The sequence below is a fragment of the Idiotropiscis lumnitzeri genome, chromosome 11 (genome assembly GCF_059441095.1).
Source record: "Idiotropiscis lumnitzeri isolate Australia: NSW breed Sydney's pygmy pipehorse chromosome 11, RoL_Ilum_1.0, whole genome shotgun sequence".
In the NCBI taxonomy this organism is placed as follows: domain Eukaryota; kingdom Metazoa; phylum Chordata; class Actinopteri; order Syngnathiformes; family Syngnathidae; genus Idiotropiscis; species Idiotropiscis lumnitzeri.
This window is the reverse complement of record NC_142401.1, coordinates 15,479,778-15,768,135: the sequence shown is the minus strand read 5'-3', so window position 1 is coordinate 15,768,135 and position 288,358 is coordinate 15,479,778. Positions and strand designations below refer to the sequence as shown.

At 40.3% G+C, this 288,358-nt stretch overlaps 7 protein-coding genes and 1 non-coding gene across 17 annotated transcripts in view; 3 read left to right on the top strand and 5 right to left on the bottom strand.

The window, feature by feature from the left end:
- The window catches only part of ece1 (endothelin converting enzyme 1), a 31,510-nt gene extending 27,456 nt beyond the window's left edge, over positions 1-4,054 (bottom strand). Inside the window, exon 1 of one of the 2 annotated variants that reach the window (XM_088309077.1) lies at positions 3,931-4,054. Coding sequence is in view for 1 of the 2 variants with exons in the window: in XM_088309076.1 (XP_088165202.1) it covers positions 3,828-3,851 (24 nt within the window). In the remaining variant the exon portion in view is untranslated. Of the gene's footprint in view, positions 1-3,827; positions 3,896-3,930 lie in introns of those variants that run through there. The other variant, XM_088309076.1, reaches the window with a different exon arrangement.
- A 1,635-nt stretch (positions 4,055-5,689) lies between these two features.
- alpl (alkaline phosphatase, biomineralization associated) lies at positions 5,690-23,907 on the top strand. 4 transcript variants are annotated; one of them, XM_088309057.1, is made up of 12 exons: positions 5,690-5,805; positions 13,004-13,163; positions 13,450-13,569; positions 15,201-15,316; positions 17,480-17,654; positions 18,325-18,500; positions 19,224-19,364; positions 20,260-20,329; positions 20,417-20,551; positions 20,786-20,977; positions 21,071-21,190; positions 21,818-23,907. In XM_088309057.1, the coding sequence occupies exons 2-12, from the start codon at positions 13,064-13,066 to the stop codon at positions 22,087-22,089; spliced, it is 1,617 nt and encodes a 538-aa protein (XP_088165183.1). In that variant the 5' UTR covers positions 5,690-5,805; positions 13,004-13,063; the 3' UTR covers positions 22,090-23,907. The 4 variants fall into 4 exon arrangements, with proteins under 4 accessions (XP_088165183.1, XP_088165185.1, XP_088165184.1 ...); XM_088309059.1 differs by having other exon boundaries at positions 5,690-5,847; XM_088309058.1 differs by lacking the exon at positions 5,690-5,805 and adding an exon at positions 8,445-8,657.
- An 11,386-nt stretch (positions 23,908-35,293) lies between these two features.
- Positions 35,294-35,365, bottom strand: trnap-agg (transfer RNA proline (anticodon AGG)). Its single transcript has one exon. It is a non-coding gene; the product is annotated as a tRNA-Pro (tRNA).
- A 4,046-nt stretch (positions 35,366-39,411) lies between these two features.
- Positions 39,412-43,385, bottom strand: LOC148327665 (guanylin-like). The gene is made up of 3 exons (XM_088309748.1): positions 43,317-43,385; positions 41,799-41,991; positions 39,412-39,482 (listed from the first exon to the last, which is right to left on the bottom strand). Exons 1-3 carry the CDS (start codon positions 43,383-43,385, stop codon positions 39,412-39,414), a joined length of 333 nt encoding a protein of 110 aa, XP_088165874.1.
- Positions 43,386-45,223: 1,838 nt separating this feature from the next.
- On the bottom strand, positions 45,224-46,555 carry LOC148327664 (guanylate cyclase activator 2B-like). The gene is made up of 3 exons (XM_088309675.1): positions 46,466-46,555; positions 46,196-46,385; positions 45,224-45,346 (listed from the first exon to the last, which is right to left on the bottom strand). The coding sequence occupies exons 1-3, from the start codon at positions 46,538-46,540 to the stop codon at positions 45,288-45,290; spliced, it is 324 nt and encodes a 107-aa protein (XP_088165801.1). The 5' UTR covers positions 46,541-46,555; the 3' UTR covers positions 45,224-45,287.
- Positions 46,556-58,256: 11,701 nt separating this feature from the next.
- Positions 58,257-64,969, top strand: nmur3 (neuromedin U receptor 3). Of its 2 annotated transcripts, none has more exons than XM_088309459.1 (3): positions 58,257-58,361; positions 61,268-62,195; positions 63,221-64,969. In XM_088309459.1, the coding sequence occupies exons 2-3, from the start codon at positions 61,331-61,333 to the stop codon at positions 63,670-63,672; spliced, it is 1,317 nt and encodes a 438-aa protein (XP_088165585.1). In that variant the 5' UTR covers positions 58,257-58,361; positions 61,268-61,330; the 3' UTR covers positions 63,673-64,969. The 2 variants fall into 2 exon arrangements, with proteins under 2 accessions (XP_088165585.1, XP_088165584.1); XM_088309458.1 differs by having other exon boundaries at positions 58,300-58,361; positions 61,271-62,195.
- lactbl1b (lactamase, beta-like 1b) lies at positions 64,789-91,486 on the bottom strand. Of its 2 annotated transcripts, XM_088309456.1 has the most exons (8): positions 91,347-91,486; positions 82,582-82,664; positions 80,777-80,966; positions 78,218-78,324; positions 76,706-76,863; positions 73,751-73,998; positions 71,821-71,926; positions 64,789-70,061 (listed from the first exon to the last, which is right to left on the bottom strand). In XM_088309456.1, the coding sequence occupies exons 2-8, from the start codon at positions 82,639-82,641 to the stop codon at positions 69,083-69,085; spliced, it is 1,848 nt and encodes a 615-aa protein (XP_088165582.1). In that variant the 5' UTR covers positions 82,642-82,664; positions 91,347-91,486; the 3' UTR covers positions 64,789-69,082. The 2 variants fall into 2 exon arrangements, with proteins under 2 accessions (XP_088165582.1, XP_088165583.1); XM_088309457.1 differs by lacking the exons at positions 82,582-82,664; positions 91,347-91,486 and adding an exon at positions 81,070-81,304.
- A 30,282-nt stretch (positions 91,487-121,768) lies between these two features.
- ephb2b (eph receptor B2b) lies at positions 121,769-265,914 on the top strand. Of its 4 annotated transcripts, none has more exons than XM_088308139.1 (16): positions 121,769-121,924; positions 179,160-179,239; positions 192,272-192,956; positions 225,928-226,083; positions 229,749-230,084; positions 244,133-244,257; positions 246,001-246,163; positions 248,535-248,643; positions 250,783-250,847; positions 253,622-253,735; positions 253,819-254,066; positions 256,343-256,558; positions 257,353-257,502; positions 258,603-258,796; positions 260,775-260,930; positions 261,430-265,914. In XM_088308139.1, exons 1-16 carry the CDS (start codon positions 121,873-121,875, stop codon positions 261,536-261,538), a joined length of 2,958 nt encoding a protein of 985 aa, XP_088164265.1. In that variant the 5' UTR covers positions 121,769-121,872; the 3' UTR covers positions 261,539-265,914. The 4 variants fall into 4 exon arrangements, with proteins under 4 accessions (XP_088164265.1, XP_088164263.1, XP_088164264.1 ...); XM_088308137.1 differs by having other exon boundaries at positions 253,613-253,735; XM_088308138.1 differs by having other exon boundaries at positions 250,780-250,847.
- Positions 265,915-288,358: the final 22,444 nt, after the last annotated feature.

Genomic DNA, 288,358 nt, shown 5'->3' with positions numbered 1-288,358 from the left:
CATTGTATGTGGTGTACTAATATAGCATCCAAGTTTCTTTTGTGAAACAAATGACTGAAATAAATGGACTTCCTTTTGATGTTCACATGTTTTGGGCACCTACCTGCATGTATGTGCAATGCGATTGGATGGCCACCAGTCCAAGATGTAGCACGCTTCTCACAGGAAAATTTACACAATAACCAACCGACAATACATACGCACGTGCACGCACACACGGCTTCCTCTAACCATAAAATGATCAGCTGGGCTGTGTGAAAATTCAGAGCCATGCACACAGTGTAGCGTATGTACTGCTGTTCTTCACAAGTTAAACGCTTTTCTTGTCTGCAGCTGTGCAGTTTTCAGACAGGTGCTAGTCTCTCTTACAGATTGGTATCATCAGACACCAAGTGCAGTCATCAAACACACTGTGAATTAGTACTAAGTACAAATGAACACAATATCAGTTTCAAGACATGATAAAATACAGTTAAACGTACAACTGCCTTCTTATAAGCACAAAGAAGCATACTTTGTTCCGATTACCCAGAGTGCTAATCTAAGACTTAAGACGTTAGCTGTTTCTTTGTTCTAGAGCTTTGGTTTGTCCTGGACATTGTCTTGATAAACAGGACTAAACACATGTGTGTCCACTGCGTCCCGAAGCACTTCTTTTCCAAGTCAAAGAGAGAACAAGCCTAGGTCATTTAAAATCTAGATGACATGGAGGACAGAGCATTTGCGGGCCCTTGTTTTAAATTGTGACAAGAAAACGTCTTCTTGAATTCATTCACTGCCATAGATGTGTATAGAAGCAAAAAAGTACATTCATTTTCCCTGGGCTGGCAGTGAATGAGTTTTAAAAGGAGCGGTACACGCCGGCGCGTTCGGTGGCTTTCGAGTCATAAAATAACACAGACACAAATGATAAGAGGCCCTTCCAGTTCTACGGCTGTTTGTTGTGGCTGTTTGATGCACACTCTCCAGACGCTTTGCTAATGAATAACTGTTGCGCAAACAAGTCACATCGTGTGTGTGTGTGTGTGCGTGGGGGGGGGTGTGCGTGTGGGGGTGTGCGTGCGTGTGTGTGGGGGTGTGCTTGTGTCTATTATAACAGCGATCAATCACCCTGAATGGGGAAACTTACTTGTGCCATCCTGTTCTGCGAGGTAACAATATTTGTACGACCTTCCTGCACATAATAAGGACGGATGAGGAAAATAACAATAACAAACCGCAATGTGGAACCACTGTGAACCTTCTTAGAAATACACTGATTGATGAGCCTAATCTGTGTATCACTAAGTGTATCACTTCCCCTTTATGACATTATAAGACATGCGACTCATAATGGACTGTGACAGCAGATACAGTTTTATAATTTAAGAGTCACTCTATTAGGGCTAGTTTACTCCAATATATGAATATAGGGTTGTTTTAGCCTACTCTCACAGTACTTAAACCCACTTGGAGTGTTTATTATATTCCCAGTAGGGCTGGGCGATAAACCGAAAATTTACCGTTACTGAAAATTATGACAATAACCGACATCATTTTGCCCATGTCGGTAAATTTGGTGTTTAAAAAAAGAAAAAGAAAAGTCTTTTCTGTCTGCGGCTATGTTCATGCCCCTTTAAGACGGCAATTCCACCCATCTGAACTAGAAAGACAACTGACGTGGTCGTGGCTGGTGAGTCAAATCAAGAAGCGGCTAGCACGGCTGAAGACCACAGTAACGTTAGTTGAAGTTGTTCCTGTTGCGCTTGTCCCGAAAAAAAATTCGACATCTATCGTTTGGAAATGTTTTGCGTTCCCTATAGACGACGTTTGAGCAAAAGAACACGAACTACAAAGTGCGTCGTAAGCACCCAAAACAGCGCATCCAACCTTTTCTTTTTCACCACCTACAACACAACCATGCTGTTGACTTGGAGCTTGTGGTAAAAGTTCAAAGTGAGAAGCAAGGTTCGACAAGTGACAACAGCCCATCACGGTGGCGACACCATACGAGAGAACGTCTAAGAGGTGGACGCGATAGCCGAGCACAAAGCTAAAGATAGAGCTCCTCTAGCTACAGTGGACCGCACGGGATTTAAACGCCTCATGAAAGTAGCCGACAAGAGGTACAAAAATATTTTTCGCAAACCGTACTTCCCAATATGGACACCATCGGGACAGGAGCTTAGACATGTCAAGCATTTTGCATCCACATCCACTTGTGGTCGAGTCGCAACATGGATCCTTGTTTGAGCCTGACTGTGCATTACATGGACAAGTGGCGACTGCGCACCGGAGTACTCGAGATGGCACATTTCCTGATGATGCACACTTGTTTATTTGGCTTGCATTGGCCTATTTTTCATTTATTTAGCATTTTGTTTACAGACCACACTAGCTCCTTTGCACATGGCATTATTTATATTGTTTACAAGAGACCTTTACACAAATCTAGGCCTTTGCACATGGCATTACAGCACCTTGGAGCAAGCCATTTGCAGAAAAAGGTAACCCTTTTCTCCTGTTCTTTGTGACATTGTTCGAGTCATGCAAAGTAAGCAATTTGGAATGTTTATACAAATGATTTTTGTACTTTTATTTTTCATTGACACTAATGGTACAAGTTGGTCATTTAAAAAAGCAGTTAATATACATTTCCCGCATTTATTTTGATTTTGGTCCGCGGGGGGGATTTATTGTGCATTTATCGTTAGCGAGGTAAAATTGCTCAATTTGTCGTGATATTGATTTGCGGTCATATCGCCCAGCCCTAATTCCCAGGTGGCATTTTTACTTTGAAACAAAATATAAAACAAAGACAATTGCTCACTATGTATGTAATTAAACAATATAACCGAAAAAATGTCACTAGTTTAATGCTAACACACAATGCAAAATGTCACAGGCAGGCTAACGGAACAAGCATTGATAATGTAGTGGTCATATCCCTTAGCAATGGATGTTTGAACACGAACAATTCAGCAACACATGCAGACAGACACTATTATTATTATTAATAGTCACAATAGTCATTATTTATCCTTAAGCAACTAACAATGCAGGTTGCCAAGTCACGTAGTTGTGAAACTCTTCTTTATTATTAATGTCTGCATTATACTGTCCCTTGGTGGCCAAGATGTGCATTACATTATTACTAAACTACACTTCACCTGAAGAAGCAGACATATACATATAATGTTGGTGAAAGCTCGTGTCAAATAAACCAGTTAAACTAGTCTCAAAGATGCCACTTTTCTCTTATTTATTCCTATACTGTATTTTTTATACACTATATTACGGTTGAATGATATTTTTCTTGTTGAACCAGGTTGTAAAACATTTTGCTGTGTATGTAGATCTTTAAAGTATTAATGGCATTACAATTCATGTCAGTTAAGAAAATTATTTGACCGGAGTATTTTGAGTTACAATCTTACTTAGTGAACAAAATTATCTCCTAAATCACGGCATCACTGTATCTCATAAAGATACAGTTGATGGTTGAGCTACACGAAAGACATATTATGATTGTTTACTGCCTATTTTTTTCTTGAAAATATAAATGAACAAACATTATATATTATAATTGTAAAATAAATGGTCCGTATTTCCAAAAATGAATTTTGTAATCAGTCGTACATCATTTTGACAGTCACTCTATCAAGGTTGGTTTACTCCAGTATGTAAATATAGTCTAAATACTCCCCCCTTAACGTGAATACAGTTATAATGCGCATATTAGCACTCAAATACACTGTTTTACGCGGCTTTTAGAAACAAGAATAGACGCTTTTCGCGTCAGAAATGAACATTGGCAGACACACGTGATTTCACGTTAGCGCGCTCACCCCGGAAGTTGAAATCTGTACCATTGTTGAGTAATTTCCATACGACAAGTCTGAAAAAAGGTCGCAACATTCGGAAACACACACACAAAGAAAGTGCACTCACCTCGCCTCCAGATGGTCCAGTGGCGTGACTCAGTTGGTGGGTCTTTTCTGGCCAAATGGGCCGGAGGTGGGTAGGGGGGACAAACAGACAGCCAGCCCCCCTCTTTATCCAATCAAATGCTTCTCTCCGCGCCTCGGCGTCAAGATATATCATTCCCTGTGTATATACGTCATACCGGAAGTGGTCGAGCACTAGCGGATAAACACAATCGCAGTTTTTTCGGATTAATATAAAGTAATACATATATGTTTATATACCCGTCGTTTGTATAGATTGTTTTATAAATGTTTCAAGTCCGACCTTTTAAAAGCACCGCAGTGGACTCCCAATACGTGCTTGATTATGTAATAAAAACCATTTAAATGTTTGTTGAACGTGTGAACACAATAGAACTTTAGGTGAACTGCATTTATCAGTCTTTGGACTGTACAGTACTTAAAATAATGTACTTCTAAATTAATTTTTTGTTGTTTAAGTTTTTTTATATAATTTAAAATTAAAAGCTAACATTAAAAAGTATACAAGACATACGTAAAGTACTTTTCAACAGTACTATAAAAGAATGTAATATTAATAGAATGTATTATATTTGAACAATTTAGTATACTTTCGAAATTACAGCTCAATCCGGTTGAAAGGTCCGCCCTGGACTCAAGTATTAAGTGTTGATGTGATAAACACATCACCACAACCAATTTTAAGTGACTGAGTCTATAATTTATTGCAAATATATTTCTTTATTTAGAACTGTAATATTTATATGCGATATTAACGTAGTCTTTACTTTTTTGTAAATATATTTCTTTAGAACTCATATTTATTTGAGATAATTAATGTATTTTTGTTGTAAAATGTATTGTATATAAACAGTAAACAAAAATGCTTAGATTGCTTGTTTTAATTTTAACCATAGAATGAAGAAGTTGTGTGTGCAAGCGTTCCTGCAATTATTTTGCCTTCTGAGTATCTTATTGCTTTTTAGGTAATTGTTGCATTTATTACTTTTATTTGGATTCCTTATTTGGACGTAAATGTGTTTTCATATTTTATTTCTATTCTTGTTTTTTCAAACGTTGTCAGGTTTTCAAGCATACAAACAACAACGTATGCACAAAATATCATGAACATAGATATACACGCACACAGCCCTCCCCATAAACCCCCCACTAATACCGAGATAGTAAAAGAAAAATGACTCCACCCTCCCAAAAATCCATCCCAAAAAATAAATTAATATATAAACTAAAAAAATATATAGCAACCCAAATAAATTAATACCACATGAAAAAAACTAATGCAAAAATAAAATGCTATTATGATAATAATTAGCCATTAAGAACAAGGTAGACATCACACATACTAAGACATCAATCACATCAGCCAAATGACCAATGACAATTTCAAATCCTTAACAAAAGGAAACCGGACCGTCGAAAACCTGACCTTCATTTTTAAATTCGTATTTAGTAATTCTATTTTTGTTTCATTTATCTTTTACTTGGCTATTTTACAATCATATTTTGAATATGTTTTGTTTTATTTTTGCTATACTTCATACGTCTGAATGCATTTTTATTTTTTTTAATGCATTTAATGTTGTTGTAATTCGTTTTCACTTTAATGTTTATATTTTTATTTGGCCTGTATGATCTGAATGTCAGTGAAGGAAGTTAATCATGAAAACAAGCACCAAGCCGTCCTACAGGGGGCGCTCCGACCCCACATTGTGCCCTCACGGCATTCAGCGAAATCTGCTATTTACTATGGTTCCCCCCCTCTTCGACCGGAGATTTTCAGATCGTCAAAAAAACCTCAGGACAGCCTCTCTGGGCCTTTAAAAGCACCGAAAGCGACGACAAGGAGACACATTCCAAGGTGAACCATTCAAATGCAGCGTTTGATGAGACACATTGTGCAGTAAGTGGAACTACAGAACTTTTTTTTGGTTCATTTAGACAATGAACTCGTTTTTTGTTGTATTCATTCAACGTTTTGCTTTACTCTCCCTTCCTTTGTAACGTCAAATAAGAATTATTTCTATGCAGAAATGTCGGATGTTTATCTTTAGTTTTTTTTAAAGCGTTGCATGGGTTACTTTTCTCTGGAGTCACATGGTGTGGCATGCCTTTGGTGAATGTGTGTGGGGGGGACACATTATCTAACGGCTTTTCTTGGTTCTTTAATCGCAACGTGCACTAAATGCAAAATTAGAAAAACAAATATCACGGGAGTCCCCCTCTCTCTATTGCAGCTTGGTTTTAATGGAGTAATGTAAACTGCGACAGAATTTAACACATCTGAGAACCACAGCTTTAAAGTCACTGCGTTTAGTAGTGCACATAAAAAAACACAATATTCTGTGAAACAAAAAATAAAAACAAACAAACAAACAAAAATCCGCTACATGACCCGTTTGCGTGCGTGCGTGCGCGTGTGTTTGTGTGTGCGTGTAACAGGCACACAAAACAAAAAAATAAAGCAATCTTAATTTTCACAGGCAGTACAGTAGTAAATTGTGCGAGGATTTGACCTAGATGTCACTGCTATATACCTTTGATTCATTATTATTATTATTTGACACACAACCAAAAGCGGTGTTTCACAACTTCTATTGAGTCAAGGCACATATTAAGAGCAGGAAAAAAAATCTAACAAAACACCACTAACAAAAAATGCAGATAAAGTGTATACGCAGGTTAATTATGTACCTTCTGTCATCTAGTGGAAGAGCATTTGATTGTTATGCTTGTTATTTTGCATGGCTGGCATAGTTAAGAGTCAACACGTTTTTTTTATTATAGAAGATCATTATTTTTTTGTCAAAACAATTGACATTGGAAAACTTCCTGCGGAACACCTGATGATCTCTAACGGAACACTGTTGTGGTTGAGTATCACTGATCTAAAGTCACTGTTTGTTCAAAAAATACAATTTTGTAACAAATATTAACCTGAGTAAACTCTTTGGATTAATGTAAAATGACCAAATACGGTATAAATTAGATTTAGATTCAAAGACTGTTCTATTGGCTTTATTTAATTGTTGAACATAATTCTTCTGTGAAATACAACTGTTGAACAAAACGATCAAAATTGAGTTACGGGCATCTTTCTTATATTATTATCATTGAAAACAATTCTCTAAACTTGTCGCTTAACGATTTAATACTGCACACCAGCGCCACACTTCAGTAGCGTTGCTTTGTGAGGCCAAAAGTCATCACAGAATTGAAATGCGTTAGGAGAAAAATGTACATAATTATATTATGTTGTAATGAGTTCATGTAAGAAATAAAAAGCTTGCTATGTACACATTTTAAAAGAGATATCATCCGATGAATCGCTCGGGCCCTACGTATGACTACAAGATTGACTGATGACCAGTCCTGAGTAGGGCTGGGCGCTAAACCGAAAATTTACAGTTACCAAAATTTATTACAATAATCGACATCATTTTGCCCATCTCGGTAAATTTGGTGTTTAAAAAAAAAAAAAAGAGAAGTCTTTTCTGTCTGTGGCTATGTTCGTGCCCCTTTAAGACGGCAACAGCGCGTGTAGTCACGTGACTCCACGCATCTGAACATGAAAGAAAACAGACGACAAGGTCGTGGCTGGCGATTCAAATCAAGAAGCGGCTGACACGGCTGAAGACGAAGTAATGTTAGTTGAAATTGTTACTCTTGCGCTTGTCCCTAAAAGAAATGTGACTTCTGTCGTTTGGAAATGCAGCGCGTGCAACCTTTTTCACCACCCACAACACAACCATGCTGTTGACTTGGAACTTGAGCTAAAAGCTAAAAGTGAGAAGCCAGGTTCGACAAGTGACAACAGCCCATAATGGAGGGGACACCATACAAGAGAACGTCTAAGAGGTGGACACGTTAGCCGAGCAAACAGCTAAAGATATAGCTCCTCATTTTTTTCATTTTATTTAGCATTTTGTTTACAGGCCACACCAGCTCCTTTGCACATGGCATTATTTATATTGTTTGCAAGAGACCTTTGCACATGGCATTACACTATCTTGGCGCAATCTATTTGCAGAAAAATATTTTGCGAGAGGTACCCTTTTTCTCCTGTTCTTTGTGACATTGTTCAAGTCAAGCAAAGCAAGCTATTTGGAATGTTTATACAAATGATTTTTGTACTTTTATCTTTAATTGAAAGTAATGTGTACCAGTTGGTCAATAAAAAAAGCAGTCAATAGGCATTTCTTGCATTTATTTTGATTTTGGTCCACGGGGGGGAATTTATCATGCATTTATCATAATCAAGGTAAAATTGCTCAATTTATCGTGATATTGATTTGAGGTTATATCGCCCAGCCCGAGTCCTGAGTGTACCCAGCTTCTTTGACGAAGAGTGAGCCGGGATTGGCTCCACATTATGTTGTTCTTTCTTTGGACCCTAAACCCGTAAAGACTGAATCGTCTACTGTTGCCTTTGGAGGTCACCTGAGTCAGTGCTCCAAATCCTAATCCCGGGCTTCAGGACTGAGCCAGAGGGGAGTGAGAACAGTCGGAGTTGGTGCTTCATTTTCACACAAGCTGGATTGAATAAACTTGGTGGAATTTACGGTAAAGTCATGACTGAAGTGGCCCACCACGTGATCTTAACCACTGCCTTGTCTGGTCTCCTGCTGCTGGCAGTGGTGGCTCTGCTCTGCTTCTTCATGTGCAGACTGGCTGGATCGCTGCCTCTGGGCGGACCGGGCACCTTCTGAGTGGGCAAGTCGGTGCAGCTCTTTAGGTTCTTGTGACATACAGAGTTTCAGGTGATGGCAAGAACGTAGCGCAGCTTTCGTTAGGTTGGGGTTGTGCAATTAATCGAAATTCAATTCTGCTTACTACACTCAATGATTAGAAAATTGGCACACACACACATATATATATATATATATATATATATATATATATATATATATATATATATATATATAGTGCATTTCACAACACATGGAGCTGTAACAAAGCAATTTCCATATGGTGTCAAATAGATTAGCGCGAAATTAGAACACAAATTAAAACAAAGAAACTCATTTTACAGTGTCTAATACATTTTTTGTACAATTGAGTTCAAAATTTGGACGTTCTATTGAAATTGTTTATTAAAATATTGCACCAGTTCTGCGGCAATTTATCAGTGTATCGCAAGTCAACTCCAATGCACTGTTTCTTTATTCGAGGAATCCATTTATAAATTTGTAGCTTTTCTTAAAATAACTATTTTTATAAACAATCCAATCCAAAAGGAACTTACATAATTATAGTGTTTCATAGAATTTGATTTGTCTTAATATTGTTTCCGTAGTCTCTTTTTTTAAGGAATTGTCTCTTGCTAATCTCTTTTGAGACTAATAAATGATGTCACAAGGGTTTTTAAAACCCATGACACAGTTGAGGAAGTTACTTGAAGGGATTAATTATACTTATTCGTAGCTAGCCAGGTAATCAGTTAGGAAAGTCCCGACGAGGAGGACTAAATTCTTACAGCTGAATTGAAGACGCTAAAAGACGCCACTGGTTTGTAATGGCTGTTATTTATTCAGCCTCATTGGCCCTCAGCTGCAAAGTTAGACAAACCTAGCGTAGAAGAAGCGCGGCCTAGAAGAAGAACAATGACGCTACATAAGTCTGCTCCAAATTAGCCTATGCTCAGTGGCTCTCTCCGTGGAAATGAAGGCCAGATTCAAAGTCTAGATTCAAAGGACACTGCTGTGCATTCGATGCGCGCTGGAAGTTAGGTCACGTGACCTTCAAATTTGGCCTTTGGTGAATGCTGCCTAAAGGTTTTGACAGGTTTTGTTCACAGAGATATAGAATGTGCTACTATGGTAATTGTTGTTTGCAATGGACAGTGTTTAGTCTAAATTGCACACGCTATTTCTTGTTTAGCTTTGATTTCAAGTTTAACAACCCACACTTGAAGCTCCTTAGAGTTCTTTTCCTCTCAAGTTCTTCAGCTTTTGTTCACACACTATACTGTAAGCTTTATCAGAATGCCGAATTTCTATAACAGATTCTTCCATAGTTACATTTCATCTTAATCACAAGTGGTTTGGATAATGGATTGATAGATAATTTGATTGATATTGAGTATATTCAGCACCATGTATCTGGGGGCCTCTGTTGGTCTTAAAGCAGCAGTTGTTTGAAGTTGCAATGCTAATTTACGTTGGCATCTACTGTACAGTTTGTTATTCACGAGTGAGGGTAGGATGGAGCGTGAGATGACCAGGTGGATCGGTGCAGCATCTGCTGTGAATCGGTGACGAAGGAGCTGAGCTAAAAGGCAAAACTCATGATTTTCTGGTCAACTTACATTCCAACGCTCATCTATGGTCATGAGATGTGGGTCGTGACCGAAAGAATGTGATCTCGGCCGGATACAAGTGGCCAGAATGAGTTTCCTCAGCAGGATGTCTGGGCTCTCCCTTAGAGATAGGGTGTGAAGCTCGGTCATCAAACTCTTCCACGTTCAGAGGAGCCAGATGTGGTGACTTGGGCATCTGATTAGGATGCCTCCGGGATGGCTCACTGGCAAGGTCTTGTGGGCATGTCTGGAGAGATTATGTCTCCTGGTTGGCCTGGGAATGCCTTGAGAAGAGATGCAGGAAGTGGCTGGGGAGCGGTTTAGTTTTCCGTAGTGCGCTAGTCCATCTTTGGTTCTTTCCATATGCAATACTGAATACATTTTATCGGCATGAGTCATAAATAGCTTGAAACAAGCACACTCAACTTTTGGTAGAACTGTGTATATTGTATAATCTCCCTAACTGAAATGTAGCTCATATTAGCTGAGCCCCTAAGGAAAAGCACGTTACACCTTTGACTGGTCGCCAACCAATCCCAGGGCACAGCCTTGTCCTCATTTGTGTTAAAGTGAGGTGGAGCCTCTGCTCGCAGAGTTTTGGCGATATAATTTACACTTTGGACTGTCTGCCAGCCATTCACAGGGTATATACAAACAGTCTCAGTATCCACAGAAGACTCACGCAACAAGGCCAAACCTGAGATACTAACCCATACTCAGACCTGTGAGGCAGACATGCTGTAATGCTTCCTAAAATGCTATCAAGCCATCCAAAAAACATTCATACCGCAGTGTAAGATTTGTTTTGTGTGTGTGCAGTCAATCATTGGGTGTTAATCGGCTTTGTTCTGGCCCTTAAACCTCTTGGTGTTATGGAGCTCAATCCCATTAAAACAACCTTGAAAGCTCTAAAGGCCAATCAAAAAAGAGGGTGGGTGTGGATAATCGGAGCTGAAAAGCCTGACTGAGCAGACCCTTTACAAAAAGCTCCCGTTGTGACCACTTCCCAGCACAGCGAGGCGACTGGAAATTCTTCTTTGGATTGCAAAGTGTCACGTGGGGCCCCAGAGATGTTACATCCTGGCTGTAGGATATCATTAAAGCAGATGTTCACAAAACTTGGCAGCAGAAGGGCATAGGAAGACCCCTATTACATTCATGACCTCATTTTGACACGCTGGTGCTCATTTATCGCTCTCCAAGTGGCTTTTTGAATTGATAGAATTCTTCTCTGCACAAAACTGCCCGGGAAACTTTGGGATGTAGTAGCATTCTTAACTGTCACACAGGTCTCAAGAGATGCGAGATGTCTACATTAAAAAAAAAAAAAAACTCCATAGGATAGGAATATGATTTAAGTTGCTCAGTGACACCGTCAAGTGGAGGATGTTAAACAGTTTTTTATATGGTATAATTTGGATTTATTCCAAGTGGCTTAATTGCGTCACAAGTTATGGAAGCATACATCGAAAAACAAACATGGAACTAGATATCTTTAGAATCGGGCCTCATCCAAATGTGAATTAAATTCTGGTATAAATCGAATATCTCTTATTGCAAATGAAAAGTAAAATAAAGTAAAATTACTGACCGTGAAATGAATTTTAATGCATAAGAGACTGTAATCAGAGGTATGTAGAAAAAAAAGTATTGTTTTTAACCTGGATTTAAAATGATTTACCGTACTCTTGGTGCTGACTTCATTTCTGTGTTCACAGAATCACAGTTAAATGCTTCTCCACCATGTTTACTTTGAAACATCCACAAATTGACCCGAGACCGCAGATCTCAGAGCCCTATCCTGGGTTTATGCTCAATTAGCTTTTCTTTAATGTATTCACAACCCAAACCATTTGTGATTTGTCAACTAGCAGAATTTTAAAATGTATTCTAAAGCGGACGGAGCCAATTTAAATCCTTTAGGACTGGAGTAATATTGTAATACACGGAGTGGAAGGGTCTTTATCGGCGTGTAAATTCAGGTTACGTAACGTTATGGCGTTAAAACATAAATTGCTTATAAATCGAGGAACCAACGTACTATTTTAGTTTAGATTTTTCTATTTGGTATTTTTTATTTTTAAAATCAATTTGGAGCAGCACGGACGACCGGTGAGCAAGTCTGTGTTGCAGTTCGAAGGTGTGGGGTTCGATTCCGGGCTCCGGCCTACCTGTGTGGAGTTTATATGTTCTCCCCATGACTGCGTGTGTTTTCTCCGGGTACTCCGGTTTCCTACCACATTCCAAAAGCATATGTGGTAGGTTAATATAACGGTCTAACATGCCACTAGTTTGTGAGTGTGAATGGTTGTTTGTCTTTGTGTGCCTTGCGATTGGCTGGAATCCAGTTCAGGCGCCTACTGCCCGAAGGTACCTGGGATAGGCTCCAGCACACCCACGATCCTCATGAGCATAAGCGCCTTGGATCATAGGTGGATGAATCAATTTGTGGTTAAGTCAAAAAAGAAACTGGAATTTAAACAAAGGAAGACACTAATTAAAGACTGGGTGTTGCGCTTTTCCTTGGCTACCACAGCCTCGAGTGTATTCCAAGACATGGTCTTGTTACACCAGTGAGTGAAGTCAGCCATATTGTTTCAGAGTCATTTTGATCCGGGACATGTGTAATTAACTGAAAGTGTTGGAAACAGGGGGAAAAGAAATCCTAATAAACATTTTATTTGACCTGCAGCATAATATGGGCATAAATTACAAAATGCTCTGAGTGTGACTTTTCCAGTTTTTCCCTCCATGTTTGCAGATAAGCTTCTTTGTCAGCACACCACCATCATCATCGTCAAAGAGAACTAGACAGACGAGTATGTCACGTCGAGGCGACAACATGAAGGGGATATTGCAGCTTGTCGTCATCTGTTGCACTTTGTTGGCTGTGCCGTCTTCGGGCCAGGCAAGCTTTCCTGGTAAGTTGGGAAATAATTTGTCAATCACATGATCAAGTGATTCCCAACCACTGTGCCTTGGGAAATTCACTTAATTGTTCTGAAAATTATTTACGAAATACAGCTAATGAATCTGTACAGCTGTCCATGCCAGTGACATGTAGTTGCTGGCATTAATCCAGTCAGCAGTCACGGAAAATGAAAGACTTTCCCATTTATTAGTTAACGTAGTCCTCCACTTTATGTCCTTGACTGACTTCACTGTTTGCTCTTCAACTTACTTTTATATGTACTCCAAACATATTAGAGCAAGAGAAGGATCCCAATTTCTGGAGATCCTGGGCCCAACGGACCCTGAACAATGCGCTGACGCTGCAGAAACTCAACCAGAACAGAGCCAAGAACCTTATCATATTCCTTGGGGACGGTGAGTCACAATGAGCCACTTGCGCGATCAATGTATGTTCACAATCATGAACAATTACATTCAGTAGTAATTTTCAACACAAACCATCTTCACACAAGGCTCAACTGTGTAAGGTAGAACACTAGCCTAGACATCACACAAGCTCAAATTGTCATGACGTCACACATGGGCAAACAAATATGCACGTGAGCACTTTACACCAATGGTGTTATTTCTAAAATTCCCTTTTTGGTGTTCACAATCATAAATGTTGGCAAAGTAGACTAGACCGGCAATTAGTAACTGATTTTGCAAGATAATCAAAACATACTCTCAGTTTCACTATGAATGCATTCATGCACTGCTATCAAAAGTGGAAACCTCAAACGCTGATGAAAGATGTTGAAAAAAAATAAATTAAAAAAAAAAATCATTGAATTGCGGAACACAGAACAACACCAATATGCCATGTGACTTTGACCTGAGCACAAAAACACCTAACAGGTTTTACAGCAAATAACGTAATAGGTGAATTTGCAAATGCCAGACAGCAAGAGGTTCACTGTACTGCCAAAACAAGAACATTTTTCAGTTAATTTCTTTTTTTATTTTTTTATTTTTTTTTTTACAAAATAGTAGTAAACTATAGTTTGCATTCAAGGAGTAGTAGGGTTGGACAATTAATCAAATTCAAATCAACATCACATTGGCGTAGGATGCAACTTTCAAATTGCAAAGCTCACAATTAAAAATAAATAACTGTGCGTCATTTATATATATATATATATATATTTATATATATATATATATATATAATACACAATTTTATGAAGTTGTCATAGTGGACACTTAAAAGATGTTTAGTACGGCAAGTTAACAACTCAAACTGAAGTAGATAAAGTGTCTTCCGTATCTATTCTTGGTTCATTCGCCTTGATTTTGGCCTTGCCAAGAAGACCAAAATCGTTGTTATGTTACCTGATGCTGTTTATTGTAATACTGAAAGACTTGTTGCTTACATGGGAAGAGGACCTTGAAAAAAATAATTGCATACTTAATTGCAATCACAATAGTGAGGAAAAAAATGCATTTACATTATTTTTCTAACTCGTTGACCCCAACTATACATGCACTAAATCCAAATTGGACCCGTAGACGTTGCCCTCTGTGCAAGGTAAATGAACACTAGAATAACAAACAGCGCAGCACGCTCATCGGTGGAACAATAACTGGAGTCTTTCATCGGGGCCCCTGCGCTGGGCTGTTTGTACGCGGGCGGGCCACGATATGACATTCCTGTCCAGCACGGTGCACACATTTATTGACGCAGAATCCATGAGCGACTGTCATAAGTTTTCCTGTTTGAAAATACCTGCCAACAGGAAATGTTATGTCTCTTCTAAGAATGTGAAGAACGAGTGTAGTGGTGCAACTGTGACGATTTATCAACACGCTTGTTTCTTAAATTGTGGTGAATCAGAGCTGAAATAATCCTGTTGTTTACATGCTTATAGATCTTTAGTGTGTGGCTCAGTTAATGAATCAATGGCACTTAGTTAATTGTCTCATGAATTGATTTATTGCTTTTGAATTCCCCATGAGGGGAAAACAAATGCATTTCTTAACGGTTGACCTGTTTGTGGCGTTGAAAGGGATGGGTGTTCCCACGGTAACGGCCGCTCGGATATTGAAGGGTCAGCTGAGCGGACAGCCTGGAGAGGAGACCGTGCTGGAGATGGACAAGTTCCCCTTTGTGGCTTTGTCCAAGGTGATTGGTGTTTCTTTGTCCAAAACAGAAATGTGTATAAATCATTGGTAACCCTGGTCAAGATGTGTTCTTTAACTTCTAATAAATTCAGTTTTTGTCTACTAATTTAGAACAAAAATAAATTAAAAAAAATTGAGGAATTTTCAACATTTAGTTTTAGTATATTTATTTAGTGGGGTAAAAATCCCACTTTAAGAAATAATTATTTTACATCAAATCATGTGTGCCACAATAATTCGCACACCTGGGGCCCCATTTTGGTAGACTGGCGCCCGTGCTCTTGCCATAGAGACGGGTGTTACGCGTTTCTGGGCATTCCAGTGCACGTCTTTACCTCAACCCCGACTCATCTGACAATTTGGTCGCAGGAAGTCTGCACTCTGCATATAATCGGACGTGACCTTGATGGCTAAAACAAGGTCTATTGTGCAGCGCTGGTGGTGTAACGCGATTTTTGTGTATTTGATCAAGGTTTAGACATACAAATTCACTGCTCAGTGGACGTGTGTGGTGGATGTCACCAGATTTCATTCTTAAATATCAATCAATCATCAATCAATTCATCAAATTGAATATAATCTTTATCATTTTAAAAATATTTTTATACACTTTTCGGAGGACACACGAACCCACGATTGTGCAGATGAAAGGCTGACTCCAATTGCCCACATCACATTCACGCCGACGAGATCATTCCCAAGGGGAGATCTTACAGTTTACAGAAAGAGGAAAAACAACACAGACTCTCCAAATCATCCACCAACCTGAGTCCTCTCCTATGTACTCCTCTTTTGTTCATTCCGCAGTTTTTCAATGGGGTTGAGGTCTGAGTAATGAGATTGCCATTGGAAGAGCTTGATTCTGTGTCTGGTGAACCAGTTCTACAATTGTCAAAATGAGAGTATGCTTCTGTAATAAAAGTTGAATTTATTCCAAGACTTTAAACACATCTTAACCAGAGGTCCCAATTATTATGGAGGGCACTGTATGTGCATGTTTAAAGTTGAAATAAATGTAAAAAAAAAAAAAAAAAGAGATCAATTGTTAAAAAAATATATTGAAAAATGTATTTTTCGGTCATTTTTTTCTTGTTAAAAATGTTATTTATATGTTGTTTATACACTAAGCAATTTGGAAAATTCAATGATCACTCCCCAAAAAAATAATTATCGTTTACTATCCTATTAAACATAAAAAAAGAGAATTACACATTGTGTATTTAAAACTACCCAACAGGCTCGGATTACAGCACAACAACAACAGCCAACGTTTGATTGTACCTGTGGTTTTAAAAGTGTTAGGTATTTGAACACAAATGGTGGAGCAACACATGTAGAAGGATAATATAACAATACTCACAGGCATATCGTCTTTACAGCATTTTATTGAGAGAAAATAGAAATAGTAGTAGGTTCCTACTGGAACCTTTGAGGTTACAGTATTGTGGTGATTTTCTTTCCTAATTCAAACTGTTCAAGCTTTGGAGTTTTTTTTTTACATTTTATTTGTTTGTTTTTTTACAGTAGTCAACCTGCCCAATATTAAGATTTAATATTTAACTATAGTCCTATTAAAAAAAAAACAGTCGTCCAATTTGAACCTGCCCAACTACGCCGAGTTTTACAGTGCTGGAGGCTTATTTTTAACTGCTCAAGTTTCCCACCCTTTAACCGTAGTGTTAATTTACCCTGGATCATTTTTTTAATGGGATACTTACTGAAATGACAACTCCTTCTACCTTTGCTTGCCACCGGAGGAGCGGGTGAATAAACAACCAGTCTGACGCTACAAAATTTAACAGGTTTACTAATAACTCAAACACAAATCCAAACAAGTCCTGGTCCTTTCTATTGTAATGAACTTAACTGGTCGGGGATTCTATTTTAGTCTATTTTGCTATTTTGCTACTTGTGTGGATGTGTGTAAGTAGTGAGGAGCAAATATTTGGCAGGAAATTATAATGCATTCTATATATACCACAATGTTCCTCCTATGGAGGATCCCTGTCCTAGTTTCTAGCGGAAGTTATCCTGCATCACATGTAAAGTCACAATGTTTAAAAACCCAATGATTCTCTTCATTAAACTTACAGTTTTAAATCTCTACAAAAGAGTCAAGAACCCACCGACATGATTTCTACTAACTGTGATGTGATCTCCTCAGACATATAACACGGACGCGCAGGTGGCTGACAGCGCTGGCACGGCCACAGCCTTCCTGTGTGGTGTCAAGGCCAACGCAGGTACGGTGGGCGTGAGCGCGAATGCTGTCCGCTCCCAATGCAACACCACGCAGGGTAACGAGGTCACTTCCATCCTCAAGTGGGCCAAAGACGCAGGTAGGCTGTCAAGCGGCGTAATTCAAATTTGAGGGGGTTGACTGTGTCACTAGGAATAAAGTGTTGAGGATAAGGAGGACAAAAAACTACACTAAGTGCATGTCTTTAAGCCCCTTTTACAGTAATGTATCTTCATTGGCTAATGCTTTAATACGACCAGAGCTGGGCAGTCTGTCCCGGGGGCAAAACGGTCCGGCCCTCCGGCCCGGTTGGAGTCCATTTTTGGGGAGTGGGCGGAGGGTGGAAAATTTAATCACGGCCGGAGGTGCATTTTAGTCCGGCCCACGAATCGGCCCTCGGGCGTGTGATGTGGTGTGGTCAAATGGGCAAACGACAAAAATTGCCTCAGAACGCGTCAAAAGGGCCGACAGAGTCTCTGTGCTGTCAATGAATGGGGTGATGGATTATTCCCAACAGTCTCTCAAAATATCCACACTCCTCCTTTATTGTCGCCCATTTCGTGTCTTTGAGACAACCCGCTTCTTTCTTGACAACCGTGACATGGTTTTGTGCTTCAATAAGAAATCATATAGTACAGTATAATGGATGTTAAGCCCTTGCAACACTTCGGTAGATTTGTGGCACTTCACCACTCGGTCTGTAGTATACTCAGAACATACCGTGCCACATACATTCCTTCTATATTCCATAACTCTTGTGTCCCCTGCAGGCAAGTCGGTGGGCATCGTGACAACGACTCGCATCAACCATGCGACACCCAGTGCCGCCTATGCGCACAGCGTAGACCGAGACTGGTACTCGGACAACGAGATGCCACCTGAGGCACTGCAGGCTGGCTGCAAAGACATCGCCAGGCAACTGTTTGAAAATATCCCAAACATTGACGTGAGTTTCACAAAAACACACATGGCTGGGATTATCCAGCCGAATTCCTGTCTGAAAATGTAAACCATGAGTATTGGCGGATTGCGGCCACTCTGTAGTCATACCTGTCACAGTATATGTATCAATTTCCGACCTCTCAACTGCTATACCACCAGGGACACATATTAAGGCGGAGTGGTCTATTTGGTCTCCAGACATCAACCCAATGGAACATATTTTGAGAAAGTTGGATCTTGGAGATTCCAATTGGCAGCCTATAAACTTAAAATTGTTGTCACCTGTTTTAGTTGGTGAAAGACTCTTTAGTATAGTTGCTCGAATAGTTGCCTGTGAAATGGCGCATTAGTGGCCCTGATTAGAGAAAATCTTTGTGGGATTACCATTACCTGGGTGGCAGAGAATCTACTACATTGATTAAAAAAAATCAAAAATGCATTTTTGACTAATATGTCATCCATTACCACCATTAATAAACAACCTTAAAATCCGACTATATGCAAGTGAGCAAATTTACAAATTGAGCAGGGGATAATGAAATTATTATTTTCTTCTTTTTCTCGCATGTTTTGATTCCCATATCCAGAAAAGTAACACTCGACCAAGTCCCTGTACACACGCTTATAGTGTCACCAGCTACATTAGTGAAAGAGGCTAAGTTACACAACCTAAATTTTAGTTCAAAAAGCAAAGCAGTGAACTGTCTTCAATGTTGTGGCTGTTCAGGTTATGATGGGCGGAGGAAGGAAGTTCATGTTCCCCAAAAACACGTCGGATGTGGAGTACCCCACTGTCGAAAAGCACAACGGCACGCGCAATGATGGACGGAACCTTGTGCAGGAGTGGATCGACAAGACCAAGAACAATGTAAAAAAAAAACTAAAAAAAACTTGTTACATTTTAGGTTTAGAGGGTAAGGGTTTTAAAGTAAGGTTAGAATAAGATACAGTTGGGGTTTCAAATTAGAATTTCAAGTCTGGGATAGGCTTAGCATTTCAAAGTACATTTCAAGTGAAAATGAGTGTTTCAAGCCTGGGTTAGGTTTTTAAGACACGGTTTGTGTTGTGAACCAGAGTTAAGTCTTTAATTTAGGTTTTCAGGTACGGGTGCACCAATCACAATTATCTGGTTGATCCCCGATCTGCCGATTCAGAATTTTTTTCTGAATAAGCAAAAAACACTTTGATTTGATTTACTTTGATTTATGGTAAAACATTGAACAATACTTGTGAAACAGTACACGTGTGTTGATTTAATAAGTACACATAAAGTAGTTCACTCAAATAAAAATGAAAAGCCTGTTGGTCACCTCAAGAGGACACTGGCTGGCATTTTCAGACCTCTGAGGAGGGAGATGAAATTGGTGGACAAGATCAGTTTTATTTTAAGGGATCAGCTGATCAACGTTGCCCCAAATGTAAGGAAATTAGTGGCAATTTTGATCAATTAGTGCACCCCTCGTTTCAAGTAAGACTGTGTTTTAAATTAGGGTTTCACGCAAGAGTTTGGGTTCCTAATTAGCTTTTCAGGCCTGTGATAAAGCTTCAAATAAGGGTTAAGATTTCAAAGTAGGGATGCAAGCCAGGTTTGGGACTTCACATTGGGGTTTCACGCCAGGGTTAGTGTTTTTAAGCGGTGTTTCACGTCTGGGTAGTATCAAACAGTGAGTGTTAGGGTTTTAAATGAGTTGTATTTTTATATTCCTTATCCAGTATACAGTGTGCTGGTGCGCACTGCTCACATGCTTGCTCCCGTTTTGCAGAAAGGCTATTACGTGTGGAACAGGACTCAGCTCTTATCGCTCAACCCCATCAATGTTGATTACTTACTGGGTGAGTTTTGGGGTGTTTTGCCATGTAATTTCCCCAAGGCTTACCGTTACACTCCATGAAATACATCCTGTATCATCCAACTCTTAGGTCTCTTTGAACCGTCCGATCTTATGTATGACTTGGAGAGGAACGAGGAAAGCGATCCGTCACTCACAGAGATGGTGGATGTGGCCATCAAGATCTTGAGGAAGAACCCAAATGGATTTTTCTTGCTTGTAGAAGGTGCGTTTGTGCAAACCTTTACAATTGCGCCATAGTTAGTTATAACCGAGCCACTCTGTATGTTGTGTGCCAAAATTTGAGCCTTTGTTGACCAAAATCAGCTCGGATCAATTTCTGCTGAACAGAGAACCTAATAAAGACAAGCAGAATTAAAAACTGCTGGCTGGCTGCAAATATAGAGGGAGAAAGACTAAAAAAAAGTCAAAGTAAGTAATTTGATGACCTGTCCTTCAGGCGGACGTATCGACCACGGTCATCACGGGGGTTTGGCCCAGCTGGCGCTGCATGATGCCGTGGAAATGGACAGGGCCATCGGCCGAGCGGGCCTGTTGACCAGCGTATACGACACTTTGACCGTCGTCACGGCCGATCATTCGCACGTGTTCAGCTTCGGAGGTTACACGTTCAGAGGAAACAACATTTTCGGTTGGCTATGATTTTGATTTTTCTACATATTCCGATACGGTCTTCAAGTGTTGGGCAATAATAAGATCCAAAGTGATGTGTATCATTCTGCAGGCTTGGCCCCCGAGGTGAGCGATGTTGACAAGAAGCCCTTCACCGCCATCGTATATGGCAATGGCCCAGGCTACAAGCTGGTCAATGGAGAAAGGGAGAACATCTCCAATGTTAATTTTGGTAGGTACTAATGACATCACTGCCTACCTTTTTGCTATTACATAAACTCCTCACAAAACGTTTACAGGCGAACTTAATTTGATCTTCTCTAAGCTTTTGAATGCAAGTCAAATAGTTTGTTTCTCTGATTTTTGCACAACTTGTGGTTGTCCAATAAGCAACCGAATAAAAAAGTCTTTGATTCTTGAAAATTCCCAAGGATGTCCACTAGTATGCCTTTTTGTGACTCTTGCACAAGTCTCTTTGAATCTGTGTTGCAAGTGCTGATAAATGCAATATTGTGAGTTGTTGTCCGCACATTACTGGACATAACATTTTGTCGACGGAGCTGGACCTTCAATTTGAACTTGGTCCGTCCTCCGTCTGCGACCAGGGCACCCTTCCGTCATCGTTCCTCTGTCCTAATTCATCAAAATAATCATACACATCCGTCTTCGTCCTTTTAATGCGCCTCCCTCTATGCATTTTGTCTGTCTGCACCAGCTCCGAAAAAAAACAAAACAAATAAAACGTCCCTGCATGGGAGCAAAGCTAATGGTAGAGGAGAGGTTTCCTAATTCTAACCCGACCTCTCAGCAGGAGTCTCTAATAAAGTGTTAATGGAGTTTATGTGTTATCCCAATGCAGGGGACATTCACTACCAGGCTCAAGCCGCCGTGCCGCTCAGCGCCGAGACCCACGGCGGCGAGGACGTTCCCGTGTTCGCCAAGGGCCCGCTGGCTCACCTGATGCACGGCGTGCACGAGCAGAACTACATTCCGCACGTCATGGCGTACGCGGCCTGCATCGGGAGTAACAGGGCACACTGCGCGCAAGAAGGTTCCCTCTCTGATGACGCCAGACGCCCCGTCTTCTCCAGCGTCATCGCCGCGCTGGCAGTTGTGCGATTTCTGTGCTGACAGCGATACGCCATTTGGGATTTTATTGATGTTGCTATTGTGATTTACAGTTTTTTATTTGATCTTCACGATAACACTTAGAATTTTCATTTTTTAAGTTGTCGATGGTGGCCATATAATGTGACATTACCCAACCACAATTTCACTTTGGAATAGCTGTGCCATAACCTAAATCAATGTTTCCCAACTTTTACTGAGCCATGGCACATATTTTACATCGCCAAAAATTTACACCTGAAAACATAAACGTCACAAAAATTATGCTAAAATGATGATCTGCACTCAATTTAATGATATCTTAGACTGGACATACACCAATTATGTTGCAAAAAAGTAAAAAAGTGTATCCACATATTAATTCTGCCATTCAGTATTTAACTGTTCTGTTGGTATACTACACACAGATGAACAAGAGCATGATCTGACAAAACTGAGTATACACCTTACATTTCTGTATATATTTTATATATCTTTTCATGGAACAACACTGAAGAAATGACATTTCCCAGTAGGTAGTGCACATCTTGCAAAACACTGTTAATAAACTGTCTCCTCGAAATAGCAACACACAGCCATTAATGTGGAAAGCACTGGCAACCAAGTGAGTACACCCTTAAGTGAAAATGTCCAAATTGTGTCCAAAGTGTCAAAAGCAGACTCCGTTTTGTGTGATAATGTACATTTGTTGTATATAGACCAATTAAGTGAAATTAGATAACTAAGCTAAGCTAATTAGAAAATAATTAGATGAATTTCACTGACCAACAGGTTTTTCAGGCAAACGATAACATCTACCTCATACATGTTGGGATGATGAAATGTGGTTTGTCCAAAAAGTCATTTTTTGAATGTATCATTCACAAAAAAGACTTCCTACTTTGAAGCCTGAAAAGTCCGACGCTAGATATGTTGTTTCAATGAGTTTTTCTCATTTCCAGCAACCTTTTTGACCAATAAAACAATAGGGAGACACATTTGGCGAAAACGTGATATACAGATGTACATGCTTGATATGTTTTTCTGTTACTATTGTGTCAGTGGAAGCATCCAAACCCCCATAATCATAACGGCACCACCCAACTGTTCATCTTCCATGAATCAGGAAGTAGTCTGTACTCATACTGATTGTTTTAAAATTAGAGAGACCTCACACAATAAGAAAAATATGTTTTTTAGTGCACTTATTATCTGGTGAACTCAAGATGACCGCACACCACACCCATAATGATAACTAAACTGACAATCCTGAGCCTCTGCCCAAAAACCAGATCTCTGGCACAGTACCAAAATGTATGTCCTGATTGACTACCTTTCGGTAGCTCAGCTAAACTCTGTATTGTTGGAATTGTGATTGTAATTTGTCGAATAGGTTTAACATTAACAGATGTCAGCCCTGTTTTGGGGAAGATCGGGGAAGAAAAAGAAGAAATCTTAACACACCCAACACCACAGAATCACTCAGGATATTCTTTTAGAGACATCTATAATATGTCCTTTGGGAGAGAAATAATGTGCCTGAATAGAAATATTCAAATGTATTTTCAGTTTTGTCATTGATGGAGGGGCAATGCTTCACACTGAGTGACGCTGTAATTCTAAATGGACACGGCAGAGTACCTTAAACCTGTAGTTCCTTTTGAACAGTGCTGAAATGATTGTGCTGAATTATAGCAACATTATGATTCACTTTGCCCAGAAGTCATTTTTGAAGGGCACTAATGTCTTGTAAAATTTCTCTTTTTCATTAGTTGTTTTTTCTCTGGAATCTGACAGCGGGGTTTACTCTAAAACTGGTGTCCAATAAAAATCTTGAGTCTCCATTTTTTCAGTTCTCCTTTATTTTCTTTGACACAAAATCTCATCAAGACAGCCGTGACATTTTAATTTTCCATGTAATCATAGTATACTATAACGGGTGAGAAATGGAAGCCAAAGATATATTAGAAAGGAGATGAGTTCATCCAAAGGCAAAGTTCCAATCCGGTGGTTAGGAAATACTTAATGCAGTCTATGATGTTTGTGAAAAATATCCTGCATCCACTTGACATCGTTGTTCACCACCGACATGGCGATGTTCAATGGATGTATGCAGTACAAAGGGTGTAACAAAAACTGATTTGAATCGCAAAATCTTTGTTGATTTAAAAGATGCAAGCGCATCCAATTGAACCAAATTGAATTGTTCAAATACGGATCGCATCTTATTCGTTGGAGAGATACATCCTTGAAGGTGTATGCGGATAAGCCACATATAAGATGGAGACATATAAGATTTGCCTCAGATGTTGAGGAACCATGACCCTCTGGTGACAAATGGACGACTAGCATTTATGGAGCAGGGCAGAAAACAGGAGTGAACTGCTGCTATGGTTGGTAGTACCGCTAGGGAGAGGTGATACATGGGCAGAATGTGAGCGACGTGGAATCTTCAGAACCCCAAATCCACACTACAAATGGTGACGTTTTTTTTCTGGAATCCTGTGGGATTCCCACGGAATGGGACATCAACTTGACCTGACTCACAGGATTTGGAAGGTACCGATTCGAAATTTTGAGGAGCAGACAGGTGTGGGTTTATACAGTAAAACAAAAAAAAATGTTCTTAATATAGCTGTCCTCCAAAATGGGAGTAGTACGGAAGTGGGAGTCATTCAGAACAGGAGTAGCACAGGAGTGGCGTCATTTTCAGCGGGAACGGAAGGTCCAGAACTGGAACAGGATGGGATTTTTTTCCCGGCGAGATTGGGATGGAAAACAACCCCAGTTTCACCCTCTAATCCATATGTGTGTGTGTGAATATATATATATATATATATATATATATATATATATATATATATATATGTATATATATATATATATATATCGATTTCTTTACATCACTGTCCAGTGTACCTTGGAATTCCACAGCCAGCAACCATAGCATAGCACCCATGAGGAGGAAGCAGCTCGAAGGGCAGCCACGGCCAAATACTTGGGATGGGGGGAGGGTGAGGCAAATCCTGTATAGTAAACTGAACGGCAAAAATAAGAACCAGGCCATTAACACCTACACCATGCCAGCAATCAGACACCCCAACTAAGCGCAGTCTCAGGGGGATCGTGCCTTTTCCATTGCCGGGCCTTCCTTATGGAATGGGCTTCCATTAAATGTTAGCAAGCCCTCTCTCTGTCCAATTTTAAAACCCATTTGAAGACACATTTTATTCTTTAGATTTGGACTCAAGATGAGACTGTCACTGTGCTGCTGTTCTTCTGGTATATATTGTAAATGTGTTTATGTGTTTTCATTTTTGTTCTAATTACCTGCTAATTTACATGACGGCATATGGAAAGCGTTTTGTTACAGAACCAGCTGCTGTGAAATGCGCTATATAAATAATATTGTACTGCAAAAATTGTATTTTATTGCATAATACCCAGGCAACTGGAAAAAATGTAAGCCACTGATATCAAGACAGGAAAGCTCCTTACAATACACGAAGGAAAGGGGCCATGGACTAGTGAACAGTGGGCACCATCCAGGTAGAAACAAGAATACATGAAGATGATGGCCACATGGGACAACTTAGTGAATGTTTCAGGGAACAGAAGGCCAGTAAGGAGAAGGAGCCAGATGGACTGTCATGGAAAGAAGTCCCTGCATGGCATGTTCCACGGACAAATTGAAAAAGGCTGATATTGAGAAAACATACCAATGGCTGGAACAGGCTGGAGTGAAAGACATGCAAACTTTAATCAGCTGTTAATCATGGCAGCACAAGATCAGGCCCTAAACACAAGATCAATAGATGCCGGTCTGACACGTCAGACAGAACACCGGATGTGGCCTGTGGAAAGAAGATTCTGGCGGGAAAGGCATACATCGAGTATAAAGCGGTAGCAAGAACAGTGCCCGGGAACCATCCAGACATCTTCGAGAGGCCCCTGAATCGAGACGACGAACACCTCCAAAGGAACAACCAAGATCCTCTGCGACTTCCTGATCCAGACTGACAAACTGGTGATAGCCAACCAGCTTGACATAGTGATGGTAGATAAACATCAGAAGATAGCAGTCAGGATAGAATTTGCAATTCCGAAGAATATCAGGAAAAAGGAACACGAAAAGCTGGAGAAACACCGAAGGAAGAACTACAGAAAATGTGGAGGGTAAAAGCAGCACGGGTGCCACTAGGGATCGGGCCACTGGGAGCAGTAAACTCCAAGCAAGGTGTCTTTGAAGAAGCCTTTGATAATAACAATCCTGCTTCAAAGCAAAATTTCCGACTTCCTGCCGTTTTTCAGTGATGCTTTTTTTACTAGGTCAACTTAAGATATGTCTGCCAAATTCCAAAGTAAAACAGTCTTATAGGGCGGACTTTTTAAAAATTCCCTCAGTCAAGCTTGTATACACCTTAAAAAAGACAGAAATAATTCCAAAATGTCCACTTCAAACCAGAATGACAAATTTCTTTAATTTCTTTTCAATATTCTGTTTCTAAGACACTTTGGTGAGTCTACTCCTGATGTAAATTTAATGAATGATGATTTATGAGGATTAATTAAAAAAAAAAAAATTAATAAAATAAAAAAATCCACAGTCAAACGTGTTTGAAAGAGTCCTGAAAATGTCTAAAATAACCCTAAAAGGGTGGCTTCAAACCAAGATGGCAGACTTCCTTTATGGTCCTGCTATGGCTTCAGGAGACTTTTTTTGCACACTTATTCCCGAAAGACATGTCTTCCCACCTCAGTGAATTTGGCTTTCCAGGGAATGTAGTAGACACTTTTATTATTATTGGATGACAAGTTAGAATCATCATCATAATCATAATGCCCTTTATTGTTATTGTAATCATTGAGCTCCCCTCTCCAGTGCAATATAACAAATAATTGAATTAAATATATCAATTCTCTATATATTTGTCATCATTCACAAATTAAACACTTCCAGTTTCCTTTCTCGTTGCGCTTCCTCTGTGCTCAAATTCCTCTTACTAATTCCCGAGAGCAGCAAACACCCCATACACATTCAACACCATCATCACAGCTGCATGCACACTGCACTGAATACCAGCCCGTTCCCCCTCCTTCTTGGATGAACGCCCGGAGTTACGCGGGGAACAGTGGGAGAGTGAGAAGGCACACTCACCCTGCATTTTAACTAAAGGGGTATCCTTGATTCACGACTGTCCCGACGTACATTATTACAAGGCGTGAGGCGTCTCTCAGTGGCACACCATGTGGGAACTGGGAACACTTCTGTACTTCTGAATGCAGAAAGTTCCGAACAAGATTATATGTAATTTTTTTTACTAGCTATATTGTCTGCCATTTTAGATGTCCAGAACTTGTTGAAATGAAAAATGGCTTATTTCCGTTTTTTTTCATGGAACATGACGATAACTCGACACTTATATGAGATCCCTTGGCGACATGGAAGAAAAAGAAATCCACGCATTCCCTCGCAAAAACTTTGTGCTGCCTCGCAAAAATATATGAGATAATGCAGGTTTTTTTTTTTTTCTTTCCACGAGAACATGTAATTTTGAATGAGCGTTTATGTTCTTCCGGGTCAGTGCCAGTATATTGGAGATGGGTATTCAAAGAGGCGGACTTGGAACGGGTTTTGCAATCAAGACCTGTCTCCGATTCGACATCTTATTTTAAGTCAATTTCAAAGTCGAACGCTCCCAAGGCCGAATATGGGCCACCTTTGTTGCTTTGTTTGTCCCGGAAGAACATAAACCGGAAACGGGAAATTATTTTGTGCTTGACCACAGTCCCCACTTGATTATTTCATAATGTGTTCATAATTGCCTTTAACAATTGTGCATCTTGCAGTAGGCCAAGTTTCTCTTTGAAGATCCCCTGGAAAAAAAAAAGCAAAAATACACCTAAAACCAAAAACGGCAGACTTCCAGGATCTTTCCAATCAATCAAATTTTATTTATATAGCACTTTTAAATTTCATACATACAAATACAACTCAAAGTGCTGAGCAAAAAATTATCCAAAATGTCACGGCCGAACTAGGTGGCACCGCTTTTGCGGCTATCAAGCGTAGGCCACTGAACCACAGCGCTAACTTTAGCCAGCTCCATTTGCATTTTCAATGTTGAAGCCCTGTTTTTTTCTGCTTTTTACACACAACTGGTTCTTCAACAACCACTGGAGAACATGACGCACATGACAAATGTGAGTGTTCAAATCAGGCCAATACTAAATTAAAATGTCATCCGGAAGCCTCTAAGAATGTCATTCATCATTGCTTGGAAAACAGCAGGTGTATTCCTTAGAGTCTAACTGTTAGACTAAACGACATGACAAAGTATTCATAATAACCACGGGGAGTGTTAAAGCCCGTTTCCCATTCATCTTCTCTAATTCGTTTCTCAGGTCGAATTTTGTAAGAATTCTGGCCTGCTGAAAGCAACACATCCGCAGTTGATATGTGGATTGTGTTTCCTTAACTAAAGAAACCCGAGTATGAGAAGTTCCAATTCAGAATTATACAAATGAATAGTCATTCGTTCATGGTTCTCTACTTCCAGATGTTCAGTTTTATTGGTAATCTTAAAAATTGGGCTCCCACCAAGAGCACTGGCCTGCAATGGCTGAGGGAATAATTGAGTTTTCAAACCAAACTTTTTGGCACAGTCCCACTCCATGAAACTTTCATCAGCCTTGGTCTTTTGCTGGATAGACTGTAAGGAGATGACCCGTCAGCCCTCGATAGAAGCAGCTCCTTTCTGCCTAGCGACAACGCTCCGTAGACAGTTTGGCGCGTCAAAGCTGCATGGGTTCGTCTTTTCCTGCTGAGTCAGAATGTTAGGATAATGTGCTTAACCTGTGTAGACCCTACAGCAGCGCTCTGGTGGCGACAACCTTCGATTGCAAGATAACACTCACTATCCCTAGGAAATAGAGTATTACAATAGTAAACCTCAACTAGGGGTGACTATCCAAAACCTGGGTAACTCTTACCTCAAGGCACTCCTTCATATGCTGAAATGACATTCAAATGGCCGACTTTTCGGACACCTGTTCTTCCGGCTTTTTTTTAAATTTCTACTCATGACAGACATGTCCATGCAGTGTGATGTTGCTAAATGAAACTGTCTTCAAGGGCTGAATTTTGGCAGGGTAGCGCTTATTGATGTGGTTTTCACTTGAATTAATAAAATCCCACATTGCAAATAGATGCCAACCCCTCACCACCATAAATGACCAAAAGGTGGTTTTATTACTGTTGCAACAATTCATAGCACAATATGTTGCAGTACTTGTCATTTGCACAAAACAGTGTGACACATTATCATATATTATAGGTAGTTGAATGATGGTGTTTTAAAAAGAAATTACAGCCGATGCTTCTGTGCTGCTTTCTCGCGCATTTGTTTGAATAAATTAAACTCAGGTGCTGACTTTTTTTTATGTACAATGAGTTGTTGGCCTTTTTTTATCCCGGCATTAGGAGGTTGTACAAAACATTTTTGGAATGACATTGATGCTCTGTGGCGATGACACACAAACTAGATTTTCTTTGGATTAAAAGACATGATCAGATATGCATGCAAGTCATTCATGTATTGCATGGTGACAGGAGTTGCTTTGCGAGACTCTTGAGAGATGGGCAATTCGTCCTTGGGACGGAATGGTCCCAGACGGGAGCCCATTTTTAGGGAGAAGGAAGGAGGATGACAATTTTTTTTTGGGCACTTTAAAATCCGGCCCTTTCACGGACAGTTTAGTTTACTGCGCACACGCTAGAGCGAGCGAGAGAGAGACAGAGTGAGAGCGCTGCAACTATTCAAAAACGGGTAAGCGATATACGCGTCGCTGTGTGAAGAAGCAATTTAGATCCAAAATAAGCATCCTAAATTGCGTTTAATTTGAGCAATTCGATAAAGTGCAAAAATACGGCAATCTCTACTGTGTGACCACAGCCGAGTTCATGTATGAATTTGCTTCATGTGGCAACAAGATTGTGCTGAAATTTCTGGTCTCCCAGAATGCCATGCGGCACTAAGGTTGTAAACAACAGCATTTAAAATGCATGTTTTGTGTGAATTAAATTTCTTCCATCCTTATTGTTTCATTATTTGCTAATGTGCTATGCAGTTTGCTGTTGTGTAATATTTTTAGTTTTGATGTGATACCGTGATTGTGAAGGAACTGTGGACAAATGACTTCCCTACACCTCGCCATTATGCCGATGTCCCGAAATTGCTTCTGCCACATTCTACAATGCCACCGCTTTCAAGGCTAAATTTCTCTCTTGTGTTTCTCAAATTGTCCGAATGGTTAAAATTCACCGACGTGTCTGTAATAGGGTGATTTGAAGTGCAAGGATGGAAACCCTTTAAAAGGAGGAAGGTGGTGTTTATTTTTAAGAATAAGGACAAAAGTGTTAGGACGGAAGGGGAAGGGTACCTAGGTCGGAAGCTTACCCAGAACGGAGGTCCCGCCCAAGTGGGGCGGACTGGCTAAATAGGATAAAGTGCCCATTAACGTCTTGAAACACTTCAGTTTGTTTAAACCCAATTATGGATTCCCTATTATTATTGACCCTGAAACACACACCTGAGTAAATAACCCTAAAATATCTACGGCCTCTACAAAATACGATAATTTGTATCACATCATGTCAATCATGTGCCTACACATGAGTCTGCCTGCCAGTGAAAAGCTGTGTATGAGTAACATGATGGGGACGGTAAGATGATTAGCGCGCTAATCGCATGCTACGCAGCACTTCTGGATTAAACGTGACCCAGTAGATTGATGCAATGCACTAAAACAGTCTAATGACATAATAAACAATCTACCTAAATAAACATTTGGAATATATTCTTCATTTATGAATAAAAAGCACAGAAAATGGCCACACCAAGGCAAAATGGCAAATTCTTTTCAGGAAAGGGTTCTTTCCACTTTTCTGTAGGTCTTCTTATGTTAGACATGTCTACCAAATCCCATGTCAATAACTAAAACTGAGCTCAGGGGTGGAATTTTGGAGCGGAGCTATTAGTTTGAAAAAAAAAAAAAAAATAGGAAGTCATTAAACTTCCCATGTTCTTCCCACACACCAGGGAAAAGTAACATTTTCCGCAACATTTTCCATAACATCATCCATAACATTTTAGAATCTGTGCAGTAGGCAAATTTGGTGGCAATCAGACAAAATCTCGAGGGGCAAATTTGTCTCTGAAGCTGAAGGATCACTAGAATTGAGCAAGCTGTTTCAACCCCAAATGGCAGACTTGCTTTGTGTTTTTGGGCAGAGATATTTTATGTTTTTTGATGAGGTTAATACTCATTTTAGACATATCTATCAAGATTCACAGCAAAGATTCTCGGTCAGGCTTGTCTTTGAAGCGCCCGCGGAAGTGGCCAAAGAAGCCTGAAAATTGTCACTTCAAACAAAAACAGCAGACTTCCTTTGTTTTCCAGGCATGGCTTCTTAAGACTTCCAGATCCAACCCAAAAAAGCGGAACAAGCAAAGACACGCCAGTTTGAGATGAACATTTGATACGGGACGGGACGGGTGAGGTGACGGCTCATGGAGGTTAATGTTAATGTTAATTAAAGCATGAGACAAATGACTGAGACAAGGAATTCTCTGTGTTGATGATAAGAGTCTAATATCTTTATCAGACAAAAGAATTTCTTTGTCTTTTCTGACATTGTTTGTAATCTTGTATCTACCAAATTCTTTTTCTGTTTCCGTGTGATCATATCACACTTGCATGCTCTACAGAAGAAATGCACTCTGCTGGTTACATTTGTGTTTCCCCACATCAATCTTTAGACATGATGTACAGTGGAATATCAGTATTTTTATGTTTATTGCACACACGGCAGGATAACTCATCTTTGACCACCCACAATTTTGACATGCAGAAGAAGTTTCATAACATTTGAAAATGATACAGTGGCAATTTTTTTGTCGCCTAACCTTGAATCTGTTGAGTTGCAGGAGAACGAACCATTAACGGGAATAAGGCAGCCGTCCATTGTCAAGCAATAGTGTGTTAATCCGCTAGCCAAACAAAGAACGCAGACGCGGATCGCTCTGTGGAGATGTGATACAAAAAAAAAAAAAAGTTATTATCGTGTACCTATTCCATGTTCCCTGGAACTGGTTTCAGACTAGCTGTATTTTGGACTGGAATTTAGAGTTGTGTATTTTATGACAAGTCTGCCATTCTCCTCTCACATTCTTTGAAGACTTTCTGCCATGTTTTCTTTAGATTACTTTTGGGTGGACTACCAAATTCCATGTTTAGTGAACTGAATTTTGAAGTGGATTGGGGAGTGATCGGAGTTATGGGTTTTTAGGGCGAATCATCATGATGAGGAAAACTATTATGTTTTGTAAATTACCCGCATGTTTTCCAGCATCCGGAATTTGAGACCAGCTGTTCATTCACTCATAATAGACGAGTACTAAAGTTTTTTTGCGGAGTAAAACCAATTTTGGGTGTCAAATATTTTTTCTTAGTTTTGTGTTTTACGGCAAATCTATAAACTTGCCAAGATGAAGACTTTCCCTTTTGAAAGACATCTGCAAAGGGCCAAAGCCCCTACGCCAAAAATGGATAATGTACAACAAGCACAGGCGTTCGAGTCAATACACATGATCCCGTCTCTTTTCTTCCTCCATTGTTGCTGTTGCAGTTTCTAGAAAGTGAAGACTTGATAACTACACAACTACGAGTTAACTTGATATGAACTCTCATTGTTTTCTGGAGCATTCCAAATCAGTAAGATTCTTGCTGGCGTGATTCTTTGACCGACTTCAGTCATCTCAAGTGTTCCATTTGATGCTTTAACTTTACATTTGATTTTTAAACTTATTTCTTCTGTATTACTGTCTTGCTGCTGACAGGTTTGCCAAAAAAAGAAGAAGAAAAAATAGCCATGCCTAAATTTCTCTCGGAGGATTGACCCATCAGCGTCACTTCACATGTCATGTTATCAAGAAAAACATCTGTCCAACTTGCAAGGGAAAAAGAAATTGAACGTGAAAGGTCTGCAGGGAAGTAGAGCAAACTATGAGTGTAATCGGACGCCAGTTTCTTATTTTTGTGCTACGGCTGAGAAATCTTAACAGCTTCACTTCTCAGCCCCCTCATATTGCATATATGATTACACGTTTTGTCTTTAAAGCCCCCACATGGCCTCCGGTAGCTTAATTCGAACATACAATGGGAAACTCCATAAGCACATAGGCGAACAACTATTTGGCAGTGTTGTTCACCTTTAAGCAATGGATATCTGTACTGAAACTGCACTGCAACACATGTTAAGAGAATAATATAACAGTAGTTTCCGACATATATTCCTCATCCTCTGCAAAGAATGACTGATATTACTGCTCTATTGTGAATCCAAGAGAGGAGCTGAGTCTTCAGTAGAGAACGTGATAAGTGATCTGCGCCAGAGGGAATTTTTATGTCCCTTTTGCCTCATGCAAAAGTCTAACTAACTGTAAACAAAAACATTGAAATTATCGCGATAAAATGTGAAATTAATGGTGTTAATACCAAACTCATCCCAGTAAAAGTGATACTGAACTTTTTAATGTCTTGTGTGGAAGCAATATGCTTCTGTAACTTTAAATGCAGAGGTAACAAAATTGATAGATTAATTGACAACTACTTGATTATCCAATTTCTTTACAACTATTTCAACAATCAAGTAATCATTAAGAGCAGGGGTGGGCAAACTTTTTGATTGGCGGGCCACAATGGGTTCTAAAATTTGACAAAGGGGCCGGACCAGGAGCAGATGGATGGAGTGTTTTGGTTACCTCACCTCATCAGAGAAAAAAAATACATTTAATTTTAAATGAAAGTGAACAAAAGCATTACAGCAATATATATGTCTTTGAAAATCTACAGTATTTAGAAAATAAAACATTAACAAGGTTTATTCATTTAATTTTTTTCAAGTTCGGCGTGCCCGATTAAACCGTTTAACGGGCCGCATCTGGCCCCCGGGCCATAGTTTGCCCACACCTGATTTACACTTAAAATTTTCCAAATCCTCTGATTACAGCCTCTCAGCAATAATTATTCTCTCATTTCTGCAGTCCTTCATGAAAGCAAAGTGAATATCATCCTTGTTTGATCAAAATAAGACATTTGCAAACATCTGTTTGTACTTTGGGGGAAAAAAAACAGTAACTGAATCACATGCATGTTTGCAAACGACAGACTGGATGGCCTGACATTTGAGTTGCTCTTTCCATGCAGTGTGTTTGTTAGTCCCTCCCTGGCCGGGCCACCATGCTGGGAAGCCATCCTAACATTTTGACCCTGAAGTGGGAAGCCAGGACAACACGGGGAGGGTCTCCCTTATCTAATAACAAAACATGACATTCCTTTTCCAAGTTGTGCAACAGTGACTAGGGGACTTGTCTGACTCTTTGACAGAATGTCCGCAGCTTTTCATGGGAGGTCAAACTGCCCTTCATCTATTTTTGTCTTTATCAAATCGCTTTTAATAGTTTATTGTCTTGCAATTGGCAGCCGTAATGAGGACAAGCCTTAAAGGATGGATGACTTGTAACAAGCATCCTCCTGTTGTGTTTTATTGATATGACGGTGGTAAGCAACCAACTCCTCGCTTGGAACCACGCAAATGAAAAGGAATGGCACCGCACAATTTACAGTGAACGCAAATGATGTCGTCCGCAACGGGACACAAGGAAAAATAAATGAGTTACTTCTGCCCTCTGGTGGTTAAAGGAGCGAAATTGACACCCCCCCAAAAATGTGGTTGAAATAACTGCAGGGCCACTTCGGAAAGTTCAATGTCATTAGCCTTATTGTCATCTTAGCTCCACCCTTATTGGACACGTCACAAAGTCTAGGAAAGGGGAAATGGTGCTCCCTTTCAAACATGGGAAAGGATCGCGCTTTTTCAAATTAATCAACTTTTCCGAACTGATGTCATCGCGCCACGGGGAACATCTGTTATATCTAGTTGCTTTCTTTTCGTTGTAGTTGTCATTTTTGTACTCGCCCTTTTTTAGAATTTGAACGACCTTTCCTCCTACTTCTTCAGGGTCATCTGCATTGGAAAGAAAAATTGCTAAGAGAAACGATAATTTCGAGAGGCACATGGTGTTGTTATGCATCGACCGGCGTTTTAAGACACCCTTTGATCCATTCAGAAACAATGATTTATTTACCACTGAATTAAAAAACTGGGCTCGTCCGGGATTTGAACCCGGGACCTCTCGCACCCTAAGCGAGAATCATACCCCTAGACCAACGAGCCACGTGATACTTCGCCTGAACAACAATTATACAAACGAACTGTTTACCGGCGGTTTCGGTCACGTTCTAGAATGCCGTCGGGAAAGATACCCCGTCCCCTTGATTAAATCATGGATAATATAGTGACTCGTTCTGGGATAGTATGCCTAAAAATCGCATTGCATGTAACTTGTTTACATACAGCAATATATAGGAGAATCCGGACGAGAAGTTTGCGAATTTCCATCTTCCTCGAATGCAGCGTAAGTCCATGCACACCATGCGCTTGAGACGAGGTCCATTCTAATGCAGTATGACATTTGGATCTGAGACATAAACGAATGTAGTCAGTTAATAATTTACTGATTTATTTTATGAATTTATTAATTAATTAATATATTACCCTAACGATCCGCGGTTCCCCACCGCCTTTTACCAGCCTGCATGGCAATTGTTGAGTAAGGAGAGTCGCGGCACTTGTTTTTTTATTTTATTTTTTTAAACGCAAACGTATTAGATTCAAACCTTTTTTTGCACCAACACCCCACAAAATACTTAGCTCTTTAAATACCATAATGATCTCCAGTAATAAAATCCAGTCGTGTTCATTCAAACAAGGCAATAATCCATTCATTATTATTGTAAAAACTGTTACATGATGCACAATTTGAACATTAACACTGTGCTTAAAAAGAAGGAAAAACTGTATGATTCAATTTAAATCCATTGCCCATTATAGTTAAATAAAAAAAGGTAGGTAAATAAAAAAAAAGTTTTAACAAGAGCAAAATGTGCACAATTAGTAAATTACAACAATGGTATACACTGGTTTTCTATTTTCTATTTTCCCAAACAGTAACAAAGTGAGGTAACTAAAGAAAATGAAAAAAAGCAAATAAAAATAATAATGGGAGGGGGGTTATTTTGCTGCAAAAAAGTCCATAAAAGGTTGTCCAAAAAACTTGGTCAGACTACCCTTTCTTGAATATCAGATTTTTTCCATTTTCAAAAAGGACATAACATCCTTTATCAAATGAGTATGTAAAGGTGCGTTCATAGAATTCCAGTTTAGGAGGAGATGACGTTGGTGAAAGCGACAACTTCCAATTCCATAACTGAATGTTGAAAATAATCTTCCGGGAGACCAAACATTCCAACGTGTGGTGACATGGTTACAGGCCTGGAAAGAACCATAGATACAGTATTCAAATACATTTGGCAGAAGTTAGTCAGGGCTGGACAGGAAAAAAAACATGTGCATGTGCAAGATCACAGGGAGAAGTTCCACATTTATCGCAGACATCTGTAACTTTAGGAATAGAACTGCGCAAGTTTGCTCTTCGAATAATGACATCTAAACACAACTTTGAACTGAATCAAAGTCAAGCCAGCACAGATAGATGTTGTATGAATCACCGTCAATACAGAGTGCCACCAGTGACCCTCAAGGACTAAACCCAGTTCACGCTCCCATGCTTCCTTCTTAGTCAGGTGCACTGAATTCACCCCAAGGTTGCTCAGGTGGTAGTTGGGGGAAGTCGGAGAACAAAAACTTAGCACAGTTCCTCACTTGAAAATAACGGAAATGATGGGAGGATCGAGTGTTGAATTCACGAACCAGGTCAGTGAAAGAACAAAAAGGGCCATCCCTTTAAAGATCCTTAAAACATTTAAGTCCCTTCTCCTGCCATACAACAAAAGTAGGGTCACTGGCGCTTCCAAATGTAATTTATTATTATTATTATTATTATTAAATGCAGGTTTAAACACTAGATTCCTCAGTAGTGGTGTGAGTGCCGTGGGAGTCCTAAAATTAAACTGCATCCTGTTGGAATTTATCTTTATATCAATGTTAGAATTTAACTTTAACCCAATGTAAACTCAAATAAGTAATCTGACTCCAATTTGCGACCTTACCCAACTCTCACTCATCCAACAATATGCGCGCTCGTTCTGCAATAGAAAGGTATCAGGAAGCCGGCATTTTCACGCACGAATGGATTTATTCCCAATACACAGATTTCTACATGGCACCTGGATCTCGGATCCCTCTCAATACAAGTCTACACCTCTCGTGCCACCAACGAATGTGTTCTACCTCCGAGTTGCCCAGTACTGATTCATACTATACAACATGCAAAATGGCACAGACAAAGGCATCCTGGCATGATTCTATTGGCTATGTGTATTGCAGTTAACTTTAGCTCGCTCTCATTGGTCTTTCTCCTCCCGCCGAATCCTGTGGCTCCTCCTGCGTGCGATCCCCCGATGGCCGCTCCTTCCCGGAGTCATCTTGTCTCACTCAGCACCTTCTGCTTCTAAAACATTCCATTCTTGCACAACCCCCGCAACCAGTTTCGCTTCACCAGTCACACTCTCAGCATTTTACAATATCACATTTTCATACATTGGATGCACCAACATCTAATGAACTATGTTAAGCTCAAACTCTTATATTCCTTTAATAGTCAAATGTATGAAATCCTTTAAGTGTAACTGAAGTTTAGACCATGCTAATGACCAAACCCTCAGGATTGGAATGCAGGAAGATTGGATCACAGCTGCACCACAGGAGGTGTGAACGAGACCCCTCTGAAACAATGGACTTCCATGCCGGGATCACAAAAGTGGCTCCTAGCAGTCTACTCTTTGTTCAGTTTTTAAATTGACTGCCATTTACATTATCCTTTAATCCTAAACTGAAACTATATCTTCAGAGTTGCCATAACCACAGGCTTTTTGGTAAGACCAGAGGGGCGTGTGGTGCAAGGGCCCCTCAACAAAGCAAAAAGAGAATCTCCGGGGCATGACTGTGCCTCCAAGCGACCCCAAGTTACTGCAGCTGTCATAGACCAAAATATATATATATAAAAAAATAGTTCTAATAGATTAAATGGAAATGCATTTTACTCAAAAGTTAAATGCAATTGAACAGTGCTTAACAAATGTACTTCATTTGATTAAAAAAGTTCAATCCACTTTATGCGACATGCACAATATGAACATTTAATTCAGTAATTGTTTTGCATACCACTAGAGGGAGTCCACAATTTGAAAGTAACTTCTATACAACAGCTACAGCCATGAAAATGATGAGATCCATTTGCAAATATGATGAAGCAATTATCAGGGTTGCTACTGGGTCAGCAAATGCATTCACAAACTCAATTTTGTACTCTGATATTGTTTTAAGCGGCACGGTGGGTAACTGGTTCGCAAGATGGCCTCCCAGTGCAGTGTTCATAGGTTCGATTCCGGCTCCAGCCTTCCTGTGTGCATGTTCTCCCCATGCCTGCGTGGGTTTCTTCGGGTACCCCAGTTTCCTCCAACATTCCCAAAACATGCATGACAGGTTGATTAGACACTCTGAATTCCCCCTAGGTGTGAGCGCGAATGGTTGTTTGTGTAGGTGTGCTCTGCGATTGGCTGGCAACCAGTTCAGGGTGTACCCCACCTACTGCTCGATGACAGCTGGGAGAGGTTCCAGCTCCTCCCGCGACCCTTCTTGAGGAGAAGCGGCAAAGATAATGGATGGATGGATGGATATTGTTTTTATTGGATATAATCATTCCCACTGTTCAAACTGTTTCTGGGCTTTGCTACACCATTCATGTCCTTAAAGGAAGAATTGATGTTTTGATTTCTTAAAAGGAAAATATTTATGCTGTTCATTTTTAAATTCATAATCATTAAATCGGCTCCTGTTCAGTGTTCACACAAAATATGTGTGATTTTGCTTCTTGTTCTCTTCGTGTACTGCGTGTGAACCGAACCATGACTTTAGATGCAACTGTTACATCCTTTGACATTATACTTTTATGTGAGTTCACCATTATATCCGGATGTAGAAGGTAACAAATGCAAAAGAACCAGCAATCGGGTATGCAGATAAGGCACATTTTATTATTAAGACAAGGGAGTCAATAAATTACAGATCCTACATGAAAAGCGAGTTGATCATGAAAAAAATAACAATTGCAATTCTGGAAACTACATAAACAGAACATGAAAAAAAGTAATTATTTTTTTGTCGCTTGTTGATGATGATTACATATTGTAAAGTCAGCCTCATTGCAGACAGCCAAAGCAGGAGGGGTTGGCGCATAGCTCACATGGGTCAGAAGACAGGAGAACATTCACTAGAAAGGACAACAACCAAAGAACAGTCATCATTTTTTTACACTGTAGTTGGAATTTTATGAGATTTCATTTTTGCAAAAAATAAAAATCATGAATAAATAAATAAATAAATAAATAAATAAACACATAAATAAATATAAATAAATATAAATAAATATAAATAAATATAAATAAATATAAATAAATATATATATATATTTATATAATATATAATTTGCATACTTTGCAAATATTGTGCCATATTATCTGTACATTTTTAGCAAGTCTCAGAACAAAACACTGTTCAAGTTAACACTGGGCCTTGCAAACTAACAGTACTGGAGTGTGGCGCTTGTGGGCAGGTTTGAGAAATGTTTCGAAGAAAAATGCCTGTAAAGAAAGCTATTGCAACAGTCTTTGAATTAAATATACTTCATATTTGGTGATTTTGCATCAATTCCAAGATATTATGCAAGTAAATATCTGTTACAAGCTTCACAAAAAATAGTTGTTGAAAAATGTGATTAATTGCGATTAATCATGGATTTTTTTGTGATTAATCAGTTAAAAAAAATTAATCACTTGACAGCACTAATATATACATATCCTAACCAAGGGGTAAAGAGCTCTGGTTCCTGCCAGCCGCATCCTGCCTGTTCTGGATCTCTCAAATGATCAGGATCGTTTCAGGCTACTACAGAGCTTGTTGACATGCTGGACCAAAACAGAATTCACATCAATGTAGATGCTGCATCGATCCACATATTGATCTCTGGCTCCATTAACCTTTAAATGTTACCAATACTTGCATGCACACACAAGCAAAGAACTGTTTGCGTTGACAGTTTCCTCTTCCTGCCAGAACACCCGTCGAAGCAAGGGTTAGTTAATTGACCACCATTTAACCAAAAACAATGAATAAACTATTTAACACCATTCATACATACTCTGCTCCTTCTCCACCCGTTTCCGACTGAGGTTGGTGATTTTTGAGAGATGGCCACTCTACAACTGAGCCATGCCGCGCTCAAATAAAAGCGGGCAAACGGATATCGGGACTTCAGCAGGAGTGCAATGTGAAGCGAGCAGCTGGAAAGTAAGACTTTTTTATGCCTGTCGCACCAAGGTATCAATATTTTTAGCAAAGGCCTCAGCTTTTGTAATGACTGTTGATCATGTTCATGCATTTTTTTAATCAATATAAGAGATGTACATATGTAAACATTCCATGTTATGTTTAATGTTTGCCCTCGTTTTTTAAGATATTTGGGGGATTTAATTTTGTTATTTTCCCATTCCTTTCCGCAATGCGAGGGTCAATTGTAAATAGCTACATTGTTCCATATATATATATAAATATATATATATATATATATATATATATATATATATATTACTGCTGTCAAGCGATTAATTATTTTAACCAATTAATCACAAAAAAATTCCATGATTAATCGTGATTAATCACATTTTTCAACTATTATTTTTTTTGCGAAGCTCATAACAGATATTTACTTGAATAATATCTTGGAATTAATGCAAAATCACCAAATATGAAGTATATTTAATTCAAAGACTGTTCTAATAGCTTTCTTGGATTTTTGAATACGATCTAAATGGAGACATCTTTGCAGACATTTATTTTTGAAACATTTCTCAAAACTGCCCACAAGCGCCACACGCCAGCATTGTTGGTTTGCAAGGCCCAGTGGTAACCTAAACACAGTGCTTTGTTCTGAGACGTGCTAAAGACAGCTAATATGGCACAATATTTGCAAAGTATGCAAATTATTTTTTAAGTAATTCAAAGTGAGTTAATTGAGTTAAAATATTTAACTGAGTAAAAGTTTTTGGGATTAATCACCTGAGTTAACGCTTTAATTTTGACAGCCCTAATATATATATATATATATATATATATATATATATATATATATATATATATATATATATATATGTATGCTGCAATATTTAACTTGTTCAATTAAGTACACTTCCTTGAGACCAGCTTCTGTACTACTTTCCTTTTAGACTTTGCATTGGCGCAATATTGTGGCAACCAAAGGTGAACAAAAAAACAAATAGCTGCTGATAGGTTAGTGGCTCAAACACTTGTTTAACTCTATGAAATGGATTTGATAGCTTTCATATGTATTATATGTATAAATGTATTTGTTCATTATCTATTTCATATTATTTATTATTTTCCCCATTGGCTGGCAACCAGTTCAGGGTGTTTTCCCGCCTATTGCCCGAAGACAGCTGGGATAGGCTCCAGCAAATGGATGAATGGATATTATTTTCCCCACCGAATGTCAGTGTTCACTGATGTTTACCAAGTCTGGAAAAGACCCCGGAAGCGCCTCGGCCCCGGCACACTGGATAAAAGACCCGCGGCAGGACGGGGTTGCCACACACGTCAACCACCGTCTTGCTGTGGGTGAGCTGCGGTCCGAAACCTGACCCTGCCTCGTCCATCAGTGCCTTCAGCTGCTTCACCGCCTCTAAGGGGAAACTCCTTTCACCATCCTGCCATCAGAAGATGAAAGCAAGTTCAGGTTCAAAAGTCAGTCTCATACTTCAGATGGGTGCTTTGTTTGAATGGACAAACAAAAAAAGGCTGAAGTCAAACTAAAACGTGACGACTGGACGCCTTGTTTGGACACGGATTGGAATGTCAAGTGAGATTTAGTAGTTTAATACTCTGGAATGCACCATGAAAATATTGTTTACACACATTGTTTTCATTTCACGCAAACCTTGGACCTTGCACTTCTTTTGAAATACAACAAAACATGGTCCTGCTCTTTGTATTTCAATGACCACAACATCAGGCTGAGAGTTGACGCGAGCTAAATGTCTGAAATTTAACCAGTCGGGGTTCGTGTGCACATTCTTGCTCTTGTCCGCTTCATGTCACTTAACCCAAACTATTGTACAGAACGCTTTTGTACTTTCACAGGTTGAAGTAGACAAGAGAATTAATGTGCATTTGCATTTTGGTGGTGATCGGTCGCCATTTTAGACAACAGAACAGACAATTGGAGCAATATTACCTCGCTTGCCTCCCTGCTGTGACTTAGACGCTGAAACCGGAAAAAAATTACAATGCGAGCTCCGAAAGGGAGCGTGCCAATTTGCTGTAAATATCATCACAAAAAAAAAAAAAAAAAAACTCACAACAGAGTCTTATAGGGGGGAGCGTTGTAGTGCTGATGTCATTTTTACTTGTAAAACTATTATATAAGGGCCAATGTTACGTTCATAAAAGTGCTTTTTAATGTAAGTTATATGTTTGCAAAATAATAGCGATTTTTTTTCCCCTGAATAATGGGATTTTGTTTTTCTTCTGAAACTCAGCATATAGCATCGGCCTATCAGGGCTGTTAGTCATCACGTTCATCTTCACACAATTGCAAGATATGTTTGACGCTATGTGAGTGATGTTTGTTTTTGAAACAGTTTATGTAGCATGAGTAAAAAGCAATCTGCTTTCTTTCGATTTATGGTTTACCTACCAGGGTTCAATGTAGCTCAGATCTTGGCGTCAGCTGTTACACATCGGCACTGATTAATATTTTCAGTGTCAAAACACATAATTTTTTTTTTCTATTTACAATTGCATTTAGAAAACCACCAAACTATCGGCGTTCAAATTTAAATGAAACACTTATGTTTTTTCCAAAGTCAGAGTTTAAGGATAAACGATTCACATGTGGCTTTGGAGCCATGGGTTGCGGACCTCCGTCTTTATGCAATACAGGACAACCATTTTACAGGGTCATAGCATGAAAGGAGCTCTCGGCTGGTCAACAGTAAACGTGCAGTTTAAATATACATATAAATATACATACCTTGACCTGCACACACAAGGCAATGCCGCACGCGCACAGCAGCGAGATGAGCGTTACAACAGTTTTCATGGTGAGCGAGATGAGCACCACGATGCAGATTCTTTCAGGCGAGGACTTTTCTTCTCTTGTGCCTTCTGCAGGGTGGCGCCGATGCTTATAAAAGGCGTGTAAAGGCTGAGCAATGATTGATTTATGCCAGGAATGAAGGTGTGTGTAGTTGTGTGTGTGCGTGTGTGTGTGCATACAACTCATTAGGATTTGACTGAATCCTAAAGAGGATTGTAACTCGTGCCTTGATGGCATCTCTGTTTGCTCACCCCATTAAACGCAAGTTTCACTGTTGACTTTAACTCCAAAAGGGACATCATCCTCATCACCATAAATGTCAGCCGTTACTGCGCTTTTTAGTTAGTCGGAGGAAAGGAAAAGATAATGGAAAAGCTGACGGGCCTGAAAGTCACACGTGTACAATGAATGATGCCGGCCAAAAACACTCAACTAGAGCACCGTCGCACTATTACCAGAAGAAAAACTTGAGCAGTCTGCTTTGATGGTGGACTACAGGAAACAGGATGTTTACAGTTCAGAGCCTGAAATTCAGAGGATATACAATAGCGTGAAAAATTAATCAATATATCAATTGTTGTCAAATAATTTGATGATTGTTTAGTTAGGAGATACTGATGCGATTCCATAAGAAAAAGCAAACATATTTTTAGAACAACAAAATAGTAACTTTATGAGAAAGAACACTTGAAATGAAGATGAAGTTGTAATACAAGAAAACAGTTGAAAATCTGTATGAATTATTTCAAACTATTGTTAAATAGGGTTGCAAGTTGTGAGAATACGGCTTTTTTTTTTTTTGACGAGAATACACTGGTATTTTAGGCAGATGTGCTAACCAAGTGGTCCTATTAAATGTGTGCCGGTGTATGTGTGTGTAGTGTATATATATATATATATATATATACATGTCATTATCCACACCGCTTATCCTGTATAGGGTCGCGGGAGGGTGCTGGAGCCTATCCCAGCTGACTACGGGCGAAAGGCGCACTATACCCTAAACTGGTCGCCGATCATTCACAGGGCAGACATAGACACCGTCACTGAGTGGGAACTGAAACCCACACACGCACACAACTCAGGCAAGTGTACCACCACACCATTTTTTTGTGATTAATTAGTTAAAAATCACTTGACAGCACTAATATATATATATATATATATATATTCATATGGAGCCCATCCCTGCTGCCTTTGGGCAGTAGACTGGGTACACCCTGGACTGGTTTCCGCCAATCGCAGGGCACACAAAGACAGACAACCATTCACACTCAAATCCACAGCTAGGGGCAACTTAGAGTGTTCGATGAACCTGCCATGCAGGTTTTTGGAATGTGGGAGGACTACCCAGAGGAGACCCAGGCATGGGGAGAACATGCAAACTCCACACAGGAGTTTTTCTGTTTTTATTATTCCAACCTGTTTTTTTTGTGACTATATATGGTGCAGAAAGAAAACGTGTTTATCACATTGTGTGGGTCTAAGTATAACGGATGTGTCAAGAAGTGCAAACATTCACTTGCGATAAAAAACTTGCTTGTTCAAGTTCATTCATCCTTTGAGGTGTGAAACAAACACACCCACAGACACACACATAAACATGCGTACGTGCCTTGCAATGCACACATTTTTATTCCAAACAATAACATACAAGAGGACGTTTAAATAGGTACACAAAGCATGGTAAGATAGAAATGTAACAAGAACAATTTAACATATAAAACCAATGACAAAAAAAATGTTTTTTTCTTTTTTTAAGTAACAGTTTACGCTTAGAAACTCCTTATTGATTCAAATTTTCCTTTTGGCATTTTTTTTAACAAGTTTTTTTTTATTTTTTTTTTTTTAAATAATGGAAATGACAACATGAAATACATGATTAAAACCAAAGGCGTTGTGGGTTTAGCAGCCGCTGCAGGCGGCAAAGGCGCAAATCTCGCAGACGTCCAGCGGCACCATGGCTGCAAAAAAGGTGAACAGTTAGCATCTACAGTGCCTTTGTATCCACAAGTAGAGGATATTGCGGAAAAGTCGCAAAATCTCGCTCGCTCTCTCTCTCTCTCTTTCTCTCTCTCTCTATATATATATATATATATATATATATATATTCAAAATATATTTATTTTTGTAGTTTAATTCATAAAGTGAATCTCATATTATAGATTACACAGAGTGCAATATCTTATTACTTGATTTTTTTCTTACAATTTCGATGAGATAATCCGGTGACGTGTGGTTAGCACACCCGCCTCAGAGTTTTGTATTCGGAACATTCCAAAATCATGCATATTAGGTGTGAATTTTAGTGTGAATGCTTATCGTCCTTAGTGTCCTTATTGCATTCCTTGGGTGGGCAGTGACACTCTCATTTATTTATTTAACGCCCTAAAAATTCATGCTAAAAATGTTATCTTTTTTGTAATTTGATGCAACAGAAAATAATTGTGAAGCAATGCCTTCTTCAATTACCAGGCGATCTGTACAGGACGGACGTTGCGTCGTGCTCTATTCATGTGCCAGAAAGTCAGCAGAGCTATCCAAGGCACCAGCTCAGAATTTACAAATAATTTTGATGATGATGCTTTACAGCGAACGAAAACTCCAAATTTGTTGTCAACAAAAAAAAAGTATTTTTCTGATAGATATTTGGTAGAAATTAGTCTTCTGAAAAGTATTTTCCGATGTGTTAAATGAATTTGTGTAAAAAACACTTGTTTCACTTTTTGAATTGAACTACTGAAGATAAATGAGCTTTTTCCGCCCGTCTTCTCACGCATAGAGATGCAAGAACAAGTGACGAGGATCCTCACCTAGTCTGGCGAGTGAGGCCGACGCCCCCTTCTGCTTGCACAGAGGCAGCAGCTCCTGGGGCAGCATGGGTTCCTCGCACATGGACGGCATGCTGGCTCGCAGCCGCGGGTTAGGCAGTGGCATCCTGACACTCTCGAACATCTCCTGGAGCCTCTTGACGGCCTCCAGGGAGAAGGACAAGCCGTTCTCCTTTGAGGGGAGGCACAAGAAGAACTTTGTGATCCTGCAACCTCTTGAAGATGTCTATCAAACCTCGGCGTCTCACTTACCTCCACCTGCACAGCCTCGGAACTCTGGCCCGAAGCCAGAACCAGAAGAGCGACGCAAGCGAGTGTGATCTTCATTGTTGCGATGCTGATCTCGGCAGTGTCTGCTTGCTCCTCCAGGTTTGAGCCACCTTTTTAAATTCTATTTTGCTCATGTGACTCGAGGTATGGCCAATGGGAGCAAAGTTTTCTCACGGGTTAATGAGTAGCGCTGCTTATTTTACGGGCTGTAAAGGGGAATCCATAAATCCTGCTCCGTCAGATTAGCTTCTTGCGCTAGCTGGGAACGCCTCCCCGTGTCAATAATAATGTCTCATCCAATGACATATTGTACGTCATTTTTTTCTGCAAAGCACACAGGATGTCATTTATTGCAACTGGTTATTATGTGAACTTGATGTTTCGCAGCCTCGTTACTGTTGTTGAGTCAGACAACTTTCTTTTTATTTTTTTAGCGTTCTTAACTTCATTAGGTGTTGGAGACTATCCCGGGGGGGAGAAGTGGACTTTAACCTCAACTGGTTGCTAATCAGTCACAGGGTACATCCATCCATCCATCCATCCATCCATCCAAAGTCAGCAGTGACCTGGAGCCCATCCAATATGATGTTTGGTACAAGTAATGTGGTCAAACCAAAATGGTCTCCCCGTAAAAACCCTTGCTCATTCGGACAACCATGTACACCCATTTCTAATTTAGTCTTCAAAGAACCTGAAGCATGTGCACATTGTGTGACACTTCTGGAACTAACAGAACTGTTGTGCAGTATGTGGGCTTGGGCAACGAGCTTTCATGAATGGTCAACAGGAGTCCAATTTTGCTTCAGTTCAGTTTTCTCTCCTCTGTGGCTGTCTTCTTCGTCCTTGACCATTGTGCCATGTTTTTGTGGATCGATAAAAAGAATAACGTATCGGTTGTATATGCAGCCTCAAAACCCAACACAGAGTAGTAGCAGTTTTTCTGTGGAAGCACGTCGGTCAAAATGCAGCAAACGGTGTGCGGCAGCCGGCAGGCATGACAGTCAGAGGACGCGGAGGAAACACTTTTTGTTTTTTTCATAAATGAAATACAAATGGCTGAATAGCTTTATTGAGAATCACCATTGAGTATAGTTTTAAAACAACAAATAATATATTCGACTACGGTGTCCCTTTTGATGTTGATCATTCTTACGACTGCCGATGACCAAGTATCTTTACCCTGACCCTGCATTCCTTTGGGATTAGGTTCCCCAACAACATACTCTTTCATTTTTAGTTTTCAGTTGTTAACATGATCTTGCAAATCAAACGTACATTGCTCATGCGATTTTTCTGCTACCAAAAATATTTATTTTTATTTATTTTCGCTTTGGTGTATAAATGTGGTTTCAAACTGTTTTTGTTGTAAAATTTTTGAAACCCTTTATTCATTTCAACAAATCAAAACAATATATGCTGACAATAGCTTATCAATTGTATTTATAGCAGTTCCAAGGAAAAAAGAAGCCACATGCTAATTATAGATGAACAATAAAAACAGGGCGTCACTTCATTGGAGTCTGGATTACTTCCTCCAACAAATGCCAGATATGAAGATGATGTGTGCATGACTTCATGTCTATGACTGGTCCTAAACACTGATATTGGTGCATTTCAGCACAGATATCTACTGTAGGGTAAAGATAATAGCCACTTTTGGCTCAAAGATACGCGACCCACCCTCCTTTGCAGACATGTGGGAGTATATTGTAGTTTAACAACTTGTGTTGAAATGACAAGGCGGAAATGAGTGTTTACAACACACTTGAGCGACACATACATGCCCATATCTGATAAGTCTGGATTATCACTTTTTCGGGATTGCTGGAAATGGATCATAATTTACAAACGGAACCGTGACTTGAGAGTCGCGTAGTCGTACATCCGCCTAAGTTGTGTGCGGGCAGCGTGGGATCGTTTCCCACTCGGTGATGACGTCTACGTCTGCCCTGTGACTGGCTGGCGACCAGTTCACGGTGTGGTGCGCCTTTCGCCCGTAGTCTGCTGGGATAGGCTCCAGCACCCTCCCGTGACCCTGTGCAGAATAAGCGGTGTGGATAATGACATGACATGATCCTAACTTAAGATCACTTTCTTAGAAATACCTTACAGTAGGGAATCCCAAAGTAGAAGTGTATTCAAAATAAACATTTACAGTGTGATTCCCGCGCCCATAAAATAGAGCGTTTCAATTTCCTTAATAAAATCCACCAGCAATAGCTGATGATTAATTTTTTGTTAGTCATAACCAAGCCACTGCATAAAATCACAAGGAATCTGATATCTTCCCATAAGGATCAAGCCCCTTTGAAATGTGTATTTGAATTGTGTAAATATGATCCATGTTCACAATGGTGCAATCAATTGAAAATGCAGCATTGTGCATGCCAGGCCACTGGATGGCGATTTCTCAATTTGAAGAAATTTTTGATTGAACAGACCACCAGTCCAACGGTGTTGATAGATTTGTAGAAAGTCGGAATGGACCGTGGTTTACCAACACTAAAACAGCAATCAATTCATAAAGTAAATATTTGTTTGAAAAACACTTCAATAACTTTAATGTAAAATGAATGAATGAAATAAAAACCTCGTATGGTGAAAAATTGTTTTTGTCATTGTCAAATTAGTCAAGATTGACTACGTTTGGTAAAGTGGCTCTTGGTCTCTTAATGACACCGTATTTAAAAGGTTAACACCAAATACAAACATTGCAACTGGAGGTGAGTAAATCATCAGCCTACACGTGAAAAGAATACATTTTTGATTGTTTATCTGACCTTCCCTCCAGTGGCTTTGTAAACACTGTCTTCCTTCCTCATGATACTGTGAACCTGTGTTGGTCTTTTTAGCCATCTGGGAGCAAACTTTTAACACAAATAATAAATGAAGTATTTTTTTCTGCTTTTAACCATTGTTCTATGTACAGATGGTGGAAATGACATTTTAAATCTTCTCAATGTGTTTGGACAACCTGTAACAATTCGAAATGTACTCTACTGACACCTACAGGACTAACGGGGAACAATAATAAATTGGAACTACAGTACAATGTGGGTGTTTCATTTATTGTTGAAGAGTTTTTAATCTGCAAGTTGTACGAGCCAAGTTCAAATCTATAGTTTTTTGTTATTCTTAAATAATCTATAGCTAAGTGAGAGATAATTAAATATGTCAAGAGTCTAACTTTTTTCTTATCTGGTACTTTTGAAAGGGTCGTGAACCCGTTTTTAAAGGTCAGATACAAAGCTATAAAGTTGACAAGCTCAAGCGTGTTATATAATAGTCATAAAGAGATTATTTAACACTGTCAAATGCCAACCCTTATCACCCCAAATTATTATTTTTAAATTTTTTGATAATCAATATAAACATGCTTGCGTTGCACATGGTCAAATGTATGCAAAAGTACACGACATTAGAATTATTATTAACTTAAGCACAGCTGAAGGAACTGAGTAGAGTTCTACACGTTATGAATGACATTTTAAAGTTCTTTGTTCTGTAGAAAGTCAAGCTTCAAGCTGTGACTTTTGATGAGATGAGGCTCAATCCAGCAAGCTTTCATTACAAAGCCATAAAAAGCAAATTAAACTCCTGGATTTTTGTTTTTCTTTTATAAATCAGCCGCGCTTATTTCGCACACAGGCATGACATTCACAAACACCTGCATTTACAAAAATCATGATTGCATCAATAACCAGATCATCCCCGTTGCTGTTGCCATGGTGACCCTTCAGGACCAACTGTTGCGGTCTATAATGCTGGCAGAGGCAGAGCAGGTCAGGTTGTATTGCGTTAGTGCAAGCGCCTGCACTAACGTTAGCGTTAAAATTGCCTTGCCTTGTGCCACTTATTTTTATCTATCCATTCATTATCTGTTCCGCTTCTCGTCACGAGGGTGGTGGGGGTGCTGGACCCAAATCCCAGCTGTCTTTGGACAGTGGGCGGGGTTGGTTGCCAGCCAATCACAGAGCACACAAAGACGAACAACAATCCGCGCTCACCCTCACACCTAGGCCCAATTTAGAGTGTTCAATCAACCTACCATGCATGTTGTCTTTTGGAAAGTGGGAGGAAACCGGAGTACCTGGAGAAAACCAAGGCAGGCACGGGAAGAACATACAAACTCAACGCAGGAAGGCTGGAGACTGGAATCAATCCCATGACTTCTGCACTGTGATGCCATCGTGCAACACAGACACCTACTGGAGTGGATGTGCAATTACACTATAATTCTAATATGACAAATAAAAAATATCTTCCTCAGGGTGAACCCCCGACACCGCAACCATTGCCTCCCCTCTTTAATGATATTACAGAAGGATGCAGCAGCATGTACCACTCCACAACTTGTGCTCTGAGCTCCTACTGTATCACAAAGTATTATCAAAGATTAATGATCTCCTCGCTTGTTTGATAAACTACACAAAGTTACCGCGCAGGTGTGACGGACTTATCTGCTATGGAAAATGAGCCAGAATAGACGGCTTGCCCCAAACAATTAGAGCAGTGTTACTCGAGTTAATTATTATTAGGCGGCTTCATTGATTAGGTTGATACATATTTGGGTATCACTGGTGTTTACATTTGTGGATTTATTTCATTGAAACGCTGAATACAAGTCAATATGAATGCATTACGATAATTGGTCAGGGGCATGTAAAAGTCGTGCAGACTCACATGGAGCTAACACTTCCTCTGAGTGCGAGTACATTTATGTCTTTTAATTATAAGCAAGTGTGCCATTCTAGACTGTGTTGCAAAGCAAGACTGGAGAGGGAGGAAAACATCAACATTTGGCAACATTGAGCCCACCAGGGTAACATCAAGGAGCGCAAGGTATTATCCAGCACGGGCAGGTCTGCCGAATCAAAATTGTACAGCTTACGTCATACAATAACAAGATTCTTTAAATAAAGTTGCAACAGGAAGTGAAGTTGCACGCCAAATGCTATATTAGCTTTATGTGCTAATCTCATCAGCAGTCCGCTATTGTGGAAATGCTTGCAGTATTGACACATTGATTTACTACACTGGCACCAAACCCTAATTTGAAAACTTAACATTCACTTGAAGCTTTACTTTAAAAGCCTAACCCTGGATTGAATTCCTACTTTGGAAATTTAAAGGGACGCTTGATTGACGTTATCATTGGCACTTATGTAATAGGTTTGCATGTAAAAATGGGATCAGTGCTAAAATGCCCCCCAAAATGTTATTGACACCAAACGTCATCTCATAAAATCAAAAATACCGTGCGGATTGCTTCTCCACTTACACAGTCTGAAGCAGACAAGAGCATGACTGGTTATATTTCGGACATTTAGCTACGCTGAAGTCGTGTCAACTCTCAGGAGACAGAAGGCGGCTGACAGCGGCGTGCAGGCGAGCATGGATCTTTATCACCCCCATCCCTCCCTGGTTGACATTGGATAACGACACGGATTATAACAACAATTCACTTCAGGACGTTAAAACAAAAGGCGTTAGTGCAACAAAATTAGCTTTGGGTTGCTTCCCAAGCTGTCGTGTGCGTTGTCCGACACCGCTTGCAGCCGCCAGCTTCGGTGTGTGTGCCAACTGATCATCATTTTTGGATGTTATAAGATATGAAAGTACAATGATTTCCAATAGAGAGTTTGTAATCAGTAACTGCGACGCTTGCAGAAAATTGTGAGAGCAGAGGGGGTGTGGCCATATGCCTCATTTAAAGTAGGTGTTTTTCAAGTTACTTATTTCCTAATTTCTCCAAAATTAATTGATAAAAAAGAAAATTATATCTAATTTCCGTTTCCTCGTCAAAAAATATATAAACTGAACTAGTAAAGATATACACTAGTAATGGATCAATGTACTTTCTTTGTTGTGTTAACAATCTATATTTTGACGTTGTTCCAACTTAAAAGACTGTTTAAGCCCCAAAAAATGTGTGTGTTTTACAATTCAGAATGAATTCCAAACATCAAATTTGGAGTCCATTGTGGTGTTCTGCAACTCTGCCTTATTGTGTAGCTCAGTGCTGTGTTGCTAATCCAGTCTGCCTCCTGGAGGATGACCCAAGATGTCACCATAAAAGGAATTCATTTCCACAGCCCGAACCTATAGGAGATTAAAATTAACTGGTTTTAGCCACTTGGAAAGTAGCTCACACTCAAAACAATGCATACCTAAGATAACGTTCCTAAGGGTACTTTCTTGAAAATGACTATGAATTTGAAAAACTTATGATTAGTACAAGAAACCTAACTGAATCCTATGGTGGCTAGAGTGGCCGTTAATAAATAAATAAAGAAGGAAAGGAGGTATTATCCTGTCAGGAGCTTTCCTTTAATTTATTCTGCTTCTGCAATTCCAAACAAAAATTTGAATCATACTAATTTGAGACTTTTTTTCCTGACTTGGATGCTCTTCTCAAAATTATAATTTATTTCGCATTTTTACTCTGCTTGTGAACTTTGCCCCCATAAAATAACAGTTTCTTTGTAAACACTCTTTCGTCTCATCGCTTTTATTTGGAAAACGCTTTCAATTGCTGTCGCAAGTTTGTGCCAAATTAAATTTGAAATCCGAGCACAAGCCTCAAACCCTAATTTTAAACAATAACCCTTGCTTGAAACCTGAATTTGGAACCGCAACTCTTCTTTTAACTCAAAACTAAGGCTTGAAACCCTATCCGACGTGAAACACTAAACCAGACGAAAACCTGATTTGAAACTTCAAACTTGGATTTCAAACCTCCTTTATCAGTTGCTTCCAACCTCACATTACAACTCCAAATTATTATTTTTTCAACCCTCTCAACCCTGTTTTGCAAACCTAATTTAAAAACGGAGTTCTGGTTTTAACCACTAATTTGAAACCCTAAACTCGGCTCGCAAATGTACTTTGAAACTATCATTTGAATTTCATATTGTCACTTGATACCCCGATTGTGAATCCCAGTCCTGGCTTCATCTTCATAAAAGTAATCGTAACAAAAAGAACAGAAGCAATGATAGCGGTGACCTGCATCCGCTTTTTTATATTTACTGCTGTAAAACAATTGAACTTTGCAAATGTGTTAAATAACTGTATGTCATGTCATCTCATAAAAGCCACTTTTTCATTATCTTGTCATTGTCACTGACAGTGCATCGTCTTGGTTACAATCAGACCAGTCAAAATGACAAAGTGGTCAAGGTCAGTTGATGTTATGTGAACCCAACAGTCTTTGTTCCCATACGAATGCGTTCATATTTGTGAGATTTTATGGAGGCAACAAAACACACAGCGCCTGCTGCCGTGTTGTATTTTCACACAGGCCGGAGTTCTATTTGCCTCGAGCGTAAATCATCACTTCTGCACACTTTTTATATCAGGAGAATATTTCAAATGTTGACAGGGACTCTTATGAATGCACATCGGAATGCTGGCAGGATGACGTTTATATTTTTTGTGCAAACAAACAGACATGAATAAGATGAAATGTGATTCGAATGCGCAGAAGTAAAACTTTGCTGCTGTAACTTTGCGAACCGCGGCAAGATAAGCGTAGACAATGAACCTTCGTTCTAAGCGGTGGCATGAGTACTGCCAGTGGTATGTGAGCTCCTCTAGTGGTAAGTGAATGAATCACCGCCTATTTTAGTTGTTTTTGAGTTAAAAATATTGACATTTAATATCTAAGAACTGTTTTTCAACATTCGGATAAACTCAGATCTTTTTTGTATTTTTCGTTTTCCTACGTTTAGGTGTAGTGCTATTTTTCAACCTGTAAAATATTACAGTGGCTTGCGATAATATTAAATACATTGATTTTTATAGAGATAAAGGGTTGCATATGGAGACCTAGCAGTGGTGTCAGACCGTGTTAAATAATTGCTGATAATTACTGTGAGAAATCATTAACAGGATCAATGTCTTCGCAAAAATGAATATCACTCATAATAATGTACAATTATAGGTAATTTGAACAAATGACTGCTCCAGTCCAAAATTTGGAACACTTCCAATTGAGTGTTTTTTCTTTTCTTTTTCCTTTTTTTTTTTTAATTTCCTGAACTGATTAATACGGCATGGTGGAAGACTGTTTAGCACAGGCGTCTTCAATCCTGTTCCCCGAGGTCCGATGTCCTGCCCGTTTTCCATCTTTCCCTGCAGCAACACACCTGAACGATCGTCATCTAACTTTTGTAGACCTTGCTGATTATCTGATCATTTGAATCAGCTGTGTTGCAGCTGGGAGAATTGGAAAACCTGCAGGATACCGGCCCTTGAGGACCCCTGGTTTAGCACGTCAGCACCACAGTTAAGAGGTGCATCGTTCGATTCCAGTTCCAGCCTTCCTGTATGGAGTTCGTATGTGGGTTTTCTCCAGGTACTCCAATTTCCTCCCACATTCCAAATACATGGATGTAGCCAAATTGAGCACTCAAAATTGGCCCTAGGTGTGAGTGTGAGAGCGGATGGTTGTTTTGTCTTTGTGTGCCCTGCGATTGGCTGGCAACCAGTCCAGGGTGTACCCCGCCAACTGCCAGAAGACAGCTGGGATAGGCTCCAGCAAGCTTGTGACCTTGTAAGGAGAAGAAGCTTGGATAAAGGATGAATGGATGTAGATTAATACTTAAGTCATCAACATAATGAACATCTGTTAAACAAACACAAAAAAACAAACAAAAAAAAAACGTTAATCAAAACAGAATATTTTGCAATTTAAAGATGGCACCTTTTGCCCAGACAGCTGCTTTGCACATTTTGGTATTTTCTCCGCTTTATAATTTGGAAGATGCTTTATGACATAAAATAAATTTCACTTCATAGCTGCGCATTATCAAGACTTAAAAGCTTCAATTTCTTGACCTCTTAATGCGTTCAAATCCATTTGAATTTGAATGCCTTCCTTGTTACTGTTACGCTGTGCACACATTTGCCGCCCACATTTTTTCCGCCCTCAGTTTTTGCCGCGGTTTCTTCATCATCCTTGGCCTCCTCTTGGACTGTCATTCCCCTGTTACGTCGCTTACACGTGTCCACCCCCGCCACAGAAGACTATCCTGCGCTAAATTGCTGGAGGGCGCTGCAATTTTCAGTGATGTTTTGGATGGCTCATCGGACCATGTGATACCCAACTAGGTGTATTACATATATATTACTTTAAATATAGATAAAATCTACAAAATAATAAAAATCACGACTGAACTGTTTTCTGAAGCTGAGCTGTGATTGGCCATTTGCCCTGAGAAACGATGATGTAATTTTCATTCGAGAGAAATTGGAAAATGGCCGCCCCCTGAGATGGCTAAAATCGGGTGGATTTTTGCTGTTTAACTCATATTTCGCAGATGCAATATAAATCAAAATTCCATGTTTCGACTAATGAAGATGCATATAACATACGTATTATTGAAAGGAAAATTTGGGGCTTGACTTTCCTTTACTCATTCACTGCCATCGACGGGTATAGAAGCCAAAAAAGTGCGTTCATTTTACCTGTATTGGTAGTGAATTAGTTAACAAAAATGACCATTCAAAGACGGCCTTAGTCTAGACAGCATCGCCACCATCTTGTCACCATAATGGAAAAAAAAACATGGCTATCAATTTGATTTGTCAATCAACCATGTGACATTGATCAATAACAAAGAGTGTCCAGTATTGTATTAGTATGCTATGGCTCTGCTTGTGTGAGACCACACTTTTGTGTCCCCAATTGTCTATGTGTATTCCATTGAAATCTATGAACCATAACTGCAGCTAAAGGTCGAGTCTTTTAAAACGACACAACTTTTCATGAAAGTCACGCTGCATCGAGTCTCACCGCCATTAAATGAGCCTCAGCGTCACTTAAGTTTTAATTATGTGCCGCTACGAGGACAGAGGGAGAGCTTTGAAAGACACTCTGAACATCACCGCAAAGAGCCTTGACGTTACTGCGATTACGTTCTTCCGTACAAGGATTTTCTGTCATCTCAACCTATGGATGTACTTTTAGACTTATGCGTGCCGTTCAGACTGATGCTGTCATCCTGTCACTAGCTACAAAGCCAGCGTGAACAGATTAATCACAATGGCCTCTCTAAAGTAAAATGGATCTCAATGCATTTTGACAATGGCGATAACAAGTCCACTGACTTAAATGACCTTTCACAACCCTTTACATGGCCATGCACGACCGTGAAACCAAAACCTTTTTCGGTAAACACTTGATTAATTGCACTTGTCCTAACGAGGCACATACGCTATATTGTGAACCAGTAATTCTTTAAGTATAGCACCAGTGCAGCTTGCTTGTGAGGTATGCAAATGTTGTATTTAATTTTTCAGTGCAATAAATTTATGTTAAATCTTTAAATGCTGTTTGTTTTTAAAGTTGTATTAAGGTCCAATTTTTATTTACTTTTTATGTACAGTATATTTTAAAAAAAATTCTAAAAGTAGTTTTTGCATATAACATTTCGACATTCCTGAAAGACTCATTTTTTTCTGTCACTTTTTAATTAATCCTCATAAATTACAAATGTTTTATTCATTTAAGATAACTTTATTGTTGTTGAATTTGAAATTGTGTTCTATTCAGTCAAATTGTTTTGTTATTATTTGTGCGACTCCAAAGGATTTTTGCCAATTCTGAATTTTGGCGAGATAAAATTCTGATGACTGATTAATTTAGTCGATTAATTACAAACTATATGATAGTGTGAAAATAAAAATACTGTAAAATAACTTTTCTTTTACTACTGTAAAAACTTTTTTTGTTCCCTTAAAGCTTGCAGGCAAAATGACAGCTAATTTACTTTGTTCCTTAGTATTTGCTTAACTTTAAAACTGAGATAAAAATCAGCAAATTATTTGCTGATTTTTTGGGGGGGGTGCATTTAATTTAATTATCATTGTCATGTGTTTTAATGTGTAAAAAACCCAAACAAATTTTCTGAGCCCAAGTCTTTTTCGCCAGAATATTTTGACATCTTCACTGTAAATCTTGGAGTGTCGTCTTTGCTTTAATATCACAACTTTGCCATGCATTTCTTCCCCCTCATAATATTACGACTTAATTTGTGGGAAATTTGAAGTTTTTCCACATTCATTCTTGGAAAATTACATAATTTTTTCCTAGTAATATTACAACTTTAGAAATATTATTGCCTACCCTGGATTTTAAATGATGGTCATTATTGCGGTACTTGGAAGGTGAATTCTTTTTTGGGTGGTACTTGTTGTTCGAGAACCGCTGCTGTAGACAAACAATGTTGTCCTGGTTAGTTGAAGTCTATCGCAGCTGACCTTTGGCCAGACAAGTCGGGGTCCACCCTGGACTGGTCGCCAGTCAATTGTTGGTTACATACTGTATACACAAACAAATGTACACTATAAGTCTTCAATGAACAAAATGTATGATTTTTGGAGAGGAAGCTGGAGCACATGCAGAACCAACCCCCCGACCCACAAAAATAAAGGAATCTATATTCCAACCCACAACTCATTGACTGTGAGGCACCCGCGAGCCCACAATGCAACGAGTCAACTGAAATGTGAATGAAATGACTTTCTTCAGCCTCATTAGAAGGGGTTATAGCACCACCTGTTGCTCCAACATGCCATTTTGGTGACTAGTGGGCAGTGGACAGTACAATGCCAAAAAAATGGTACTGTACTGTGCTGTGCACCATTATTCATTTTGAATGAGCCCTTTTGTTGCCTGCTTGATTTTATTCATGTATCTTTTATGGTTACCTGCTAAAGCCACCGCCCCCTGTTCCTTGGCCCTCTCTCTCCTCTGTATGACATGGTAGGTAGGGAGGATGCGCCTCCTCATCCTCCTCCCGCCACTTACTATTGCACTGTTGCATGTGTGCACGTCAAAGGAAGACGCTTTGCAGCGCTGCACAATCCGAAGGTGAGTTTTAATTCATGAAATTTAATTAATTTGTGTTTATGATTGCCTATCTTGATTATTCTTGTTTTGATGCTAAAAGGTTTTCAGGGGGCGAAACATTTTTTACTGACCATAAATACCACCCTTTGATAATTTTGCTTTAATGATCTAAAGCACAATATCTTAACATTGCAGGTTTAGTTTCACATTGGAAGAGTCAAGGGTCAATCGTGTATTATGCACATGAGGGAGCCTAATTAACCTTGAGGTGGAACGAGAAGAAGTGATTGAGATTCATCAGAGCGGCGTATCTAATTTCAATCATCCTCGGAGCAGCACAAGTTGATAGAACACATTTAAAGCTCATTAGTTTGGAGGGGAAAGGTAATTTTGCCTTCCTGCATCAGTCAGTTTCTTTTTCTTCCTAGTAAGCAGGACCATAAAAAGAGGGCAATTGTTTCTCTCTGCCCGCCAGTTGTTTCCTGAATATCTCCACGAGCTAAGAAGCACACTCGTCTACAATTTCTTGCTTGACGAGTGGTTAGCATATCTAGCTCACACTTCTGATGTTCTGGGTTTGAATCTCGCTCCCGCCTCCCGGTGTGGAATTTGCACACTCTCCATCCGCATTACCAAACCATACTTCTGAGGTTTATGGGAGACTCTAAATCGTCCATAGGCTTGAATGTCAGTGGGAATCCTTGTTGATTGATAATGCGCCCTGCCATTGGCTGGCCACCAATCAAGGACACTTCCTGCTTCTCTTGCTAAAAGTCATCTGGGATAGACACTAATGAGGGCAAGCGCTTTAAAAAATGAATGGCTGGACTCCTCGTAGTTTCAGAACAATCACAAATTCATCGCTCAATCTATAGTAGATGCCAGAAATCGTAACATGAAAACGCAGCAGGCTTGAGGCAAGATTTGAATCCAGAACTGTCGAGTGTGAGACAGATGTGCTAACCATGATTACTCTGTACTGCCAAAGTCCAAGTGGAAGGCAGTCTTTCGAACATTTGACTGATTTTAACTTGAAGTACAGACGACATTTTTAAGGAAAAGGAGGTCAGGTCAGGCAATTTGCTTTTTCTTTGGCTTTTTGTATATTGTGTTCAATACGCCAAGGTACTTATCGAATTATAACATGACAGTTCAGTCTCATAGAGTACAGTATGGAAACAAAATGCGAAATGGCAGAAACAGGAAAAATAACACACATTGCAGGCTCAAGTCAAGTTTTAAAGTCAGAACCTGTGAAGCGTGAAGCAGATGGCTCAACCGCAAACAACACTGTGCTGCTACAGAAAAAAATCTGTGACAATTTTCTTACCATTTGGCATTAGACTGACCGAGATGGTTTTTTTGGGGACTTTTTTTCTTTCACAACCCACAAAGGACCATCCCCAACAATAAACAAAATGTTTTTAAAAATGACATGTGACGTGAATCGATTTAGTTAAAATCAGGTTTTAATGCCTCAGTAAATCTCACATCCTTTGTTCCCTTGAAAGGCGCTATAGAAAAGTCATTATTATTTGGGATGGATTTTTCATCACTGACAACGGCGCAGCATCAAAGCCAGGGATGCCAAAGAATAAATATTACAAAACAAAAAGGTATTACGAAGTTTGCTGTCATCATGGGGCTGAATACAGAGATGTTTGAGTCTGTCAGGGACCGAGGGATCACCGAGCTAACGTTTCTCTCCATCATGGATAACCCTTCACATCCATACGACAGACTGCAAAGATATTTCATACTGTGTACATATTGGGTGTGTCCTCACAATTCATTGTGAGTGTGCCAATATTAAACTTCTCTCATTGTACATTTCAAACCTTTTAATATCATAGATATTCCTACCCATTTTTTCTGATTTTAAAGGTATGTTGTGCCGTGTACTGTGCATATTCTGAGGTTTCTCATACAATATGTTGTACTCTATCACTTTTTTTCATCCATAAATACATTGAGTGTCATTTAAGGAAGATTATGTTATTACAGAAAGAGGATAAGGATAAAGACAAAATATGGGATATATTGAAAGGCGGGGCTCGTTTCCATTCATTTAAATGTTTCACCTCTCATCTGAGAAGGCTTAATTAGTTCATTCAAAAAGTCTTAGTTAGGACTGACTAGCTTGCGTTAGTGTGGAAAACCAGTTGGAGGCACACCGCGCCACCGCCAACGGTTTCTTTCTTTTGGGATGCAAAACGACTCGTGTTTAGATGCCTCACAGAGAGGCCTCTGTCTGTCAACAAGTTGTTAGGGGGAAATTGTCTCATTCATATTCCCTTCTGTTGTAAAACGGTAGTTGAGCCACCTCTGCAGTCAAGGAGGACTGTGTTTTTGTTTTTTTCTTGAAGGCTGAAGTCTCTTGGGAAAGGATAAAAGGACAGTATTGCATTTGGGGTGATGAGTGGTTTCGTAAGATGGTCTTTCTATCTTCACATAAATAGCTTCCCTCACTCCTCTTTCAAAGCATTGTCAGTCCTCACCAAGCCTTGTTGTGTCAACTGATGAAGCCTTGAGAGAGACGAAATAAAAAAATTCCAGTTGCGATTGATTCAATCAAGCACTCGACACACCAATCCGACGTCAGCCGCCGAAAAGTCGGTACACACTATTTGTTTGGTGAAGCACAAAATGTCGTAAAGTCAGAGCCGTTGGTGGGGCGTTTGGGGGGGCGTGTTCGGCTGATTCAACATGTAGAATTCTGTCAGGTTGTTGGATTAAACAGGCACTGGGATTGGCGGTTAGCTAGCAGATCAGTACAATTAAAGCTATTTCTCAAGAACTAAATTCATTCAGCGCATTTTCACATCTCTTCTATGGACATGGCTTGCTGGACACGTGTGGCCTTTAGAGAAAGAAATGACTTTGATGAATGAGAGTATCCACAATCATCTTATTTTGTGTGTTCGAAGCAGATCCATGTGAGCAACCTGACAAAGTACTGATTGCTCCCCACTCCTTCCTCCAGCCGAGAGATGGATCTCTTTTGGCAAGGTCCCTCTTCGAACGTCTGCAGACCACTCAGTAACGCTAGCATGTCGTCCAACTCCACCGTGGGAAACACCACCACCACCACTGCTAGCACCAGCTTCTTCATTGAACCCAACCTCTTGGACATCCTCGGCCCTAAACGCTCTCCCTTCTTCCTCCCGGTTGCCGGCGTCTACCTGCTCATCTTCTTGGTAGGCTTGAGCGGGAACCTTCTGACATGCGCCGTGGTGGCCAAGCACAAGAAGATGCGCAACCCCACCAACCTGTACCTGGTCAGTTTGGCCATGTCTGACCTTCTCATGCTGGCCTTCGGGATGCCTATGGAGATCTACGACCTGTGGCAGAACTACCCGTTCCCGTTCGGAGCCGGCGGCTGCTACTTTAAGACGTTCATCTTTGAGACTGTCTGCTTCGCGTCCATCCTTAATGTCACGGCGTTGAGCGTGGAGCGATACATTGCGGTGGTGCACCCTCTCAAGACCCGCTACCTGACCACCAAGAGGCACGCCAAGCGGGTCATTGGTGCCTTGTGGGCGGGGTCCATGGTGTGCGCTGTACCCAACACATCTCTGCACGGTATCTTCTACCTCCCGGGCCACATGAGCGAGTCGGCCATTTGCACCGTACTCAAGCCACTGTGGATGTACCACATGCTCATGCAGATCACCACCGTCTGCTTTTTCTTCATCCCCATGATGGTGATCAGCGTGCTCTACCTGGTCATGGGCCTGCACCTGGGCAGGGAAAGAAAGCTGCGGCAAGGCTACCTTGGGAAGAAATGGGGCAGCGACGCTCGTGTGAGTGTCCACGACGAGGGCGGTCGCCGGACGCAAGTCGTCAAGATGCTTTGTGAGTTTTCTTTCAATGCGTATTTGTTAAGTGCTGGAGAATAGGGAGTACACTACGACAAGCAGTTAAGGGCCAAACTAAAATCCTACATAACGACAAAACAACTTGTCATTAAGAAGGCCTCTGCTACCTTAATGCTAACACAAAATAATATTGACGGGCTAACACTTAGCACCAAATGCTTGTGTATGAACTCTTGAAAGTGGAAGACTGAAGTAAAAATGTTGGCCTCACTAGTCTAAACACCGAATTTTGAGTAATATTGCATTTGTGAAATAAAAATTAAGTTGAGTATTCCTCTTGTTTTTATCCATCACAGGGTATGCCATTATGTCTTGTACTGCCCCCTTCTACCCACATGCATAATACCATGACAGTATTATACTGCCCACAGGTGGCTAAGGAAGGCACACCAGGTATAGCACAATGAATTGAATTGAATAAATCATGAAATTATAAATCAGCTTGTTGGTTGAAATTTCACAATGAACCTAAAATGCACTATAACATTTAAAGGTGAACTTAATCCGACACACAAAGGAGTGCGTGTTCAAAACACTCCTTCTCCATCTAACCATTTTCTATACTCTATCCCGGGTGATTTTGGGTCAGATGCAGGGTAAACCCTGGACTGCCCCCTCAGCCAATCGCAGGGCACATACACGACTTACAAAAAGTTTGGAATGTTGGGCTTTTGGGTGAAATTGACAGAACGCCAGGTTTTTATCTTGTAATCCACGCCACTATTGCCGAGGCATGCGCCCAATAGTCAAAAACATGGGGAAAGGCATGTCGCCCATTTCTAACACAGATCATTGCTATTTGCAAAAGTGCCTCGACTGAGCTTTGCGGCTTAGAGAGACATCAGGTATCGTTTGTACCAAAGCCCCATCTGCTGTCTGGTCCACAGCAAAGACAGTGTACTTAATAAAAACTCAAGGCAAAGGCACATTTGTTAACCAACATGGGAACAACTACTGCTGTAGATTTTTTGTTTTAAACCAACTGATGTCTTCATCCTGCAGCCATTGTGGTGGCCGTGTTCGGCGTGTGCTGGGCGCCCTTCCACATGGAGCGTCTGCTGTGGAGCTCCGTGCGTCAGTGGACAGACCTAATGCACAATATCTACCAGTACGTCCACATCTTGTCGGGGGTCCTCTTCTACCTCAGTTCTGCCGTCAACCCGGTCATCTACAGCTTGATCTCCACACGATTCCGTGAGTGCTTCCGCGACCTCGTGTGCTCACGGGGCGGCGAACCGGACTCTCCGCAGCCCCCGAAAGGTTCACTGGTCCTCTCCGCCTCCAGGGTCCAGACCGGAGGTCAGGACTCGTTGATCCGCTTACTGTCTCCGCCCACGACACGGGCACTGGACACTGTATTATTCTCAAGTGCTTGCCAAGAGACAATATTCTGCAAAAATGTCCTACCCGTGAGAAACTTGCTGCCAGAGGCTGATTTGACAGTCCAACCCTAACCTTAACTTTAACCCGGACCGTCACCCACGTTTCACCGTGTTTAACGAAATGCATGACAGGTAGGACAAAAAGTTACACAATTCCTGGGAAATCATTATCGATGTTGTGAGCATGAATGTACAAGCACACTGGGCATTGGTAGGATGTCTTGACGGGTAGGAAGGAATTTCTTTGGTGTTCTGAGATAACATTGTCTTGTGGGACTAAAACTGACCCTTGTAAGCATTTTATGTCAAACAAGCTGGACTGGTTGCCTGTCCATCATAGGATTGACACGAAGCGACAACATGGGAGACGACTCACTCAAGGCAATTCAAACCATGCTGGGCGTTTTGGGGGACAATTGCTTCTTTATCTGTGGCAGGGCTGCAACCTTTGGGAATCTGATTTTTAGTGTTTCTGTTCACTTCCATTGTGCAAGACAAAGTACATCGGTAAATAAGCAAACTTGTTCTTGTTTACACCTGACAGTATGGTTGCATACACTATAATGAACCCAGGACGAATTCGAACAGCAGACACGAGAAAGGAAAACGGTCTTTTTAAACACAGAGCAGATGCAAATGGCATCATGATTTGGACACCAGCCAATGTTCGAAACCAAATATGGTTGATCGTCAGTTCCAGGACCTCTTTCTTTACCGAGTCCATTTCGACTTTTAATATAATGTTTTCATGGACCACAACAATGATGTCACAAACATGGGGTCCTTTCACGCTTCGTTGTTTACATGCAAGCACATCAGCATTTTGATAGAATTGTTTTTTTTCATCGATATGCCTTTTATTTTATATTGTAATGTAATAATGTAATGTAAAGATATTGTAATGTTACGATCAGTCTTTGATGTGGTCATTTCATGCAATGCGTGATAACACATCAGTTCCGTACAGTGACGAGCATCCGACATACTTGGGAGAGTTCTAATGCTGATTTAAGTGGGATGAAAATCAAATTAAATTTCAACACGGTTTACCTTGCAGATAAACTAATAAATGTTTGTGATTGTCCTTCATGCCCAGCCTATGATGCACATATTTGGAGTAACATGCAAATATTGGACTGTATGTATAAAGTCTTGATATGTTCATTATGTAATACGTTGAATGCAAAAATATGTGTTGAACCATCAAATCATTTTTATTTTCTTGATGTGGCCAAAAGCAATTGAGATATAACCATTATAAAATACCAATAAACTATCTGGTTACATCAAAAGCCAAATCATCTTGTGACACCAAAATCTACAATTAATTTCCCATTGCAGTAATTAACCTCATTAAAAAACAAAACAAAAAAAACACAAATATAAGTAGCAAAGTAGCAACTATAAAATTAGCAAACTTTGGGAGATGATGCCTCAGAAAATTATTTGTAAGGCTGATGGAATCTTCAGTTGTTTTTTGAATTGAGACCAAATCTTCCTTTTTTCCCCCATTTCATCTTCTGAGATGTTAAACTTTCTCAGATTTTAAAAGGTTAAAATCTCAAATGATGTCCTTGCTTGCAATTGGAATTTATTTACAAGTGGTCTTTCAATACTTCCTGAAAGTTTGGGGTCAATATCTTTTTCCTACGTACTGGTTGCTATAGACTTTTGAAAGCTGTATTTGCAAAAGCTTTAAATGCGAGGCTTTTCAACAAAACTACATTGATATTCTCTGTCAATCTTTGGGGGGTTTCCACACATTATAAATAATTTTAAAGGAAATTAAGTGTAGAATTTGAATACACGAATAGATCATTTTCATTTTTGGGGACATAAAAAAAATACATCTTATATATGGTAAATGGTCTTTCACTTGTATAACGCTTTTCCACCTATTAACTCATTTACTTCCATTGATGGCTAAAGACGTCAAAGATCATTTTTTTTTTTTACTTGGCTGGTAGTGAATGAGTTAAGGTACTCAAAGCGCTTCACAATGAGTTCACAAACACACACACACACACTAAAATTTCAGCTCAAGGCCGCCGTGCACATACAGTCGGTAAAAACAAAAATTCATTGCACGCAGGTGCCTTTGCTGTGGATTTTTTTTTTTTTTAGGCATCATGAATAACTTCTCATCTTTTTTTTTCCGAGATGGTGGTTATTAATAACTGTGGAGAGGACAAATCTCACGCACATTACAGTCAGTGTTAAAAGCGTGTGTCTGGCCTGTGTGGCGGCTAATCAAGCCTCCTAGTCAGAGTCTGCAACATCATCATAGCAAAATCTGATGCAGTCTCAACTCAATTAGCGCAACTAATGTAGCGCTGGACTCCAATGGAGACCAGAGGACATTTAGGAAAGATGACATACGGACAAGGGCAGATTTTTTTTTTTTTGTCTGAATGCTAATGTAAAATCAAATGTCTTCGCCATGATGCTGCTCGCTATTCATGTCTGACTCTCTTGTACAATCACTTAGACGAGGATGTGTGGGGCAATTTTATTTGCTTAATGTAATTGGTTTTGTCTAAAAGCTCCCTGCATATTCCACCAGCTCATCTTAGATTCCACCTGCTGCTCCCAGGCTTAAACCACCAGCAGACGCAAAGGATCTGAGTTGGATCAGATTGGAATCATGTCATCCTTGTTGTGGAAAAAAAAAAAAGTCCAAGAATGGCATGTTTTTTTTTCTGTGAACACTTGTGCTTTGAGTGGTCATAATAGCTGGATAGTAATATGATAAATGGTTAAAGGGAAATGGGTAATTCAAAGGGTTCATCCATAAACGTCAACAGAGCCTCACAGAGGCAAAATGGTCACGGCTGTGTGATTTTTTTTATGCTCGATTGCCTCGATTTTTTTTACTTGATAGCGTCATGGTTGGTTACATATATAATCCAGAGAATGGTATGAAAACATTAAACAAATGTGCGAAGTGCCTTATGTGTCTTGTGATAGAGCAATATTGAACAATTTGACTTATGAATCGCTAAACCCAAATCGTGACTTGACTCGACTTGCTTGTAATTTAGCGGAGGTTTATTTCTGCCGAAGTAACTTGAGACTTGCTTTAAACTTAAATGTGAAGACTTCAGGCTTACTTGCACAACTTAAGGAGAATTTGCAACCACACTGTAGTTAGCGTAGTGAACATTAGTAAACATTTTTGACTGGCAAATACATTTGAACGTAGTTGGAGGTCTTGGTAATACGCTGCCCCCCTCGTACGATTCGATTCACATGGACTAGCTTGTCACTTTCTATTGTAGTTTCAACATTTCCTTCACATTTACCTCAGATGACATTTTCAGTATATCCTCTTTTTATTTCCCGGTAGCTGAGGCAGGCCGGCTGCGTATAAAAGAAAAGGTTAACTTTAAGCGTTTGCATTCTGAAAGTCACTTCTGTCCTCTCGGTGTGCCAGTGTCCGCATCAGCATCGATCTGCGCGACAGCGTATTATATGAATAATCCCGAGCCGTGTCGGGGGTCACAGTGAATTGGAGTCCATTTTCAGGGATTACTCTGCAAAGAGCCAGAAGAGCCTCTCAGTGAATGTCAAAAATATTTCACACGAGGCTGTTTGGAGAGTAATTTAGCATGTAAATACTCTTACAGGAGTCATAAACACATGAGATGAGCCGGCCACAAATACAACAAACACTCACTGGGCCAAAACATTAGGTATACGGTTGTGCAATTTCAAAGATGCAGCAAAAATGATCTATTTACAAAGATCATTTTGAATGACCATCAGAGTTATTGATTTAACAATGGCTTTTGGTATTTAATGTCAAACGAACCAGAGTGTAAACATTTTTTTTCGGAACAAATGCATCACTAAAATGGCATCGACGTTCAGTTGAAGTAAAGTGGCGCGCAGATCTTTTCCAGGCTACTCAGTACATGATAGCTAAAGTGAGGAAAATTATAATTCAAGTTGTCAGCAATGATAACACTTTTTCGTGACCAAGTCCTAAAATGATGATAAAAGCGCTTCTCATCTATCTCGGATATTTGCTTCAAATTGCGGCTCGTTTGGATGAAAGTAATCACAGAGGTTCACTTTTTTCACATTTGGCGGTTGCAGCTTTATTCCAAATGGATCTGGAAGATCTGAAAATGGCTCTCCATGATGATAAGAGCGGATGCAAGGGAGCAATGGCCGCTAAAAAGTCTACACACCCCTGTTTAAAAGGTCATTTTCAATTTCATTTAAAAAAAAAAAAAAAAAAAAGAAATCAGACCAGCAAATACATTTCCCAACTTTTTTCACCATTAACATGACTCATAATCAGTGCAATTCAAATGAAAAACAAATCAGGTTAAGTAAAAATAAATAACTGGTTGCAAAAGTGTGCACACTTTCAGATGACTGCGTATGTGGCTGCGTGGGTGTCAATACACAGCTGTCACCAAGTGCGTTTGAGTAACCCTATATAACGTTCAGTTGTTCTAGTAGACCTTTTTATTTTGCTCCCAAGTACAACCCAGGCAGTTTTGTACTAACCCTGCTTGCGAGGGTCCCGTCCAAAAGTATTGGAATGTCAAGGCCAAGTTCTTAGTTTTTTTTTTTTTTGTTTTTTGTATTCTGAAGACATTTGGGTTAAGCTCTGAAGACGTCATAAAGCTTCTCCATCTGGCGCTGAACAGGATGGAAAGATTTCTTGTCAGGTGGCAACTTCATTCCCATGTCAATTGGTGAGCCATGAGCGAGGTAATGAATGCTTCCAAAAACAGCAAAGCCTAACCCGTCAAATGCTGAGTGTCCATCGTTAACTTTTGGGACACCCTGTTTAAACTGTATTCCCAATTTTGCACTAATCTGCATGTGTTAACAAAAATAGACATCTACTGTATGTATGACTAAGTTAAAATATTTCTCTATCCAGGGCTTAGGCTGCAGTCCAAAGCATTTCTGGTGGCACCTTTCCATATGTTGTCAGTTGCAAGCTGGGCAGTGAGGATGAAGTGTTTGAAATGTAAATTTTGCTCTTTTGCCCATTCTGCCATGATAGGTTGATATGAACATGTGGCGGTGTTGCGTTGTCGACCACCAATCAGTGGTGAAATAAAAACAATACGGGACAATATCACTGTGGTCTGCAGGCCCGAGAGGTATCCAACACAGCCAGCTTCCGTTAGCGACCAGCATCGAGTAAAAAGAGCGAATGGGGGAGGAAGGAAGACAGTGTATCAAGTGAGTGGTTTGACTTGTTTCGAGCTGTTGAACGGACAACCAAGCAGCCAAGGTAAAAACACAAATCACTGGCAGGGAATAAAGACATGATGACGCAAAAGACTTAAAGGAGAGCAGATGAATAGTGTGAAAAAAAACAAGAAACGGTGTGAGGGATCGTGAGAAGCCTGGATGAGTCACTTTCACAAGATGTCCTCCTCTCGAAAATCCCTTTCATTTGTAACAACTCCCTCAATGCCAGGATGCTAACAAGTCTGCTTTGGATAGCCGTGACTCAGCTGGAGAAGGACGGCTTGCGTGCTATCCTGACCACATTGTATGTGTTCAGCCCCGGCGCATCGAACCCAGGGGACATGCCGCGCTTGTCGTAAGCGTAGAAGTTGAATAGTTGTCCGTCCTGCGCTTCCAGGGACACGGAGGCCGAGCCCACCCTGAGGACGCAGGGGTACTCCCTTTCGAAGACCACCTTGAAGACGCGCTCCACCAGGTAGTTGAGCTTTATGGTCCGGTACATTTGTGGAATCAGCTCTTCGATTTGAGGGCCGAATTGCTGCATGGTGAGAACGCCGTCTGAGCTGGCTTTGATTTCGTAGAAGGTGATGTTGCTGTAGGTGAAGAAGCCCGCGTAGGCCTCCGGGTTCGGGGGTGCAGACAGCACCCTCCGAGCTTCCCTAAAGGCGTTTTCTAAGGCAGGGATGATGTGGCGGTAGGCTTTGGCCACCACGTCCTGCTTCTGGGACCGACCTCCGGCCATGAGCACCACCAGGCCAAGCTTGAGTCGCGGCAACAGGGAGAAGGTGGCCGAGTAGCCGTCCAGGTCGCCGTCTTTGCGCACCATCTCGTAGCCCAGCAGCTCGTTCACCTCCCACGGCGTCCCTGTGCGATTGGCGAAGTAGTCCTTGTCGCATCTGAACAGCGGCGTGAGCATGATCTTCAAGGAGTCGGGATCCAGAAGTTTGCGGTGATAGGCACCCAGCAGCATCATGGCCAGCTTGGCCAGGTCTGCCGCTGTGGAGAACATCTGACCCGACGGGCGATACCAGCCCAAATCATAGAGCGGGGCGGGCTTCCCGTTGGAGTACACGCCCACGGCCACCTGGCCCTGGAGGGCTGGCGTGATGTCGAAGCCGGTGTCCTCCATGCCCAGGCGGTCCAGGATGTTGTCCGAGACCCATTGCTGGTAGTCCACGTTGACCACGCGCTCGGACATCACGTGTGCGAGCAGTGAGAAGGCGAGGTTGCTGTAGTGACACCTGGAGAAGAGACGGTAAATTGAATGACTACAAAAGTCAATTTAGCGAAATGCTATCAAAAAAACGCCATAGATCGGACTATGAATAAGCTGTGTTGTTATGTTCCAACAATGGATGTTTAAACACAAATGAATTCAAACCATAACTCTAGCATAAACTACAGTCCCAAACCACTTTAGAATAATTTAAAAACCCAAGATTATTGTCAAAAATAAATTCACAGATGATTTCATTTCAAAGCGTGCACATGTCTTTGCAACTCATACAAATAGCAATATTCAATAAGAATGAGATCTTTGTGTGGTCGACGTACACATGAGGTTGACTCTTAGTTGACAGCATCTCTTCGATGGCAACATACTTTCTCAACACAGACTGCTTTCTTATTAGCTCCGGTTTTGGCACCATCTTGTGGTGTCTTAGGACTTTACAGTGGGAGTGAAAAATACATTTTTATTAATGATAGATCAATTGTTGGTCAGATCAATTTTCGGGGGGCAAATATTCTGCCTTTTGGTGCATGTCAGGATTGAGATGTTATCTGCTGCCACCTCACACTAGTTGCCACTACATGCGTTGAGGTATCGGTTCTTGGCGTCCTGGACTAATAATGAGTATCTGCATTGCGCCAGAAAAAAAAAAAAAAAATCAACATATTGGTCTCACACTAATTCTATTATGTGACCTACAATAAAAGGAGGAGCATTTTCTGTATTTAAGATGAGGCAGATATTGTATAAATAGCCTGGCTAGCACAGGAATTCACGGATTTACTTTGCTGTGTTACGACCCTAAAAGGTGAAACCATTATTATTGTCTTATTTTTATTATCTCTATTTGCACTGGAGAGCGAAGCTCGCCAATCTCGTTGTACACAGAGTATGATAATAAAGGGCATTCTGAAGAAATGGTTGTGTCCTAACAGCACCACCAATCAAACGCATTTTAATTTGAAAAAAATGTTAAATGTAAAATGCTAAATAAGAATGCAAAATGTGTTGGATAAATCATGATAACATAAAACAAAATAAAAGCCTATACATGTGTTTCTTTTAATTTTCTTTTCGCACAGTTCTCGTCCTAGTTTTACACATCCAATTTCATTTATTTTAAAAAATGCTTGAAACCTGAGAAGAGAGAAATATAATTAAAATGATTTTACTTTTAGACGCTTTCATAATATTCATAGTGATTCAAATAGTGTAAACAATAGTTGATTGGGCTTTAAAATGTCATGAACATTTACAGCTAAAAATGATCTTCAATTTAAGTAGCAGCATCATTTATAAACTGGTCAGGAATACTGGAACAAGCGTCAAAGTTTTATCATTGTTGAATGAATTTATTAATAATTTGTACATACCTTAAAGAACTCAAGCTGCAACAATAATGATGGTATATATGCGCACCTGCTTGCAGGAGCAACATGCTGCGATTTACATATGCTCAATTAGTCGATTAATTGAAACTACTCTCGACGACCAGTCAATCAACAAATTAATCATTCGTGGCAGCCCGAGGTGAGAATTTATATGATATAGCCTACGTGGACTGGGTAAGTGCTCAAGATTAAGCTATGTTATTCATGCATAAAACTTGCCAGGGAAAACAGAAATTAAATCCAGAATGACATTACATACGTGTGCATGCGTGCGTGTGTGCGTGCGTGCGTGTGCATTTGTGTGTGTGTGGAGGGCTCTCCCAAATGAACCTCATGCCACCCCAGCTAAAACTGCCAGTGAGATTAATGAAAGCTTACTTGGTTCCCGGATCGGCAACGAGGACGTCGTCCTGCAGAAGGCTGATTGCTGACTGAGTCTTTCCTTTCCAGAGAAGGTTTGTTGCCCTGAGTCTCCTAGGCAGGCCTAGTGTTGAAAATGAACCAAGCTTGACTAGAGAATTTATATGCTAGTCACAGACACACACAAACACTACCTCTAGTCAATATGTTGCTCTTCTTCACTTATTATTTTTGTACCGATCAATTCTCCCATTCGATGCAGCCATTGGATAGCTATGATTCTTATTGTTCAGGCAATGGTAGAAGACAAGCTGCTGTACTGTTCAGATCATGGATGTCATGTAGTTAGAACCTTATCCTTGATCTCCTTATTATAGCAAATACCACAATCATTAGAGTGAGTGAGCATAAATGTGGAGAAAAATGCTCTCATCATATTGTTGTTGTCCAGTCAACGTCCAAATTATGATAAAAAAAATAAATAAAGATTTTGAAAAAAAAAAAGAAAAATTAGGATCAAAGTAAAAGAAAAAAACTGCAAAACTAGGAGGGACAGTACATATTTAATCAATTTGTGGAACTGGTGTTTGGTGCTAAATAATTTCTATGGCTGAGATGTTTGGGACTCCTAATATACAGTTACCTCCGAAGATGTGCATTTCTAACACTTTTTTCGGGCATGTTGAGGCCCGCCTGAAAGGTGATTTAATCATTTAAAGCAGAGGTGGCAAACTTTTTGATTCGTGGGCCACAATGGGTTCTAAAATTTGACAGAGATGGCGGACCAGGAGCCGATGGATGGAGTGTTTTGGTAACCTCACCTCATCAGAGAAAAAAAAATCCATTTAATTTTAAATGAAAATTAACAAAAGCATTACAACAAAATGTATGTCTTTGACACACCAGAGTTTAGAAAATAAAACATTAACAAGGTTTATCCATTTAATTTTTTTCAAGTTTCGCGGGCCAGATTAAAACGTTTAACAAGGCCGCATGTGGCCCCTGGGCCGTAGTTTGCCCACGCCGGTTTTAAAGAATGCGAATAAACTGCAATTTTAAGAAATCCGACACATTGCATAGTATGGCACATGGGCCTGACCTCATAATGATGATCATGATTATGATTATGATGATGATAAGAGTGCAGATAATTCATTCAGTTTTTTTAGACCAGGATTTGAACAACACTCGTTAAACTGAGTACTCAGGGTCCATTGATTAAGAAGTTATCATGAGAGTAGTGTCATGATTTGTATTTGTTATTTTTGGTTTAGTATTTGGTTTCATGTTTTGGCCTTGTTCATGTGTCTTGTCTCGTCTTGTCTATTGTGTCCACCTGTGCTCGTTTACCCAAGCCCTAGTGTTAACCAATCCGGTCCTTCCAACCCTCCATGTCTTGTCCAGGTGCTCCTCGTTGTCTCGTCAATTTGTGTGTATTTAGTTCCCTGGTTGCTTTCAGTTCTTGTTGGTTCATTGTCATTTTAAGTGTCGCTTGTCCCTGTCGCTTGTCCCGGTTGCCTGTCCCTGTTGCCAGTTCCTGTCGCCTCTCCCTGTAGTTGGTTTCCTGTCGTTAAGTTTTTCCAAGTTCCTTGTTTGCCTTGGTTTTCTGTTTAATAAATGCCCTTTAAGTTACCCCTGCCTGGCTTCCCTGCGTTTGGGTCCTCATCTTCCTCAACCCTGACAGAATGAACCAACCAGTACTGGACCCAGCAGGAAGCTCACGGCGACGAGTTCGCCGTCGCCGCTCAAGCTGGTAGTAGTTACAAAAAGTTAGTTAAGAAAAAATTATTTTGCACTCAAGGGCACACTATTGGTGAGCACAACTTAGCAGCTATTACTTTAGTTTTCAGGAGCGTTGTTGAAATTATGGTGACATGTCCACCTCCGGAAAAAAAAAAAAAATGGCCATAAGACTTGCAAACAGAAGCAAAGTGAAGAAAGAAAGTACCGGAGAGCTGGCTGGCCATCCTGCGCAGCGTCACCGACGAGGAGCGAATGGGCACCTCGCCGCTGTCCAGAAAGATCAGACCGTCCGTCACGTATTTGAGCTCCGAGTCGCGCGTCCTCCCCATGGGGTTCTTGATAGTGAAGTTGTCCACGTACTTCTCCAACGGGTCGTCCAGTGAGGCGATCTTGCCCTCCTCCCACAGCCGGTACAGCATCAGCGTGGGGAAGATTTTGGACAAGCTGGCGATTCTGAAAACCAGATAAAGTAAAGTTACTAAATGAGTTATGTCAGATTTCATAATATTTTTTAAGCACTGCTTTTCAATTGAACTAAATTCAGTTTTATTTATAGAGGACTTGTAAGAACAAGCACAGCTGAAACAAACTGCTATACATAACGAGATTTAAAAAAAAAAAAAAGCAGAATCTTCAGATAAATTCTCAACTGCACAAGCAGCCAGTGGAAGGAGCGCAGGACAGCAGTTATACGTCGTTTGTCACGTGTTCCGGTGCAGAGGTGAGCAGCATTTCAGACCAACTGGAGATGTTTGAGGGAGGACTGCATTACAGTAATCCAGTTGACATGTGAGGAAGGCAGGCATTACGGATTCAAAGTACTGGTGTGTAAGGAAAAACTATGCCTTTAGGTGTCAAAGGATGGATTTAACTACCGAACAGTTATGCTTATCCCGTTTAAAATCACTGTCCGACTTAAAACACAAGTCTCAGACAGTCGGCTTCACTAAGTGTGCTAAGATAGGGATTTCAAAAAGTCATTGAGATCAAATACCATTCTTTAGCTTTCTTCTCACGAAAGATTTATTAAAAAAAAAAAAAAAGGCTGCACAAGCTTTCATGTAAGCTTAATGAAAACAGATGTTAGTAGAAATCACCTTTAAGTGGCGGTCAAATACATAGAAATGGAAACTCTCGAGACTAGAGAGACTTGACTGTTGTCATGTATGTCATTATCCAGACCGCTTATCCTGTACAGGGTCACGGGAGGGTGCTGGAACCTATCCCAGATGACTACGGGCGAAAGGCGCACTACACCCTGAACTGGTCGCCAGCCAGTCGCAGGGCAGACATAGACACCATCACTGAGTGGGAACTGAACCCACGCTGCCCGCACACGACTCGGGCGAGTGTACCACTACACCATCAGTGACACACTTGACTGTTGTATTTCTCTTTAATTTAAGGGTATCGCCATTGAGAAAGAAAACCTGACTCGATAAAAAAAGAAATATATATATTCTACGTGACCCCCAAACATTTGAATGGTCGCATGGCGTTGATCAACAAATCGAATTTAAAATCAAAATAGTGCCAATCAAATATTTACATTATTATTTTTCAATTATGGAATGATTTTGTGAGGAAAAGACTTGTATTAGCTTTTAAAAGTTAACATTTGTGTACAGATGTTCATCCAATTCAGCACAAAGCATGAAGAGGACACGATATTTGCATGATTAGTGGGCCAGATCTGGAGAATAATCGAACAGGGCACCCAAAAAACAAAAATGTCACAAAAATTAAGAATGAAGAAATAATGCTCCCGTCTCAATTTATCCTGTAATTGACAGTTTAAGTGAACAAAGCTGATATACTTGCAGGAAGCCATATTCTAAAGCATGAACATTCAGCAACAGGGTGACATGCGGGTTTATTGTACTGTCTGCCTTCTTATGGAAGATCATCGAACATCTCTTTCTCTTAAAAACGGAGGTACATTAGGTTTTTACTACTAGCTGGTTGCTATTGACAGCGGCGGCTCGACACAAGTCCAAGTAATAACGCTGCCAATATTCCAGCCTGCAGAATTAAATTGTCTGTTTCCTTCTTCGCATCTATATAATAGTCTTGCAATGGGCAAAATGGAGTGTCATCATTTTGTCTTCGAAGGACTCAACGATCGCCTCGTTCTGAAGCACACGTCGATTGTCTTTATTGCCTTGTTGTGATGTGCATTTTCCTACAACTGAATTTGTGAGAAGCTCAAGCTAAAAAAAAGTTGACCGTGGCTAAAATGGGGCCCATTTGGGTCACCCATTCCCCCACCGGATAAGAAATTGTACCCAGCAACAGGGTTGGGCGGCTGGTAGACAGTAACATCAGGTTTATCCACCGTCCTACAGCTGAAGGAGGAACCGTCAAGGTTTGGAGTGCAGTGTTGAGAACCCAAAAGCAGGGGAGGAAGACAAGCATGGACTTAAATATTTAATTAGCAGCAGAAGACAACCATACAAAGCAAGTTACTCTGGAATGACAAAAAAAATGAAAGAAATTTAATATCATGGCCATGAGACCCAGCACTCTACATTGCGTACAAAAAATAAAGTTAAAACTGGCAAAATGATTTCAATTTAACGTGCTCGTTCAAATGTACCTTGGAGCACCACCCAATTTAAATAAAAAACAGGGAAACCTTTTCTTAAACTTAGTCACTGATTGGAATTTGTTCTGCAATTTTGTTCTTTTTGTCTTTTTTAACAGGACCCACAGAAAAGTCTTAAGGACCCAAATGCCTGAATGCAGTCATGGTTGTTTAAAGAAGCCACTTTGGGGCAAATTTCACGGCTTGGGCTTCGACAAACTCATACGAAGGCAATTTGGCCAAACGAGCCCCAAAAAGTTAATTCTAGATCCATGCGCGTTGCCACATTGTGGCGCTTTCCCAATACCGATTAACATGGATGCCACAACGCATCAAAGCTTGATTAACATTTGGAGAATTTGCTCAGAAAAAGGGGGTGCCGGGACCCAGTCATCATTGCTTGCAGCCTGTCTTTCGTTAGCTCAGCACAGTAAAAAATTGCATCATTATGTATGCAACCATTAACATAAATTCACATTTTCTCTAATTAACCATCTCATTATACCCGCTATCTATCAAAAAATGCAAAAAGGCTTCCGAACGGCCACCCCTCCGAGCAAGACTATCATAAGTCACCTGTAGATGGTGTACTCGTTGGGGGGTCCCGAAAATGCATCTGAGCTGTTCCTTTTGCCAAAATTGCCGGTCCATAAAACAGTGTCGTTCAAGATGACTATGGCGGAGAGAGCCGGAAGACTAATTGGATTGATGCTCTGGCGAAGCAAAACGTCTACCTGCAGGGGCAACAGACAACATATTCAGCGATGGCATAAAATAACAACTTTAATGAATGTTGGGATGGTAAAATAATGCCGTGAGACGACGCCGGCGCTTTATTTTGCAACATATGTTCACGTGTCTCTTAAGTCAAGCAATGTGTTCTGAAACGTTCACAATGATGACAGCAGCTTCCGTATGTTCTGGCGCATCTCACTGGGTCAGCAACAAACTTGGAAAGAATAATGTACGGATATTCCAGTGTAAACACGCAAGATGTGTCTTTTTCCTCGAGGGATGCACGTGGCGGAAAGAGAAATTGAAGCCGTTGTGTTTTTACACCTGAAAATAATGTAGAGGGCAAGGAGGGGTTGATTAGATTGCACTGAACCAATTTTTATTATTTTTTCCCCCGGAATTATTTTTTCCTTCTTGGTAGGATTTTTTTTTTTAAAACATTTACAGCTCAGGACCCAAATTGTGTCCCTGTACACCAAAGGACCCTTATCAGTGACGGTTAGATAATTATCCGTCCGAAAATGCAAATAATTAAAAAAGAGCATCTAAAAGTCTTACGTTATTCCACATGAATAGACACATGGGGAAAAAATGAAAATGCAGCATTCTAGAACGTTTTCAACTTCTGTACATTTATTTCCCCTTACTCATTGCAAATCTATGTTACATATAACTTGCAAATGGCCAAACAAAAATATAGCACTTTCGAACTTTTTAAGATTCAGAAATGTATTTTTCCTTTTTTTTTTGCTATCACAATCCACCTGTCATGAGCAAATGTTTGTCCTTATTAACATTAAAGAAAACAAAAAAAGGAAAAAAATAGGTAAATACAAATTAATTTACAACAAATAATTTGTCCATTAACATTGTCTTTGAATATGTAAAAGAAAATATTTGAAGAGCATCAATTTTGATGAAATTAGAAAAAAATAAATGACTGCCACTGCCACCTAGTGTCGTGGATGTGCAATAACAAAGGAAATTCCCGAGCCCCAGGGGAGGTCCTTTAATCTTAAATTATCATATACTCCCCTTTCACCACAACTAATAAAATGCTAAACCAAACGAAAATCGAGCACTCAAGAAATTTTTTCCTTTTTGCCTCGTTCTTGTCTGCTGATTTCAAGAACTGTTTGACACTCGTTTTCTCTGTCCTGCCCTCAATATGTTACTAATTTGTCCTATTACCTTGACGTTCTTTGATTGCAGGGATGACACTGCTGCGTGCTCTAACACTTTCCACATGTTTAATCTCTTTCCGTGCTCTATATCCCCTCAGGATTAGCAGCGCAGCTGTACTGTACATACAGAACAGATACACCGCCCGATTTGAATGTCTTGCCTTCGTACCTTTTCCAAGGCCTCTTTCAGACTGGGAATGGGATGCTGCAGCGGAACAGGCTCGGGGAAGCGGGGACACCTCATCTCGGATTTGGCATTGTCACCCAGCCCTTCATCTGGCAGTCGGGATGGAAATGGAGAACAGGAGGGAGGAGGCAATGAGTAAAGGGACCATGTAAGGACGTTTCACTGGATAAATGAGAAATATCGACATCACATCCATTCAACACTCGAGCTACGATTTGCATTTTGAACCTGAAAATGAGAACACGTAATCGTGACTCTTCGTTGATGGATGAAGAAGCACATCTGTATACGTGAGGAGTTTGTGCAAAATCGAGATTATGTTGCTAAATTGGAAGCAAAGTTGTCTGGTGGTTAGCACGTTTGCCTTACATACATAGTTCTGCTGTTCGTGGTTTGGATTTTGGTTGTAGGGATGCATTTATTATTATCATTATTTATTTTTTGAGGTCGAAAAATATTTAGTTTTGAAAAATTCTCCCTTCTCCCCGTTACATCGGACTCCTGCCGCACGTCAAGATGCAAATTGTCTTGGTTGCATTATGCAAATGTTAACCCAACAAGCGAGCAAAATGAATAAATATGAAGTGGTCCGCGGCAAAAAAAAAAAAAAAAAAAGGTTGAAGACCATTATTTTATATGATATGTTCATAGGTTAAACTCAACGATTCAAGTTAGTTAAATTGAAGCTTTTAAAGGTAAATGTAATCTGAAGCCTGTTCAATACAGAAATCCTTCGCTATATCGCTCTTCACTATCGGGGCTTCGCGGATTTTTTTAAAGTGCCTTGTCTAGAAGTGAACAAAGTTAGTTATTTGTCAGAAAACGTTGACAATTCTATTTCTTTAACACATTTTGGGCCTGAAAAGAGGTTTTATTTTTGTTTCATTCTGCAGTACAGTATTGCATTGTAAAATAATAGCAAAGAATAAAGCTGACTACTTCGCGGAATTCACCTATTGCGGGTTATTTTTGGAACCTATCCCCCGCGATAAACGAGGGATTACTGTATCTTGAAAACCGGTGTTTTACATTTATAAGATAAGATAAAATAAGATTATGTGCATTTCAGCAATTTTCTATTATCCATAGACAAAATTAAATGGACCAAACGTTAAATATGAATAGCCATTTCCATCATGTAAGATGGTAAATTGCAAAAATACAAAAGCAACAGTCACTTGTGTTGTGTGGCCCCTTTAAGAGGTGAGTGAGAGAGGGAGAGTCGAAAGCAGTAGCCTGAGGTATGAATAAACATAGCTTTGTACACGTTTCACAAAAACAAGACAAGCAAAAGGTTCCATGCAAAAAAAAAAAAATGACAAAACCATAATGGTAAAATAATTTGACAACAAAATGAGTCATGTGTTCCATTCATGGCTTATAAATAATGAGGAAAACAGTGGACCCATGGAGCAATCATAAACATTGAAAAACGTTTTAAGAATACTGCTTATAATCGTTTACTAGGGTAAAGAATCCCCAGACAGATGTATGACAACTGCTAGCTGGTTATACAAATTTCTGATTCATTTCTGCATTTTCTCTCATGGGATTCCTGCCTCCTGAAAATGACCTGCTGCTTACTCTGCCCCCTCTGCTGCAGGGCCAATATCAAGTGCAGCTTTCGACCTCGTGATGGCAGCGGGCAGGGGTTGCACGGTGTACTGGTACTAAAAAAATCTTGCTGTTAAACAAAAGGACATGGATGAATGAGGATTGAGGACAATTATTTTTGAGAATAAAGATGGCGGGGACGATGGCGGATGCGTACCCAGGACGGACCGGCAAAATAGGGTGCCCATCTCTTAGCAATCTTGTTGACTGAAGGGACACATGCCTTCAGCTTCTTGATTTCATTACATAGTTGGCAAGATTTGTAAAGCGCCTTACTGACAACCACAGGATTTAAGTGGGAGAGAAGATGAAGGTGAAATGAAACAATTTCTTACTTTCCACTTTTGAATGGATGGCTCTCTGGTTTTAACCTTTGTTACACCCCTAACTTGCAGAAAGGTAGTTTTCACAGGCAAAACACAATCTAAAATTGAGAAGCCACTCAGTGCTATTTGTTGTTTGTATAAATCGTCAATTTTAGAGGAAATGTGAGCAAAGGCTGTTTCAATGCCTTTCTCACAGGAAACTGTGAAATTTAAATAAACGACCCACTTTGTAAAGAAGCGAGTGAATTTTCTGCATTTCGCCTTTAAGAGATGTTTTAGTTTTCACGTGCTTTTCAGCATTAGCATTCCTCGTCCACAGACGGCGGAATTGCCATTTTGATTTGTTTTAACAGTTGGCAACAATTTGAACACTAAAACCGTCTGAAAGCATTAAAAAACACCGTAGTCACGTCGGCGCATGACCAGAACGAGTTCAGATTTGATCAAAGCTCTGAGTGAACTGAGGAAGGATTTACTTGGGTAATTTCACACTTGATGGGTGGCAATCTGGGCACGCACGCTGGAAACCAAACTATTTGTATATAAGCCATTAAAAAAAAAAAAGATTCTTCAAAACATGATAACCCCTACAAGCGCTCACCTGGCTGCACTTTTGGAAGTTGATATTGCCAGAAGAAGCATCCCGTCATCACCATGGACAGCACGAGAAAGAACACCAAACCCACTTGGGTCCATTTAACCTTCATCTTCTTGCTTTTTGTGACTCCTTGGAACTGGACGGTGGGAGCAGGAGGAGGAGGAGCCGGAGGGACAGCGGCGGGTGGAGTTGTCTTGAATAGAAGCACACATCACTCACTCATAAAAAAATCGCGTTGAAAAATGACTCGAATCCAAAACACAAGAGATCCACTTGGCACTCCACACAGTACTCACCCCCAAAGCAGAACGGACGAGATTAACAGTGACACAGCAATCTTCTTAACACTCAATCAACCACCTAAACATCATTCCGCTTTAGTTCCGCCACAAAGGCATTGGCGGTGTCCCTTGTTGACAAAAGGCACCAAAGTGGGCCACCATGTCTGATTTTGCTGGGACTGCGCGGTAATCTGACGGCCGGCGCCACTCTTTCCCCATCACAATTCAATTTCCTCTCCTGTAGCTCCAGCCTGTTGACATCATAATCCGCAGATTTACTCCACCAAAGCGGTTGGTCGGGGGGAATCTTAATCTCTAATCCCTGCGAATCACTTCGCTACAGTCCAGTCTGATGAGTGTCTCCCATGAGATGGGCGCCTTCGGGCCAAAGCGGGTTCAGATGGCGCGGCATTGGCCACCTGAGGCGAGTTGCTATGTGTCGCTGTGGTGCGGCCATTGTGGTTCAAATCATGAAGTGAAATCGAGGCAAGGCATCTTCCTACATAAGGCAACTCAAGGTGCTTGACACAAGCAAAGACGCAGCGCCGTCAAGCATTTACAAACGAGTTGACAATATTCAAAAGCAAAGCAGAGAAAAATAAAAGCATTTAACACATTAACAGAACACCTTAAAACTATTTAAAGTCAACGGTATTGGAAAAAAGTTTTTAACCTGAATTTAAAAGCATTTAAAATTGTTGCTGACTTATTCCATTTGTGTGCAACATAACAGTTAAATGCTGCTTCATCGTGTTTATTTTGAACTCTGGACTCCACTAATTGACTGCAGATCTCAATGACTTACCGGGTTTATTTTCAATCTGCATTTCTTTAATGTATTCAGGACTAAAAAACATTCAGTGAGTTATAGACCAGTAGCACAATTTTAAAATGGTAAAACCCGGAGTAATATGTTCTGATCTCATTGTTCTGGTGGGCATGACTCACCGTCAGCGTTGGATGTGTCTGGCTGTCTTGACTGTGACAGGTGCTGATGCTTTTCTTTGAGGAATTCACATTATTCATGTCTCTAAACCGGATACGTAGTGTCAAATGCGAGACAGTCAGTGCCGGATGCAGCGAAGCAATCAAGTCTTACGCCTTAAATGTAGTTCGTTATGATCAAACAACGAAATCCTAACGATACAAATGCCGCAGATGGTTTTCACAAAGGGATTCCTGTTCTTCATGTCTCTAATCCGGATTTAAGTTAGCAGCCTCACCACGGGTTGCAATGATCATATCTGACTCAAAGATGACTTTTGTGGCCCCATTTTCGCAGATGTGATGAAAACAAAATCACACGTGACCTCTTCATGTAATCAATTCCCAAAAGGGATATCTGCGTTGAAAATGTCAACTCTATTGAATTTTCTGTTCCTGAGGTTTGGCTGGAGCTTTATCACACGATTTTTGTGGTTTGTGGAAAAGCTCACTCACATAAGAATAGTGTGCAGGTGCAGATCCGGGTTACATAACCTGTGATAAAGTGCACGCACACACATGTCCACACTCACATCTTTTTACCTGCGCTTGCAGCCCATCCATAGTGGCCTCCCTGAGGACTTTACTCCCGGCTTTTCCCATCCTTCTAACACACCGGCTGTGACCTGACACAAAAACACACAAACGGGGCCTCATTTGCATTTGCAAATATATTCATATCCACATTCTGTATTTTTGCAACGTGGAGGTTTTCACAGTATCATGCATATGCCAGTGAGCGCCAGAATGTCAGTATCAGTAAGACACTGATTTCGTTCTGCTGACCTTGTCTGTCGAAAGCTAAATGGTGTTGTGGGCTAAGTGCTGTTAGCAGTGGTATTGGCCACTGCAGCGAGCTCCATGCCTGTCTGCTTGTCCATGGAGATAGAACAAAACATTAGCACAGCTAAATGTCCAAAAACTACAACCAATTGCCACCAAAAATCATATGCACATCAATACTCTTGTCCAATTCAACCTGTAAAAAATAAATAAAAAAGGACAAGGACAAGATTTTTGATTTTGTGGAAGAGTGGGTTTTGCTCAAATATTGTGCAGAACCGTCTTACATTTTCACAAGTTGAAGTGGACTACAGTAGGAATTTTGGAGGCGATCGGTCACCATTTCAAACACTAGATGACAACAGAATGTGTCAAACCAAGCCAGGAAAAAATACGCACACAATGCTTGCCACCCTGCCATGACATGGACAGGCTCAGATGGAAAAAAATAATGTCCGGCCAGATATGAGCAGGACAAATTTTGGCAGCATCCATCCATCCATTATCTGTACCACTTCTCCTCACAAGGGTCACAAGTGTGCTGTGTAGGCGGGGGACACCCTAAACTGGTTGCCAGCCAATTGCAGGGCACCTAAAGACACACAACCATCCACGCTCGCACTCATACCTAAGGGCAATTTAGAGTGTCCAATCAACCCATAATGGGTGTTTTATGGAATGTGGGAAGAAACCTGAGTACCCGGAGGAAACCCACGCAGGCACCAGGAGAACATGCAAACTCCACACAGGAAGGCCGGAGCCGGAATCGAACCCACAACCTCCACTGTGAGGCCATCGTGCAAACCAGTTGGTCAAAGTACCATTGTGGCAGCAATCATCGCAAAAAACATCTTAAATTGCAACAGATTGTTTTTGGGAGGTGGATTTTCGTGCTGTTATCATTTTTACATACACACCTATTATATATGTGCCAATGTTCAGCCATCCAAAGGTCCCTTTGAAGAAGATCTTTCGAAAAACATTCTGGTTCTCCTAAGGCACTAATATGCCACTCACTCTAACGTCACCTTATTAAGGTTATTGTCAGTCCGATACGAGACTATATGAGCAGGTGGCAGAAAAAAATAGATGCCCATTGGATGGATGCATATTACATTTATACTTTCATTGGCCATTTACATGATTGCTGAGAAGAAAAAAATGCAGGCTAGAAAGAATGTTGGCTGATATTTCTGATGAAAACATTACAGAAGTATCAGCCCAAAGAAATGAAGCAATTTTCGACGAAATGCTATTTAACATAACAGCATATCCGATCAATCCCCAGAAGCCTTTTGAATTAAGCGTAAAAACCTGTTATTGCTTTATATATATATATATATATTTATATATATATATATATATATATATATATATATTAGGGCTGTCAAAATTAAAGTGTTAACTCAGGTGATTAATCCCAAATTTTTTAACTCAGTTAAATATTTTAACTCAACTCAGTTTGATTTACTTAAAAAATAATTTGCATACTTTGCAAATATTGCGCCATATTAGCTGTACATCTTTAGCACGTCTCAGAACAAAACACTGCGTTCAAGTTACCACTGGGTCTTGCAAACCAACACTAATGGAGTGTGGCGCTTGTGGGTGGTTTTGAGAAATGTCTCAAAGAAAAATGTCTGCAAAGATTTCTCCATTTAGATCGTATTCAAGAATCAAAGAAACCGATTAGAACAGTCTTTGAATTCTACTTCATATTTGGTGATTTTGCATCAATTCCACGACATTATTCAAGTAAATATCTGTTACAAGCTTCGCAAAAGAATTGTGATTAATTATAATTTTGTGATTAATTAGTTAAAAAGTTCATCACTTGACTAATATATATATATATATATAAATATTTTTTTTTTCTTTTCTTCAGACACAGTAATACTAATATACACTAAGAGGCAGTATTGATTTACAATGACAAAGAGAGAATCGTTTAACTGTATTTTAGTTTACAGTATTACACTAGGACCCGACTGATTAATGAGACAATTGTGGCTCTTCGAACTTCGGCCAACATAATCATCCTTTTAGACGATGTTTGCCGATTGCATTTAATTTTTGGTACGATTGGATTTCATTTTATGTACTACAACCATTTACCGCAGATACACAACTAACACTGGCCTCATCATTTACTCTACATAAATCTATTCTATACCCTAGTAAGGTCATAACTACCGACCGTTCAATATAATGCAAAGTTTAATTCATCAAAAGCATTGCTCGAGTGAAAAATGCAAGTTGTACTTGGAATTGGATGTCACTATTTTAAACGGCTAACCCAACCTAAAGTAATGGATGGTTAAATAAAAACAAATAAATCAAACATAAATGCATTAAATATGACAAACATTCAACTACTGGACAGGGATTGACACCTTTAAATGCATTGCGTGATGAAATGCATAAAATTAATGCATTTAAATAATGAAGTTCCATGTCACAAAACCAACACCAAAAACAGGTTAATGGCACACGTTTTGGTGTTGACAAAAAAAATTAAGTAAACTTTAATTTGGTTGAGCAAATTGTTTATTTAAACTTATAATTCAAATATCCTCTCAAAATACACCATCTTAAACTAGCATTTCTTAAATTTTTTTTTAAATAAAGAGGAAATTAGTGGAAGATGTGAATGAGAACAAAGAGAATAATTGGGATCAAATTTATTATTTGAATGTACCTAACATGGTACATAAAGGTTGCTGCCTTTTGGCCAGAAGTTTTCGCTGTTCTGCTCGTATGAAATTATGAATGTGGTGATGGGTAAGTATTGTTTGAAAATTTGACTGAGACAAGGTTTTGGTTTCATTATGTGGCACTTGTATCAGAAAGAACACAAAAGCATAAATGGCTTCTTCAGCGAATAGCTACGAATACGTTCCAGAGGGGAAAAAAAGCAAATTGGGGAAAATATGAAGAGCGAGTGACAAAACTGCTGGGGATTATTGTATTGCAACATTGCTTTGTCATGTTTAGCGTGGGATTGACCCACCCAAATGTAGGGAAACAAGGAAGGGAGGAGCATCCTCCAAAAAATGGAAAGAGATCCAAAAGGGATACAAAATATTAGCGAAACAAAAGCCCAAAAGAATTAAGCCCAAAGTCCAAAAACAAACAGTTGGAAAAAGATCAAGAAAGCAAACAAGCAACAGGAAACAAGACATGACTTGGACAATGAAATAACAAAGACTGAAATGAAGCAGGGAACTAAATACGATCAAACTAACGAGACAACAGGAAACCAACTGCACAGGACACAAGTGGCTGAAGGAGTTCATTGGTTGACACAAGGGACCAAGTCCACAAGTACAAGAGGACCCAAAAACCTAACGACAACCTAACCTAACTCAAAAAAGACACATTATGACATGAGTGTCCAGTTTTAATGGCAACATTTGGATACTGATGAGTAGAGCACATTTGGCGCAAGTTACACCAGGGCTAGGATTTGTTTTTTTCTGGGGCGAGCTGGTGAGGTTGTCCACAGGGCTCAAAAAGGGACCGCCTGCGGGTCACAAGTTGTGATGCTGGCAGCAAATATTCCGTTTTGAATAAAGTGCTGAATATCAAATATTGCTGTCATGAGTCCTAAAGTCCCAGAGCGTTGTGAACTGAAACCGCCAAGAATGCTCAGTGCTCTGATTGCTTATTCAGATTTTCATTTTGCTGCCCAAACTACTTCAACTCCACAATGCTTCTACATATAAAACAGTGGTTCCCAACTTTATTGTTGTTTATCCCAGAAATGTTTTGTCATATCATGAGTAGGACCTCACGATTCTCAAAGAACATAACACAACTGATTATCAAATGCTAATTATTTTATTTCATCTCCTTAATTTGATTTATCACACATTGTCTTCTTTTTAATTTAAATTGAAAATAAAAATAAGTTGTTGATTTGAAAATAAGTAACAAAAATGATACATCAAAAATAATATACTTACTTTTCTTATGTATAACTCATAACATTTACCACAAAAAATGTCCACTTTAAACAGGCATTTAAACTTTACTTATAACAATAGTTAAATATCTTGTGAGTGAATTTTGAATATTTACTTAAATCTTGGGAATAAATTATCAAATGTTTCCAATGTGTTTGTGCACCACAATTTGTGAAACAATGATCTAATACAAAAGGCAACCCAGTTTTATTTCTACAGTATAGGTAACTCAATATGCTTTCCATTATTAAAGATGCGTACAACCAGAGCTGGGCACTTGACCCTTTTTTGCCTGTCAGTCCCCCGCCCTCCGGCCGCTATCTCGGCACCCTTCTGGCTTTGACCCTCCAGCCTTATTCATAAAAATTGTCTTCTACAGTCAAAGCAGAACTTAAAGAAGCCATGTTATGGAAACATTTATTTTCTTTTGACTTAAAGGCAGTAAGTGAGTGAACAGCAGCTCCTGGATTTCTAAAACTCAAATACAAGCACAAATAGCATGAGTATGAAACCCAATAAAATAATAACATCTATAAACTACGGCACATGTATTGAGATAACAGTTGCCCACAGCAATGTAATTAATTCAGTGAGCTCCACTGAATCATTAACACATCAATTAGAATGAACAGAAAACATGATAAGGCGGCTCGGAGATTTGCTCTATTGCCCCACAGAACGGGTGCGTCTCCCATATGCCAAACATATTCATAAAATGACCATCATTGTCTTTACTGTAGACAGAAACATTGATCCCCAATTTATTATTTATGAATCCAAACTATTGTGCAGTGGACAAGAGTAGTAATGTGCATCTTCATTTTGGTGGCGATTGGTCACCGTTTTAGGCAACAGAACTGACAATTCGAGCAACATTAAAACACTTGCCTCCCTGTCATGACGTAGATGCTGAAAGTGGAAAAAAATAGCAAGCCAACTGCAAAAGGGGGCGTGCCAGTTTGTCGTAAATCTAATCACAAAAAAAAAAGTCTTTTGTGGGGAGCATTTTAGTATTGATGTCCTTTTTAAATGCAAGCCCATTATGTAAGTGCCAATGTTAATGTCGATGAAGCATCCCTTTAAGGTCAAAGTCAACAACGGCCTGATTGTTGAAAGACTGTAAAAAGATTATCCTGATCGATTATCTTCTCAAGCAGTGTTTGTGGTGAGTCTTTTTTTTCCCTGTCTGATGAAACTGATTGGAAAGTGGTCAGGGCTCAATGCTAAACCTTTCCATTATTTGCAATGGCGACCAATCCACAAACTTTGTGGCTGTGACGTAAAGCAGCATGATTATGACAACACAAGTTAAGGTACCGGCCATCATAGTCTGAGTTTGTTGTTTTTGTTTTTTGTTTTTTTTCCTTGTGTTTGGTGTTATAATTGATTGTGTCCACCTGTGCTTGTCGTCTCATTCCCTCGTGTTAATCAATCAGCTCCCTCCAACCCTTTGTGTCTTGTCCAGGTGTTCCGTGTTGTCTCGTCAAATTATTTGCATTTAGTTCCCTGGTTCCTTTCAGTCGTGCTGGGTCCTCCTCCTCAACCAAAGACTTGACAGCACTCCTGTGTATGCGTGCGAGCCACTCCCAAACCCCGAATTGCTGCATGTACTGTCCTTATTTCAAAGCTGGTGGTGCAGTTCTCCTCAAATTGAAGTTCGAGTACCACTAGTGCTACACAGGCTCCCTCTAGTGGTACCCGAAAGAATCACCATGTCCAGTTCAGTTGTATTTAACTTTTAAATTCAATAGTTAAATTTGAACTTTAAAGACTGTTTGTTTTTACTTGATAGTCCGTGTAAAACATTTGAGAACGACTGCATTATGTTATATTAAGAAATAGTGGTGATGATAATTACAATATACTCTGCAGTGCACAACCTTCCTCACAGGGGACCAGAACACCACCTCCCCTGATGACACCGTTACCGACTTGATCTCATATGCAGTCCAAGTACAGTCCAAGTATTATTGTCATCCTTTACAGTCCAAGAATTATGCACAAACCCGTTGACCTTTGTGATTCCCAAGTAACATTCAACTTTAATGCACCATTAAACATTTATAGCATGTGTGTCGGAAATCTTGCCCTTGATGAGACCACAATGGAGCGTCGCCCAATCAATATGAGGAGTTGTGTAAAAATTCAGCTCAGCATGCACATGTAAACATGCACTGTTAAAAAAAAAAAAAAAAACCTATGCAATCAAGTAAAAAATGTACGGCAATAATTTGTAGCCACTTTAATTGGGTAGATTTTAAAAATATATTTTGGGGAAAGAGTACCTTAAATCAAAAGCTATGAAATGCTTACATAAATTACGAAATGTTTCCTTCACCTTTATTACATTCCACTGTTAAATTACTTAATAAAGGGAAAGTCAACCCAGAAATATTCTTTACAGTAATATGTTCTAAGTGCCTCTACTAGTCTAAACACAACAATATTGTGTTTGTGGAATATGAGTTAAGCAGAAAAATCCACCCGTTTTTAGCGATTTCAGGGAACGGCCATTTTGTCACTTCTGTTGACTGAAAATGGCATCACAGTTGCTCCAAGCTCAGGTAACGACCAATCACGGCTCACCTGTTTTCTAAAGCTGGTGGCTGGAGTTTGTCAAAGTGCCACTCACATCTCAATTTTGAATAATTCTTTTTTTCGAGATATCTCTAGAAGTGACAGGCTCGTGTGTGCGATGACCAGTGTTGCTTGGCAACGCTTAAACAACGGCCAACTCACTTAATGGAACAGCTCCAAATATGCATTCAGTGATGAGCACAGATTTACTCTTATCGTTTTGATTAAATATAGAATGCAAATAGACAAGCCTATTTGATGAGCCGCACACATCACAGGGGACCATCAGTATCTGTAACTTTCCGATCCATGTGCAAGTCAATTTTACATTTAAAGTGTGAATAGCTCTATGGAATTCTCATGTTGCAGGAAAACTCCTCAATCCTGGATTTGGAGGCTTCCTCAAAATTCTATGGGTCACACCTCTGCTAAATAAACCCCAAAATGTGCAGTACACTGTCTCAATGCTAATAGGGTTAAGGTAGCTAGCACTGTAAATATGAATAGGTGGTATAATGTTTAAACGGGACGTCAACCCCAAATGATTATTACCAAGAATATGTTCTATGGAGCCCCACGAGCCAAAACAAGACAATTTGATTAATATTGCGTTTGTGGAATATGAGTTCAGCTGTAAAATCCACCATTTTTTGTACATCTCAGGGGGCAGCCATTTTGCCACTTGCTGTCGATTGAAAATGACATCAAAGTTGCGTAGAGCTCAACTAACGAGCAATCATGGCTCAGCTTCAGAAAATAGGTGAGCTGTGTTTGTTCGTGACCTGAGCCCTGAGCAACTGTGATGTCATTTTCAGTTGACGAAAGTGACAAAATGGCTGCCCCCTGAGATGGCTAAAAACAGGCATATTTTGTTGCTCAACTCACATTCCACAAATGGAATATTTACCAGAAAGCCATGTTTAGACTTGTGAAGGAGCATTGAACATGTCATTGCAAAGATTTTTTCGTGGCTGACTTTCCCTTTAAAAATAAAACCGATTGCTTGTAGTATTTGTTTACAATACTGGGAATGGGAATCAGGCTTATTATTGTTGGTGATTGGAGAATATTGGATTAGAGGTATGATCAAGTGAGTTTTACTTCTTTCTACCCCCCTTCGGGTATGTTGAAAAGAACTTATGTTCAGTATATGTGATGTATTGCCCAGGTGTGTATACAAACAGTATTGTTTGGAATGTTTTGCTTCTGTGGTTCTTGACAAGTCTGAAATGAATAAGGAAGGAATTAACTACAGTCCATCCTTCAATTTGAATTCCTCATGCTGCTTTTAGTCAACAGAATGCTACCCAGACGTGAAAAGGGGCACGTACCACTGGAAGCAGGGTTACAGTGAAAAATTGGACGCGTTCTTTTTCTGCTCTCATGATGATATTTTCTACATGATTAAATGAATGACGCAACCTTACATAAGGAAGTAAAGGGAAACCCACAGATTAATGATTATATTTCCATGAATAATGATAGTTTAGTTAAATATGTATTTAAATACATTTTTTATACTTTATATTGAATTTGTTTTTCTTTATTTATTTATTTTTCTTCAAAACATTTTTTAATGCAACCAAATAATTTAGGCTGGTTTAAGAAAATTCTAGGGAAGCTTCAGCGCCCTTAAAATAGGCCTAACTACGCCACTTAATGTACGTATAGGTTGCCCTTTAGTTTATGATTCCTTTACTGCCTAAAACAATCAGTTCAATTTGACATAATTTTCGTATTGTGTAATATTTACCACTCTATTAAAGCACGTGGTTTTCAGACACAGACCCATGCCTCTTCTAGATATACTTGTAAATACCAATAAAACAATACTAGCCAACACTTTGACTGTGAAAGCCAGTGTCCCAGCAATATTATAAGCAGGACTGCACACAAGCACGTTACATAAGAGCCGTAATGAGTCAAACGGCTTTTTTTCAGGCCACGAGATACCCCGCAGTCATTCACTCCTTGTCCACTTACCTCAGGATCTATCGGTCACGCTTCTTCGGGTCTTTATTGACACACAGATGTGGGGGGGAGAAAAGAAGAAATATTCCGCTTTGCTTCTGTTCCGACTGTGGGAGCTCGGGATGGTCTCCTGACAGATGTTGGTATCATAGTTATGACTAAATCCGACTTGTATCAAACCCAGCATTCTGGATTAAGCAGCACAGCCAATGGCCACATCTGCCATTGCACTTTGCTGTGCATGTTTGTGTGTCTGTGTGTTTTCATTTTTTGGGATGACAAGTTGACTGAATAAAAACAAAAAAAACAAAAAAAAAATATCCATGCACAGTTTGCCAGCCAGGCAGAGATTATGTTACATTTAATGATGTGAATTTGCTTGGTGGCGTACTGCAAAACATATGGCAGGATATCTTAGTTGTATCAAAACAGAGAATCTGGTTTCTCACAGTCTGGAGTCATTCTTAGACACACACTCAAACACTGGAGGGTGCCTTACCAAGGGATTTTAAATTAGGGTTTTAAACCGGGGTTAGGGTGTCAAAGCATGGTTTCAGTCTCTGGCTAACGTTTGGACGTTTGGGCTTCCAATGTTGTTTTAGAGCCCTGACGAGGATTTCAAAAAATAGTTTCAAACTAGAATTTCAGATATGGGTTTCAAAGTAGGGTTGCAAGCCACTGTTAAGGTTCATGGTTAAGGTTTCTAATTAAGGTTTCAAACAAGGACTATTGTAGTAGAGTAGTGTACTGAAGTTACATTTAAAGACTTGGAAAGGAAGAAGAAGAACCGAGCAACCGAGCAGTCGCGCTGGCTGCTCGGTCGCGCTAGCGTGTTTTTAAAATGGCAGCGGGAGTTCTGTGGTACTTTATTTTAGCTTTTAACAACGTGCTGAAGTTGTCCTCATCCAAAAATGCACCAAGTCCTTGTCTTCTGTATCCAAGATAAACAGCTGGACACGTTCTCCACCAAACACGAGAGTCATTATCAGTCTGCCTCGCCGTCTCGTTGCCGCGCAGCCCCTCAGATGGGACAAATTGTTAAGGTTTCAAATAAGAATTTTTTAAAAACTGGTTAAGAATTCAAACCCTATACCTGCTCATGAAACCCTAATTTGAAATCCTAAATCTGCTTTGAAACCCTAACGCTATTTTGGAATGCAATTTCAGGTTTGATGTCAACGTTAGGGTCTCAAAGTAGGGTTTCAAGTTAAAGTTATGGTGTCAAACCAAGATTGGGGTTTCTAATTAGGATTCCAAAGTAGGGATTAAAGACCAGGCTAATGTTTTGGTGTTGTTTTTATCATGATGTCTGACTGGATTTCTGAGCAGAATTTCTGAGAACAAGCCTCCACCGATGCGTCATCAGGTGGGACTGCGCACATCTGGTGAGTTCGGTGGGCTTTGACTGGCAGGTTGCCCGCGGCAACAGCCACATTCGTGACCGACACGCCGCAGGGCCTCGGCTGGAGTCATTTTAGGAGCATGGCGCTGTGAATTTAATCTACAAAAAACCTAATTGACTGCTCGTGTGCACTTTCACCAGAGAATTAATATGCAGGCTACACACTTAAGTGCATGCGGCAGCTTAGTGTGCAGAGGCTCGGGCTTAACGCAAGCTGTCGGGTTCAGTGGCTCTCATGCACAAGATCTGCCCACTCCAACATGTGTGCGTTTTGCGCGCATGCGTGCAAATTAATGAAACGGATGTGTTAGTTCATTTTGCATTCTTCTTGTGTCAATATATATTCAATGCATACAACGATGTGTAATGGGCAGAGTGCAATAAATCCCCTTCTCGTTTTCTCCTCATGTCATTGTCTCCACGCTGATGCCATCTCCATTGAATGTATGTTCATGTACTATATATATATATATATATATATATATATATATATATATATATATATATATATATATATATATATATATATATATATATATAGGCGTAAAACCTTTTCCATTATTACACTCACTCACTAGTCAATAATCCTGACCTGAGCAGGGCATCACTACTTGAAACCTTTCAAGGCTTTACTTTTGTTGACCAACAGCCTCTGTAGGTTTCATGACCTTGTCTTGAGGAAATAAAAACAGGAGAGACCAACATTTTCACATTCTATATAGCAAGATTTATGAGATACAAGCCGTCATTCACATGATTTCTTTATTTATTTTGCTTTGGCTTCGGAGAAAATTGACATATAGGCTGTATTGTGATTGTGAAGCCAACTCACAAAACAACAAGCAACATTTTGTTGGATAATGAACGTTCTTTAACAAGCTGCTTGTGAGTTTTACCTGCAAACTAAATGCAAAACACAGAGGATTACACTACAGAATGGCCTGTGAGCGTAACGCTAACATATAGGGGAAAAGTCATTTGGCATGCTAATGCTAGCCATGGATTTAGAATGGATATTTGAACACAAACGGAGGAGCAGCACAAATAGAAAAAATATTACAATAGACAAAAATATATTCTTTATTGCCTATGAAAAATGACAAATATTACAGGAACATGATAGCAGTATTTCAATTATTACACAAGAGTGTTTTCTTCTCCTGGACTGTGTAAATCCATCTTGCTACTTTGTGTGTATACTATTGTTAAGTTGGCAAAGTTAAGTCTGTGTTGCACATAGGTTACGTAAGATGGCCTCGGACTGCAAAACACAACAAAAAACTAAACACAATGGAAAAAAACACAAAAAACTAACTAAAAACACAAAACTAAACAAAACAAAAAATACAATACATACAACTATACACAACATACACAACCACAATATTAAACAGTGCTGGATTACTATCACTCTTTCAGTGATCATTATAATCTTTGGTAAAGGCATATTTTTTTTTTTTAAATTCCTTGCTGAGTTTTTTTCAGCAGGACGTACTGACCTCTAGTGGATGAAAAAAATATGCAGCAGTGCAAACGTGATTCACTCCCGTCGCACCAACAAACATTTTTTAATTAAATGTCAGATGATGTCCACACAGAGGCATCTTCTATATTCTAATAACATATTCACAAGGGCCTCCATTAATGTATTTCATGTCCTTGTTTTTTCAAACTTCAGCATGGTAGATGACAAGTAAAAACTAATCGCTTGAAAGTAGTAGTGGGACATTTTGTGGATACTAATGTATTCTCTCTCAATTGAAGAGTTTTTTTTTTTTTTAACATTTATTTTCCTGGAGAATTTTTCACAGAGAATAATAAACTGCTATTTTTTGTGATGATGATTGAACTCGTCAAACTTCCAAATAGAGTTCCATCCATTGCGAATTACTGACACTGTGTTTAGTAAAAGCAGGTAAACTACAAAAATGATGTATGGTATATACTTTGTAATTGAAAACAGTTCCATGACATATTTATGACATGCGTTTGTCAAATCACACATAGGTTTAAACAATCATAGCAGCTTTTCACTCATTTGAGTCCAGAGACAAACTTGAAGAAACGGATTTAAATAGCAGTTTCATATCATCGCCACTAGATGATGCCAGAGTTGCATCTAAGATTTAAATTGTCTGAGGCAGGAGAGAGGAGCTTCTGACTATTTCTTACTTGACTGTTGGAAAGAGAAAACCGAAAGTTTCAGGCGAATGGAAGACATTATACCGTGTCAGAAAACGCTCTGTGTAATAAGCGTTTTTACAGAATGAGCGCTTTGAGCACATTGCTGTAAAATGAAGTAGATACTAAAAACTTTACCATGTCATCTAACTTTCCAACTTTCCAACTGAGGGCTGCATACAAGAGGGGGGTTGATGTCCGGTTGCTTAATTCCTACTCTACAAATAATATTAATCAAAATGCTGTGTTTAGACCAGTAGGAGCGCATAGAGCATATTGAAAATTTTTTGAGGACATGACCTACCTTTTACATGAATTATGAATTGATGCGATAAATTACATATGTAACATAGCATTGTTTGTGCTAGGAATAAACAGCAAATTTTGCTCATATATGTGTAGCTAGCATCTAACAAGCCATCAAGCTATGGTGAAATTTAGCCTTGTTAACGAACTGTTAGTTAACCTGTAACAAGACTGGTTCTGCACGGAAATTGTTGTGTAGATCTACCGCTATGCAATTTATGTATGACCTTATCTAGTTTCGATATTTATTAAAAACTGCCAGAAAACATAAAATAATCTCACAAACAAAGCAAATATTAGCTTATCACGGTCATTATTTTCAACTCTTTCCAGCAGTTTTGAATGAAGGACAAGTGCCTGCTTACAGTATGTTGTGTCCTGACCCTACATCTGATCCACATAAAAAAGTGCTTTGATATGATATGGTGCTTCATAAATTGCAAATACAACCGCTTTGTATCAACCGATGTTTTGGTTCGGAATTCAATACAATTGTTGGCTCAGGAATGGCATTTATTGGCATTCACATGACATTTCTGAGAATGGCAAACTCTGGAAGATTGTAATCATATGTACGTCAAGAGTTAGAGGCTGCAGTCCAGGAATGTCGTACAGAGCGGCACAAAAAGGACACTCTGAAGCACTACCACTGAAAACCTGTGACGAGAGAGCGGCCAGGTTGCAGTAGACAGTCAAGGCGGGAGATGAACAAGGCAACAAGAAACATGTCGCCATGTGTCATACAATTACAACAGCACTCTAATTCTCCATGTTTTTCTCATTTGCTTTTTTGGAACTCTGCAAACGCTCTCGGGTATCCAACGAAGGTCAGATAGGATAATATAACTAGCAGTGCAGTTGGAGGCCTGTTATTAGGGCAAACACGCTTAAGCTTCTCAGACCTCAAGTTCCAGAGTTTTTTTATTTTTTATTCTTTCTTTCAGCTATCGCTACAGAGGAGGTGGAATTTCCCGATGTCGGATGATGAAGAACACCTTGGAATTTTTTCTCTCAGTCAAAAGTGTCAGTTTTTTTTTTGTGCTCAAGTTGCAATGATCTTAGTCCAATGCAGGTCAATACAATTGCAATGGACGGTAAAGTGAACTCACATACAATCTTTTCATACACTTGCCATGCAGCAAATTGAGACAAGAAAGAATGAAGCTTTTTCTCAGCTCACCATTCAACAGAGAGCTACCAAATAAGGTGCATTTAAGACTTACCCATTTCACTCAGGTTTTTCTTTTGATTGAATTTCATATTTGTATCGAAGAGATGTTATGCCAAATACATAGTGGTCAAGCTCCCACACCTTATCTTTTAAAAAAAATTTATTTTATATGAATTGGCTTCAATCAGACAATGTAGCAACGAGAAAACAGCAAAATAAGGTAGCCTGCTGACACATCAGGGTGGACACTTTTAGCAAATGTAATTATTAACCAGCAATAAATGATTATTCACTTTAGCAGTATGTCTGCTTTCAATATGGTAAGTGTTTCATTTATTCTTCTCCATTTTCATGATGGCAGTAATTCTGCTCTTTTCATTTTTTGCCTTACATTTAGATTTTTTTCCAATATTTGTGGATATTTATCTAATATTTTTGTTGTTTTTTTGTATTATTTTAAATCCAATATAGCTTTTTCTAATATTTACGGTGAAACTGAATTATTTTGTGAATTTTACTCAGTATTTTTTCATTTTTTTAAATTTTATTTTTCACAATATTTTTTTGGTATTATTATTTTTTTCTAACACTTTTACAGACATCCATTCTCAGACCAGCTTATATTCACTCAGGTCACGGGCATGCCGAGGATGGGTACACCCTGCGCTGGTTGACAGCCAATCGCAGGGCACAAATGAACGAACAATTCCCACCTATGGGCAATTTAGAGTGTTCGATATGTTTTACTATGCATGTTTTTGGAATGTGTGAGGAAACCACACGGGTACGTGGCGAAGATGCAAACTCCACACAGGAAGGCCGTTGACAGTATTTGAATCAACAACCTCTGCACTGCGAAGCAGATGTGCGAACCAGTCCACGATACTTTTATGATTGAATGTTATAACATTCTTGTCAAAATTTCATATCATAAATATTCATAGTTAACATGTACATTTTGGAGATAAAATTATTTAAAGTGTTAAAATAAATGAGCGGAGAAGAAGCAGTTTTATTTACTTCCTGCGGCTACTCGTGCAGTCAAGATTAGAGGAGTCACTGGCGCGAAGATGGACAAACTTGGACTATAGGTAGTTTTACTTTCAGTTGGTTGATGCTTGTTGGCGAAATCATATGTAATTTGTGCACTTCACAAAGCCAAATTCAAATACCATGTTAGTTGAACGTGTCATCTCAGAACAAGTTGGGGGCCTCGCAATTCAACACTGCTGGAGTGTGGTGCTTGCGGGCGGAATGAAACCTACAAGCGAGACGTTTTGATAATTGTTTCTGTGAGAAGAATAGAAGCAAGATGCCCGTAAAGCCAAGTTTTGTTCAACAGGCAAAGATTTAAGGATCAAAGAAAGCTCTCTAATACTCTCTAAAACTAAACATTCTTTAATGAATGTAAATTAATTCATTGATTTTGCCCAAGCATTTCTCAATTTTATTATACAAGTAGAAGTAGAAAAATGTGATTAATCGTGATTGGTTAAAACATTTTAAATGCTTGATAGCACTCATTTTTATGTAATGTGTATTTTTTTTCTTCCGAATTAGTTGTGTCCATTTGGTTTTAGATTTTTTTATATTGTTTAAAAAAAGTATTTTTTTTCTAATATAGTAATATTTTCAGTGGTGTAATATTTGGAAATAGATATTTTTTGCCAACATTTGCATTATTCTGAACTATTTTTTGTCTAACATTATGCTTTATTGTCAAAATATATTTTGTAAAATATATTAATTATATATGAACTGTGTATAAGTCATCAAATATGTGTCAATTCACCAAATATTTTACATTTTTTTTTAAGATTTCAAATTTTTTGCTTAGCTACTGCCTGCACTGGTAAAGCGTACTGTACTACTGTGACCAGTAAGCCCACAAAATGGTGCAGAGACACGAGACTGTATTTGTCCAGATATTTTTTTGACCCTCTACAATAGAAACTGGAGTGTACTGAACTGAACCAAGTTGTAATGCTCGGTGCAAATGGGGCTATAAAGGATAATACAGTAGCGGGCTAACCTCCTTACAGTACAGTACAGTACGAGCCCGTAAATTTTGGTTTCCCTTCATGTGTGTGTGACATTGATGGGTAACTCGTTGGCAGTGTCATAAGCAATCAGCGGGTGCCGTTTCGTTGCGGTGTGCGTGGTGTGGAAAACCTCGTTTCTTGTCGCTTCTCCGCCTCGACCTCTGACCTATTTGCACTCTCAGCGAGAGCGTTAGGGGAATGTGGATGCGTCACACTCAACCAACCGCCATCTATGTAGGTCAGCGAATTGCCCTCGGTGTCACAGTGCCATGTAAGAATACGACTAATTGTGTTTCATGGGATGTTGCCTCGACAGGGGGCAAATTCCATCTGCTGCCAAAGCCTCTTCATGCTTCATGCCTGTTTAGCCATTCATATGGTTTCCATTCGTTACTTGTTTTCTGACAGGCCTTAGATGACAAGCACGCAACTCAACACTCTTAAGGGTGACACGTCAACACAAACAATTTTCAACTTCTCAAACTTCCGCAACCTGGGGGAAAAAAAAAAAAAACACTCACTGCAGGGCAAACAATGTTGAAATCTGATCGGACACCAAATAAAGTGCCATATTTTTCCAGTCAGCTATCACTTTGGTTGGGTACAGTATAGAGCTCTTTGATTTACAAAAATGTTGAAAGTTGAAAGTGCCATAGTGTGTCACTAACATACACTTTGAAGAGACCTATAATACTAAAATACGGAGGAAAAACAATGAACAAAATCCAACAGCTCAATTTTTTTCTCGTGTTCAAGTTTTGTAAAGATCTACAAAGCTTGAATATCAGAGAAACGTTTTTTTTCAATTTTCTTTTTATTAAACATTTTCATGGTTCACACGTCCAACATTTTCTGTTTCACAATAATAATTCATACCCCTGTTCAACTGGGGAGCATCTTTGTTTTGTCAAGATTTTTTTTTCTTTTATTTTTTTCCAATCTCTGATATTGAATATCAGAGAAAATTAAAAAAAAATGAAATGTTGCAGCTAACAGGGCTGTCGTGGCCACAGTGAACATGTCCCTCCTCCCAGACCATGTGTGCCATGTCAGGCCGTAGTAGAACGTAACATGCCGTATTGTGTCGGGCCCACAAGCAGTCAGTCACATGTTGGGACAGGCAGTGACTGAAGGTAACAAAATGGCGACCATACAAAATAAGTTTGCGGTGAGAACTGTGACCCAGCGTGGCAAAACGCCCACCAAACACGGCAGAATGTGACAGACTGTTTTGTTCTGGCCGATTATGCACTGTCACAGTTTGTGTGCATTCATCCAGTTTTACTACGATTGGCTAGATTTCTTTTTCCTAGATTTGGAATGTGCCACAGATTATTGATCGTGGAAATAAATGTCATGTTAAAATTCTCAGTGCACCCTCATGCTCAAGTACCCCTCGTTGGGAAACACTGTTCTCAACCTACATTACGCAACATGGTCATGCGGTGCATGCGTAAGCGGTTAAGCATCAACCATAAAGCGTGTTTTAAAGTGTCATGCTGCTCTCGCTCCCTCGTGATGCTCGGCACGAGTGGATTTCAATGTATCGCAACAGTTTTACATAATCATCTGAATTGCTTTGTGTCAATGCAAAATAGTCAAATGCTTTTACGAAACAAAGTGCACATTTTTGTTGAGGATTTGCATGCGGTTGAAGGTCTGCCAATGTGGTCGACTGGACAGAAAGTTTCACAAAATGGAGGAATCACAAAGATTACGATTACATGCAGCCAATAAACCTTTTAAATCCTGAATATTGGCAGTATTCACTTGTTTAAAAGTCAAGTAAATGCAGGTAATCACCAAAATATGCGCTTTTTGGGGTTTTTAAAATTCCAAATATCATGTTTATTTACTTCTTTTCTAACCCAAACACGTGCGTCTGTATACGCCGATCGGACGGGACACTGCGCATACTCAACGGCAAGAAATCTTGGTCTCTGTAGTACAGGAAGTGCTTGCATGCTCAGCGTAGTTCTCCCGTGGGTGCATCAAAAGGATAACGGCGCAAAACCACTGTAAACTATAGCAAGAATTTCATCACTGTTGTGAAAGTTTTCATATAAATGTCATGTATTTCATTTTTTTTTATATTAAAAAAAATTCTAGATTCCAAATAAACCCCCAAACTGGTGTATGATATTAATTGACAAATATGAAAACTAAGGATATTATAGCTGAATTACAGTTAGTTTAACGTTTTTTTTTTTTTTTTTAAAGCGCTGTCATTTTTATTTTATGGCAATAACCAAAATTTTTTTTCAATTTTAGTTTGACTTATTTCGTTAGTTTACATTAACTATAATAACCAGGACACCAAGTGTCTTCAACCCTGTTCTTCGAGATTCGCTGTCCTGCCTGTTTTCCCATCTCTCCCTGGTGCAACACACCTGACTCAAATGATCAGGATCCTTATCCAGCCTCTGCAGACTATGATCATTTAAACCCGATGTGGAGCAGCAGGGAGAGATAGAAAACAGACAGGACAGTGGACCTTGAGGAACAGGATTGAGGACTCCTGCTCAACACTAAAGCCAGCCAATCCACAGACTCTTGTGACTTTTGCCAATTAGGAAGCGACCGAAAGCTAATGCTGTACCCGGAACAAAAAACCCCCCCACACAAACAAACAAAAAAAAAGAGTGGCAACTAGTTATGTTGAGTGTATCACATGTCTATGAAAAGGAGAATAGTCTTTGGCATTCTGGATGTCCTGTGACACAGATACTTGGTTTGCTTGCCAATATTGGCAAAGATATCGCTATACGTGTATCATGTGCTGTGTTGGGTTATCTGGAGTCGACCACACAATATGGCATAAAGAACACTTTTTTTTCTAAATTGGTTAGGTCAAATGTGGAATGTCTGAGTATACCTCGTTAACACATGATAAGAGCTGCCCAAACTTGACTTTTAACATTACAACGCAACTTCTGTATCAGGAAGTTGTTGTGACCAGGAAGTGACAGATCACGGCCATGCGCAAGTTCTCCGCCGCAGCGTGTGGAGCGTCAACACGTTGACAGCGATCGATTCTCCTGTCGGAAGCTTTAACGTTGCCCTCTTGAGGGCTCAGAGGCCTTAACAAGTGGCAGCAGCACTGAATGAGAAGCCACTTTGGGAACACTCTAGTGCGCTAATCTTCACACAATCCTCGTGGTGACATGAGGCACGTTCAAGAGAAACTATGAGGACAGGAAACTCAGACTTCTGATGAGGCAAAAGTGCCACTCCAAGTCAAGAGTGAGTTACTACAATGCGGCGGCAGGGTGAATAGTGGTTTGCATGTCTGCCTCAGAGTTTTGAGGCTCACGGTTCGATTGCATGCTCTCCCTGTGCCTATGTGCAATTTCTCCAGGTACCCCAAGCTCCTCCCACATTCCAAAAACGTGCCAGTTAGCATAATTGAAGAATCTTAATCATCCATAGATGTGTACACTAAACTGTTTGTGCCCTGTGATTGGCTGGTGACCAGAAAGTCAATTGTGATAGGCTCCAGCTCACCTGGAAGACAAATACTTGGTTGGTTGATAACAACAAAACATGGAAATTGCTGTATCGTTGCATCACTGCAGTGAACCCCCGTTTAATCGTGGTTCACTATTTGCAAATTCTCCAATTTTTTTTTCCCGTGAAAGCTATCCTGAGCAATTCAGTAAAAAGCCACTTACTCACCATATTTGTTCTTTTCCTATAATTGTCCAAGTAAGTTGTCATTGATGTCAAAGGATTATGTTGATGTGACACATCATGACCGGGCTACATGTTGGGGGAGGAGCCAAGTGCAATGTTCTAAAGAATTTTGGGGATTTTGATTTGAGGTATATTTAGCGTCTAAACTAATAGAAGGAAGTACAAACCTTTTCAGATGAACTTACATCATCTCTGCTTCAATTTAAATAATGCTCTTTTGTGAGCGGTAACAAATAGCTTAGGATGGGCAAAAAAATGCACACACTTTTGGCAAGGTTGCCTGTGCAATGTCCACAGGTTATTTTAAAAGCGGCTACAGTACATTAAATTTATTACAGAGGTGAAGCAACTCCTTCTGAGCGTGTTCCTTCTAAATGCACACAAGAGGGAAGTTTTCGTTTTTTGGGGGGGGTTGTTTGTTTGTTTTCTTACCCTCATGTTGGCATGCAATCAGTCTTTTTCAGGCAGTGGTTTACAAAAAAAAAAAAAACTTTTTTGGTGGGAGAGCAAAATGTTCGCATACAGTAATTGGGAACCAAAGTGCAATTTTTAAGTGTATTGTCCGAAATGTCAACTGGTGATCTTTTTCTGGTTATATGGAGATGATTAAGGCCTGAGCACCAAACAGTGCAAAGGCCCCAAGGTTGAAATTCAACGGGAAGTCAGCAATTTTGGTTTGAAGCAGCCATTTTGGGTAAATTCTTGGGCTCGTACTTTAACGACTCCTCTGAGGGAAGTTGCGCAAATGAGCCCCTATTGGAGCAATCTATCCAAGACAGATGGATGGCACTAAACTGCAAAGTTTTTTTGCTGGCGTCATGAAACATTAGTGGTGCATGAAGAAGTAGGGATGGACATGGAAACAAATGAGGATGATTGTTTTGTCCAATCTCAAGGATTTGGAGAAAATAGATGGGTAATTTGTTTGGATTATGTTTTTATAACTGCCTCTTTTTTGACGGTTCTTTAGATAACATCAAACTAACTTGCACAACTTTTGGAGTGGTTGGCCAAGCAAGGGTGCCTTACATTTTGGTGCATATACATTTACTTATTTTAGTCTCACTTTTATTAATTCTCTAAACAAGGAATTGGAGACTGGCGAGCTGTGGGCTGACTGTGGCTCCCGATCCCAGTCTGACTGGCCTATTAAAAATAAAATTACAATAATTTGTCAATCTTCAGAAAATGCTTATAAAAATCCATTATACATTTTGAACTGAATAAAGTGGGTAAAAATGGAAACAATCCCAAAAATCTGCGACAATGCAAATTTTTATACCACTCCAAATATACAGCAACTGTAATTTTAAGTTGTAATATCAGCATTCACAACAAGATGGCAGACTTGGCTTGGTTGTACTGTGCACTGGCCTATACTACAACATGAATAGGCCTATTCATTTTATTTTATTTTTTTTTTTTTTGCGACTTTAGAATGATCCATAGAAAAAACATAGCACCGTATTTTTGCAACCATAAGGCACACCATATTAAAAGGCGCTGTCTCAGTCACTGGTGCGATTCCGGTATTTAACATACACATAAGGCTCACCTTATTATTGGGTGCCGGCATGGTAACACATGCTTGGTAGCATGCATGCATGCTGAAAAGTATACTACCCTGCATTCTAGTTTTTAAAAAGGCAGCGAGAGTTAAAAGTTGTACTTTATTGAAGTACTGATGTATCTAAAATTCCAGGTGGTCTCTCGTCATTATAAGAATAACTCTTGTTGCCGTGCAACTGATCAGAAATGATGCCATCTTTTGTGAAAGCTCGAACAGTGCAATCAGACATGTTAGCCCAAGCATCTACAATCCATTCACAAATTACAAATTGTAACATTACTCATCCGGGCTGCCTTTTGTCCATATTCAAAAGAGCATTTTGGTCATACAACTGATTAGGAAGTGTGAAGCCATATGGGGCTCCCGAGTAGTGGCTCCTTCCAGCATTCAAGCAGTCCATCTCTGCTCTAAATAAACGCAATGAAAAAAAAAATTGGGACGTAGGAGGTAAGTTAATACAAGATCAGCAATATATATATATATATATATATATATATATATATATATATATATATATATATATATATATGTTTTTTTATTTTTTTATTTATTTATTTATTTTTGGGGGTATTTATTTATTTATTTATTTTTGGTTTTATTTAACCAACCAAAACTCATTAAAATTACTTGGGCAATTTTTAACAACGACCGAACTCAGGTTTTCCCATTCAAGCAGGGCTCAGCCGGCTACTTTAAGTGCCCTCAAGAGGAGCTCTGAATCTGTGCGGGTGCCAGCAATGTAGCCTTGAGAGATGGTGCACATTAACCACGCCTGGGTCCTGTTTTTATTTTACTTTTTGCAGACTACTTTCTGGATCAGAGTGTCAATTTGGGCTTGGCATCCTGAGTGCATCAAGCTCTCTTGTTCCAGATATTAAATTACTCATGAAACATTTGCCCGGCCTCCAGGCCTTGTTGCCGCAGCTTGTTTCGAAACCTCCCCTTTGCCACTGAAATGTCCCCCGAGAGTGTAGCTTGTGTCATCTCTCCAAGGAAAGTAAATTTTTCCAATTTAGGAACGAGACATAAGAGGCAATTTCGGCTCGCATTAGCGTCACGCCGCTCGACCCTTGTCGCCGCCGTGCCGTGCTGCCGTACCTGTCGCCCTCACCATGACCGGAGAAGTGCTGCTGTGCTACAACAAGCAGCCTGAGAGCTCGAACATTGTACGACACAAAGCGAGAGAGCAAGAGGCTGGAAATTAAACCAAAAAAAAAAGGAAAAAGGCCAATCGCTCATGCTGTGTTAGCTTGAGTGAACCAGAAAGCTCTGTACCGAGCTCAATGAACCCGAAAGTTATTTTAAAGATACAGCGGCAAAGTTCAGCAAGACAATATGAGAATGAGAGTCTGTCCAGACCGATTGGACTTGACGGTCTCGCTTGATGCAATCTATTTTATTTAGTTACGGTACCTTTAATCGACAATAACTCACGCATTCATATTCTTTGTGCACCATAACAATTAAAGAGATGCCTTATCTTTTTTTTGTTGTTGTTTTTTTTTTTAATAATTCATATATTATATCTTTTCGACACAAAAGAAATAATTCAACTGATGTGCAAAGACTAGATTCAATCTGCGGGTCCAAGCATCCCATTCTGATTAAATCTGCACACATGCATTTTCTAATTTCCATGTAAGTTTCATTTGTCACGCATGCTATATGACTGCGTTTGCATTAAGTCAACCCATGAAATGACGCCAACATTGCATGTACTATCATGTAATGTCACAAGCATAAACACCGTGACAACAAATAGTAAACAATTATATTTTTAAAACTAAAACAAAATCAAATGATAAATCTGACAGCGTTTCATATTCCTGGGTAGGCTCATGAGTCTTTTGAGGGTAAAAAAAATGGAACTGTGTTACTTGCACTATACAGTTTAAATCTGTCATGAAAAACAATTTTAAAAAAATTCATAGGATTAATAGTCTATACTTTTCTTGACTTTTAAAACCAGGGTTTTCTACTACTTTTTTTTCCACCCAAAGACCCAAATGTCAACGTGTACAGAACAGTCATCTATGACCGATGCTTATAATGTTGCTGCTTTTTTCCAGAATAACCATACTAATGGTTATTTCGCATTCTCTCAACGGGACCACAAGCAGAAAATACAATCCATGCGAGTTTAAAATTCTGTGAGTCACAAGGAAATGATGAACCTAAACTCCTGTGTAGTTTTATGATTTAAAATTTCTGTGGAAAGCATCGTTAAGAAAATTAGTGGCATTCTAGGACTTTTGCACATTCCTAACTTGGATCATACATTTTTAACACAGTTTTAAATGTTAAATGCGCTTTTAGGTGGAAAAAAAAATGCCATATGAAGCCATGTGGAGCTGAAACGCCCCACCCTGCTTCCCCCCCACCGAACATCTTTAAATCAATTTATGTCTGCCAGCTAAAGGAAAGTGACTGGAGCATAAAAGAAGGCGTTGAGGGAGATGAAGAGAGACAGTTGAGTTGTTTGACTGCGACTGGACGCTGTGAGTTATTCTTGTGTAGGCGCCCGTCAAGCCGACGGAGTGCCGTCATTTTATGTGTAAGAAACGCTGGGGTCGACTCAGGGGAGGTGCTATGGCTTACAATGCCGTGCAAAAAAAAAAAAAACATGTTCCATTCTAAATGGAGTAACAATATAAAGGGAAAAAAAAGGTGTCGTCTAATGTTGTTAATAAAGAAACGGTTAACGGTTTACTAATAAACTGTGAGAAAATCACGAATGGTTAGTTTTACTGTGGTGTCCCAAAATATATTTTTGGTGTATATTTAAAACATGTCATGACTTTTTATTTATTTTTTATTTTTCATTTTGAACTATAAAAGCTATAAGCAATTTTACCATGCATTATACTTCATAGCTATAATATGGATAATTGTGAAAATGTGGACATTTTTAAAGCACCTCATCTCTATTGAAAAGTAATACGTTTTTTTCTGATATCTTTTCACCCATAGAAAGCAGAAGACGATTCCTGCAGCAGACTGCTTTACTCCAGGCAGGCAGCGTTCCCCATATGGCCTCCGAGGGGGCCTCCCCATGACCGCTGTGCCGTCACTTATGGATTGTAATGAAAAAGGTGAGAAGTCAGTCACCTGTGATTATTAGCAGCTCGCTCATGAAATTGACGACCGCGGCGGGGACGAGCGGGACGGGACGTGATGGTCAAAGGTCCTGAGGTGTTTGTCTGCATTTGGAGACAACACGCAGAGCGCCATCTTGCTATTTGGATAAGTGATGTCATTCCTACGATTTTCCTATGACGACTACTTCAATCTCTCCTATCATTACTTCTATGACTACAATTACTACGACAGTAGTCTCAAAGGTCCACAGGCTTTCCAGGACTTGCCATTTAATAACGTTTCAGCATTAGTCATTTTAGCAAATGTTTTAAAGGAGCACAGTGGTCGCCCACTAATAGCTAGCAGGTTTGTCTCACAGTCGAGAGATACAGAGCTTTACTCCTCCTGGGAGGCGTTTGTATGTTTTTGTTTTGTGCTTGTGTGGTGTAGAACACAGAATAAGCTGTATAGAAAATTGATGGTTTAACCTGACTGTGTATACAAATGATCAGCTATTACACCAATGCTTTATTGGAAAACAAAAAACAATTTGCATTTCAGACTGAATAGACTAATAGACCTTGCAAGTAAATAAAATCAATCCAGCTGTGCTTCAGAGTAAGTCTATATATATATATATAAATATATATATATATATATATATGCAAGTAAAACATTCTATCCATGGATTGTTCGACTTTGGTGTTGACCACAAATATACGGATTTGCCATTGCAAATACTAAACAGGCTTGATATTTATCACCCAAAAACAACTTGCTGATTTTGATATCGTTTTTTTGTAAACATAAAATGTACATTAAACACTGTGTATACAAGGTCGAACTATAAGAAAATTCAATTGACTGCTGACTTATGATAGATAAAATATTGAATTTTTTTTTTTTCTTAATTGTGGCTCGACACATTTTTTATGTCCATCCACCATTGCTTAATTATGAAATTATGATATAAAACTGTACAAAAAGGCAGAAATTTGAATTTTGAATCTGGATGTAATGATCATCTGATGAAACCTCTGAAAATGAATTTCATCATCCGAACTCCAACCCCGACTGCTCAGAGTGTTCCCAATTCAATCAAGGAAATACAATAGCAACATAAAAAAATGATAGGTTACTGATATTGATCACCCTTGGTAAAATACGAGGCAATTTGACCAAAAACATGACGGGATACTTTGAGTAACAATAAGACACCCATTTAGCCAAACTAATTGTGAGTGACTCCAGTATTTTAGTCATGCAAGGCGTGAATCCGTTGCAACAACTCACTGCATGGGGGTATCATGTGCCACTGAGCTTTTGTGCTCCCTCGCCAATAGACACAACATACATTTGTTGACATATACATTTAATGGGTCAGCTAATCCAGTCGCACACAGCCATTATCTTACAGTCGGGTCTGCCGATAGGATAAGCCAGTGTGTAAACCTGCTCCCCTCCCGTATTATTTATGAGCCACAACTGCAGCCAGATTAGACCTGATTGGATCGCTGGCGCCATATGTGACCTACAAAAGCGGTGCTCCGCTTGTGTCGCATGGCGGGAGGGGTCAGTGATCTTCCTGGTTAAAGGTTGCCATGGGAACGACCCCTGGATGCTCCTCCGCTCGCACATCTCAGGGCAGAATTATCCAGGATTTCTTTATGTCAGGCCGTTCTGTTTTCTGCTCCACTTCCTCACTTTCTATGCCTTCGCCTGGACACGCGTGCCGACACATACTGTGCATGCGTGGCGTGCATACGATGTCAACGCCATGCACTGCATGCATACATGCTCGGGTACACAGACAGGCAACTGACTCAAGGCTGGATGTTCCCCCGAAGTGTTAAAGCTCACAGCAAAGTCTTATTTTAGCAACAAAGAAACCCCCCCAAAAAAATGACACCCAGATGAATAAAATGGCATTCATTACTCGGCTAGTCGACTCGGCTGAATGTCATGATCGCTTTCTTCAGCCTGCAGTAACATTCTGGTGGGTCGTGATAAATTTTATCTACAGTATGGGGGGGGGAACTTTGAGCCATTAGAGAGCATGTCTGCTCATGCTGAAACTTCCAAATTCCGCATGATCATTAACCTCCAGGCAAGGTTTTTCTTTTTCAAAATTTAATTTACGTATTTGCCATAATAGTGGCAATGATTGTTGTTCACAGGAAGAAGAACAGATAAAAATTTGAAAAAAAAAATCTGGTAACTGCATTCTGATTGCCAACACTTCTACTTGTCGTTTTATTGTGGTGAATGCCTTTTCTATTTATGTCCGGCAACAGCCCAAGCTTCAGATTGCTTCCTAAGTGGAAATGTTTTCATCACGTCACAATCATGTGGTCTGCAGATTGGCCGATGGAAGTGTTGTGATTGTGAACAGAGCATTATGAGGGTCTCGGCCCAAAAAAAAAAAAAAAATGGTCACCACACCCCATTTTAGGGTTTCACTTTCAGCAAAAACAGTTTTCAGGGTCCTCCAAATGATAAAAGAAAATGTAGCAGGCTGCAGACAACGTCAAAATACAGACTTTTTTAAATATTCTCTATTTTCTAAAAACTCTTCACGCAAATAAGGAAAAAAATTTAAAAAACTTTGTGGTAATCCTGCAAAAGCAAATAAATTTGTCATTGTTCTGTAAACACACAGGGATCCAAATTTCAAGTATTTATTTTCAATTTGTTTACTATGTTTGCTGTAAAAATCAAAACAAGTACAAAAAAAAACTCATTCTACATCGTGTCGCCCCTCTGGGTCATTCCAAGGTCCATTATAGTAGCTCTGATGTCATCAGTGTTTCTATTGCTTACTCTCCTTCGTCCTTCATTTTCTTGTCCTTATCCTCTTCCTTTCCCTCTTGCGTCTTCACCTCCTTGTCTTCGCCCTCCTAATTCTCACTCTTCCCACTAGGCGAACGTGAACTAAACGTACCGTTTGCTTTGTGAGCGTTTCCATGAACAAGCTCATTCTGGGGCCAGAAAACAGATTTGGGATGGTAGTTCAAGGGTGCCAGGCTTCGCCTTGTTCGACTACAAGGAGAAAAGACAAACTGCAAACGAGCCGTACTTGGTAAAAGGCCATTAGTTTGCATTCCACCACCAAGAGTTGCACACGTCTTTAAAATGTGATGGGAGGCGGGAAAAAAATACTGCAGCTCACAAACTCACAGCAGTTCTATGAGCAGCTCTGCTCCCTATCTGGGAAAACGAAAATATATTTAAAAAACTGCTTACCAGGTTTCAAAAAGCATCAATAGCAAACCTGAAATGCCACATTGAGGTATGTGCACCAACGCATTTTTGGTTGTCTTCTTTTCTGATGGTAAATTACGTCACATTAAAACACAATGCAAAGCCACAATTCGATTCAGGTGGTATTGATCTGGCTCAGAAAATGAATTTCATTTTTTCCCCCTTTGGATTCTTCATCAAGTTACGTGAAAATCAATTTATCTTTGCGTAGCATGGCAAAAACCAGCCAACTAGAAAACGCACAGCACATTGGAGACCTAACCCCTCTGCTTGCGTTTTTTGCTCGGCAGGGCGTAAACATAAAAATCAAAAGGAGATCACGTTACTAAGTTATTATATTGCAAAGAACAGGGGAAGAAAATATAATTGGATCCCCATGGAGGTTCTCAGTTTCTCTACCAGCTTCCTCTCGGGGTTGAGGTTAAGTACAAAGGAAATACAATAAAGAGCTAACATCCCTCGAAGCGGCGAGCAAGTTAAATCAAGCATTTTGATGATTTCCAACTGTGAAAGTACCTCCGGATCACATGTTGTCATTACATCACATTTCTGATTTTGACCAAATTTTTATTGATCTGCGCACGGGAAAAATACTTCACAATGCCGTCGTGTTAACAAAAAGTCTGAAACAGCAACATCCAAGGAACAACAGCCGGGCTAATACAGCAATGGAAATGACTTCGTTGAATTTTTTTTTTTTTAAGCAACCAAAGCCGTCTTAACGTGGGCAAAGTTTTTTACTACCACCTTGCTATTTCTGTCTTTTATTTGGATAGCTGCTACTCTATGAAACATGACTTAAATAAAGACAAAAATAATTATATATTGGATGCTATTAACCACACAAGTGCCACATAATTTAGAAACTATCAGGAAAAATTCTTGGGAAAGCCCACAAGACTTTTTTGTGGTACTATTTGCTTACTCTGCTCTTATTTTATGTAGCTAATAAATTGTTGAGGCAGTGTGCTGTGCATGCGAGAAAGGTCAGTGGGATTTGTGCAAAGGGAAAAATGCTTGGCGCTTTGTAAAAGAGTCAAGTTGTCGCCCAGGAAAATTTTTGGATTTCATCGCATTTGTCAAGTTCCATGGAACAAACACTTTTCAAGCGGTAAAAGTGATAAAAAAAAAAAATAAAATAAAAACCTAAATCCACCGAGACTGTCGCGTCAGTGTGGAGCTAAAGACCATCATCAAGTTTATGGGCATCAAAATACAAGCAAAAGCTACATGAGTCAGTTAAAAATTTATATATTTAGACAGGGAGGAAAATTCAAGGAATGGTGTGTCAATGTTGATAGGAGAAGAATAAATATTCCCAGCGCGTTCTGGCATATTTTCTTGCAACAGTTAAATGTTGACCATGTGCTCAATTACCGATGTCATGCTTTAGTTTTTTTTTTTACTTCATATTTCCACGTAAATTTGAAGTGACACGTATTCAACGTTGCTGTGTTACAAAGACAGAACACATGAAACAACACATATGTGATTTACTCCCCTCACTGATTGCATCATCAATTATTTTGCCTATTTAATGATGGACAGTCGTCGAATGGTGCATATTTAAATGTCTGTGGTTTCACTGCAGTTTAAATTTAAAGTGGGTGTGTTTATTTGCGTCTTGGGGAAGACGTGAGTGTGTTTAGAAGTCAGGTTATGAACTTAGTATGTTTTGTGACCCTGTTGCTGGGTTATGATATATATATATATATATATATATATATATATATATATATATATATATATATATTTAGTAAAATTAGTTTTTAGAGCAGGTTTGTAAGGTTTTATATATTTTTTATTTTGTCGAAAATGCTTTGCATTAGTTTCTTTCGTTTTGTTTTTCTATATTGGAGTATTTGTCAAGTGAAAAATTAATTTTTAAAAAAATTACAAACTATTGTGTAATAAGGTAAGGTAAATTTCAATTCTCAAACGACTGTTAAAATAAAGATTTTAAATGAAATGGAGCTGCAGCTACTGGATATATATTCAAATATTCTACTGAAAATTCCATTGAATCATCAGGTATTTTGATAAAAATATTTTTCAAAAAATTATTGGATAGAGAACAAAGAAAAAAAAGAACAATTATAAATACATAACCACACTGAGTTGATTTTGTAAAGTGCATTTTAATCTAATAAAACTTAATTTGGTCTCAATCTAAACAGAGTAAAATTTTCAATTCGAAAAGAGTAAAATATTCTAAGTAAATTTTACTCAAAGTAGAGGATTAATTATACTCCAAATGATTAAATTCAACTTTTATTTGAGGAGAACGTAATACGTTACTCACCCGCGTTACACTAATTATACTAACCCATGACTCATATGGTAGAGTGGCTGTTTCCTATCCTGAAGGCTTAGGTTCTTTTCCTCAACCCTTTAGTGACTTTTTTTTAATAAACTAACACCATGGATGTAAAATTTACAAAAAAAAAATCTCCTTGTAAAAAGTACTTAGACTTTCTGAGTGAAATGTATTTTTTTATTTTCCTCATTTTTATCCATATGTGGTTGAACTAAACACTAAAGAATCTAGAAACAGGTGAAAAATTACTCTGAAGAAATACCACTGTGTGTTTTTTAGCAAATCACGATTCAGTGTCTTAGTCTTTTATGATATTGTACTGGTAACGTTCTGGCTTCCCAACAACGAAACGCGTCACCTCTGGATGTGTGGTTAATATTGGGCGGCTGGCAACGAGGCTTCCTTCTTGAGCAGTTAGCAGTTGCTAGCGAACACTTACTTCCTGACAGCGGGAAAGCTGTCGACTCATGGAGAGCTTCAGGGAGCAAAAGCAAAAAATATTCCACCGCGTGTCCTTGCTGAGTTGGTACAGAAATTGAAAATTGAAGCTTTGCTTTTTTTTTCTTTTTTTGGTGCAATTTTGTGAAAAACTCATATGTTCATATTCCCAAAATATTTTGATGATGTCAATCCTTCATTTTTTTATCCACATTTGGAAGAGGCCTGCTTTCCCTGCGTTTGTTTCCACTGTTATGACGCATATCCAAAACTTGAGAGCGTAGAATAGAATTCTGAACCTGCAGTGTAAATATGGGGGCACGCCCGATATGTATTTTTTGAGGCAGGGGTCGATTCCAATATTTGGGAAAATAAAATTCCAATAACCGATTAATCATTACCCTGCGATTGGCTGGCAACCAGTTCAGGGTGTACCCCGCCTACTGCGTGAAGATAGCTGGGATTGGCTCCAGCAACAACCCGTGACCCTTGTGAGGAGAAGCGGTACAGATAATGGATGGATGGATGAATTAATCACAACAATTGATAAAAAAAATATACAAAGAATAAATTAATAAAATAACTTCTTTTTGTTCCCTTAACATTTACAACAATAAGTATATGAATCTCTGGCAGAATATTTGACAGTTTTACTATACTTCATTGTTTAATATTTGTTGAACTTTACAACAGGGAGAAAAAAATCAACATTTTTTTTTTTTTGGTGGCATTAATGTTTGGTTGTCAATTTATTTGTCTTATGTAGTAATGTGTTAATTCTTAAACTAATAATAAAAGAAATGGCCAAAAATGGGAAGATTTTGGCCCTTAAGAGTTAATATTGTCCGATTAATTCCATATGAGATCATAACAGTGAAAAACTGGTAAATAATTATAAATAATAGTTAAAAATAGTTTAAATCTAAATCCTGATCCTGGAACAATTGTAACCTGGGCAGTCTAATTCCTGCTCTGCACAAAGTGTTTTAAGCGTATTACCAGGCTACTTAAGAAACACATGAACATGAGCCACTTCTCACACAGACATTAAGGGTTAAAGTTCAGAGACTCTGGACTTTCTAATCCCGCCTGGCTGCTTATTTTAAAGTCGTTCACAGAGACGCCCTGCGCAAGGATTGCTGTTTGCCACGAAGTGACAACACGACTTGCGAAGCTGGGTCACCATGAAAGGGAAGAGTCTGTTCCCACACACACACACACACACGCACACACCCACGCACACACACTCATAGACAAAAGTACAGAGTGAAAGATAGAGGAATCCTCTTAGTGTTAAAATCTCGTTGTGTACCTCCATCTGTTGCTCTCTGTGATGGAACAGACAAACATTCAAAATTCCATAAAGTTTGAAATTAATTTGATGTTTCATTCATCTCCGCCAGGCTTGTTTTATTTATTGCATGCTTGGCTATGTTTCAGTGGGATTACACAAACGGTATGAGGCACATTTTCTTATTCAATTTGTGCACAGAGCGATGTAACATGCAAGCCGGTGCAACATTGACCTTTGTGAGGATAAAACATGCCACACAGGCATTATCCACTACTTATGATGTATTACGTTTTATTGGCGAAAGAAACATTTGAATGAGAAAGAATAATTTACATTATAAAATAGTTGTCAATCATGTCTTCTTGGAAAATGTAATTTTGCAAAAATACATGATTTAAATTATTAACAAATATGAGCAACAATAAAAAAATGCCCCTTTAGAATGGTACCACAATATTTTGAGCCACACCCAAAAGATATTTCTCTAATGAATCAAGCCTAAAGAAAAAAAACAAAAAACATTCTAACGTTTCCACATTAATAATCAATATAAACGTCAACAATGGCAACTTCAACCTTCTCATTAAGCGCAAACTGTTTTAATTTTTTTTACGGAAATAAACATTGAATATGCTGACTGGGCATGAATGCTTAATCATATTTTTGGAATATGATGAAAACTATAAAAGAAAAAGACCAAAATTAAAGGCCCAAAAAATGGTATCAAATTACTTTGCTCTATAAGCAAAACAAATGTATTTTACCGTTAACTATGACTAATAAAATTAGTGCTGGGTGTTGACTGATAATAATCAAAACAGATTTCACCATAAAACAGATTTTACCATTTCAAGTTAACTAACCTGCTTATCAAACATTCACCTAAATGTAGCAGGAGCTGTTTCAAATCATTTAGAACAACACAACAAAAGAGGTTTTGCAACATGTTTTATCAGCATATTATTTATTTATATAAAACAACACAATTTGAGAAAGTATGAATTCATGTTAATCTAATTAAATTGGAAAAAGCTCTTGATCATTCATTGGGGGAAATTAACCTCCTACAAAAAATATATAAATCACATATATGGGGAAAAAACATGCCCAAAACAATGGCATGAAACTATTTAGATCTAAAACAAAAGCACATTATTTTCTTAAACAAATAACAAAACCAGTACTAATTTTCCCTATATAATAATAAATGCAGCTTTAACTTGGCAACTTCAAACAAAACATTATATTTTACATATTTCTGTTTCAAATATTCTAATACAATGTTGATGAATTTTATAATAAACAAATGTTCACTTTTTTCAGAGCGTTCTAATTGTTTTCTCATTACTATAATTTTAAACCACAGATGCTGAAGAAAGTAAATTGTCACATTTGCAAAAACAATTACACAGAGAGTTGAGTTAATAGAAAACAGGACGATGCGAAAGATGGCCGCAGAGGACGCTTTTAAATACGATAAAAAAAAACTCCTGCTCGTCTGCAGCTCAAGATGAAGCCTCCATGCTTTGAAGCGGGTCCACTTGGGTCGAGACAGAGTCCACATTGACGGAAGAAAATCTATTTTGCATGGCTGGTTCTGGAATGCAAACCATAATGAGAGTCCATCTGATTTATGTGGAAGCTTCTTATCAATTAGTAAAAAAAAAAAAAAAAAAAATTTAAAAAAAGCTGCAGAGCGGCAAGTCATTTTTTCCAAACCAAAATGTGTGACTGATGACGTATGATTACAATAATAAAAACATGTTTGCACTTCAATTTATATATTTGAGAAGCCTTAATGTGCCGTAGATCGTTTAGTAGCAAAAACACAATTTGCAACTGATAAATGACGAAAGTCAAACGATGTTGGTCTAAGATTTCAAATAGTCTCTCGCATCCTCTTCACATGCAAGTGCATTAAATCACATGGAGTCTTTTGGGCTCAATTAATCAAAGTCATTTAGCCGGACTGAATTAACCAAAAACAACATGCTGTAACTGAGAACTATTCAGAGCTGGATTTACCGTGTGGTTAAAGTGACACAATTTGGATTTATTTATTTTTTTTGTTCTCCAGTGGCACAATTGAGAATATATGGCGCCTGCAATCTGATCTGTTCAGAGCAGAAGAAAGCATCTTTAAAATGTGGATTATAAAAAGCTGATACATTTCTGCCAGTGTAAGTGTAGCATAAATACACAAAAACATGTGGTCTCTCTATAGCGAATATAAAAAGTCTCCACACCCCTGATAGAAAAACTACATTGCAAAAGTCATCCCCCAACAACATAACCTATTACCTGTACAACCTAATTGACAACAAAAAATCTTTTTGGAAGATGAATTAAAAATAAACAATATAGCCTCGTTGCACAAGTGTACACACCCTCATGCATAACTGGTGAATTGGCTGTGTTCAGAATTAAGCAATCACATTTAAATGTTTTCTCAATGGCAGTCAGCAAACACTTTTCGTGCTTCTGATTAATATCAGATGGTCTAGTAGGCTTTTTACCCCCCATTATGTTTCCACCACAATGCATCCCTCTTTTGTACTTTTGCTGATGACTAGGGTTGTCTTTGCACCAAACATATCTGTTGGAATTATAGCCAAAAAGTTCCGCCTTGCTTATGCTAATGGTCTAATGGATCATTTTATTTAAATAATATGTAATCCTTAATATTTGTATATGTATTCTTGTTTACTTCCGTGTTTTGACTGTCTGGACTTGACACTTTATTTTACTTTTATAATGGGCACTGCACCATTTTTCCTATGAAACGTCAGTTTATAAACAGTGGATTTCAAGAAATTGCTCAGTTGGATCTGTGTGGAGTAAATCTAGCCCACAAAACTAGTTTGCAAAACTGTCTCCTTTTTCAGCTCTGTTGACACATTTCCTCATCAAAACAACTCAGATTGCCTTTGTGTCCTCTGCGGCGCAAGGCTCTTTTTCATTTGGCCTAGGAGATAACATCAGTTATTTTCCTCACGTCAAAACACTCGGATGATCCCGGTTAGCTCGGATTCCTCATTGAACCCGGCGCCACACGGCTCTGACTTATTGTGAAAATGTGATCTTACTGGAGGTTAATCCGTCGATTTTCCCTGTACTAACAGATCGCACACCGAAAGTGAGAGACACTTTGTGCTCCTGATGTTGCTGGAAGGCCTTTAAGATGTGGAAATCAGTTCCAGCCCAAAGTGGCTCTCGTAAATACCTTTAAATTCCAGGGGATGAGAAAAGCTGCTGACCCGCAGGAAGTCTGCTTAAGCGCCATTAAATTCATTTCGAAAGCATTTGTTTAACCTCGAGGATGGAAGTGGGGTTTTCTTTTAATTTTCAAAGTGTTTTAAAGCCGTCAGCTCAGTCGAATAGTGGTTAGAATGTCTGCCTCACATTTCTGAGGTTCGTGTGCGAATCTCGGCTCAGGCATGTTTGCATGCATGGCTCAGTGCATACTGAGGCATCCTTCACCAGTCATAAAAAAAAATTATTAAATAAATAAATTTAAAAAATCCCAAAACATGTTAGCTTTACATTCACTGAACACTAAAATAGGTCTGAATGTTAGTGTGAATGATTGTTTATTAAATTTTACTAAATGCTGACCAATCCAGGGTGTACCACACTTCTTGCGCCAAACACCATCTAGCTTAATTTCCCATCGGCATGCATGAGAGTGTTTGTCTATCCGGCCCCTGCAATTGGCTGAAGACCAATCAAGGATGTACCGCACCACTCTTGTCCAAACTTGGTCGGTCTCACCCGTGACCCTCGTGAGGACAAGTTGCTATAGAAAATGGGGTGTTGCCCGTTTATCTCGCCAAAAGGCAGCTGGGACAGCTCCAATTCCCAGCGACCCAAAGGACGACAAGCACTTCATAAAATCGATGGAGGCGATGGAAAATGGAGATGATTTATTAGGGATGGGAAACCGCATGCGTAGGCCTAATAATTTTTGGTGGCTTTGGAAAGATATACAGGACGAACATTGTTAGAATTTTGAGTGAGTTGATTTTTGTTAAAAAAAAAAAGAAAAGGCCCAAAATGAGTGCACTTAATGTTGTTTTGCGTTTCAGCAGAAATCCTTGAATGGTAGTTTTTATGTTACACTAAGGGTTACCTGTTACACTAGTAAAAAAAAAAAAGAAAAGGTGATTATTTATTGTTTGCTTAAAACCCTCTGTTGTTGGTTTCTGAAAAATGTTTGGTGAAAAATTAAATATATTAAGAGCAAATATGCAAGTATTTTGTCCACATCTAAAACAGCATTTTTGTCATACATCTGGGATGGAAGTACGTGCGCCCTACAGTAGCAAAAATGTGGATCCCTCAAGTGTACGCTCAACAGACAATGCAGAGCAGTGCAACTTTTAAACTGTAGGTGGCAGTGTTGATGCAACTACACGTCACCAAAGCTGTGGAGCTTCGCAGTGGCCCCATATGATCTTTTCCCTCAAACTCAGCATTAGAATAAATTCAATGTATTCATCTTGTCTAAAAGTAAAATACTTGTAGTGTTTTAATAGATTCATAAATTCATATTCTCACGATGTGCTTTAAATTAAGGTACAAAGAAAAATAATTATGTGTAAAGCCCATCCGTTATTATTTTATAAAAACTGTAACATTTTAGTATTTAAGTTCTGTAAGTGTCTGGGTTAATTTGTAATTAGTGAAAGAATTTACATTTTGACAACATCAAAAATACATACCCCCCACCCCCAAACTAAATAAATACAAATCGAGTAAATAAAAGGAAAATTCTTAATTTGAAAAGCAACTGGATTAAACAAAAGAAAAAGGACATTGTTTACATTAAATTGTTTTTATTATTAAAACTATATTGTAAAAACTACTTAAGGTATTGTGATGAAAATAAATATCTCTAAATTGTAAATTAATATTGTCACATGCAGTCATATGAATAAAATGATGCAAGTCAATTGCAGCAATTATTACAATTAAATGTAGAATTTATCATAAGGTAATTCTTTTGCGTGTTTTTCTTTTTGCACAAGAGCTTGCATTGCTTTCTACTACTTTCACTACCGACATGTGTCATTTGAACGCAGTCCGGAAGCAATATGTCTATGGGCAACATGAGAAGCGCATTAATGTCATTTCTTCACCATTTTTCACTTCTCTTTTGGCCGAGTTCCACACGGAGCTAGTATGGAAGTCATTACAGCTCCAGCATGCTGCTGTCTCTGTGGCCACCCCCCTCCCGCCGACATTTGCCTCCATCTGTGTCCTAATCACCTGGACGCCATCCCGAGTCAAGCCAGTCAAGTGACCTGGAATCAAAAGAGTCCGACTCGGAGGGGGCAAAGACATCAGTAAGGTTCAATGAAAGCCTGAGAGTGCTTCTACACAGCTTCCAGGAAATGTTTATTACAGTATATAATATGAGCAATTGTAGAATCATTGGGGGCTTTTTTTCTGAATGGTTGGTCCAAGGATTTATTTGTTTTTAGAATTGCACAGTTGTCCAGATCTGTTACTCTTGCAGGCCCTGCATGCACCACGGGCCATAGGTATCCTACCCCTGTTCTCAATTGTAACCCTTTTTTTGTTGTTGCCATAATTCATTTATTTTTGTGTTATTGTGAAATGTCAGTACTATTTATTAATCTTCTAGAGATATAAAAACATAATATTTCTAGGTTTATCTAAAAAGATTGTACGGGATGTATTTTTTTCTTCGTCGGGCAAATTTGCCTTCTTTTTTTGCTATTACAAAAAACTTTATTCCCCTGCTGTTCGAGGGAATTAATATGAAACCTCTGTGCTCCTTAGTATTGTAATTCAATAAAAAAAATGAATGGACAAGCATGCAATTAATACTTCACAGATAATTTTTCCATCGTTGAAAAATAACGGCTTTGCGCCATTGTAAATCAAAACACAGTGAGCACATCCGAGTTTTAATTATTTGTGATGAATAATTGATGAAGAACTCTGAGGCAATATTTGGCAAAGTGATTACACTCGTATGCTAAATAAGATGGCAAGAAAGCGTGCTAACTTAGCTGCTAAGCTCTCCTTTTGATGTTTAATGTACAATGTGTGGCCTGTTCGGTTTCGTGGGGCGCTCCATGCGTTGGGAAGATCTGTTCAAAATGTTCAAATTATGTTTTTTTTAATTACAGATTTGAAATCACGGGTGTTAACAACCATGGTCAACAGCATATTTTAATCAGAGATGGCTTTATGCGTCTCTAAATGCATTTATTTGTGCTGGTTTTAAAAAAACAAAACAAAAATATTCTCCCAGCATATCAAGTTTTTGAGTTTATTTTTTATAAAGTGCTACACAAGTGACAGCCCATTTACCATTTTTAAGTTTGACCTATAAAAACTTGTGCAATACGTATTTTACTTTACGTTGTAATTTTAAGCTTTGATGATTCACAAAAAAAAATCAGCTGGCACTGTACCTAACACTTAATGAATATTACTAATTATATTATTATATATTAAATATATTATATATATTATTGCTATATAAAAATTATACATACAAATATTGATTGATTGGTTATTATTTTGAAAACCTGATGTGATTTGGAATCTGTGAAAAAAAAGCATCACAAAATGTTTATCAGCATCTTAAAAAGATTTGCAAAAAAAATGATAATTGTAAACCAGTGGATGGTAAGGCGCAGACTTTGTCTAAAACCCAATATTCAAATCATTTCCAGCCTCAGCGGTGATTAATTAAGAATCCATTTTAATCGTTAAAGCACGGAAAGTGTTTAAAAAACAATCAAAGCGAAAAGTATTTTTATTATCTTTATCCAACCAGAAGCATCAAAAAGAGCCAGCATTTTATTAAGTTGATATCCTGTTTGGTTGGTCAGTGGTTATTTTATTAAAAATATATAAGTATTTAAAACTTTTATTTTGTTGGTCCTTGAAGGCAACGTCCACACTAGACGGAAATGCTTTTCATTGCGCCCAAAGTTTTAGCGTCAAATTATTATTATTAATTAATTATTAATTAAGCAACAGTTACAGCACATAATCATTTTATGAAAATAGATAGATAAATAAATGCGACCGAATTGTATCAGTTTTTTTGAGTTTTAACTAAAATAGCTTGGTGGTGACTTAGCTGAAAAAATTAAATTAAATTAAAAAAAATGAATAAAAACGACACCATTTACTCACTTAGCGTAACACCTGTTACGGCACAGCTTCCACAACGAACGCTCCGGAGAGTATAAAAGAATCCTTACTAGACAGCAGGAGTGGCGTGTTTCCATTGTGAGTGGCGAGCAAGTTGGGGTACAAACTTCTCCTAGTTTTTAAAACCTCCCGCGTGCAGCCAAAAACACAAAACTAGTAGTAAGGTAAAAAGCGGTGAGCAGGACTGTCCTCTTGTTGATTGACAGCTAGGTGACAACAACTTCCCTCGTAAGGGGGATCCGCTCTTCTAGAAACAATCTTGTCATTGAAAACTTAAATATACATTTTAAAATTGTCGCCATTCATTACAAATATAATATCAGAAACATATAATTTCACACGACGAACTCTATAAATAGCACAGAATGGCTAATTTGTGATGATAAATCACAACAGCTCCCCCCCGCTGTCTGTGGCTGTTTGGTCTCGCCCAAACTTGGTCCAGATTTGAGTCGCTTGTGTTTTGCTATCCGAGCGCGCTCTGCTGGAGGTGAAGGATCGCCAGTGTCCTCTCCGCGTCGGGCTGTCAATGGCTTTTTGGACCTATTTGATTTGATTGCCCGGGGCCGTTTTTGAGTGACCGCGACCATGGATATTCTATGGATATTCTGGACCTTGCCGGTCGTAATAGCTGTTGAAGGTAAGCTAATGTGCGGCTTTTAAAAAGCGGCGCGCACCCCGTGCCGGCTCTGGACGTTGCCGACTGTCCCCTGCGGTCGCATATAATATAAAGAGGGGGGATGAAATGACATGAAGCACATTTGTTTAATTTCCTCCCACTTTTTGTCTATGAATGTGACGTTTGTGTGGCACTGTTATGCAGCGGACTGCGGCTGAGGATGAGGATGGTGATGGTGGTTGTGACAATGATGGTGACGATGATGATGGAGGGACATAAACATCCCTGAGCATCCTCCACTTTTAAAGACATAGCTCGACTTTTTGCGTCGTTTCACTTGAGGGTCTAAAAACGCGCAAAAAACAACAACACACGAACACAAAAACGTCCATGCAAAATTGGATAAATAGTTTTGCAAGCGCTCTTCTATCATTATTGGGATTTGCTGTAAAAAATTTCAACTGTATGTTTATCCGTACATTTGAATGGTTCTCTGTTAACGTTTCTGATGCACAAAGTTTGTTGATATGATAATGAGCTGCAGGCGTTGAAAAGTGTCACTACATGAAAACTCAATGCAACTCAGATATACAGTTGTGCTCATAAATTAACATACGCTGATAAGATTTCTAATTTGTGAACCACTCTTTGACCAAAGCTTGAGTAATCAGACAAAACACATTCTATTATATTTAAAATGCACAGGAAAATAAAATAACGAACTTGTGTTCATTCATCAGTCATATTTCACCGCAGAATTTGCCAGTATTTAAAAAATTCTGCAATTGTGCCTGAATTTAAGAGCGTAACTGTAAATATAAGATCGAGCGATACAATAATAGTTATAAATTTGAATGGATTTCTATTTAATTTTGTGACACATAATTTACACTGTATGATGAGTGTCACTGTGAGGGTACATTTAGGCCGGCTGATGCACTGCAATGGGAAGCTATGTTTAAAAAAAGAGGTAAATTAGATTAAACAAAACTAGGACAAAACAATGACAGGACGGGAAAAAGAATGAATAAGTATATCTCTTTTTTTTTTTTTTTAAATCTCCCTCCATGGCGCGCCGTCTTTGATAAACTGTTGATCTCTTTTTACAAATTTTAATATATTTTTATGCAAGTGGCTTTCGCCCACTAATATTTGTGACAAATGTTAAACGTGTTAAAGGTATGCGTGTCACAAAATATGTGCTGAAACTAAAAATGTAGTAATATTCGGAAATTTGAATGGACCTCTGGACAACTCATTTTACATTACATGGCGAAATGATATGGAGCCACAGGGGTTGGAAAGTGTCCAATCTTCTTTTTGAGCGGTTCCGTTAAAATAACTGGTAAATTAAAATCATTTGAAGAAAATCTGACTAAAAATAATCCATTAATACTGTAAAATCTTCGACCACAACACACAGTTGATTTCTGTTTTTTTTCCAACTTTTAAATCACTTTTAAATACAAAAGAGGTGGCATTGCAGGAGCTGTGAAATTTAGCTTTGTCATTTGCAAATCGGGTCTCAAACAACCGCATACACACCAGTGTTAATTCGCCCCTGGAAGATTTTTACATAAGTAACGGAATTTGTTTTTAATTTGACAAAACATATATTGCAGCTTCTATAAATTTCATCCCATGAAAACCGAATTGAGAAATTTTTGCTTTTTACATGAATGAATGTATTAACCATGCTGTACTGCAAGAGAACACTGGCGAAGACGACAACAAGAGCCTCCGTACTGTTTTTGGCGACGTGGTGTCGACTTTCAGTGCTAAACGTCCAGTTCGATTTGTTAACCGACAGCGAGTGATGCTCCACCCGAGTAAAGACCACCCCCCGCCCAAGCCCCTCATTTTTCTCCATCCAATAGATCAACTTCACCGACGGTCCAATGAAGTGCTAAAAGATGGCTTACGTATGAGAATTGAAGGGTTGAAAAAGAGGTCACTGGAGCTCTAATCCGAAAAAAGAAAGGAAAAAAAAAATCCCGGCATGCAACGGGAAATGAAGCCTCCAGTGGATTGTTTGAACATTACTATTATTGACCTCTTTTTGGATACTTTTGAATATTGCTGTGTAGGAAGCTTAGCCAGTAGATTTCATGTTTGTTAATAATTTGTTGTGTGCCTGGTGCAACAATCGACACTCCCGTTATGAGGTGAGTCAAACTGACCCGTTTTTTGAAAAGGTAAAATGGCAGAAAAAAAATCTGTGCTGGCCGTGTTCCAAAATTGAAAATGTTAAGGCTTTAATGCTTGAACATGTAGCAAGTCAAATTGAATAATGGACATTTTTGGAATGTTCAGAAAAAATCAAAACATCGTTTGTGTAAAGATCTCAAGATAAGTTTGTGTTTTGTGTTTCGGAACAAGATATTTATTCAAATAAACACATTTTCATCACATTTTGCGAGACGTGATGGCAGTATCAAGTTTTGGTTCTGCCATGTACTCAAATATAAGCACTTGTACTTGGTCTGAAGTATCCATAGTCAAAATGTTACTTGAAACTTTTCTTTGAATTTATTGAAAGGTTTTATGTTGGCGAGAGTCGAATGAATTCACTTTGGGGAACCCATGAAAATTAGAACAGTTACTGAAAGAAGTCAACCAACATTGCCGAACAGATTGTGGCGGTCCACTGAGGCGGTCCCAGTTTAGGAAGTACACATGCATAAATCCGATGCATTGGTTTTGATTTATTTCACGTCACTGAGACCACATTGTGCCGGCGCCCTAATAAGTAGCAATGTGGGACACGTACAGATGGCGTACATTCGACCCTTTTCTTTCTGAGGCGTTTCATTCATCCCCCGGGATTGAGGTACAACACTAAATTGTTGATTAGTGCTCATGTGAGAAGCCGCGTCAAATTATTGGTTAACCCAGCAGGAAAGGAGCGGCCGCGTGTGAAGATTAATGGAGGTGGAACGACAGGCAAATAAGGCGAGCTTTGTCAAACATGTCCGGGAAAACACACAGAGGATTTATCCCGCTTCGGTTTCGGACCCGTTCATCATCATCAGCGTTGAGTTGACAGCCATACTAACGGCAACGCTCATCGAATTATGTTGAGTAAGAATTCAGATTTATACGCGACCATAAAACCGCAGTTGCATGTGCAGTTAAAAGTGCGTTGGGAATTCTCGAGGTGGAACCGCTTGTGTTTTGCAATTGGCCTCTGCCTTCTGTTGCGGTGCTGCAAACATTTTCTGGTTGGGTAGGTGTTGCCATGATGCGGCAACAGTCTGCTAAAGGCCAGTATGCAAGTTGCTGTTGGGATCAACCGGTCTACAGATTCCATTCTCTCAGTTTTTTTTTTTGGTTTTCTTTGACAGAAATATAATGGAACCAAAAGCATTGATGAATAAATTTAAATCTTCACATCTAAGTAAAGTTGGTTGGTAAAGCGACCATTTCCAAGTTTTGTTTCAGGAATTATAATGAAATCTTTGTTCGTTAGTAGGAATTCAAAAACTCCTGCAAAAACGTTTTTTTTTTTTTTGCAGGAGTTTGCGAATGTGCTCACTGGTTTGCCACCACTAAACACAACGGCACAGAAATTGTCGTTTTAGAGCAGGGGTCTCAAACTCATTTTTGTAGATGGGCCACATTGTAGTTATGGTTTCCCTCAGAAGGGCTGTTTTAACTGAACCCATATAAATGTATGATCACCTGACGGACTCCTCAAATCTCCAAAACCATCACACTTCCAAACAAAAAATGGACCAATGCATTTATATACTTTATATTGATCAATGATTTGTGAAAATACCAGACCCTCATGAAGATTGCCCAATAATAGCAGTCAATGACAAAGGAGATTTTATGTACTGCATTGAGTGCATGATCCGCTGGTGTTTCAACACACACAATATGATAGTTTATCCTACCAAGCTTGGTAAAGACGCTTTGATATGTTAATGTTTTCTATTGTTTTGAACCGGAATTGTTTTGTAAGGAATGGATTTGTTAGTGTAACGTGGAGGCATTTTGTTTTGTGTCCGAGTAACAAAAACCCGATGGGGGCGAGCTCCCAGAAACTGGATTAGAAGACGGTAAAAACGAGCGAGCATGTATATACGATCCAGTGTTTTCTCAGTGGGCCCAATGAGCAGATGCGGCGGACTGGCGCGCATGCCAAACGCCACAGTAGGCTTTCACAAAGAATCTGTCTCTATTCAAGACCTAATCCATGCTGCACAGCGCCCCGCTATTGTCACTTTGCCTGCGCAATCTCAATTAGTGCTGCTACCAGTTGTTGTTTCCCTCGAGGAGGTGTGTCTCATTTCAGAGTCGTCTATGGATACCTTTTATTTTTTTAGGGAGGAGATCAAGGAGACGTATTGCAGTTTTGCTGTAGCCAACACTGCACAAACATCACAGACTCCACTTCACGGTCTTGTTTGTTGTACGTGCTCGACCTTTTGTCTGATTCTCTCTGTGGCTCTGTAGTGCATAATCAAAGCTGAAAAAAGGAAGGTAGGTGTACTCGTTGAAGCCTTGCCAGAGAATTGCGATCCCGCAGGTTCGGTCCCACCAGGATAGGATGCACTCTTTGGCATCGTTTCCGTGCCTTCAGCTGTCTGCTGCTGACTGCTGCAGTCTGCGATACACAAGCCAAGCCTTCAGGCTTTTGTACCTTTAACTGTTCCAGTCCGCATACATTTGCCCTCTAGCCCTGTTGCTAAAATTACCAGTGAGCATACTGGAAGTATTAACGTTTGAAGGAAGAAAATATTAGATTTAAGAAAAGAGTGTATTTAAGTATCAGTATGGGTCAGAATGGTGGGCTGTGGTTTTATTAACTACTTGACGTCTTTATTACTGACAACATACCATTAAAAGCAAGTAATTGCAAGCTACAAATCTATAAATTTATGATGTCATCAAAACAAAACATGGAAATTAGCATGCATTTAACGCTAAAAGCAGATTTAGCGACACGGTTTTGACCTGCATGCATGAATCAGACTTGAATCTATAACATTGTCAAGTCAACTTTTTAAAATGATTACTGTAAATCACTGATTCACTGGTTGTCGCTTACACCGATGTGGTAGTTATTTACAATGTCATAGGTTGCACATTCAGCAGAAAATGGAGAATCAGGTCAAAATTGTCATGAAACGGAACTACAAGGTTGCCATTGGACAGCAATCATATGTGCTATGGTAAAGTCTCGAGATCACTAGACTGTCACATGTTTTGTTTTCTTTCACTCTGCAGTATAATAAAGCCTGTTTAATTTGCATATACATGTGTGCTAGATGGGGCCTATTTTAAGAGATGTTAAGATCTTTACCCTGCTCTCAATCCTTCAACTGCAACTTAAAATAATCAAAGTATTTCATTTTTGGCGTCCCAAGATGCACATTTGCGCTACTTTTGGGTAACATGCTAAATGAGTTACATGGTAATACAATTTGATAAGCTATTGAATAGGACTACATTCTATTGAATATACTAATGTGTTAACAACAATTAAATTGAGAATGGATATACCTCATCGACATTAAATTGGCGTTAAATCCAAATTGGCCACTTGGCTCTAGTGTAAATCCAGCACAAGTCTATTCTACGTTTCTTTCATTTTAGCAGACACCCTCTGCCAGCTTAATTTTCATCAAATGTTGAACATGCATAGCAAATGTAGCACCCCTTGCCCACTTTTCACTTCTTATTAACGCTCGTAAATTAGGTCATGTAAAGTAAAATCAGGCGTAGGCTACCATTTCCTCTCCTAATTGATGCGTCGGAATGGGAGCTTCAGAAAGAAAATGACAAAAAAGGATTTGTGAAGGTCGGAAATTTGTTGAGTTGGACTCAGAGGCTAATTATTCTATTATTGTAGGTTCGTGACTGAAGCTTCTGTGCGCTGTTGGCGTGTGAGTTACACTCATTAGGCCCTTCATTCGATACACTCGCACGAGACACACCCACGCTTGCAATGCAGTTCAATTTGACGGTGTCATAAAGATACTGATACTTTTTGTTGACGACTGAGGTTGTGCTGGAGTGCGTCACATGGGGAGGTGCTTCTGTCTTGTTGCAACTCAATATGTCAACGTCAATAGAGTTGTTGAAGTGAATGAATCAAAATGGAAAAAGAGCTGTTGTGCTGCGCAAGCTTATTGGCTTACTGTTAGCTTGCTGTTAATAATTTAGAATAAACACAGTGCCTATCACAGACGTGATTCTCAGAGGTCTGTAGACAGATACAGTACGGCATATTAATTCCAGATTTTCACGTTGAATGATATTTTTGGACGAGCTCCTTTTCCATGGGGGTTAGCCTCAGCGTCGCGGTGTTACGTTCGCATAGCACGATTGACGCAGATGAGGCGACTAATTCAAATAAACAGACGAGGGAAAAATGTTCATTACCTCCGCGTAACCTCTCCAAATGTTCACAAAGGCAGCTATTCTTATAGTCTATCTTCGTTAGCGCATTCATTTCATTTCAATAAAGGGATGCTTTTATAATAGCTTTGCATGTAAAACTGACATCAGTACTACCCGACTCAAAGACTCACCAGTGATTTATTATTATTTTTATTTTTTTATGAGATATACAGCAAATTGGCACGCCCCTTTTGGAGTTGGTCTTATTTTTTTTTCCAGTTTCAGCATGTACGGCACAGCCGGGAGGCAAGCGAGGTAATATTGCTCGCTTTGCCAGTTCTGTTGTCTAAAATGGCGACTGATCACCAACAGAATGCAATGCACGTTACTACTCTTGCCCACTTCAACATGTGAAAGTATAAAGGCGTTCTGAACAATAGTTTAGATTTATTGACATCAAACGTGAGCTCATGTGACCACCTCCACAAAATCAAAAATACCGTGCCGATCAATTTTCCACTTAACACGAGCTGAAGCGGACAAGAACAAGAAAGTGCACACAAACCTGGACATTTAGCTACACTAAATTCGTGTCAACTCTCGGGAGGCAAACGGCTGACAGCGGCAGCAGGCGGGCATGGAGCTTTATTTATCTTTTGCTCATGTTTTTCATCATAAGCAAACTTATGATGGAAACTGGCTATGGGGAACACGTTTAAAAAGAAAATCCCTCAAACTCTGCTTTGAAGAATTTTTGAAAATGACCAAAATTACTAAAAGTGCTGCATACGAAACAAAAATAGCAGACTTTCAGTGTATTCAATCATAGGCACTTGAGACATGTCTGTGGGTCTACTCTGACTACCGAATCAATGCTGCTAAATAAAACTTGCTTACTAGGTGGCTGAACTTCCCATGTCTTTTCGGGTATTAGTTCTCGACTTTTTATTTATTTATTTATTTATTTATTTATTTATGTGTGGCTTAACTCACAGACATGCCTACCAAACCTCATACTTCTAAGTGAAATTGGCTTCGGAGGCTGAATTTTCAAACGATCCCTAAGACAAATTCCACTTTGAAGGACCCCTGTGAATGGCCAACATGACCCTAAAACAGTCACCTAAAAAACAGAAAATTTCCCATGTTTTTCTTGCATGACAGACATGCTTAGTAAAGTTCATGCTGCGAAATGATACTGCCATCGGGGACGGAATTTTCCCCAAATCCCAAACAGTGTGGCTTGTCTCTACCAAGCTGGAGAAAAACAGAGTGAGGGAAGCAGAGAAGGGAGCGAGTAGCCTGAGAGAGGTCAGACCTCGTTTTGGAGAGCCCCATCCGCACACACACACCCCAGGTACCCGGACGTCGCCTTTTATGCGCGCTCGGAGAACACAAACCCGGGGCGGATTAGCGCTTCGAGCTCTCAATGTCGGGCCGAGACAAAGCGAGTCTGATTGCATCGTCATCTGCATGACAAAGAGAGAGTCTTTTTCTACCTGAAAACGCTGCCTCGGCACACACGACGCTACGCTGCACATCCATCAGCGACTCTGGACCCACGTGACAACTGCCCTTTGTTTTCACTCTATCTCTGCCCTCCGCCCTCCATGCTCCCTCTGTCCCACTCTGTGGCCCATATGGCCTGTCCACCATGACCCCTCCCTTGCTGACCTTTCTCATTGGAAACTAATCTGGATCATCATTGATTGATCCCCACTGGTAGTCATCATCTCTCTCCAAAACAGGACGTGGTTCTCTCACAATGGACGCACATTTTTCCATATGTGCTGTATTGGTTGATTGCTACATCACGTTTCCATTTTTATACTGCCTACAGTCGAACTGCCGAGGTTAAATACAATCTGTTATATTCCACTCTGCTGTTTGTTTGAATTTAGAAATTATTCATCCCTTAGGAAATAACCAAATTTATAAAATTGTTCCCTTAAGCCAGTTTCACTTGGCATTGTGAAATTTGTTAAAAATGTCTGTTGTTTGAGTGGATCAACAAAAGTTTTGCAACCCGTGACTGTAAAGACACAGAAAGAAAACAAGCAACTAAAATAACAACAATATCTATAGTAGCAAGAACAATAAAATACAACAAACAAAACAAATCAAGAAGTCATGCCTAAAAAGACAAAAGTCTGCAATTTTGATTTGAAACAGCCGATTGGATGTCATTTTCCGGGGTCTTTTAAAGATAAACTTATCCTCTATCTTTTTTTTTTTTTTTTTTTAAATTCAGCCCCTGAAGACAGTTTCACTTGGCAAGCGGAAATTTTCTTGGCATGTCTGGCATGTGTAGACTCATATCTCATGAGGCCATGCCAGAAAAGACACATAAAGTCTGCCATTTTGGTTTGAAGCGGCCATTTTGGAGACATGAATGATGACTTTTGCTGGTGACGCTGTCCAATCCCATCAAATATGACAAGTGACTCAAAAGCATGATGATTTGATCTTTCATTTCAATATTTCAGAATCAGAAGAGCACCAATCTCCCCAAATATTTTCTTTTTTTATCTTTTTCTTTTTTTTTTTTTTTTTTTTACTTTTGCGAAATGGCACTTTGCGGGTGGACAGGCAGAATTTTAAACTGTGTCTGAGGAACATTTGAGAAGGGAAAATATATTTTAATGTCCTTGAGTGTCATTTTTTTCTGTTTAACTGCAGCAAGCCTGCAAACTTGGAATTAATAAATCCAATTGGCTTTTGGTTGAGTCTTTTGAAAATCCACATTCAGGCAAGGCCTTGAAAAGCATACACTTGGAGAAATAATGTCATAATAATGTTCACACAAAAGTGTGTTCAACAAAGGAAACAACTCTTACTCTGGATTCCTTCCAGACATGTTTTAACGACAGAAAGTGATGCGATGTCAAGAGATATTGGTCTTTTACAACCGAGTTTAAACATCTTTCTTCAAGGGAGCTTTGTTGTGATACAAGCACAACAAAGCTTGATACTAGAGATAATTTGTCACTGTCCTATATGGGCTGTTTTTCCCGGTTTGTTCATCTGCCGCCTTTGTTGGTATAAAACAGGAGATAACGTTCAATCATGGGAATAGAATTTCCCTTAGAATGTATGTGCTTTCTTTTCAAATTTGTTTCGTCTAAAATTAATCAGATGTTTTAACTCAGCATAGCTCAAAGAGCCTTTTGGAGTGCCTATCCCTGAATGCACTTTCTAATAGATTTTTCCTCACGACACAGCATATTTTGACTGTATTTCAAACCTAATTCTAATTCTCACGAGCCACGGCGCGACTATTTATTTGTTGTCTGAGCTTGCACCACTTCAGAGCATTGCAGATTTTTCTTGGAAATCCAAAATAAAGAACTCAGCAAAGATTAAACCTCAGCGGCGACTAATAAATTGACGCCTCGCTGTTCTAATTGTTGTTTTGCATTCAGCAAAAGATTATGATGATGAATGCCCCGTTTGGGCAGAGAAAGATTCCGAGGATTTGCATAAGCACTTATCCAGTCTTGCTTTTGATAATGCACTCTTCCCAAACAAACCCTCCGTGTTCAGTTTACTGTCATTTCCAAGTACGGTAAATGATTCCAACTGGAGTAAGCAACTATAAATGGTGCCCAGGCTATTAGAGCTGGCAGAAATAAAACTACAACCCTATCCATTGGGGTAACGAGCACAATAACTGCACTGCAGTCGTGAAGTAATGCGGCTTAGGAAGCCAAAATCAGGTGTACAATAGAGGTGTGGGGGGGGGATTGAGAAAGCCTGGCTGTCTCCCCCATCATCCCCGGGCAGGGCTGCTTTTCTCCACAAAATCACAATGGATCATTTGGGAGGGCAGCTGGAAAATCCATAGAAAATCTCAGGAGACCCGCTGCGCCTGGGAAATCAATAAAAGAGATCCAGCAGAGACCATTTAATGGAGTGAATGTCGTACGATCAGGCCAAACATTTAGATTATTATTATTCATAGCATCTAAATAGGCTTTTGTTCCGCACACAACACACATGGCCAAGGGTGTCAGCGAAGGCACCACAGTTTTAGGTAAAGCCTCATTATTGCACATCAATCTTCTTTCTGAATGAGTTCAATTAACCAAGCGAACTGGTACAGGAAGCAATCGTTGTATTCATGGAGAACAAGACAGACAGAAAATAGTAAAATCATAACACACATGCTGTGCTGAACTAATTGTGTGCTTGGCTTTTTATTAACAATATAAATAGACTCCAGGCTCCCTTTGACTGTGGGTACACCCATAAGGATTTTTAACACATTAACCAATTTTTTAAAGATGATGGAGCCCATGCATGACAAGAGCAAAGTGAGCCATACACTAACAGTAACAAAATCTCCACCATTCATGGCAAGTCTTCTCCCACACACCAGATGTTTGTTGTAAAACCAAGACTGACCAATGAGAGGCACCGTTTTGCTGCAGTGCACCCAGACCCGTGTAGTAGAAGAAGAAGAAATAGAAGCAACGAGTATAACTAAAAGCATATCTTCGCTGACAGACAAGGAACTGTAATCTTAAAACTTGGAGTTAGGCACGACTGAGTATTTTATTGTTTTTTTTACACTTCAATGTGAGGATTGGTTAACTTATATTTGCACTTTCTATGACCGTTAGCTCGCTTGAAATATTGGGTCAAAAGCTGCCCCTATCAGCCTACCCAAACTGCGATCTAACTAACATCAAAGCAATTGTCGATCAATCCATCCATTATCTATACCGGTTCTCTTCACTCGGGTCGCGGGGGGCGCTGGAGCCTATCCCAGCTATCTTCAGGCAGTAGGTGGGGGACACCCTGAATTGGTTGCCAGCCAATCGCAGGGCACATAGAGACGAACAACCATTCGTGCTCACACTCATACCTAGGGGCAATTTAGAGTGTTCGATCAACCTACCATGCATTTTTTTGGAATGTTGGAGGAAACCAGAGTACCCGGAGGAAACCCACGCAGGCACGGGGAAAACATGCAAACTCCACACAGGATGGCTGGAGCCGGGATTGAACCCACGACTGATGCTGTCTCTCACTGTGAGGCCATCGTGCCGCCATCAAAGCAATTGTGGCGAATTTAAATAATGAAAAATAAATTATTTACTCTGCATACTGCGCCGACAACATAATTGTTTAAGATGGTAAAACCGCAATTGAGCATTATCTTCCAATGACTGTCTCACCTCCAGCCCACGTTGGAGCTGCTTCTCTCATTTAGCAAGCTTGGTTTTAATTTAAAACAAAACAGCATTTGTTTTCATTTCAGTGACCTTTCCATGCCGTCTGAATTCACCATTTTCAATTGCACCGCACTTGCATTGTAATTTTTGCCTTTTGCGCATGGAAATATGTTAACCGCTTTATCACTACTTTCTTCACAGTGTGCATGGGGCTCTATTTCTGTTCTCTGTAAATGTCAGTTTATGAGAGACAGCAGCCGTTGAATGAAGCCATTTACATCCCACGGCGCAAAAAAGCGACTTTCATACACGCAACTAAAGCTTCCAGCGTGTGCAAGAGTGCGAATGCCTTCTTCCGACTGTACCACAAATGCATCCGCGGTGGGAAGAAATGGGGCTAAAGCAGGGCATGGTGATGGTTGACGTCTTCACCAATTTCTTTGTTGTTGTTTAGATGTGAGAGACCCCACAAGAGGAGAAAAGATTCAGCACTTGTCTGCTTACTGCTATATTAGCATGTGCTGCATTCAAGATGACCAACATAGGCCCACTTAAAACATTTCATTTTTTTCTGGGCACTTTTAACACCCCAAAAGCAGGATAATCACTCAGAGTAGTCTTTGAGCAACATCCGAGGGTCTTGCCTTTACTGAATTGGGAAATGCTCTTATTTGACCACATTATTAGTACGTGTATCCCACTTGCTTAACTTGATTGAAGAAAAACAGGGTCCTCAAATAAGAAAATTAAGTAGACAAAGCCAATGTATTACAAGTTTTATGAAAAAATACTGGCCTTTTCTGACTTTGGAATAGAAAGAAAATGTGTGCTTTGGCACTTTGTCATGGTCAGGCGTTACGTTGAACTAGTCTACTGTGTTCCATTAATTAAAAATGTTAAAAAAATGTTTGGAATCAGGCCGCTTTCGGGTAGATGGCAAGGGTTGGAATCAGTGGACCTCCTCCATCCGTTCCTCTACTATTTCCACACGGCGGCTCGAGTGATTTCCAGCGGAGATGATGAACACAGAGAGAGGGAGAGAATGAGAGTCTTTGCTTCAGACGGCCCTCGGGCGCCCTGACTCTTACCGTTTCAACACAATGAAAAGGCTATATTTTGCCTCGCTGAGCAGAATGCTAAAGCTCTGGGTCGTTTTTATTCTACGCTTTAACTTGTCTTGCCACGAGATCAGCGAAACAGCACATTGGGCAAAAAAAGGGGGATTCTTTGATCTGACTGCCTCCAGTATTATGTCCTAGTCCTATTTCTTTCTTTTTTTTTTTTCTAAAGAAATACAAATTTAGCCCCGAAATAATGTTGAGTGGTTGTATGCCGATTGTAGACGAAGTCATGGATTAATGCCTGTTTCAAAGCATGCTCAAATTCTCCCCTCCTCACACACACACACACACACACACCCACGCCCCCCTGCACACGCACACACACACACACCAAAATGAAGGAACACTTGTGTCAACACCTGCAGGCTCCGGCTGTACGGCGTGTTTTTTAGCATTGTGGCATTAACATGGAAATCAGAGGCCCGGAAGCGGGATTAGTCGCTTTTAGGAGGTGTGAAGCGCAGGTTAGGGCAGCTCAAATGATGCAACTAAACACAAAATGTTCCTCAGTAGTTTTGTTCATGCAAAACCGCAACAAAAATGCCAAGAGCAGAATGCAATTGGTTTTACAGCATGGGATGCTAGCGGTTCGCATGCCTGCCTCACATGTCTGAGGGACTAAATTTGAGATCTCAGCTCCGGGCTTTCTGTGTGGAGTTTTCATGGTCTCCCCTGTGTGGGTTTTTTCATAGTACTTCGGCTCCACATTCCAAAAGCAATCATCTTCTAATCTAAATTGTCCATAGATGTACAATAGTTTCCCTAAAGGACCCTTGCGATTGGCCAGCGACCAGTCCAGGTTGTACCGCGCTTTTCTCACCAAATTATTTTCTCACCATTCGTGATAATGTATTTGGCTCCAACTCAGCCGCAACCCTTCAGGGTGCTGGAGGCTATCCCAGCTATCTTTGGGCGTTAGGCGGGGTACACCCTGGATTGGTTTGTCAGCCAATCGCAGGGCACACAAAGACGAACAACCATACACTCTCACAATCACACTTAGGGGCAATTTAGAGTGACCAATCAACCTACCATGCATGTTTTTGGAATGTGGGAGGAAACCGGAGTATCCGGAGGAAACCCACACAGCACGGGAAGAACATGCAAACTCCAAATACCAAAGCAGAAATGGTATCTGTAACACACTTTGAGAATCACTGGTCAAGAAGAACAAAGACAGCAACTATGGGAATTTCTCCTGGCAACGTTGTTCTGAATAATATAAGGCTTGCTTCAAAGCGGTTCACAACGTTCTCCCATGTCGCCCATACTTTTAAAGGATGAAACATATTTGGGAAAATTGACTTTTTAGTGCTTGTATACATCTGGTTGGATCTCAGGCACCCATCAGGTGTGAAATTGAATTGCATAGCAATTTTATTTTTTTTTAATCCGCCCATTTCTGAAAATGTGTCTGTGGACGAGTCGTTCTGCATTGGCACATAACAGCGGGGTAAATTGATGTATATGGTAACCGCCCACACATCACACCTGCTAGGTTGACCAAAGATCCTGAATCATAGCTAGATATATATTAAAATTTCAGTTGTCTCTATACGACTTTGTGTTTGGTGTTCAATTGTTGTAAAATATTTAAAATTAATTTGAATATATTTTTTAATGAATACAAATAAAAATAATTTGACGTTGTTAAACCGTGTGTTTTTATACCATTTAATGCAGGTATACTATTGCCGTCAAAATTTTGGTAATGTAACAAGTGCCCAGTGTTGCATTACTTTTTGAACAACCTGAAAACCAACTAAAATTTGATTCCATCCATGATTTGATCAATACATTCCGTTTCGATGAAAATTGGTATTTTAAGTCCTCTTCATTATGCCGATCACATTTTGCCATCATGAGACTAAGAACGACAGATAACTTTTAAAATAAATTTTCAGCATCCATCTCGAAAATAAAGCGTTGAATGCCTCTCCTTAATTGCCGTTGAGGACTGTGGCAAGGGGGTGAAAGTGCAGTTTCACAGCCCCAAAGGAAGTGTGCTAAACTCTCACTCATGCTGTTGTTGTTGCTGTGTACACTCATGTAGCTGGAGGGCACTTCTCAAGCGCTCGCACTCATCGCGCCATTTCAAAACATTTGCCGCCATCTTTCTCTCCTTTGTCTTATCCTTCTCGGTGCTTATTCTGTGACAAACAGCCCCACTGGCTTCTGTTTTTTTTGTCTGTTTCATTGAGCGTCCAGCACCTGTCCTCCTCCCCACTCATCAGCACATCTCCAAAAAATGCAAATGTGAGCGCAGAACTTTCCCAACATACGTTACCAGCCACTCTGTCTTCGGATGAGGATGTCATTTAGGCCCAAGCTGTCAGGAATGACACCAGTGTGCTGGCAGCCATTCTGAGACATATGCGATGGCTTTCTTTTTTTTCCCGCAGACAGCACCAGATGTGCATGTTGAATAGTGTTGATTTATTTATTTTTTTCATGCACTTGAATGGCAGTGTTAGACGCTCCAAACAGGAAGACTTAAGTCAGTTTCACAAGGAAGTGAAGAGGAGGTGACAACTCCAGGGTCCCATTCGAGTGCCTTAATAGCTTGTCTGAAATTTGTCCCACTTCGCTCGCTGATGAAACAGTGGCTCTTGAGAAAGCATGTCTGATAGGGGAGAGGAGGCTTTAAACAAAAACATGCGTTACGCTTGAGATTTCTCGCTTCACACGTTCCTTTATGTCGACTGCACCACCTTGTCTTTGTCTCGTCTTTTCCCTCAAGAGCATCCTTTGTTCAGCACCTCCTTGTTTTCACCAAGGCTCTGTTCCGGCAACACCCAGCTCAACTATCCATATTTTCTATTGAATTGAGAGAGAGCAATTCTTTGGTTTGCTTTTTTCAGGATCAACAAAACACTGTTAATAAAATCTTGCCACAAAAGGCTTGAGAGATTTAGTAGGACAAAATGGAAATCTTTCACTGTATGTTTACAGCGGACGGGCAAGGACATCCACTCCCTTCACCAAATTATTGGGGCAGTGAGGCCAATTTGAAAACATTTGGTTTGACACAGCTTCTATTTTATTTTTATTTCTATTTTCTTAAAACACCAATTAGATGACATGCCGGTCATTCCTGAAACTCGTGTAAATGTAGTCTTGGCAAACCCCCCCCCCCAAATTATTATTTGTTAGGGTAACAAAACACACATGTGAATCACGTGTTCGAATGAATAATAGGTGGGTGCAAACAAAATCTTCTATCTTGTGTGTGTATCCAATCTGGTTTTAAATTGATGGAAATAAAAGCTGAACTTTTGATCTCTTGCCTCATATTTGTCTTCAAAAGTCAAGCCCGCAGCAAAAATAATGGAAATTTCTTATTTTTTTTCCAAAACCTTTTGAAGGGAACTGTATAAATATGTACAATTAGAAGCGGGTACTTGTTCAGTTGTATTTTTCCCCATATTGAGCATAAATGATGAATAACGATATCAGGCACTTCACAAAGAATTACATTGATCTCTTACTTTAAAATCAGCACAATTCATAGTTTAAATTGCATTTAATATTGATCATGCATAGCAATCGGTAGGGGCATATATGCTCGATTTTGTCCCGATTACTGATATGTGTCTGTTCAGCGAAAAATATTCAAACGAATATTCACTAGCAAAGATTGTCGACGCTAGGTTCACTTAAACTAAATAATCCGGATTGGTTTACGTCTTGAGAGTCTTTTATTGTTTTTAGAAAAAAACAATTATGTGGAAGTTGTTGGCACTATGAAATGCCCCCTCCACATCCCATTGTTTGTGCAAGAGCTCAATGAACCCTATGACATTCCCCTAATTCAAAAGGTTAATTCTTTCTGAAATTTTCCTGGTCCCGTGGCTTGTTAGAGGAACGGTATGCAAAACATGTGGGGAAGTGCTGTAGGTGGATGGATGGATTGGATGGGATGGAGGATTTGGACACCCCACAACATTTTCATTGGATGCCACCATTATGTGGTACAAATGTGCTACCATATAAGGCTTGCTTATTGAATTGCATATTAGCCTGATGGAACAAATAAACGTTTCTTTTTCTGGCTTCCTATTTCAGTGGAATTCAAAAAAGGTTGATAAGAAGAATTATCTGGGCCATATTGAGGGACACAATGTTTTCCCTGGAATTTGCCAGCAGTATCTTGTACTTTTTGAAGCTATCCCAGCTTTGTTTCGCCTATATCCATGACAGTCCAAACCCCATTCCTCTCTGGCTGGCCGTAATCCCAACCTTCCTCCCCGGTCGGTTCCTCCCACTGCAGCCACAGCCCAGATTCCCCATGCACAGTCCGCCGTCATAATCCAAAAACACGCTTCATGGGAGAAAGGATTTATGCACTAAAAATGCGGTTTTACGAGAGGTTTAATCGCAACGATCATTGTCTCGCACGAGGACATCTTTAGCCAGCGCCGTGGCAACGGGGTGGTGAGGAACGTCGAGGTTTGGGGATGTGCGGAGAGAGGGCGTGTGTGTGTGGTATTCCGCATGGCTGTCATTGCTCATGCACTGGAGAAGGTGCAAGTTTGTGTCAGGCGTAAAGTATGGCTGGATTTAGCGAACAGGCATCCATTATACGGTGGCTTTGCAGTGATATCATTGACTTACCGCCGGCGCCATCAGCTTTTACTGTGCACAGATCTTGGCGAAAGACCGATAGGCCTGCAATTAAATTCAACCGAGAAAGATACTCGATTACCCTCGGTCTGACTGCCGGTGGAAATACCAAAAACAATAAAAAATAAAAAAATCCCTTCTGTATCAACTATTCCTTTTCAATTTACGTCTTTATTAAAGAGAAGCATTTTGATGATATACTCTTTATACACTGCAAAAACTGGTATTAAAAATACAAATAATAGTAATGGATTGACTAATATATTTCTTAGTTGATGTAAAATGATCTGCCAATAGAAAAGGAAAGTTTGACTTGGCAAGATTTCTTTAAAAAAGTAAATTTAGCTACCTCAAAAACCGCCAGCGATGTCTTCACCCACTGAAGCATGGCATTGCTCATTTTAAAATGAACATACAAATAACCAGTGAATCTAAGTAACACATTGCGATACTTTATTCATATTTTTCACGAACAAATGCTTGAAGCGAGTGCCTGGTAAGGAGAAACATCTTGGCAGACAAACAACACTCATCTTTTTGCCTAGACTTTGAAGACTATATATACTCTTCACCGCACTATACTTTCCAAAACTCCCATTTTGTTGTGTCAGCATATCCATAATGCTCACACACCTAACGACAATGCCACTAAATAAAGTACAAACCTCCACCAAGCTGAACCGCTGATAAAAGTAGAAGAAAGAAAATCTGAATTTGGATTTGTGGTTGTTTGTCCTTCGCCATCCTGCTATAAAGTTTTATTGAAATGTTTTTTAATTACTTTTTTTTCACAGTCAAAATAACTTCAGTTAAAAGGTTTCATTTGAAAAACAATATAAGGGATGAGTTTTGCACAGAATTGCATACGTATGTAGTGCGTCAGAAAAGTTCCAGGGCTGGTGTCGTAATAGATACTGCAATACTCAACAAACCCTACTACTGCTCTCTTATTCAATGCTGTATTTATATTGACCACTGCAGTTTTTATCATTGCAGCATTTTTATTTATTTTCACTCTGTTCCATAGACAGACTTCCCTCTGTACTCGGGACAGACCGTAGGAGTGTTCCCTTACACTGTATATGTAGAGGGATGTAAGTGTGTATATACATGGGGATTTGTGCATATTTGCATAGGTTTGTTTTCTTGATCCTGATATTTTATATTTCAAACTCAAACTCCAAGTTTTCCCTTAAATGTGGGTGAGCCCATCAACCATCATGTCGACAAAGAGATCCTGCAACGTTTGCTTTGTTCAGGGAGCGAGAAGAGCCAAGAGTTATTGGAATACAACTTGCGGATAATTTATTTTAGTTTAATTTAAAAAATGTAAACTCATATAGATATTTTTTTAGGCGGCACGGTGGCCGACTGGTTAGCACGATGGCCTCACAGTGAGAGACAGCATCGGCCGTGGGTTCGATCCCGGCTCCGGCCATCCTGTGTGGAGTTTGCATGTTCTCCCCGTGCTTGCGTGGGTTTCCTCCGGGTACTCCGGTTTCCTCCCACATTCCAAAAACATGCATGGCAGGTTGATTGAACACTCTAAATTGCCCCTAGGTATGAGTGTGAATGCGGATGGTTGTTCGTCTCTGTGTGCCCTGCAATTGGCTGGCAACCAGTTCAGTGTGTCCCCCGCCTACTGCCCGAAGATAGCTGGGATAGGCTCCAGCACCCCCCGCGACCCGAGTGAGGAGAAGCGGTACAGAAGATGGATGGATGGATGGATGGATAGATATTTTTTAATATTTGAAGGTAAGAAGATTAGTTTCCCACGTGCTCAATGAGTCGAGGACCAGTGAATTAAATTAATCCCACTGTATTCTTATTTATGTCAAGGCACCTGAAAAAGAAAATACATTACTGGACTATCAAAATGTTTTCTTGTACTAACAGTACTTAATATTTTTCCATGCTTTTTTAAACTTTTAACCGGGTCAATTTGAAGATACTAGAAAACACCTGGTAGGAGTTGCAGCCGCATTGTCAGTTTTGACTATAAAAAGGCATGTTGTCTTCCCTGTTGGATGGGAATTCAGCATGGCAATCTGAAAAAAAAAAAAGAAAAAAAAAAACCTCAAGTGCATCTTCTACATGTATGCGGACAAGAGGATGTCAATGACCCTCCCTTGACACTATGCCCGTCTTCCACCATCTTGTTCATCTTTTTGACAGTGTGGGGTAAAATCTTGAACCTCCTCCCCACCCTCTGTGACCACCATTCCTGTCAAAACGCACATCATTTCGTACGCGCAGCGGCGATCCGTCAGCGAGGCATGAGTCATTAGCTATCCCCCTCCCACCATCCCTCGGCTCCAGAAAAGGATCACATGTAGACTCTGTAGACTGGAATGGCTGTGGGACTTTCTGCAAACAGTAATCACATATTTGCGTTGGAGCGCGCGATCCCGCACCGGCTGCCTTTTTCTTGTCAGCAGCACTATTTAATGTGCTGATTGCTCTGGCCTGGCTTGGCAGGATAGAGACCTGACACACACACACACACACCCACGCAAGCATGCACACGCACACATGGATCATCGGTTCAGCAACTGTAGGAAGGAACATTCCATCAATAGCTCAATAGGTCAGCATGTGATCTTTTTTGTCGACTGTGAACAGTGGATTTTCTTAGACCACAGGGATGTATGCTGGTTTTCACTACACTTTTATTCATTTTTATACGCACGCCTACCCCACGTCCCACACACGAATTGTTGATATTATTTGAAAATCTATTATGTGATGGTTATCACAGTTTGTCCAGGGGAATGGAGGGGATAATAGCCTTTGAAAGTTCCCCAGGGGGGTCCACGGTTTCTGACATACAACAGATTTCAAGGTTAAGGGTAATATGCAAAGAACTACTTTGCACATTATAAAAGAACAGATAAAAAAAAAAGATCACTATAGACCGCAGATTTCCGCAAAATAGAAAGAAATTACGTAATAGAAATAACATTTGATTTGTTTAACGAAGCAGCCCATGAAATTACTTAAACTCGATCGGTTAATGGAGATACAGCTGAAAATATCTGAATTAGTAGAAATACATCAACAAATTATAAACTGTATGGGAAAATTGAACCTGAACTTGAAGCCTGTTCAGTGCTTTGCTGTGATTGGCCCGACGCCATTTCTGGGGTGTGGTTTAGCAAGGTCAATTGCTTTCATGATTTACAGCATTGGGATTCCAAAATATTTTGGGCGAATCCGACTCTTGTTTGATTCAATAATTGATTTAATATGGAAATCTCTAAAGTTTCTTCAGATAGTGTAATTTATTTTTTTATGGAATTGCACCACTGAAGAGTCATTCTCTTTAGTGGATAGGTAGCGCGCACATTTCTGCGTGCTTCTGTCTGAAATTTATTTTTTCCAAGGAATTGGTTCGGGAACGGTGGAAAGCTTTGTATTGGTTCAGAAAGTTTGCCGGGCACAACTGCATGTAAGGCGTTGTTTTATACTTCCAACTTGTGGGAACAGTTTAGGAAGGGCCACTCTGGAAGAACTTGCATCCCGAGCCTCAAAGCCATGAAATTCTAGATTCCACATCACTCCTGGTTAATAGTTCAACAGTTTGCGTGGCTAGATAGCTGGCGATCTGACAATAGTGCAGCTCTATTTCTTCCTAGCGTGTTACTGCTTTCCCTTTGTTCCCAATACGCCACGCATCGCGTCAGTTCTGGTTAACATACAGAACTCTGCCCTCGTTTCTCAGCTGCTGCCTCCATGTCAAACAATGTGCGTCGTCTGGGTCGTTTGGGTCGTTTGGCCAGGCTTGCCTGATTATTGACTTGCATCACTCCCCTCCTGGAGCAGAGAGACGTACTCGGCCTGACATGTTTATCATTCTCTGAAGGAAATGTACAGATTGCGGCAGTGATTGGGTCCACTGAAGGACGCACTACTCCTCTGAGCCGAGAGCGGAGATTGTCTTTTGTTTTGTTTTGCGGATTCCCGTTGCTCCTGGACGGGAGAGTCTGTCTGCAGCAGCTGTACTCAAGACCATGACGTTCCCAGGGAGCACGTCAACGAGTCATTCAGCTGCACACAAACACAGATTCAACTAAAAATAGCAAAGGGATCTTGGCTAACCTCGCTTGTTATCTGTTGGAAAAGTCGACTATTTATAATGGGCTGCGCTATTTTAGCAAACGACCGCAGATCTTGAATTACTCGACCAACAAATTTTGAACAAATTATAGCAATTTATGCATTGGAATCTGGAAGCCCCTTTACGTCCCATCGCCTCTTAGGCAATAAAACCGCTGATTGATTGGTTGTGAAAATTAAAGTGATTTGTGTGCTCACTACTGAACTGCAGGTTCAGCCAAGCTTGGTGCATTATTATTTTTATTATTATTGAATAAAAGAAGCACTTCCTTTGCGTGTTTATGTCAAGATAAAAACAGGCTTGAAAAAAAATAAAGCCTTGACCCCACTCAGGGCTGATTGCGGAACAAATATACGACCGTACCAATAAATAACAGAGATCGTGGAGTGCTTTAACACAGCTTATTTGCCTTAATGGCATTCTTTATGAACTGGCTTAAACTTTGATTATAGGCACTTTGGTGCTGGCATGCCAAAGAGCCACTTCAGGTTAAAGCCGTAATGGAGCCAAGTGGCAACCAAAGAGTGGGGAAAGACGGCTAAATGCAACATATTTTCTCGTTATAAGCACATTGTTGTAGACCAGTTGAGAAACATTGGCTGGGTTGCTGTTATTTAGACTGGCAATCATGGTTCAACAATGCATTCTATAATCACATGAGCATGCTAAATGTTAAATGGGTAAATTGCATGTTCGCATATAAGCAATGTAACCTGACATTCTGAGCTTCTTGCGGCTTTTTGGAAATATGCGCAGTCTTGATTCCACTGACCAGACACACTGTTGTACATACAAGCATCCGTGCAAATTCTTGTCTTCATTAGGGTCGCGGGTGAACTAGAGTCCATCCCTGCGGATGTTTGGTTGCAGGATACACCCTGGATGGGTTGCCAGCTTTTTTGGATACATAACTTTGTCTTCATTAGTGTTAGGTAACTGGACAACTGACTTTGGTGCTCCTCAGCCTGGGCTTTACACCCTAGAGCGGGCGCCATCCATTCTCAGAGCAGGTATACCCAAACAACCTTATCCTCCTTAGATTGCGGGTTAGATGGAGCTAATCTCAGGTGACTTTTGCCATGTGGAGTTCAACCTGTACTGCTGGCCAGTGAATTACAAATCAGATCCAGTAATCTGTTTTCTATAGCACTTGTCCTCATCAGGTCACTTTAGCCCTGGATTGGTCGCCATCCATCCTCCAACTTTTTTCTATTCCCCTTGTCCTTATTCGGCTCGTGGGTGAGGTGGAGGCTTTCGACTTCCAGTACACATTGGACTGGTTGCCAGTCAGTTGAAGCACACAACAATTCACACTCACAATCATACAGCTGGATAATTTATATTGTCTTCAGTGAACCTAACATTTTTTTTTGGGGGGGGGGTGTAAAAGGAAGATGGAGTCTCCAGAGAAATCAGATGTACGCAAGCAGAGAGCATACACAGTCCAAGTAGAGAGAGACTGTGAGTCAGATGTTCTAACCACTAGGTCGTATCAAGTTTGGATTATTTTTATGCTCATTTTTTCATCTCTTCTGTGACGTCATTTCATTCTGCAAAGAGAACTGGAGGGCCGGAGCTGAGATTCGAACAGCAAACCTCAGATGTGTGAGCAGACGTGCTAACCACGATGACACTGTCAGCTTCTTTTGTACATACGGCGATTTAGTCTAATATTGACTTCATCTAAAAAACAAACATTAGCATTTTCTTTTACACCGCAGAATGAAGGCGTTGAGAGCCAATCAATGGGATTTAGAGTTCCTTTCAGAACCTTTTAAAGTGCTGTTTTGGCTGTCGCCCATCGTCAAACACGCTGATTGCAGACTATGATGAATTGCTATTCTCTGCGGGGGGCCCGCTCGGGATTCATACCCCTCTCCCCAATTCGGAAGGATGGCGAAATCTTCCTGCATTAAGTCAAGTGGATTTAAGCAAATGTGCACCTTAACTGTGTGGCACCTCTTGGGCTAGCCGACAAATTTAATGCCAGCAGAGCCGAGGATTTATTGGCCGACTTACATCCATCCTGTCCTTACGTTCCTGAGACTCTGTCACGTATCTTTTGCAGATTAGCTTGCAGAAGCAGAATAAATTAAGTGTCACGGAGTCTACTCTCTGCGTCAAGAAGCTGTTTTATCTGTGTTCATGCGCGAGTAGACAGAATGTACATTAAGGTTCTCGCTGTGAAAACGGAGACGCTTGTTACATCAAATTGAAGGGTGCTATTTTAGGTGGTTTCACGCTGACAAGCTGCAGTTCATATTTATCCTACGCTCAACCATATTTGAATACACACGACATTTTCTGCCAAGACGAACAGATGAAAATGAATATGTATGTATATTTTTTCCATGATTGTCCTTCTTCTTTGCTGACAAGACAGATTGCAAATGCCCAGCGGTATCTTTAGGCTGTTATGGCAGGCTGATGCGCAGCTGTTTTTAATATGACGACATAGATCGTCAATCGTCTGCTGTGCAGGAATCCAAAGGCTACAACTCACAAAGGGGAAATTAAAATAAGCACCACGTCAAGTAGAGACAGGAGTTCAAACAAATGGTCATGAGGGAAAGTGATGATTTGCTCATGATTCGCCTCATGTGTAAAAATCACAAGCAAACTTAACCCCTTGTCTGAAGGTCCTTCATTTCCATCCCTACATCCATTTTCTATAGTGCATGTCGTCATTAAGGTTGTGGGTGTGCTGGAGCTTGAAGCCTGTCCCGGATGATTTGGAACGAAAGAAGCATGGTACACCCTGGACTGGTCGCCAGCCTATAACATATAGACAAACACGCATTCCCATCAGAGGGAGGGAAAGTTTTGAGTCTTCCAGTAACTTAACATGGATGTTTTTGGAATGGGGGAGGAAACCAGCATAACAGTGCACAGCACGAGAAGAAACTCCAAACATGCTCCCCATAATCAGAATACAAATAATGGTCATTTGAATAAAATAAAATGGACATGTTAAGTTATCACTACACAATCAAAAGCGCTACTAGTGTTTCCCCAGTCCATGTAGTCAGCTCAGCTGTTTTCTGAATTTGGTCATGTGACGTTTGCAAGCTGAGCCTTTTGACACGGTGATGTCATTTTCAGTCCACAACAAGTGGCAAAATGACCAACCCTTGAGATGGATAAAAAGGGGGTCGATTTTGCTGCTTAATTCATATTCCACAACCGCACCATTAATCAGAATGTTTTTAGTTAATGAACCAGGTGCGACAGTACAAAAATCGGGATTATATTAAAACTACAAGTAGAGGGAAGTTAACAAATTTGACGTGTCACCAAAAGCACATTTCTAGCCAGGATGTCTGCTAGCCAGCGGCTGAGCAGCACTGTGTTTGTTTCTGGAGTAAGAGTGTTTCTATAGCGTGAGGTAGCCTCACCTCTCGTCCTTTGCTTGACCTAATGTGTGTGGCGCAGGAATGGGGTACGCCTCTGTAGCGTTATAAATGTCTCATACTGAGAAAGGGGTCCTCGATTTACGATGGAGTTCCATTTGTAACTAACTCCAAATCCTTCCCACATTAAAGGCCCAATTACAGTAAATATTTGTACAATGGAAGCATCGTAAACAGAGGACCCTTGTACATCCCTAATGGGCACCATCAATTTTTTTTAGAACAGCATTCCTGTGATATAGCGCAACCTTAGGTTGTCGCTTTAATGAGGTTGAGGGTCATGGCCAAGCATTACAAGGGTTAAAGATTTGAAGGGCAGCTCCAGAAAGCAGATGTATTCTCTGCCAATCTACCAGATCAATATCAGCGCTCAAGGGGGCTTCTGACATTCTCACCTGGCTTGACCCGCCACCCAGACCTCTGATCCTCTATTAGCTGACTTGGCCTTCCTGCCACAGTTGCGGGGGAATGAAAGGTGCCGCAAGGTTAAGCTACGCCGATGATTCAGAGATCTCGGTGGTAAAAAAATCAGAGATCTCGGTGGTAAAAAAAGCGCAGTCTCCGGCTAAATAACACAGAGCCTCCCCGTTAGTAGGAGGTCGTCCAAAGCAGCGAGAAGGAAGTTATGATATCAGATTTCATTATTTGATAAGGAAAGGTCTGGATTCTCGCAAGAAATGTATCCATTGAGCTTGGGAGGTAAAAATATAGTAAATGAACGCTTAGCAACCTGGCAATCATTACTCGTTTGTCTTTTTTTTTCCTTATGTCAATGATTTATTTATTTATTTATTTTTCTGCTCGTATGAATATGTTGCATTAATTAATCAGTTATTAAAAGCATGTCTGAAGAGAGACCCAATCATTAGTGTGGATCCTTTCACCCGGTTCACCCGAAGGTTTGCTTATCGGATTCACCTGTGTGGAGTTTCTTCCCCTGCTTGTGGGTGTTTTCTCAAAAGCGTACATGTTAGGTTAATTGAAGACTCCAAATTTTTCATATAGTACGTGACTTTGAAGTGAATGATGTTTTTGTCTCTGTGTGAACTTTGTTTAACTGGTGACCAATCTTTACTTTGACCCGCCTTTCTTGTCAAAAATGACATGGGATAAATTCGGCACGTTCATGTTATCTTAATTGAAGGTGTCAATGTGAGTGTGAATGTTTTTTTTTTTGTTTTTTTTTTTGTCGATATATGCACAATTAGTCCAGGGTGTTTCACCAAAAGTCTGTTGCGACTCCAAGGAGGATAAGCACTGCCGAAAATTGAAAAGACAACAAAATCCAACGTTAGTGCAGCTCCTTTAACCTCCAATGTGGAATTGAAATTTCAATTAATTTTTTTTTATTTTTGTGTAATATGCTCCGTACAAAGCTGTTTACATCCATGCATAACAAAAATAAAATAACAAAAATAAACTAACTGGCAATGACATTGTACAAATAGTCCACCTATTTCTGATTAACGTTGTCAGAGAGGTATTCATTCCTGCCATCCATCCATTTTCTTTTCTGCCTATTCCGTTCAGGGTCACAGAGAGCTGGTGCCTATTCCAGCTGACATCGGGGCAAAAGGCAGACTAAACCCTGGACCGGTTGCCAGTCAATCACATGGAGCATATAAAAACAGACAACCCTTCACACTCACATTCGCGCTGAGCACCGAGTGGAAATAGATCCTAATGAACCACTACGTCGTCAGTGACAGCGTTGTGGTGGTATTTATTCAACAATATAGATATCATTGCGGTTGCAGAGCAATTTCTGATCATTTGCTCGGATCATGGTTGCATTGCGTGCAATTTGTGTTATGGTCATATGTTGTGTGGCGTCGGATTTGCCGAGCCCATCCCATGTTATTGATAGCTAATACTGATTCTGACTGAAAGGGATGTGAATTTAGTGGTTCAAATCAAATGTGGCCAGCTGGCTACTTGCCACGTATTTGTGGTTTAAAAAAGAAGCAAGCCGAAATTGTCATGTAAGTATGTAAGTAAGTAAAATTGCATGTTTGCTCCGTCAAAGGGTGTCAGGATTGATGATGGAAAGAAAGAGTGGGGTTCACGTTGGTGTCTGTAGACTGCTGGTGGGCTCATTTGCCTAATCTTGGGAACTAGAGTGGAAGTTGTGTATAATGAGGACTGAGGCTTGTCTGGGCCGCTGGATGCAGGCTGGGCTGGGCTGGAGGGGAGGCCTTTCTGAAAGGCACGGCGGTATTAATCAAACAAAGGACCAACCAAGAAGTTTATGAAGAAGGGACATGGGCGTGGTGGGGGGTTGGTCGGTGGTCAGACATTGTCAGCGGAATCGCATTTTGACCGCTTTGTGCAAAAATGAAAAAAAAAAAAAAGAAGACGAGGAAACATTGAGTGAATGAACAGAAGCACGGGATGTTTTCAAGTTTTCCGGAGGTTCCTCTTGAAAACATTTTTTTTCCTGGTCCCATTTGGAGAAGCAGGAAATGTGCACATTTCTACAAAGAATGTGAGTCTTTGGAACATGCTCAAGATGAGTGCAGCAAACAGCCACCACTGCAAATCCTTTATAAACTGACTGTACACGTGGATTGTTATATCAAACTTTTTAAAGGGACAGTCTCAGCTTAAATGGTGTCCCCCCAATCCACTCTACCATCAACACACACACACACTGATTAAAAGCATGGTGATTGTGTCTTATATTTCCTCTTTAAAACATATTAAATTAAATAAATAAGAATACATCAAAAGCAAACTATTAGAATTAAGGGGATAAAAACAACCCTTGCATTGCACATATAAAAATAACTCACAGGGACATTGTACTGCAGGGATTTTGGCGTCATTTTCCAGCATGCTTCCTTTTTTTTTTTTTTTTTTTTAACTTACTACTCGCTAGTGAATTCGATAACAAATTCTCTCAAAAGATTCAATCACCAAGTTATCCATTGCTTCATCACTGAGATCTTTACTCGGCCCTGCGGTACACATTCACTCAGTAATACGGTCACTCACTGAGGGACGGTGCATCACCTCGCATCACTTCTTAGATTGGGCAATGCCACAAGGGTTCGCAAATGACCCATTTTTACAACATTAAAAAAGATTTCACGTAGCACCTTTATTTAAAAAAATTGGGGTCACAAACACAGACAATACAGTCTTCGTAATGATGGGCCATAAGTTATCAATCTAAATTTGATTTATTCATTTATTTTTGTGTGTGTTTGATTCACCAAGTGCTTACTGCGATGTTTAGAATCCTGGTCGACTCTCAATATGCACCTTCTCCTAAGCTATCGATTAATGTATGAGCACAGTATTCGGATGAACGTGGTTTTGGATTTTTTTTTAAAAAGGATGAAAAAAACACACACTCCTTCAAAGTATCCTGTAGACGAGCCGCACAAACGTCACGGGCAGAGATCAAGATAACTTCTGGATCCACTACGCAAGTTAATTTTACATTTAAAGCCTGACAACTCTTCCAAATTGTTCTGTATGGAACTCACAAGTCTTAGGAAACTCCACGTTAGATGAAAATGCAAAAACTTAAGCTCACTTGGTTTACGTCAATTGATACTTATAGTCACGTTGTTCAAATTTTTCAACGGTGGGGGTGTAGTTGCGTGACTTCATCCTTAGTCATTCCTTAGTAAACAAGTCCTTTCGAGAGCTCTGTTCATTTTTACTTTTATGTTTCTATGCATTGCATACTAAACAATGTGCATATTCATTTAAGATAATGCGGTTTTATGCAAGACTGGGTCTATAGCAAAACTTGTATAATTCGCCCTTGGTAAACATCTCCTTGAGGCGCTTCGTGTTGCTGTATTCATATGCTAATTGCCATATTATTATGTTGCCATATCATTTCAGCAGTAGCGCTTCAAAGCGGTGGTTTTTCACACAAAACGCTGGGTTTTTGCCATGGCGCCACACCCCTCCGTTTCATTTAAATCAAACCAAAGATAATATTGATTAAAATCAAGGCTCAATAGAAATGACACCAAAAAGGCCATCTTGTGTGTATATGATTGATATGATTTGATATGAAATTTTAGGATACAGATGCATCTCATTAAATTTCATAGAAAAGTTCATTTATTTCAGTGTAGTTCAGTATAAGATGTTAAGCAGGATCATTTAAGACATTGGGCAATTTCTACTCGCAAAATTATGACAATTAAAATCATAAATGAATTCACTTTGATTGCAATGGATTTATGAGTTTTACTTTTTTACCCTTGATGTAAAATACAATTTTAAAGCAATGAGATTAAAATCAATAAAAAAGTTTTTTATATACAATAAAAACAATAAGAAAAAAAATCATCAAAATAAAAAAAGAAATCCGATTAAAAGAACAATCAATATATATATATATTTTTTGTTTTAATCAACCCTGGGAAGCAACACTGTGTAGTTTCAAGGTGCTAAGTCGTCAGGCCGAGCACGCGCTCATATGTTGGTGTTTAATTTCAAAAGAAAACACCACTTAGTCTTGTCCATAGCAACATTTCGAGGTGCATGGACACACGGCGCGTGTCGTTTACACCCGTGAGCGCCGTCAGCTTGATTGGCCAACGATACGGACATTATCCAGTGCGATCTGCCAGTAAATGAATTAGTATTCTAATTAACTGCTATTCCCCCCCTGCATCCCCTCAGGAGCTGACCACGTTGGCATATTATTCAATGATCTGCTTCCTGATATGATTTCCAAAACGGTGACAGAGATGCAGTGCGAGTTGTTGCTATGGGAAAGTCTACAGTACAAAGCGTCCACAATCAAAGCCCACTGCATAACCTTGACGAGAAAAAAAGGCTATTAAATATTAATTTCCAGGTTCTTTTGCATAAAGTCTGCCCAAAGGGTTGAATGTATTACTGGGTGGTGTCCCACAGTCAAGGTCGGCGTACATTTCAAAGCCGCTAAAATAACTTTTTCTGCCAATGAAACCCCCCTTCCCGCATAAATAACAATTCATACAATTTTGACTTTGCTGTAATTAGTTCTAATCGAAGGTTGTCGTGGAAAAAAAACATTCTGCTCTTTAAACATGGAATTGGCAAGCTAATGAAAGCCTAAGGGTGAAAGCGGTCCTTTTAATTGCCGGAATCGTTGCCATAATCAGTTCATGGACTGAATAGAAATGTGTTCTTTTTGTTCGCGTCAATACAAGCTGTGTGTCCTTCAAATTTGAAAAAGAATCAAATTAATTTCTCAATCTTTTTGACAACTGCAAGACTGATTGAATGTTCAACATTCTCCCGGTTCTTCCTTTCTTGTGACATTTTATGACATTCGGTATGTGAAAAACTGTTTCAGTATGTGTACATTTTTTTTTTAGGTCACGGTTCGGTTCCCTTTGGCTTTTGACAGCGGGACATGAATTTGTTGTTCAGGATGTTCAAATGAATGTTAACACGTGCTGAGCTGACAAAACGCTGTCACCTGAGCGCGGCACAAGTAATCCAAGATTAAAATGTATACAGAGCCGTCATCAGACTGCTTCCAACGTCTCGAAACAGGCACCCAGAGCATGCTATTGACACACACACACACACACACCCACAGATACACACGCAGGCACAAGGTCACAGTGGCTGTCTGACAAAATGTGCACAATGTATGCAGGCACACGCCAACGGAGAGAATACACAGCAAAATTAATGCGAACACACATTCGCTTGCAGAGATTAGCTTTTGCTGTTCACCGTCGAGGGAATGTGGCCATCATGTCCTTAACACAACAAAGCTCTATTAAATGTTAAATCCCTCGAGAGGTGAGACTTATGTGCCATGATGTGTTTGTAATGTATGTGATGCCCAAAGAAAATAATCCCACTTTAAAAAAAAAAAAAAAAACTCTTCTCCAGCATTTGAGTAGTGGATGCGTTTGCTTAACAAAGACAACACTTTGAGGCAGCGGAGCTTAGCTCGCTACGAGGCTCTCATTTCATACAACTGGAAAGAAAGAAGTGTTCTGACAGTTTGGCATAAAAGAGACATGGGAATAATCGACACTGGGAACAGTGCCAGTCGGGCCGGGGCTGAAAAAGCGATGGGGAAGAAAAGAGGGGAATTTCAAAAAAGGTTGCTTTGGAGTCACAATTCTTGTCTCTTGACAAAATAGTCGCTACATCCAGGTGGAAACTTTTTGCTGTATATCATTAGCGTCCCCGCGACAGTGCAGTGGAGCAATTATTGAAACAATGTAAATTACATCTGAACATGGCACACATGGGTGCATTCCCAGTAGGAGTTTGTCAAAGTACGAGCACTTTATTTCGCCCGGAGTGGCTGCTTTAAATCAAAATGGCTGACTTCCTGATCATTTTTGGCCGTGGTTCCTTTAGACTTTTTAATGCATGCTGTTGTAGTACACATGTCGAACCAAATGTGTGTCGCCATTTTTTTTCATTGAGCATCTTCAAAATTCTCATGACATTTTCATCATGCTCCAGTCTTCTCAGATGAGAGGCAAAACATATTGTAAGACATCCAGGCAAGAAGGGTTTGCAATTTATTCACTAGTTGGAGTTAGTCGTGGTACGAGCCCTTGGAATTGACATAAAGTGGCTGACTCAAACCAAAATGTGTAAATTCGGGCATTGGTTCTTGAGACATTGTCATGTGTCCTCCTACGAATGATCTTATGTTGATCATTGGAACTAGTAGAGACCCCTGAAATAACTTTTTGAGATCGGAATAAAGTCGGCTTGTACCTCAAATTAGAGTTCTCTAATGAAACCAAGCAACATTTCTTAACACAAAAAACTTAAGTGATGCTTTTGTCAGTAAAGATACTATTGTAGAAGTTAACCTTTTTTTTTTTTGTTATTAGCTGTATAAAAAAAAAAAAAATCCCACTGTCGTTACGATCAATCCAGTCATGAGGGTGCTCCTGGAACCTTTGGTTGACTTCAGAATTGTACAACTTCACGATCATTCAATTTTAGTAGTTCCACTGTACTCTTATTTTTTTGTTGAACAAAGAGCGCTTGCTTTATCGCAGCATAGGGCAAGCCAAGAACAGTTCCAGAACGTTTCAATCCAACTAATCTTGCAACAGGGGAGCTGATGTTGAGCCTCCACAGCAGTTCCATCCAGGTCCACGCAGATGTGGTTAATTGCGTTCTGTCGGGGACGGTCGGCAAATGAGTCCGCCCGTAACCTTCATGCATTAATCACAGTAAATTACGCTGAGGAAGGTGCGGCGGCGCACAGAGCCAATTAACCTTTTAGCCTTCGTCTGAATGCGGCGGATAGGCCTGGTTTTCCACACGAGGCCTCGCTATATTCTATTGGGTCACCCGCAGAAGACGTGTCCAGGGCGCAATGTTCCAGCTTCCCCCACATCCTCCGACTGCCACCGCACTACATCCAGACACTGTCCTCATCAGGAACGGTCCCCACCCTCGGGAATCCTGGAGCTATCTGGAAATCAAGGAGACCTTTGTGTGTGTGCGTCTTGCGGTTTTTCTCACAGCTGTTGGTGGCGTTTATTTCCAAAGAAGTCCTACCAGAGTAACCTCCCCACCCCCTCTTACAACCCCCACCCGCCGCTATTTATTTAGTTTAATTTAGCTGATGGTTGACGCTGACCTTGTGATAACCACCAGCTCAAGCCGTCAAGGCTCCCCCCCAAGAAATCAGTGCGAAGCCTTCAGGGATTTAACAGCCTATCCGGATTTATCTGTACAATCTTAAACTAGCGGGGATTGGAAGCATGAAACTTTTGCTCTGACTGCTTTGGCAGAGCTAGTGTAGCTCAAATCAAATTTCTTCGTATTATTTTGTGGTTTGTAAATTGAAGTGAAAACCACAAAGAACTTGTTTATTTTGTTCTTTTTGCTGTCATCCTTGTCTGAGATTTAGCCTGAAGATAGGATGTGTGGACTTTGAACCTTGCCGCTTTGACTGGGAAAATATTTAATCCTTTTTGACGGAAAAAGGGGAATGTGGCCAGCGTAAAAGAGCAAATCTTTGGCGGGTCATGATTAATATCAATGATAAATCAAATCCTCAATCTGTTAAGAAAGTACCCTCGCATCCCGCTTTCACCCTTCATTTGGCAAATTCTCAAACTGATCGTCCAATGCTGATGCCATGCTGGTTCCCCCATTAAATAGCGTAGGAATTTCATGACATTTATCTTTCGACAATACCTGCAGTGTTGTCCACTTTATATATAGATTTGTCTTTGTCCATCTATCTAGGACTCGTGCTTCCAACAGAGGCAAATTCCTTAGTAGGAGTTCGTCCTAAATTTGCCCAAAATGGACATACTAAAAAAAAAATTGCTTACTCGTTCAATTTCAGGTCTGGTTCCTTTACACTTATTTGTGGATATTGTTATGACAGACATGTCACACGCTAACCTTTGTTTTTTGCTCGGAGATGTCCTCACACAAGAAGACATGCACGCTGATAGCGCTGTTAACTAACGGTAATCTGCGCCAATGCTGCAGCTCTGCTTACGTTTGGTTATTGACACAATGGCGAGTCCTTGTAGTCAGGTGGTCAGACTGCAGCTGTTGCTGGAACATGGCTGATCTTGGTCCAGCCTTGCTGCCGAGTCATGGGGTAAGAAATTCTGTTTGGGGACAGTTTTATGTCAATTTACCAGAGAACCAAGAAGCAGTTTAAAGTATGGAGAGCTTCATCATCAAGGTACGTTTTTACTTTACTTAAAATTCAGAGACTTTTAAGCGATTATTGTTGCATATAACGTGAGGTTTCCAAGACAATTCATACAATTATGACTCCCCAAAAATGCGTTTTCATTTACTCTTTCAACGTCAACTTTCTTGGTAATCCTTAATCCATTTTTTTCAATTACCAAGCGACATTGCTTAATTCATTGTTTACAGGAGTTATGAGCTCATTATAATTGCCATTATTTTAGAAAATATTGGTATCATCTGCAAAAAGAATGCATTTTAGAGCTTTGGATATGTTAATGATGGCATTGATATACAAATTAAAGCGCATTGTCCCAGCACGGTACCCTGTGGTCTCCCACAGTAAGTTTTTCGGATTTAAACTGCCCCATTATGACATATTGCACTATATCCTTTCGATAACTTTTTAGCCCCTGCCCAGCAATCCCATGAAGTCAATTATTTTTTGCTATTTTATTTAGTAGGGTTGAATGATTAATTGTGTCGGAAATATTCCAAATTATCAGCACTTTTTTTTTTTGATCAAGTTAATTTGTAATTTTTTCTATTGCTTTAAATATTACTATTGAGTTAGTTCTTTGAGATCTGAAATTGTACTGACCTTCATCTATTATTAGAAGCTTAGCCAGAAACCTCTCAAGTCGACAAGTGGAAAGAATTTTTGAAAATTGAGAAATTTTCTAATACTTCTGTTATTATTCTTAAAAACAGCAACAACTTTTGCAATTTTCATGTTTTTCAAGAAGACGCCAGATTGGAATGATAAATTGTAGATGTGATGCTGTATATGTTAAGGTCTTTGCAATATTACAAGTATCTTTTTTTAACCCAGATCACGGCGAGATCATGATAGTCTGTGGATGACTTATTCTTACACTTCAGTTCGGTGTTTGTTACTCCTTGCTCATTCATAGGTGTGAGGAAAAGCAACATTAGATTCAGTTTCATAAGCGTGGTACAATTCTGTGGCACAGAATTTTTGCTGCCAACTGTTTTTAAAATTTCATTCTTGATGTGCAGACAGGCACACCAGAGACAATATTTATACACAGCATTAAAAATTTTATTTTTCACAATATGTCCCATTTTAACTGATTACAGTTTGCCAGCCAATTGTGAATAGAGTCTTCCTCAAACTGTTCCCACATAGTTGCAAGCATACAGTTGTCTGAAAGATGACAAATTACCATTCATTAGTTGATACAAGGGGCTAAGTCAATACTTGTTCCGATCGTGTGCTTTCTCTTTATACCGCAAGCGATGAGAATGGGAAAGCAGAAGAAGGGCGCATAGACAGATAAATGAGAGGCAACTACTGCTTGCTGCTGCTTGAGTCGGTTCCCAGACCGAAGCTGGCACAGTGCTGCCTCTGTCCCTTGTGGACCGGTTAACGCTGGACTCCAATCTGACGCTGACGTTTCCAGGAGTGATTGGAGCTGCGAGGCTCCCTGAGCAAACAATGACAACGGGCTTGTGGTCCTAACACGCTGCCCTCTTGTTACTCGCTGCCTGGTGCCCCTGTGAGAACCAGTTGTCACATGACCCGAGTCATGGACAAAAAGGGAGGCGGAAAACCCGCAATCCCCCCTTGACAACCCGTGAGCCTTAAAAAAAAAAAAAAAAAGACACAACGAAACACTGCTTTCTAAAAGTACTCATTCTGTACTCGAATACTTTGGATATAAAAAAAAAAATACACACTGGTGAATCAAGGGTGTGGTCTCATGGTCTAATATATGACATTGCCACAAGCAACTGTGATTCATATTTTGAATTTGTGAAATGTTTTGGCAGAACCTCGCACACTGCAAGTGTGCAGTGGAGCTCGCACGGTTCAGTTGATCATGCCTCGATTCCGCCCTGATTGATTGGTGGCTGTTGTAATGTCACAACAGAGGCCAGGCAAGGCCAAGTGAGGCTGGAGCAGAGCAAGGCCAGGCTGCTCTGGAACCTGAAATGGAAAAGCGCCTTAAGGCACCAGTTCCAGCTGAAGATAAACAGACCTAAAGTACGATGCTGCCACTATCATCCTTCACTGTCAGTATGCTGTCTTTTTGGTGATGGGAGGTGTTGTGTTTACACCAAACATGCCGTTTGGAACTGTGGCCAAAAAGTTTAACTTTGGTTTCATTGGACCATGACAAAATCTCTCAAACAAATGCTGGAAAATGTGACCCGATCCAGCAGAAATTTGAATGGATTCATTTTGAACCATTTGAGTTGTAGGTCAAAATCGCGGAAAAAACTTTAAAACTTTTTATCTTGGTCTCATTTTTAATCTCTCAAAAATCTGCCATTTGAATAGGTAAGGGTGTGGGGATTTTTTGGAATATCCACTCTAAAAGTGCATATACTACTCAGGAGTAAAACTTACGTATCAGTTTTCAAATGTAGCAAGTAAAAGCAGAGTTGAAATGTAAACACTCAAGTAAAGTACAGGTGACCAAAAAAATGTACTCAAGTCCACTCGTGCTTTGTGTTTTTGTTTGTGCGTGTGTGTTTGCTTGCTCATAACACACTTCTACTTACTACACGTGCACACACCCCACCCACGGCTCAGACACATTCATGGCCACCCACGCGCACACACAACAGGCGCGACCGACGGTAAAACACGGCCTTGGCTGCGCTAATGCCCAAAAGAACACGACCCCTTGTCATCCACACCGGGTCCTTTTCCTCCCTTGGGGGTGCGGAAGATAAGGGAGGACAAGGGGGAGCGCTTTCCAAGGTCGAACCATGATTTCCGCCCCTAAAGCGCCATCTAAGAAGAAAAAGGGCTTCACACAGACTCTCTAATGCCCACATCCCCTTTTTTATGTTCCACAGGGCAGCCTCTGTGCAAAATAGCGACCCTTCCCGCTTTCCTTAACACCTCACATTAAAGACCAAACCAGAAACTCATTCATGTTATACTGTATGTTTGTGCTTTTTCTTCACTGTCAGTTTGGAATTATGTCCTGATTTTGCATGATAAAGGGATGGATATTTGGATAGAATTTTTTTATTTATTTCTTTCATCTGATGCATCAATTAATCAAAAAATCGATTATTAAAATTGATTAATAAATAAAATAAATATATTTATTATGTGATCGCATATTATCAGAATTGCTAACGGCCAATCGTACTCATGGATGATCGGTATCGGCAGCACAAAACAATGAGTATTTATACAATTCTTCATTGTTATTATGTTTATATTTTCATCTTGATCATTATTATTTCAACCGATTGCCTGAGGCGGAGTCACATGATTCCACCGCTGTATTGTGATGAGTGCAGTGTCCATTTTCATTTTGTAAGTTGCAAATGACCAAATAAAGTTCTTTAATTATTCAAGGTAAACTTTGATTTTGAAACAATCAAATTCAATAATGTATAATATTTCAATACAATAAATGCAAGTATTGTATTATTATTACCGTTTCATTACTCAATAAGGTTATTTTTAATTTATTATAATATTTGTCAATATCATTTAAAAAAAATAAATAAAATGTTTTGTTACCATTTTCAAAAATGTAACTTGTAAGCAGAAACCATAATGCAACATCATAGTTTGTAAAACCTTTTGTTTGACAGCAGGAAGTTTACACTGAAAATTGCTTCAAAGAATAAAAAAAAAAAAAAAAAAGAAGTGCCGATTTTTAATGAGCAGTTTTTTGGACTATAGACTCCCGTCCCCCGCCCGCCCCAAAACACTCTTGTTGCTGCTCAACTGGAATTCCTCACGGATCACTACCCGCGCCCTCTTTATTCCCCTTCTGCGCCTCCTTTGACACCTGGCCACTCACCCCCCAACTTAACCCCCTCCCTCTCTAACAGTCTCATTAAAGGGCCCTGATATTGATGGGAGCTGAATGTTGGCAAATGACTGCCTATGAAGACCCTTTCGTACACCCCGCTTCTCACCCAGACAAACACACACACACACACACACCCACACTCACGCACGCACTGGTCTGATTAGCATGCCAGCCATTCAGCACGGCTGTGAATCAGTCCCTCTGTGCTTCAGCTGTCTTTAGCCGTCACCGTCTTCCTTATTATTATCTCATCTATCTTTTCAGTTGTGGAGCTTTTGGAGATTTCTTTCGGGGTCTCTCGGATTTATTTTATGCTCAATCAGTGACATCTACGTATGGGTAGAAACTATACAAGGGTGTCAGAGTCCAGTCTAAAGTTGTGAATAAAAGTGTTTTTCAGAAGTGGCATTTGCGTTTGTTGTCTGCATTTGGTAGGGTTTTGTTATGTAAACCCATTCATCCATTTCATATTCATCTTGTCATCGTTAGAGTCATTGGTAAGCTGGGTGAGCCTATCCCAGTGTTTAGTGACATTTGGTGGGAGAAGTGTGCTTCATCCTGGGATGGTCACCACTCACAGTGCACATCCATCCTTTGATTGTGTTTGACACTTGCCCTCATTTTGGGTGAGGTTGGGCCTATGTCAGTTAACCTTTGGCAAGAGTAGCATTGAAACACCCTAAAGTGGTTGTTGTTAAAGGCAATTCTAACATATTATTTAAAACAACCACAAAGTTTAGCTTTTCAGTACTGTAGCTGTCACTAAATAGCATCTGCTGTGCTTTAACCCTTTAAGCAATGAATTTAAAACAAAAAGTGCAGCAACACATGTAGACAGACAATATAACAGTACCCACAATAATATAATCTTGCTAGTATTAGTGCCGTACTGATCACCTGAGAGTGGAGTTGATACGTTTCAATGAGCAGCATAGCCGTCTGTCCATCTTAAACCGCCCCCAGGTGGTCAGTTACACTTCCTTTTCCTGTCGTATGTCTCAGAGTGAAAAATCTGATTTCAGGAGGTCCTCGATTTATGACCAAGTTCCGAGTGCGGTAGGGTATCCCGAATTTGTTGAAAGTTGGAACTTGTCGTAGTCTAGTCACTAACCTACGGTGTCTCAGTTATAACAGTCGAAAGCGCTTTCTGGCCACATACTGTAGAAGAAAAGGGAAAACAGCAATAGTGGCAGTACCTAAGCATGTCACGTGAACATGTGTATTCTAACTGCGCAAACTACATAATTTGTTACCTCAAAATGTTACATGCCGGAACTATCTGAAACTGATGACCTGCCGTAGCAGATGAACTCACCATTTTTTTCATGACATGGTAGTCTGAGAGGTTAATTTTCTCTGATAACAAGCTTCCTTAATGACATCCTCGACCTCCAACGTTATCTTAACATGGCGCAATAAAGTCATTCCTAATGACACTGAAGCACCAGGCCCAACTTTTACCACGACAACAGTTGGTTACTATGCCTAACCCATGAGGCTTTAGCCGAACTCTGATCCGCACCAACTGACGTCTACCTCCTCCAGGGTTTCACCCATCCGGAGGGAGTCAAAGTGGGGAGTCCATGCGTTTTTTTTTTTTTTTTTTTAAAGAGATCTATCTCTGATGCGTGTCACAAGCAAACACGCTGATAGGATGCCAGCCCAAAAGTCTAACAGAGAAGCAAAACACTTAGCCATTGGAAAGATAAGGGGAAACAAAGTGCTCTGTCAGGTTAAGTGGCGGTAATGCCCTCAAGGCAAACACGACACAGTGTTCGGCGAAGGACTTTGCATTCCACTGAGGAGGCGCAAAGCATTGCGGATGCTGCTTCTCGGTCTCAACACGATGCCGACACATTTGATGGTACGTTTACCTTACGTCGTTACGTTCAGCAGGCCTCTCCAGTCCCCCCTTAATTTCCCATCATGGTTAATGAAGTCCTTTACAATCTATTAAATACCTTTTGGCTCGATTTACTCTTAGTCCGGATGCGCATCATGACGTAAAGACAAAAAAGCAGCTTCCAAATGTGGATAAAATCCCATGCCAATGTGACCCACACGCTAAATCAAAACTACCGTGAAGACACACATCATTAAATAAGGTTGAAATATGCTACATTAGAGGTGTACAGACCATTAAATAAGAAAAACCATCGGTAATGTTGTGATTATTTGCATTTAAACCAATGATAGTCAAACCAGGCTTAGGAAAAAAAAAAAACACGTCATTGAATGAGTTGCTTGAAAGTACCGACAAATTGAATGCATTCAAGAATTTGAGTCTTTTTTTTTCCGGTACTCTAGCTTGTTAGGTTCATTCGACACTCTAAATTGTCCAAACGTGTTTGTCCATATGTGCCTTGTGATCGACTGGCACCCAGTGCAGGTTGTACCCCGCCTCTTGCCCATAATCAATTGGGACCGTTCACCCCTAAACCTCATCACGACAACCAGAAGTTTACAGAAAATGGATGGATTATGGCTGTGTAATAAAATGATGCAAATTTTGATAAAATAACGTCTGCCGTACGAGAGAACTCCGATAGAACAATGTGGGCTACATTGTTAGCGCTGTTGTTATGCTAATGCAGTGTCAGAGACGGTAGCAGAACAACAGTTTCTCTTCTATTAAGTTATCCTTGTGCTTTACTTTCCAGGCTTGACTAATCTATTTCCATTCAATCCAACATTTATTCAATCCAACATTTATAGAAACTCAACGCCGCGATATAAAATTGACTGTATTAGGGTATAAAATGTTGACCCCATTGCACAGTTTTACATGGATGGATTGAATTTGAATACATAAGTCATGGAAAACTGTGGCATGTGAATATTGAAGTAGGTTTCTGTTCATTTAGGGGATTCAGTGCGGAAAATGGCTTGATTAATCCATTAAAAGTGCTGACAATTGCTATTTCATTCAAGATTTAGTGGCAGAATTAAAAGAACAAACCCATTCAACAAGAAACAAGAAGTAGATGTGCGTTATTTGCTTCTGTGAGCCACATAAAGTGATGGATCGGGTTTGACGACTGTGATAAAAACAGAAAGGACAATGTTGTCATTTTTGTAAATGGCAGGCGAGGCCACAACACAACCACCATTTTAATCTGTCTTCACATACAACCTGCAACATGTCAACTTGATGTCTCTCTGACAATGACAAGTTGTATATTTCTCAGGTCGAATTTGATTACGAGGTTAAAAGCAAATGAAGACTTCTCATTGCTGGGATATTCGACAAAAATCTTTAACACAGCTTTAATTAAGACCATCAGACATTTGTGTTTTCGTGAATATTTACAAAAACAAATTCCCACTACCTATGAAGTCTTGACAAGTCAGCCTATAAAAGTGTCTCAGTTTTGTTAAACAAGGAGTAAATTTATTACCATCATTCAAAAAGCTGCATGAAATTCATTGTTGTTGTTGTTTATTTGAATAATTGAGCACATGCTGCTTCAATTAAAACAGTTGACTTTGTTGTCAATCCTTTGTCCTCTGTCTAAACTGGGTATACCAAGATTAAAAAGTAATGACATTTATTACTTGATTTAAGCAAAGTAGGAATGTTGCAAACCAAACACAATCGAAAGATTGCAAGATGCTATGAAAACAAGTAAACATGGCTTACCTCAAAAGACCCATGGCCGATGCCTTTAAAAGTATTAGATTTACATTACTTACACCTGTAGAATTTTGGCATTTCTTTCCGTAAACTAAACCTCCCATAACCAGTCATGAAATCAAAGCGGAAGAAAGCAAAAATGCTCTGCCTTGTGAGAAGAATTATCTTGGCAGACAAAAACGAACAAGCATATTTTACCATGATTAGAATATTTAATTAATTATGTTTACATTTGCACTTTTTCGAGTGTTGTTCCCAATTTGAATCGGACTTAGGCTCAAGGTGTAACTGGAACTGCAGATCAGCTTTACGTTAGTGTTTGTCTTCACTACAACCTTGTGCACATTCTCAGCAGGCTGCCATGAAACCATTAGCCTCCTCTTTAGCTTCCACTCGACACACTCGCCTAGCGTATGAGGGTCAATGGAGGGCCCTAAAGGTGCCTTAAGAGCCGGTCATAGTAGGTGCAGTCGCTTATCATCGGATGTTGATTGCAAGGGGCTTAAAGAGTGCCTGTACTGTAAATGATATTTGGGTTAGGCCAAAGCCTTGTGGAGGCAGTAATGGTCCCCGCAGTGCAGCAGGCAGACATATGACCACGACTGCGGCTTCTGTTTGTCTGCTTTATGGACCTGTAGAGGGGAGTCATGAACCCATAACTCTCCGGACAAATGCGGCGTCGGCATCAGGACTAGGGTGTCCGAGACAGCAAGGTGATGATGTTTAGGCGCGCACAACTGTTTGGTTGAATGTTTCGGCTTGCCGCGCGCTCCAAGTGGTTTAGCCAAGTGCGACTAAATTGGACAATCAAATACAGATGACTCAAGCGAAAACTGCGGGAGAAAACATTCGACCTCTGGTGCTGTTATTGGGAAACAATGTTTTGAGGGTTGTGTATTATTATTTTCATTGAACCACAGACGACATGGTGTGATCGTGGGGAAGCGGTGTGTCTATGTTATAACAATGCAAAGAAAGGCAAGAGGGAAAACAGTGTGTGGACATTTGAGAGGCTCTTGGCAATGATCACAACCTTCATTGAGTTCTCTTGTGGATTTTGGTGACAGAGACTCTCCACACTTCGCTTTTTAGTCACAGATATGTATGAAATTATAAATCTACTTAATTTATGATTGTAATAACATATTCTGTGTTGATACAACTTTGCTCGCTTCATACCCAATATAATATTTTGTTGTGAAAGTGATATGAGATTGCATTTTTGAACAGCTGCCATATCAGAACTGTTGTAATGCTGTTCTAATTTTGAATCTCACGAAAACAAGTGGCTGACAGCCACTCATGAAAACCATTTGCGCAACAGCTCTCTTGACTCTTTACGGGCGCCCACTTTTTTCCACAGTGGCGGTCGTTGGAATAGGGGACGGCAGTTGGGCGTTGAGACAGGACTGCCTTTTCAAGACAGGCTGCTACGAAAAGAGGGTGGAAAGTTGGGCTCTCACAAACAAATCTTTTTGACATGGATTATCTTAGCTTTTTTCCAGTCATAAGGACGCCTCACTTGAATTTGCCAAACTTGATATTTGAACACCATGCAAACTCAAAAGTAAAGAACATTTTAACATTGCTTTTCATTTTAGTCAGGATCTTACGTCATTCCCAAACACAAGTGACTCTCGCAGCCATTAATGGCTCCTCCATCTAGCGGACATGAGGACTTATTAAAAAAAAAAGTTCCAGCACTGACTGTGACACTCACCTGTTCATTATTTATCTCCCTTAGGTTTATTATCACATTTTCCACAATAGTAATGTCACGTTACTTTCAAAGGTGATCACTGCTTAGCCATGTCGACGTGCTTTGAAGCAAGGTATTTTCATGAATAGATTTGTGGCATACATTTTTGTGTTGACTAATTTTTGTGGTCTACACAACCGAGTCGGTCGACTTTTTTCCCAGCCTTAATCAAAAGTGTCCTTTGCATATTTTGATGAAAACGTCACTGTTTTAAATTCTAAAAAAGAAAAAAGCGTTTGTCTATTTTTAACTTGAACAAAAGTTAAATACAGTACAATACAATACAATTGTATTTAAAAAGCACATTTTACAACATATGTCAGTTTCCCATAAGACTGTCATCCAAAACATCTAACACTCTCAAAAACATTTTAAATAATTTCCACAAGTGTCGTAAAACTGTATAAAACCATAAATTCAAATGAAAGACATTTTGTCATCTTGACTCCTTGCGCAAAATGACAATGCGAATAAGTGATGCAACTCATTTCCCGTAAATTGAAACCACACTATCGTCGTACTTGTTTCATTGCGTCTCTATCATCCGCATACCAGCAGATGATTGGTTCGAGAGTTATGTTCCCGATGGACACGTTCATCATCTGACATCCATCTTGGCGTTTGGAGCGTACCGACTGGCAAACGATCAACACGCTGTGTGTGAATGGATGGCGACGCTGCAAATTCATCATCTGGACACACGCAGGACATGTTGTGCCTGGAATCATGACAAAAATAGCAACTGTTTTTTTCTTTTTTTGATTGACAAGTTACTCAACATGACATGTTAAGAGGTTCATGCCAAGACAAGAAGACACAAACCTTAATTTAGGTGGTTGCGGTTTACCAGGTTGCGTCAGTGAATTGCTTGAGACCCTAATTTCAAACTCGATCCCAGGCTTGAAACAATCTAGAAATGCTAACTAAAACCACATATTGCAACAATGGACTTTATTTGAAATCCTACCTCAGGCTTCAAACCCTTACTGGAAACCTTGTTTGAAATCCTACTTTGAAAGGCTAAACCGTGCATTGAACTGCTAACCTGAAAAGCGTAACCCAGGCTGCAGGCAAGGCCTTCATTTTAACCCTGAGCCTGATTTGAAATGCTACTTTAAGATCCTACTACCGTCTTGAAAACCGTTCCTTAAAACCCATGCTGAAAACCCCAATTTGAAACCCTAACCTTGGCTTGAAACCTTCTCCATCAGTGTGAATCTCTCAATTTAAAAATCTATACTGAACCCTGAGTAAAAACCTTCTTCCCGACATGAAATCCAAATTGAAATATCAAGCAGACTTGAATCCCTAATCGATTGGAAACCCTAATTTGAGACACTAACCCTTTTTTGATACCCAATTTTATACCCCAAACACTTGTTTGAATCCCCTAACATTATTAGCCTGATTTGAAAGCGTTCTTTGAGATAATATTCCTGATTCGAAACCCTACTTTGAAACCCTAATCTCTGTTCAAAATCCCAATTTGAATTACTCACCCAATCTTGAAACCCTAATCTCATTGGATACTCTAATTATACAATACTGAACCAGATCCCTGACTGGAAATCCAAATTAAAAACCTATGGTAACTTTAAAACTTTGACTCTGGCTAGAAACCTTAATCCAGGCTTGAGACCAGTATTTTAAAGATGAAACCTGGTTTAAAACTCTACTTTAAGTAAAGTCCATAATTCCTAGTTGAAACACTTGTTTGAAACCCTAACTTAGACTCGAAAAAATAACATGGAACTGTAAAACTGATGTGAAACACTGACTGTGGTTTAAAAACATTTGACATTTTCAACTATTATACAACCCTATTGCCAGAAACGCTTAATCGCGTTTGAACTGTATTTTTAAAGCCCACATTTGAATCCCCAGCCCACCCAAAAGACTCCCTGACATTAATTCAGCAGCCACTTTCCTCACAAAAGTGCCACAAGATGCTCGTTTGCATCACTGATTGGGCATAATCGCGACGAAGAGACGCGCTGTCTTGCTGCGAGCGGCGGCTTCTCATTAATACGGGCAGAGTGAAACATTTACACGATCACTCGGGTATGCATACCCTTTACGCTTGTACTGCAGAAACAAACAACTCTGTGTAAGATGGGAAACATCGCATGTAAAGAGTCTGGGAACACACTGCCGCTGCTGCCATTTGTCATTCGCTGTGGTGAGGCGGAGGGCCTCTAAGGGCTTTGATAGAACCCCGTCTAATTTTAACAAAAGCATTTGAAGACTTAGCTCTCAATTCCGTCAATTTTCTTCATCTGGCGGAAGCGACTTGTTTTTTGTAAATATTTGCAGTCTGGCGGGCGACGACTGGATGCGATGGCAGTGTTGCAGAACAATGTCTCGAATGGTTCCAAATGATTGTTCCAACATGCGCAGTAAAGTGATCCTGACTTGTGTCGTCAAAACATAGCAAATCCACAAATATTTGCCTGATGACAGATTGTAGCCATGCTCACTAGGGAAAACCCTAATAAGCTAACCAGACGCCAAACAGCCTTGACCTTAAATCCATGTGGGTGCGTGGTATCACCCTGTTTGATTCGGGACAGGTTTTTTGACCTCGCAGGTTAAGAATTCAACCTAAAACCAGATAAGAAGTCACGGCTTCGGCGCAGGAATTTACAGCAGTTTTTAAAGGATCTTTGAAGAGGGGAAAGAGCTCCTTAACCGCATGTAGAATGGCTCATAAACTGGAAATGTTAGTGTGGGTTTTAATAGTTTGACTTGGCATGTGACCTGCGGGCCAGAGCCGCTCGCTCAGGTATCAGATAGTGGGGAGGGATCCTTTTATCAGCAAGACAAGGACAGATCGACTCTATAAAACGAGGAGACGCCAGACCCATCCACACACACCCACGCACACGCACAAACTACTGTACACACACATTTGTTTGTAGCTAAAGTCAAACTAAAGTCAGTGCTTTGAGCGAGGCAAGACACGGCCTCTTTTGTCACTTCACAGTTGGCTTGATCAAGATTGTACAAAGCAAAGCACAAAAAGCGACAACGTCCCTGAACTGAACAACATTCTTAGATTTAAAGGTGAAACGTGTTCAGCAACCAAGAATTTGTCACATTGCCTTCAGTTCAACCTTTGCAGAATGCCAGAAACGTGTCGAATCTGCACATTGTACCAAGTTAAAAAAACATAAAACAAAACTTTTTTTTAAATGCATACATACCGTATGATTCTTTTTAAAGCTTTTTTCCCCCACCATGGCTGAGAAAGGGAATTCAAAATTCTATCCGTCGTTTAAAAGACTATCCTCAACCGTCATTTGATATCCAAATTAAGAACCCCAATCTTGGGTGGAAACCTTGACTTAAAACACTCACCTAAATTTGAAACCGTAATTTTAAACCCCAATCCTGGTGTGAAACAGTTAGTTTGAATCCTAAAGCTGATTTTTATTCTAACTTTGAGACCTTGACCTTGACTTGAATCCCTAGCTCAGACTCAAACATTGCACGGCATATAAGGACTAATTTTTTCATTGTAATTGAGACTAACTGTGTCTTTTTCTTCCTTAATTTAAAACAGTTCCCTGATGTCACATATAACATGTCATGGTTTTCCATAGAAATACCAGAAGATCATGAATGATCTCGGTCTTGTCTTACCCCTTTACCGCTAGGTCCTTTGCGTGAAAACGAAGGTCGGAGCTAGGAGGCTGCAATGCTCAGAGTGTGTAAAAAAAAAAAAGTGCAGTAAAGATTTTAAGCTTGATTATATTTTCACTCACGGAGGCAGCACTTCATCACCAAGTGGCTGAATTACACTTGTCAATTAGTATAGCTGATCCATGCATGTGCTGCATGCAGCGGACACATCGAGAATCCCGATCGGTGAGTTTCTAAATGGTGAACTGCTGATATGTACTGAATTATTATCCTGTTACTGTCATCGTGATTTAATTTCTAATATTTGTATTGTGAGGCACTCTTGTTTTGTTCTTAACTACCAGATAATGCCGAAGACGGGAAATGGGTCCCATTGCGCCCTCACATCCATCAGAATATTTATTTTCAGTTTGAACTTTGTTCAATGCTGAATGCTGGTCAGTAGTGCTCCTGCAGGGCTTGTAGCAACGTTATTACCTGCACAGCACAACAAGCCATGGAGCGAGAAGAGGGAGGCGGGTGTGGTTGGGTTGGCAAATGAAAAAGATAGAGACGGTAGAAAGTGAAATGCGCAGCCAGGGAGACTGTCGAAGCAAGGGATAAGGCAACATGTCAGTCTTGTGTGAGCTGTGCACATTTCTAATTATTGCACTTTTAACTAATGGCTTGGAGGCAAGGCGTGGCAGGGTGGCACTGATTGTTTTCATCAAAATGATTAGCGCTGGTGTCATTTGGATGCAAAGTATTCCCAAGGCACGAGATCGTCACATTGCTTATGAATACATTAATGTCAGTCATGATGTGCTTTTCAGAAATTCACGTGCCGCTTGTAGGATTTATTCCACTTTTCCACTGCAGGATTTTAACTACACTACTAATGTGTTGTGCAGGACGAGGACTAGCGCGATTGGGATTTGGGGACATAAGGAATGTGTACGTATAAATCTTTAGACCTTCAGTGTGATATGCCAGGTTTCTTTCACCCGGCTAATGTTTGCCCAGATGACTCATCCCATATTTGTTTTGTTGCCAAATTTATTTTCCGTGAAATACGTAGCCCGTCATTCAGGAATGACTACTTTTTAGGGCCAGTTGCCATCAATGATGTATGGAACGTCAAGGTACATTTTCAGATGATTGGCATGACACACAGGGAGGCAGGTTTGCTTGACACATTCCTTGATGAGTAGAGCATCCGGCTTAATTATATTTGGATCAAGGAGTTCCGTTGGATGCAGCACAGTGGTAGTAGCATTGTCTGCTTCACAGTTTTGAGGTTTGGGTTTGAAGCGTTCTGAGTTTTCTTGGGCTTGTGTTGTTTTTTTTTCTGGGTAGTTTGGCTTCTTTCCACATTCCAAAAATGTGTGTTAGGTTCATTGATGACTCTAAATTGGACATGGATCGTTTGCATTTGCGCATCAAGCCCATTCATTTTATCACATGACGCATGATGGTCAAGCATCTCGTTTTTTTTAAATGGCCCCAACTTAGAAGGTTCAAGAACAGTTTCCTTTCAGAAAGCAGGAATCACGTTTATTTTGAATGATATCCAATACTGGATGGCAACAGTCAAATGTCATCCATCCGTCCAGCCATCCATTTTCCATAGGTCATTAGAGTTGCGACTAAACTGGAACTTGCCATCAGGGACTGTTTGCCAGCCAATCGCAAGGTACATTCACACTGGACAATTAAACTCCGACCCCAAGGCCATTTGCAGCCTACCGTCCATTATTAATGGCACACAGGTGCTAAATTGGACATGGCTTTCAAAGTTATATATATATATCTATATATATATATATATATATATATAAAAGAGTGTTTTTTTTTTTTTTGTTTTTTTTGCAACACCCAGAATTACGACAGGCGACAGTCCTGGCACCTACTATGACTAGCAATCATAAAATACACCCAGCAATGATGGAAAATTGTATTACAAAATGAAATCTTTTGATCTACAAAGACACAAAAACTAGTTACAATTACAATAGTAACAACTGTTGACAACGCCTCAGCGGATAATGAGAAATAATTTCAGAAGCAAAAATAGTTTGCAGCGCTTCTTCGCCCCGTGTCAAGGTCAAAGATGTGAACATTTCACATTAATGATCCGCAAGCAAACACTGCTTTCCAGATTGTCCGTTTACTTTGGATTAGTCATGATTCGGCTCAAAGATGTGATAATTCTGCTGGCCAAGGCAGGGGTGGATCCATTCTAGTGGACTCAAGGCCATCTGCCACCTCATAAACTGAAATAAATGACTTGCCTTATTACCTTTAACAGAGAGCTGTAATCTAGCAATTTTTCCAAAATAACTTGAGACTTCCGTACAATAATAATAAGTAGCTACTTATCTACTCTTTTGCGAACGTCTGTGAGGAAATGAACTGATGTTAGCCATGCTAGTTAGCTTGTGATCTCCCTTGGTAACGACTTTATTGTATGGACAGCATTATTCATCAATTGTATTCACACTGTCTCTTGCAGCTGGTTGCAAATTTTGCACTGACTTTAAAATACACAACTTAGCACGGATTGAAAGTTTTAGCAATTTTCAAACCGTGACTTTTTAACAGCGCCGTAAACTTTGAAACTAGTAACCGACCCATGCCCATGTCCACCATCCTATTGTTCCGTTGTTGAAAAAAAAAAAGACAATCATCAAGGAGGACCTGACACTTTCTCAAACGACAAGTAGTGCTTTTCTTATCCAGCCTTTAGGCCTCGCTGACAATTTAAGTCTCACTGACTGATAACAGTGTTCGGCTCACTCGTGTACATCCTGCTTGGTACCCGGGGGGAATGCCATGCTGTATCATTCTGTCAACAGTCGGTGCTCCGGAGAGAGCAGCGCTTTCCGCCCGTTTCCTTTTGTGTGTGTTTGTGTGTAAAACCATATTTCACATTGCACCGTCCTTTGCCAAAATCAACGAGCCCGTTTCCGCCCCCGTTTTTTCCTTGCCGCCACAATGCATCCTCTCACGATGAGGTGAGACTGAGCTCTGTGGTCTCCTTCATTGCTCCCCAAAGTACCAACATCATCTTCTCAATTTCAAGCGGGCCTATTTGGGAAACAAAAAATGTGTCGTCATAAATCTCTCGGACATTGGAAATGTCTCCCACCGCGGATTTCATGTGGTACCTATGGACATCCAACACCCTGCATCGGTTTATCTTGGATTCTTTAAAGAGAATACTGTAAATCATGTCATGTAGATTAACACAGAGATTCTCCATCCATGGAACCCTGATAATACTAATATCAATCGAACATAACTATCATGTTCCTTATTTTCAGGAAATAAAAGTCATGAAGTGATGCTAACAAATTAGTACTCTTTCAAGGAAAAATATTACGAGCATAAAATGTTCATTTCTCAAGTTTGTCGGAATACAAAGTCCTAATATAACGAAAATAAAGTATCTTTTCATGATACAGTTTTAAATAGATGTTAATGTCATTTTTATTTCAAAACTGAAAATGTATTCTCATGTTATATTACACTTCTGTGTTCTTAACAAAATAATAAGAATTGTCCTCTATTCCTGAATTAATATGCCTTTTGAAAAACAACAACTGTATTCATGCAGGGATGTCAGATTTATGACTCAGTCACATGAAAGCTTTTAATTGGCCATCGCTGAGTGAGGGAGGAGTTGGTTTATTTTGTTTGTCTTATAGGTCTACAGTTTTTCAAATGATGCGTATTATTCTGACTATCAGACCCCTTGGTGTTCAGGGACTCCAGTTTGAGAACCACTGGACTTTAAATTATTCCTCAGAAGTGTGGTATTAAGTGATATTTTACATGGGATTAGGAACATTACCATACCTAAGAGGACGAGTATCTTGCTATCCGTCGATGTAGCCTCTTCGCACGCCCTTCTTCCTAAGTGTATGGTGTTCCTTTAGCCCTTAAATGTTAAGTGGCGCACTGTTTATAGGGGCTAGTTGTTCAGTGAAGAGCTGCCTGGCTTGTTAGTCACAATTCTGGTCTTGAGTGGAATGCATGTTTAGCCTTGTTTGCAGACATTTTGGCAGCCAGATTTGCTTGGGTTAAAACAAACTTTATTGTGATTGTTCTCATTCGTTAGAACGCTATCGTTTGAACCCGACCTCTTGCTGAGGTGGTTTCGGTTCGCTTGCAAGAGAATTCCGCCACGGTTCGGTTGACTTCAGCAGAGGGATGAAAACTGCATCATGAATGTGGTTGTGCAGGAAGATGTCTTGCAGATATGCTGGAACTGATATTGGGTTTGGAGTACTTTTGTGTTTCTATGTGACACGCTCACATATACCCCACACCTAAAAAAAAGATTAAAAAAAAAAAAAAAAAAAAGGTTTTATAATGTATAGTTTATTTTCATACTGTTGTATTTGTATATTGCGTGTGTGCCTCTAAGGCAGGGGTGTCAAACTCATTTTAGCTCGGAGGCCACATGAAGGAAAGCCTATTACCAAGTGGGTTGGACCAGTAAAATCCTGATCTCCGAACAAAAAGCAATCGCTGTCAATATTATGCAGATTAGTGCTATTTGCATGCGTCCTGTGAATAGTGAAGGGCAACTGTAAATATATTGTAATATATAAAATAAATCTATCAAAAACAGATATATTTGTAATGTTTTCATAAAATACACATTTTGTATCGAACACACAATAATATGAACGAAGATAAATCAATAAATAAATACAATGTAACTCAAATATCCAGTGGCAGGAAAAAAGTCCAAGATTGCGACCCCCGCCTATTGTGAATCTTTTCGCGGCAATCAAAGGCTTATACCTGCGAACGTTAGTGTAGTTCCCCACTTCCTAACACTTCATCAATCACTCATGTTAGCTTGTTACAAATTGAAGATCGCCATAATAACGAGTAGCCCAGCTCACACACCTCAAAAGCAATTCATGTGCATTGAAATAACTTGTTTGACATTCACCAACATGGAAGGCGCCAGCCAACACTTTACCAGTACGAGCTTTAACGTCAACCTAGGCACAGGTATGACACATCTACCTAACTTGCACATTGAGGGTTCCCAGAATGTGTTGTGTCGTGCAATGCATTTAATTAATGAAGTTATAAGTTCCAGTAGTTGAATGTGTCATACTTAACACATTTATTTTTTTTATTTGTGTAGCCTGATGTTTTGTTTGTTTTTTTCAATCAAAATCAAAGTTCGTGTGCTAAATAGTTGCATGTTCTACTTGCTATGCTCGTCTGAGCTTGGCTTGTAAATATCAATTAAAAGAAAAACACTTTGAAGAAAAGGCTCACATCTTAATAATTTTCAATGTACTGTAATATACTAATACTAATATACATATTATACTATTTGTATACAACCAACATCGGCCTTTGGCGAATTTACGGTGGGTAAAGTATAAAAATAAGTACAGCTCAACTGAACGACGCGGGGGCCAGGTTAAACCCATTTGCTGGCCTGATCTGGCCCGTGGGCCATATTTTTGAGGGAGTGACTATAGTTAGCAGAGTCGGGTTTACTAGTTATTCTTTATGCGAGCGTCTTTGTGAGAGTTGTGGCCTTCTGAAGTTCCTTGTTTTCATTTTGTAATTGTGTTTTGGACCTTTTGTTCCGTTCAAAAGAATGAATAAAAAGTGCATCGTGACTGCGGCTCTCCCTGCCCACCTGGAGGGCATAATATTACCATCATTGCTATTTTTTCTCCATGTTACTCAAGTAGAAGTATCTAAAGCTTGCTTTTAATAAAATTTTGGCTTTCAACACAAATCCAAAAAATGCCCAACTGACAAATCGTAACTATCGTACGTTTGGGAACTTGTAGGTCAAGGTACCATAAATTCAAAAATTCAGCCCCATGACTATTGAATTTTCACCCCAATTTAAAATTGTATTATGAACAAACGTTTCTTTCTTTCAATTTCTTTTTGTGTTAGCTTCAACAATTAATAATTAGTCACATTTTCAGTTTGGGATTTTTGATTGCCTTTTCAAGACATGAACCAACGAATGCTACACGGAGTGCGAGTGTTGTATGCAGCGCTCTCAGCAGCAGCGTGGTGGGCTTCGTCTCCCAGTTCTCATTGCATATTCATGGCCCCCCCTTGAGAAGTCCGAGGCATCAGGTTTATAAAAGGAAAGGACATATAAATGACATTCTCACTTGAATTATTTACACTCGCATTGTTAACACTTGTGAATATATTAGCGCATGTGCATGAATGTTTCATATTTTCAAAAAGGGGGGGGGGGAGAAAGAAGAGAGGGAAAAAAAGCTTTTGTAGAAGGCAAAGTTTTGGGAGCGCCTTTGACCGCCAGTGCGGAGGCCATCTTCCCATGAGCCCGAGCGGTTATTCAATGCTTTTATGCAACACTTCACTGCCGCACAAAAGATGTAAAGACACTTAAGCATCAGCAAGCAGGAAGTTGAGGGGCTGCGGTTTGTCTTTGGAGTGGAGAGCATGGCGGCGGTAGCGGTGGGGCAGAGTGGCCTGCTGGAACAATCGGCGTGATGAAAATCCATTACGCCACGTCGTGGCCGCACGGCATCAAACCTCACGTCGAGCTGCAACCGCTAAAATGCTTTTCAATAAATCATTGGGGAAGAATAACGCCGATTGTGTTCAGTCTTCTCTGGAATGCATGAACCCTGTCCTCTAAGGGAAATCTCTAATGGTGGACAATTGCTGAATAAGTAATCATATGTTGGGACTGGGCAATAAAATCTCTGCGGTCCATCATAATCTGTTAGGATGATGATCTGAGATGATGACTGTTCAACCACTCAAATTTGGAGTCATTTTAAAAACTTTTCTTCCCCCAGGGGGTATTTGTTTTTGCCCATGTATGACAGCTTGCTGATGAAGTGCTGCCTCCACAAGGGAAAAATACGCTTTGATTTTGTCATCATGGGGCGCCCTCGCCTTCAGCTCTCTTTACTGGGGGGATTTGCTTTTCTCTTCAGACTCTGGGCTGCTTAAGAACAATGAGCTGCTCGCTTCATCACGACGCCACAGCAACGCTGCCGGTGTCATGTCAATCAAAGTCACATTGGCCTTGGTTTTTAGTGATGTCGGCTGCATGCCCCACATCTGCAGAATAACTGACAAGTGAAATCTCTCCATCCATCTATCCATATGTCCATTTATTTTTTATCTTACAGATACAAAATTGTGTAAAAAGTAAGCAATAATTCTTGACCTTTGATCTTCGTTGATGAAAGACGCTTCAAATTGTCGTGAAAAAAAATAATGCGTCCCCTTTAAGCCTCTGAGCATCGGAGCCCTGCTCTCGATGAAAGGCCAACATGCTCCGCCGCAGCTGGAGAGCCGAGTCGGAGGCCGAAGTTGACAGGACTGACGTGGTGCTGGGCTCCACGGGGGGCAATGAGCTGGCAGCCAACACTGGGGTGGAGAAAACAGGAGGTTGGGAAAACGCCGCCTCTTTTGGCTGATAGACGGTGATGCAGCAGTACTGCCACGTTTACACTTGCTTCCGCACTGTTTCGTGATCTAACCTGATCATGGGCCAATAGAACAGGCCCCTTTGACTTCCTACAGTTCCTGATGTTGCAGACAACAGACAATCTCTTTTGTCCTGTTTATCTAACTTTGTGCAGCATAAGCTCTTCAATTTCTCGCACAAATAAGAGCTAAATTGCAGTCTCCAGTTTTCAAATTTCAATTAAGCACGTACCAAGTCTTTCTTGTCTCGGTCCAGTCGATTCAAGTCGCTGATTATCTCACATTAAATCAAGACAAGTCACCGTCGCCTTAATGAACACGGGTTCCACTTGCAGTATGTGACTTCATAAGTCTGAAAAGGTCACATGATGTTGGCCAATTTATCAAGCCTTAATGCCTGTATACTGTACTCATCTACATGTCTCAAGTCGAGCACGGGTCTTTAATGGTCAAATCTAAGTCAAGTCTCAAGTCTTCTATTTTTTTCGACAGGTCATTTTATCAAAACTATGACTCCTCGCTGGAGTCCAAGACACAATGACTCCAGTTCCCATCGCTGCTAAAGTGGGCTACTTAGTGGTGAAACGGTGTGCCAAAAAGCATGGTTCATTGCGTAGCTTGGGTTTAAAGTCATGGTTCGGTCCACGTTGGGTACGGTAAAGGAACCAAACGGAAAACATAAAATTTCCCATCTTTTGGAGCTGGTTTTGGGACACTGGAAGACAAAAACCGAACCGTGAAAACTGCTGGCAGTAACATTTTCTATAAATGAAAGACTCCAAAACAATCAATTTATATAATAAATCTAAAAAATGCACATTGCTAGCAGAAGATGGCCAAGCTGGACTGCACATTGCAAATTTTTACCTATTACACCGCTATTAAGGGATGTTTCCACTATCTAACAACTTAAAATATACAAATCAGGGGTGATTTGAAATTGATGTCGCAGTTTAGTCAAACATGGTCAAAATTGGGACAAAAAGGAAAATAGATAAATTGGTGTCATCTGTGTGTGCTAATAATGTCAGTGAAATCTTTCCCACTGCCACACCGGCTCTCTAAACTGCCGCATAGGGGGTTCATTATCCGCACTGCTCCTCCACTAATTATTCTCATGATTATGTTGGATAATTACCATTTTGCAGCCGAACATCTACGCTTCCGGCTTGGCTCGGTATCACTCGTAAAAGGCTGTCAATAGCTGCTCTATTGCAGTCTCATCAGCCTAATATAGGATTTGCAACTTGTGAAAACTCTGAATTCTCCCGTTCCCGTATTGTTACGCTCGTCGCAATTGTGAAATTTTATCACAATTTTAAGTAGCCATTCAAATCAATTTAGCAATCATTTCTGTTCTTGGAAGCTTTTTGCTTGGGCTCCCTCTCAGCTGCAGTCAGAGCAGAATATGTTAGCGCCTATATATCCAGACTGCAAGTGAAACGCATTTGTATTTTCACTCATCCAGGCATCACTTCATCATCACCAAGCCACCGAATTACTCTCGTCAATTTTGAGTTCAGATCGATGAATGAGTCGATTAAGGTTGGAGTAGGTGGATAGTTATTTGTTGGGCCCCGATTTTTCTGAAAGTCAATAAACTTGACAGTTGTATTTTCACTCATGGAGGCAGCTCTTCATCGCCAAGCTGCCAAATTACACTGTCAATGAGGGTAAAATACTGTTTCCCAACCTCTGTCCAACCAATGCATATATTTAAGTCTATTAGCAAAAATATGTATACTGTATAAAATAACAACCATCTTGTCTTAATTTGCTCATAATGTACTTTGTGTGAAATCTGTGCCTTTTCAGTTGAACACAAATCTCTTATTCTGTTGGACGAATAGCAACAAGTGGATGCACAGGTTAAGCGAAAGAGCATTTAATTATTTTGCTTGTCAAATCACATCACTGGCATAGGTAGCTAAGGATAGATTATTTACTTTAAATAAATAATAATGATTCAGACAAATGCAAATAGGAATATGATTCGCTGCAGCTTGTATATGACTGCTGCCATCTTTGACTTGACGTTGAGTGTTAAAGTGTCTCATAATCCCTCTTTGGCATTTTGGGGTCACAGCAAGCCTAATCAGGAGGCCACGTTCATTAAGGAGCCGGAGAGGCGTTGGCAAGTGGGGAGCAGCAGTGGCCAGGAGGCCTTGGCTATAGGCGGGGGGGGGGGGGTTGTTGGAGGTGACAACATGAATGGTCCAAGCGGCAGATGACAGACAGCCGGGTCAAGCGGGCGGAATGCGGGCCGCAGAGGACCTCATGACAGACAGGACGCACATTCTCTTTGACCCCAATTACTGGAGGTGTTTCTTTTCACCACATAATCCACTGGCCTCTGATTTGTTTCACCAGCTTGTTTTTTTTTTTTTTTCCCCTCCCCTGGCCCTAATAAAGTCAAACGTCTGACAGGACTACCCATCTGTGTTGGATGATTCAAAGCTGCTATGATTGGCATTTGTGAGGAATAGATCACTTTTCAGTGAAGGGCACACAGTCGCTAATGTCATCGCTTGCTCTTTACTGTTATTTTAAGAGGAAAGAAATGTGAATATGTTGCCATACGTTATCACACAAATCAAAAATAATATCAAAAATAAATGTGCATGCCTGGTAACCCACAAACACTCATCCGACAATTCACACGCCTAATTGAGTATTGACAAATTATCATTCATTATAAATGAACACACTACATTAAAACAGGAGTAAATTGCGCATATATTTGTGAATCTGAAAAACGTGAAAATCACGCTTATGTTTGTGTTGCTCGACAATACGTGAAAATCACAAATATATTTGTGAAAACTATTGAGACAAATCTCTCCGCTCATATTGTAGGTTGATGCAGGCAGAGCGCATCGTCTCTTTCGGGTTCTGCACGCTGTTCCACAAATCGAAATAGAGCGTCACCAAGCCTGCGTAGTTTCTTTATTTTGCAGCTTGAATAACAGCACAAATAATCAGATCAGGAATGAAACATGTAGCACGTCCATGTTTTCCTCCCTTTGCTGGCTCTGTCCTTGTCATTTCTGTCCAATGGGAACACCGATTGTCACACGCTTGGATGTGTTTACAAAATATAGTTCCCTTGCATAAAGTACAGTGTGAATTTGACCTGGTCCAAACAAGTGGAGCAAATTATGTTTCTGGTGTGAATACACCCTGAGGGACATAAGTGTTTCGACATTTTTTTTTCAGGTTTTCTTTTTTAACTTTGTAACAGAAACAATGCCGCTTTTGTCACCGATTGATTTCTTACGTTTACTTTTGACACAAAATCCATTTGTGGACTCACCAAAGTAGTAACAACAAACAAACAATGCTGATTCTTGCCAGTGCTCTTGTTTCGAAACTGTGGCCGATCCAGGACGCTTTTAATTGCAAGCTCGATGGAGCGCCATATATAGCTAGCAATCTGGCGGTCGTCGTAAATCCATGTCATCCCTGACCTCTGCCTGTCCGTCTTTCCGCAGAGACGCTCATGGACTCCACCACAGCCACAGCCGAGCTCGGCTGGACCGTCTATCCGGTGTCGGGATCCAGCGACAACAGCGTGAGTCACATCGGCAGCAGTTGCATCATTCGCCCAAAGTGTCAAAGTCGTGTGTGCGCGTGTGTGCATGTTTGTGTGGTCACCCTCTGCTTATTGTAATTGTGTGTACGTTTGTTCAATCACCATGACAAATGCACTTGTTGCTCTGCACCACTGTTTGGGTTTCTCACTCTGAGGTCAAAGTTGAATCCATGAGCTGGGAACCAACCAAAGGAGGAGCACAGTGGGTATAATGAGGGGCAATGCACTTCATTTGGAGACCTAATAGAGATAGGCACCAAGTCATGTTACTGATTTTGCTTTTGAATCAATGTACGCAAAACTAAACTGGAGAAGGTCTTTTGATAAAATGTCTTAAACGTCATCTGCTACCTGAGAGCTGAAGTCAAGAAAACAATAGTGTGAAGTGGTATCTTCGCTTTACAGGTATAACATTTAATCCTTTCACATTTAGAGACATTGTTTCACTTAAAATTATCCAAATCCACAAAATGTCAGCCCCTCAACAGTAAATGCTCCATGAAAGCAGAGTCGCTTTGATTTTGGTCAAAACTAGAATTTTGTAAACATCTTTTACTTTGAAAAACAATGATCAACATCTGTGCCTATTGTTTGAAATTTTACAAAGCAAACCAGTAACTGAATAATAATACCGGGGAACTCATTTTTTGTAGAGTTACCTCTGACAGTTGTTTTTTTTACCAATTTTGGGTGCAGAATCTAAAACTGATCTCAAATTTTCTCCATCATGTCAAGTTTTTTAGCCTGTTTTCTTAAAATATATTGACTAACTGTGTATTTATATAAACTAAACACGAAGGTGGAATAGTTACAAGCTTTTAAATACTGAAAAAAAAGTCATATAACGTAATTGGATGACAGTTATTTTTCAATTCAGTCAAAATATTTTATTTATTTATTTTTTTTTTTGCACATTAATACATTACAATTTAAGACAAAGCAAAGGAGATTCAAACACCCCCCTCCCCAACAAATGAAAAAAGATAAAATGGCCAATTTTTGTCATCTTTCGTCTTTGCTGTAAGTTGAACAGCTTTCAGGCAGTTTTGGAGTTATTTCTTTTGTTTATGCGGTTTGTTTTTTGCATTAATGATCCCCTCTGTGACCCATTGAACCATCACAGACTTGAGAGCTAAATAGTTTGCTTATGCGCCAGCCGCCCGGACGCGAAGCTTCGGAGGCGACGGCGTCGTTTGATGCTTAACGTTTCCACCGGGGCTGCCAGGATTCCCGCATTCCTGGCGGCCACATGCAAGACATGCCGAGCGTGCAGGCGCGCCAAAACCAGTGTCTCGGCCTTGCTTCATTTCTGTGCCACGAGATTCTGACTTCTTTAGGATGGGACCAAAAAGAGGGAAGATGTCGACTTTTTTGCTGGAGCGTTCCCAAAGAAAAAAAAAAAAAAACATTGCCAATGTCTCTCAATTATTTACGCTTCTGTGGTTTGTAATAAAGATGGTTTGAATTAGCCCCCGTCGGGCTGGAGAGACTGGCCTTCGATGGTTCCATGATACAACTTTAAAGATGTTCTTCATCCTGCACTCGCCTGCTCTCGCCTTCCTGCTGCTCGCGACAAGCAACGCGGTGTAACGGCTTCCTTTCCTCCTGCCATCATCAGAGTCTGTCAGCTATTTTCATGACCACATTTCCTCATGTCGTGGCCAGGGACGTTTATTTATCCATTGGTAACGGACATCTTTTAAGATTTTTCACGGGGCCTTTATTTGCACAATACTTCCTGTATAATGACATCATACTGGCAGGGATTGATTGCTTTTAATCTTATCATAAAATAAGTTTGCTGGGTTTTTCCCATTGTGATCATTAGCCGACCGACTGAAGCTCACACCCTTACTGTGAACAGAGGAGGGTAGAGCAGCTAAAAAAAATTGTACTCAAGTAAAAGTACTACTTCAGTATAATATGACTAAAGTAGATGTAAAAAGTAATCATCCAAATAATTACTTGAGTAAGAGTAAAAAAGTTCTTAGTGAAAAAATTGCATACTGAGTAACTGTGGCAACGGCTGATTTATTTTTGTATATTTTTTAAACATTCAATCAGACAAAAATACAAACTAATGATCTTCAGGCATATTAAAGTCCATCCAATTAATAGAATAAATTAAATTAGGTTAAAAAAGGATTAAACTAATCTTAAGGTAAATTCAAGCATAAAAATAACATAAATAAAATAAATAAATTAAGTAGCAAAATGTTTCGAGCCCCTGTACTTATTTTTTTTCAAACAAATATAATCTGAAAAACAATTATCACCAAAAAATAATGTTGCAAATTTACCGCTACATGTTTCCTAATGTTTGATGTTGAGTTCTTGAACACTGAAATGTCCGTTTGTTAAGGCCAACAAAGTAGACATTGCTTAGTGTAGCTTGTGTTTTGCACCCTTTTTCAGGGGTACATGCTTTTGAGGTGAGGCCAGGGGTGTTCCTCCTCTTCTGTCTGCAAAGGCAGCATCGCTGAGTGTCATTTTTAATCCGTTCATTCTGAAAACTATTCTTTCCCGCTGCTAAAGTTGAATATGATCACGTGACGACTCATGACACTGCAGGGCTCCGTCTACGTCTGATTGGTGAAACACATGCTTGCAAGAGCCTAGCGGAGGTCTCTCGCTGTCAAAAAAAAAAAATGCGTCTTTCGCTGAGAGAGAGACAGACACGTATGTACGCGGAGGGAATTTAATTAACGAGTTCAGTGTAGCCTAATATAGCGTAGTAAGAGTACACGTAAGAGTAGAAATTATAGTGATTTAAAGGTGTGCCCCGCAATTGGCTGGCAACCAGTTCAGGGTGTACCCCGCCTACTGCCCGAAGATAGCTGGGATAGGTTCCAGCACCCACCGCGACCCTCGCGAGGAGAAGCGGTACAGATAATGGATGGATCTACAAAATTTCCCATAACTTACTCAAATAAATGTAACGAAGTAAATACAACCCGCTCCACCCACCTCTGACTGTGAATATTAACATGTAGAGTTCCATCTTACCACTGTCAACTGAAATATACTTACAAACTAAACATAAAGCATTTAGAATTTTCAAAACAACCTAACATCCCTAACCCACATATAGTAGCGTATCCATTAGTTGACTGGCTTAAAGCGAATTATGGCAAATAATGTAAAACAGCGTAGACTCATAGTACTCGTCACCAATTTGGTTAAAAAAAATACTGGCTTATTATATGAAACATATCTGAAAAGCCGCCCAAAAATCTGTAACGGTTTTGGTTTTTTTCTGTGAAATCTGATGTTTGATGACGAACACAACAATTTCCAAGTCCACAAAATCATGCAACACATTTGCAGTACGATGGAAAATCTGTTCTCTTCTTCTTCAATGGATTTAGGAAAACTATTATAGCACTAATATAGCACCACCTCATCAACGTGGTCTAATGGTGCAAATTCAATTAAAAATACAACTTAACCAGTGGTAGCCACCTCCAAAATGTATATGCAGAAACAATCTTGCTTACTCTTTTCAGGTTAAGTTTGAAATGTCTCGCAGTTTTTACTGCTACTCAAAAAGTCACAGCATCGGACAGCTTTACCGATGCCACTTATGCTCGACAGATGGTACGTTATTTCATGGCGAAAACAAAGGGTGAGTGAGCATGATGCACAGATCTCGTCACCCTGAGGCCCAGCGCAACAGGTGGAGAAAGAGACACAAGCGTCCACACACACACGCATTACGTGCACATACTGTAGATGCTGGGTTCCATGGGCTCAACCGGTGGATCAGTAACATCCCAGCCAAGCCATTTGCGAGCGTCATGAAATTCATCCCGACATGACACCAGATACTTTGCGGCCCGATGGAAAGCCAAACACGTATGAGCAGAATATGAAGTCAGAAAGGTTCTGTCATATGGCGTTATTCTACTCCCGCTTTGCGAGACATTAGAATGTCAAATTAGTCACATAGGAATTTTCCTTCCTGTGTTTTTTTTTCTGGTGCCCACAGCTCTTCTCGTATGAATCTTCGTTTTAATTTTGAAACAAATGACAGCCAAACTTAACCCCAAATGCACTGACAGCCGGTGGAAAATGTACATGAAGCAGAATTTGTCCCCCGAGCGGAGTGGGGATGCTCTTGATACCCATGCTGGCTAACCGGCGCAGACAGCATGTTTTAGGAATAAAGTATGCACCGAGTTTGCAGTTTTGCATCTGTGAATATGGGGTGACATATAGAGGACAAAAAATAAAAATTTTTTTGCTTCATTTTTAACATCTTAAGCTATTTTTAAAAGGAAAAACATGGCACAGTGGCGCCTCTAAATTTTATTTACCTAGGCCTATTAAAATTGAGAGGTTTATCGAACAACCCTAGAGTAAAAATGAAGTCACTCATAGCCATAACCTAAACTCAACAAGAAGTTCACCAATTTTAATTTCAAATATTGCCTTTTTTGTGCCTTTAATAGAGGCCATAATTCAACACAATCTTCCTAGAGAATTTATCCAATCAAACATCAAATTTTGATTGTTGCAACTAATGATGTGTAAGATAAGAAGTTTAAAAAAATCGTTGTATTTTGACAAATGCTGTTGCTGTAACGGCATGGTTAACTTTGACGTTCCGCATGACAACAGAAGACATCTGCAAAATGTGGAAGGCCGGAACCAAGTGTCGAACCAGAAATTCCGAGCTAACCACTTTCACACTATGCCGTCATGGAATCAACCAGCTTTTCTCAAACTACATATTCAGCTCGGGACTACTGGCCTACATACCGTCCGCAATATCGTATAAATATATAGTTTCTGTGACCTAAAACACTGCTTGCTTGTGGATTGATGATTGTGACTTTTCAAAAATAACTCTGCTTGCGCAGACCAAGCATCATATCGAGTATATGGCATTCCTCTTGTGAATAGCATATCGCAGACTTAAGTGGCCAATGTGTTCTTCTCAAGTGGGCTGGAGAAATGCGACCAAGGTCAGTCCCGACCTTGTGACCCACTCTCAACCCGTGTACGCGCTGAAGTGCGCTGTCAACAGCGGCTACTTAGCGACACACGGGCGTGCGGCCAGTGGCGGGGAGCTAATGGGGAAGCGCGACTGAGGTCTCCCACCAGGCAAGATGGCGTCTCCGGGTTTGCTTTTAATTACAGCGTTGTCGTAAATCGTAGTGTCCCGCGGGGAAAGCCATACAAAAATAAAGAGGAACGTTGTTAGGACATGTATGTTATGGGAGTCATGCATATTTTTCACAATTTATAGGTGTCTTAATAACAAGTTATGTGACGTCAACTACTGACATGTTTTCATCAAACTACCCAAATGGATCAACACGTTTTATTCAACTTGCCTTGCTTCCTGATTTCGGGGCCATCCTTGTTTCATATGACCACTGTTCACCCCGTCCCAAATATTGTTGGGTCAATGGCAAGTCTGGCTTATGGCCCCTGTTACGAGGGGCGGAGCATCAAACTTGGTACTAGAGTAGCTCTACTTGGGGAATCGAAGCACGCGGTGTTAGGGGGAAATTTGAGCATCCATAAAGACAATGAAAGTGTTTTTATTCATGAGACAGCACTTCAGGCATTAAATGGTGTGTAACCCAAATAATTTTTTTTACCACTCATTAGAAGCTAACTCTGTTAGCTAATGCTAATCTTCGCATCCATCCAAACTTTATGTAGCTCTGCTTACTTTTTTGACTTTGCCATGATGGCAAGCGTTACACACATGGGGATGTGGGTGTTTTTGTATGCTAGTGTTTCAGACAGTGTAGTGTCATCGTTTGAAAGTGACTCTGGATCTTAGCCCACCCTCACTGATCAAGTCGGTGATGCTTGTTTTGAGGTTGGTTATTTTGTACACGACAACATATTTTTATAATGTACAGTAGTAATACTGGAAACTATTAACGCTCACTAAAAAAAACATAAAATTGTGAATTTAGAAATCCAATTTATCAATTCACTGCTTCATGATATTATGATATTAATTTTTCGTCCTGTTATTCAGGAGTTGGGCAAACGTGTAGAATGGCACAAGGTGAACCCGATTCCTGTGTTGCTGAAGAAAACTGTCAACCTTTTGAAAGGCTATTACAACCAGTGTAAAAATATCTCCTGGATTCTATTTAACAAATTAAACTTAAGTATTTGCTCTGACCACAAATTACATATATTACTGAAAGAACAGCTTCTGGGCGAAAACAAAAGTCAAATAATTCCTTAGTGCTTTAGAGGTGTGCGTTATTGATGCAATGAGAGTCATCCCTCGAGGTAAGACTGCATCCGAAAATGGAGCGATGTGAATAATTGATTTACATCTGTCAGTGATGATGTAGCGTCGGCAGCACTCAGAGCGGTGCGTCGCTTCATTGAAATTCACAGTGTGAGCGCCAACACGATGCAATCACCATCTTTTTCTTTAAAGAAAAAAAATACGTCAGAAACGTATTCGCACAGCTGCATCACTTTTTCATCATTAGGAAGCAGATGTACGAGCATGTGCCAATGTGAGGCTTTATCTCCGCTGTAGTCTGCAGCCCAAACTATAAATGACGTCTTGTCTATTGTTGGGGGGGGAATCCCCGTTAGCTTCCACCGCTGTGGCTACTAATCATCCCGGGGTCGCCGGTTTATGTGGCAAGTTTTAGTCGACAATAAATCGTGCAACGTTTACTTCCGCTAAGTATAGATTTGGTTTTGGATATGTTTAAAATCATATTATTACTCTTCATCAATTCACCTCTCTGAGAACAGCGGCCATTTTTCATGGACATTTGAGATTTCCTAGAAGTTCAGAAGTTACAGAATATGTCAACCAGGGTAAGGGGAAAAAAAAAACTGGATTTGTCTTTTGGTTTGTGTTTATGTGGAAAAACCCCAAAAAGAGGAAGATGATTAATGTCTTTGGAAAAAAATCTGCATCCACCAAACCACACAAGATCACTTACTGTACATATCAACCGGTTGTAGTAATACTTGGTCACAGTCGGGAATAAGCGCCAAAAAAAAGAAACAAGCGTTGCCGCAGGATAAGCCAATTTCTACTTCTGTCCTCATGTGAGGACCTCGAGGGCTCAGACTAACGCCTGGCGACATGCAGCACCGGTGTTACCTCTACCTCGGCCGCTTAAAACACATGACCACCCTCTTGCAGCACTCTCCATCCTTAAGCTGTGAAAATGAAGACGTTTCTTCTAATTTCACACTCTGCGCTTGATCGTTAGGCTCTTATTATGCCCCATTTGCTTCCCTCCACTGGCTGTGATGAAAGCGGGCCAAAAGGGCTGTGACAGGACAAAAAGGGGCCCCTCCATCACAACACATTTTGTTTAGGGACTTTTAATTTTTTTTTTATTTTAAACCCAACCCTTGCATCACCGCTTCTGCCCAGTAGCCCCCACCTATCGCTCTATTAGTTTGTGTCCAACTACGAACGTTCTGTGAGCTGCAGATGGTCCGCTCTTGTTTAATTGGCCCTCAGCTTCCCTGCCGCTCGTCAGCAAGTGGGAAGGTCAATGGCTGCCTATGACCTGCGATGATAATGTGTGCTTGGAAAAAAAACAAACAAAAAAAAACAACCTGAAAGATGCCAGCGTTTCTCAAACCTGCCGCAACCTGTTTGGACATTTCCAGGGGATTGCCACACTCCAAAACTCACCAAACTGGATAGCCATGTTCAACATGGTGATCATTTATATTTATGAGAGTTTCAGATTGTCTTCACAACATGAAATTTGGTAGAAACGTCTATCATGAATAAACCCACAAAAAGTCTTCAGAAGCCATCCAGAAAAAATTATGGAGTTGGCCGTTTTGGTACATTTTCAGGGGTCCTGACTTATCGTAGAGAGTTTTTCCAGTTGCTACCAAATTTAAACCCCATACACTCGACTGATGGACACTGCACAATTGTGAAGAATTGTCATTTTCATCATTGCATATTGTATGACATTTATATTGAGTATGGCAGGGGAGTTTTATGACTCGCCCTAAAACAAAAAAAAATACAATAACTCAGCTACAGATTTCAGCTCCTCAAGCTTAGGTTACTGAGAAACATGCAAACTGGTTGACACTTTTATCATAAGTTGGCCCAAAGAATTTTCCCAAGGAGCCATGTCTAAAAAGATACAGGAGCTCTTAAAATATTTCCCACTGGCGGAACTAAGTACTTTCTTCAGAATGTGTGTCAGGAATTGAGGGCTTTTGTAGCGCTGGTGGCAAAAAAGGAGGACCCAAGTGCAGGGAATCAGGGTGGCAAGAATGAGCAGTCGCAGCTATTTAAAAAAATAATTTTTACTTAATATTTTTTTTTTGTATTGTGGCCACGTGTGTGACATTTGCAACAAAACAAATCGCATGAAAATTACTTCGATATTCAGCGAGTTATGATGTTTTAAAACGTGTTCATTGTCAAGTCTCAATAGAAATTTGTCTTCCCACAAGCCAGTTGAAAGCTCTCCTCCGGTTCAACTTTACTTCCGGGTCTCGCAACTTACAGCAAGATGCAACATCCAAATTGCCCATGAACTTTTTGTTCCGTTTTCCACTTGTACAAAAAAAATAAAAATAAATCAGAAATCTGAAAACTTGCATGTGTTTTTTAGGGGGGTTTGCAACATTTATTTATTTATTTTTGCTTTTTTTTAATTACAACTTTTTTACTTACTAACAAGTGATTAACACACATATTTATATTCCACGTCCCTGCTTTGTTGCGGCGGCCCTGTTTTTTGGTTGCCATCCGTTTCGTCTTGGATGACAAATTCTTTTCTGCATCCCGTAATCAAAAGAAGCATGTCCCGTCTGTGTTCCTCCATTGTTGCTCTTTGTGCGCTTCTTCTTGTGACTCATTAGTTCATTGTGCCGTCGTTTTCACAGGTTGTGAATTGTGGAAAACCAACCACTCCGAAACTCTATTAGGATTGTATATCTTATTATGATTGGTAACTTCATCTATCCATCTGTTTTGTATTGCACTTGATTTACTGGGGTCACGGGTGAGCTGGTGCCTATTCCAATTCCCATCTGACTTTGAGGGAAAGGTGGACTCACCCTGCACTGGTTGCCAGTAAGTCATAGGGCACCTTTAGAGACCGACACCCGTTCGCACAACATATTCAACGAGTTAACCACCATGCTGACCTTATATCTATTTACGAATTTTTAAAAAAATGTATAAACTGGATTCTGCAATATTGCTTTAAAAGCAAGATTTCCGCATTGACCACCCAAGTTAGCAACTCGGTTCCCTGTCAGACAAAGGATTGAAAGTTTTCAGATCTCACTAAACAAGTTTGTCCGTGTCAGTATTTGTTTTATCCCTGGCCGCATGTGTCCCTTTCTTTTGTTTAGTTTTCACCCTGGAAATGGTCCGGGCCAAGCCAAGCATCACACTCAACGGTGATTAATTAGGACATGGGAATAAAGAATTTGAGCCGTTCTAATTAGACGGGGAGTGTTTGATGGAATGCCAGTTTTTGTAACGAGAGGGGCTGACTTTCCCCTCCCCGGCCGCCGTCAAAATGTGTCAGAGTCCTTGCTAAGTGGGCTCTAATTTGAGAGATTATATCAGTTGTGAAGTGGAGCGGCTGCAGCTGATGCAAAGCGGCTCTCTGGGGTTTAGAAACACTTTTTTTCCACCCCACTCTTTTTTCGTCTTCCTCGGGCTGAGACGTCGAGGTCAAGGTTGCGACCTGTTTGGTGGTGCCAGTGCATGGTGTTTAAAGTCGATGCCCTTGATCCGCGGCCAAGGGGGCCTGAAGACATCTGTAGCGTGTAAAGAGAACGAAATAGACAGAGAAAGCGATACAGAGGTCTCACTTTGGAGTCGAAAATGCGGAGCAGACTCCGGGTGAATTTGATAAGTCTTCATGTGGTCGCCCGTTGGAATATTCTATCCGTTGTGCTGGCTGTGATTGATGTTTCCCAGGATTTGCCTGAAGTGAAGTGAAAAGAAGCTTTTCACCATGCCAGTAAGCCATTACAGTATGTGCTCCATTTAGATACAAAAGACGCAACAATGTCAGATGCGATGTCGCCCGGAGCGAGCTCAGTGTCACATCAGGCTAGAAACATGGACTCAAATGTCTATAAATACATATATAGTGTATTTTTCTACAGCCTTCATTCTAATTTGCACAACTGATGAGACACTTAATAATAAATAAATGCGATGTGTACTATAAAAGTTGATTGTGGGCACATGTGACCCACTTCCCCCACCCGACTGTGATGTAAAGCACAGTGACTTTAAGTTCAGCATCTCCGGAAGGAATTACAGTATGAGAATAGTTTGTCCGATTAAAGCGAGCACATTGGTAAACATTAATACCGGTTGACGATGGCGCTCCAAATTGTTTCATCAGCACGCCATCGTGGTGAAAAAAAATTAAAAAAAAATCTCTTTTAATCTTTGCGTTAACATTTGTTATAGTACCCAATATTAGCAGGAATGTTTCTGGGTCAATCTGAGCCGCGGCATGTTGTTAATCCAAAAGTGTCACTAACTAAAACATGTTCAATATATCTAGAATTTTATCACTAACCATCTTTTGTTTGTTTCTCAGGAACAGTAACAATATTACTGGGTCAATGTGACCATAAAGAAAGTTTAGTTATCCTAAACTCTCAGAAATGAAACAAGATCCCAATGAATATTTATCTCATTATTCCTCCTGTTATGATGTTTTTTAAGGAGGGTAATAGTTCCCATGGGTCAATTTGACCCAGGGCATTTTTAATTATGCAAAAGGAACAGAAACTGAAAAACATATCCCAATAAACATTGTTTATAGGTCATTATTGACCCTCATTATATGCCCGTTTATCAGAAATAGCAGTAATATTCTTGGGTCCGATTGACCTGGAGCCTATTTCTATCTATCTATCTAATCTCGTTGCACACTTGAGTACAATGACAATAAAGGGATTTCTAATTCTAATTCTATTTAATTATCTGAGGTTGAAGTCACGCTAGATCTGCAGCAAATTCTGTGCTTGAAAAAAGAGCCTTGGTGGAACTCTCATCATGAACCTACATCTGACCACTTTACTGCCCAATAGAACATATCACATTCTTTCCAAACATCGGCGGATATTGTACGCACTGTAAACTCCGCCTGGCATAAAAGATGAAGCGCGAGGTTGCATTTTATCTTTAAGTATGTCATCATCCTCAAAATATACTCAACACATTTGTCGATGGGCGAGACGCGGATCATAACATCACTGCAGAATTACTTGGCTAAAAACTTAACAGCAAGTGGAAATGAATTGGCCATCTGTCATGTATTTTTTTCTCCACTTCCCCTGTTTTTCCTTAAAATAGAATATAATGTCTTTTGTGTTGTCAGTTTTTTTGTTGTACAGTGTAACCCAAAGCAGTGAGCGGTTCTGTTAGCTTCCTAAAATAATTGCTGAATTTGAACAAAAAAATCTATTTAAACAAATGTAATTTCTTTTGAGTATGTAACATTAAAAATATAATAAAATGTTGATCTATACAATCTTATATTTTTGCAATAATATGGGTATTATAGTGGATAGCACATCTGCCTCACAGACAAGTAGTTCAAGGTCTGAATCTTGACTCTGGCATTCATTCTCATGTGGAGTTTGTTTCTGACCAATGACATGCAGTGTAAACAGTAATACACTTCCCGCTTAGCTAAGAAGCACCATTATTTGCAGCCATTGAGCAACAGCAGAGGTCCTCACAATGCTCTTGTTTTCTTGTTTATATATATTCAGTGTGAAAATGACCTTATCCGCTTGATCACATTAATGGGTGCAAAGTTCAAAGCGTGCCAAAATGACCTCCGGGCTCGGAAAGTACATGCTGGGAAAAAGCTGGTTCTCATTTTCGTCTTCTTTGGGTCGACTTTCTGTAATGTAGAGATGTGATGTTTCTTTGCACCGTGTAATCATTTTAATCACAATGTCGCCTTAAGCTGATTACGCGCAGATAATTAAATTTTTCAAAGTGCGCACTGCAACAAACATTATTGGTAGAAAACAGACATCGGCTGAGGTTTAATGTTTCGTGTTTGTTCATAATGAGAACCATGTCGACTTTTATACCCCTTAACAGCGGCATTGCTTGCACAAGCAATGTTTATGTGCAGTGGGGTGGGGGGTGCAATTATTTGATGCAGTGCTGAATTTGTTTGCTCACTTACAAAGAAATCAGTTCATAATTGTTATGGTTGTTTATTGATGATAATACTAAGCTGGATACCAGTCACAATTGCATGAATACAGTAGATAAAATGTATTTGAGACCCAATAAAATCTGAGAATGATGATAAGGAATTCTGGCACTCACAAATTTGCCATTCTCACTTTCAACAGTTTTTAAACATTATATATATATATATATATATATATATATATATATATATATATATATATATATATATATATATATATATTAGTGTTGTCAAGTGATTATATTTTTAATTGATTAATCACAAAAAATTCCATGATTAATTGCGATTAATCACAATTTTTAATAAAAATTGTTTTTGTGAAGCTAGTAAAAGATATTTAATTGAATAACATCTTGGAATTAATCTAAAATCACCAGATATGAAGTGTATTTCAATCAAAGACTGTTCTAATAGCTTTCGTTGATGCTAGAATACGATCTAAACGGATTCCTCCTTACCAGCATTATTCCCCAAACTGTCCTCAAAATTGCCCACAAGCACCACACTCCAGCTGTTTTGGTTTGTAAGTCCCACCCTTGAGCATGGTGTTTTGTTCTGAGATGATGTGGAGCTAATATGGTACCATATTTGCTAAGTATGCAAATTGTTTTTGATGTAAATCAAACTGAGTTAACTGAGTGAAAATATTCAACTGAGTTAAAAAAAAATCTAATTAATCTCGAGAGTTAACGCTTCAATTTTGACAACCCTTTTATATGTTTATCTTCAGATTAAGCACCAGACAATTTTTGTTCAACAGAACTCAATAATGAACAGGCTAATCATTGCGTTCACGTCTCTTTGACAGTGGGAGGAGGTGAGCGGTTATGACGAAAACATGAACACCATTCGGACCTACCAGGTGTGCAACGTTTTCGACAACAACCAGAACAACTGGGTGCGCACAAAGTACATCCGGCGGCGTGGTGCACAGAGGATTCACGTGGAGATGAAGTTCTCCGTGAGGGACTGCAGCAGCATCCCCAACGTTCCCGGCTCTTGCAAAGAGACGTTCAACCTCTACTACTATGAGTCGGATGCTGACACGGCCACCAGAACTTCGCCGGCTTGGATGGAGAACCCCTGGATAAAGGTGGACACCATAGCGGCCGACGAAAGCTTCTCCCAGGTGGACCTCGGCGGCAGGGTGATGAAGATCAACACCGAGGTCCGCAGCTTTGGCCCTGTGTCAAGAAACGGCTTCTACCTGGCCTTCCAGGACTATGGCGGCTGCATGTCTCTCATAGCTGTCCGCGTCTTCTACCGGAAGTGTGCTCGCATCATCACCAACGGGGCATTGTTTCAGGAGACACTTTCAGGGGCAGAGAGCACTTCGCTGGTGGCGGCGCGAGGCGTTTGCATTCCCAACGCCGAGGAAGTGGACGTGCCGATTAAGCTGTATTGCAACGGTGACGGAGAATGGATGGTACCCATCGGACGATGCATGTGCAAGGCCGGCAACGAGGCAGTGCAGAACGGGACCGTATGTCGAGGTACGTCTTTTTATGCTCTGTCTTCAAGCCCATGCTCCCTGTCTGGTAGTTTTCGAGGTGTTCTTGGATGGTTTAGTACATCTTAATTGCAACGCTCATTTACGCTCTATGTTGGCAAACGTTTTCTTTAATTTAATTCTTTTTCTTTCTTTAATTTCGTCAACATTTCTGTGAGGTTAATGTTGAGCTTCGACGCAAAATGGTGTGGATAGCAATGTAAAAAAATGACATGTCTCGCGGCCTGCCAAACGACTGTTGCCTGATGCGCTTCCCAATTTGGCTTCTTTTAATAAGAAACATATTCATAGCACCTCCACAGCCTTGGACAAGGGTCTGCCTACTTTTTTTGGTCAATGGCTACATTTCTGAAATGGAAAGCTGGGCCAGGTCATTTGTAGATGAGATAAAAAAAAAAAAAAAGACGTAGGTTATTTTGTCCATTAATTGATGCATCAGATTTAAAAAAAAATAAATAAAAAATCCAATCAAAAACAGGATATCTCTTTCAAATTGACTGCAGCAAATGCACATCAAATGAATTTAGATTCCGTTTCGGGTTTGGTCTGTATCATGTCAGAAAATCAGCAAAAATATTGATTGTTGTTGTCCAAAGCGTATACAGATGTTTCCATTTGTTTTATTTGATTTAGCACAAATATAATAAATATAAAGTCCGTCTTCATGGAGGATTACAAAGATCTGAGATTGATTACTGTTGTGAGGATTTGAACAATGTTCATTGAAACGTCTCTAAACAACAATTAACGATCAAATTGATAATCAATTCATGGTGAGTAGTCATAGTGTGCCCAAAGGGGTGGAGCAAGACTCATGCGTCAGTCTGTTGATTGGTTGTCAGAGAATGGTCAGCTACGTATCAGTCGGAGGAAAATGGGATGATTTATTGTATACCAAAAAAGTAAGCCAAATTCTGAATATCGTGACTGTTGTTGTCCGTTCTTCTTACTGTCTCGTGCTCTGCACAGAGTTGATACTTGTATCCGCCACATACTGCCTCCACTCGCCAACAGCTGCAAACACAAGCCAGATCAGGGTTTTATCCTTGCAAACTGTAGCCAACTCCACTGAACCATTCGGTGGAAAGTCATCAAGATTTTTATCTTTCCCACAGAGCCTTTATTGCACCAAATGGAATGTCTCGTTTCACATGCCAATATGCTAATCTGAAATGGGTTTGAATTGAAATTTTGGTCAACCACGCCACAATTGGTAACTCAAGTGACTTTTCCAAATGGACTCCACACGCACATCGCTGGGATGTAGTCTAACCCAGTCTTTTCCCACCCTTTATAGATTCAAGGCATAGGAAAAACTTTCATGGCACACTAATGTGCCATGGCACACTTGTTGAGAATCCCGGGTCCAGCAAAGACAATAAAACTTAATGCAACATGAAAACAAGCACACACTACTGCAGTACCAGTGCAAAAAAAAATCATTTGTACCCAAATCCTTTCAACCTATTGTTCTAAACCACGCAGGTTGCATCTCCCGACTTGAGTAGAAATGGTGTCTGTGCTCATCTCCCTCCATCACTGCTGACAAAGATGTTACACTTTCAAATGGCCTTCATTTTCCCTTCCCGACTGGAAGCCCTCTCACAGGCACATTGATTGGAAATCTCAAAACGTCGATAGAACCAGTGCGCTACACTCGGCGTCCTATCCTATCCGCGCCGAGGCGGGTGGTGGCGACTCTTTAACTCGCAGTGAGGCCTCGCTGTCTGGAAACAGCATGACGGCATGTCACCCGCATGCATCCCGCCCATCTCAACAAACCTCCCACCTGCGCTGGTGATGAGCGTGTTCCTGCCCTGTAATTACAACACATCCCCCAATGTGTTGGGGTGTGTTTGTGTGTGTGTGTGTGTGTGTGTACTCACTGGGAGAGGAAATGTTATGCATGCAGCCTCCCAAAGAACCACAACTTTTGGGAGAGAAAAAGCAAACAAGACCTTTTAAGTAACATGTGAACACGTCAGCCCTGCTTAAAAGGAAATTTGGACGGTTTTCCAGAATGTCGAGTATGACACCGGGTTGTATGAGTCCGCATGTGGAACATGTTCCACAAGCGGACCCATGCACGTCCGGAACTGCCTTGTGCGCAAGAAACACTGTGCAAACAAATTCAGTGTAGCTCATTGTGACGGAAAATATGCTTTTGACATTATGCATTATTATGAGATTTTCCTGAATAGAAAATTATTAACCCACAATATAGCATTAATTTTTAAATCTCTAATTTAAATCTATTCCTGTTTACGCCCCCCCTCCCAAAAATTTTCTTCCGTTACTGTATGGAACATGAGCCAAATCATGACCTCTAAACCAAGGTACTACACCATGATTTTAAGATTTTACCGTAACACCCAAACTAGTTGGATTACACACAATTTAGTGTCATAGTTGATTTATAGCAGCAGCTCCACCAAACTGTGTAATCATCCTGACTGCTATGCTAACAGGGACAAGCTTTTCGAGGAGTGCAGGCCAATACCGGGCACGCATGAGGATACTCAATCTGCTCCGCCGCAATGAGTCGGCATCTCGCCGTAATTACGCCAATCTGCTTGTTTTTGTGACCTCCGTGTAAGTCACTCCATGTTGCGGATTTCAACGTCTCTGGGGTTACATTTTGTCACGCTGCTCTTTTGGTGTTAAATTGGATTATACAAGTAATTGTTTTCTGCTCAGCAGAGACAACACGATCCAATTTCATATCCTCGCAATGCTGAACATGCTCAATCAGCAGAGTCCGTACTCTACTGGGTTACACACAAAATGTGAGAGAGCGCTCACATGACTTGGAAATAAGCAAGATGACGGCTCAGGATAATCTTTTTAGAGACATCCTTTTTGCAATATCGTCTGGGGCGGCCGTGGCTCAGGAGGTTGAGCAGGTCGTCCAGTAACCGAGTCATGTGTCGTGGCGTCCTTGGGCAAGACACTTCCCCCTCCCTTTGCCTCCAGTGTCACTCATACTGGTGTACAGCTGGGTGTGAATGTTTGGTGGCCGTCTTTGGCGCACACTGGCAGCCACGCCCCCCAAGGCAGCTGCGGCCACAGACCGTAGTTTACCACCACCAAAGCGTGAATATGTGGTGTATGAACAATGTATCCACTGTGAAGCATCTTTGGGTGTCTAAAAAAAATCACTTTAGGAAACTGATGCATTGTTATTATTATTTTGCTGAGATGCTCAAATTTGGCCAAATTATTGGTATGTGTGTACCCCGCATTGGGTGATAATAGCAAATCATAACCAGAATATGCAATTTCAGACACCTTGCTGACTTTCATCAGAAAGTGGGATTATGGAATATTAAATAAAATCAAATTTCCATTTTATGTATATTGTGAACAATTTTGTATGCTTTGGGTTTATTTTTTATTTATTTATTTTTTTTCAATACATAAGTTTTTTTTATATCAATTGCAAGAAGTGGCTCCTCAAAAGTCAAGCAAAATATGTCACGGAATTCTGTTCATTCTTTTTTCTTGATCATAAGGAAGGAAAAACTTACTTTTGTCCTCGTTATCGGTGTGTGTGTGCGCCCCGCTTAAGCAAACCGACACTACTGGAGACAGATATCTCTTACACCAACATACTTTGACCATTCTCGCCGTTGCCCTGTCTTAGCATTCACATAGCGCCCTATTTGATTAAAGCTTCATGAGGAAAAATGCATTATCTGCGAGTGCAGGCGGCCAGAGTGGAGATGATTAAAGTAGAACCTTTATACAAAAGTCATGAGCCTCTGTGCTTCTGTCAGGACGTTGCTCAAACGCTAAGTGTTCCCTGTTTTTTTTCTTGTATTCGCCGCACTCCGTCGTCTTCCCCTACATCCCGAAAGCCGATCTCGCCGCTTCCAACTGCGGTCGGCCGCCGCCTCTTGAACCGCAGCGTTCTGCGTAATGAATTGATCCATGCGAGATGTGCCGTCGCCCGCTGAATATTGCGGCATAATGAATTGATTTGAGAGAGGTACCCGCACGGGGCTCAGAGGAGATCCTCTTTCATAGCCGGATTACAGAGATGCAGCGACCGCACAAAGCGGCCAAGATGAAAGCGACTATTTGTACTGTAATATTTATAACCCCAACAGCCGGCGCTTTGTCCTGACATTCCCGCAGCTTAACGTACAATTACGGGTGTTACAATTAAAGTCTCAGCTGGATCCCTGGCAAATAATTATGTTGTCAGGAAATCTGTCAAAACATTGATATACAAGGTGGGGTTCTTACAACAAATTGCTGGGACCTTCCCTCAGTGATTGCCTTACAAGTGATATTAGATTTCCTTCTCGGAGTGGAAGAACCGCGGCGGCGGCTTTCAGGGGTAAAGATGGCCCTGAAAAAAGGAGATCTTATTTCGCCTACCAGCCTCAAGGGGACAGCGCGCGGCATAGACACATGGGCTTGTGTTTGCCCTCGCAGCTCTCACTCTCTCTCCAGAACCAACAGCGTTCCCTTCACGCCGGTACAAAGCCCGCCATGTTCATGGAGGGAATTGCAAACGTAACAATGCCCATGTGTGCTTTCCAACTGTAATCTGAGCATCTCAGTCCCTGCTTTTGTGAGTTCAAGTGTACCGAGAGTCAGAGTGTCAGTGTGTGCCGCTCGCCGTATGGCCAAGATTTGAGATAATCTTCCTCGGCAGCAGTAACCGTTGAAGAAATGACCGCAAAATTACTCAGTTTTCTATGAAATGAGTGTGTGAACCGCTATAATTGATAATCCTCATCACTTGGATTTGCACTGTAGATCCAAGTACCCAATTCCCATTTAATGACTGTATCCGATTTTTTTTCTTTACCATTTCCATGTACATTTCAAGTGGAGGAAGAAACAACCGCCATGCATAGATTCTGAAACTGTTCACATTTTTGTCATTGAAAAGTGTTTCTCAGCGATTTCTGGAAATGTTGACTATTTTTACAAAAAATTTAAGTTTAAAAGTGTCTGGATTTGATGCTAATACAAAGTAAACCCAGAAAACAACACTGCACCTCTTGTAAACCTCAGAGGATATGATGTCCTGGGGCTGCTTCACTACTCTTGGCACACGGTGCCTTGAATCTGTGCAGGCTAAAATGCAATCTCAAGGCCAACAATGCTTTCTGTGAGGAATGGGCCAGGTCGCGGATCCTTTTGACACCGGCAGAGATAAGATACACCTGTGCAACCTATTGCTGAGGAAGAGAGTCAGTGCATTGACGTGTAAAATACTCGTTTTGATTGAACATGTTAATACTGAAAAGAGGAGGCGAAGGCTCTTAATAAGCGTCTCTAATTTGCCATCGGAATACCAATTATTGAAATCGCTCCGTCTGGAGAAGACTTAAAGGAAGGAATCAACGCCACAGCCTTTGCAATTCCACACCGCTGCCTTTATTTCCCCGGGTGCCGCTGTCTTATAATGGTGCCTCTAATCGACTACCGGCGCACGTGGAGGACTTATGGGGGTTGGAAGGTAACCATGCTGATGAGTGGATGATTGTCTTGAGTGCTGCGAGATGACAAAATGCAAATGAAACGCAGCCTTAAGGACTTTTTATGTGCTGTGCCAACAAAGATGAAAAGAGACAAATTCTTTAGTTTATTCTGTTTAAAGACCATCATCATGGCAGAAAATCACACTTAAAGACAGGTTGTTGGAAATGGAAGCAGGGTATTCTGTTGTTGTTGTTTTTTTTTTTTTTTAACGATGAACCCATATTCTAAGTAGGACAGTTGATCTGTCTCAAGTTTTAATATTTTATTGTGTCTCATCATTTGCTCTTTTCCCCTTTCTGAAGAAGCCACCCGAATATTTTTTTAAATCAGTTTTTGCTGCCTGCATCCTTTGATTTTTGTAGTTCACATTCCGTGCATGGGACGAACGATTTAACTTGTGCACCTGATTTTCAAAATGGTATCACAAAATTAAGATGAACCCATGAGCTCTTATGCAGTGTGCGTGATTGGTGAAATTGCCTTTAAGCACTTAGCGACAAATTGCAACTGTTCGGGTTGGTAAAACAAACACACTTATGTGAGACGATTGATTTGATCATCTTTTGTCAACATCATTTTAACCGTGAGCTATTCATTAGGATGGAGTGTGGGCGCGTGCGTGCGTGCGTGTTTGTGTGTCATCTTGATGCCAAGCCAAGATTCATCTTGCCTGCTGAAGCCTTTGCGCACCATCTGCCAGCCAGTGTTTGTATTCAGCTCATTGGTGAGAGTGTGACCTCGCTGCCGGACTGATGTTGGAGTGCAGGTGTTGCTGCTCTCTTTCCAACACAGAAGAGAAAGAGAGAGAAGTTAGAGTGAGAAATCTTCTCGAAATGAGGAGACAGGATTATTTGATGTTTGGATTATCTGGATTGATGCAGCAAATCTCTTTCTGTGTAAATATGTACATTTGGCATCAAGTTGTTGGCAAGCAAATCATGGGCTTGTTCATCACTGCCTTACAGTTACTTTATTTCTGGCAGATGATATTGAATAAATCATTTTACCCACAAAGTTAACATTCTATTTCAAGACACAAAATGGCATCTGTCTCACCAACATAAGGGAGACATTAGTAAAGGTGAAACAAAGACAGCAGAATATGAAGCTCTGAGAAAACAAAACATACACTCCATGTATCAAGATTGATACTGTCTTTTTTGAAGTAATGCTATTTCAGATGTTTGTCCGAATATATTACGCAAATTAAAACCTCAATTTTCCATCATATACTGAAAGCTCACACCTATTCCATGTGAGTTCAAAGCAGTCCTGCGCCAAACAATTTTTTTTTTTCTTATGCCGGTTGTGGCATTGTGTGGTGGTGATTTGCAAGTCTGCTTCACAGTCGATGGGGTTCTGGGTTTGGATCCTGATCGGGCCCTCCTGTGTGGAGTTTCTGGGTTTTCTCTGAGTACCTCATTCCAGATGCATGTCAGGTTCTTTAAAGATGCTAAATGTTCCTCAGGTGTGATTGTGAGTGTGTTTGTATACGTGTGCTATGATTGATTGGCAAGCAGTCCAACCCCACTCTTGCCAAAAGTCGTCTGGGATAGGATCCAGCTCATCCGTGACCTTAATGAGGACACACGCTGTAAAAAATGGATGGTCTCTAATGGCAATTTTCCATTAGCCTGTTTCCACACCGACTGCCTTGCTTGGCACCGACTGGTCGCTTTTCCATTCGTCTCTTTTTGGGGCCGAGCGGTAACAATGAAACCGCTTTTCTGAATCATCTCTTGGTGGTTCCAAAACGGCAGCCATCTGGAGTTGAGTGGGCCGTGTCTTCACTGGCATATGATTCGCCAACAGCGAAGCAGCAAGGAACGCTGGTTTTAGAGACAAAGAGCTGCCAGCCGGCCGCCGCCAAAGTCAAAGAAATACAGAATTTTACAACAACGGTTGAACCACATTTACAATTTTATGCTTTAATCAGTGAAGCTTGCGGTAAAAATTTCACTCGCCGTTTCCAAGTCATTCAAATGATCGGTAACCAGCTACAGCCCCGGAGCCTTGCCGCTTCCCTGGCCTGACAGTTGTGGCCCCCGCGTCGGGGAAACTCTTCGCACGTGGGAGAGTGAGGACGATGAGCTATTACCTCACCTATTGACACCGCCACAGCATGCAATGCCATTTCATATTATGAACCATCGCAAAAAATAATGGCCGAGACTCTACTCGTGAAGTGTTATACCAGATCCCCACACACTGCGAGAGCCTTGCACAGTTCAGTTGATCCCGCCCTTATCCTGCCTTGCTTAAGCGTCTGTCAGCAAAGAAGCCGGTGTAGCCTTGCACAGCCAAGCGGAGTGGTGTGGTGTGGAAAAACGGTAGAAGTAGAATGCCCCTACCTCACACAGCATTGTGTTATGGTGACATTATCTACGCTTCAACTGCTTTATGGAGTTGTTCTGTTGCCTGTGAGGAGTAGAAAGGAGCGCAGAAACAGATGTTCATTAGCGCCTGTGTTTCTCTCCTAAGTGCCGGCGCAGGCAATCTGACTTTGCTTCAGCATCTTTTTGGTGACACGACTGAGCTAAGAATGGTGTCATTGCATGCTTGAGTGACAGCAGGCAAAGCCGTTAGCCATGTCCTTGTGTCCACAGACACCCGTGGAATCATTCCTCAGCCTTCTTGTGCTCGTCTCTGATGAGATTTCAGCATGGCCAGGTGTTTTTTTTTTCTTTCTTTCTTTTCTGTATATCAGTATTTCACTGTCTGTTGTGCATCCTGCACACATCTATACAGAGCTTGACAGTATGCGAGAAAAAGGGAAGATGGAAAGGCCAATCATTTAATTTAAAGTGAGTAAAGAAAATCCCTTGGCGGTGCACATGTGCAGCGCCATATGCAGCTACAGTACGTGCATCGTTTTATACCCGTGCACGTATACTTCATCATGCTCCGTTTCACAGCCCATCCATCATGCGTTGATGTGATAACGTGGCCTGTCGTCCCCGAGAATCGCTCCCGCCCTCCCCAGCCCAAAAGATCACGGCCCGTTAAGCCCTCCCTTAACATCTTCCACATGTTTCTGCACACAATTGTCGTGTTCTGCTCCATAAAGCAGAGCAAGGCTCGCCCTCCTAGTCACACGTTATCCCCGCACCATCTTTTACATCTCGGGTTGCAAGAGCACATCCTTTTACACGTGATCACTCATCTTGTTTGCCAAAGAGGCTTCAAGTGGGGCCCCCGGATCCTACTCTGGATCTGAATCTGGACCTTCTGGACCCAAGAACCAAGATGCCTGATAACATCGGACAGTCCGGCTGGTGTTTGTGAAGGGGAGAAAAGAAAAGTGACAAGTCAGAGAACTGATGATTCCGCTTGATGAAACCTGGACAGGCCATCATGACAACAGTTTTATTCCATATGCACATCTGCAACACAAACATCCCTGTTTACCCTCTCAGAGGTCCAGGACTCTGGTCTGGTTGAAGAATTCATGCCTCCCTGTCGACTCAGGGAGGCTGATTGATAAAGCATGTGTCTGGAGCAAAGATGGGGAGCAACAGTTAAGACGGAAATCCTCTCGAGTAAAGCAGAGCGTACAAGACGCCAATAAAGTTTCGAGACCAATTGCATGAGTTGGCCGCCTCACTTTTTAATCAGTGACAATTTCAAGACTTTGTGTCGTCGTGGTGGTAACAGAGATCAATTGCCGACCCCCATAGGATCAATTCCTGGTGTGTCAAAAATTTTGCTGACCGAACAGTGATCTCGTCCAACCAAAACTAAACCTTGAGCAATTTAGTCCTACTTGCTCTGCAGGAAGGGGATGAAGAGTCAGCCCAAAAGTTTGTTCTTACATATCCTAACATAAATGAAGACTTAAACAATAAGGACATAGCCTAAGTCAGGGTTGCTTGGGGGGAATTTGCCATACTTTTTTTTTTATTGGCCTGCCGAATATTCTAATAATATAATGGAGCACACCCGCATCAAAAAGTAGTTGCGAGTAGGCCTTACTTTTTGCAAGGTTTCAAAACTGCTTTTTCGTCGTGTGCCTCTGCTTGGCAGTTATAAATGCCCTTAACTGCCACTTAAAAATACAGCAGACAGTGAAAAGTCAGTTTGTGCTTCGATGATTCTTTTATTCTTCTGACGTCTCCATACATTGCGAGATTTGCAGATTCTTTGCCCACCAGGTTGTTTCATTCTTTCTCCTGTCATCCCATATTTAAGCAGCACCACTGATTCATAACCTGCCGTGCTCAAGCGTAAGTCTTGGTCCAGCCAGCTGTCTGTCTGGACACTTAGTTTGCAGTATAACTTCTATCCATCATGAAAGCCACACCTCCAATATATTTTGACTCTTTCTTCACTTTGAATTTGTGATCTCTTTTTTTTCTGATGAGTGGGATTCTTGACAGGTTTTTCATAAAATCCTCTCGGTGCTGACGTCCAGATGGGCTGGAGACCGCCGTTCCAAGGCCATTCAGAATTGTACGCCATAGAAGCCTCAAGCCAGCTCATCACATTTCCTTTCATACAATGCAAATTCAATATAGTCTTCAGAGAGCTTGTTTCGTGACGTTTGTTCAATACACTTATCACATTCCAGTTGTCAGAGGCCATTGCTGGTCCTCAACTGTACGCCTACACAGTCGAATAAGACCCAATCCTATGTCGCTATGTTGAAATGAACTGTGGTACACATGTTGGACACATGCAACCAGTCCAGCATTTTGATTCACTTTCAAATGCAGCAAAGGCCTGATAGTCAAATGTCTCTAAAAATGTTTTTTTCACCCCAAAACGCTTGAAAAAACGGTCAGGACAACAATTTAACGTGTTCTATATTTCCAATCACGAATCCTTTGTGGTCAGCGCTGAGATTTTGTGATTTAGGTGATGAAACTCATGATTGCCACTGGAGATTTACAGTATTTATGTTTTTGGCGTTCTGTGTGATAGTCACCTTGAGTACACCACACATTAAAAGAGCAGCCATTTTATTTCCTTGTCTCGTGTGAGGTCTCTCACCTTTTAAAAATCAGTATGGGTCAACCACAATTTAAGACTTCCTGAGATTGATCTTGGACTAAGACTGTCTTTGGGGTTTTAATTCAACAGCATGATTATTATTGGGCTATATCTTGCAGTGATGTAGCGCAGATGGATCCAAATGTAAACACATTGTGCTTCAGTAATAAGGATGTCGAGAAATTATTTCCATCAGTATCAAGGATTTCCTCCCAAAATTCAGGTTTCTGCCTCTTTAGATTCCAACATATTTTGAAGACATCTGCTTAACACAGTCGTCAATTGTATTATTGTTTACGATAGGTAATGTTCCCACACACTGCTGCTTTGTGTCGGCCAAACTCATTTTCTTCAGTCAACGAGCAGGATGAGCACACTTGATGCTGAGCAGGACAACAAGATTGGCTCCAGTGACCTGATTTAATTGTGGAAGTCTGTTTGAGGGGGCGTGTGGTGGCAGCGGCGGTGATTGGTGGTGGTGGGGGCGTTGTGAGGGGTTTCCGTCGCTACGGGGGACAGGCTTGGCTTTATAAATGCACTACTTACCAAATTTTCTGGCTGTTAAAACTTTTTCGCTTCCCTCTGGGCCACTGCAAAGCAAATAAATTACTGCCTTTAATGAGGCCGAGTCGCTCTCCGGTGGAATTCCCAAGCTTTCAGGGAGAAGGTACGCGTCGACGCTCTGTATTCTCTCCGTGTAAAGAAGCGGGTTCATCCAGAGGATACTTTGGTAGATGAAAGGCGTAGCAGCAATTGCTGGGCTAATCCTTATCTATTCATTCCTGATATTCCTACCAGGACATTGTAGTAGCAACTGAGGTTTTTGCTCCAGAATGATGTGCTCCCCCTCCATGCTGAGGTCTCTCCGCTGTCATTGAAGCCGCTTTCCCACAGTTTATTCAGTAAAGCCCTCAGGGATCCTCTGGTTATATCCAAGTCTAGTGGAGTTGGAGGAGGTGGGAGCAGACATCAGGGCTGAAGCCAGAACATTTTCAGTGGGGTGGCCATGGTGATACATCACCTCAGTGAGGAGTGGCCGTGCATGGGTCCGACATTCATTACCATTCCATCTACCGTCAGAGTTTCATGGAATAAATTTCACATCTACGCAGAACAATGCCCATTACGCCCATAACCAAGCAGGAACAAATCTAAGGAAAAAGTAACATTTTGCTGATCTTAATTGACTCAATTATATTTTGTGTACTGATTCGCTAGCTAACAGACCATACAGAGTGATAAATTGTCACATATGGCTGACGCCATTTTGAACACTCCGATCAATGGCTCATTCATCTAAAAAGCACTTCGGCACACAATTCTCTTAATTCTTATCAATTCTATTTTTTTTAACTTGGGTTTCTTCCTGCTTATGTGTGTCCAATATTGGTATATTTGTGCATTTTATTTTATGATACCGTGGCTGTGGATGGTATGATAAGCAGTTATTTCTTGGTCATGTTTGCTTGCTATGGTGTGAAAGTAAGGCTTTTGGTGTGGTGTTTTGATGATGAACCTGAAAATGTAACATTCTTTGCTTAAAAAAATATTTTAGTTAGCATACTGCATGTGTATTCTTTCAGTATGCATTGCATCAGTGGTCAAAGAATACTGCATCAAAGTAAAAATGGCGGAGAAATCATAAGAATCAAAATTTTCCCTTGGTATAGAGTTAGCCAGTGCTGTGGTCACTGAGTTACGAAGAGTTGCCTTGGCCACTCTTGGCCACCCTGTAGCGCCGCCCCTGCCAGACATCACGCTAATGAGAAAATTGCTGTTTCATCCGCTGTGGAAAAAGAGTTGAACAACTTCCTGTGCATCAGACAACTTTTAAAGTAGGGCAGTACAGGGATTAGCGATACTGAATTAAAGAGGACATGTTATGGAAAATTGACTTGTTAAGAGCGTGTACACACATTCTGGAGTGTTTGCCCACCTATCAAGTGAACTTACACGACCAAGTTAATCTTTCCTTATCCCATTTCAGTGCCCTTGCTAGTATCATGTCAAAGTCAATAGGCAACAGGGATGCACAGAGGGCGGTGTCAACAGACTTGTGGCCATGGGCATCCATTTGGAGGGAGGCATCCATGGCAACCCGTGATAGTATATGAATGTGCATGTAAAAGGGGCATCACTTTGTGATTGAGGGGCCAGAAACCATTGCAAAACCTCCTCATGTAGTGTCGCCCGATTTTAAAAATCTGATGGCCGATATTAAATCCACCATGTGTTAACTTCCTGGACCTATTTATTTAAATTCAGTTGATTTCAGTACACTTTATAAAAGATTCTACTGACCCGGGAACACTCTGCACTGTTCAGTTTTGTTTTAATTCAAAACAACAAAGTGAAATTTTAACATTCCTGTCATTTCAAAATTTTAGAAAACTGTATCTACTGTGGGAAACTATAAGATAGGGATCTTTTATTTAAGTTTTCATTTAACTCTTTAAGACATATTCATGGGAGCTCCCAGAATATTGTTAGAATTTTACCACGAAGGTGTACGTATATTGTCAAAAATGTATAGTCCCAAAAAATAATAATAAATATATAAATAATAATAATAATAATAATAATAATAATAATAATAATAGAACATGATGCAAATCTAAAAAGAAATGTTCTATAGATGTTTCACCAATGTTAAGAGTTGAATTTCTTTTACGATTTTGACAACAATATCTTCCTTTTTACTGAAAATTAATTTTGGCTCCAAATATTAGTTATCGGCCTCCTCGTCTACTAATGATTGGTCTCGCATTAATTCATATGGGTATTGGTTTTAAAATTGTGCTTTAGGTCAGGAACTGACCAGATTTGACAAAAAATAATTTACAAAACTCCTCCAGGTCTGATATGAAGCATCCCCCCACCGCACCCCACTGAAGCCCGAAAAATACTGACTTCCTGCTGAGACCAGTGTTCTGGATTACTGCAGGGCTGTATCGTCTCTATCGAGAGTTTCAACGGTTCAATGTGCGCACATTCAGCCGTGCCTCGACACACAACAGGACCCCTGCTCGATTCCCCTTCTTCATCTCTGCTGCAAGGGCTGCCTGGAATACATTAGTTGCGGTTATTAATGAGATTGTTTTGATGCCTCCTTCCTCTTGTCTTGGATCCCCCCACTGTGAAACTACAAGTGATGATGGCTTAAATTAACAAAACTGCCAGCTCAGCGGGAGACGGAATGTGCAAAAACAGAGAAGAAAGAGTCCTTAAAGATCACGCGTAACCTCTCCTGACCGCACGGCGTGATGGTATGCTCTTGGCAAAGCACTCGGTAGCTCTTGAGACTTAAGTTGACTTCGCTGAGGTTAGCGCTGTGAAAAGTGGGAGAGAAAAAAAACACCTTGGAGAAGACAGGAGGTACTCATTAAAGCATGTGAAGAATGCATGTGCACATCCGTAATGACAAGGCAGCGGAGTACACACAAGGCGGGGTTTTTACATAAAAGGTTAAGGTACTTAATTTGTCACATGAAATGTGATCTCTGCAATCTGTGTGCACCAACCATATGCATGAAATAAATACGAGTCGGCCCTCAGTTTACGATGGTCCCAACATATGGAGTTTCGAGGTTGTAAATGTTGCACAGTGAACGGGAATATGTGGTCACACACCACAAGAGGGGATGCTCAAGTAGACGTCCTTATCTTTTAATTTCCAGTAATTAAGTTAGTATTCTAGATCCTGCATCATGGAATATGATGTAAGGGCATAACAAGAAAAAACTGGCTTTTTGCTTTGGTTGTATCTCTGCTTCCTGTAACACAAACAGATACACATGCTGATCAACACGTTGAACTCAGCCTGCTGGGTGATGAAGTGCTGCATCCGCGAGTGAAAATGCAATCACTGCATTTACTTTTTTATGGTTGTGTGACTTATCTGTGTTACAGTTGCTCGAGATTCCTTCCCAGTTCACTCGCTTTTCTTCAACACGACCATCCGCTCAAAATGGCTGGTTGGATCTAACAACATTAACCATAAAAAATAAATAAATAAATAAAGGGCAGTTGATGGAAATGGCATATTGCTGATTGAGAGATGACGGTTTTAAAAAAGATGCACCACAAGTGGACGTGTACATGTATCAAGTACGCACTAACAACAGAGGCCAAACTTGTCTTTCTATGGAGAATTATCTCTTCAAAATACTCTTGAAACGGGACTACTTTCCTATTTTGACATGACTTTGGCAGCATCTTGTGGCCCAAAAACCCCAAAATAGCTCACTTTTTCAGCAAATAGCTGGAAATAGGTTGTACAGGTAAAAAAAAAAAAAAAAATTATTTCAAAACAGTGACCTGCACATATACACAGGATATCTGTACCCCGCTTTAGAGAACATTATGACTTTGACTCAGAGCAGAACGTGACATTTAGACATCGCAAGGGACATCTGCCTCTGGAGCAGTACTCGGTGGAGAAGACATTTTACAAGGCACGTGCTCCTAAAATAAGCCTTCTTAACCTCCAGCAGAGCCCATGCGTGGATGTCAGCTGCGATATATCTGCCTTGCGACCTTCTTACTAAATATAGCGCCTTGAGTATTGATTTTGGGGACGCGGTGCATTTGGAGCGCGACGCCGACATCGATGACCTATTTTCGACAGATTGCTTGCAATTACGTGGCTCCTTGTGCAGTCTTTTGTCTTGGGGGCTGCAGGAGGCAGCAGATGTGTTTGCTCCGAGAAGACACAACACAGCTCAGTCTTTACGTAGAGTGGGGCAAGGCTCTCGTGTATTTATGATGAGCACTCTGCAACTCACGGCGAGTACACATGTTATGTTCCATGCAAGGCCCCCCCCAAGCGAATGCTTACTGAAGTGACGCTTTTATGAAAATTTCATCACAAGCGTGAACGGGAGTGTGATTCTCCCAGTTGTGAGATTAACGGGATCACTCCGTAGTCGAGTGATTAGCAACGGCTCATTCACAGAATCGTACCTCGCTTCTAATAAAGGGCAGCGACAAGGGGAAACGTGCCAGCGAAATGCTTGGCAAAAAGCAGATTTAATTCCATCTGTGCGTACGCGACGCCAGCAGGCGGGCTTCCCACCAGTCAGTGACTGGCTTTGATTCCACTCATGCCGCTAATATCATTATCCGTCTGCACAGGTCACTGTTGTGTTAACCAGGAAATGTGCAATCCAGAAATTATGTCATGTTGCGTTTTGTAATAAGTAAATTTGTGTCAAGTGCAATAACTGCTACATGCGAAAGGAATCTCAAGTTTCATTCACATTGTTGATCTCAACCAAAGATGAAAAATCACTTTCAAGTTTTGCTGTACAATTTAAAGGAGAGAAACATCGCTAACCAAATACCCATCTACCAAACTTAGGTACAATAGACATGTTGATTTTACTCACTTGCAACCATTAAGCGTGGTTACACTCAAGAAATAATGCTTTGGAATGTTCTGAACAGTTTCTGTGCCATGCAGGTCAGGTTAATGCTGCAAGAGTGAGTCTGTATGTACAGTCAAGCCCGGCCTCCTCACAATTGGCTATTCTCAAATTCACCTATTAAAACATATTTCTCTGTGGAACCTACCCTCAGCTATTTGCTTAAAAAAAAACTCACCTATTTTATGTGTTCTTTATGTGATGCTACAAGATGATCAAGTAACATTTATTTCTATAGCCTTTAATCACAAGAAAGTTTCAAAGCGCTTCACATGCCCAGTCGACATCCCCTGATTTAATAGGATGGTGCCAAAGCCCTGGTTAATAGCAACATAGTAATTGGCGTCAAGGAAGTATTTTGACATGATCATCTTGACTGTTCAAACATCTTTGTGTCTGGAAAGAGGTCATGTTAGCTTTGGTTGTTAGTAAAAGTTTTGGAGGGTCTTCTTCGTGTCTTGTGTTTTTGCAATGCGAATATTTTTAAGTGGATATATTTTAATGGTGTCTAAGATGAGTTTGAAATGTTTTGATTTAATAGTTTTCGGTTCACACGTTAACTGTTATATAGGCAATTCTTAACATTGCTAGCCCCCATGAGTTGGGTTGGTTTACTAAAGACAAATAATGATAATCAGGCCTAATTTTAGCATCGTCCTACTTTGTGTTCAGAGGGCATGTTGTAAATGTTGAATCTGTACAGTCTTATCAATCTTGCAAATAAACGTTATCTGTGGGATCCACTTTTGTTTTCCTTCAGGCCTGAGAAAGAATCAACAGCACGTCTTTTGCTTGCAGCCGAGTCATGCACTACCGTGGCTCACTTTTTTGAAGATGAAATTAAACAACTTCCCGAAATAGCTGTAATAATCATTTAATGTACTAATCAATTACTACGCCCCATGGTTTTACTGTTGCAAATAGTCTTTCACCCACAGAGGCGTGCACAGTCATATTCCTATCAGGATTACTTAAAAAAAAAATGTCCCATTTCCCATCCTTCCAAGTAACAGGTACAATGGGGCCTTTGTAAGCCCGGCTCCTCTGTCACACGTGCGCTTCTGTTGATACGGGTCTTGTGCAGATAGCGTGGCTACTGCTCATGGACTACTACTAAGCGCCGGCTAATTGAGCCCGTCCGAGCGAAACCTGTTCGTGTGCTGATAAGAAGGTATTTGACCTCTGCAGAGTCTCCGGGTGGTGCGGGATACTTTGCAGTGCTAGATGAAGCGTAGACGCCAAGCATCTCCGTTGGTGATTGCTTTGTGTTCACTTCAACCCCAAAGTGCTAACATCTCAATGTTGACGTTGTTCGGAAACCATTCTGGCTTTGGGGAGAAGATTATTTTTATCATGCAAATGAGATGAGACATAACATCTCTGGTACACATTATAAGCGTAGTTGATGTCATTTTAGAAAAGGTCCCATCTGGAGCTGCAATCAGGACTTTGAAGTCTTTTCGGGTCAAATTGAACTGTTTAAAAGTTACAGAAGTATGAAACAATAATTTAAACTAGGTTTCATTAAGTTGCTACGGCAGTGACGTAACCCTTAACCTTGAATCACATTCCCGAACGCCTGCATCTATTTCAGTATTCCAGCCACGTTAAAACATGTGTCCAGAATTTTTGCACGTGGCATTTCCATCCAAAGCCTGCCAATGGATGGGGATTCAGTCTTGAGTAGCACTGACGTGAACCCCCCCAACCCCTCCACTCACACACACACACACACCCCCACACACACGTACACACTCCCTCTAGCCTTCCTGCCATAATCCCTCTGCCTCCAGGAACCCAAAACTAATCTTCCACAGCCTCCTCATCACATTGCGCGCCTCTGCAGTGCTTACATTTAGTCTGCGACTGCTGTTTTAACTTCAATGCATATTCAGGTCTGTAAACAAGCAGAGTGAATAGTTCCTTCAAGCAAATTGCCGGTTCACGGTAAGCCTAACTGAGGTTCTTTTGGTGATTTATGTGGCAGTCCTCCTGAGTAAAGTATACAGTAGCCATCCTTTAGAAGCTCACGGCATGTACTTCAGTTCTACAGTATATTTTTACACTGAGCCTGTTTGCGGAATTGTCGGATGTGTCATAGTGGAATTTGGCGAGTTATGTCGAGGGAAATTCGACTTTTTAAGGAGATGTATTTTATGTTTGTTTAAACAGTTTATGACATACTTTAGTCAGAATAGGAACACTAATTATAAAACACTTTACACACTGTTTTTTTTTTTGCCTCCCTGAAGTTAGCCTGGTTTAAGGGATTGAGCATCTGATGCCAGTGAGTGACTGTTTTCCCCGCCCAATGGTGAGTTGTTACCATGACAACTAGGGATGATTGATGGGTGGCACACCAGAGACCAAACGCTTTTTGTATACAAACCAATAGCCAATTTTCAGTAAGTGGACCTTTAAATTATACTCGAAAAATGCCATTTTGCATTACAATTCTGAACATGGACGTTCCGCAGCTCCTGCAATATATGCTGAACGTAGTTCCTCTTGTTAATAACTCCTGGTTGGTCGATACCTCAAAACGACTGTCATCTTTTCTTTTGGGCACAAATCACCTCAGACACAGAGAGTTAGATTGAGCGCCTATGGGTGTACCCTCAACAGCAGCAGCAGCAGCACAGTTGCCAAGGCAACACAGGGTTTGCCCGTCCTTCCCCCCCGGCACTCCTTTCTGTGCGTGAGCCGGGTACTTAATCCACTGACCTCCTGGGTCTGGGCTGAACAGCCTCCATTGATTTGGACAAATGGTAGGGATAGCGGACAGCCAAGGCCTTCCTGTTTGAGGGTTAAGGATGTAGTGGAAGGCGGCGGATGAATAGCCGAGGGATGCTGTGTTTTAGATGACTCAATGACACATTTAAAGGCTAATTAGTCCATCTCTTCACTCACTATGCAATTTCGGAGGCCAGCACCTCGCTCCACGGCCACAATTGAGCTACTTAATGTGTGCCACCTCTAAATAGCGTCCATTAAAGCTTTCCAGTGAATCACCTCCGAACAATAGCAGCAGGTGTAACATTGCTGAGAAGAGGCGGCAGGGTTTTAACATGCGAGGCGTGTCTAGTTCTTTAGTCGGGTTCGCGTTCAAACGCAGATCCCATTTTGGGCTGTTTTGCGCTTGTGTCATTTCAGCACTTGAATACTTCATGAGCTGATGACTTATGCATTTAGCACGTGGGTCACGAAGCTGCAGCATACACATGAGTCGCTGGTTCACCTACAGAGGTTAATGCATGCTTTTTGTGGCTGACAATCAGACACCAGTGTTCAATGTTAGCGTCCTCATGTCGTGTTTATATGTTTGGATACATGATACCAATATATATAATAATAATATTTTATTTTTTAAACTAAAAATAAATACAATTCATGCCGGGTGTTTTAAATCATGACAAGGGAGTGTTGATATGTATTTTGTAGATTTATTTCTTAAACTTATGCATGAGGACAAATTCCCTTATCAATCCAAATCCACAAAAGTAGTAGGTAGTAGTAGTAGGCTATTATGGCAGTGGAAGACCAACAAGTGCAACAAAGCCATGTTTGCCATATAGTTGTAAATAGTGATATTACCATTTAAAACTACAGTCAAGCCATATCTGTGGTTTGACACCCACGGATTTGCATATTCCCAGCTGTCTTTTTTTTCATTTATTTTTTTAACCAGTTTTTCCATGATTTTTTTTTCTCATTAATCACAGAGCCATACAGATTGTGGTCTGGGAACGTATCAAGCCTGAGGGCCGCCGGTTGTCCATCCCCGTCTTAGGGCATACAATGAGCATGAAAAATGTGTGTCAGTAACCACAAACATGAGAGGGATTACACTGGTTGGCCTCAACTTGAAAGCTCTGAGTTTTTATATAGTCTATCTGATCATGTTGTGGGCAGAGAGACTATAGGGAGGAAGTTATTATGTAATTTAACCCTCCACTGTTACACAACACACAACAGTGGGGCAGATGGACTTGCTCACATGCAGACACATTTTTCAGAAACAGGCAAATAGAAAAGAAATTACTTGCTTCATGAATTTCACGCTCAATGGTTAGGCGGATACGCCACAGTCCAGAGTATTTGTAAGCAAACACATCTGTTCCACCATCCATTTTCCAAACTGCGCATCCTTGTGGCCACATGTCAGCTGAAGCCTATCCCAGTCGGGCGAGAAGCGTGGTACAGCCTAGACTGGTTGTGAACGAATGGCAAGGCACAAATAGACAATCAAGCATTCACACTCACATTCACACCTATGAACTATTTAAAGTCTTCAATGAACCTAACATGCCTGTTTCTGGAATGTGGGAGGAAGCCCGGCAATAACCCAGTCAAGCACGGTGAGGCGAGAGCATTGAATCTCGTTACTAACATCAAGCAACATATTGTAGAAGAATTTTAAAGAAGGAATGTGGGTAATTAAAAGCAATATGCTGTGATTATGAGACAATCTGGAATAAGTGCCCAGTGTTTTGCCAGACTTCACCATTTTGTCAGTGCTTCACCACTTCACACCAATATGCGCATTGCTGCATCGCCGTTGCGCAATGGGAACATTGCACGCCATTTCCTACGAAAGTAGCTGTTGAGAGAGAAGGTGATCCTGTCAGTTCTTGTTGAGCCCGTGTCTTTGTCTTACACACCTCTCGTGTGGTGGTGGGCTAAGTGACAGAATTCAGCACCAGCTGCTCCTTGCCACGATTCCCCCCCAATCCCCCTCTATCCATACTCTAACACACCCCTAAAGAATAAAGAAAGACTTCTTCCCCCACCCCCTTCCTTTTCTCTGAGACGCCCCCCTTCTTGTCGCCACTGACTGGACAGCACGTTATACACCCTTTATGCCACCTGTCCGTCAGCTAGACTGCACCTCAGGGAGTCTCAGTCACGAAGCTGGGGGCTGCCTTTGTTTGGATTGGGCTATGTGAAGAGAACCAGCCATCGTCCCTCCCCACCACCAACACTACCCCCTCGACACACCACCACCACGTTACACTCCCTCTTCTCCAAATACAGATGATTCAGGATACAGAATATTGGCTGCTGACCCATGGAGGGAAGATTAGAATCAGCAGGATTTTGATGATATTTTTTCAAGTTGAGGAGACAGTTAAGTGAAATCTGGACTGGCCTGCGTGCGGGTCACTGAGGGAACTGGTCCTTATCTGTCTCTTCCACTGCCATTCACACCAGCATCAGGGGGGAAGCTGACTTGTCCAGTATGACACTTGCCCTTGTTGCCCCTAGCAACTAGTTGTCCTTGAAAGAAAAAAAGGGCATCATTGGGGAGACTAGAGGTAAGGTGATGTTGCAGTGCAGATACATTTGAATGAAGTTTGGCTTTGCAAGGAGACCAAATCGATCACTCGTAAATATTATTCTAAGACACGTTTTTCACCGTGCCCTATTCATTTCCGATGGAATATTTTTGAGGGGCAAGAAGGGAAGTACATTGCTAGGGTCACAAACAATGAAGAATACACTGCACACTGCATTAGTGTTGTGGGCTGTATTGATTCAGAAAAAAAGGAAGCATAACAAGGAAAAATTATGGGCAGTAGAAATTGAGGTGACTTTGCACCCGTGGAAGGAAGCAATCACAGCGACTCACATCAACAACAATTTTTATAATTATTTTGACAAAGAAGCCAGAAAGTGGACAAATAAATGTAAAAGAATACATCACTGCACCCTTGGGAGGCAATCAACATTTCTCACGAAGTCAAGCGGGTGGAGTCATTCGACATTCTTTTCTTTGCCTCAACAATGACTTCTGACATTTGATCTCACCCAAGTCTCCTCATTTAGCCTTTTCTCTTCTTCTTCAGCTGGAAACATTGAACATCCTCTCGGGCGTGTCATAAATGAGAGGGTGTCATTTTCCCCAACTTCATCTGGCACAATGGTGTGTGCTTGTTGTGACACGTTGGTGAAAGTGCGGCGTCTCCGGTTTCTGACACGGGCGTTGAAGGCCTTGAGGTTGAGTGATTGCTTTGACTCAAAACTGTGATCACTTTGGCCAACTTCCAGATGTGAAACTTGGGCAAGTGGTTTTGGTGAAGATGCTTGACTAAATAAAGACAAGTGGGAACGAGCTTGTCTTCAAAAGATGGTCGCAAGATGCTTACAGACAAGTGGAGTTAACCTGGCTGAAAGGTTCCCGGAATCGTAGGAAGTTGATTGGTCAGAAAGACGCAAAAGCGGATGCTTTCCCAATAATATTATTTTTTGAAAAAATATTAAATAGACCATTTTACAGGGTTTCCAATTTGACAATGATGTTATGCAGATTTGCAGATGGTGTTGAATAAACGCCACACCCCTATTCAGGCATTACATACTCTTTTTACAATGTGGTGCAATGTCTCTGTTACAGCACTGAGATTACCACTGAACATGGACTATTTCTTTGATAACACCAACATTCCATACCGGTGTTGTTCACGTCGAAAAGTCACCCAGGAAAGGAGGCAAAATAAATGTGACATCCCTGTCCCGCAACTTCAACATTGCCCTTTACACAAGCGCTACCTTGTTTGTGACGGCCTTGACATTTGCTCGGAATGCACAATATTGCTATCACATCTATGGACAGTCATCTGGAAAATGGGGAAGAAAATAGTAGCTCTAAATTCGGGAGCAAAATTGGCTGTTACATTTTCAAGTTACCGACACAGAACGGGAAGTTGAAGTCAACCTGCAAATTTGAGGCTTGTTCCATCAAAGGTGTGCCACAGACAATAATTGGAAGGCATCCAAGACTTACGGTTGAGGACGACTGCTACTAGGACTTTGATGCACAAATTTAGCAGAAAGCCATTGTGAAAGGGGCTTCGTAGACTTTTATCTGTTATTTAATTCCCACCCCTCTCATAAGCAGACGCACAAGCATTTGAGTGACTTCATTAGAGCGATGCAGGCTCGTTAGCTGACCAGGTTACTGGGCCATATTTTCAAATTATGTAGCATTATGCGCATAAAGTGACATTTGTCCTGCGTCGCTAATGATCCGTCATTAAAAATAATGGAATATGCCAAGATGTGGATTGTGGATCCAGGAGGCTGGCCAGCTCAGCTTAAATAGAGATGAATGATGACAAAAGGGACATGTTGGGGCCATCTGCAGAGCCCACCCACCCGTACCCCACCTGATCCTATCTCGTCATCCTCTGGAGTTGTCATTTATCACCCTGCGAGAAGCGACCCATTATTCCACCTTGTCTCCCCCACAAAGGCTGTAGTCTTGTTCGTTTTCCAACGCCGTGTGCATATGTTGGCTCACCCGGCCTGTAATTTCCCCATTCCACATTTGTCTCTCCCCTCTCCCATGGCCAGTGGGAGCAGAAGGAGTTCTGTAAAAATTCCAGATGTTATTCCAGCACCGCATGAATGGCTCCAGTGATACTCGCCTTTCATCTTACTTTCCTCTATTGACAGATGGTAGTTATCACACAGTATGGAAATACTGCTCCCCCCACATCACCCATCCCTTCCCTCTGTGGTATCGAAGACCTGTTGAACATCACGAGAGCTTTGCGGACGCATCAGAGTAATTCACTGAAGAACTATCAAGAGGCTAAGGTTCTGGAAAAGGAACAAAGTTTTTTTTTTTTTTTCTGCGTAGCTGGATGTATGATTAAATGAATTAATTGAACGCTCTGCGTAGTGCCAAGTGCAGTATAATAATCCTTGGTGCTTATACAAAGCAAGAGAATTTTACGACTACACTGTGACTTAACAACCGAAAGTTACATCATTCTTGCAGAAATATATGCTGTATATAAACAGGGGTGCGCATAAGTGGTGTGCAGATGCGCATGTGCCCTGAAAATATGAACTCATTCACTCGCTCAGATGTTTTTGAAGAGAGTTCACCATGTTGTCAGAAGTTTTAGAGCATTGATCTTGCAAGACTCACGGAATCACTCGTGTAACGGATAAAAAAAAAAATAATCATGGTTCAGATTAGATCACGGATTTGAGTCACTGATCGGATATTTTTTTTCGGATGAGCAAAAAAAAAAAAAAAGACAAATAGAACTTTGTCTTCATTTACTTGAAAAAAACACTTCACTCATTAAATAGCATTCTATTCAAAATTTCAAATATACCCATCTAGAGTTGAGGAACAACAACTTTAAGTGCAATCGAAGGCAGGATACCTTCTTGTTTTATACACAGACCGTGAATGGAACAAGACCTCAAAGCTCAATTGAAGGCATATCTTCCTTTAAACCAAGAGAGTGAATTTACAAACTAGCCAATGGACTGCCCACATCATTGCAAAAAGAAGAGAAATAAGAAAGTAAAGCAACATCTGTCAGACTAGCTAGCTAGCAGCTAGCAATTAGCGATTGAACATGGTTTTCAGATGGCATTTTGTTGATTTTGATAGCAATTATGTAATGACAATATAAACTGTGATACAGCAAACCGAAATGTCGAAAAGACAAGTCAAGGTCGCCGTCATGCCATGATGTGGGCCAACTTCAAAATAAAAACCTACTAAGACAATTGCATTGACGCACAGTTCATAGCTTCAGTGTGATTACGATTTGATTTAAAATGGTAAAATGGAAAATAAGACATTTGTAAACATATGCTTTTACTTTGAAATAACTGAAGTGACTGAATCTGAATCTGTTTAAAAAATGTTAATGATTAACAAACACATCAATGCAACTTTTGTGATATTGCTTGTATTGTTATGTTTGTTTTAATCACTGAACGAGACTAAATATTGGTTGATTGGTTGATAAAAAGTAATTGGTGGAAAAATGGGTTTGCAATACAATTTAATGGCAAATAACATTTTATACGATTATTCAATTAATCGATAGAATAATCAATTCTAAAAATATACGTTAGTGACAGCCCTTACATACAGTATACATTTTTATGGCCAATTGTTGACCATCTTCTAATTGGATAAGTGTAATATGGTTCACTTTGTAGAGTAAGACTGCAAAAGTAGTCAACATAATGTAGCTCACAACCAAATGGTAAGCTGCAAACTGTCTGCCTATGCCATCCCCACTGCTATAATTCATAGCCGAAGTTAAGCTGATAATAAAAAATAAGCCCGGGAGCTGGGAAATAACTTTCCACCTGTTATTTATTGCGTGACCAATATTTCCTTTAAGAGGCACCGCATTACATTATGTCCTTGTAAATTTCAGTCCTCGAGTTGGTGGAGGCTTGGGTGTGCTTGGGTTGAGCCAAAAAATCATCCTATGGGCAGTGGGGGAGATGGATTTTTTTTTCTTTTTTAAGCTTATCACACATGAACATGTGGTAAAGTGTTATTTCAGCGCTGTGCAAAACTATGAGGTAGTTTTGTTGCATTCATTTTGCTTTTCACAGTACAGCAAAAGTTTACCATGCGAAGTGATGAGCGGGTTAAACATAATTACAAAAACTACAAAAGCCTAAGCTATCAAATATAGATGACCTTATGTCGTGTCCGAAGAATATCTGAAATCATATACAACAAAGGAAGTGTGCAGTGACTTTTAGCAAACCTTATGTAACTCCTGCACAACTTTTCCTTTTTTCTAATTTTTTATGCTAAGACCAACGCACTCACCATATTGTTTTGGCACCATCGGTGTGCATCTGGTTACCACGGAAACTATTTCGATGCAATTATAAACCCTGTTAGGAATGAATTTTGCTAATCGCAAGCAGGGCTTAGTCCTTATGCATCGGTTCACTGTACTTTACTTTTCACAGGAGCAAAATGAGCTCTGCCCTTGGAGAATTTTAGTCGTAGTTCAGTTAAGGCGACCTGACCCTCTGAGGATGCTCTACCCACTGGGCTCATTTCCCAGGTGTGCCAAATTTCCAGCTAATCTGACGCTCACAGTGTCTGCTGCACAGGGGATGTAGCTTAGTGAGGGAAAATTTGCAGTGAGCGCTGAGGGGGGAAAGCCGCTTCTGACTCATCTCGCTTACTGTCACATACGCAAACTTAAGTGGGGTACACGCACACACACACACACCATTAATTGGGCCAATTAGATTATTTTCTCTCCATTGCGATCAAAGTCATGAGGTGCTTTGTTTGTATTAATGTTATTATAATTCATTTATTTGTTGTAAATATGTGGTCGGTGGTACCTGGAAACTCTTTTCAATTGGTCTGATTAATGAATTACTTAGTGTCCTATATATAAAAAAATATACTATATAACTATATAAGCAACCCGCCCAAGAATAGCAAAAAAAAATAAAAATAACAAAACTCCCAAATAGGCTGAGAAACATTGAAAAGCGATTTCCATGAAAAATTTAATAAAATTGGTTGGAAAAAAAAATACATATTTTAAAAATAAGATGTCAAAAAAACAGTGAGCGAGCATTCCCGCCTTAGCTGTGTCCAATCACGCAGACATATTGTGTATCAATAAATTGATTACTGGCGTGTCCTAAACAAGGAACTCGTCTTTTCAAATTCGCATGACGCAGAGTTATTCTTGAGATCAGACTGCAGGCAGAGGTGGAAAAGAAAGAGGGTGAAATTAAATGATTTGTGTGCATGTCTTAAGGAGGGTGAAGCTTGTTTAATGGCTTTCGCACAAGCTTGATTGAATTAGATCGCAGGTCTGTGGTCCTAATTGAATTGCAAACGGTCCGTGTTACAAACAGTGAGAACTTGTGGTCGAGAGGGTTGATGATGGAAAGAAACAACTCTGGGCTTTGCTAATATAACGACACTAAAGTATCAAGTTTTAGAACTTTGGGCTCTGGCATGTCTGCCTAAAAGCGAAGAGCTTTCTAATTTTAGTTCTCTCTTTGTGGAGTTTCCATGCTTGCTTGGATTTCAGCATGTAACCTGGCGGCCTCCGTTGTTCCACAAACATTCGTTCGGTTTATTGAACACTCTAAATCAGGGATGAGCAATTGATAGCTTGCGCCCCCACTCTGAGTGGCCCACAATTCATTTTTGAAAAGTAAAAATCTTTATTGCAGCTGAATCTTGGTGTCTTTCCGGTCAAATAGGAAACAGATTATCTGTCTATTATCCAAATTCAAACCCCAAGTTTGCTTTGAGACGCTATAAGCCATGAAATATTTCATGCTAACTCTCTACTACAAGAGTCCATTAACGGCAATTTTATTTTCACAAGAATAGTTGACAGTTTGTTTGACTTGCATGAGGAGTTCCAGTCAGTCCTCCAAAGAGATGAATATATTCAACGCATAGTAGTTACAATCGTGTATGATGACTAATTGTATGCACAGCTGGTGTAGCCGCCACGGTGTGCAGGGGGGACGAATTTTACTGCCCTACAGTGCACTGTTGGTTGACACAGGTGAGTGAGCCAGCCTATTAATTTGGGGATTTTCAAAAACATAGGGCTCAAAGTTGCACTTGATGTTAGTTTGATGTTCAGCAGTTTTGTGCCGTCATTTAATGTGAATGTTTATGCACAAGGGGGGGCTCACAGTATGTAGTTATTTTTTGTTCAATATGCAGCGCCTTTGTAGTTCTCGGAAGATGTACAGAAATTAATTGAGGAGTGGATTTTTTGCATTTGATTAGTACAATGTATTATGATACTTTTCTGTCTGTTGATTCAATACAACAATCGTCATATACACGTATTTGTAATTCTTTAAAATGGCTTTTTATTTCATGCATCTAGTCATCTTGTCAGGAAGTGCGTGTGTGCCCCCCCCCACCCCCCCCCATAGTGCTGACAAAACATTGTGGCCCCCGCCATCGTTTATGTTGCCTATCCCTCCTTTAAAAGGTCCGTAAGTGTGTGTCGGTGTGTGTGTGTGTGTGTGTTTCCAGTGGCCTCTCATCTTCCCAGTCGTGATTCCACCAACACTTTTATAGGAGACAATAAAGCCTGTTGAGGCCCGGAGGTTGCGCGCTACTCACAGTAGCGGCAGTCGCAGCAGCAGTTTGGGAAATACCCATCGTCCTTGTATACACACACGCACACACACCGCATGTGACAGCGGCCATTTTCACTGCTTTCAGCACTTTGTGTTTGTGCAGCATTCACAATTGCTTGCACTTCTGCTCCACGCTCCCCACCCATCAGCCCCAGCTTTCTCTTTCACACCCTGAATAACACACAAACACACACAAACACGCACGCACACATGCCCCTTGTCCATTTTTGTCTCTTCCCTGAGTTCATTATGTTTTAGGGGAGGGTCACTTGATCGTGACCGTCTTTGTGCAATTGGTTAAAGAGGAGTCGAAGGCTGTTGGTGCAATTTTTTTTTTTCCAAGGGGTTGTATGAGGGCAAATGAGGCATTGTGGAAAGAAGAAATGGCGTGTGGCCTTGGGCTTTTTAAAGTGGGGTACACACATACCGATTGTTAACATCTGAAACAAATTTTAGGTTGTGAGAAACCCCACAGATGATTAGGAACAAATGGGCAAGAGTGTGCTAAAGAATTCTACAGTCTTAGCACTACAACAGACAGCAATTTTGACGCCACAGACTCAATAAGCGCGGTACAAGCATGTTGTTGCTTTTTCTTATGTGTGGGTTCTCAGATTTTCGTTTGGTTAAGAGAAAATGGTGTAAGTGTAGGTAACAATTTAACAAGTTTACACCACATAAAAATACTAAATTCTTCTGAGAGCAAATAATTTCCCTCATTATGTGTTTCCATTCTGGTTTCTCACACACAGCCCAGCTGCAGGTCTCATCTCCACCGTGCTATAAATCTCGCCATGTGTGAGGTTGAGATCCAGGAAACCTTTGAAACAAAAAGGGAGCAAATTAGCTGCTGTAAAATGTGATTTGCACCCTGACTCACCGTCTAGTTTCCATGCGGAAAGTCTCGTAAAAAAAAAAAAAAGGGAAAAATCACAAACGAACGCCCTCGCATCGCAATGTGTTATTAAAAGTGTTAAAACACAGTAGCGGGAGGCGTTAAGATTCAAATGAGGGGATATTTTGGGAATCAAATAAGGTTTTCTCGAGTTTTCACCACAAGGAAAAAAAAAATGAGCACCTTTTAAAGGGAGACTTGTTTGCCTTCTGTCCTTTCTTTCTTTATTTATTATTTGTCATTTTGTCACTGCGAGGTCTGACGGCACGTCTGCTCCACGAAATCAAACCACGTTCATGACAATGTCTTTAGTTTTATGAGGAGAAGTTGCGACAAAAAAGGGGCCGCTGTCACGGGTGAATATTTATACCTATAATTAATTCCTCTCGCTTTCTAAAAGTTGGACGAGACAGCCGACGCGAGTGCGACTTCAAATGCAGCCGCGTTCGGGGAGAATTAAAGCTGTGATCTGTTGTTTTAATCACAGCCTCGGTTACATCTGACATCAGACAACTCTCTTCAAATCTGTCATCTGGACGCCGGAGGGAAAATTCCCCGTACGCCCTCCAAGCAGATGACAGAGAGCCGCAGCGAGACGTAAAACACACATCCTCTTTAAGTGGATTTGATGTGCCCGGAATTCGTTGTTTGAAAGATTCCAAACAAAATCCGGACATTAACGAGTTAACTGCTGAGCCCATTTGTACTCAGTTGCGAGAAAAAACAGCAGCACGTAACGTGCGTCTCCAAGGAGTATGAGGGAGGGTTGTCGTGAACATGGAGGAAAGATGATCAAATGCAAGTTGACGACTATCGCAAGTTAGGGTTTGAAATTGGGTTTTCAAATGAGGGTTTAAGCCCACTTTGGGTTTTCCGGGTTTTCAGAGTAAGGTTCAAGCCAGAGGTAGAAATTCAAAGTAGAGTTAGAGCTACATTTCAGGTGCGAAAATAGGGTTTCAAAAAAGGGGTAGGGTTTCAAGCCTGGGCTGCACATTGTGATTTCAAACATGGGTTACAGTTTTAATTTGAAGTAGGATTTCAGGATAGGGGTAGGGTTTCAAATGTGGGTCGCAAACCAGAGTTCAGCTTTCCAAGTAGGGTTTCAAGCCAGAGGTGGGAATTCAAAGTATGGTTTCAAGTTAGGTGCAAAGTTGGGGTGTCAAGCTAATCTTAAGATTTTAAAGTCGTTTTCAAGCCATGGTTAAGGTTTTGTAGTAGGGTTTCAATCCAGGGTTAGGCTTTCAAAGTATGATTTCAAGTCAGGTGCAGTGTCTAAAGTTAGGGTGTGAAGCCAGAGTTAAGGTTTTAACGTTGTTTTCAAGACCAGGTTAAGGTTTCTAGAAGGGCTTCGAACCAGAGGTAGGAATTCAAAGTAGGGTTTTAATTTAGGGAATCAAGCCTGGGTTACAGTTTCAAATTTGTTTTAAATTAGGGTTTCAAGACTTATTTTTGACCTTCGAACAATGTTTCAAGCCTGGAATGGTGTTTCAAGTTAGGATTTGAAATTAGTGGTCGAAAAGTATTTTACTTGTTGGAAGGTAGCTACTTTATTGATTCCCCAAGGAAATTCTTTAGGAATAAAGGAACTAATGAAACAAGTTTTGAATTTTGTGTTATGAGAAAGGTTTTGTACTTTAGGTTTAAAACGAAAGCCCAGGTTCCAAATGGAAATGAAGACCCAAGTCTAAGTTTGATATCAGATTCAGTTTTTAAGCATCACTAACTAGTCCTTACTAGTAAACACAAATGGGAAAAACTGACATTCATCTATTGAGATTTTGAACGACAGTACGGGTGGGGAAAAAAAGTGTAAATTTTATATATACGAATATATACAGGAAATTAATATACAGTGCATTTGTTGGAAAATGAATGGAGAAGAGGCTTGGCAATGAAGGAGCCTCGGATGTTTTACGCACGGTGGGGAACTATTCATCACTCGGCGGCAGGCCAAGCAGTTTGTGAATATTTGAATATAAAAAAATCCCTGCAGTGGTAAAGGATTCATGGAGTTTTATACTTGCTAATCCGTTGCATTCTTTTCATTGTGGCGATTGTCACAGTTGCGGCACATCCATCATCAACTGTGCCCAAAGTAAGTCACCGAATTCGCAAACATAGACGCTCCCGACCTCTCCCCCACTTTCTTCTTTGTTCCCGCCAGTGGACCCTTCGGCCGTCAACACGTCTTTACGCCGCTTCGTTCGAAGTCGGTTTGATGGCAATTCCCTCGCCAAGCGGCCCTCAACGAAATGGTCGACTGGCACTGGGAGTGTTCGCGCCTCACGTTTCACTTGGAGCATAACGAGAGAGAGAAAGAGAGCTCGGGCATCAATCATGGCAGAAAGCGAACATGTCAGAGCTGTTTAGTCGCGATGACAAGTGGAGATGACTTCATGTGGATAGAAGATATTTGTGATAAGCCAAGCACATGCTGCCTTGAAATGCTTATGAGGGTGTACACTCAGGAAGTAGCTAGCGCACCATTAGCGTAGCATAATTCCCTGCGTTGTTTTTAGGGTCACAATATAAAAAAAAAATAAATACTTGCTAAGAATTTTCTTAATGTAGCTTGATTCTCAGTCATCCAAGTTGATTCAAGTCAATTGGCCACTTTTTGTTTGTTGAGTTTGTCATGTTTTTTCATGTTTTCTGATCGAATATGACTTAGGCTGCTACTGCATAGTCTTAGGCTAGCGGCATGCCAAGTCTGTTTGATACAATAGAAGCAAAGAGTTTTTAATAATGGTTTTAGGGTTTTAAAGAAATGTTTCAAGGTAAGGTTAAGGTTTAAAAATGGGGTTTCAAGTCTGAATTGCAGTTGTGGTTTTAAATTAAGGTTTCAAGATAGGGTCAGAGTTTTAGCCTTTCAAGACAGGCATACAGTTTCAAAGAAGGGTTCCAAGCCGGGGTTAAGATTCAAAGTTAGGGTTTCAAACCCACGACAGGGTTTAAAAATAGGGTTTCAAGACAGTGTTAGGGTTTCAAGTTATGGCCTCAAGAGGGATTTACAGCTTTAAATCAGGGTATTAACTAACGTTTTCAAGACAGGTTTAGGATTTTAAATTCGGCTTTAAGGCAGGGCCATGATTTCAAAGTAGGGTTCCAAGACAACATCCGGGTTCAAATTTAGGGTTTCAAACCTCTGGTTTTAAGCCTGAGTTAAGGTATAAAGTTACAGTTCCCATCTTAAAATAATTTAAGGGTCCAGTTAGGGCTTTAAATGAAGGTTGAAAATCAGGTTTAGGGTTTCAAAGTTGGATTTAAAGCCGGTTTTGAGCTTGGCTTCGTATTTGAAAGTAGGATTTCAAGCCAGAATTAGGAATTGAAAGTAGGGTTTCAAGCCATGATAATGGTTTTAACAACGTGAAAAAAAACTTTACGGTACTGGGTTTTGAGTATGATTTTATTCTAATACCGCCAAATAATGAATCAACAGTCACTTCATAGTCCCCTTTCACAGAAGCTCCAGTAAAGGATTTGCCGTCTGTCTTCTCTTGTTGTGGACGTTAAGAGATACTCTTAAAAGGGCTCCGAACACAAAGCGAGGCATGCAGATGAACGAGACTGTGAATTATTCACACGAACAGCATGTCGCGCTGAGAGCTGCCTCACAGGCGAGGCACCGCTTCTGTTTGGACGACACAGTTACTTCATATCACTGTAAAAGTGACCACAGACAACAAAGTCTCCGATCAATGATGATGATAAGTTTGATGTTGAAGTAGCTTTTTATATTGCTTATTTTAGAATATCTATATGTCTATATAAGGCTTCAGAGTAGGGTTTGAAAATCTGGTTTTAAACCCGACGTAAACCCGTTTGGAGTTACAAGCTGGAAATATAATGTCAAGTTAGTGTTTAAATGAGGGTGTCAAGGTAGGGTAATGGTGTTTAAGAAGGGTTCCAGCTAAGGTGAAAGATTCATATGAGGGTTTCAAATTTGGGTTTCAAGAGACTGGGATTTTGATGTGGGGTTTCAAGCTCGAAGGATTCAAGTCAGGATTGAGGTTTAAAGTAGGATTTCATACTAGAATTATGATGGCGAAAGATTTTTAATTAGGGTTACATGCCAGGGTTTGGATTTCAAAATAGGTTTTTCTGTTTGAATTTCGTAAGTTTGGCCCACCAAACTGGCTTTCAATACATTTCTATGCATTTATTTTTTATCACCTATAAAGCTTGTTCCTTCATTTCAACTTTCCTCCGTTTGTGTCTTTCAGCGTGCCCGTCGGGATTCTTCAAGCCGACCCAGGGTGACGAGTCGTGCAGGCAGTGTCCCATTAACAGCCGCACCACCAGCGAGGGAGCCATAAACTGCGTCTGCCGCAATGGCTACTACCGCACCGACTCGGATCCCTTACAGATGCCCTGCACGAGTATGTATTACATTGTTCCGCGGCCCCACTACATCACTGATTGATTTCTTTAAGGAATATATCCACTTTCCTTTCACAGAAATCCCTGCTACAAAGTATTTTGTGGAAATTTTCTGCTTAGGGCCGTAGTTTTTAGGGCTTATCCAGTACATTTTACTTCCCCTAATGCCTGTGCATCTTGGTAAGCAGAGCCACAGTTTTGTTGCACTTTTCAACATTTTATTGAACACCGAGCGAACAGTCACACACAAACAGAAAAGAGCATGCACGTGCAAGAGCTGCTGTAAGCCACAGCTCACACTGAGACACTCACGCAGACTCGGCGCGGCTTTGCCTCCCTCGAGCTCGCTGACGTCATACACGCCTTCACCTGGCTGCACCTCATAAAGGTGCATGCAGTCGTAGCTTGACTTGATGGAGGCAACGTTCCCCATTGAAATAAATTAATTTGCCATTAATTTGTTCCAGTTACACCCAAAAACATTTTTGGGAGATGGTTATATTTTTAATTCATTCAAAAAACATAATAACAGAACATTTAAAGTAGTAAATTGGTTTGACAAAGTGTAATTATTGTACCCACTGTGGTATTTACCGGACATGTTTAGCGAGTGACAACTGATGTCGGGTTGGCCGGTTTTTGTTGACACTACTTGTGACCTAGCGCAGCTCCCTGTGAGTGTTCTCATTTTATATTTTGACGCTTGGCTGATTTTCACATCCAATAAATGGCCGAAAGTGCATCCCCGACGATGGCGCTCCTTGCCCACGTCATGGCATTACAGAACCTTGAGTTCTCCATTTTTTTCACAGCACTGAAGCAAATAGTATGTCTAAAGATATTTTTGGTGTGCCAATACATTTAGAATGTATTGTAAGCCTTTGTCATGGGTATGTTTTTTTTAATTATTTTTTATAATTGGTCTCAGTCCCACTTATCACTGTAATCACTGTAATGTATGCAGCGCAATCAGTGTGGGGTTAACTGTATGCTGACTTAATTGAAGTGTCGAACATGTTGTACACAGCCTCTCTCAAAGACACGGCTGTCACATGTTTTGAGAGGATAGTGCGCATCTTCCAAAGACGCGGACAAGGGCAAGCCGCCCTGTCCTCGACATCACACGGTCCTGATCAGAGGTTACCGGGCCGGGCCGCGGCGCATTGAGAGTGGGGCCCACCGTGGCTCTTGTCATGCCAATGAGGCCGCTTGGAATTTGAATGTGAATTTGAAGCAGAGAGGAAGGAACGCAGGGATGACGGTGGAGGTCGATGGTAGGGGGAGGATTGGTCCAGCTAAAACAAAAGCGAGCAAGGAAGAGAAAAAAACATCCCCTTTCAAGATTTTGGTAGCGTTGTGTTTCCTTCGCTCCCTTCTGTTTGCTCTGAAAGGACGAGATGAAGGCCCGCCCAACAAAGGGGATTTGCATAAGCCCGGCACTGGGAATCAAGCAGCTGTTATGAACCGGAGAGAGCAGCGGCGTCACGTCACTCGCATTTTGCGCAGCACGACCCCCGGCATGATTAAAGCAAGACCCACCAAAGCCACCCTCCTAAGCTGATGTGGGGGTTTTAGTCAGTGGTGGCATATTTGTTCTTCTTCTTGCTTTTGAAAGATGCTGCTCTCAAGCCAAAGAATTACGGGTAATCACATTCAAATCAACATCACAATGTGGTGGAATACAATTTTTATATTGCAAAGGCTGCAATTTGGGGGAAAAAGGGCTTCATTTTATAAATATATGCAGTATTTATACATTTCATCAATTTGTTTATATAGTGCCTAGAGAATTTTAGTGCTTATAAAATGCAATCCACACGCTTTTATTGCTTTATGAAACATGAAATGTTGACGTGATAAAGCCACAGATTTGTTTGCACTATTGTTGTCATAAATTTGTGATTTACTGACTTTGTGAATTGGGAATGAATGTTAAAAAGACTGCGAGTCAAAGTGTTTTGTAAGTCAACAACTCAAATTAATAAATGAACAATTACATGTTAATTCCTATTTCACCTGCTTAGAAGCCTAAGCTATGGGACCAAAACTTTTATGTATAATAAATCTGATATTGTTTATTGTAATACAGATTCATTTATTAAAAGAATACATGGGAAGAGGACCTTGAAAAAATAATCTCATTAAATTGCAATCACAGTATTGAGGAGAAAAAAAATCCAATTACATTTATCATCAAGTTCTTTAATTCTTTTTTTCAACCTCACCGAAAAAAACGACATGAGGTAAAAATAAGGAATTGTAGAGAGCAAGAGAGGTAAATTCCACCACGGTTGAGACCTTGATTGATTGGGATATTAACTTGCTATTAGTATAGTCCTTGAGGGGGTGTTGTGTTTACATGTGGGAGAGGCAAGCAAGAATGGGGGGGGGGAGGACTTCCTTCCATAGCTCGAGGTGCGTTAGATGCCAGCACTTAAATGAAGTTAAATAAGAAACAATCGATTCAGTGGGATGGACCATTAGCCATCCTCCATAGTTCGATGCACAAAACAGAAAAAAGATAATACAGAGTTGCCTGTTTGTTTGGCTTGCCAATCAACGCGGGCGGAACCCCCAAGCAAGGATGTTTTATCAACTTTGGTCACTCTTCATGATGCTGCTCCATGGAAAAAATGCGAAGGCAACACTTCAATGGGGGCATCAGCTCAGAAAATTGGATCCAGTGAATGGGAGTCCTGAGGGAGGATGGCAGCTCCCAGGCCTTGGAGGGCTGCAGTTTTGATCAATCGATGCATTGTTGGGGACTGACTGACTGATATTTTAGGGGGTATTTGGAAAGTGCTTGATTTCTTTCGGAAATCCATTCATCAACTGGTTAAGTGTCTAGGCCAGGGGTCCTCAATCCTCTTCCTCGAGGGCCGGTGTCCTGCCTGTTTTCCATCTCCCCCTGCAGAAACTAGATAATGATCCTGATCATTTGAATCAGGTGTGGCGCAGCAGGGAGAGATGAAAACAGGGAGGCCACCAGCACTCGAGGAACGGGATTGAAGATCATTGGTCTCGGTCAGGGGTAGGCAAACTTTTTGATTGGCGGGCCACAATGGGTTCTAAAATTTGACAGAGGGGCCGGACCAGGAGCAGTTGGATGGAGTGTTTTGATAACCTCACCTCATCTGAGAAAATAAATACATTTCGTTTTAAATGAAAGTGAACAAAAGCATTACAACAATATATATGTCTTTGAAAAACCACAGTATTTAGAAAATAAAACGTTAACAAGGTTTATTCATTTAATTTTTTTCAAGTTCGGCGGGCTGGATTAAAACGCTTAACGGGCCGCATGTGGCCCCCGGGCCGTAGTTTGCCCACACCTGGTCTAGGCCATTGGGTTCAGAAATTACATAGGTTGGGTGCAGTACCACTTGTCTCCATCAGAGGGTGCAGGATTGGTGAAGTTAGTATTTGGGTGGGGGTCAGTCGATTGAAGGTCGATTGGTTGAGGTTAAGTTTTAGGTTTAGTAGAAGGCGATAGGTAACAACCGTTGAATATGGCTAGACTAGACTAGACTATCCACACATATATCGAGCATCCACATTGATGACTCCAGCCAGGCATGCTCAAACTTTTGCTACTTTTCAGTTGCTACTGAAATCGTTGTGTAAGTGTACTCACACTCACTCTAGAATCTCTTGCGTCCTCCAGCGGTCCCTTCTGCTCCACAAAACGTCATCTCCAGCGTGAACGAGACCTCGGTCATGCTGGAGTGGATGAGCCCTCGAGATTCGGGCAGCCGTGAGGACGTCGTCTTCAACATCATCTGCAAGAGCTGCGGGGGCGGCCGCGGTGGTTGTACGCGCTGCGGCGACAATGTCCAGTTCTTGCCCCGCCAGCTGGGTCTGACGGAGCCACGGGTGTACATTAGCGACCTGCTGGCCCACACTCAGTACACATTCGAGGTGCAAGCAGTCAACGGCGTGTCAGACCAGAGCCCCTACTCACCGCAATATTCTTCTGTCAACATCACCACCAACCAGGCTGGTAAGCAGTCTTGTAAAAGATTTGTATAAAAGAATTTGCATAAAAGTACAAATATTTTTACGTTCCAAATGTCTACAAAAACACAAGCCCTGAATCCGCCGTCATTAGTAGCAGCCCAGCTCACTGATGTTGGCGCCGGCCATCAAAGGCAAAACATGTGCATTAAAAATAAGTCCTAATTTCGCATCATGCTTACTTTTTGTCAACATCAAAGCGTGTGCTATCAACACAGAAAATACGTCCATGATTTTTAACATCACAACTCGGTAACACTTTGCATGGACGAGCCTTGACGTCTGGGCGGATCATTTCCACCTACTTGGCATACCTTTGGTTCCCAGAATGCATTGCATGGCGCTATGCATTTAATTAATAATGTTATAAGGACGTTGATCCTTGTCATCTGTGTTTACCAGGAGCTACATGTTCGTCAGATTTAACAGATTTTGTTTTCATCCTTGAGGATGGTTGGATTTATATTGCAATGTGTTTAGCTTTTTTATTTATTTATTTTTTTAAACAACTGTAACTTTAGGTCATGTGTAAAATAGTGACATCCAGGTCCCGACGTTGCTCATTTGAGCGTTGCTAGTTAATACTCCTTCAAGTAGTATGGGGAGTTCATGAATGAAGATTATAACGGACTCTTTTGGTCGGCAGAAGAGGGGCTTTGTCCAATGTAGGAACATCTTTCCTGTTAATATGCCCAAGTGCGTGTTTCACTAATCTTGTTATCATCAAAATTGTAGTTGTTTTTGTTTGTATCTGATGCTGCGGATGCGAGAGCAGCAAAGATTGCAGCAGGTGCCTTTTAGATTGACAGTAGTCCACGGGGGTAAATTGCACGTCTCACTCAGCCCTGGCATGAGTGTTCGTTGACTGTTTAGTCAAAAATTAATTTATTGTAACTTTATTTTGTCGCAGCTAAGGTTGGGGGGTAAATGCTTTTGAATAAAAATGTGAAAATGTGGTATAAGTAATAGTTGCCAGAAACATAAATCACAAAGTCAAGGAGAGAAATATGAAGTATTTGTACTCCGTTACAAGGTTGCTGGTAAGTGAGCGCCATTAGGCTTCCTCTTGAATACACTCGCCGCACCACAAGCACAAATGCAGAGTGGACACACACACACACACCCCCCCCCCCCCCCCCACACACACACACACAATGAGTATATGCTGATGCTGATGAATGCAGATGAGTGGCTGTGAGTGTGCCGTCAATGACGGAACACAAAAAATGAGGCTGGTCCTTACACTTCAACCTCATGGCCACGATTTGCAAATTGTGACTGTGCACGGCGGGCTCCACGCTCTAGCCCATCACACACACCATTCAGCGCTGATTGCACCTTACCCAGCCACTCAGCGTTATTTTAAACAATCCAAAACACTACCTTTGCCTCAATGATTATGGACAAATGTTCCGGTAAGGGGGAAAAAGTGCTTCCTCTGGGTGAGATTTGCCTTTTAGGCTGGATTTGCATTGCATGCTTCAAGTGACACAATTCAGATTTTTAGTAGATTAATTCAGACATGCCATGGTGGCAAAAAAAATGAAACTGGATATCTCAGAATGGAATCAGTTCTTTTCCAAATGTGACGCGTATCAGAGATTTCTCGATAGGAGCGCAGGGTAAATGTGCATAGTAATCCCCGCAATTGCACAGTTCTGGTTGGTATTTGCTGAAAAAAAAATAATCTTTTCACAGTTTTTGCATTTTCTGACGCTATGATTTCACCAAAAACGTGTCTAAATAAGAAAGTAGTACAGTAGTTTGTGTCGAGCAAATACATGGCAGCGATACGCATTGACGAGCTTTTTACTGTATGTCGGGGAGCTATGATTAGCCTGGGTTGTGAGGGAATGTCTTCGCCACACGCAGACTCCCATGACATTTTTTCAAAAACAAAACCTCTATCGGTCATTTATTTTTAATGTTGCAACATGCATTGAAAGTAACCTGTTTCAGTTATTTGAATAAATTATAATAAGGACATTTCAGAACTATTTTAGGTACGTTGCCAATTACTCACTGTTTTTGCTACTAGGCTCGGTCAAACAGCAGTCAGTGGAGTATTTTGAACTTTATCCATCAATGATGGTAAGAATCAGCTTCGGCCAACTAAACGGTCTTTCAGCCTTAATATTAGCATTATTTATTTGTATTATTGTTCGTTTACTCCCATATTGTTACTATCTGAAATTGACACTTTACATGCGATGTGGCTGTCTGCTCGTGTGAGTTGTTTCGTTGATTCCGAATGTACAAACACTGACTGATATGAGATATGTGTCACTTGAAATATTCATGGAAAATGAAAAATGGATATAAGGTTTTAAGTCACAAATGGCCACTTAGACCTGCAGCCATCACCGATAGTGTCCACTTGCTTGGCTTGCAGGCAGCGTTGGATCAGCTCTCACTCAAGCACTGCTTGAGAGTGTGAATGCTTGTCGGTCTCTGTATTTGTCCTCTCATTGACTGGCAACCAGTCCAGCGTGTAGTCAGCCTTTCGCCCAAAGTCTGCTGGGATAGGCTCCAGCTTCCCGCAACCCTGAGCAGGATAAGCAGTATCAAAAAAGGATGGAGTGTAAATCTAGCCCTTATCTCAAGGGTTCTATCAAGAGACACCTCCAAATCTCTCCCGATCTCCTCTGCAAACATTTGAGCTTTGCATGTTTTTAGCCCTTGCGCTTGAAGTCTTCTCCTCCTCGAAGGATTTCAGTGAGGCAAAAGCATTGATTTGCTCTTTAATTGTCTCAATCAAGTGCATCATTTGGCATCGTAAGCCTTTCTCCCGAGCCAACGGGGCTTTTTCTTTTCTTATTTAGTCTCCCGACAGCATTATGTGCCTGTGATGTCTCATCATTCAACCCCCACCACTCAACCACGCTGCATATTGTTGTATAACTGAGGCACCTCAAGCTACTCAGCTTTTATTGCATTTGTCTAACCACGCACTCACTCTCATTACTGTGCGCCGGAATCCCCTTAAATGTTCCCCTCAAATTGAGCCATTGAGCAAAACGTCAGTGTTTACGGATATCTGTTTGCCTTGCAGCTCCATAAAGTAGCCATTACAATGCCGAGAGTCCAAGATGGAGGCCTTTTGCTCAAACGGCAGCCTCTTTTTATTGTCTGTTTGGATTTAAGTCACTGGTGTGGCGGCTTAATGAGGGCCTGTGAGTGCAGTTAAGCGTTGTAATGAGGCCCCCACACGGCTCTCTCTCTTTCGCTCGCCGGACCACAATAAGTCTGCTGCCCCGGCCCTCGGCTTCCCCGCTTCCCCCTGCCGAGGAGTCCTTGCGGAAATTGGGGGGCTCTGCGCCCTCTCCGCTCAAGTGCCCGTCACTTTAGATTATGCGGCGGGAGGAGCCATTGCGGGGAGCTGTGAAAAGAAACTGCCGGCACACCCTACCGCCACCGAACCCCGCAGCCCCCACCAACCATGCCGACCCCCACATTGGTGACACGGCAGTCCCAGGCTCAGTCCCAGGACCGCGGCGCTACGCTGCAGGGACGGGGGTCACGCGGACCAGGAGCCTATAATTGCATCTGGTTTGTGAGGCTTGGAGGTTACATAAACATCATGTCAGCCCTAATTACCGCAGGCACTTCTGGGTCCAGCCGTTCACACTGGCAGCAAGCGCCAGCACAGGCTGCAGGAAAGCAGTCCCCCATTAATATCGCGGTTCATTGTTTGGGGACCCGTTACTTCATGGGTACTGTTTTTATCAAATTGACACTGAAATTAACCGCTGAAATTATAGCAACCTGTTCATGAGTTTTTAGTAGAGCCGAGCAATTTGGATTTTTTTACGCCGATATTTGTCAGAATAAATTCCTATAACCAATTCAGCCAATAAATAAATAAACAAACATTGGCTGATTTCTTTTTTTTTTCTTCTGATTTTCAGGGAGTTTTGACTTAATTATCTTTCTTATATTGTGATGTCTTAACGTAAATAAAAAAAAAAAACTCCAAAGACTCCAAAAATCGGCAAAAGAGCTAATATCGCCTGATTAATTCAGATTTATATTTCGGACATTATATAAAGGGATCTTGAATTACAAATTGTCAATTTATGATTTTTTTTTTTTTTTTTTTTTTTTTTAGCATCCGTTGCTTTGTAGATTTTATTTTTTTGCCTTGTTTTCAGATACACAGTCGTTCGAGATTGTAATCCCCTCGCATGTGGGCAAGGTCAGCCACCGTTGTGATGCACTTTCAGACGTTTATTAAACAGTCAACTGCACAATTTCAAAATACAAACACTTGCAAAGAGCATAAAGGCAACCTCACTATTTTCTAACTCGACACACTACAGACTCCTGAGTCACTTACTTGAGCACACCCCTTAGAAGCACGCAAATAAATGAATGCATTAGTGTGTGTTCATAAAGGCAGTTTATTCCGCTTTTATTATGTAGATATATATTTATCCTTTACAAAACAGTGCTATTTTTCTTTATAAAACATGTAGCATGAAAATTGTGCTGGTTTTTACGCGGCTGCAATGGAATAATGGCACTAAATATATTTCAATGAGGACAATTAGACTTGATTGTAAAACTTTAACAAAAAATGGTTTTTTTTATACTTTCTCAATATATTGCAAGTTTAACCTTCAGCATAGAAGGTGGGTCTATAACGTATCATCCTCAATGTTTGAAGCACAGCACCACTGGCTATGGTTGCGTAACAACAACAAATACGCAAATTGAAATTAAGTAGCCTGAGACGTGCCGGCGTCCGCAATCACAGCTGAGGAGTAGAGCGCAAGCGGTTCACCCTGTTGAGCATCTCAAAAACACTCTTAGCCACGGGCGTCGTCTTCCCGCTCCTGAAGAAGTTGCAAATGAAAATTCATCTTGAAACGTGCAGCACTCAATTACATATATTGAACGTCAAAGCGCGGATGATGTTTTTTTTTTTTTAATGAAGGCGCTGTTAATTCCGCAGTGCAGGCTTCCAAGCATATTAGTAGCCATGAGTCCCGCATTTGCTTTGCTCGCTTTGTGCAATAAAGCGATGGTCTTTTTGCATGCGATTCAATGAAAAGTGAAGATTTGGTGCCAGAGGGTGAAAACTGAGCCAGGCCAACTAGGTGTAACAAAAGCCACTTTCATATTGAATATCTTAGCCCTATTCTCCATGAGAAAAAAAATCTCACCAAACACAACCACACAGAAGCATCACAAATAAGAGAGAAAGTGAAAGAGCATTGTATTCTTCTATCTGGGATTGATACTGCAATGCAATAATCATAATAAATAAATATTTTTCGGACCAACTGAGTCAATATGGATTTTGCAACACACTCCATGATCCCTCTTGGCCCACTGCAATAATTTGTAATGGCACTCTGGATCGGGATTACCGGTATAAGGCAGTGTTTCCCAAACTTTATAGCGCTAATAATTCTGCTCTCACACAAAAAGCTATAAGTTGAAGAAAGAACATGAACATAGTTTGTAATGAAAGATTCCATGTTTGTTTAAGGAATCAAAGTGGAGGAGTTGACTGCATACTGAGTGCCTTGAGTGGTTCCTAAACAGGCCAATTGTGCAAGACAGTCACATTCGTCACTGGGCACTGAGGGTGTAATCGGAGGCAGGCTCTGCTTATGGTCCAGGGGAAGATGTATGGCTTAATTACAGCGCCAATGTCCAACTTGTGCTGAAGAAGGACTATCATGGGGAATGCTGGTGTGAAAAGCACTGATGAACAGCTTGATGCCATTGCCTGGATGAGTCAATACACTCTTGGACTTAAAAGAGATGCATTATGCATATTATGCATTTTCCCGCCAAATGAATATCTCTTCCATGGTAATGCAATAAAAGTGCATAGGACAAGTAATTACTGTACAGTTAATATCCAATTGCCACAGTTTTGGGACGGCGGTTTCATATCATGCAAATGCCGAGTATGACTTATGGAGGGGAGCTAGTGCATGAGAAAAACCAAGACGTGTTGCTAACTTAACAGCTTTATATTTTTGTTGATATCTGGAGCAGATATTTACAATTTAGCGTCCAGACTGCAAGTGAAGCACAAATTCACCACTGACTGGTAACCCGGTTTCTATAACCCCGCCAAAAGATGGGGTCCACTTGATTTATAAACAAGGCTTTCAGATTCACAATGTTTCATAGTGATGGGAAAATAAAGCTTCAAATTTGCTTCATGAAACAATTGTTGCATTGTTTTACTCCTCTGGATGTCACTGTTTGTTTAAATAAAGGGTTTTAAGAAAGCAGACCAATGTTGAACAAAAAACACGATCTCGACAAGTCCAAAACTACAACTACAGCTTCATGAAACATATTTGAAGCTTCATTTTCCCAACACAAAATGTCCATACTATGTTCACTTTAAGTTGTCTAGTGCATCTGACCAAACTGCTGTACAGTTGTGTAAGGGCCCTCAAATCCTGGTTAGAACATGCCGAGCGTATGTTGTATGCACAAGAGTCAGCAAGATGTACAAGGAGGAAGAGGGTCACACACGGTGGCAAGGTGACGTTGAATGGAGGCGGACGCATATGGTCGCTGCCAGCAGGGGTCAGACGGGAGGGCTAGGCATCACACCTCCTTGGAGGCCGTTCTCATCGCAACTCACGCGAGGATCTGTGCACCGAGGCATGGACAAGCTCCGCAGCAGGGGGGAAAAAAATAACATATACTGTAACTCGCACATTTGCCTCCTAGAAAATGGATGGATGGGGATTCACCCTGCCGGGTTCATCAGGTGACATAAATAATCCATGCATTCTGCTATATGAATTTAATGACGTCTTCCCGGAGGAATATCGTCTCATGGATAACCAAATGAGTTAACTAATTGATCCTGTTTATGAATCATTCACAGGTCACATGAGCTTTCTTTTCCCCAATCATCAGTGTATGTCTTGACATGCATGAAGGAGAGTGCGTTCATTGCCTGCGTATAAATCTGGGTTAAAAGGCCGCGCTCTCTTGGCCCAGTGGGCTGACAAAAGGGAACATAATGTGATTATACAAATAATTGGTGAGTGCACGAGCGGTACGCTTTCAATGCCGGTGTAATCGATCAGACTTTAATCCAGCCATTTATTTGCTTCAACCTGGAGCGAGCTTGCTGATAATTAAAAATCAAAAGAGACAATGGATTGAATTTAAATTTAAAAAAAAAAAAAAGAAAGAAAGGACATGATCCAACCCTTCCTTCAGATTTGCAACAGTGCACTTTTTGCTGACGCGCCACTTTGAAAATGTGCTCGGCTTGTGGCTGATATTTTGGATCACGGGGGGGGGGACGTGCAAAAGGCAGCCGTTAATAATTCATTATGTTCTATTTTAGACGATGCATTTAGAAGAGATGTTTTCGAGGCCGCGCATTTCTCAGGTGATGATAACCTGCTGCCGCTTTAACTATTTAACAACAGCAAATATTTTGAACGGGATTGACACACGCTGGTATCGCTTTTCAGGATCCTTTTAAAGATTTTGTTTTGGATTTTTCCTCTAGATGGCGTTCCCGGTAGCTTGGCATAAACTGAAGCCAGAATCTCATCCGTCTTCGTATTTTCCACCGGAAATTAGCTCATGTGCCGATATTATTCGTTTAAACCATACATATTCCGCGAGCTTTTGTTCCAACATCATTACCCTTAAAAATAAATGGCATGCAGGTGTTTTATTTTGAAAAAATGGCTTAAAGTGGATGTGTACATGCACATGTGGTAAAGATCTTTAAAATGAGGTCCCTCCTGACAAATAAATTTATGGTATCTCAATCGAATGTCACTTTAACAAGATCACACCAATTACTACTTTCCTTTTAGCCAGTGCTCTGACACCATCTTGTATATTGTATATTTATATTCGTGCATTACAAAACAATAGAAAAGTGCAACTATGTGAATTTTTCAGTAAATTGCTTCCACATTTGAAAAACAAACACAAATAGGTGAATTTGCAAAGGGTGGGAGTTTGCTGGGGTTCACTGTAATATTTAAATAGATATGATAAAATTGTAACCAGGCACCACGGTGAAATCGAGGTTAGTATAGCTGACGCATAAACTTCACTTTGCATTTGCATTGAATGGTAAAGTCAAATACTGTCATGATATGAAGCAGTTGGACATAGTACATACTGGCATTTGACTAGAGATTGCTTGAACATAAACATTGTCAAATTATGATAAAAGGATGTTTGCTTGCGTGCGACCAAATGTTTTGTTGTTGGGAAAGGAGGAAAAACAACCAATCCGCACAGTTTCCTTCTAATGAGTGTTGACATTCTTCTTGTGGGTTTAGGAGGATTTTCTCGCAGCAGACGGCAATTGCCTCAAAGCATCTCTCTAAACTGTTGACTTTCCTTCTGCAGCCGTGTGATCCAAAACCATCATTCCGCATAGCTGTGACAGACAGCTCCAATATTTAAAGCATTCCACCCAATTCAACCCAGAGGTTAAGGGCTATGGCAAATCTGTAAATATTTGCCATCCTTTTTTTTTTTTAAATGGAATAATACTGTCAGCTTGAATGGTTTCTGCATGACTTGTTTTCTTCCGCTCACTATCCTCTTAAGAAACATGTTTTTGTCAGCGCGAGTTGCGTGTTTTGAGTATGGCTTCGACTCGTAACATACGTGAAGGACAGAGATCTGGAAAAATGCAGACTTCTATGACCACAGACTGAAAGGAGGCTTGCATGAGCCTAGAACACAGGCGTTAACGGGGACGTTCTTGGGAAAATATGATGTCAAATTAACTTTTTCCCCAACCTTCAAGTTTAAAATTTAAAAAGCAAGTATTTCTTTTATCTGCTTGTTTTTGGTGACATGTCCATGTGCCACATGCTCCCAGTGCAGCGTATGAACTGCTGCCAATTAAAATGGACTCCGCATTGGTCTTGTAGTATATTGGGCAGATTGAGGGCTGGCTGACTTGCGTGGGACCTGAAAATGGGCTTTCTTGGATTTCAGCAAGATAATACATAGGGCGTAATAAAGAAAAACAGAGAGTGAATATCACGCACCTATTTATAACACACAAATATCCCCATAATTTTTTTTCTCAGGACATATGAATAATATGGTCCGCTGATTTTAGTATTCGAGCGAATAATATGAATGAATAAAGATTCAAAGGACCAATAAAATCTCAATGCTTTTGAATGCAGTTAAATATTATGCTCTTTTCCCACAACTATGATTAAGGCAGTGCATCTAAATTATTTTCTGTTACACTCACCCTAGCAGTGAAGCCAAGCGCTACATATACTTCATCATATTTGCGTGTTTTTGCTTTCGGGTGACTTTTCTTCTAACTCACAATCTTCTTTTCACTCCGCCTTTCTTTTCATTCGTGTTAAAAATGTCTTCATGTTGTCTGAGGGTTTTTTTACTGCACTTCACATCGCCAGCACATTGCAAAACAAATCTACACTGTAGAGTTAATACTCACTGTGCACAATGGGCCATGAGAGTGCCACTGCCACCTACTGGAGTGGATGTGCAATAGCATTTTATTGTCGTACTGGGGGAAAAAAAGCATGTTCACCTCCCGCTCAGCATCTCAGCGTGTCTCACTGTTTGAGAAGCACTAAATTAAGGTATTTGAAAGTATTGTAATTTGTGAAGCATACTGGGTTATTTGGCTATGAAATGTGCGATGAATCCGTGACAGTCTTTTTTATTTCTTTACAACCACGAGATAGTGCCTTGGTACTGATAAATAAAAAACAATGTGAAAACTTTGCTTCTTGTATATAAGTCCCTTGTATAATGTCCACCACCCCCCCCCCCCAATTTGGGATAAAAAAAAGGAGTGTTATTCATGTAATTTTATATTAAAAGTGTTTATATCACGTTTTGTTACATAAATGTGGTGGGTTTGGAACGTATACCCCTCGATCAACGGGAGATAACTGTATTTTTATAGCATTAATTGGGAGAATGTGTGCACAGTGTTGTGGGCTGTGGGAATTGCCACAGACAAGTAAATGCAAAATCCACCTTTGTTTTTGCAGACTTTCTGTCTAAAAGCGACATTGATCCACGACCGTAAGCTTCTTTTTAGGTGCAACATGCAAACTCAGCAATATCAGCGCTGCCTTATCCGGCTTGCTGATGTATCTCCTCGGTCTGCCGAACATCTGCAAGCCCACCAATACACTGCCAGGGACCATAAAATGCTCATTTAAGAATGGGCTTATAATTTTAAGTGGATAGTGGTAGTCCATCTTTTCCTCTACAGATGGTTTAAAGCTTGATCAACGCAAAGCTCACTTTGGAAAATTGCTATAGATGTAAAACCCACAATACTTTGCAGCTGTGGAAACGGGGCAGGCAGCCAGAGCACAGCAAGTACATGCAAATACGGACTTCTCCACTAAAGAGCTCCTGATACAGCGCTCATAAACGGATGGCAGTCCAACAGACAGGCAGCGGCGGAGCCTCGGGGAACAGCTGTTTTGGGACCTTTTGGACCGTATTGCACTTTGAGGGGAACATGTTTTTACTGTGTAAAGGAAAAGGGATTTATGGGCTCTGTCCTGTTCCCCTTACCTCCCCACGGTCCCAAACTAAATCACAACATTGAAGGGTGCTGCATAACTTGGAATAAAGTAGGAGCCACATGCTTGCAGACATGTTGGGATGTGAGAAGAAAGCTGATGAAAGGCCGCCCACAAACTTTTTTTTACACCACGGACCAGTTTTGCATAAAGAAAAACAAAAGACTCCACGTTACGCTGTATGTAGTTGGCTGTAATTAGTGGGAGCGTTGCGTTTGTTCCTCTTTAACAAGCTGACTCTTGACACATGAAGTGTGTTGCGCATGTCCGGTCTACTCTGTAATTTTGCAAAATGTATATTCTTTGATGAGCCTTGCGCCACATATTACGCAAACACAATGGAGTGGGGAGTCAGACTCACCTGTCGCAATAATCACATTTTTAGTATGACGACTGAACTTGTCTCTTAAATGCAGCGTTTGTTTTCTTGGGTGTTGTAAATTCTTCTTTGTCATCATTTGGTATGTTCTCCTTTTTCCTTTTTGAAGATCTCCCTACTTTTTTTTTTTTTTTTTACTTATTGCTTGCCTTTTCACTATCGTTTTAAGTAGCGTGTTGCCACAGTCCAATCATTTGATCAAAAAAAATAAATAAATCAGTGCTAATCAGGAAAATATCAGTGGATTGGTATTGTCTGAAAACGAAAGGAACTTTTTTTTTTTTTTTTTTAACAGAGGCTTCATGCAGTCGTCTGTGTGTCTACTCTGCTCTTTAGTGGGCAGTTCAAAAGGGCCACAACTGTTTGTGCTCATCCCTAGTTTGTTAAGCAAAACGAGGCGAGATGTGGAAACATTTTTCTTGCACGGCAAACAGTGAGTGCAAACCACAGAAGGGAACCGGATTATATTTACAATTTTTTCCTAGAATCGAATGTATTCATAAGTGGACAAATTGTTGAGCGTGTTTGTGTTTCTCTCGCTTTCACAGGCCCAAATGTCTGACTCCGGCGAAAGATATGGCAAACCTGCAGTCCCTATTTATGAACATCATTTATCTTCCCAAATCAGCCATCTAATTTAATTAGTTGAACTTACAATCCCTGTCCTTTCCATTATCACCACTTGATTAATTTGGGGGGGAGATATGAATAGAGTGCTCGCATTCAGCCAGCTCGCCCTTTCTTTTCACAATGCGACCGTCCTTGATGAGCCAGCCTTCATTTTAAAAATTGGCGGAAAACCTTCTCGAGTCTTTCTTTTCACTTCCTATTAGAATGGAATTGGTTGCGTTCTATGTCATTTTTGTCGCAACAACAGAGAGGGAAAATGATGAATCAAGGTGAGAACGAGTGGTGGGGGTGTTTCTTTACAATGAAGTTCCAGTCCTCTAGTTGACTCAAATTTTAGAATGTGCAGTAGTCACTCATAATTGTCATCTATTTAGGCACTAACCTCAACTCATACAGTATTAAAAGCATCATAAAATGAATTATTTGGATGAAAAACACTTTTAGCCCATTCTAATAAAATGAGCCTTGAGCCTTGTCGATAGAAAAAATTACTAACCTTGAATAAGCAACAATAAATGAGACATTTTTGCTATTCACAGTTGATTTGGGTCCCTAACACGGACAAATGGCTGAGGTCTTGTGGGCGCAATTTAAAAAAAAGTTTCCTCAATGTCATGTCTGTGGCTCCGTGCTACCTCGTTCATTGCACGCCATTTGTAACCTTGAATCCCTATTCTGTCACGAGTGCTGCAAACCGTATTTCGAAAGATATCAACTCCGCCCCGCGATCACTGTCTGCCTGTGAGCATCTCAGTACCTCAGATCCTGACACTTGTCGCCGGGCTGTTTCCTGGACGTCCCACTGGCATGCTTCCATGCCGTGTATGGCAACACACGAGCCGCCTTTGTTTCTTTGGCCTCAGATCGGATTGCAGTGCGTGCGTTTAATGGAAATGCAGCCATGTGCTAGTCTTGAGGTTGTGTGCATCCGTAACAGGATACTCGTGAGTTCCCCTTAGAGGGACTGATTAGTTTATTAGGCAGGTGACTCCAAAGAAGCGGCCGAGGGCTCAGCTCTTCTCCGGGTTTTGGTGCCTGCTAATTTGCCGATTGTTGAGAAGATCATGAGTCGTTTTTCAATCAGTACAAATGAAATTTGATCGTTGACGCTTTAGTTAATAAGGGACAGGGCAAGCACTTTGAGAGTAATAGGTCTATCGATTCATACGTCTCAACCTTCCGCCCAAACACAATCGGATCGCCATCATCATTCTGCCTGATGATGTAGTACTACAGGACTTGAGTCTTTTTTATCAGCGGCCTTGAGCCACTTTGCTTAGAGGCCGCTTTCCTTCCACACAAAAGCGCCAAATTGCAAGGCCCATGAAACCCAACAGATGCAGCTGCAAGGTCCGTTATTATAGCCTATACAATTGTGCGGTTGCTGTCGCTTTCAACTCAGTACAGCACATGTCCCAGGGACTCTGGGGGGGTGAGGGGAGGGTCCTCATGTGGGATTGTGTGTGCATTCAGTTGGGGGCGTGGGCGAACATGCCGAACGACTTGTATTCATAAATCTTTCCCGGCACTACTCCTGTTGTTGTGTGTCACTTTTTAACTTGTGCCTCTCTTGGCTTGACGCTGACCTGTGGCGCCCTGAACTAATCGTAATGGCTATCAAAGGCGTTGACGTGATGGCGTTTGTAGCATGCCGAGTGCACGGAGCTATAGGTCACCGGCCACCCACCATGAGGTAAACATCAGTCCCAACTGATGAACTGACGGGGAGTCAGTGCCATCAGTTCATCAGTTTAGTTTGAAGCGGGGAGCTTCCAACTTCGAAAAGTAACACTAATCTGTGCAATCCAAATGACTCATTGCTGCTCTCCTTACCTTTTAGCTTTGATATGATGGGGGGGTGTCGTAGCCTTGAAGGATGATCCTACATTCTAGTCTTTTCGACAGAAATAAGCAGATAACATGATTGAGGTCATTAATTTCACTCTTGATGGCTGTGCAGGCTTTTCAGAAAGGAACTTACCATGAAAAAGTGTATTTTCCATAAAGAAATGCTCTGCCCGGGAATTTCTGTGTAAATTTTGGCCAACATATCGACAAGTCTGTTTGATTTCCAGGCGCCTTTTGTGGATGTGAGTTTTAGTTGTGAGTTTTGGCTACTGTCATGTTGATCTTTCTACCTTTTGAACAGGGGAGCAGCTGTGTGTCTCCTAGGGAAGACCGGCAAGCTAAGTGGGGCTGGTGGTTTCACAACATGTAATTTCTAAGTACGGAAAACCGCTGCAATGCCGCTTCAAGCTGTTATTTAGAGAGAGGAAAATACAGCGTCAGCTAAATTAAATAACAATGCCTCTCTGTATGCGTTTGTTTGTTGAGTGCTCCAGTAGTGCAGGATGAGTGGTGATTATTGCAATCAAAAAGATACTGTATGTTCAAATCAGTGCGGGTTTACTGCAAGTGTTTGGCTCAGCAATGATGTCAACTCCATTCCCTGTTGTCTGCCCACAGCGCCATCCACAGTGTCCATCATGCACCAAGTGAGTCGCAGTGTGGACAGCATCACTCTCTCCTGGTCCCAGCCGGACCACCCCAATGGAGTCATCCTGGACTATGAGCTACAGTACTATGAAAAGGTACACATTTATTCACTGCCCACATTGGTCAACATTTTCTCATGTTTTGGCTTAAACAACTTGGACACCATACTGGAAGCAACAAGTGGTCGGTCCGTGCAGCAAACTTGCAGCGGGGTGTGTGGGAATATTTTACAATAAATGAGACCGGAAGCATGGTCACTTGCAAAAAAGACCATCCTCAATCATAACAAAAGCACAAGTGGTTTGTAAGCCCATCAAAAAAGGCACCCACAAGACCTTGCTGACGACCAGCCTAAATTCTGAAGTCAGCCATTCGTGTTTTGTCTTTGACCAAAGAGTATTGCACATTTTAGTTTGGTTAAGTAGCAATCTGTTTTTAAAAATCCAAATATGAAGCATTTTAAAGTCATCCTTTAAGGATGATTGATTTTGTGAAGAAGAAGTCTGTGGAGTATAAATAAAGGTAATAATCGTAACTTGAGAAAAAATTAAAACTGTTGGGGGAAAATTCAGGGAAGGTCAATAACAAAAAATGGAAAAAGAAGTGGATCCAGGGTCGATCCTTGAGGAACTCCTCTCGGCTGACCTTACTAAGAAACACATTTTTTCCCACTACTGTAGGTAAATAACAACTGAACCTCAATGCAGCACGTTTCGCTGGGCCAATAGCATCGAGCTTGTCAAACAAGTAACAGCTACAAGATGAAATGCTTTTGTACGGGCACCAAAAATTTAACTATGAAGTACAATACAATACAATACAATACAGTTTTATTTATATAGAGCATTTCAACAGTAATCATTGATCCGCTGCATAAAAAAAACATATACAGTAGTTGGATTTGAATCCAAACTGACATTGAGAAAAAAATATTATTATTGTTCCAATGATGATTGAGTTGGGCAAAAAAATATTTTCTCAAGTCATTTTGCAGTAGAAAATACAATTTAAATAGGTCTGTAATTATTTAGATCTAGTTTGTAAAGGAGTAATATGATACTATATTACTTTCACATGGTAGGCATTTCAGATGTGCAATGTAAAAGTTCAACAAATCTAATAATGCAAATGTATTTATCAAACATTTCCTGTGAATATTTGTTTTTCATTATTTATTTATTTTTTTTGAAAATCAGGTTGTAGTTCACACTTTAAGTATGATAATGCATCTAGCAATTCAGTTTTAAATGAATTCTTTGGTAAAGACAGAACTTTATTTCCTGGTGGATCCCATTAGATTGTGCAGCGCACCAGTGTTGTATTACTCAGTGTCCTCACGTAGACACAACTAAAGCAATGAAACCACACCGGGCTCTGCAGTAGAGTCGCCCAAGAGACTTGTAGGGAAAACAAGGCTGCACTCACTGCTTGTCGCTTTTTTTTTTCTTTTTTTTTTTAAATACAAGCTGTATTCATTCTCATAGGAACACCCCCAGTTGAGTAGCAGTCGACGTGCACTCGCGGGCGCATACAAACAAGCGTAGGCACACGAGATAGAGGAGCGCTGTCAAAACGATCGTCTCTGGGCCCCCCGCTGTGGCCCACGAGTGCGCGTTGAGTGACAGCTGGACTGATGGGAAGCAGCTCAGACATGTCAGCATCCACCACGTGATTGCTCTGATGGTCACAAGACCCCAAATGACACCAATCACTGCACTCTGCACTCTATACAGTGGTACCATGACTTTTGAGTTGCAACGGTGTCAGTAATGATGATTTGGATAAAATTTCAGTTAATGGAGACATTATTGGAGATGAACTCATTCTTTCGCTTTCAGGACCAGTCAGAGTACAACGCCACGGTCGTGCGGAGCCAGACCAACACGGCAGTCATCCGAGGCCTCAAGTCGGGGAGCATCTACGTCTTCCAGGTGCGAGCGCGCACCGTCGCTGGTTTTGGACGCTACAGCGGCAAACTGTACTTCCAGACCATGACGGAAGGTGAGTAGTCAAATACAGTTTTCTTAATAAACTACCATGCTGATGTCAGAACTACACTCCCCTAAAAAAGTATTTAAATTGCGAGGCCAATTGCTTAATTTTTTTCACTGACGGACTCCCATTGCAGACATGAATTGGAAGTTAATGTTATTTATTCGTAATTTATAATGATGGACTGATGAGCTGGCCACTGACGAATAATAAATGAACAGCCGGCGAAATGTACTGTTGTGCGCACCACTGCCAATTACATTAATTCAAACTGTAATTTAGGCGGAATTGTCAGTTTCAAATTTTGCCTGTGTTGATTCTATTCATAGGTCAACACATCTTTACGAAATGTTTTAATCAAAGATGAAGTTAACTTTATAGATGATTTTTTTTTGTACTGATTCCGAATCCTCCCTTGTTTTTCTTCATAATAATAATAAACAATAACATATGTAATATATTTTATATTTATTCATTATACTTTTTTTCTGAAACGTCATTGTAATTAATTACAGTTCATGGTAAATCCGTATTGCGCAAGCATGTTTTGGATAAAAACTAAAATATCCCCCAAAAAAAAGTAAATACATTTTTTTAACTCAGTGTCGTTAATATTATTAGGGACACACATATATAAAGCCTCTCTGATTAAATTTGTCACCAAGTTGTTGATGGTTGTCCGACCATGCATTTCTTGCTACAATATCTAAAGTGTCATTTTGGGTTTTGACTCCTAATTGGCTAGTTGATTCGCACAGCGACCTCACAGCCATTGAAGTGAGGCTCCCTCCCACATCTCGAAAACAGGCAAAATGAAAACTCAAAATTGTCCATAGCTGTGAGTATGAGTGTGATTGGTCTCTATGTACCCTGCGATTTACTGGCGACGTCTCCAGTCCAGAATGTCCCCCACTTCTCACGCTAAAAGGGAACTCGGATAGACTCCAGCACACCAATGACCCTCACGATGACAAGCACAATTGAAAATGAACGAATAGGTGACTGGATCTCGATTGTTGTGGTCATGTATACAAAGTGAATGCTCTTAGCCAATAGAAGCCGTCTGCCTTCGAGTCTTGGATGAAGGATAACTTCTGAGTTTTCTCCACTTCTCTCCCTGCTATGCAGAAGCAGGAACATATTCATTACACTACATCGCTCATGTAGGTTAATGTTACAACCATTCGTGGCTTTTCCCTCTGAAAAGCTCATTTCCTTCAGCCCGCAGTTCCCAGGACCGCCATTAGCCCGGAATGTCATACATCAACTTACATGCACACACGCACACACACGCACGCACACACTCATACCGCTCTACACAAAAGCTTCTTAGTGATGATTTTACAGTCAAACAGAATTATTTATTGTTTAGCAGCTGATTCTTATGGTATGGATTTCATGTCCACTTTAATGTCACCCTCGGGTCGGACGCTTTCAAAGGGATTGCAGGACAAGCTTGATGGTCTTCAATGGTTAACCATGTACTTTGCCATAAAACAGCAAGATTAATAAATCTACAAGCCACTTGTTTTCTTTCTCTTCTTTCTCATAGTAAAAATGTCCAATTTTTGTCATGGAATTACAATTTTTTTTATCATTATAACATTCCATTTGTAATAATTACTTCTTTCTGTAAAAAATATTATGTATAATTTCATCATATTTACTTTAATCTTGTAAAAATAATGCATAATTACAATGTTTCCATTAAAAATAATTGAATATACTTTTCTTGATCTTTTAACCATTCCATAAAAAAAAGAAAGAAACTTGTTTTCTTGTAAAAACGTCACACTTTATTTCTGGTAGAAATTGACATTTTCTTCAGAAAATTATATTTCCCTTTCATAGAATGATAACATATTTCTATTGAAATAAAAGGAAAATTTGTAAAAATAAATAAATAAATAAATGTAATGATGACTGTTCTTTTATAATTACGGCAACTTGTTTCTCATTACAAATGTGACTTATCCTAGCAGAAAAAAATCTCTCTCTCTCTATACATATATATTCTATTTTACTATTTGTTTGCTTTATTTTTTTAATATAGTTTTTATTTGTGTATTTTGCTCATAACAAACAACTTCCTCTTGTAAATAAGAAACTTTTTTTTTTCTACCTTAAGAAAACTGATGGTTTTCTTCTTACTTTTAAAATAAATATTTCTTTTATTTTAAAAACATTTAGCTTTTTTTCTTGGTGATTTTTTTACATCTTTTTTTAAAAAAAAAATATGACTCTTTGTAGACACGATTAACAATTAGAACCTCAAATTCATGATTGATCATTTACATCATTGCTTTAAAATTTTTCTTGCAAAAAAAGCCCCGTGGCAAAATTTTTCTATGAATGTCTGTGTCTGTTTGTCCCCCGGCAGCCGAATACAACAGCAGCATTCGCGAGAAGCTGCCCCTCATCATTGGCTCGGCAGCTGCGGGCCTGGTCTTCCTCATTGCTGTGGTTGTCATCATCATTGTGTGCAATCGGTGAGCCTCTCGTCCATTCAAATATTAGATTGTTCCTTTTTTTATTATATTTTATTCACCAACAAGCTGTTATTTCGACACTGTATAGTAACGGATAACAATTCTTTATTTGCCAGTAGCGATTTTTTTTCCCACCACTACAGTGGACTAGCGTGGCAAGTGTAAGGTTACATTACCTTATCGCAATCTATCGATACGGAAAGTATCATTATACCGGTGATGTTGTATGTATCATACATAGAAAAAAAAGGCTTTGTGCTGTTTATCGCCACTCTGCTGAAGTTTACTGTCAAACTAAACATCAAACAAACAGAATTACAATGTGTGTTTAAAACTACTACATAGCTTAGCCTTCAACTCCACAACCCTTTAAAAAGTGGCTATTTTATTTATTTTTAGGTTTTCCAAAACTGCTGTTTTTTTAGATGCAAGGATCCTTCCCAATGCTTGCGATATATTCTGCATACTCTGCAATAAACGACAAATATTACTGCAGTTTACTGAACAGTTGTGACCACCATCCTCGTGTAGACGGGACCGTTTCGACTATTCGCGGAGGGCTGGCCCACAAATGCGAAAATCTGCCGATAATGGATGCTGATGATAAATGCATTGGAGTGGGGGGGATCTGGAGTTTGTATAAAGGCAGAAATCCATGGAGATCTGTTGCAAGTCTGTCGCTGACTCCAGCACATCTGTCTGATTATTATTCCAGATTTTTCTTGGGGTCCATAAAGGTCCCGATGATGTGGCACATTAAGTGTGACAGCGGCTGCACTGCATCCTCATTAACACTTCATAGCGACTGTCAGTGTCTTCATTGCAGCTGCTCTGCTGTGACACACAAGAGGTTTTGATATTAGGAAGATACTCCGCCACGACACTCAATTGTTATTGAACAACCCAGACTTTCAATGTTATGACTTTTTTTCTCGCAAGATACCAACATCTTTGTTTTGAAGTTGAGGCTTTTTTTGTGTCTAATATATATATATATATATATATATATATATATATATATATATAAGCAGATATAATTGGCATGTACAATGTCAATATCATTATATTTAACAACCATATAGCATGTTACATGTTTTTCCAATATAGTGCAGCCGTTCTAGCTATAAATTACAACTTATTTCGATGAAAACAACATTTCTTGGAAAAAAATCTTTGTAAAATGTCATGACTTTAGAAAAATACATTTTCACAGATGACAACATAATTATTTTAAAATAAACTTGGACAATTATAAAAAAAAAAAAGAAGATATATTCTTATTCTTAAAATGTTGACTTTTTGCCAGGAAATTATGACTGCTTTTGCAATTACAACAGTCACTTTGTCATTTCTCTTCTCTTTCTCTTAAAATGTCTTCCTTGTACAAAGGTGTCTTTAAAAAGAACAAAAATTGGGTAATATGACATCATAACCCTTTCAGAATTATAATTGATTTTCTTCTTTTGTAAAATGCATGTATTTTTCCATTTAAAAAAAGACCTGTTTCTTAAGAAAATAAATAAATAAATGAAATGAGAATATAGTTTTGGATGTTTCAGAACAGAGTTCACACTTTGCATAATGTACCAATGGTTTTCAATATTATGACTCAAGCCTGTGCCTCATCTTCACTGACTAATTCTGCGTACTAGAGTATTGTATTTTTACTTTGGTCTTTAACATGGCACTTTGAGAGCTTTGTATTTTTTCAGGCGAACGTTTCAAACCACTGTGTTGGAGTAAACATACAATTTAGCACCTGCTGTTGCGGATCTTAGGAAATCAAGCCTGACATGACTTTTATGTCAACATGAGGATTTAAAATTTCTAGTTTTTAATTATGACCACCCCCCTTTCATACACATTACAACTTGAGTCCCCTGACATTTTGACACTTTCCTCATAATTGTACGTGTCTATTCCTGTGTTTTTTTCCTTTTAGTGTGGCTCTCATACACCTTTGTAGCTTGGCGGCTCACACTGAGTACGAGAAGAAAAAAGTACACTTGACAGCCTGTCAAGTATCTCACAGTTTTGAAACTGTGAACATGCCATCCGGGGGGGGAGCATGTACCCCCACCCCCTCCATCCTCTCTGTCTTTCCACCAGCACTAGAGTTCTTTGTCTCTCCCCCAGGAGGCGTGGCTTCGACAGGGCCGATTCCGAGTACACGGACAAGCTGCAGCACTACACCAGCGGCCACAGTGAGTAAACCCCTCACTTCCCCCAGGCCCTTCTTTTACCGCATTTATCACTGCGCGGCGCCCCTCGGCCCCTCCCCTACTTCTGCAACACCTGTCACCATGGCTACCGTCTCACACCGTCGTCTCCATCAGCAATCACGCCTCTCGCGCACACCTGTCTCCATGGCTACCATTTCCCCACCAGAGGCCCCCGCCCCCCTTTCCACGGCTCTCCAGTGAGTAATCCCGCCTGTTGTCAGAGGAAGGGTTTAAGCAACGTCCATATCGGCGTGCGTCGTTCATGTTTTCATCATTAACTCGAGCCATTGTTATGGAAGTAGGTCAGCCCCTCACTCATGTTATAGCGCCATTAGCGGGCTAATGCCATGCAAGTCATTTTCTATTGGTAAAATATTCAAAAGGCTTGATGTGAAGCCTTTGCCATGCAGTTTATAGGGGAACAAACGCGAGAATAAATCCTCAAGATGGCCAGCACTATAGCTGTTATGGCATCTTTGGATTTCTTCCAATTATTTCCATTTGACTTCATTCAGGGATTTTTTGCCTTCATTTGAGGATAAACTGGGTTTTAAAAGGAAATAACTGGTTGCATGTTAACTGATATGGTGAGTCAAATTTAGCTCGTGAGCAATTTGAGCGAGATTTATTTTCTGCTTTTAAGTGGCAATTGGGGTTTTCGTCATTAAGGCACAAATATATATAAAAAAAACCCAGTAATTTTGAATTAATTTTCCTCTTTTTTATTACAATTTTCTTTCTTTCTTGGTAAAATTATTACCTTTCTTAATACTTTTTGGTTATGACTTTTTGTAGTTTACATGAGGCGTTTTCAATTACTATTGGGACATCTCAATTTAAACAGTTTTGGAGGAATAAAAACATATACACGTAAACAGACTGTGAAGATTTGGATTTTGGCATTAAATTGGAATCGGTTACTAGGAATTGAATTGTAAATCCAGCTATCGTCCATCAGACATATTTCAGCATTTTAACATCCAGAAAAGATTCAGTGACCAACTTGATTCCCTCCATCTGACATTGTGAGCCACTCGTGGCTCCGCAGTGGCCACGACACGAGCTCGGGTCCACTCAAACAGCCTCCGGGCCCGACGCGGCGGTGAGAGGCAAATAATCGGATTTAAAACTCTCGAACGTTTAAGTCGGCGGATGCTTAAAGGCCACCTTAAGCCAATTTACCTGGCAGCGGGGCTTAGGTGAGAGAGAAAGCTGAGCGAGCCTCTCAACTGTGATAACAGCACACGGGAGAGTTGACAAATATATATTTATATTTCAGTGCACATTATTACTACAAAAAGGTGTGAAGGGGCCGTCGTGTCCTTTCTGGCTAAATGAACTTACAGCCTCCAGGCTCCAGTCGAGTATGTCTGCAATAATTCAGATGACTCCTTTACCACCCAAAAAATTACACATGATTGATTTTCCTGTCGAGTTTTTCACTCAGTAATACATCAAGTGCTGTTCAGTAACGAGTACCACTAGTGGTACGCGGGCTTGAATCTGAAATCTAAAACGGTCAAAAACATCAACAAATGCTCCCGTCACAAAAGAATCACGACCTAAGAGTAAAGTTCACGTTCAAGTTGTACCGTATTTAATTTTATGGTCCAACTCATTTGCATGCTTGGTGGAATTTTACATTTTTTTTTTAAATTTTCTAAAAAACATGTAATTTGCGCTTCAAACGCCTCTTATATCCCCCATAACAGATAAATTCACGAGAAACCGATTCCTGACTTATTCTGCTGCATATGCTGCCCTTTTTATGTATAATGTTTAATTGAAGATATTTCAGTAAATTTTTTAGAGCAAGTAATTTCGTTTCAAACAGTACAGTATCGTACTTTTCAGACCAAGTTACTTGGAATATAAATTGCACCAGTCATAAAATGCATCATCAAGACAAAAATAACCAGATTATAAATCACATTTTTGTGAGCTCTTCATTTAAAAAAATAACTAAATAAAAAAATAAAAATATCAAGAATAGTAGCAAGAGGCACAATGAGGAATTCTAAACTAAAAAGAAAAAAGACATACTGTGGTATAAGACTACTGTAGTCATGGCCAAGTAATCAGTTACTTGCACCGTGGATGTGAACAAAGGCGCTTAAATCCATAATTGATGGGGGAAGGGAGGCGCCGTTTTAGCCACACACTCAAAAATCTAGAAAACTGAAATGGTACAATTCTATCCCACACAGTTCTCAAAATCTCTGCATTCATTCTCCAACATAACAATCATACGTTTTATTTTCTTTCCATTGTTCATTAAGATATTTTAATTCATCCGTAATCAATGTCATCAGCTTAATAGTGTCGTTGCCCAAGTCATATTTGAATCTTTTCGGCAAACAAAAAAAACCTACAGTTTGAGTAAGAAAATTATGATTTGGATTTGGATTTATGATTGGCCATGTAAAATGATAGATTGTAAATATCACGACAAGGTTAACGATATGTTTGATTATACTATATTTCATGTTTTAAATGTTTTTTAAATAGATGTATGTATTTAATTTAGTGGTACGCATAGGTATGCATTATCGGACAATGTGTACCCCGCTTTTGCGTGCACATCGTTCTTGCTCGGAAGTTCACGAAATATATACAGTAAGTTTCAGATGATTATTTACCTTCCTGGTCCAGCAGGTGGCAGCAATTTCGTGATAAAAATCAGTTTCCAACCAGTTTCCTCGATGTGCAGAAACCAAATATGTTAGTGTCTCTCCCTGTTTTCCAAGTGACTCCAGGAATGAAGATCTATATTGATCCGTTCACGTATGAGGACCCCAACGAGGCCGTGCGGGAGTTCGCCAAGGAGATTGATATATCCTGCGTGAAGATTGAGCAAGTCATCGGTGCAGGTAATGGAATGTGACATGGAAAAAATAGAATACTTAAATGAATCTCATCGATGTGGTACAATGATGTCGGCTCGCCCACGCAGGAGAGTTTGGCGAGGTGTGCAGCGGCAACCTGAAGCTGCCCGGCAAACGGGAGATGTTTGTGGCCATCAAAACCCTGAAGACGGGCTACACGGAGAAGCAGCGGCGGGACTTCCTCAGCGAGGCCAGCATCATGGGCCAGTTTGACCATCCCAATGTCATCCGCCTGGAAGGCGTGGTCACCAAGAGCAGTCCCGTCATGATTGTCACAGAGTTCATGGAGAACGGATCGCTAGACTCCTTCCTCCGGGTGAGTAATGAGCCACTTTTACACTCGAATTGGAGGCTGAGGTCTACCCGGTGACCTTGCACTCACTCGTCCTTATGTCGAAAGCAATTGTATTTTATTCTATATGCCACATCAATTTTCTGCTTTCTGTGGTAGTATGTGTCAGTTTGGCTGACATTACAGTATTAAAGCCGTAGCAGAGGTCTGACAGTGCCTGCGGAAGGGGTGTGAAGATTAACACCTTGCGCTGACCTCTCTCACCACTATTGTGCAAAGCAAATGGATTTTATTTGATACATCACATGAACTACACGTATTAATTTTTCTTTTTAAAGAGTAGTGTTCTAATGAATCTCAGCATCGATAAATACTGATTGATAGGGTAGTAATGGGGTTGATAACGAGATATTGTGTTTATTGTTGTTCTTCTTCCCTTCCTGTTTTGGGTAATGGGTCAAATGGGAAAGTAAAAAGGAGACCGCGCTAAAAGCATACAAATATTTTTGAAATTATGTCGGGAAAAAAATTGGATTAAAAAAGAGTCACATTTTTTAAATAAAAAAAATAAAAACGGACTAAGAGCAAAATCAAAACTAGACTCCTGTTTAGGATAATAAATCAGCTCCACTCTATACAGTGATTAAACTTATTAAGCTCATTAAAAAAAAAGACTTCAGGTCAATTTGACCTGCACGTTGTACGTAAAGTAATACCACCAATTCATGTCTTCTCTGACGTCATTTATGCTCAAACCGGACAGGTATTTTTTGCTTTCATTATGGCAATGAAAGTCCACACAAAGTGCGGCACGCGGTGCGTAATTGCGAGGGTGGATGCCATGCATAATGTATGACGCTTAATCGCCGGCACGAGGAGCTTTCGACTTGACGTGAGAAGCGTGAGGCGAGGCTAACAAGCAGCAAAGCGTGAAAGACAAGTAGGCTACTGGAGCATTGGCGCAGACTGCTAATATGGACGCCGACTGTCCCTTACACCGAGGGAGTCCGTCGTGCGCGCCATCCTCTGGAATCTTCTTATCATCAGGCGTAAATTTGTGACTAAACTGAGACAAGATGTTTCAGTATGCCCACTTTTTTTTCTTATGCAAAATACTTGCCTTGTGATCTACTCTCCTTAATAATATCTCAAATTAAATAACTGATGAATATATATATATATATATATATATATATATATATATATATATATATATATATATATATATATATAAAGGGAAAAATTCCAAATTCATTCACAGTACTATAGTGAAGTTTGGATTTGGTTTCCTTCCCATCATTGCCGATGGGCGGAGGCAAGGTGACAGGGTTGCACAGCTGCACCGCTTGCTCCAGGCGCCATACATGTGTATTAAAGCGCTTTACCAAATGACGGAGGTGGGGGGGGGGACAGCTGTAGACAGGCATCCAGACCAAGCTTAACGGTGACCAGGCCTGCAGAGCGCGTTTAAAGACAAACTTCTCTTTTTCTTTGTGTCCTGTGGTGCCTTTTTTATTGCATATTTGAATGTAACCTTTGTGCGCTAAACTTTGATGGATTTGGTTTCTGGTTGGGATAAAATGTCATAAATAATCATTATAATGACCATAATATAGTATGACTTACATTTTAAATCATTTTTTATGTGTTGTCAAGAAAAATCAACATTTGATCCACCAGCACACTCGATCCCATCCAATAATCTAATCTCGTTGCACACTTGAGTACAATGACAATAAAGGGATTTCTAAAAATTTCTAATAACATTTTATTTATATATATATATATATATATATATATATATATATATATATATATATATATATATATGTTTTAAATTTTTCAAAACTTTTTTTCTTCAAAAGCATCTCGTTACAAACTTACAACTTGTGAAGCCAAATAATAAAAACTGCAATACGTTCGAACTTTATTTGTATGGCAAAAATTTACAGCACTTGTGTGACGGCACAACTGGCAAATTAAATCATAACCTGCTCCTCTTGTATTTTCAATCACAATTATTTATTTCAATCATGCAGACAACGTTCCATCACAAAGTCACAGAATTGCAGTATAGCGGTCACTTGATTGATCCAACGATCCAACTGTTTGTACGATTAAAGACATTGAAAAGTATTTTCCATATGTTCCCTTAAAGTAACATGTTGGTAGATGTGTTTTTTGTATTTGAACAGTTCATTGTAATTGTCATTCTTCTTGAGCAGAATGACGCTTTTGAAAGCAAATTAACATGTGACCCAATGTCTGTTGAAGTTGTGATGTTCTGTGTTGTGTTGCAGCAAAACGACGGCCAGTTCACTGTGATCCAACTGGTGGGAATGCTGCGGGGCATCGCCTCGGGTATGAAGTACCTGGCAGACATGAACTATGTGCACCGCGACCTGGCCGCCCGAAATATCCTCGTCAATAGCAACCTGGTGTGCAAGGTCTCTGACTTTGGCCTCTCACGCTTCCTGGAAGACGACACGTCAGATCCTACCTACACTAGCGCTTTGGTGAGAGACCGCCCCCTCATTTTTTATTGTTCTTCAAGTGATGAATGTCTATTTTGGGGGCCACATTCCTAGGGGTCCCCAACATGACACCCCCAAATTCACTCAGTGTGGTGAACTACTATGTTCAAAATAATTAACTTGTGTTTTTGTGATCAGCGCGAATTTGGACTGATGCGTCTGTAAGAACAGAACGCACAAAAGAATATCAAGAATCTCTGCCTGAAATTGAACAGGAAATCATCCATTTTGGAGTCGATTAGGGAGAATCCCAGGCCTAGTACAACCCGAACACTGCTCCTATATACGTTGGATGTTTCTCATGACTATTTATCACATTTTGAAAAATGTCCGAACCGCATTAAAATCAAAGTGTATTCTTCTGTCGTATGTGCCTCCCCCTTTGCTCCAAATGCTGTGATGATCTATGAAGTAGGTATTTATTATTACGCTGACTAAGAAAGAAATGAAAACCTCATTGGTGGAAGTAATTAGAGTGGACCTATAATGAGATGGAACTCAGGACAGAGCCTTGAGGTACTCCACAGCTGGCAGATCTTTTTCAGATTGATTTTCCATCATAGTTTATGCTCATCTTTCAACATATAATTTTTCTTTTTAATATTCGTACTCATGCTCTTCTACGTTGTAAACTGTTCCACAACTCTGTCCTCTTTCTGTATTTCTTTTGACCTGTTTTGCTCCCAGGTGTTTGACTATATCCACCTCCCAGTTTAAATTTCCATCCGCGCTAATGTTGCAGGGTGTCATTGAGCTTCTCCATTTTGTATTTGCAGGGTGGGAAGATCCCGATCCGGTGGACTGCGCCCGAAGCTATCCAGTACAGGAAGTTCACCTCGGCAAGTGACGTGTGGAGCTACGGCATCGTCATGTGGGAAGTCATGTCGTATGGAGAGAGGCCCTACTGGGACATGACCAATCAAGATGTACGTAACTGAACTCATCTACGGGCATTGCGGCGCCCACTACCGTAAACACATTTAATAACCGACCTCCATATTACAGCCGCAGAGGTGCGACCCGTCGTTTCTCCAAACAGCAGTGTGTGTTTCATGTGATAATTCCTTCCAGCTGCCACACAGATATAATCAGATCATTTCAAAATGCTCTGTAGACAATTTGAGCTCTCTACTGGAGCCTCAATTTCTCCCTCTGGGTAGTGGTGGGAAAAGAGCAAATTATAGAGGAGCAAGGGTAGCGGGGAGACAATGAGAATAGTTTGAAATTGAAAATGAGAACGCTAATGTGCTCTGAGAGGACAGAAGACCTTGGCTGTTATCTTATTAACAGTCCCAGATAGTGCCTGTGCTCCATTGGGGTCCTTATTTGGATGTCTCATGAATGAGATTAATCTGGTTTTGAATGGGGGCATCTTGAATGGGCCCCCATAATGGACCGGGCTAAGACTCTGCGTAATTCCGTGTCGTTCCAGCCTGTTAACCAAGCGCCACCTTAGTGTGCCCCCAATCACCTGCGCAAGCAATCAAATTACGAGTCCACACTTTTGAGGCCAATGGTGATGTCACCACTTCTAGCACAGGAGCGTATGGATGACAGAGTAACCTGAAATAACATCTCTTTCGTGACATCCCATGTGGTGTGTAGTGAGTTGTAAGTCTAGTGTTTCCTCTTATAGAACACCACACAAACAAGAGCACCTTTTGCATTGCCAGTCAAGGATGGCTTTGTCCTGAAAAAAAAGGATCAGAGGTGTGAACGGATTGCGTCGCGTAACACCTAAGATTCGCTTCCCGAACATTTTGTGTTGAAAGCAAATGTTGCCTTCTCAGATCTAAGCGTTTTACATGCCTTGCAACTAGTTTACGGTGTGTCACACTTTGCTCGCCAAAGCTTGCTGCAATAGACTCCACTTAGCCACAACCCTAATGAGGTCAAGCACTATTGATAACAGATGGATGTTGGATTACAATGTGTTTATTAAGATGCCCGTTTAGCTTCATCACTGATCAATGAAAGTATTTGCTGAAGCTTTTTTTCTTCAACTGTGTGTTCTATGTGCCCTCAGGTCATCAACGCCATCGAGCAGGACTACCGGCTGCCGCCTCCTATGGACTGTCCCAGCGCGCTGCACCAGCTCATGCTGGACTGCTGGCAGAAGGACCGCAACAACCGGCCTAAATTCAGTCAAATCGTCAACAACTTGGACAAGATGATCCGGAATCCCAACACCTTGAAGGCCATGACCCCGCTATCCTCAGGGTGAGTCAGTCTGCTTAAAGAATTGAGTTGTTTCATATCTCATTTTTTTGGCGGCGTCTCAGTGTCTGGAACTTTGTTTGTATGGTTTACACACCCCAAGAAAGCTTGAGTGACTTAATTGTTTTCCTTCTATGGCCCGACCAACATGGATTTTTTTTTTTTAGACCGATGTCAGTTCTAATATTTGGCAGAACAAAATTCTGATAACCAATTAAGTGGCCAATTAATTTAGAATATATGCAGTGTAATGACCAAAATATTGTCTTTTTTGCTCAAACATATGAATTACTCGTCCAGGCCCTAGATAATTTTAAAAATCGTATCTCCATTGATGAGTACAACTTTTGGCCATGAGTTTCTTCTTTCCTTCTGTTGTCATTGCCAGTTTGATTCTTGCATCATTATTATTATAATTAGATGTATGAGGACACCACAAAATGTCTTTCTTCACAAAGTCAAGTGCAGTGAGTTTCGAGTATTAAACTTCACATTGCTGTTGGAAAACAGCAAGCGTACGTGTCATAAGATTTGTCTTATGTAGTGCATCATAAAGCTCGTTTTTAATGTCTCATTGGTGCATCAGAGATGCAACGGGAGCGCCGGTATTTTTCCTCCTATCCCTTTCAGAGAGAACTCGCCAAAGCAGAACACTCGTTCACGCATTTGGATAATCAGATGCATGGCAATGTTAGAGACGATTTGCGACATAGGGGCAATGAGTCTCGGATGTTAAACTTGATACTCGGGTCTCAGTTCGTTACACACAGTCTACGTTTACACGCAATCCATAACTCTTTCAGAACTGGAATAGTAGCAATATTTGGGTTTTGAAAGGTCGTATTCATAGAGTGGGTTTTTAAATACTCGAATAAGAGCCTTGAGTTATCCTTTTTATAACCCGAATATAAAGTCATAAAAACACAATCGGAATACCTCCATTGAAAGGTACAATGGTTTAGGTTCTGCGCATGCTCTATCCTCAAGGAATCTTGGTCTTTGGCGGACAGGAAGTAGTTGTATTCGTGGCAATCCCGCTTACTTGCCATCGCAAGCCTAGCTTGAATTCATTGATTTCTTCATGTTTTTTGTCTGTTTCCAAGGTGGAAATTATGCAGTTCATATATAGACATGCATATATATATATATGTGTATATAAGTCCGATCGTCGTCCGTAAACAGACGTAGCAAAATTCACAACATGCAGCACAGCAACACACTTTTCGAGCGAGGAGGAAACCTTTATTCCTGTAGTGAGTCACATCAATTGAACATTTTATTGACTAGACAGATGTGAAAATCTGTCAAGCCTCTTCACATCATGATGTACGTTATCGGTACGTTGCCTGTTTCGATCGGGATATTTCAACTGATCACAGCTCCCATGTATACATGATAAACGGGTTATCCCGGATGTTTCAGAAATGGTAATTTTGCCCTTAATCGAAATGTTGTCTGCATATAACCGTTTCACAGACTGTATTACACCTCTGATACTACTTCGGAAGTTAGTCAAATTAGCATGCCGACTTAAGTCCACGCATCCCGTATCAGAACCTTGTACACAGTAACAACAAGCTGGCAAGAAGCGCGCTACGGATCAAGAAGAATACAGTTTTAGTTTTTAGAATCAACCCTTTCGAATCTTTCCAACAAACAGCGAATGCAAAGTCCAGGATTGAGGCCGTTGTGCACATCCAAAACATTCTCGATTTTCCACAGTCGTTCAGTAGAAAGCCTCCCGAAAGAGCTCAGCACCTCATTTGGAAAATCCATTTTAGAGGGAAATGAGTTTGGAAAACGTAGTTTGATGTACGAGGCCTGCGGGATTGTCCACAGGCCGTGAGAACGTGACGCAACCAGCGGCTCCAGAAGCACTCGCAGGTGGTCCGCTGAGCGACTGCGATGCGAAGCACCATCACATTTCCGTCATCATTCATCCGAATGCATCCTGCCTGTGCCCCCCTCCCCCCTCCCCCAGTGTGCATCTGCCTCTGCTGGACCGCAGCATCCCGGACTTCTCCAGCTTCAGCACGGTGGACGAGTGGCTGGATGCCATCAAGATGGGCCAGTATAAGGACAACTTTGCCAACTCGGACTTTACCACTTTTGACGTGGTGTCCCAGATGACCATGGAGTAAGTGACAATATCTTCATGGGGGTCTGCAATACTGCATGTTTGTAATATTCCAAAGCAGTTTTATTTACTGTATACCCCACATTAACGTTAACGTTATAAACAAACTGCGAAAGCCATTCAAAGGCAAAGCAAAGAGAACAAAAGTAGTTTATATACGTATGCATACGCTGACATTTTGACACATTTACAAGCAAGAGATTTAAAGGCATTTCGAAGCAATGCAATAGAAATAAGTAGTTTTCTAAAATTTGCTAAATTGATTTTAAATGTTTAATTTGAAAGAACTCAAATCAATAGTCATCTCTAAAGTGCACAAGACGTGCAGCGTAAACAAACCGATGGCTGCTTTACTTTTTCATGAAGGAATGTTGCAAAACACAAAATGAATGGTATCTGCTCTTCAATGATGTACCTAATGAAGTGACCCATGTGTGTAATATGGATTCATACTCCATGTTGTGCATTTTCCGTGTTGATTTGTAACTAACCTTCACAGTGACATCCTGCGGGTGGGCGTGACATTAGCGGGCCATCAGAAGAAGATCCTCAACAGCGTCCAGATGATGCGAGCCCAGATGAACCAAATCCAGTCAGTGGAGGTCTGACCATCCCTCGAGCACAGTAGCGGTCCGGGGAGGGCCGGCCGGGGCACTCCGGGGGGCATTCCCTACCCCACCCCCGGCAGGCGCTGAGGACGGAGTGGATGCTTGTTGGTGTTGACCCCACCCTTTCCTCGACACTCCCCCTTCCCTCACCCAAATTCTCCCTTACTCCCCCGTCACCATCCATCCACAGAGAGTTCTGGAATTCAGAACCAAAGGAACCCCAAACTGAAGTGACCAGCAACACTTATTTTTCTTCTTCCACTGCTTTTCATTGCTTTTGGTTTGGTCATAATTTTGTAAAGAATTTTGTAAGGAAAAAAAAAAGATGAAAAATGAAAGGAGTTTATGGACATTTAAAGACAATATAAGGTTGTACACTAGATGAGTTGGAGAGCTACCCTTTAAAAGGGCGAGATACAAAAAAAATGAAACCAAGGATCGTGTCTATCTCAGAAGGTGGGCCGAGGACGTAGGAACCATCAAATGGACCTTTTGACACAGACGGACATAAGGAAAACCTCGGGAGAAAAGGAAAAAAAAAAAATCTTCAATTTTTTTTTTTTTTACAATATGGTGTGAAATGTGTTGAAGATTCCCAGCATAGACAACATTGTCTTTACCTCGCTCCCTAGTGGATATATCAAGGACCACTTCATAGGGCTGACTCACTTGACCAATCCCACCCACCCAACCACACTCTTCCCCTTCCTCCTGCACCGCAAAGCATGCTGGGTAAGATGACTCACATGTGTGGCGGACCTTCATCCATCCATCCATCTTCTTTCTTCTTCCAGTCGCTACACACACACACACACACACGTACATGCGCGCACACACACACACGAATAGACTTTGCAATCAGGTGGATGCAACGTGTTCTATTTCTGCAGTTTGCAATTTGTGTATGCATATTATTGAATGGTTCTGATTATATTTTGAGGTTTTGTTCTGCAAAGAGAGAGAAAGAGAAAAAAAAAAAAAACGCTTGGGATCTTCCGGTGCTTTGGGTTGATTAATAAAAGCTGCACAATCATGTAGATAAACAACCTCCCCTTATCCCACCACCCCCTTGGTGAAGATATACTTTGCTTCTATATTTTGAGCTGTCAATCTTTGTCAGTGTTGTCGTCACGAGGGAAGAAAACATGGAGTCCGAAAACGTCACTTGCCTCTTACCCGGTGAAGAGTGTCTGGAGCGCAAATGTCCAGTCTGGATCCATCGCTTTCAGTCTGGTTCCTCCACCACGACCCTTTCAAAGCCTCACTGAATCCAACCCCCACACAAATTGGAAGCGTGGTACACACATCCCGATTTTTCAGATCTGAATCGATTTTTAAAATGTGACAGACCCAGCAAGTGTATGCTTGCTCTCATCGCGGTGTAATCACACCATCAAGGATTTGAAATCTAAACAATGAACAGATTTCAAATTTACGAGAACCAAATTGCATTTGGCCTTTTCATAAATGATTCACTTAAAATGCTGAACATAATGGGGCCTTGAGACGATGCTGTGAGGTACTCCCAATTTTAGTACAGCTTCTGATTAGTGATGCAATGGTGTGCTGCAAAAGTTGTTTTTAAATTTCAACATTCATTGTTTGAAATGTAAAACAAACTTGTAAAAAAAAAAATAAAAAGAAAAAGAAAGAAAAATAATCCTAAGCAGAGCAAATAAAATAAAATAAACGTTAAAACAGTACAAGATCTGACTTCCTCATACGAATTCAACATTCTTGCGACATTATATGTATATTTTTTCATTACAATTGACACGTCAAACAGCAAGATACTAGCTCAGGATAACCTTTTGTTTATTTTTCTCCTTTTTATTGTCTTAGCGACATCCGATAATCCGACAGAGGGGAAGAAATGTCCAAAAGTAGGGATAATCGGTATGTGTGTACCACGCTTGTGGTACAAGGAAACCATTTTCATTTTCCAACTATGTTTACATGCCAGTGGATCCTGGTTGCATTTCGAAATGTCTGAAGGGTTAAGTGTTGACCACATGAAGTATTTGTCATTTATGATTTAAAAAAAAAAAAAGTGAGCGCGAGTGAGAGAGCCTGTGGTAGCAGTTGAGGCAGAGCAATAATCACAGAAGAGATGCTGCACCCAAGTCAACATTTTTTTTTTTGACACTGTGAAAATGTTTAATTACAAATATAATCAAAGCAAGTTGGAAATTAACTTGCATTTTCTTTTTTTCTTTTTTTAATCAAGTATTTATATTTTATCCAGTGCCTCCTGAAATCTGGACAGACCACCTCCCATCCCACCCGTGTTAGAATCATCACCAAATTGAACACCTTTGTTGATATCCACCCTTGTATGCCTGGACGCTGCCTTTCCGTGCCATTATTCACTGAACGTGTTTTAAAATGTATATTGAACATAATGGGGCCCTGTAAAGGAACTTTGAGGGATTCCTAATGTTGATGCAGCTCAAAATAAAGGTTTGACTTCAAAGAACATTTTTTTTTTCCCAATCATGGCTACATATTTTTCTCAATTTTTGAATACATATATTTATGTATATTTCTCTATAATTTACAATTTTATGAAAGTGCGGCTCTAGTTTGAAAATGTTTAATTGCACAGTACGACACATTTTGGCTTATTTGAGGTGGGGTTTTTTTGCTGCTCAGCATTAACAAATATCGACTTGGTTTTAAAAAATTGAATCCTATGCACTTATGGTAACTACATCAAGGAGCTTTAGGTACGCCCAATTGTAGTGCAGATTCCCATTAAAATTGAGGAATTTTTTTTCCCAGTCATGCATGGCACAATTTTTTCTTAGTCCACAAGCCAGGCATCCGCCAAGTAATTTCTTTAAGTAACCGTGATCGTTTTAAATGTCAAAGCCGAACAAAGGGGACCCTGGGAGGTAGCCTTGAGTGTCATCTGATTTTGTTGCAGATTCTGAAAAAAATGGTGCCAATCAAACAATGTTTTTTTTTTAACAAATGGCCCCACATTTTCATTCATTTCTGTATGATTAATACATTGACAATTTTTAGGACAATATCCAGTCAGGAGGGGTTTGTTTAATTGCATAGTCATACTCATGAAGGCCTCTATTTCAATGATGTTTTCTGCTGGTTGCTTCCTTCGAACACGCTTTCCCAGTTGCACACCCTATGCATCCATCCACAAAATCAAGTTGGTTTAATGTAACTTTGCTCGTTTTAAAAGTATTTGTTTTACTTTTGACATTAAGCTTTGTCATTCGTTACAGTAAAGTTTCTGCAGCTTGCCTTTTGAACACTATTTCATTGGTCCAACTCCTCCACAAAGTCAAGTTGTTTTTAAGTAACCATGCTCATTTTGCAACAACAATAAGTTGGAACATAAGGAAGGATCCTTGAGGTATGCTCACTTTTGGTGCGGATTCTGATAAAAGATGCAAATCAAATTGAAATTTTTTTTCCAGTCATGGCCACATATTTTTCATAATTTCTCTAAAACTAACTTATTGACAACTTCAAAGAAGGAGGAGGTAGTTGTAACGTCAGTTTCAAAGTATGTTTGATTGTGCAGCCAGATTCATAAAGACTTTTAAGGGTCTGTTGCTTGGTCCAAGCAGCGGAGTAAAACTGCTTATTTGAAAAGTTGAAAACTAAGCAAACAGCGCTCCCGGAAGGATCCTTGAGGTATGCTCCGTTTATTTTTCATGGCCTCATCATTTCCTTCATTTCTCTGTGAATATTACATTTCCATTTTAAAGGACAACATCCAGGCTGGAAAGACTTTTTGTAGGTTGAAAGTGTGTCTGATTGCAACCAGACTCATTGAGTCCTCTCTTTCAATGATGCTTTCTGCTGCTCACCTTTTTTTTTACAAACATGACTTTGCTCTTCTTCGGCGACTGTGGTTTACTGTGAATAATTGTTGAACCAAAAACTTGACACAAAAGTCCTCCTCTACTCACAGGAGCTGCCACAGTTTAAAAGCAAAGAGAACCAGTGAAATGTCTTGAGGGCTCATGTGCTGCACGAAAAGCACCAGAGCACCCTCTGCTGACATCGTGGTCATGTGCAGCCTCAAAGCGTCCGTCCGTAATCCCAACAGGACCCACGTTACCCCATGCTTCCTCCCACCACTCACCTTTGACCCCTGCCACTCTGGATGTGGTTAGTGTGGGCGGGGTTCCGTGTGCTCCCCGTTAATCGCTTTTTGTCGTCCAGCGCCCGTTCAAAAGGCGACGGCGACCGATATGGGACATGTTGTATTTCTGTATAAATGTATATTGACTGTAACCCTGTGAATGATGTAACAAGTTTCATTATTTGTAATATTGTCATTGGTTTATTTTCTAAAAATAGAAAAGCTCAGCTTGATTCTCCTCAATAAAAAATAAGATCTGTTATTAAAAAAAAGTTGCATTTATTTCTAAATTAAGCTGTAAAATCATTATTTTGTTTTTTTACACATGAATTGTAACGTTAATAATACATATGTCAAATACGATACATTTGCAACAACTTGACAATGGGCCTTGAATAATATTTAAATGTATAGTAAATTAAATACTGAAAATGTGATTTTAAATTGTAAATTATTTAACATTGACTTTGTTTTTGCAATGTTAATAAAATTAGAACAATGTGACAATAGGCAATACATAAGTATGCATGGTAAATTAAAACTTAATATTACTACTTTTCAAAGAGCAGAAGTGGCTTAATTTTTCAAACCGCTTTACAATGAAAATTGAAACTAATGTAATATTGTGATGAGTGAAACATTGTCCAATAGAGTTTAGGTAAAATTTCAATAATGTAAAGAATGCTAAATGGAATGTTTCTTTCCATTTGACAGAAATTCTGCGCCAGAATCCGATTTTTTGGTTCTTTTTTTTTTGTCTTTTCTTTCTCTATCACTTCTCAACATAACCTGAGCAATAGTTGTATAGCTAACAAAATTCGACATTAATATGAATGTCTCACTCATAGCATATGCATGCATAATGTTTGTTTCTTACACGAAACTATAAAAGCATAACTCATTTGAATAAAAATCAAACATTTCAGTATATTTTATTTTTTTTAAATACATTTAAATGTAAGATGTATACAATACTGACTGTGTTTTTGCAAAAATCTGTATTGTATACAATTTACTGCTTACAATATTGCAATAATCTTACAATAGGCCAAACTTTGCATAACATGAGTGAAACTAAAACATATCATAAAACCATTTTAATAAAGTTTTAATTTTGTCAAAGAAACTTAATTTTAAAAACATTTTGATCCAAATTGTCACGAAACCAGTGCTGTATATTTCCAATACTACTCATATTTTATTGACCAACACTTGATCATGTTTTTTAACAACTTTATTTTTGAACATGCATAAAAATAAATAAATACAACAACCCATGGGTGAGGGGATATGCAAAATTCAGATCATCAAAAGATATAAAATAAAATAAAAACCAGAGCAAAATAAGAGTTGTAAATAATCAATACAACCTTAAACTTGATCATTTTTTAACTTCTTACATGTTCCAAAAGGAGTTACAGGAAGTATAACGTATCGAATCCCGTATATCTATTTCCTTATTAGGTATATTCAAACCTAAGCTATCTAAGCTATATATAAACTAAAATATATATTATTTTCCATTATACATAATATTCCAATTTACAATACATAATATGGAACGATACCATATTTAACTGTAAATACATACATATTTTTGTTCTTAATTTTCCATATCCAGTTGAGCAAAGCATCGAATAAAATGTAATGAAGGCATTCAAGCATTGTACCTTAATGAATTTAAATTCTAACACAAAACTTTCAGCAAAATGTCAAATCCCCCAAATTATATATATATATATATATATATATATACAATGTATAAAATAATTTGGGATTTCAGTACATAAAAAAATACAGCACGAGACAAGTTCACATTTATTTATTTATTTTTTAAAATACTTCTGAATCTCTGGAGATCCTCGTAATATTTCATCATTCTTGTAGCTTTAAATGTAGAAGCAAAATATTGTAATTTTGCAAAGACATTTCAAAGAATGTTATTCAAAACTTTGGATTGATCTTGCAAACACGTAGCACTGCAGTCGGAACGACACGTTTTGCACCAAAGCATCACACGTTGCACTAACAGCACCAGTCCATTTTTGTGTGTTTCTGTCACTTCTGAATTATTTGAGCAGCAGACTTTAGTGAGCGTGTGTGTGCATGTGTGAGCTGGAGATTTTTCAACCTCATTAGCGGCTCGCGGCGTGAAAGGCCCGAGACCTCGGCATGACCCCTAGGAAGAGAGGCGCGTGTGCTAAAAGGTTTACCCCCGTCACCCCTCAACTGTAACTTTCAATCAAACGCACAAATCCTGCAGGCACCTAGCTGAGATTTAATTGCAACATCGTTTACACCCTCAAACATGAATGAGGTGCCATTTGCCCAATCTTTTTCAGTGCATATGGAGCCATCATTCATAGGCAAATTATGATTCATTGGTTGAACAGACGCTTATTATTAAGTATTATGAACTTTTGGGGGTTAAATGTTTCTAGACTTTTTACAACAGTTATTCTTGACTGTGGCTTTGTTTCTTTCTCGTTATTATTCTTAAGCCAAGTAAATTGACATTTTAATGGATTTTCATATATTTTTTAAAGGTTTCCCCATACTCAAAACTCATAAACTTTGCAATGTGTTCATTGCGGTGCAAATGTACATTTGGCACCTGAGTCAGCCACTGGAGCCCGTTTCACTCTGGAAAATAAAATTTGCTTGGCACTTTTGTCATTAGTATTCCTTCAAAAAAAAGTCCCAAGAAGACACAGAAAGTCTACTAATTTGTTTGGAAGCAACCCGATTTTTTTTGTCATTTCTAAAGACACATTTATCCAAGGCATTTTTGGGAGATGAAATCCCCGATTACAGTTTCACGAGGCAACATGAAATGTGGTTGGGTTGTATGTATGTCAAAAAAAATTACCGCAAAAAGACACAGGAAGTTTGCAATTTTGGTTTTGAATTAGGGTCTTTTCAGCCACTTCCATGGAGCCCTTCAAAATGCCTCCTTCAATTTTTGTCTGATTGACACCAAATCTAAACCATTTACGGTCATTTAAATAAAATAATAATAATAATAATAATAATTAACAAGATTTTCAGCAGTTTGGCTGAGCACTGCAACAAAGTTTGATACCTCGCTGTAAAGCACAAAACTGTGTAATCAGATCCACAAGGTCAGAGTCCGTTTCACTTGGTAACATTTGGTAAGCGAGAATATCATGAGTCGGACCACAAAAAACGGCCGTATATGGCCCACATGCCATACGTTCCCCAGCCCTCCCTACAATTCTATGTTTGTCTTGTACTAGCATAATGCTGCAGTTGTTGTGATTTACCAGCACATTCATTACATCTGATAACATCTGCTGAGCATCTGGAGCATACGGCCACATCAACCGCGAGCCACATACAAACTCACTAATGAAGACTTTCGCACTCTCCATTAAAACTTGAAAGGTCTCTCCTATACATCATAAAGGAAAACCACGTTGTGATACTCGCTAATGAGGTCCCACACCAGGATTATGCCCTTTAAGAGACCAGAATGCTCATCTAGAAATATGTTTATTGTGGTTGTAGTCTACGATTTGTTGGCAACCACACCAGGGTGTATTCCACCACCTACCCAAAGTCAGCTGGGACGCGAGTGATGACAAGTTCTTTACAAAATGGATGGCTGGATGGATCGTATGTAGCAGCCGCAGGCTGAAAGCGGTTTCTAATATTTTGTTCCTTCGATTGATAACTAAAATATCAGGCTGCCCAGCGTGTACCTTGGAGCTCTGCCAAAGCAGGTCAAAGCTACTTTGAATCAGCACCAAAAAGAACTTGATCCGTAAACGTCTAGGTTATTTTAGATCGTAAACTAATGAAATAAAGAAAATTAATATTTCAGAAAAATTTCCGTTAACAAAATAAAATAAAAACGAAAATTCTTTGTAAAAAAAAAAAACGAAAACTGAAACTACATTCGACAAAATAAATAAAACTGTCTATGATTAAAGCAGATGGCACGGTGGACTCCTGGTTAGCGAGATGGCATCACAGTTCAGAGATGCAGGGTTCGATTCTGGCTCCGGCCTTCTTGTGCGGAGTCGGCATGTTCTCCCTGTGCCTGCATGGGTTTCCTCCGGGTACTCCGGTTTCCTCCCACATTTCAAAAACATGCAAAGTTGATTAATTTAACACTCTGAATTGTCCCTATATGTGTTTGTGAGAACGGATGGTTCTTCATCCTTGTGTGCTCTGCAATTGTCTGGCAACCAGTTCAGGGTGTACCGTCTACTACTCGAAGACACCTGGGATAGTCTCCAGCACGCCAGTGACCCTTGTGAGGAGAAACGGTACGGATAAAGGATGGATGGATAATTATATCAAAAATGACCTTTGTTCTCGTGTTTGGCAATTAATTCAATACACGAGCCTTTGGGGTTGATTTGAAATGTATTATTCAATATTTCTGAACGGCCGTTAGCCAGAAGAAGAGAAGGTCGAATAATTGGGAGCCAGCAAATGACATCGCTACTCGGAAACAAGTTTGCGTGAGAACTTTTTTAACATCGCTTTTGTCATTGAATGCAGTCTGAAACCCAATGCTATAGGTAAAAAGGGCCTTACTTTTTTGTTTCATATATGAAACATGTATAATTTCATGCTGGACAACTCGTTTTAATATTTCTTAACAAGAATTCAAGCCACAAATCCACTTTAGAAGTTGGGCACAAGGCATCCTCGCTTTATTTAATTAAGGTGCATGCATGCATTTAACTTTAGAAGCGGTATTGCTTAACAGAATTCCAAGTCTGTAGATTGTTATTCTGTAATCTGTGTAATTTGTTTGCAAATATTTTTGTTGAACTTTTACTACACAACAATTAGCATGGTGTTTTGCAGTCTTGCACACAAGTAAAACACCATTTTAAAAAAAACTAAGACGAGTAAAAATGAAAAAAAAGCTGCCCTAGTAAATAATTAAAACTAACTAAATTCAAATTAATAATGAAAAAAATTATAAATAGAATTAAATTTCCAAAACTATAATAATACCGGTATGAGCTAAATTAATGTTTGAATTTGGCCATCCATATTCATGCATTATTTAGTTGTGGTGTATCGTCTTATATATACAGAACATACAAAAAAAAAAAAGGTACTCATGTTATCCAGCAAGTCTCGCCATCAAATGGTGTGAAGTATCTCAGCCCGAGGTGAAAAAAAGCAACTTGAAGAGGCCACAGAGGACATTAAGGCCAACAAGAGCCAAGTGGAGTTCACGTTGAGTTGGGCGACCTCCCAAATGGGTCACAAGTGTCACAAGTCATCAGCGTCATCAAGTTGCACTTCCAAACATGATGGAAAATGGATTCTGGGTCATTTGAAGCCATGTGCACACGTGCTGATTTTGAACATATGAACTGAATTTTAAAAAGGACGAAACCCCACTCAACAGAAGTATCCGATGTACTTACTACACGGATTTACCAGACTATAAAAAGCACTATTAGTATTTTAAGTTGGAACAACTTTAAAATTTTCACCACAAAGGAAGACCGTTTTTGCTCCAAAACTATTTTGTGAGTTGTTTTTTCTCATAATAAGTTGGGGGACAATATGAGGGACAATTAGTTCTGTAAACTCTCGTGGTGTCAAATTTCACAGGTTGTACTGCAAAACCCAAAATTATATCAAAATTTTCTGCCACCCGAGATGACCAGCACCAACTTAACCTAACATCGATAAGCTCACCTTCAAACACACCTCACACCCGAGGATAATCGCTCACGTCACTCTTTTGGAGAAATCCACTAATTGGTCCTTTGGCTGATTTGGACTGGATGGGTTGAAAATGCTGAAAATCAGCTCAATTTTTAAGTATGCATGTTACTTACTCCATCACCAAGAATAAAGCACCTTATTGTGTTACTTTCTTCATCAGCGCATCTCATGAAAAAGGCATGGGTGGACATTTTCATCTTGATTGGGAGCGACATACACTCGTAGCAACTGCTTTTAGAGTCCCAGATCCTCCGTTGCCTCCTTCCCCCGTCTTAATTTCCTTCCAGTTGACTTATTAACAACGTTGAGGAAACCACGCCCTGGTTTCAGGTTCAGCTCGCTTTCAGCCCTCAGGGGAGACAGAAAAAACACATCTAGGATGCTTGATCTTTATGGCAAATTAGTTCTACTACAGCAGATAAAATAGCACTCATTAATTTATCATGCTAAAAGCCGGATTTGTGTGTTAAAATTGCTTGGGCTTGGTTTGCTGCAATTTTACAGCTTGAATGGATCTTGGGCGTCTTCTAGTGGTCAAAATTTGATGTTTTGCCTGACATTTTAGGCAGAAGAGTAAAAATATTCCAATTGTGCTGCAAAAAATGTCAACTTTGGAATCTGAATTTCAATATTGTATTATTCTATTATTATATTGTGGGTGTTGACAGTGTGTGTGCGTGTTTGTGTGTGTCTGTTTGAGTGTAGCAAAGCCACGGGTAAATACCGTCTGATGTGGCTCATTCCTGGCTATTGGTGACTTTTTCATTCCCCAGAATATACAATCAATGTTAATATTACATTTAAAATGAATGAAAAGTAAGAACTAAAGAACACATTGAGCATACTTATTTTGTTGCATGAAAAAAAAATATTGGTATTATTAGATTGTAACAATGTCCTAAAATCGTGAAATGTCTTTACAGAGGTCTACATTTTAAATATTGCAATTTTCACTGCCCATATTATTTATTGAACGTTTTTTCAATATCTTCCTGCCCTATTGGAAGGTTACCCCAGGTCAGTGAACCAAGTTCAAGTTTTGCCCCAAAATGAGCCAAGGCGCTGCAATGTGATACGTTCCCAGCGTGAACACAGCAGTTCTCAAGCTGTTTATCAATAGTTTTATGTAGGTCACAATTGAGATGTTGCTCTCTTGAATTAATTCATTATGAATTATCATTTCTTTTTTTTTTGAGAGGGGGGGGTGCAAATAAGCAAAATGTTTAACATTAATGTTCGTTCAATAAAAAAAAGAAATCTTGAAACTTACTGTCATTGTTGCTAATTCCACCCCATTAGTCACTTAAAAAACTTGAATCATGGAATAAGGGACACATAAGGTATTATAGAAATGATTGTTAAATATTTGCATAATTAACTCTTTGCAATACATACATGTATGTCTCTAACAGGGTAGGACTCTCACAGTCCGAGTCTAAACAACGCACACATAATTACAATTATTCAAATGCTTAAAGTCTATCTATGAAAGTTACTGAAGGTTAAACAAATCATTTATCGGACACAATTTAAAAAACGCGCAAAATATGTTTTTTTACGAAGGTTAGGGAATGTAAAAGTTTTCAATAGCCAAAAATTACCCATTTAGTGTAAAAAAACGCATATATTCGTTTTTTTTCTTAAATTGCGCAGACACTGAACAATACTTTATTCTACAATGTCTCCATCTACTGGTGTAGTTGGACACTTGCAGTCTTTTTTTAATGAATGATAATGTTGACTTGGAGGGAGAGGAGGGGAGAAAAATACAAAAGTTAAACATTTTGAAACCAAGGTGCCTCAAAGGATAAAAGCTATGCGACTTTAAAAATTTGATTAATCCAACAATTATACGACTTTAACAACTTTGTCCATGCATGTTTTTTCGTCCTTTTTTAAAATTTACGCCTCTCTTTTCACTCCTCTTTTCGTACCAACTAAATCTGAAAAAATCTTATCGCATAATAACAACAGCCGCAAGGATAGTCAACAATCTGCTATAATTTAATTCACTTGTGCGAAATAAATGTGTTCAAGTGTGTGCCCGTTAGTGTGAATGTGTATGCAACAAACATCCTTTTCTCGAAACCGTTTCTTTTCTGGTAACAATAATATAAAGACTATATGTATGATTTTACATATTTTATTCATAATAAGAATGAATAATTGTCATTTTAATAAAAACAATGAATGTAGATACGACTGTATCAAGGAAAAATAAAAACAATGCTAAATATAAATTTAATTGAGATACTAAAATCTCAATTAAAAAGACGGTAACACAAATTAAAATCAAAGACATCGCAACATAATAAAGTGTATAACTTGCCACATGGGGGCAGCGTCGTCTCGTGTTAAACTCCTCTGGCCAACGTCCTCCTTGAAGGTCTCCTGCTGTCTGCTCTAATCTGTTGCCTTTGGAGGAAACACGTTTTTCCTTACTCAAAAAACATCACATGCACTCAACTACCAGTGGATGGAATTTATGGACTGAGGCCAGTGAGAACACAGACAAAATATCTAAGAGCTAATATCTTCCCTCTGGCGCTCTGCAGGAATATTTGAGGTGCCCTGCACCGTTGTAGCACATTTTTAAGTCTGAGTGCGAGCCGGAAAAGGCCAAAGTTCACCGCCAGTCATCTCCCACATGACATTAGGTGTAACCATGAATGCTGAGGTGATTTATTGGCGCCAACATGGCGGCCGCTTCCACCCATCGGCCCACGAGTGAGCTAGTGTGAGGATGTAATGTCTGATGTACTTTTTTTTTTTTTTTTTTGTCGGGGGAGCATTCAGCATCATTAAGTAGTCATTATGGAATCAATGGAAGCATCCATAGCCTCAGAATTACAATGCCAGTCTGTTCTCTGCAAACCAGGAAGTAGCGTGTTCCCCTTCAAATACGACTCCAACATGAGCCTCAGTAACATTTGTCTTGTCTTTGTCAACAATTCAGCTTGGCCGGTTTCCCAATAGTATCCTAGGACCAATGCACATTATTGTATATGAGTTATAGAGTTGTACTTTATAAATATTTGTGCATCTGGCGATTGAAACCTGACAACTTAATGGCTCATGAAGTTAATGGATAACACCATTTTTGTTCTCTCTTGAAATGTTCAAGTGATTTTGAATTTTGTCAAGCCTAATGATGTCTCATTACTATCGCCCCAGAACACGTGTACACATGGTGGACAGTAGTATATCTGTTTGTTTGTGTTTTCTCTTTATTGAAGGTATGCTACATCCTGGTTAACGGAGGCAATGAACAGCGTCATTTTGACTAACTGGGGTGGACTGTTCCATATGTTTTCACTCTTGTTGATAATATAGCTTTGTCCGAGGTTTCTCAAGAATTTTGCACTGTATTGGACTGTACTTGTCCATGTGTTTATTAGAGGAAAGCTACTTCCTGGTTCATGGCGGTAACAGATGGTGACATTTTGCTTCCATGTTCAATTTAGCTTTCACTTTATCTTAACGTCGAGCCTTGGGGAAGGATAATAGTGATCTAAGACTTTTGCTAAAGCATATAGAGACAAAGTAGGTCACATTCAAGGGTGCAGTGACCACCTGTTGTACCTGTTCATGCTCGACCCATGCTGGCGCAATCAAGCTAACTGCTATGCTCATGATGCGGCCATGTTGAAAGGGGCAACTTTGCCATGAAAGGCAATGGATGGACTTTGAAAATAAGTTGTAAGTAGCTCATTTCTCAACCAATTTTCATTTGTTTTACCTTTTTTTCATGTGTTATTAATACAGAATATTTGAGAAAAAAGCCAGACGAAATATTTGTAACTGTGACACTTATTTCCAGCTCGCTTATGGTAATTGGCGTGGTGCACAAGCAAATGCTGCAAGATGTGCTGGCATCCCTTTTTTTTTGGTTTATTTGCTTTCCACACAGTGGCAGAGCTGGGCTTTTATCCTTGGGGGGGATAAGGGTGCCAAGGATTTCTCTGGGGTCCACGAAACGAAATCAACTGTTTCTAAACCCCACTTAAATCTACATAAAATGCTGATAAACATTGTGTTTAATCCAAATAAGACATTAGCAAAAATCTGTTTTTCAATGATCAAAATTTTTACCTTTTTTTCCTGACATGTACCGACTAAACCCAAAAGTGAATCATAATTACTTTGTTTATGCATGACAATTTGAAATAAAGAGAGGGAAATTAGCTTTTTCATTGATTAATTTAAAAAGATAATGGCAAGATTAATGAATTATTGAAATAATTGTTAGTTGCAGCTCTACATTAAAATATAAACAAATCTTATCATGACTTCAGAATCAGAATGAGAAATCCCTTTATTGTCATTGTACTCAAGTGTGCAACGAGATTAGAGAGCTCCCCTCTCCAGTGCAATACAACAATAATTCAGATAATTATATAAATTAGATTAAACGTCATTGTTATTTAAAGATAATATGAGTAAAGTAAACGGTTTGCAAATGGGAAAGTAAAATTATGTTTCTTAAAGTTGTTCAAAGTTTTGTTTGGCATTCATTTATTCACAAACACAAATTGAATTATGAATGTATTCATTCATGCGTTTGACATTTGAATTCGATGTGTCAAAAGATGCAGAGGAACACAACAAAGGTGCATTTTTTTTTTCAGTCTGTCATCTTGAGGCGAGGCAATCAGATGTGCGTGTCACATGTGCGAGTGTACGTGCGCTCAGCAGGTGCTGACAGAACATCCTGTCATGTTGCAAACAGGAAGTGTTCTGTGACAGTCACAATTGCTTCGCAGCGTGCGTGTCGATGGGGCGGCGGAGCTGCGAGGTGCCCGAACGCTGCCTGAGACCGGTCGCGCTTGCACCTCACATGACTCACATGGCTCCCACCACCTTGGCAACCGTCTAGCAGTCGCTGCGTCTTTGCCTTGGTTGGGTCAAAACATCAGCCTTGGCCTCGAGTGCCTGCTGACCACAAACAAAAGTGGATGTCGGACTTGGGTTATTTTTATCCTTCCACTCAGCATGCTGTCTTTCTTCTCGCTAACACACACACGCACACACACACACACACACACACACGTCGGAATGGAGTGGATTGACCTCTGGAGGATGCGGTGGCCTAAGGCTGCATTGAAGGATCTTGAAAATACTGAATATCAAGCTCTATTTGGGAAACATGCAATAGAATCAGCCAGACATCTTCTAGAGTAACATCTTCACTAAAGCAGGCTACACACTTACAGATAAATCCGTCAAAATTTGAGCATTTTTTCGATTTCCTCTCAAAGTCAGTAAAAGCTTAACTGTATGAATTATTCTGAGCGATTACGCTGGTCAATAGCAAATTTTAATCAAAGACGGCTTTATGTGTCCCTAAATGTATTGGAGCTGATTGTTTATACCATGTCAGGTTTTTGATTTTGGACTGGTTAGCATGATGGCCTTGCAGTCCAGAGGTGCAGGGTTCGATTCCAGCTTCCTATGTGGAGTTTGCATGTTCTCCCCATGCCTGCGTGGGGTTTCCCTGGGTACTCCAGTTTCCTCCCACATTCCAAAGACATGCATGGTAGGTTGAATAAAGACTCTACCCCGCCTACTGCCCAAAGACGGCTGGGATAGGCTCCAGCACCCCCACGACGCTCATGAGAACAAGCGGCTCAGATAATAGATGATTTGACCTTATAGTGTAATTTTCATTCTATTTCGAGTGTGCCACTTGTGCCTTTTCTACATTCAATGAATTGAGTCTGGTAAATACTGTGACTCAATTCCCCTTTGCAGCAACCTCACGTCAAAACAATGCTGACGGCGTTCCGTCATCCAGATGTTTCTGATGACCTCTGGCTAAAGCCGTGGCGCCAATTCCCGAACTGATGATGCAAAAGTGACGGCACCCAGCCCTATGCCGTCCTGAATGATGAAACGTAACCGCCATGCGTTCCTCTCCCGACCCGGGGAGGCATTATGTCGCTTCAGCAAGCCAGGCTGCGAGGACAGCTGCTGTCTGAGGAGGCGTCCCGTCAATCACGACAACACCCCCCACCTCTGGCGGCTTGACAAGGTCGTCGGGCCTGATGCGACATCAGCAGATTATCATCTGTATGGCACGCTCACCTCGCCAACGCGTTTGGCTGCGTTGGCTTGATGACAAAAGAGCACACGTGATTCGTAGAAACTCGCGATTGAGCCCGTTTTTCGTAGCGCCTCTCTTTTTTTCTGCATGCGTCTGACCCCCCATAGTGTTCATTTGGCACACGTGACACGTTCATAATGGCGCTTGAGCACAGATGAAATCAGCTGCAGCCACACACCAACGCTCTAGATTTGATTCTCATTTATAAAAATATACAAAATAATTCAACCATTTTCAATCTGCTCATGAACCAAGGAGAAGAAGAAGAAGAAGTTGAAGTGTGATACTTGGATTGGATTTTATTTACCCTTGGTCTCAATGTGGAGCTGGATTTGGGTTAAGGTAAAACATTTTAAACTTTAAATTAAAACTTTTTGCTGTTTTAGGAATGGAAACAGCTGCAGGCAGCCATCAGTTAATTAGACTGGCAAATAAGTCTTTGAGAAACAGACCGACTGCCAGACCGACAGACCTCTGACGGACAGACTGACACTTAAAGTTTTGTTCCGCTTGAAAAATTGACAGACTGACCAATGACAGACAGGAACTCGGGCCGCTGACAGATGACAAATGAAGGATGCGCACAATTGAGGAAAATCCAGTCATTCGTCACAGAGGATAAAGAATATACGAATGTGAGTACTGTTATCTATTTTGTCCATATGGTTGTTGCTTTACTGTTTGTGTTATTAATAAACAACAATTGAGATAAAATGTTTACACTCTCTTAGAACTGGAGATGCGGTTGTGTTAAGAAATTAATTTAAATTGCTCTTATTAATCCCAAATCAATTTCAGATGTTCAGGTAAGATTGTATTATTATTGTTTTATTATTGTATTGTGTTTTTTTTCTCTCTTTGTGCCAGAAATTTGAAGGTTTTGTGCTAACGCTGACTGGTATGTGGAACTGTTCACAATTCCTTTCACTTTGTCTAAGGCCTAGCTCAAGAAAAACAGTACCAAAGAATGATGTTGCCACCGCCATGCTTCATTGTAGGTATGATGTTCTATGGGTGGTGAGCAGTGTTGTGTTTGTGCTAAAAAAAAGTTCTTCATTGGGTCTTTATACATTTTACCGAATGTACTTTGGAGATTATTGCATATTACTGGAAGTAAGACTATGTTTTCCTAAATAGTACAGCAGAGAATTCAAGTGCCTCCGCTGAACCCAAAAACCCTCGTCAAGAGCACCCAACCATCTCATTCGCTGTGGCAGTTGGGAAGGCGCGAGACGGCGCTTGATAAGTCGGGGAGAAGGCTCACTTGGACAGGCCACACGTCTCGTCAAGTGGCAGACAACGTGACTGTCAAAAGCTAGGCAGATTGGAACAAAAATGGACCACTTCTATTGGACAGAAGGTTGTTTAGATGTCTGAATTTAATTGATTTCACATAATGGAAATGCAAGCACCATAAAACAAACTTGACTTACCTCAAAAGGACTGGAAATGTCTAACATAAATTCTGCATTGGGTAAATTATTTCTTGAGTAAAGTATCAGTATACATCTCCCTGTCTTGCTTTCAACAATACTTGCTTGATACCAATTATGAGACTACATTCCCATTCACAGAGCGCCTGTGTGGCATCTAGTGATATCAAGAGACGTTTCAGAAAGAGCATAAAAAACAAACTCTTTCACATGAAAAAAAAAACAGGAGGTTAATTTGTGAAGAGTGAACCTCATACACATGGGGAATTAATGTGACAAGTCGCTTTACAAAAAGGACTGAAAAATGACTTGACTGACAGCGAAGTGGACTGAGCTGAGCTGTTAATTCTTTTACTTTGTCATCATTATCATGGATGTGCAACGCTGCCCTTGCAACACTCAGATCTCTGGACAAGTTGCCACTTCCGAAAGACGAGAACTGACGGGGGATGGACACTGACAGAAATGAAACAACAAGATCAGGTGACGGTCGTCTCTTCCAGCCTGACTGTGTTATGCATTCAGGCCTCATTCTTTCCTGACAATCTCGCTTAAGTTTGACTTCTTTTAGTAGATTGTATCTGCATACTAACCATGAAGGTCAATCAAAGTTAGAGCTTCAGACAGAAGACACATAAAGAGGGTCCAATTTGTGATATTCATTGGAGCCTGCCATCAATCATGCCTCAGGTCATCCCGATTAAGGTTCTGTTCAAGGTTTTAGGATAGGGGGGATTTTTGTTGAATTTCGTTGGATAATCTCTCATCCTTTGGACTGATGAGTAGTTTTGGTGCAATTCTAGCAAGGAAACTCATTCTAGGATGCATGGTGGACTAATGGTTTGCAGGAGCCTCACTGTCCTGTGGTTCAGGGTTTTTTTTGGGTATACTTATCAGGCTTCTTCAGAGCCTGCTGAGGAACTGATCATTTGAATCAGGAGTGTTGCAACCGGGAGAGATTGAAAGCATGCAGGAAAGCTCCAGGACTGGAGTTTAACACCTGAGCTGTAAGGAGGGGATGATTTTTTTTTTGAACATTCATACATAAATATTCATGTCGTGTGTTTAGAATAGTAATTCACTTTGTTGTGGCTAGTTGATGCTTAACATGATGGCCTCACAGTACAGAGGTGCATGGTTTTATTCTGGCTCTGTGTGGAGTTTGCATGTTCTCCCTGTGCCTGATGGGTTTTCTCTGGGTACTTGGCTCTAAGTGTGAGTGTGGGTATGAGAACGGGTGGTTGTTTGTCTTTGTGTGCCCCGCGATTGGCTGGCAACAAGTCCCGGGTGTAGCCCGCCTAATGCCTGAAGACGGCTGGGATAGGCTCCAGAAACCCAATGACCCTCATGAGGTGAAACCGCTCAGATAATGGATGGTGGATAATTGCTGTCCACAGCTTCAATTTACAACATGGCTGCGAACAGAGAAAGAGAGAGAACTGGTACAACGTTTATTGCTAACTATTTTGCGGACCCCAATCTATAGCTCATGGGGACCCCTGAATTGAAAACATCTATGATGAAACCTGTTTGTTTGCGGGACTCCTGAAAAGGTTGAAAGAGTCGCAGCCTCACTTGGAAACAAAGTGTCAAATGACGCTAAAACGGTCGCTACCGGCCTTAGTGCTCATCCTCAGCAATCCCCCAGTCAAACAAGACAAGCCTCCAGGGGGCAAGGTGCCCACAATCGCTAAATGTCAAAGGACGGCTCAAACAAACAACAGCTGTTTCTGCTGCTGCCGCGTCTTCCACATGCCGCTGCCGCCTCATTCCGGGAAGCGTTGAAAGGGGCAAAGTGACATTTGCGGCAGACTCTACTTAACGCCCTCCATTCTGTCTCCAAAAGAGCCTCAGCCATTATGTTTCTTCCCCCAACCTGCTGTGACCAGGAAGACTATAGGACACACGTCAGCATAGCAGGCCAAGCATCACGCTGTGTTTGACATTCATCAATAATGGATGGGTGGAGCTTAATTACAGCAGGTGAGAGTTGTCAAGCTGAGGTCGGACTAACCGCTGGGAGCTCGACATTGACTGGGCTTCATCTGTTAACAAGTTGTTTTGTTACTGGCCCATCTTCCATTCATTTTGTAAACAACACAGTCCGCCATGGCGGGAAATAAAATACTCAAGTATATATTCTTCATTTATCTTCATTGCTTGAGTATTTATTTTCTTGACAATTTTTTACTTTTACCGCCAATTATTGGAAACTGGTGTTTCTTCTTTCCACTACTTCAGTTTTCAAAATAGGCTTGTGTTTTTTACACTTCCACAGATGACAAACCGGCATAAGAAAAAAAATAATAATAAAAAATTGAGAGAGGTGATCTTGATGGTTTGCGATTTTGAGTTGGCGGAAAACAACAGGATAAGCAATGTTTACGATGTTGGCAACATATTGGTAGAAGTACCTATTTCAGAGAATTTTCTTATTTACGAACATATCCAGGAATGGCCTGTTGTCAGTTCATCATCCAGAGAGAATTGAAGCTTATAGCCGGCGTTTTTTTTTTCTGCACGGTACAAAGATTTTGCAACTTTATATATGTCATGATCTGTCTTGGTTGATTTTGCTTTAGTATTTAATTTCAGGTTTTCCTTGCGTTCCTTTGTGTGTCTTGTTAGCTTATTGTGTCCACCTGTGCTTGTCGTCCACTCACTTGTGGTTGACTAATCAGCTCCCTCCAAACCTTTGTGTCTTGTCCAGGTGTTTCTCGTTGCCTCATCAATTTGTTTGCATTTAGTTCCCCGTTTCCTTTTAGTCCTTGTCAGGTCATTGTCAAATTCAAATGTGCTCTGTCTGCACCATGTGTTGTTGCTTTTGTTTATCTGCTGTCCAAGTCATGTCCTAATTTGGGTAGTGTTTATTTTGATACTTTGATCCTTGTTATTTTGTACTTTTGAATTTTTTTTTTTTTGCATATCCCACTTCATTGCTGCTGTGTTGTTTTCTTTGAATTAAGTTCAGTCCACCCTGCAATCCTGCTTCATGGGTTTGGGTCCTCCTCCATGCCAATTCCTGACTTTAAAAGATGGATATTATTTTGTGTGTGATTTTTTTTTTTAATGTATTTATTTTTTCCCTTGTGCCAAATTATCAAAGTGGGTGTTGTACGTAACTGACAGTAAGAATTCATTTTTACTTTTGTCCAAACTATATTTCAACTGTTCTTTTTTATTTTCACTTAAGAAAAGAAGTTATCAGCCACCTTTTACTGATTAGAGTCTGTAGAATCTTTCAAGCCACTCTCGCTACTCTTCTCATTACATGACATAAACTAGTTAGCATGCTGCATGCGAGCAATTTAGTTTACTTGACGGTCAGTACAAGTGATTGAGTAACAATCTATCATAAGTCCCTGAGCAGGCGAGAAGACAATCAATTGCAAGGCGGATTCACGCTTCCTAAATGAGATTAGATGAAGGTCGTTGCCTGATGAAGGAATGAAGATAAGGTAGTGATTGGAAATTGCAAACAACCCAGGCAAGCATGGGAAGGACATGCACACACCACTCCACTTCCAAATTCATTCATGTTAGATTCATTGAAGATTGTCCCTCGGTGTGAATCTCAAACGTTACCCACTTTTCTTGTCCTAAGTTAGTTTGGAGAGGCTCTAGTTATCCTCAACACTGAACAAGAACCAGTGACTGCAGATAATGGTAAACCTGATAAAAGTTGCACCACATCCACTTATTTCAGTTTAGTTGACATCCTAAGTGTTTCCCTCTTTGGCTTATTATCACTGACACCATTGTGAAAAAATAAAGGGAGACATTTCCACTTGTGAAAGCTTATAGTGCCAATTAGTCTTCCGCTTGTCTTAAGATCACAATGCAGCTGGTCTGCAAATTTAGAAACGATTTCATGAACTACCGGTATGTGTAATGCGTAACATTGCTCAAATTCGCCCAATTCTATCAACGTGTGACGCGGAAATCTTAATCCATGCGTTTGTTACGTCTCACCTCGACTATTGTAACGTTTTGCTCTCGGGTCTCCCCATGTCTAGTATTAAAAGTCTGCAGTTAGTTCAAAATGCTGCAGCTAGACTCTTAACTAAGACGAGAAAGTTTGATCATATTACCCCGATATTAGCCAATTTGCATTGGCTTCCGGTCCACTTGAGATGTGATTTTAAAGTTCTGCTACTTACTTTTAAAATATTGCACGGCTTAGCACCTTCCTATTTCGTTGACCTCGTGGTACCATATGTTCCGTCCCGAAACCTTCGCTCACAAAATGCTGGTCTTTTAGTGATCCCGCGAGCCAAAAAGAAGTCCGCAGGTTCTAGAGCGTTCTCTATTCGGGCACCAATGCTTTGGAATGCACTACCCTCAGATATTAGCGGTGCCACCTCAGTAGAAATGTTCAAAACACTATTAAAGACGCATTTATACTCTTGTGCATTTATCTGAAATATTTGTTGGCCTGTTTACTGCCGCTTTTTTTTTTCTCTCTTTTCTTTTCTTTTCTGCCCCCCCGGCTGGGGGATTAGGTGACGGTGACCCACTAGGAAGTTTAAGGCATTGACCAACTGGGCATGCACCTATTCCAGTGATGTCGTCTTCCTGCAGCGCGACATTTGATCAATTTATTTCTATACTTCAGCATCTAATTTAATTATTTGTTGGCCTGTTTACTGCCGCTTCTTCTCTTTTCTGCCCGCTCTTCCCCTGCTTGGGAATTAGGTGATGGGGACATGCTTTGAAGATTACGGCACTGACGAACCGGGAAGGGACCTGCTCTGCCGAAGTCGTCTTCATGCAGCGCCTCTTCTGATTTCCTTATATTTCAGCACTTCGTTGAACTACTTGTTGGCCTGTTAACTATTTCTGTTCTTTCTTTTCTGTTCCCAATTCACCGACTTGAGAATTAGGTGATGGTGATTCACTTGGAAGTGGCTGTTCTGAATTTACACCAACTGACCGGTACAAGATCGAAGGCTCATCCTCGGATATGCTGCCATGGATATTACGGCCCTGGATAAGGACCCACTCCACTGAAGTCATCTTCCTGCAGCACTTCATTCAATTGACTCTCACATTATCTCATCTATTATTGCATAGCATCATTGTATGTGTCAAATGTCGCCCAGTTGGCATCCATTGCAGCCTGGTCATCCTGGAAGGGGGATTCCCCCGTCTGTGGTCCCTTCTCAAGGTTTCTCACTTTTCCCCTAATGAGGTTTTTTGAGTTTTTCCTTGCCCTCCTGGGGGTTAAGATCGGGGATGTCGATTGTGGTTATGTAAAGCCCTTTGAGACTGTCTGTGATTAAGGGCTATACAAATAAAATTGACTTGACTTGACTTAGATAAAAATGATAACGCATGGTACAATCCCTCCAACTCATAAAAATTCTTATTAGTGTATTTCTACTCCCATGTCTACCTTTAGAATAATCTATTTCTTCTTAATTTAGGATAAACTTACTCATGACGACTAATAGAATATCAAGACAAGGACAACTAAGTATATAACTGTATGATGACATACCCACAAAAGAAGCACGATTTGCAGTGATTTGCGAAAGCTCTTTCGATTTGGAGTTTAGTTTTTGCAATGCACACCACAGGATAATCTTGAATCTAGAAGCATCTGAAAATCAGGCCTTTGCTGACTGACAAAATTTGGCCTGATTAGCCGTGTGACGTGTGTACCCATCTTACCACTCAATAACAGCAATGCAGTTGTGGTGTCTTCCACATAAACTTGTGTGGAATCCCTCAGCTGCAGCTCAAAGCTTGTTGTCATGCAGGACAGCTTTCTTTCTTTTTTTTTTTTATTTTTTATTAATTGGCAGCCTCCTAATGTGAAGTGGACTCGCAGACGTAGCATGGCGGACGGAGGCCTGCTTGAAAGGGTTCCTATTAAAATTCAGCTGAAGTGCCACGACCGGCAGACTGCTTTGTTGCCAAGCGAACTCTCCCAAAATGTGACCTTGCGTGGCCTCCCGACTGCATTTTTATTCTTTTTAAATTTCATCAGCACTCGCTTGTGTCGGTTCATTAATTAGTCTCTCTTTTCGACAAAACTGAAGTGTTAACTGCAGAAAGATGATTGACCAAAGTGACCTTGCTGTTGGAGAAATGTCGGCCAAGATGGTTCCTTCTTTCCCTTATTAACTGCAAACAGGGCAAATAAAATGCACACCGTGTGCGGATTATGCGTCACACGAGGGAGTTCCGTACACTCGATTAAAGAAAGAGCAAGCGGGTCAGGCGGCAGGCGTGCGATGAGGATTAGTCCAGATTTCTGCAACGAGGTTTGGAAATTAAATCTCAGGTGAACTCTTGCCATGTGAAAAGTTAATATTGTTGCATAATGTAAAGCCCTAATTGCAAATGAGGCACTTAATGGCTGTGTCTTTCACAGTGAGATTCATTCTGCCATGTTACTCGCTGAGTTGCTAGCTCGCAGTATGGTGTAACCTAAATCGGGACCGAGCCTTGCTACTAAAAGTGAAAATCCACAAGTACCGTGATGACCCATCACAAACGTTTATACAAGGTCAGTGAAGGGCAACTGACAGCTGATGGCTCATGATTTATTTAAAAAAAAATATGACTGTTGCTGAGCCATTGAAAGATGGAATTTCAGTGTTAACCACAGGATGACGGACATCACTCACCAGCGCCTCCAAGACTTCCACTCATTTTCCCCACATCATTGGCAGTTCATTTGAATAGTATGAATAGAAATGGACAAAATGAAGCCTCCTGAACCACTGGCGTATTGCTTCATCTAAAGAGTCAATACTCGATGCTTAATTCACATATAATAGATCTCTATTGACACCTGTCGTAGAGTGGAATCTACAGCAAAATAATAAACCAGTATACCGAAATGAAGCTTCATGAATCATTGAGGCTTTCCAGCCAATTGCTTTCCGAATGTTTTAAAGCTTCATGGAGCTTTATTTGCTCTATGGCGCACTCAAGACCAAGCAGTAAGATAGTCGTATGAAATATAATTGTAGGCTAAACAGTGACAAACCAGTTTAAGTAGCAGTATTGCAGTTTTAACGGTAGTTGTGTAGTGCAAACATCTAATAAGTAAGAAATATATTATGAGTACAATGTTTATGGATAAACCGAAATAAGTATGAATGTAAAACTCAACCAAATTTTCTATACTAATGCACATTGTGACCTCCTAACTCACCAACTAACTTTAATTTCACTAAAACGCAGACAATACCTGCAAAGTGTCTCAAGGTCTCTCAGTGTCATGAAGCAACGATATGAGGGATGAGCCAACGACGTCATCCGCCCAAAAACAACACCTCGTTTGTCATCTGTCACACATTTTTCCAAAGGCCCTCCTCTGCCTTACACCGTTAGGAGACTGAAAGATTTGTGGCGTTTTTTTTTTTCTAAAAGTGCTCCACTGCTGAGATGGCCTTCAAGCTAACAACCTCTAACCCAGGGGTGCTCACACTTTTTCAGCATGTGAGCTACTTATAAAATGACCAAGGCAAAATGATCTACCTACTATAAAAATGCAAATTTATATATATATATATATATATATATATATATAGAGAGAGAGAGAGGATTTTTTTTGTACAATGTATGTAGATGTAGCCAATCTCGGTGGCGGCTTTCGCTTTTCAAGTAAGTTGTCTGAAAAATGACTGCTGTCCTGACAACTGGCTTTTTAATCCCTTCACCTTTCTCTTCCTCATATTTTCCATGAACAGTCCGAAAATCCCGCTCCACATTTCCCTTCTTTGGTATTGCGATGGTCGACTGGCAGATGAGGCAAACGCACTTCGAAAATGCCATCGTGAAAAACAACTCCTCCTCCAATTCCGTATTAAAGTGATACGTTTTTGTCTTCTTACTTGTTCCAGCACCCCCACTCATGTTGATACCCCCCTTGAGTTCAAGAGAATAAAACCAACTCGCTAGCTTGTTAGTTGCGCTGCACTTAGCACCGTTGTTTGCGCATGCGTGGTGACCTATGTGTCACAAAAAAAAATCAGGTGTCATCTGACTGGGTGCCCTGTATCAATCACATGACGGGTAATGATAGGCTGACGTTTATTTTTTAATGTCATGTGATCTACCCACACGACTGGTCGATCGCGATCGACGAAATGAGCACCCCTTCTCTAACCCAAAGCGAAATTCACTCTGACTCCCATGCACTATACTCATTAATTTCCGAACGCAGCCAGCACTGGCGCACCGAGTGCCGTTTCTGGTCCACTCTGGATAGCCGAATGACAAATTTGAGCAAAGCTCTAAGTTCCCAAATGGTCACAGTGAACCAGTGCGCCCTCTGAGGTTATTTCCAAATGCAGAATAAACTGAAAGACTCACCGTGCCCTTCCCTGCCCTCACAAACATACGCAGGGGACATCTGCAGCAAAAACAGAAATTAAGTTGGAACAGAATGGCTACTTACTTGTGACCTTTTTTTTTTCACAATTTTTAACTCAAATTAATAAACAAATAAATGGGGGGGACAGAAGAGGGCCAAGACAGATTTCTGAAGGGGTTATAGTCCCCCTCCTCCTAGCCCCAGTGTAGCACCGAGCATGCACAGCACTTATTTTCTCCATATTAAAAATGGCATTTTTGTCATACATCTGGTTAGGAAGTGTGGTGTGCTGTGGTACCGCCAAGGATTGCACTTGCCTCCCACTGAAAGGCTTAAACATCAACATTTTTTCAGCAAATATCATAGAATATGACACAACCACCGACCCTAAACCAAATAAAATGTCAAATTGGTGAATGTGTAAATGTCAAACTGTGATTATGTGGTAGTTAATTTCAGAGCAATTTTAAACCAATGAAAACTCCACTCACAGTTAAAGCTAAACGCAACAATGAATTGGATTGAATCTTATTTTCTTTCAACACCCACATAATTGGCTTTACGGGTGAGGTATATTTGAATATAGACAAAGTTTGATGTATTTGTTCTCTTCACTTAACTATGAAGAGCATGGGACTCATAGTGCCAGCTAAACGGGCATTTCAATGTGTATTGTAAAACAATCCGCTGGTAGTGAGTTATCAGATTTTTCCAGCGCCATAAAGTCACAGCAGAGAATCGTAAGGTAGACCAGCTGGCTTCAAACGAACGCAATGGGGGATCGAATCTGGCTCCCCCAAAAGGCTTTTGGCGTGAGACCATAAAAGGAAGGGGTTGGCATTGGATACGTAATTAGTGAGTTATGAATATTCATTGCTCTCTCCATAAGAGGACGGAGACAGGAGAGGGACGCATGCGCGCACGCACACGCGGATGCGCACACAACTTTTTCGGGAGACTTCTCTAGACATCAGCATGTGACCAGTATAAAAGTTTTTTCTAACCATGATGGCTGTGTCGGTAAAATTCTTCTCCATCACCAATCCAGCCTCGCTCAGTTGCCTCTGCGGAAGGCCGCTGAGACGGACCCACTCTTCAAAGACAAAAAAAACAA

Excerpts from the sequence above, each read along its gene's own strand:
- alpl (XM_088309057.1), top strand. The coding sequence starts at position 13,064 with ATGTCACGTCGAGGCGACAACATGAAGGGGATATTGCAGCTTGTCGTC. Across the intron at positions 18,501-19,223 it reads AAAATATCCCAAACATTGAC|GTTATGATGGGCGGAGGAAG; the intron begins GTGAGTTTCACA and ends GTGGCTGTTCAG. Across the intron at positions 20,330-20,416 it reads CAATGTTGATTACTTACTGG|GTCTCTTTGAACCGTCCGAT; the intron begins GTGAGTTTTGGG and ends TCCAACTCTTAG.
- LOC148327665 (XM_088309748.1), bottom strand. The coding sequence starts at position 43,385 with ATGAAAACTGTTGTAACGCTCATCTCGCTGCTGTGCGCGTGCGGCATT. Across the intron at positions 41,992-43,316 it reads CCTTGTGTGTGCAGGTCAAG|GATGGTGAAAGGAGTTTCCC; the intron begins GTATGTATATTT and ends TTCTGATGGCAG. Across the intron at positions 39,483-41,798 it reads CGGGGTCTTTTCCAGACTTG|TGAATGTTCTCCTGTCTTCT; the intron begins GTAAACATCAGT and ends TGTCCTTTCTAG.
- LOC148327664 (XM_088309675.1), bottom strand. The coding sequence starts at position 46,540 with ATGAAGATCACACTCGCTTGCGTCGCTCTTCTGGTTCTGGCTTCGGGC. Across the intron at positions 46,386-46,465 it reads CCGAGGCTGTGCAGGTGGAG|GAGAACGGCTTGTCCTTCTC; the intron begins GTAAGTGAGACG and ends CTCCCCTCAAAG. Across the intron at positions 45,347-46,195 it reads GGCCTCACTCGCCAGACTAG|CCATGGTGCCGCTGGACGTC; the intron begins GTGAGGATCCTC and ends CCTTTTTTGCAG.
- nmur3 (XM_088309459.1), top strand. The coding sequence starts at position 61,331 with ATGGATCTCTTTTGGCAAGGTCCCTCTTCGAACGTCTGCAGACCACTC. Across the intron at positions 62,196-63,220 it reads GCAAGTCGTCAAGATGCTTT|CCATTGTGGTGGCCGTGTTC; the intron begins GTGAGTTTTCTT and ends TTCATCCTGCAG.
- lactbl1b (XM_088309456.1), bottom strand. The coding sequence starts at position 82,641 with ATGGGAAAAGCCGGGAGTAAAGTCCTCAGGGAGGCCACTATGGATGGG. Across the intron at positions 80,967-82,581 it reads TGGATGGGCTGCAAGCGCAG|ACAACTCCACCCGCCGCTGT; the intron begins GTAAAAAGATGT and ends CTTCTATTCAAG. Across the intron at positions 73,999-76,705 it reads AACGAGTACACCATCTACAG|AATCGCCAGCTTGTCCAAAA; the intron begins GTGACTTATGAT and ends TCTGGTTTTCAG.
- ephb2b (XM_088308136.1), top strand. The coding sequence starts at position 121,873 with ATGGATATTCTATGGATATTCTGGACCTTGCCGGTCGTAATAGCTGTT. Across the intron at positions 192,957-225,927 it reads GAACGGGACCGTATGTCGAG|CGTGCCCGTCGGGATTCTTC; the intron begins GTACGTCTTTTT and ends TGTGTCTTTCAG. Across the intron at positions 230,085-244,132 it reads CATCACCACCAACCAGGCTG|CGCCATCCACAGTGTCCATC; the intron begins GTAAGCAGTCTT and ends GTCTGCCCACAG.